The sequence below is a fragment of the Culex quinquefasciatus genome, chromosome 3 (genome assembly GCF_015732765.1).
Source record: "Culex quinquefasciatus strain JHB chromosome 3, VPISU_Cqui_1.0_pri_paternal, whole genome shotgun sequence".
NCBI classification, from domain to species: domain Eukaryota; kingdom Metazoa; phylum Arthropoda; class Insecta; order Diptera; family Culicidae; genus Culex; species Culex quinquefasciatus.
The window spans coordinates 43,097,079-43,358,855 of NC_051863.1; the positions used below are offsets into that span (position 1 = coordinate 43,097,079).

General features: G+C 37.0%; 3 protein-coding genes and 3 long non-coding RNA genes across 16 annotated transcripts; 4 read left to right on the plus strand and 2 right to left on the minus strand.

The window, feature by feature from the left end:
• Positions 1-5,905: 5,905 nt before the first annotated feature.
• LOC6048494 (adenylyl cyclase 78C) lies at positions 5,906-175,371 on the minus strand. 7 transcript variants are annotated; one of them, XM_038260196.1, is made up of 14 exons: positions 175,241-175,371; positions 174,803-175,126; positions 170,609-170,886; positions 105,878-105,909; positions 61,116-61,477; positions 49,148-49,554; positions 48,770-49,096; positions 48,510-48,702; positions 11,327-11,721; positions 9,223-11,268; positions 8,200-8,496; positions 7,913-8,138; positions 7,036-7,181; positions 5,906-6,665 (listed from the first exon to the last, which is right to left on the minus strand). In XM_038260196.1, exons 5-14 carry the CDS (start codon positions 61,471-61,473, stop codon positions 6,528-6,530), a joined length of 4,533 nt encoding a protein of 1,510 aa, XP_038116124.1. In that variant the 5' UTR covers positions 61,474-61,477; positions 105,878-105,909; positions 170,609-170,886; positions 174,803-175,126; positions 175,241-175,371; the 3' UTR covers positions 5,906-6,527. The 7 variants fall into 7 exon arrangements, 5 of the variants coding, with proteins under 5 accessions (XP_038116124.1, XP_038116127.1, XP_038116126.1 ...); XM_038260199.1 differs by having other exon boundaries at positions 175,223-175,359; XR_005278246.1 differs by adding an exon at positions 7,470-7,533 and having other exon boundaries at positions 6,523-6,665; positions 174,803-175,359.
• LOC119768830 lies at positions 63,023-63,584 on the plus strand. The gene is made up of 3 exons (XR_005278248.1): positions 63,023-63,146; positions 63,206-63,319; positions 63,411-63,584. It is a non-coding gene; the product is annotated as an uncharacterized LOC119768830 (long non-coding RNA).
• On the plus strand, positions 64,221-64,720 carry LOC119768829. Its single transcript, XR_005278247.1, has 2 exons — positions 64,221-64,343; positions 64,408-64,720. It is a non-coding gene; the product is annotated as an uncharacterized LOC119768829 (long non-coding RNA).
• Positions 175,372-181,772: 6,401 nt separating the features above from the next.
• Positions 181,773-252,629, minus strand: LOC6052245 (choline-phosphate cytidylyltransferase B). 5 transcript variants are annotated; one of them, XM_038259087.1, is made up of 6 exons: positions 252,335-252,629; positions 233,169-233,602; positions 225,257-225,372; positions 189,327-189,512; positions 189,109-189,246; positions 181,773-184,299 (listed from the first exon to the last, which is right to left on the minus strand). In XM_038259087.1, exons 2-6 carry the CDS (start codon positions 233,488-233,490, stop codon positions 183,472-183,474), a joined length of 1,590 nt encoding a protein of 529 aa, XP_038115015.1. In that variant the 5' UTR covers positions 233,491-233,602; positions 252,335-252,629; the 3' UTR covers positions 181,773-183,471. The 5 variants fall into 5 exon arrangements, with proteins under 5 accessions (XP_038115015.1, XP_038115016.1, XP_038115017.1 ...); XM_038259088.1 differs by lacking the exon at positions 252,335-252,629 and adding an exon at positions 239,309-239,447; XM_038259089.1 differs by lacking the exon at positions 252,335-252,629 and adding an exon at positions 238,759-238,901.
• LOC119768668 lies at positions 239,559-239,909 on the plus strand. The gene is made up of 2 exons (XR_005278134.1): positions 239,559-239,685; positions 239,739-239,909. It is a non-coding gene; the product is annotated as an uncharacterized LOC119768668 (long non-coding RNA).
• Positions 252,630-256,546: 3,917 nt separating the features above from the next.
• Positions 256,547-258,682, plus strand: LOC6052571 (probable splicing factor, arginine/serine-rich 7). Its single transcript, XM_038264018.1, has 3 exons — positions 256,547-256,695; positions 256,753-257,214; positions 257,275-258,682. Exons 2-3 carry the CDS (start codon positions 256,813-256,815, stop codon positions 258,484-258,486), a joined length of 1,614 nt encoding a protein of 537 aa, XP_038119946.1. The 5' UTR covers positions 256,547-256,695; positions 256,753-256,812; the 3' UTR covers positions 258,487-258,682.
• Positions 258,683-261,777: the final 3,095 nt, after the last annotated feature.

The window sequence follows — 261,777 nt, forward strand, 5'->3', positions numbered from 1 at the left end:
CACGGGCTCACCGGTCATGCGCACAGTGAGCAACGATCAGTGAGCCAAACAGATTCTTTTTTATGAATTGGGAAGTGTTCATCCAGCGCTTGCTCCCGAGTCATAATCGATGAATTCTATTGATAAAATCGCTTTCTGCTTTCATTGATAAACGTTGACCTTCGCGTGTACTCGACTTTCGAAATCGGAGACAAAGTGCGCGTGCGTTTCTGAGGAACGACTCGCGTGGTCATTGGAGGTTGTTCTGGATACGAGGACACGTGCAACAAACGATGAATGAATTATGCTAAGTCAGCATAACGAGCTCATCATTAGGAAAAAATATTGATTCTTTAAAAAATGTTATCATTTTTTGTTTAAGCAAAAAAAAATATCAAGCAAACCAATGTAAAGAGTCAATTTTGCTCAAAATAACACATTAGAGCAATTCTCTGAGGATTCGGTAAATACAGCCCAGACTCGATTATGTTAAATCCTCGATTTTATAATTATCCGTAGGTTTGCATGGAAGTATAAAAAATATCAGAATATTTCAAAAAAGGTATTTTTTTGACAAAGAACTTTGTCCTAAGGGCACTGTCTACGGGTGTCAATCCAAAATTTCGCGAAGCGAAAGTGTAACGATTTTCTGTCGTTTTTCAAATGCTTATATCTTCCCCCCCATTCAAACAATCTTTATGTTTTACGCACCAAACGAAAGGGGAAGTCTTAAAGTACAAGTTGACTACCTCACAATGTTGATAAAACTTTGTTAAAGTACTTAAAAGTTAAGATGAAAATAAAAAATGAATGCAAGAAAAATCCCGGCTGCTGATTGGCTGAAAGCACGTAGCCAATGTTGCTTCCTCTCCTGCTTTCGCAAAACTCTCACGCGAGAGCTTGGCACCACTGTTGCCACATTTCATGCGAACTATATAAGCTAGCACTTAGCCTCAGAAAATTTCAGTGCCTATCGCGGTTTCGTCAAAGACGGATCGACGGTAGTAATTTTATTGCTCACACACACACGCACACATTGAACGACTCAGTATGTGTACCAAATTGGGAGGAATTCTGTTCTAATGAAGATTGATAGGAAGGTGGCCGGAATACTAGAATGATTTGGGGCAATGGGGTTGGGACCACATTGGTAGAACATTGGCCACACCCGGAGTGGTCATGGCCCTGGGGAAGGTTCTTCCGGGGGGACATTTACCGAACCATACGACTTGGGGCAATATGGGTATCAAAATTCATGTTTTTTGAAACTGTTAATAAAAATGGCCATTTCGACCGGATTGGCCACACCCGGAGTGGCCAGTGCCCTGGGAAAGGTTCTACCGTGGGGACATTAATCGAACCAGAGAGTAATCGAACCATACTTAGGGCAATATGGGTATCAAAATTCATGGTTTTTGAAACTGGTAATGGAAATGGCCATTTTGACCGGATTGGCCACACCCGGAGTGGCCATAGCCCTGGGGAAGGTTCTTCCGGGGGGACATTTACCGAACTATACGACTTGGGGTAATATTGGTATCAAAATTGCCCCAAGTCGTATGGTTCGATTAATGTCCCCCTGGTAGAACCTTTCCCAGGGCACTGGCGACTCCGGGTGTGGCCAATCCAGTCAAAATGGCCATTTCCATTACCAGTTTCTAAAACCATGATTTTTGATACCCATATTGCCCTAAGTCGTATGGTTCGATTAATGTCCCCCTGGTAGAACCTTTCCCAGGGCACTGGCCACTCCGAGTTTGGCCAATATCCTATAAATGTGGTCTCAACCCCATTGCCTCAAATCATTCTGGTTTTCCGGTGACCATCCTTACAATCTTCATTAACACAGAATTCCTCCCAAGTTGGTGTACAAACTGTGTCTTCCAATGTGTGCGTGTGTGTGTATGGGCAATACAATTACCACCGTGGATCCGTCTTCGATGAAACCACGGTTGGCACTGAAATTTTCTGAGGCTAAGTGCTAGCTTAAATAGTTTGCATGAAATGTGACAACATGGTGCAAATTTTGCTTCCTCTCCTGCTTTCGCGAAACTCTCACGCGAGAGTTTGGCACCACTGTTGCCACATTTCATGCGAACTATATAAGCTAGCACTTAGCCTCAGAAAATTTCAGTGCCTATCGAGGTTTCGTCAAAGACGGATCGACGGTAGTAATTTTATTGCTCACACACACACGCACACATTGAACGACACAGTATGTGCACCAAATTGGGAGGGATTCTGTTCTGTTTCTGTTAATGAAGATTGTTAGGAAGGTCACCGGAAAACCAGAATGATTTGGGGCAATGGGGTTGGGACCACATTGGTAGAATATTGGCCACACCCGGAGTGGCCAGTGCCCTAGGGAAGGTTCTTCCGGGGGGACATTTACCGAACCATACGACTTGGGGCAATATGGGTATCAAAATTCATGTTTTTTGAAACTGGTAATGGAAATGGCCATTTTGAACGGATTGGCCACACCCGGAGTGGCCAGTGCACTGGGGAAGGTTCTACCGGGAGGGCATTAATCGAACCATACGACTTGGGGCAATTTTGATACCCATATTACCCCAAGTCGTATAGTTCGGTAAATGTCTTCCTGAAGAACCTTGCCCAGGGCAAAGGCCACTCTGGGTGTGGCCAATCCGGTCAAAATGGCCATTTTAATTGAAAAAACGAAGTTGACTTTATAGCTGTCGGCCACCATTGCTAGTACCAACCACTAGTGTCTTCCTTTTATCTACTAGGACTTCACCGCCCTGGGCTCCTAAGTGTTTGAGTACGGCACGGAGCGACGGCGCCGGATACCCATATTTACACTTAGAATTTTAGAGCGCCCGCCGCGGGATTCGAACCAGCAACCTCTGGATTGTGGGTCCAGTGCGCGGTCCGATTGATCCACACGGGCGGGACATTTTGATTGCCAGTTTCAAAAACCAATATGAATTTTGATACCCATATTGCCCCAAGTTGTCAAACAAAAAAAAAATCAAAATGGTTCGATTAATGTCCTCCCGGAAGAACCTTCCCCAGGGCCATGGCCACTCCGGGTGTGGCCAATGTTCTACCAATGTGGTCCCAACCCCATTGCCCCAAATTATTCTGGTTTTCCGGTGACCTTCCTAACAATCTTCATTAACAGAAACAGAACAGAATCCCTCCCAATTTGGTGCACATACTGTGTCGTTCAATGTGTGCGTGTGTGTGTGAGCAATAAAATTACTACCGTCGATCCGTCTTTGACGAAACCTCGATAGGCACTGAAATTTTCTGAGGCTAAGTGCTAGCTTATATAGTTCGCATGAAATGTGGCAACAGTGGTGCCAAACTCTCGCGTGAGAGTTTCGCGAAAGCAGGAGAGGAAGCAAAATTTGCACCATGTTGTCACATTTCATGGAAACTATTTAAGCTAGCACTTAGCCTCAGAAAATTTCAGTGCCAACCGTGGTTTCATCGAAGACGGATCCACGGTGGTAATTGTATTGCCCATACACACACACACGCACACATTGGAAGACACAGTTTGTACACCAACTTGGTAGGAATTCTGTGTTAATGAAGATTGTAAGGATGGTCACCGGAAAACCAGAATGATTTGAGGCAATGGGGTTGAGACCACATTTATAGGATATTGGCCACACCTGGAGTGGCCAGTGCCCTGGGAAAGGTTCTACCGGGAGGACATTAATCGAATCATACGACTTGGGGCAATATGGGTATCAAAATTCATGGTTTTTGAAACTGGTAACTAAAATGGCCATTTTGACCGGATTGGCCACACCCGGAGTGGCCAGTGTCCAAGGGAAGGTTCTACCGGGAGGACATTAATCAAACCATCCGACTTGGGGCAATATGGGTATCAAAATTCATGGTTTTTGAAACTGGTAACTAAAATGGCCATTTTGACCGGATTGGCCACACCCGAATTGGCCAGTGCCCTGGGAAAGGTTCTACCGGGAGGACATTAATCGAACCATCCGACTTGGGGCAATATGGGTATCAAAATTCATGGTTTTTGATTCTGGACATGAAAATAACCATTTTGATTGTGGTGACCACAACCTAGAGTGGCCGGTTCCGTGGCATTTTCCGAACCATACTTGTTTTGGCAATATTTTCGTGTTTTGGCAATTTATTTCCACAGAGGTGCCAAAGATTGGAAACTTTTAATTAGAATTAATTATTCAGGATTAAATAAATAGGCAATGATTTAAAAATAAAATGTAATAGAACAATTTTTTAGGAGTTTTGTACAAAGTTCTTTGTCATATTGGTCATGTAGAACATAACCACCTGCACCTTTTTTTACATATTTAATCAAACCAATAGTTTTCAAAGTTTCACTATTAGATAAATGAGGACTAATTGAGGGTGAAAACCGAGAAAATATTGAAAGTTATTAAATGTACTCTTCAATATTTTTTTTTTGTTATGAATATTTTTTAAATTTATGATAAATTAACAATTTGGGAAAACTATGTTTGATTTTGTGTGATAGACGAATACACACTTAGATTTTTTTTTACCGAATTCAGAAGTTGAAAAATCGGTAAACCATCTGTCAAAAAGAACAAAATTTTACCGAATTTCGGCTGTACGATGAACAATAATGAACTTTATTACCGAATTTCGGTAAGTTTTTACCAAATTTGGTAAGTTTCAGTTTACCGAACTGTTCAGCTGTTCTAGAGTTTTTTTTTGCTGAAAAGGTCCTATAAGCTATTGTCTTTCATATGTCAAAAAAATAAACGTAAGCGTAACATTTTTAAACTCGTTTTAATATATTTCAAAATCTGAATTTATAGATTTTTTTTTGTTATTTTAAAATTAATATTTGCCAAGTTCTATTCCCAAAACAGGCAATTTATATATAAAAATATTTTTAAATGGACACAACATAAAAACAAAAAATAGGTCTTGTTTGTTTTTAACTGATTTTCATCTGAAAATTCATAAAAAGGGTGAATTTATTTCTGACGTTTTTAGAAAATGACGAGTTTTTTTTAATCAACAATACCAAATTATTTTTTATCATCTTGTCTGTGGTTGTGGTTTGTGGGTTTGCCATCTTGTCCTTTGACTCAAGAGATGATTTGTTTTGGATTGGAAACATAAAAAACGAAAAAAAGAACATAAAAGAATGCCGTAGTAACATTTCAATAGGGCGAATCTGCGTTTGTAAACAAGCAGTCTTTCCCTTTTGCTCAAGTGACAGTTCACGTCAAGTAAGACAGGGATAGACTGCTTGTTTACAAACGCAGATACGCCCTATTGAACTGTTACTGCGGAATGTACGTTTTCATGTGAAAAAAAAACCGGGTTGATTTTTTAAACTGGAAAATATTTTTTAGAGTTTATCTTTTCAATATTCTAGGCGTTATACAGGCAAATTAACATTTTAAATATACTAAATCGATAATATTAAAAAAAAGAACTCAAAAAATTTCAACCAGGTAAAAACAAAAAAAACATTTGAAGCAAATGCCAATTCCTGGAAGAATCACTCTTCTTGAATTCACAAGAGCTTTATTGTAAATCTTTTGTTGTAAAATTAGTTTTTTTTTGGAAATCAATATGTATTTTAAATATGAAAAGCCATTTCATGCTTCTTATTTATAGTTTATAAAATTCTTGAAAATAAACGAAGTGTTTTATTGACTTTGAGATTGGGAAAATTGAAGGGCATGAAATATTCCAAGCTCTAAAAATAAGGATTTTGATTGTAAACCGATAAAAAACGGCTTAGTTTACAACGAATGCCGTCTACATTATTTTCCGTGCCAGCCCGCAAAATCGAAATGTATGGGAAAACTAATAATACAATTTTGAAAATCTCGAAAAAAAAATCGAAAATCAAGAAAATTACTCCGTAGATTGAATAGATGACTACCAATGGATTTTCTTTCTTTTTTAAAAACAACCGTTCTAGTTTTATTTTTCTTTATTATCCACATTTTGGCATAACAATTAGTTCATACATTTCATGTCCTTCTTCTCACAAGTACAGTCCATATATTCCTTCAACTAAGGTAAAATACATATAGAATCACATTTAGGTGTCTTGTCACTATAGTTCTGTTTTTGTATCTACCGTGTCTCTAATAGATATTAGCAATAAATTATTGGATGATTTTTTTTGTTTGTTTTTGATTCAACAATTCGATCGAAAATATGCAAACTAGAGTCCTTACTTCTGAGAAGTTAAAACGATTGTTTCCAGAGATTTAGGTTTAAAAAGTTTGCTTTCGCGTCCAATTCCGGATACAGGAACAGTCGAAAGTTGTAGTTTTTGTGCAATAAGTTAAAGTATGATAAAAGTGTTGGTTGCTTTTGTGTGTTACCCTTACATCATCATGACTAGAATAGTATATTTGGCTACCGGCTTTCGACCGCGCCCCAAAAGTGACCGCGCTACATTTTTCGGCCGTGGCAGGGGGTCGAGTCGGTTCAGTTAAAAAATTGTTCAGTTTTTAAGTGTATAATTTTGTCTCCGTTCCTTTCCTGCTTCGATAATAACTAAGCCTTTCTTCTATAACAACCACGATTCACACCCCAGTCTGTTCCTCGGAGACGTGCTGGTGCAGCTGTCGGAAGGATGGTATCACATTGCTGTCCGCGGGGGCACTCTGGACCGCCGGCGGCTCCGGGGGGAACTGCACCGTCGGCGAGTGGGGAATGGTCGGCTGAAAAAGGTAAGAACATTTAGGTAACAATTCTTGAAACGGGATTCTTGAAACTGATTTCTGCTCACTTAGTCACTTTGAGTGCTAAGTACCTTGAGGAAGGCCTTCCAATCGATCGAAACGTCGAGAGTTACATCTCACGGACACAGTCAACAGAAATCAGTATCAAAAAAGCGTTTAATGTCACGATGAACAACTTCGCATTGAAACTGCCCACAAAACTGGGGCGCCACCAGCAGTTTTAGCGACATAAAGCGAAACTACGCAACTGTCCATATATCCAGTTTCCTCTCACAATTTCACTCTTCAACGAGACGAAAAATGCAGAAAAAAAGGAAAACATGACTACACCTAACGTGTCGGAACTTACCTTCTTCATGGTGTAGCTGCGGCCCCGCACCCGGGTCGTGTTCCGCCGGATCGGGTTGTTAGACTGCACTTTCTGACTCAATCTCACTGAGCTGAATGTGCTTCCCCGTCGCCCGAACCGGGTTCTCGGCGAGGGCGTTCCGGTTGCTGCGTGAAACGGTACAAAAAGTGAGGTTAGGTTAGGGATCGTTACAAAAGAACTGTAAATTTCCTGAAAACTTGCTGGTTTTGAGGTTAGAATCACAGAACATGCCGAACACGAGTTAGAGCGGGACTGGGAACATCGAAACACGTTTGTGAACGCGATACCAATGGTTTCAAAATACTTTGGGGACACTTAGCAGAACACAACCGACGGGGGACTGGCGGAGTTACGGAGGTTAGCGAACGTGGCGGCAGGGTTAGACAACGGCGGCAGCGGAAGCGAATACATACGGCGGTGCCAGCAAACGCATCTTTGTAACGGTCAAGTTCTTGGCCCGACTCCAGCCACATTTTGCTGCCGAGTTGGACGACGAAGTTTGTGTGTTTTGCGGCGAGAAGTTTTGATGTACGGACGGCGATAGAGAGTGATAGTTAGAGTGATGAGATTGTATAGAGATACAGACAGCTAAAAATATCAGAATAATAGAGAAAGAGATAGATAGAGCACATTAAAAGCACACAGAGGTCGTTGATCAAAGATACAGACAGTGGGATAGCCCGGTGAATCACACTCAACAGACGTCCAGGCTGAATATAAAGTGCTGGGATGTCTGTTGTTACAGGTTACCCGAGAAGCTCCGGACACATCGACAGAAGCGACACAACGGAGATATTTGAAATTTTTAGCTGACGACAACATGATGACAACATCGAGGCCATTCAGCGGTACTTACGGGTTGTGTTGAGGTTGCTCCGCTTGGACGCTTGCATCATGCCGAACACGACCGCCGCCAGCGAGCTGTGCTGGGAAACCTGCCGCTGCAGCGAGGGTGTCTGCGCCTGTGGAACTCCCGCGGGCATCAGCGCCGGCGAGGTGAGCTGGCTGGCGGACACGTTCATGCCTAGCACCCAGTACGTGAGCATCAGACCCTTGCCCTTGACGTTGACCTCGCCCCGTTGCTGAAATGGTGCCAAACAGTCAGATAATCAAATCTTCGAGCAACTCCGAGGCCAAACTTACCACGCAAGTGTACCCCTTGGTCTGCAGCAGCGCCGCCGTATAGTCCGGAACTTGGACCTTCCAGTTCTCGCCCGTGCTGTCCATCCGGGAGGCCACGTTCACCGTGTTACCCCAGATGTCGTACACCGGCTTGCGGGCACCGATCACTCCGCTCACTAGCGGACCACTGCTGATGCCGACGCGCAGCTGGAACGTATTGAACGCGTCCTTGTTCACCTCCTGCAGCTTCTGGCGCATCGCCAGCGCAAACTCCACCAAATCACAGACCGCTTGTTCGTCTTTTTCGTCTACCTTTGTCTGCAAACGAGAGAAGGTAAATTTTGTTAACCGTGTAACAATAACCCAAAATAGGCTAGTCCCTGTAACCGTGTGATTGACAGGGATCTCTCGAGGGTAACTTTGACAAGGAGTGAATATAAATGCAGCTATCATTTTTCAACAGGGCCTAATTTCAGCTGAGAACAATCATCTCAACCCGCTAACACTTATAGCGGTATACGCACTTCGGAAGGAACCGGTCAAGAAAAAAATCAAATGGGCAGCAGCGGCAGCGCAAGCAAGTCAGAGAGGGTGAAGAAAAGCCCCAAGAAATCGCTCCCTCTCCTTTGTTCTGCTGTTCGTAAAGCTGTTTCTTGACCCCTTCCCTTCCGATCTGCATACTAACCTTATAATGAAACGTCGAATGATAATTTGACGAAACAACAATAACCCAAAAAGAGAGTAGCTCTCTATAAGCGTGTAAAAACTGTGACAGCTTGTTTGTTTGTGAAGTGCGACTGAAGTGTTGTGTTGGATTCGTATGACGAATGCTGGATCTGTTGGGATTAGGACTAACAGTAGAGGCCAGAATGGTAAGGAAATGAGTATCAAAATGAGAGGAAGTTTGAAGTGAGGAGTGAAAGTGTTGTCAAACGTGTGTGAGAGAGAAATAAATCAGTCTTGGAATTTGTGGCTAACAAACAGTCGCGTTAGTTCAGCATCCAGAACGTCGTGCATCTACAACAAAGTCCCAACCCAGCTCACCTTATTCCCGTACCGCAAGTTGGACGCCGCCATGTACGTCGCCCCGACCGTCTTGATCTTCTCGACCGTCGCGAACCGTGGCTCCTCTAGCAGCGAGTCAAAGTCCGAGATGATCTCGTTCAGGATGCGGATGCACGCCTTTCCGTTCTCGATATCCTCCGAGTAAAAGTCCTTAAAGTTCGGTATCGAAGCGAACATGACGCCGCAAAGCTCGTGCATCTGGGCGTACAGCTCGTCGGCCCGTTCCTCGGATAGGTAGTAGGATGCCACGTGGTCCGGCAGGATGTTTTTGATGAGGAGGTCGTTCAGGTGCCGGTTGGACTTCATGTTCGAGAGCTCCTTCTCGGCTTGCTCCTTCCAGATAAAGTCCAACCGGGAGGTCACTTCCACGAGCCGGGCGTGATACGTGACCATGGTGAGGAAAACGAGAAGTAGAATCATCATCTGCGCCGCGAGCGGCATTCCGCTGGCCTGCATGAACTCGGTGTCGTACGTTTCGAAGACGTCGTTGAACACGAGCAGGATCAGAATGGAGTAACAGGCGACCATGGCGATGGCCATGCAGGTTTTGACGAGGTAGTACAGTTTCAGGGCGGTGGCGAGGGAGATCAGACAGAGGACCCAGGTGAAGACAACGTATTCGGGATGGACGCAGGTTTGGGATCCCGGGGGAGCAGGGGGACCCGGAGGTGGCGGTGGTCGAGGTTTAATCTCCTTCTCTAGCAGAATCTCTTCCGTTGACAAATTACTTGACGATGTCTTGTAGCTTTGAGGGATTTCTATGAACGTGGGATTCAGCCCGTAAAGAAGTTGCTCTTGCTCGCTCAAGTCTTTCAGTGATCTATTTTGATCGTTCAAAAGCGTTTCCAAATCCAAGTTGACTACTTTGTGCGAATTTAGGATCAAGTTCTGATTGATAGTAGCAGTTACGGTTAGGTTCAGCTGAATCTCTTGCTTCGGTACCGACGGACTAAACGTGTGCAAAAATGCAATGGAAGGTTCTTTGATTGTGGTTTCCGTAGTCACGGTAGATTCTTTCAAATCGCACATGATCAGTCCCATCGAGCTAGCCGCCGACATCAAAATGATTGTAACGCAAACGAAAATCGTGCGCCGCTTGCGATCATGCACAAGAGTGGACGAACTTTTCTGCAAAAACAACGGCAGCGCAGAAAACTCTTCGGCCATCACGAGGATACAGCCGATGGTTAGCAGAAGCGTGGTGATCGAAAGTGACACGATCAGAACCGTACACCTGGGAATGATCACGACCTGACACAGTGCTATGAAAATCCACACCACAAACACGCACAACATGTTCGACCGGAACATGTCCTCACGAAGCTGACAAAAGTTACCCTCCTGGGAAGAGTCCTTGAACTTCAAGGTCCAAGTGTACAGATATTCCATGCGCATCTGTTTGTTCGAGTTGATCTGAATGTTCTGATCTATGATCTCGTCGACCTCCTCGGTAGATTGAACAGTGTCCTCGTGGTCACAGTTCTGCTTATCTCGGAAGCTCTCGGCATTATTGACCCCAACGGGATTCAAATTCTTGAACGGAATCTCCGGAATCCAATCCGTCGTCGTTTCATCCTCGTGAATCGTCGACTTGGAGCTGCGTTTCGTGATATGGTTGTTGTTCGTCCCGCTGGACGCAACGCTTGGCGTTTTGGAGTCCTTCCGATTCTTCGAATCGTTGATCTTGCTTATCACCTCCTTCTCGAACTGCAACGTGCTCATCCGGTTCATCAGTCTCTTGCGTGGCCGCAGCGGTTCCGTACGCTTGATAAGATATGTATTGATGTTCATCATCTTGAGGTGACTGTCCCGGCTCGCGCCATTGCCCGGTTCCACCTCGTACGTGTCGTTCAAACAGTTAAGAGTTGCTTCCGAGATGTGCACCCGGCCTGGAACTCCACCCGACTCCATGTGGTTCGCAGTTATAACGTCGTTGGACCACACATCAAAGTGCCACTTTTTCTCACCCAGCACTCCGCACATCACCGAGCCGCTGTGAATGCCGATGCGCATGTCGAGGTCGTGCTGAAATGTACGAATTCGTTAAGATCGACCTCATAAACCTTAAGGTAAAGCAACCTACCACATTGGTCTGCATCCGCACGTCCTTAATCGCCTTGATCATGTGCAGGCCCGTTTCGACGCTGCACACGGCATGGTCCGGCCGGCTCTTCCAGCTTTGGCTGTCGAACATCGACACGCAGTAGTAGCAGTCGCCCAGCAGCTTGATCCGCAGGCAGTGATTATCCTCGGCGATCTTGTCGAACCGCGCGAACAGATCGTTCAGCACCTTGACCAGCTGCTGGGCCGACGTCTTGCTCGCCAGCTCGGTGAAGCCCTTGATGTCAGCGAACAGAATGCTTACGTTGTCCATGTGGTAGATGTACAGCTTCTTGAACTGGGTGTCCACCTGGGCCTGCTGCTCCGGCGATTTGTACATCTCCTTGCGGATGTCGTTGTTGACGAACATCGGCAGGACTGCAACGGGAAACACAAAAAGGTGTAGGGGAACAGCATCTAATTCCAGCGTGCCTCTAATGTTGGCAGGTCAGAACTTTGACATTCAATTAAAGCTAATTAAAAGCGTTTTCAACTGAAATTGAGTGACAAATAGGTCAATAATAAGTGAGCAAGCAAGTTTCTGTCAAAAGTTTTGCAAAATTTGTTGTTTAAATAGTGAAAATCAGCAAATTGGATGGAGTTAGGAGCGAGAGCTTAACCTGCCAAACATACGAGAATTTCCCCTAGGTGGTTATGTTACAGGCTGATCTGTATGACAAAGAACATGAAATGTCCATTTTCATGATCAGTGCTGGCAAAATTTCCCTTTAGATTGTGGCCAATTCCGACAAATTGTCAATTTTCGGGTTCAGTATCAAAAGGCTTCCAATCATTCCAAGTTGTGGACAATTCTATCAAATTGTCATGTCAAGTTTTAAAAAAATATAAAATTTAACCAACATTGCTCATTCTTGTATGGTTCGAAAAATTACATTCAAAATGACCAATCACTTGAAAGTATTCAAAAAGTCAGCCAAACCAAAAATGCAAAAAATAAAAACCTTCCAAGTCTAAGAGTTTATATCGTAAATATTTTGAATTGAAAATAGAACTCAATTTCAAATTACCAAATAGAAAAAAAACATGTTTTGTAAATGACTGTGAAAAGATTCAAAATTTGTGTTCACGATTGCGAAACGCTTTAGCACGTGCTTCACTGCGCGCTTGTGTGCGCCGTTTACAGCACTGCTGTCGGTACAATATTGTATGCAACATTGCATGCAACGACTCAATTTTAAAAATATATTGGTGCTAACCATCGACACAATCAACGTAAATCTGTGCTAACGAAACTTTAAAAAATCGTTCAATGATTTACTTTTTTAATTGATTAAATTTAGTACACAAGCTGTTGGTATTTGACTGACGTCTTGTTTAAATAAATTACTTAAATATGTAAAATTGAGTTTCATATCCGATTCCAATGTGTTGTTCGAAAATTGACAAAATTTCGTCCCCTATGTAGACCGTGAAATTCACTTAGGTTCGTAATTCCTCAAAGGCAAAAACCTACTTTGTTTCCCCCCTCAAAGGATGTTTGTAAAGTTTTTCCACCAGCAACCCAAACGACATTCCACAGACTATTTTTACAACCAGCTCGACACTCTCGTTTAGCTCTATACAAGAGTGAGGTGCTGATTGGAGGTAGCAATAGCGTAAACAAGTACTTCACATTTACATGGCCGCCCATTATGGCTGGTGATAAATTTGCCGCCATTTCCGGCGTTGCAATGGAAACGGTGTGCATAGTTTCCGGTCTTGACTTTGCAACTATGCAGTGCAGCGCTGGTAATCGCAGAGATTGTTAAAAGTTTTTTTTAATTCTTGAAGATTTTTACAGCACACAATTTAAATGACCATCTTGTTTAATTTTAAATTTAAAAAAGTCTCCTGAACAATAATTCAAAGTCTATTTATCTGTGATTTGTAGGTTGTTAATTTCAATGAAGTAAAGTTAATAACTTGAATACGGTGTGGTTTGTACAACGATTGTTGAGCTTTGTATGTTGAGGTAAATTGGGAGTTTTATGTTCAATCCACGACTCGGAATCCCTTTTAGAATCGATTGCATAGTGAAGGCCCTTCAGTTAACATTAGTTTAGTACCGTCATAAAGGTGACAATGGTTTTGAGGGGAGAGAATGGGTCATCAAAAATGCTGAAATTTGTATGACCCAATCTCACCCCCCAGACCCAATGTCATCCCTGATGACGGTAATAAACATGCACTGAATGCGCGTTGTAAGTGTCAGCACCGATATTCTTCAAGAGTGTTCATGGAAACATTTACTTGTTTTTATAATGTGAATATTGCTGCAAAAATATTTTTTATCGATTCATGACGTAGTTACAAATCAAAAACACAAGTCCCTCTGAATGGATGATTTATCGTTTTAATGAGATGTAACGTGTATGGTTGCACTTTGCCCCCCAAGCATAAAAAACGGAATACAAAAAGGACAGCCAGTATGCAAAGTCGTTATCGCTTGAGGTGTCACACCGACGGACTCGTCAGCCATCAGACATCCAGTGGAATGGAAAGGGCGATTCAATTTCAACGGAATGATAATGCGAATGAAAATAACTGAATTCAGGTTAAGCTTTATAGTTTGATTATAGGAACTTGCTGGAAAAAATGATACATTTCAATTTCAGATTTATTTATAATTTTAGCTTAGTAGACGGTATTATTTTGAACAATTTAGCAAAAAATCATCAACCCCTTAGCAATTTGTTTTTGATCTTAAACCAACCAGAAAAAAACAGTCGAAGAAATATGTTTTATTTAAAAAAATGTTTTTTTTTTATGCCGCCATGGGTGAAGGAGATTAACGCCATGATTCGAAATCCGGACACTTAGTACCATATTATTTTTTAATAGCTGGCAAAACATCATGTAATAAGTTGGAAATGTACAACTATCATCAGGATTTATTATAAACAGCAAAAGTTTTAAGAGAATGCATGCAAAATATGCCATTTCTAACCATTTTTCATCAGAATTTGAAAATTAAAATGACTTCGAATCCCGGACATTGATGCAGGCCAAGGATTGATACCTAAGAGCATGCAATGGCACTGACCTTTTTGCGTGCTCTTCGGTTGACGTCCACGTAAGGAACATCCTGGAAGGAGCGTAACTAACTAACGTCATGATTCGAATTCCCGGACGCTTCGAAACCCGGACACTTCAACTTGTTTCATCAATTATTTGGATATAAGTTTGCATTATGAATGTCAAAACTGTGTTATTTGTTGAATTCTAACAGCAACTTTCATTTAAAGTTTGTTTAAACGCTGTAGTTAATGCCAAAACAATTAAATTGAATTAAATTATATGTTCACTAAAAATGCGAAACATTTCAACGGAAATATTTCATAGGCGTCCGAAGCACCGGGAAGGCAAAGCAAAAATTTATGTTTTTGATTTTCTTAAATTCTAGTCATTTTTTATATAAACTATCAATTGTTTTGATGTTAACAGCTTATTTGAGACCTAAAGAATGCCATTCACTAACATTTCAGTCCAAATTTGTGCGATTCATAAGCAAAATCGAGTGTCCGGAATTCGAAGCAAAAGTGTCCGGATTTCGAATCAGCTTTTAACAGTGTCCGGGATTCGAAGCACAACAAGTCATTTTAATTTTCAAATTCTGATCAAAAATGGCTAGAAAAGACATATTTTGCAAGCATTCTCTTAAAACTGACTGATTATACTAAATCCTGATGATATTTCTACATTTCCAACTTATTACATGATTTTTTCCCAGCTATAACAAAAATAATATGGTGCTAAGTGTCCGGATTTCGAATCATGACGTTACATCCGTAGTTCTGTTAGATCATCCAAATTATCTTGATCAGAACAGTATAGCTCTGGTTCCTTGCGAGTGTCCTATTTTCTTACCTCCACGTTGGCTTGGTTTTCATGATGACCTAGCTGGTGGCCTGTGGAAACGGATCGTAAACCTTTGACCAACGCGGGTCAGAGTCGAGACGGCTAAAAGAAAGGGGCGCGACAATGTGGGAAAGGGAAGTAATTTGTGATTGTAGACGGTATTGTTTTGATTCGCAGTATGTTAAGTCAACTGCTGTGGATGTACCTGAAACATCGCACAACGGGGTTTCTCTTCTCTTTCTTCTCAGCTACCACCTATCTCCTATTTTTATTTTGCTCTTCTGATTGTCACTTCTTCACTGATTCTTCCATTTAATATCCAACATTTGATTTTAATTTTACTAACTTTTGATTCTCTTATCCCTCAAAGCTTTTCCACTCTTTTCTATCAATTGATACTGCTGTAACAAACTTTGTTTTGCTTTTTTTTTCCTTAAAAATATACTTTTCCTTAATGTACTAGTAATATCAAGTCTATTTATCATTCGCCTAATCTTTTTTGATTTTATTGCGAATTTATTTATTTGCATAATTGCAGGCCAAGAGTGAATGATACTGATATGATGCCTCTTCAGTTGACGCTCAGGCGAGGAACATCCTGGAAGGAGCGTCACTGACTACGCCCGTAGTCCTGTTAGATCATTCTTGATCAGAACAGTATAGCTCTGGTTCCTTGCAAGTGTCCTATTTTCTTACCTCCACGTTGGCTTGGTTTTCATGATGACTTAGCTGGTGGCCTGTGGAAACGGATCGTAAACCTTTGACCAGCGAGGGTCAGAGTCGAGACGGCAAGAAGAAAGGGGCGCGTCAATGTGGGAAAGGGAAGTTATTTGTGATTGTAGACGGTATTGTTTTGATTCGCAGTATGTTGAGTCAACTGCTGTGGATGTACCTGAGCATCACACAACGGGGTTTCTCTTCTTTACATTTCAGCTAACAGCTATCTTCTGTTTATTTTGTTTCACTGATTTTCTAAAACGGCTTCTGTTTACTATCCTCCATTTGATTTCGATTTTACTTATTTGATTCTCTTATTTCTCAACGCTTTTCCACTCTATTTTAACAATTGATGCTGCTGTAACAAACTGTCTGCTTTCCCTTAATTTGGCAGCGATGTCAATTTTGTTTATCATGTGCCTTTTCTTTATTTATCTATTTGAATAATTTCTCATCTTCCCTGAAAATTGCCCTCAATACAATCTAAGCTTGTTTGTTACCTCTATTTATTAACTATTGTTAATTTCTTTATCTACTTCATAAATTACTATCTTTCTTTTACTATTGATTCTTTACATAGTATATTTCCTTCACTGTCCATTGTTTTGAAACTTCACCTTTTTCTTAAGCAAGTGAGGTTCGAGCCCTTACTCAATTTAGGATAGACACAAATATTACTATTGTACTTTTGAAAAACTTTTCTAAAATGCTTAGGACCAAAATATTGTAACAAAACACCGCGACAAAAGAAATAGCAACAAATAAACACGACTCAACATTAGGGAAGATTTCAGGAGAAAACAATACACAGTAAATAACAATTAGTTTTTGAATTCAAACTAAAATAAAACAGTTTTTGCTTTAAAGAAAGTTGATAGGCACACTATAAATGGTTAGGCGCTTATACTTACATCAAACCCTACGTAATGTACCACCCCCGGCCGAGTTAAAATGCGTAACCGGAAAAGAAGGTGTGCATGCCTGGCACGAACACTCAAAGCGTGTTCTAGCGTGTTGCTCGTACTGACTCAGAGCAAGGGTGAGATGTAGGTGTAAGGGCAGTGCGTGTTCGTCGGGAACCTAGTGCATAAGATCGGTCAAGGCCCGTTCTTACACTGAAAATTGCGAATTGCGACTTCGAATCCCGGACATTGATAAAAGCTGATTCGAAATCCGGACATTCGATTTTGCTAATAAATCGCACAAAATTGGACTGAAATGTTAGTGAATGGCATTCTTTAGGTCTCAAATAAGCTGTTAACATCAAAACAATCGATAGTTTATTTATAAAATGGCTAGAATTTAAGAAAATCAATAACATAAAATTCTGCTTTGCCTTCCCGGTGCTTCGGACGCCTATGAAATATTTCCGTTGAAATGTTTCGCATTTTTGGTAAACTTATAATTTTATTTTATTTAATTGTTTTAGCATCAACTACAGCGTTCAAACAAACTTTAAATGAAAGTTGATGTTAGAATTCATCAAATAACACAGTTTTGACATTCATAATGCGAAATTATATCCAAATAATTGATAAAACAAGTTAAAGTGTCCGGGTTTCGAAGCGTCCGGGAATTCGAATCATGACGTTATCATTGCAAATCAATGTAACTAAATATTTTATTCGTGGTGAGGAGGCGCGTGATACTTCTTGAATCTTCACCTAAAACGAAGTTCTGAGAATGACCGTGTGCCTCCATCAAAATATATGAAAACAATTGAAATTAAAAAAAAAAAAAACAATAATCCGTAGGAAACATATTTTCTAGGTCACGGATAATTTAACAAGACCCCTTAAGCGTTTGTTAATTTTTATTTTCTGAATGGTCATATCTCAGCAACTAAAGGTCGGATCAACAGTGTCCAAAAAGCTAATTGTAGTGAATTTTCTCAGCTTTGGAGTACGTTTTCTAGATGGAGAAGGGTAACCTAAAACTTGCTATAAAAGTAAAAAATTGTGCACTTTGTGAACATTTGAGTCAACATTAAAAGTGAGTGCAATCCTCTACGAAATCAGTGTCTTGCGAACCTTCGAGGTGAACGGACACTAGAGCTGCGGTATTTTTTACTACCTAAGCTCAGAGTTATTTCAAACAAAATTCACAGTCTTTTTAAAGACTACCTGAGTTACTTTCCAAAATTCTAAACAGTCTTTTCAAGACTAACCCCACCTGAAATTTTGTTGTATTTTACAAACGAAGCCATCTTTTAAGAGAACTTTGCTTGCAAAATGCGTCAAAACAAAGGTAAACGCAAATCTTCTGAAGATTTGATCGTTACGTCGGTGAAGCGTTTGAACGCTAAACCGGCTAACGGAAACAGAAAAAGAAAACAGCCTCTTCTGAGGTCTGATTCTGATTCTGAAAGTGAGGTCAATCCTCCAATTCCATTGGCAAACGGTTTCGGTGTTTTATCCGAAACTGTGGACAAGGATCCTTCTCCTCGTACTGAGCCTTCTGCCGTCGAGAAACGAGTAAAGGCTCCGCCAATTGTAGTGACTTCCGTCTCCGATTTGGCAAGCTTTCGAACGCAACTGAAGAATTGCAAGGAAACTTGCAATTTGAAGGTTTCGTTCCAGCTTGGTCGAAGAGGAGAATGTCGCTTGTTGACGGAATCTTTACAAGATCACCAAACTTTTGTTGGTTATTTGAAAACCACAAACACAATTTCTACACGTATGAGACCAAGAATGCTCGTCCATTCAAGGCGGTCTTGAAAGGTCTCTCCAACGACTTGTCGGTGGATGAGATCAAAAACGAACTTAAGGTGTTGCTTGGCTTTGCCCCATCCCAAGTAATACCAATGAAGAAAAAATCAAACGGGAATATTTCTCGCTTTGGTTTGACTTCACAATTTTATCTGATTCATTTCAACAGAAATGAAATCAACAATTTGAAACTTTTGGACAAAGTTCAGTTTTTGTTCCATGTACGGGTAAAGTGGGAGCATTTTAAGAAACATGGCGGTAATGGCCAGAATCTGACCCAGTGCCGGCGTTGCCAGGCATTCGGTCACGGTACTGATCATTGCGCCATGGTTCCAAAATGCATGGTTTGCGGGGATTCTTCTCACGACAAGGACAATTGTCCCGTGAAAGAAGTCACCCAATTTAAATGTGCAAATTGTGGTGGAAATCACAAATCAAATTTCTGGGATTGCCCCATCAGAAAAAAGGTTTTGGATTCTCGTGCTAAGCATCAGCCGAAATCCAAACCGAAATTTTCTCAAAGTCAGGTTGTACCTGCATCTTTAAATCAAACGTTCGTGCTGTCTCACTCGAACAATACCCCTACCGTGGAAAAGTTAGGTAACACTAATGGTATTTCTTATGCCAACGTCGTTTCGGGTTCGGGTTCATCCACGAATTTTAAATCCTCTACCAATATTCCTGAAATTGGGCAGGTACCTCAAATCTCATTTGAAAATGTTTCTGCTGGCAACGCTTTGGGATCTTCTGATCTCGGCGATGTTACGTTTGAAAAAATGACTTTTTTGCAAAACTCACTGTTTGGTTTGATTCAAACAATGAGTAATGCTACATCCATGATGGAAGCTATCCAGATTGGATTAAAATTTGCGAATGATGTTGTTCTTACCCTGAAGTTTAATCATGGATCTAAGTAATTCCATCAATATTATGAATTTTAATGCTCGCTCTTTGAAAGCGAAAGAAAATGAATTTTTCAACTTTTACGAGTTCATAACGTGCATGTTGCTGTTATAACCGAAACATTTTTAAAAACTGGCACTTATTTGAAAAGTGATCCAGATTATAAAGTTATAACCAATAACAGAATGAATCGAAATGGCGGTGGAGTTGCAATAGTTATCCACCGTAGTATGACTTATAGCACGTTACGTGACTTTAAGTTAAAAGTTATTGAAAGTTTGGGCATTGAACTTGAAACTTCTTTTGGAAAATTATGATTGCAGCTGCATATTTGCCATTCCAATGCACTGGGGAAAATAAAAATTATTTCAAAGGGGATTTGAATAAACTTACTCGGCATAGATCTCGATTTTTGATCATCGGTGATTTTAATGCCAAACACCAATCTTGGAATAATTCAAAAGTAAATTCCAATGGTAAAATTCTATTCAGAGATTGCACTTCTGGTCTTTATTCGGTTTTATACCCGAATGGGCCAACTTGCTTTTCTTCTGTTAGAAATCCATCAACAATTGATTTGGTTTTGACAAATCAAAGTCAGTATTGTGGTCCTTTAGTGACTCATGCTGATTTTGATTCTGATCACCTTCCAGTAACATTTTCACTTTCTCATGAAGCAGTTACCAGACCCAATAGTTCTGTGTTTAATTACCACAAAGCTAATTGGGACAGGTATCAGCATCATATTGAGAATAATTTAAATCATGATTTTGTTTTAGAAACCAAAGCTGATATTGATTCAGCCTTGGAATCTTTAACTAATGCAATTTTGGATGCTAGGAATATTGCTATTCCTAAAGTCCAAGTCAAATTTGATTCTCCCATTATTGATGACGATCTTCAGCTTCTGATTCGTCTGAAAATGTTCGCCGAAGACAGTATCAACGTTCTCGTGATCCTGCACTGAAGCGAATTCAAAAGATTTGCAAAAGGTTATTGACCACAGATTCACTCTCCTGCGAAATGAAAAGTTCGCAAGAGATGTCGAACAAATTAAACCTTATTCCAAACCTTTTGGAAACTTTCAAAGGTTCTTAAGAAACCTCAAAACCAATCCCTTCTTTAAAAGATGGTGATAATATTCTATTAACTAATGGGAAAAAGCTCAAAACTTGCTCAGCAGTTTGAGAGTGCTCATAATTTCAACTTGAATGTTTTGAGTCCTATTGAAGAACAAATTTCAATAGAATTTCAGAATATTGTTGAACAAGAATTTTCATCAGATGAAGTTTTTAATACGGATCTGAATGAAATAAAATCTATTATCAAAAAATTTAAAAATATGAAAGCCCCTGGTGAGGATGGCATTTTTTACATTTTAATTAAAAAATTACCTGAAGCAACTTTAAGTAGCTTGGTCAAAATTTGCAACAAATGTTTTGATTTGGCATATTTTCCCAGTAGTTGGAAAAATGCCAAAGTAGTTCCGATTTTGAAACCGGATAAAAATCCTGCTGAAGCCTCAAGCTATCGGCCCATTAGTTTGCTTTCATCTATTAGTAAATTATTCGAAAGAATAATTCTTAATAGAATGATGACACACATTAATGAAAATTCAATTTTCGCTGATGAGCAGTTTGGATTTCGCCTTGGGCATTCAACTACTCATCAGTTGTTGAGAGTTTCAAATTTAATTCGAAGCAACAAATCTGAGGGCTATTCTACTGGCGCTGCTCTTCTAGACATAGAAAAAGCATTTGACAGTGTTTGGCATAAAGGTTTGATTGCGAAATTGAAAAGGTTTAATTTTCCGATTTATATCGTGAAAATTATTCAAAATTATTTGACGGATCGTACTCTGCAGGTATGTTATCAGAATAGCAAATCTGATCAACTACCTGTACGTGCTGGCGTCCCTCAAGGAAGCATTTTGGGTCCAATTTTATACAATATTTTTACTTCTGACTTGCCTGATTTGCCCCCAGGATGTCAGAAATCACTTTTTGCTGATGATACAAGCATCTCCGCCAAAGGTAGAAGCCTTCGTGTCATCACAAGAAGATTACAAAAAGCTTGGATATTTTCAATTCTTATTTGAAAGAATGGAAAATTACTCCAAATGCTGCAAAACTCAACTTATTATTTTCCCTCACAAACCAAGGGCTGATTTTCTTAAACCAAAAAGTCATCACATTATAAAGATGAATGAGGTAAATTTAAAGTGGGAGGATCAAGTGAAATATCTTGGACTTGCTTTTGACAAAAACCTTACTTACAAGGATCACATTGAAAGTATCCAGGTTAAATGTAACAAATATATTAAATGTTTGTATCCACTTATAAACAGGAATTCTAGACTTTGTCTCAAGAATAAACTGTTAATTTATAAACAAATTTTCAGACCTGCCATGCTTTATGCTGTGCCGATCTGGACAAGCTGTTGCTTAACCAGGAAGAAAAACTTCAGAGGATTCAGAACAAAATTCTGAAAATGATTCTGAAACTTCCTCCCTGGTTCAGCACCAGTGAACTTCATCAATTAGCCGAAGTTGACACTTTGGATGTTATGTCCAATAAGATAATTGATGCATTTCGACAAAAATCATTGCAGTCTTCAGCTGCATTGATCCGCTCTTTATATAGTTTATAAGTTAGTTTTAAGGTATCCCTTTTCCCTTTTGTACATGTAGGACCTCCTACATTTGAAATCACTGAATAGCGAAAGCTACAATATTTCATGAATAAATGAAAGTTGCTAGTATTTAAAATTGAGGTGAAAAGTCATCGATTGTGATTGGACACTCAATAATATTTTAACTGAATGAATGTACATGGAAAAGAAAATCTGAATAAATATATAAAAAAAAAAAAAAAAAATCCTCTACGAAATCGGCTGATGTCGACAATTTTCATTTTTCTTAAATAATATTTTTATTATTTGATTTGATAACGTCATGATTCAAATTCCCGGACGCTTCGAAACCCGGACACCTCATCCTGTTTTATCAATTATTTGGATATAAGTTCGCATTATAAATGTCAAAAATGGGTTATTTGATTGATTCTAACATCAACTTATATTTAAAGTTTTTTTGAACGCTGTAGTTAATGTCAAAACAATTAAATAAAATAAAATTATAAGATTACAAAAAATGTGAAACATTTCACGTGAAATATTTCATAGGCGTCTGAAGCGCCGGGATATTAATAGCTTATTTGAGACCTAAAGAAAGCCATTCACTAACATTTCAGTCCAAATTTGTGCGATTCATTAGCAAAAACGAGTGTCCGGAATTCGAAGCAAAAGTGTCCGAATTTCGAATCAGCTTTTATCAGTGTCCGGGATTCGAAGCACAACAAGTAATTTTAATTTTCAAATTCTGATGAAAAATTGTTAGAAAAGACATATTTTGCATGCATTCTCTTAAAACTGACTGTTAATACTACATCCTGATGATATTTCTTCATTTCCAACTTATTACATGATTTTTTGTCATAACTGACAAAGCAAAAATGATACGCTACTAAGTGTCCGGATTTCGAATCATGACGTTAGTAACAAAACATATTGTTGAGCAGAATGGATCAGGGCAGAATGGTTTTGGTTTTGAGCTTCAGAATGGATTTAGACCAACTGTAAGGCAAGGAAGGGTTTTATAAAGGACGTCAAATAACATCACCATACCGAAAACGACGTATGAATTCATTGTATTTTTCGAATTCTGAGCAAAAATGTAAATTTATTGACAAAATCACTCAAATGTTGTTTAATTCGAGTTTTTTTTTAATAAGTTTTCTATAAAGTTGGATTGTTTGAAAAAGGTTGTTCAATGCTTACAACGGAACCTTCAAATAATTTAGAAGCTTGGTGGTGGAAGTGTTAAATTAAAATCCACTTGGGGGCAGAATGGACCACCATTTTCCTGCCTTATAAAAACAATCAATAGTAACGATATTTGAGCTAAATGGATTATGTCACTCCCGGTAGCTTCACAAATCAAGTTTAAGGCAACATTAGTTGATTTTTTTAGTTGTTTTGATGCTTATTTTTAAAAATAGTGTCTATTTTCGACATATTAATAGTATTCATATTCGTAATATTCAATGTTTGGCCCTTTTAAAATGTTAGTCTTGATTTAAAAAATTTCAAAATATGTTTTTCGAAAAGATCGGAATTTTTCATGTATTAACATTGATAATCGGACCATTAGTTGCTGAGATATCGTCATTAGAAAATGGTGGGTTATTTTGGTTAGATTAAGAAAACTTCAATTTTCGTGTTTCTTTTTCTAAAAGCGGCTCTATCTCAGCAACCCGTGGTCCAATCTTCAATGTCTCTTAGACAATTTTGTAGCATATGTAGCAAAATATTTTTAGAAAGTGTCACTCATGGTCACTATTTTTAAAAATTGAAAAACAGCAAATATTTCGCTAAAATCCAACTTTTGGTGGCTATATCTTGAAAACGGAGCCCTTTATAAAAAAAATCAGTAAAGTACTTTTCGATTGCAAATTCAATTTTGCATTAAAAAATAATGTCAAACTTGTTTTGCATGAAACTTCGATTTTTTCCAAAAATCACTGTTTTTTTTCAAAAAACCATAACTCGGTCATATTTGGTCATAGGGAAGGCCCCCACAAAGTTTAATTCAAATCAAAAAATAAAAATGGTCGAAATCGGCCGATTTCGTAGAGAGTTGCTCACCATTTGTTGAAAGCCGGAGCCAGAGTCGGAGTCGGAGTCGGCTAGTCTGAGAAAGCCGGAGTCGGAGTCGGAGTCGGAGTCGTTTGAAATATGACCCGACTCCGCAGTCCTGCAACTAAGTAACTAAAATTCAATTTTTCATCTAAACATGATTTTTTTGTGCGATAAATTCAAACTTTGGTAAAATATCATAACTTAACCAAAAACAAAACATCTATCATACCCTATGGCTTAAAAGTTGGTACTTTTTTCTACTGAATCTCTTGAAAAAATAAAAATAATCTTTTAAATAAATTAAAAGTGCACAACTTTTGACAGTGCACAGTGGTCCGAAACCGAAATCTAGCGTGACAAAATTGATAGCGGCCACACGTTAAGATTTAGAGCTTTGGTGTCTTCGGGACAAATGATCAGGGTCAATAGGGGCATCTTTTGGTATGGTGGACATTAGAGTGGTCCAAATTTTAGGGTGGTTCAGAATTTTTATTTTGGCGGGATGACGAGATCGTGCTTTAGTGTCTTCAGAAAAGTTATAGGGAACACCATTCTGAGCAACTTTGCTGAAGAGCACAAAGCTCTATCTCCAAACGGGAAGTTTCTAGAGCCATTTTTGTAATTAAGGTTGAGGTGTTAATGAAAAAATGAGTATTTTGAATTTATCAACTCAGACTTATGTCGTAGCGAGATGGTGTCTTCTAGACATTTGTAGAACTTATCAAAACACACATTTATCATCCAAGAGAGCGAAAATCGGACCTTCGAAACGAAAGTTATAGCCAAAATACGACAAAAAAGACGCCATTTTGAAATGTGAATAACTTGAAAAGATGGTGGAGTTTGACCTCGCTTTTAGAAGCATCTGAATGTACACATTCTAGAGTACATTTGCTGAAAATATCTCGGAGCATTTTTTTTAAAAAAAAGTTCATTTTGACAAGCTCTACAACTGTCTAGAAGGGCCAAAAAATGTACAAATTGATCTAGTGGTTGTAAAAGAAGATACAAGTTTTAGCTGAAATATTTCAGGATTCAACTAATTAAATTTATTGGCTCTAGAAACTTCCCGTTTGGAGATAGAGCTTTGTGTTCTTGAGCAGAGATGCTCAGAATGGTGTTCCCTATTACTTTTCTGAAGACACCAAAGCGCTATCTCGTCATCCCGCCAAAATAAAAATTCTGAACCTCCCTAAAATTTGGACCACCCTAAAGCTCTAAATCTTAAGAGCGAGTTTTTCACCGATGTGAAACAGGTCGTATCGAGTTGCTCCGATTTGGATGAAACTTTCAGCGTTTGTTTGTCTATGCATGAGATGAACTCATGCCAAATATGAGCCCTCTACGACAAAGAAAAGTGGGGTAAAACGGGCATTGAAGTTTGAGGTCCAAAACACATGAAAATTCTTAAAATTGCTCGCATTTCCGTAAAACTTCATCAATTCCAACTCTCTTAGATGCATTCGAAAGGTCTTTTGAAGCCCTTCAAAATGTGCTATAGACATCCAGGATTGGTTTGACTTTTTCCCATAGCTTTTGCAAATAACTGTTAAAAATTGATTTTTTTAAAACCTTAATTACTTTTGGCAACAGCCTCCAACACCCATACTCCCATAGGCCAAAAGTTAGGGAATTTCATGGACTATAAGCCTACGGTATTAACTTTTTGGCCAATCGCAGTTTTTCTCATAGTTTTTCGGTTTTTTCTACACAGCTAAAAAAGTAGTAATCCAGCTGCGTGTAAAAGGTCTGGGTGTAAAATAAATATTGCATTATTTTATACAATTTTATGTGATTTTACACCCTGAAACATGTAGCCTATCAGTATGGGAAACCTACTTGACTGAAATTTCAAGCTCATATATGCGTTAATCCTATCAGCTCTTCATCGGTCTGATGGCCGAGTGGGCTAAAGCGGCAGTCCTTACTGATGGTGCTGGGTTTGAATCCCGTCGGCTGCAACTTTTTTTTGTGTTTGCAAAAAATGTACATGCAGTGTGTAATATTAAGTGTTTATTTTGACGAAGGTGATGTGCATGCTTTTGCATGCGATTTTACCATCGGATTTTTTGCTGTGTAGAACAAACATTTTACAACGTTAGTTTTTGCTCTGTAGGCCAAGAAGACGGCACTTTTTGGTCTCAATTTTGTCATATTCGGAATCCTCGGTCAATTTCACGTAAGTTAGAACTATTGGAGTTGTAATTTTGATTTAAAAAATAATTAAATAAACCATTTTTGAAAAAAGAAATAGATCTTATTAACCCTGTGATCAATACGTCAAATGCTGTATCAAGTAGGCGAAAACTTGTTTACCCCTAATCCGACAAAATTCTAAATAATATTTTAATTAATTCTAAATGGCATTTTTTCCAATCAAATTCAAATTTCCAACACCTCAATCTAATGTAAAATTTTCTGAGGATTCCGAATATGTCAAAATTGAGACCAAAAAGTGCCGCTATGGAGGCCTACAGAGCAAACACTAACGTTGTAAAATGTTTGTTCTAGAAAAACCGAAAAACTATGAGAAAAACTGCGATTGGCCAAAAAGTTAATACCGTAGGCTTATAGTCCATGAAATTCCCTAACTTTTGACCTATGGGAGTATGGGTGTTGGAGGCTGTTGCCAAAAGTTATTAAGGTTTTAAAAAAATCAATTTTTAACAGTAATTTGCAAAAGCTATGAGAAAAAGTCAAACCAATCCTGGATGTCTATAGCACATTTTGAAGGGCTTCAAAAGACCTTTCGAATGCATCTAAGAGAATAGGAATTGATGAAGTTTTACGGAAATGCGAGCAATTCTAAGATTTTTCATGTGTTTTGGACCTCAAACTTCAATGCCCGTTTTACCCCACTTCCCTTTGTCGCAGAGGGCTCATATTTGGCATGAGTTCATCTCATGCATAGACAAACAAACGCTGAAAGTTTCATCCAAATCGGAGCAACTCGATACGACCTCTAGAACAAACCGAGCAGAATCTACAAATACTGCCTCTTAACGTGTGGCCGCTATCAATTTTGTCACGCTAGATTTCGGTTTTGGACCACTGTGCACTGTGCAATGTTGCCACATAATTGATACAACATTTTTCTCAACCAATTCCGCCTTAATGGTTTTTTAATCATAAACACAAGCAATCTAACGAAAAAAATTGGTAATCGGTAATAATTTGATCAATTAAAAAGTTTAACCTCAACTACTACCGTACGATGAACGTTATCAACGTACACAGAATGTGGCAAGGACACGTGTTCACCGAGCCAGAACTTTGCACGCGTATAATTAATAGTCGTTTAATTTTATTGCATTAAGGGACCCCTTCCGGCAGAATCACCAGCGCAGCGTTTAACAACCGGTTCCGGCTGTGGGTGGTGACTCCAGCACCGTTCCGAAAGCCGAAGCAATGACCGTTCTGTCAGCCCATGGCCTATGATGAGACTTTAGAGCAGCAGAGTGGCATCATAAATCACATTTAATGGCTCCACCACGCGGGGCTGCCACTATAGTGCTTTTTGGGGTTGCGAAACTGAGATAAGTTTTTGGGAGTTTTGTTTTTAGTTTAGAGCTATCACATTCCATTGAAAATTTGTAAATTCATGTTTAAATTTAGTCTAAAATGTAAATGCCAAAGCAAACTCAGGAAATTAATGGCAACTCTTCACCTCCTATCAATCCCGTCCCATCAACGCTTCAACCTTTGCAAGGGACGATGACACATTGTTTGATGAAACATTGATAAGTGTTGGAGCTGCTACCCACCCCCGCGTTGAATCGATGAGATCGATTAGTGTAGTAGCATTACGGGGCCACCCAGATATGGTGTTGCCACTGTGGCCAAAGTGATTTTCACCAACCAACCACCCGCTCCCCGTCATCATTTCACCTTTCATTCAAACGGAGTTTCGGATATCATCACTCATCCTTGAGGCTGAGGGAAAAACTGGTTTGTACGTGCTGGTTATGGACGAGGGAAAATCGATCCGCATTGTCATATCTTATCGGAAAAAGAGAAACCACTCTTATCAGATATTACGCGTGATGAGCGGTGTCTCAGCAATAAATGGTTCGTCAAATGTTGACGTGTTTGGCGCTGAAATCCGTGATATTGCTTTTTAGGGTATGAAAACTTGTTGGTAGTTGGTGAAAACATACAAAAAAACTGATTCATTTGCTCATCAGGTCTAGGAGATTTTTGTCATTGGCATTTGTGAACAACAATTTCGTCGCACTCAAGTCACATGATAAGCAATGGATTTTAATGTTCTTATACAACGATTCCATGTCATACCAGCAAGATCTAGTGCTTCGATTTGTCTCAAATTTGACTTGTAAGTTCCAAGGCCACTTTGTTTATGTTTGGCGATTAGGGTGGTCCTTGCCGAAAATGATGGGTAAAAAATGCCAATTTTTATAGATTCTCGTCAAAACCACATTTATCAATGAAAAATTCTATTCAAAAGTGTTTTTGGAATCGCAAAAAAAAAGTTTATGCAAGAAGTTGCAAAATTTATTAAACAAGAGTTACCAGTTGGCTAATCAATACAAGTGCTGAAAATATCAAGTTTTGCCACGAGTTGCATTTAACATATCGTTGCCTGTGTCACCTGTGTGCTCTCTTGTACACCAAGCTTGCTATCAAGTTTTCATAAGAGAGTACAGAGTCATCGATATGGTGTAATTCCGTCGTGAAACTACTCACTTTTCTTATCATTCTCAAACGAAAATTAATACCTTACAAATGGGTGCTGAAAAGTTGAACTTTTCAGCACTGATATCGAAAAGTATCATTGTATTCGTTTGACTCTACTGAAAAAATCTTTTTTTTTTGAAACTTGTTATTTTTTGTATTTTGTATTTTTTTACTGTGACCATGCTTTTCAGAAAATTAAAATTCGCGATTGACGAAAATTGGTCATCAAGAAAAACTAGAAATTTCTTCGCAACATTTTTTTAGTCCCACCATGCGCCTTCACAAAACATAATAGTGAGTAGGGGAAATACACCTATTTTAAGCCTAATAAGCGGTCGTTTGTTTGAATGTTGCTGGATAATCTGGAGTTTAAATGATGCTGGGTGTTTCTTGAAATTTACTAAAACCAAGTACACCAAAGAGTAGAGCAACTTTTTGTGAACATTTCTGTTTATTTTCACTTTTATCAAAAGTTTTTCTATTCCTTTCAGAAGCATTTAAAAAAATATTCCCCAAATGCAATCTAATCAGTCGAGTGCATTGGGCCACGCCCATTTTCCTATTTTCAGCTTAGTTCTTTTTTTCTTCCAGCGCTCTTTTGGGTCTGCTTCGTGCTGCCAAAATTGATGAAATTTTAAGCGAACACTCACGAAAAGTAGCCTTTATACAGAAAATTTCCTGGCATCACTTGTTCACTCCAACAGGCGCTGGTTTTGGTGGCCAACCTTTGTTCTTTATTTGCCTTCGCTTCTCGCTCGGTTTTCTTCAGCCTTCGATTGGAATGGGTCGTCGAAATTCAAACGTCAAAAGACTTGGCACGTTTGTTTTTTTATGGCGCTTGCTAATTATTTACATGTTCGGGATTATTTTTCAAGTGAGTGACTAACTAATGTACAAAAGAACATATTGCCGGTAGTTGGAAGCGATTTAATATCTTAGGCGCTTTGAAAACGTTAGCTCTCATCTTGCGTGTGGATGTGTGTGCCAACAAAATGATGCGAAATGGTCTCGCAAAATAGAAATTATGATCAAAAGTGCATTAAATTTGATCTTTTTGGTCAGTAAGTGGCATACATTTGCGTGGCTGTGCTGTTGCTGGTAAGTTTACATATAGCCTAAATAGTATTTTTGGAGCTTTAATCGAGCATCAAACTCTCCAAATGGCGATGATAGGTGTTTGATTAGAAAGGGTAAATTTCCCCATCTGCAATGCTGAAAACCCAAAATATTTTGCGAAAATATGATTTTGACCAGTTCCTAAGATAATCACAATTTATGCATGCAGTAGTTTAATTTGGATAAGACTTTGAGTGTAAAAAAACCTAATGATAAACCCATTCCATTTGCCATACAAATCCAGGAATTTTCGCCCAATTACAGTTCGATTCGTGCTGGTTAACGGCGCGTCGTTACACCAAAATTCTGCTAAACTTGATCTATAAATTAGACCCCCGAGAGTTTGTCCGCTTGTGAGGTAGAAAATACCTTTTTCCTCGAATTTCCGACCCCGTCCTCTCTCCCTCCCTATTAAAGAGGGCTCATCATTGTGCACCAGTTTGATTCAATTTCCGTGCCCCCAACCCGAAGGGCTGCCATCCGACCTTTATCGATTATTTAAATAATAGACTTGACAATTTCCGACCGATTGACTCCGGGTCCGACGGCTACAGGATGTTGAACAATTTAATACTCTGTGTGTGTGTACCTTAACACCCGCCCCCTTTTCGCCAGTTTAAAAGTAGGTTCGGATTCCTCCGGAGTTGTGCTTTTCATGGCTTACACGAGCGGTTCTGAGGGATGAAAAAGTTTTCTGCTCGATACAACCGACCCGCTTTCTGGGTCTGATTTGATTTAAGTTTTCTTGGAAAGTTTGTAAATCAATGTTGAAGGAACTAAGATTGTATCCATTGAATTCGATCAATTTGATTTATTGTTGATCGAGGTCACTAATTTTTAAGGAGTGGGATGTGCAATCTATGACTATTTATATTTAAATATGGCAAATATTTTAAAGTTTCTAAAGTAACTTCTAATTCATTTTGAAGCTTTGCCAACTCTAACGAAATCGGAAAAAGTTGCCCAACCTCTCTTCGATTTGGGTGAAACTTTGTCATAAGGGGTAATTTTTGTCGCTGAATCCAAGTTCATTTTTCGATATCTCGTGACGAAGGTACGACCCCTTCCATTTTTGAACATTCGGTTTTTCATTGAAAAGAACACAACAATAATTTTAAATACTCTGCAGAATGAATTTAAGGGAACGCATGCAAAATATGTCTTTTATAACAATTTTTCATCAGAATTTCAAAAAAGGAATAACTTGTTGTGCTTCGAATCCCGGACACTGATAAAAGCTAATTCGAAATCCGACCACGTTTGCGTTAAATTCCAGACACTCATAAATTGAACAAACATGGATTCAAATTTTAGCGAATGGCATAGTTCAAAACCACAAATTCCTGCTTTGCTTTCCCTATGCTTAGTACGCCTATGAAATGTGTCAGTGAAATGTTTCAAATTTTTTTATGCTCATAGTTTCATTGTTTAACTTCCAATTTTGGTGGATTTTCTGGAAATATTTCACCGCACAAATTTAATGATACATGTCAAGCTGACGTTTGGCGATGAAGTGTCAATCCTCGCCAAACTTTTTACCAACATGCCACGAGAAACCTTATCGATGAAACGTTTCAAAAAAAACCACCAACATTGTAGAAACACGGCTCATGTTTTATTTTTTTTTTACCTGAGGGCTTTTGTTAATTTGATTTGGTTAACCGCGGTCGATTTTCTTGAAATAATTCGAACTGTCAAAAATCCACCAAAGCATCTACCGGTGGATACTTTTCTGCCACAGATTTTTTTGCAATCAATGTGGTAGATGCTTTGGTGGATTTTTGACAGTTCGAATTATTTCAAGAAAATCCACCGCGGTTAACCAAATCAAATTAACAAAAGCCCTCTGTTTTAGCATTGACTGCTTAAAAAAACTTTTAAATGAAAGTTGATGTTTTCACAATTATTTTGTGAACTTATATTCTAATAATTGATAGAACAAGATAAAATGTCCGGGTTTCGAAACAAGACGTTAGTCATTTGACTCTCATCAGAAATTTATTCGCTCAGAGAACAAACACTTTTTCCATGACTGCATTTAAATGTGTGCTGTCACCAGAGAGCCTGGAGCTTATTAGAGAACGGACAGTTCAAACCAAAAGTACCAATCGAAGCACGAGAACTGTCAAACGGAGGTACCAATCGAGCATAAGACAAAGGATTTTGCTCGATTGGTACCTTCGTTTGACAGTTCTCGTGCTTCGATTGGTACTTTTTAGAGAGCCTGGATCTTATTAGAGAACGGACATCTCAAACCAAAAGTACCAATCGAAGCACGAGAACTGTCAAACGGAGGTACCAATCGAGCAAAATCCTTTGTCTTATGCTCGTTTGGTACCTCCGTTTGACAGTTCTCGTGCTTCGATTGGTACTTTTGGTTTGAGATGTCCGTTCTCTAATAAGATCCAGGCTCTCTAGTACTTTTGGTTTGAGATGTCCGTTCTCTATTAAGCTCCAGGCTCTCTAGCTGTCACCACATATAACCGCACGAGCAAGAAGCTTGTTATCGCTTGAGTGTCGAGCTCGGTTTCGTTCGTTTCAAATTCGTGTGCGTTCACTGACGGTCGCTTTGCAATGACGATCATGACAAGCGCTTTGTGACAGCATTAAAAAATCGCTCTCGATGATGACTGCAAGCACTTTCAAATTTTCTGAATTCTTTCTTTCAGGGAACTTTTAATGTTCTAGGGGAAATAAACCCATTTTAAGCCTAATAAGCGGTCTTGTTTGAATGATGCTGGATAATCTGGAGTGTTCCTTGAAATTCAGTAAAACCAAGTGTTCGCTCTTCCAGCTGTTTCTTCGGACACTTTAAAAACGCGAATAAAACGAACAAAGCTGCGCGAACACTAAAACAACTTTATTCCGCTCGAAAAGACGCGTTGTTACCCGGTTGGTAGTTTATTGGGATCTAAATAATACTAATTCTGCTGCTGCTGTTGAGGGTCCCGCGATCGAGTACGATCGGGGAGAGAAAATGCCTTTTCGCTCCTGCGAGCAATTATCAGCTGTCCAGAAGGGACAGAAAGACTGCAGTTTGCCTGCGCTAGAGTAAGAGAGGGCGATCTGTGGATCACGTTTGTGCCCTATCAGCAAACCTTCTTCTCGTGTACAAACATACGCCGGCCGCCTTGGAATCGACCGATTTCAAAACAATCTACTACTACTACTACTACAACTACTGTTATTCCTAGGGCTATTTTTAGATCTATTGTTACGACTTCAAGTTCACTTTCGATTTCATTTTCCTTTTCGTAAACAATCTCCGAACAATGCGACAATCGTCGCCTACTGCGACTGATCGAGCTATACTATTTTTCGCCTGACTTTCTCGATCTTTTCTGTAACTGTTTCTGTTGCTGTTTGTTTGCAATTTTTCTTCTGCTGTGCTGCTGTTGCATCTGCTGCGGATGCCTCGATCGCGATCTTCTGCTGCTTCGTGCTGGATTTCCAACGGTGTTCACCGCCGGACTGTAGACACCAACGGACTGGACGCTGGACTGCTGACTGTTGTACTCGAACATCTCGCTGCTGGACTGAAGTGTGCTCCAACGGACTTCGCCGCCGGACAGTTGGCTTCGACGGACGTCTCCATCGAACCGTATCGTGCGCCTCTGCGTGGGCGTTCTGGACTCGTGCTGTGTGCTGGCTGTGCGACCCGTCAGGGCCGTCTCCGGTGATGGTGTGCCGATGCGCTATCAATAATATGAGAGGGTGCTTTTAAACCGAAAAACAATGCATTGAAAAGACTTCCTGGAAACGGGGACCGGTTGGCCCCGTAGTCGCCTCCGGGCGACTGTTGAACCTCCACGATGCTAAACTACGATGTTGGTGATACCTGGTGACTGCGCTGCGATGATCTTCGACAGGTGTTGAACCGTCAAGCAAGCTGGCCTAGCTCACTTGCGACCTCGGGAATGCGTGGGAGGTTGAATTGGCCATTTCATCCTCCGCTGCAGGTCTGGATTGCGTCGTACCTCGAAATACCAAGCGTGTTTGCATCGTTTAGGGCGGGTTCTTTACTCATGCGACCGTTACCGAACTCAGCTGTACCATCTCCACGTAACATGCAACATAAACATCATCCATCACCAGAACAAAACAGATTACCTCAAATCTTCTTCTTTTTAGGGCAGACGTGGCTACATCGGTTGGGCTGCCGAGTGCCTGTTGTTCCGGGGTGGAGACAACCAGTATGACTGAGGAAGAAACATTCTTTGAGCTTTTTGAATTCAAAACGATTACTTAACTTAACTGGGGTTGCGGAGGCCTTTCGACCTCCGCCGTTGGAGGAGACAGGTCTCCCCTTACGCCGAATCATTGTCTCTGATGGGCAGTACGCAGATCTTAGAGATTGCGCGATTGTAGCTGCCATCCTTGGTTCGTACTGTTACGACACGTACGTTGCCATTTTGCCCTGGGTGGATGTGTGTGATGCGGCCTAGTGGCCACGACAGTGGTTGCTGGTTATCTTCCTTCAGCAGAACCATCGTTCCGACCTTCACGTTCTCCTTCTGCTTCGCCCATTTGGTTCGGTTGTTCAGGTCAGACAGGTACTGCTGAGACCATTTCCGCCAGAGTGTCTGCATGAAATGCTGTACGTGTTGCCACGCTGACAGACGGTTGCTTGGCACACTGTCGAGGTTCGGCTCCGGAATCGCCGTTAGTGGTCGGTGAATCAGGAAATGACCCGGGGTGAGCGCTTCATAATCGCTGGGGTCGCTGCTCAGCGGGGTCAGAGGCCTGGAGTTCAGCACCGCCTCAACCTGCGCCAGCAAGGTTTGCATTTGGTCATAGACCAAGTTGTGTGTGCCGATTGTCCTCTTGAACAGAAGCTTGAAGGATCGTACTGCGGATTCCCACAAGCCTCCGAAGTTCGGCGAGCGTGCTGGGATGAACTTGAATGTGATCTCTTCGTTTGCAGCTTCGTTGATGATCTTCTCCTGACTGACTTGGTTGTTGAACAGCCTGCGTAGATCCTCCAGCTCACGTTGCGCTCCCACAAAGTTTTTGGCATTGTCGCACATTATCACGGAGGGCTTGCCTCGACGTGCCGTGAACCGCTTGAGAGCTGCTAGAAAGGCTTGGGTGGTCAGATCTGCTACTAATTCGAGGTGAACAGCTTTCGTCACCAAGCAGACGAATATCGCCACAAAGCTCTTGATCGGCTGTGCACGACGGTGTGGATACACGATGTGAAACGGTCCGCAATAGTCCACTCCAACCTTTGAGAACGGTGTGCTTGGCAAGACTCTCTCCGGTGGTAAATCTGCCATCAGCTGCTCGTGGACTTTCGGCTTCACTCGGTAGCAGTCGACACACCGGTGGATAACTTGTCGTGCCAGATTCCGGGCGTTTGTCGGCCAGAACCTTCCTCTAACAGCAGAGACCAGAGCTTGCTGTCCCACGTGGAACATGCTACGGTGATAGTACTCCATCACGATCACGGCGAAAGGATGTTTGTGGTCGATAATCATGGGATGCTTGCGAGTTCCAGAAATGCTTGCGTGACGCAGCCGGCCGCCGACGCAAAGCATGCCGTCGACGAGTTGCGGGTTCAGTGACGCAATTCGAGAGTTATCCCGAACACGCCTTCTTGCCGTGAGATCAGCTAGCTCTTGAGCAAACGAATCACGTTGAGACAGTCGAACTAGCGCGTGGAGCGCACCAGTGAGTTCATCAACACTCAGCGGTCCCGTTCTGCGACAGTTGCGATTCTTAGCTTGAGCGTTAAAATGAAAGCGTAGCCAAATTGCCGAGATCCGGACCAAGTCCGTGATCTTCGAACGCACTCCAAAGATCTCGTTTGGACCCACCACTGGTAAAACCGCTGCCACGGGACCCCTTACTTCCAGCACCTCGGGATCTAGATCAGCTTCGTTGACAGGAACTGGCTGCGGCCAGTTTACCTTGTCCAATAACAGCCAGCGAGGCCCATTCCACCAGAGTGTCTCGTAGCGAAGCAATGCAGGGATCATTCCTCGTGACACGATGTCAGCCGGGTTCTCGACGCCTGGCACGTGGTGCCAGTTCTCCATCGGGGTGAGATGCTGAATCTCTGAGACTCGATTGGCGATAAAATCTTTCCAACGGGACGGTGGGGCTGATATCTGACATTTCGATATCATCGAGTCTGTCCAAAAGTAAGCCTTCGCACTTTTCAGCGACGGGCAGGCGGAAATGACCTTGTGGTAAAGATGCGCAAGTAGCAAGGCTGACGTGAGTTCCAGTCGAGGAATTGACTGCTTCTTGTTCTTCCGCTTCTGATTGTCCAGTGGAGCGACTCGAGATTTCGAGATTAGCAGTCGCACGCTTACTGATCCGTCTTTTGCAACCGTTCTGACGTAGATGCACGCTCCGTATGCTACCTTTGACGCGTCACAAAAGCCGTGCAACTCAACTGCCTCGTTCTCGTCGCCGATTCCAACCCAGCGTGGTACAGTAATTCCGTCCAAGCCCATCAGATTCCGACGGAAATCGCGCCATTCTTCCTGCATTTCCTCGTTCAGTACGTCGTTCCAGTTTAGCTTAAGCTCCCACAGACGCTGCATAAAAATCTTGGCAATAATCACCACCGGTTGCAGCAATCCGTAAGGATCGAATAGTCTTGCAGCTTCAGATGCGACGACCCGCTTCGTAATTACTGGAACCTCGATCCACTTCGGCGTGGTGAACATGAAGCGGTCAGTTCTCGGCTCCCAGATTGTTCCCAGCGTTTTCACGGTGGAACTCGACGTATCCATGTCCAGAAGCGCTCGACAGTCACGCAAGCTCTCCGGAACGTTCATTAAAATCTCCCTGCTGTTCGAATTCCACTTCCGCAATGAGAGGCCAGCTGACTCCATCAACTGCACCATCTCGTGAACCAGCTGCTTGCCCTGCTCGATACTCTGGACGCCAGTAGTCATGTCGTCGACGTAAAAGTCGTTCTTGACGACCTGTGCGGCGACTGAGTGCGTTTCCGCGCCCACTTCGGCTAGCTTCTGCAGGCACTTGGTTGCCAGGTATGGCGCAGAAGCCGTGCCGTACGTGACGGTTGTCAGCTCAAATATCCGCAGGAACTCGTCCGTCGAGTCACGCCAGAAAATTCTCTGCAAACGCTGGTCAGGTTCTTTTTTGTTTTTTTTTTTTTTTTTTTTTTTTGGGAGGGTGATCCAGCCGCACATCGTTGATGTCGAAACCTCTAAACTGGGCCCTCGTCCTGTCACGTCCGTCAGTAGTCTTGTCGTACATTACAACTAGAACCAGATCTGCCAATGAATTAGTACACTTCGACCAAATAAACACTGACGCTGTATGGATCTGACTCTAGAATAAATGCACAGTTGTGTGTTATTCATAAGTCCAAAACGTTCAATTATTCATATAAGTCCTAATATTCATTTGCGGATAACTACCTAACTTGAATTGAATACAAGATTTAAAGCAACCTATCCGAAAGCTACTCTTATCTCAAATCCCCGACATTTTAATTATTAACCAAAAAAAACGTTTCTTTTAAAACCTGTCTGGCTTCTTTTAAAAAACAAAAAAAAAAAAATAACAGTTGATATTTTACAAGTCGTGAATTGAAATAGAGACGACCATTTGTTCGTCAGAATTCCAGTAGATCCTCGATTCGCAACAATGGTCGATACAATCATAATCCGACAACCGTTAGTTCAACAGATCAACGAATTTAGTCCGATATCATTTCACTATTGATTGATCGAGACTCTATGGAAATTTTGACAAATCAGAATGGTTTTTATGCTACTTGAATGAAAATCACCGATTCTGATAGAATTACTAAATTCACTGTTACTAATTTTGTCCCTAAATAACTAAAGGCAAAGTATAAAAAGTTGAAATTTATAGTTAAAATCCTAAATTCTACAAACACTATTTTTTTAAACCCGCATCCTAACCTGACACCCACATTAAGATAGGGAAAAATCACATATGTAGCGGTTCATTGTACAAATGTGATATTTCCACTATCAGAGAACCTCCTTGTCTCGATGACAGCTTACCGGCCATCGATTAAGCCCTGAGACTACGCCAAAGTGGGTTCTCGCAGCATGAAGTGGTGTCCATGTGTAAAAATGGAAGCTTCAGCAATATACTGAACACTTCGATTTTAATTCCACATCGAATCAAATCATACTCTTTGCCAAACAAGCATCAAACCTATGACACTCATTATGACAAAGCCCAGGGCAAACGCTGGTCAGGTTCTTGAACCTTTATCATGCGGTACATCTTTTCGATGTCCGCGACTATCGCGTAGCGGTGCAGACGGAACCGTAAGGTAATGTCGATCAGATCGTCCTGCACTACTGGTCCGACCAGCAGCACGTCATTCAGCGAAACTCCAGTAGACGACCGACATGACGCATCGAACACCACTCGCAGCTTCGTTGTGGAGCTGTCCGGTCTGAGCACTGCGTGGTGTGGTAAATAATAAGCAACTCCTTCTCCCTCGTCCACCACCTCTCGCATGTGACCCAGATTCAAATACTCGTGGATGAAGTCGCTGTACTGCTTCTTCAGTTCCGGGTTTGCTGACAGTCTCCGTTCCAGTCCGAGATACCGCTTAATCGCTGTGGTTCTGGAGTCACCCAACTGCTCCAACGCTGACACCTTCTTCGGCAGGGTGACCACAAAGCGACCGGTTGCATCGCGTACTGTCGTTGCTTCAAAATGCTCCTCGCATGCCGACTCCACGGTCGACAACTTGCTCTTTGTCCAGCACGTCTCCAGCTCCCAGAATCGCGTCAGCTGCTCTTGGAGCTCCTCGTTAGTGCAGACGTACGCCATCGCAACCGCTTCCAATGGTGAGCTGTTCGGAACGCGACCAGAAATGATCCACCCGAACACGGTGTTTTGCAGCGTAGGCCCATCGTCAGTTGCTAGTAGTCGTCCGTTCTCCAGCAGATTCAGGTAGTGCTCTGCGCCAATGATCACATCAATTGGACCGCTTTCAAAGAAGTTAGGATCGGCCAGGACGGATCGCTCGGGTAGCTTCCATTGAGTCGGATTCACGGTAGCGGTGGGCAACGCCACGGTCAGCTTCGGAAGAACGTAAAAGAGCATTTCTTCCCTGAACTCCGAGATCGCCTGCGATCTGGGCTCGACATCAGCACGGACCAGTTTCGTGGCGTGCGAAAGCGACGACCCAATCCCTTGAACCGACAGCGATGCTGAAAACTTCTCAAAGTTCAGCTTTTTGGCAAAACTTGTTGTCATGAGACACTGTTGTGAACAGGAGTCCAGCAGTGCGCGTGCTTGCATGGACCTTCCGTGTTTGTCTTTAAGCATGACGATTGCCGTAGATAGAATAACGTTCGGTGTGGGTGTTGTTGGGAATGCAGTGTAGGTGTGGCTTGTGGATGGCGTTTGTGCTGTGTTGGTGAGGTTCTGTGTGGGTGTGGACGGTGGAGGTGTGCTTTGCGAGCCACTGGCTGTGTTCGTGTTGTTCTGGCTTGTGTTCTGGTTTCGTGGCTGTTGGTTTGTGTTTGTTGGTCTGTACGGTGGCTGTCGTTGCTGTGTGATCGCTTGGGGAGGTCTTGTCTGTTGCGGTGGAGCGGAGTTTCTTGACTGCAGCAGTCCGGAATGCAGCATACTGTGATGTTTCTGCCGGCAGTGATGGCAAACTCCTCTCGTACACGCTCGTGCTAGATGTCCAGGGGACAGACAGTTCCTGCACAGTTTTGATCGCAACACCACTTCGTTCCGCTCCGTCAGCAGCATCTTCTGAAACTTGTCGCAGTGAAATGGTGAATGCCACGGTTCTCCTCCACAGAGACTGCACCTGCCAGACGACCGCACCAGGGTGTGGCACACAGAAGATTTGCTCTGACGCTGATCCGTTCCTGCAGCTTTCTGCTGTGCAATAGACTGCAGGACACAACATTGGTTGCGCAGGTAAGCAATCAACTCCTCGTAGCTCGGCACATCGTTGCAGCAGTAATGCGTCTCCCACTGACGCAGCGTTGACGGATCCAGCTTCGTGAAGACCATGTAGCCCAGAATCGTACTCCACCCAGTCGTGTCTTCATCCAGCTTCTGTAGCATCAGCAGGTTCTTTTCAAATTGACTTACCAGGAAGCTCAGCCCGTCGTAGCTCTCCTTTTTGAGCGGCTCAATCGAGAAGATTGCATCCAGGTATGCTTTCACGATCAACTTCTTGATCTCGTACTTCTTCTGCAACACCTCCCACGCAACCTCGTAAGTCTCCGCAGAGAAGTCGACGGTACTGATCTCCGCCGCAGCGCTACCAGTAACAGAAGATCGCAGGTAAGTATACTTGTCCATCGGAGTCAGCTGCGGATTATTGTGTATCAGACTCTTGAACGAGTCACGAAACGCGATCCACTCGTAGATGTCGCCGCTGAATCTGGGAAGTGTAATCTCGGGGAGTTTCACCTTGGAGTACAACTGTTGCGCTGGCTGAACGAGCTCTTTCGTTGTCTGCGTTAAATTTCCGTCACGCAAGAACAGCAGGTCTCCCATCAGCGCACAATAACGATCCTCGAAATCTTGAATAGCCTGAAAGTTAGGGTCCCCCACAGTCAGGTCTTCTTGCTTCACGCCGTCACCACCGGGATCACCGCCTGTTCCCACCGCTTCAGTCGTAGCCGCAGTCGTCGTCTTCTTTTCAGGTTCAGCATCTTGCAGTACTTCAATCCGATCCCGTAGTTCGTAGAACTTCACCTGCAGCTTCTCCAGCGAATCCAAACGCACCCGAAGCTGGTTGTAATGGTCCGCCGCCTTGTAGTTTTCCACGAACTTCTCGATCAGATCCAGCATGTCGTGAATTTTCTGCTCACGCTTGAGCAGCGTAGCCATTTCGTCCGCCATCTTCGCGCTAATCACGGTTTCACTTCACAGCACTGCTTTCACCGGAACGTTGACAGACCGCGACCGCACAACTCAACGCTCGACACCGATTCCGCGCGACAGACAGACAGACTCTCAACCCAATTGACAGCAGCGAGGGGGATAGCAACCAGAGAAACTCAACAGCAGAAGGATTCCAGCGAAACTGAGACCGACCAAACCAGCGGACACCACTCTGGGACGAACACTTGCCAAAATAAACGAGACTCGCATGCACAAGATTGATTCAACCAGACTTTATTTTCTCCTACCGTCACACAGTGGCCACATGCACCAGGCCAAACCAACCACCCTACTTCCCTGCGGCAGTCCACCGATCTCCAGGTTCCCAGCTTCCGTAGACAGCTTCTACCGCAACTCAGCTTCGACCGCCGACGCCGACCAGCAACTCCGGAACCTCAGCAACCGCCGAATCCGCTTCCGTACCGCAGCTACAGCACCGATCCTCCCGTGATGGCGCGAAAGTCCACTTCAAGGCTCAAAACCGCGATGGCGTACAACGACGCCGGTTACAACCGAGTATTGTTCTTCAGGTCACTGCACTGTCAGTCCAGGTCACTGAACCTTTTCCGCGGTGGAACGTTTCCAAACCGAAAGTCTGGAATCTACTTTCACTTCCACTGCCACCGCGTCCGCGAACCGTGTCCGAATTGTCCCGATCCGGTTCGAAGGACCAAAATGTTCGCTCTTCCAGCTGTTTCTTCGGACACTTTAAAAACGCGAATAAAACGAACAAAGCTGCGCGAACACTAAAACAACTTTATTCCGCTCGAAAAGACGCGTTGTTACCCGGTTGGTAGTTTATTGGGATCTAAATAATACTAATTCTGCTGCTGCTGTTGAGGGTCCCGCGATCGAGTACGATCGGGGAGAGAAAATGCCTTTTCGCTCCTGCGAGCAATTATCAGCTGTCCAGAAGGGACAGAAAGACTGCAGTTTGCCTGCGCTAGAGTAAGAGAGGGCGATCTGTGGATCACGTTTGTGCCCTATCAGCAAACCTTCTTCTCGTGTACAAACACCAAGTACTGCAACGAGTAGAGCAACTTTTTGTGAACATTTCTGTTTATTTTCACTTTTATTAAAAGTTATGCTATTCCTTTTACAAGCATTTTAAAAAAAATATTTATGAAACGCATTCTAATCAGTCGTGTGCATTGGGCCACGCCCATTTTTGTATTTTTAGCTTAGTTCTTTTTTTCTTCCAACGCTCGTTTGGGTCTGCTTCGTGCTGCCAAAATTGATGAAATTTTGAGCGAACACTCGCGAAAAGTAGCATTTATAGAGAAAGTTTCCTGGCAACACCACAAGCGCTGCTTATGCTTGGGGTTATGGGTTGCAGGATTGAATATGTAATAAATTATTAAATGAGTATTTATTATAACATTGATATAAATCATAAATAATAGTTAAGAGCGCAACAAAAAGTGCGCACCTTCATGAATATTGCCTTGTTAGCTGATTGCGGATGGAGTGCGAGAGCGCGCTAGCGAGCTGCGAGAGAGAACAACAAGCGAGAAAACAACGAGATGCGCGCGGCTGGCGAAAGAGAGAATGAAGATTGTCAAATCAGTTTTGTGGTTAATTTCTGTGGAATAAGACGTGTTGTTTGTTAATTGCAAAATATCTGTGTTTTTATTATAAAAGAAAGTCCCCGATCACGACAATGGCGCAGTCGGTAGGATCATCACAAATTACAAAATTTACAGGTTTAATTTTGATTGAAAGAGTTGATTGTTGATGAGGGAATTAAAGACCAATGTTTTGTTATGATAAGTTGACAAATTTGCTTATTTTTGCGATAAATGAAAACCAATATTTTGTTTCGATTAAGATACGAGGTTTGATTGATATTGTGGTAATCGAAAACCAGTTATTATTTTGAATATGATGATAGATTTGCTTTTTGTTGTGGCAATCGAAGGCCAAGATTTGTTTTCAGAATTTGAGTTTTGTTATTATAGAAAGGTATTTTTTCGGTTTTAAATTTCATGCAATATTTGATTGTGGTTTTATGATGGGCAATTTTGAGTTTTAAATTTGACGCAATATTTGATTGTTCATATGGTAATTGATGACCAATGTTTTGTTTTGAAGTTGATGCTAAATTTGATTATTAATTTTATGGTTAATGAAAAATGTATAGTTCTCATTTGAATGAAGATTTGATTGTTGTTATTATTGACGATAAATTTTTTGATGTGAATTTGATGCAATATTAGATTGTTGCTTGATGCTGTGGAAATTGAAAACTATCGTTTTATAAATCTAATGAAAATTTTATAGATTTATGCAGAAATTGAAAATCAATGTTTTGCTTTGAAATTTGATTTGAGCAACATTTTTTGCCGTTATAATTGATTAGTCATAGTTAATTTTGAAGTCTCTTCTGTGTTGGAGCCTGACAGACCTCTGCGATGGTAGTCAGAAAAAAAAGTCTCCTCTGTGTTGGAGCCTGACAGACCTCTGCGATGGTAGTCAGAAAAAAAGTCTCCTCTGTGTTGGAGCCTGACAGACCTCTGCGATGGTAGTCAGAAAAAAGTCTCCTCTGTGTTGGAGCCTGACAGACCTCTGCGATGGTAGTCAGAAAAAAGTCTCCTCTGTGTTGGAGCCTGACAGACCTCTGCGATGGTAGTCAGAAAAAGTCTCCTCTGTGTTGGAGCCTGACAGACCTCTGCGATGGTAGTCAGAAAAAAGTCTCCTCTGTGTTGGAGCCTGACAGACCTCTGCGATGGTAGTCAGAAAAAGTCTCCTCTGTGTTGGAGCCTGACAGACCTCTGCGATGGTAGTCAGAAAAAAGTCTCCTCTGTGTTGGAGCCTGACAGACCTCTGCGATGGTAGTCAGAAAAAGTCTCCTCTGTGTTGGAGCCTGACAGACCTCTGCGATGGTAGTCAGAAAAAAAAGTCTCCTCTGTGTTGGAGCCTGACAGACCTCTGCGATGGTAGTCAGAAAAAAGTCTCCTCTGTGTTGGAGCCTGACAGACCTCTGCGATGGTAGTCAGAAAAAAAGTCTCCTCTGTGTTGGAGCCTGACAGACCTCTGCGATGGTAGTCAGAAAAAGGTCTCCTCTGTGTTGGAGCCTGACAGACTTCTGCGATGGTAGTCAGAAAAAAAGTCTCCTCTGTGTTGGATCCTGACAGACTTCTGCGATGGTAGTCAGAAAAAAGTCTTCTCTGTGTTAGAGCCTGACAGACAGACCTCTGTGATGGTAGTCAGATTAAAAAAATGAATAATCTGTGCTGGAGTTCTTTGCGAAAGCAGTCAGATAACGATCTCCTCGATAAAGGAACCCGACAGACTTTTGCGATGATTTTTTTTTAAATAACTTCGCAGAAGGAGCCTTATGGATTTTAGAAATATATTGTTCAGCAAATCTTTTCATTCAATTAAGGACCGTCTTTAACATCACAAAAGAAATTGACATAAGAAAATGAATAAATAAATTTAAATGTGAAAGTGAGCACTTTTTGGTATCCACAAATAAAGCAATATGTATTTTGGCGTTATGTCTGTGAACTACCTAAAAAAAGATTTTAAATTCATCGAATAGGACTAAAACGGTTGTCACTTTATCTAACACTGGAGTTGTCCTCTCTTGAAAGATAAACCTCTAAATTGAAAGACGTTAATGATTAAGTATTCCATATTGATAGTAGTTATGGTTGATTGTTACTTAAATCGATTTACTCAGCTGTGATACAAAAGTTGCTTGAAACCCAACATTATTTCACAGGGAAGCAAAAATTTAAGTAATCGTTAACATGAACATTACATTATTAGTTAAAAAAGGTAAAATAATTCACTTAATAATTAATTTGATGCATTTTTAAATAATAAATAAAGGAATGATCAATCATCAGAAATTCTTAAAATATAATTTAAAGTGTGAGAGCGTTGCGTCACAAGAGAAAATAATACAAATATTTAAATATTAATTTTGAATTCTCGATTAAATTTTCAAAAGGCCCTATCTGCATAGGAAACCTATGAGGGATAGGTTGTTTTGAAAATTTAATCTAGAATTGAGAAGTATGAGTGACAATTTGAGCAACGAAAAAAAAACATAATTAAAAAAAACTAGGAAATATTTATATTTATTATATTAATTTTTATTTTTCAATGCAATATCTGTGATTTGTATCAAAATAGTTCAAAATCATTCATTAATTTCGATAGAAATTATATTTTAACAATGTATCATTTTATTGAGTTAAAAAACACTTTCAGAATTCTAGTAAAGTAAATATATCAAAATTAAATTAAAAGAAACATTATTTTAAAATAAATTAAAGACACTTTGGGGTTCTTTAATCGATTGTACTTAATTATGAAACCAAACTTTTTCAAATTACATAACAGGAGTTTATCAGCAAAGAAAAAGTTAAAATTTTAAATAAGAAAAGAAACCATTGACAGGGATCGTAAAGATCGTGATTATAAAAATAAGTTTCTGTGAACAATCTACTCAAGTAATATATCAAAGTTGCTTGGAACCCATTTTACATTACGAGAAAAATAAAACCAAATATTTAAAATAAAACATTAAAAAATCTTTCAGCTGTTTTTAGGTAAGCAAGATACGTTTTGAAGGAATTTATGGTTAGGATATTGTCTCCACCGTGTTGGAGCCTGACAGACCTCTGCGGTGGTAGTTTGAAAAATGTTTCGCCTGAGCTGGAACCCTTTGAGAAAGTAGTCAGATTGCAATCTATACATCTATGCATTACAAGAATAATTGAACAAAATATTTTTTTTGTTGTTATCTGATAAGCACAGTAAATTTTGAAGGTATTTATAAATAAAATGACCTTAAACATTGTTTGGATCATGATTAAATGTAACATTAAATAATCTAATCTACGGTAATATCAAAAGTGCTTGAATCCATTCCTTTAGCTACTTTAAATACAATTTTGAAGAGAAAATTAAGAAATCATTGAACATATAATTTTAGAAAATCGATATACTGAGCGAAACGGCATTTTATTTAAGCAATTTCAAATTATTCATTAGAATAATATTTTCTGAACTATGTTTTGTTTCAAGATAAACAAAAATATTATTAAGTAGACACAACAGAGAAAAAAAAACTATTCGGTAAAAACTATCGTTTGTTTGGTTAAAAGATCGCGTAAGTGAATATTAATAGAAAGTTCAAAATTTTTAATATAAAAGTTGAAAAATCTTGATACTACCATGCATTTACAGAACAAAATCGTTAAATCAGCTTTTGTGGCAAGAATAAACAACAAAAATTTTTTTGAGCATGATTTATCTTAAAATATCCTGAACTAACTTTTTATGAAAAACTGATCAAATTCTTTAAAAATATTACTGATTTTGCATATTAGTAATTTTTGCCATGATTTATTAACAGTTTCAAAATTAGTTAAAATGCGGTAATTTTTGATACAATGTTAAGCGGTGTGTGTACATCAGAAGGAACCGGTCAAGAAAAAATCAAATGGGCAGCAGTAGAAGCGAAAGCAAGCCAGATAGGGTGAAGAAAAGCCCCAAGAAAACGCTCCCTCTCCTTTGTTCTGCTGTTCGTAAAGCCTTCCTTTCCTTCCGATTACCATATTAGCCTTTATATAAAAAAAAAGTTGTTTGTTTTAGCTGTACAGCTTGGTTGGGAATAAATTACAGAAAAGTACAGATAAAAATATTGAAAATGAGGAAAGAATAAGCTTGCTTGTAGATCCATTTTGGGTGTTTTTGGGTATTAATTACAAACATATACTTTTCGTCACGACTGCATTTAATATTAAAATCAGTTTATGTTTAACTTCAAGTCCCGTCTGGTGGATCAATCGGACGTGGCACTGGGCTGATCGATTTGAACTCCGTGGCGGGCGCACATAAATTCAAAGTGTAAATTTGAGTAAAAACAATATCTGTGCCTGTCATAGTTTTTGTTTCAGATTTTTTTAAAAATAAATTAAATAAATTACCACATTGTATATATTTTTAGAAATATTTATTCTTTGTTTTATATGGTACACATGAATTTAAAACTTTAAAAACGCCAGGATTATGCTTCATTTGTTATTTAAGTCAGCAACATGTTAGATTTTTGAATTTAGAACACATTGTTTTATATTTCATATTCACAAAATGATAATAAAGAAAAATAATTTGATTCCATTTAATTCGAAATGTTTAAAAAATTGCTTTTGAATTTGAATTATTATTTTTTTAAATCGTGTTGTGTTGTTTCAGCAATGTTTGTAAAATTTGCTTTTTAATTTTAAATTACATAAAATTTAAAGAAAATCAGGTAAACAATCACTAATCTCGTATTGCATAAAAAATTGATAAACCTGCGTTTATTTGAGAAATATTTGTGGTTTTTGTTTTTCTCCTCGTTTTTTTTCTTTTTCTTATATTTTCAGGTGTTTTAAATTTTCAACCTCATCAGTGCATTCCATTTTCTACAACTCCTGCGATCGGATGTCAGTCTCTTGGACAACATAGATGAAACATTTCGAAGACTGCGCTTTCGTATTTAGATCAGCATGAAAACAAAGTCGAGGAACCCGACGAAAATCTTTTAGGAAATTTAAAAAAAAAAACATTGATTAATTTAGCATTCATGCAATTTTTCTGTTAGGAATTATGATTGATATTCGTCATCTTGAGAGTAGAAAAGAGGGAGAATGTAGGGGTTATGGGTTGCAGGATTGAATATGTAATAAATTATTAAATGAGTATTTATTATAACATTGATATAAATCATAAATAATAGTTAAGAGCGCAACAAAAAGTGCGCACCTTCATGAATATTGCCTTGTTAGCTGATTGCGGATGGAGTGCGAGAGCGCGCTAGCGAGCTGCGAGAGAGAACAACAAGCGAGAAAACAACGAGATGCGCGCGGCTGGCGAAAGAGAGAATGAAGATTGTCAAATCAGTTTTGTGGTTAATTTCTGTGGAATAAGACGTGTTGTTTGTTAATTGCAAAATATCTGTGTTTTTATTATAAAAGAAAGTCCCCGATCACGACAGTGGCCACCCTTTGTTCTTTATTTGCCTTCGCTTCTCGCTCGGTTTTCTTCAGCCTTCGATTAGAATGGATGGTCAAAATTGAAACGTCAAAAGACTTAGAGCGTTTGTTTATTTGATGGCGCTTGCTAACTATTTACATATTTCGGGATTATTCTTCAAGTGAGTGACTAAGTAACGGTCATAAGAACATGTAGCCGGTAGTTGGAAGCAATTTTATATCTTAAGCGCTTTGAAATCGTTAGCGCAAGTGAAAAGATATTTATGGGACTTTCGTTAAGCAGTTAACCTCTGATCTTGCGTGTGGGTGTGTGTGCCACCAAAATGATGAGAAATGGTCTCGCAAAATAGAAATTATGATCAAAAGTGCATTAAATTTGATCTTTTTGGCCAGTAAGTGGCATACATTTGTGTGCTTACTCGAGGCGATGCTGTTGCTGGTAAGCTTACAGCCTAAATAGTATTTTTGGAGCTTTAATCGAGCATCAAACTCTCCATATGACGAAGATAGGTGTTTGATTAGAAAGGGTATATTTCCCCTACTTCTGCTTTTATGAAGGCTGAGGGACTCGAAAAATCAATTTGTACTTACTGGAGTCGAGCAGCCGCTGCGTCCGCTGGTACTCCTTCTCCGATTCGCGCTTGTGCTCCATCGCCTTGTGCGTCTCGATGAAGGCCAACCGCTGGCCCCGGTCGGTCAGGTATTTGGTGTACATGCCGGCAAAGTTGATCGCCAAGTACAGCAGCGAGTTGGCAATCATCTGCCGCACGATGCACGTGGTGTCCTGGTGCAAGGAGAAGGTCAAGCAATTGTGATGTTAGGATGTTTGAGGTTAGGTTTTGAACTCCTACCGTTTCGTGCAGAAATTTGTTGATGGTGGTCACGATCAGATGGCAAATGGCCGAAACTGATCCGGCGATCATGCACCACTTCAACGGCAGAGGAAGCATCGCGTATGGGACGAAGATGATGAACAGCACGTACCAGATGAGGTACTCTCGCTCGGCGAAGCCCAACCCCTCGCCGATGAAGCCCTGCAGGTTGAGCAACAGCCAGGTGCAAACGGCCGCCCAGTGCAGATAGTTGTTGGCGAACAGCCGCCAGCTACCAAGCACGCAGATCAGGAAGTTCGAGATGACGCACGATACCGACCACGTGATTTCGTGGGCTTTTATCAGCTGGAATCGAAGATCGATGATTTAGGCCGCAAAAATTTAAAGAAAACTCACCGTAGGATGATTGAACCCAATCCAGACCGAGGCCAGCACGATCTTGAGCACCAGGTCGACCACGTTGACCAGGATGAGCGACTTCTGGCGCTGGCGGTGGGAGTAGGTCAGATAGGACCGCTCGAGGGACGGCGCCCGGAACGAGTTGGTCATCGACGGACACAGGATGCCCTTGACCACGTTGCCCCGCTTGAAGGCCGAGTAGGTGCTGCTGCTGAGGGGAGGCAGGGTGGAACTGTTGGCCGGGGTACCATTTGTGCCACCCCCGCCACCCTCATCCTCTCCCCCGCCTCCACCACCGTCGCCGGTCGTCGGAGTCGTGAGGACGCCACATTTCCCGTTACCGATGTCGTCCTCGGTAATTACAGGCGTGGTCACTCCGTTCGGTTGCTGGTGCCGGGTGCCATCTGCAGGAGAGGGAAAAAGGACAGAGAGGTTAAGGTTAAAGTGATGACACCGGGAATGGCGTGGCGGCATGTGCTAAAAAGGCAACATTATTGCACAAGTGAGTGGAATAAATGCAACAGCAGCAGCAGCTGAAGAGTTTGCAAAGGATACGCTGCAACTGTCGATAATGATGCGGTGATTTGATTAGAGTGAACGCTTCGATTCACCCACGTGCCTCAAAGGAGTGGCACTTGGTAATGGGTCATGGAAAATGTGCAAACAACATAGATGCAATTAATTGGAACGAGCTGGTAACGGAAGTCAATGCTGAGCATACCTGAAACCGAAAAGTAAAATACTAATCCAGTAATGACAAATGTCAAACCCAAGTTAATCGTCCAGAACCCATTCCATTCAAGCCCTCAATAAATTAAATCTCAAACGTTGCTTGAATAACCGAAAACGGCCAAGTGTCACCGGCAGCACCGAACCCGGACCATTACCCAGGTCAAGAGCTCCATCTAAATCATCTGAAATGAATTACATTGTTACAAGTTATTCCCGCGGCGGGAGAACATCCGGGGAGGTTGGAAAGCCAACGAACGCGCCGGGCACCACGTCCAACGTCCGGCAGACACTTGCTCTACACTCGGCTCTGCTCTGCGATGATGACACACAATTGGTGTCATCGACAAGCGAACCACAACCACATCCCCCTACCATGAGGTGAGAAAATGGGGATGGTGTTCATTTCCGGAAGAGGGGGGTTGGCACAAGGGGAGGCTCGCTCGTCGATTCGAGCAAGCAGGTTTGGACGATGAGATTCGGGACGGATAGCATAATTTTGACTTATGTTTCAATGATGTAGATACACTTAGTAAATGATGCAAGAAGCATAAGCATAAGCATAGGTGATGCAAGACAAAACAAAGTGAATTCCGATAGTTCCCAAGAAGCTTCAAATCCAAATCTGTGGCCTTTATCAATTCTGTCAGGTTAGAATTCAGTTTCAGACCATTTTACATTTTTTTAATTTTAAATATACTTGGCATCTTTCAAATTCACAATGATACAAATAATAGATTCCACTTTTTTTTTATTTTTCATCATTTCCTTCTGAAGATTTTTAAAAATGCACTTCTATTTACGAATTAAAAAAATCTATACAAAAAAACAATGAATCTGTGGTGTACAATTTCTATAGAACTGTCAAGCATGTTATAATTCAAGTCATCAACCTGATATTGACTAAAAGCCTGACGTAGATTTTCAAACTGAAACACCATGCTTTTCCACAAAAGTTAGTTTTCATTTCGTTTTACAGAAGACGCATGATATTTCAACGTCCTTAACACTCAAACGCTCGGGTAGTCATTTGACTATTTTTTCTTAAAAATCTCATAACTTTTGGTGGAATCGACCAAATGGGATGCTTCTGGTTGCAAAAGATCCAGATTTGTCTATATTTTAAACTGTCAGATGGGGGACAAATATGGTCAATTTTTACTGAAGATATTCCGGATTCCGTTGGGGTACCTCGGCCCTCCCATTTGGGTATTCGGTCAATATAACAAAATCTTTTCGATAGAAAAATGTCGGAAATGATACAAAACTTCATGGAATCATCCTAATACATCATCCTGTGAAAAAATAGACATGGTCCAGATCTTCGGGGCACCGTAACAGGTTCCAACCGGAAACGATGCACTGAGCTAATGTCAATTGGTGCCTAATTGGAACCGACTCCGGTGGCCCGTAGGACTTAACTATGTCAATTTTTTTTACAGAATGATGCATTAGGATGATCCCTTGAGGTTTTGTATCATTTCCGACATTGTTCTGTCGGAAAGTTTTTGTTATATTGACCAAATTACCCATATAAGAGGGCCGAGGTACCCCAACGGAATCCGGAATATCTGCGGTAACAATGGACCATATTTGTCCAACATCTGACAGTTAAAAATATAGACAAATCTGGATCTATTGCAACCGGAAGCATCTAAATTGGTCAATTCTACCAAAAGTTATTAGATTTTTAAGAAAAAAAGTAGGGGTAAAATGACTACCCGAGCGTTTGAGTGTTAATCAAACATGGCAAAAATGTCAGAAGTTGATATGAGCACACACTTAAACTTTTTAATTCTGTTTTCAGTGCATTAAATTATATATTTAACAAAACAAATTATTTTTTCAAAAAACGGGTGCCACGATGTCTCAACACTGATTGGACCAAATTAGCTCCTCTTCTCCCAAAATTTAAGCCAATTTGGCCCATCCCATTTTTAGATATCGTGGCACCCGTAAAGAAACTCGGTGTGTAAGAAAAACGCTCACAAAATTTGACAGTTCACTTTGCGTAGGGCAAAATTTTGGGCTTAAATTTCATCTTATTTAGTTTAATCACGAAATTTTGAGAAGTGATTGAAAATCATCTTTTTGCAATTACGTTGTGAAACATGACAAAAAGGCCTACTTTTCTCTACACTCAAAATTCAGAGCCTCGAGAATCGTTCCCTCAAAATTTATTGAAGGCTCAAAGCCAAAATCAAATGAATAAGGCTATCAACTCACACCATCATAACAAATGTTCATTCGTTAAGTGAAACAATACAACTCCAACAAGTGACATACATTGACATCTCACCAACCTTTAGTCTCCAAGGTGTGGTGGCCGAGGCAGTTAATTCATTAGATTAGTCTGTCAAAGGTCTCTGGTTCGATTCCCGTAGTCTGGACACCTTTATTTATTTTTTTTGTTTTGGTGGATGAACTTTTTTTGCAAATGAATTTCGAGAGAATAATTCTCTCGCCCATCTCGAGCTGTGTTCTCTGAATGGTACCACTATTCTCTCGACAAGTTCTGGAAAGTTCTACATTTTAGCTGTGAAATGGGTGCTGAAAAGTTGAATTTCTTCATGTATGTAACCCCTTGAATGTTCAGAGTTTATTTTTTACTTTTTTATTTCATGTTTCAATTCAATTTAAAGGGTTACATACACGTAAATCGACAAAAAAGTCAAAGGTTGCTGTGAGCACACACTTAGTTTTATTTAAAATCTGTTTTCAGGGCATTAAAATAAACATTTTCATCTATCATCAAAACTAATTTGAAAACATTTGGTTGTATCATTGCCGAGATATACCAATTTAAAAAAAAACGGGTGCCACGATATTTTAACACTGCCTTGACCAAATCGGCTCAAAATTTTGGTGAAGACTCGTTAAACCGGATTTGTGTGCATGACGAAGGCCGATTTTCAAAAAACTGATTTGAAAAAAAGATAAAAATACTTTTTGTGTTTTTCATATAAAAAATCGTCAGTTTTTGATTCTTGTATTTTTTTAAAAAGCTAAATTTCAAAATCGGGCTTCGTCTTGTACACGGGATATGTCTCTTCACCCCAAATTTTAGCCAATTTGGTCCATCCAATCTCGAGATATCGTGGCACCCGTAAATCAACTCGGTGTTTCGAGAAAAACGCGCAAAAGGTTTGACAGTCCGCTTAGCGCACGGCAAAATTTTGAACTTAAAATCGTCTCTAACTCAGTTTAATCATGTAGTATCTTCATGAAACTTTCAGGAGTGGTTGAAAATCATCTTTTTAGTGGATTCAATAAATTTTCTGAAATATGAAATTTTGTGATTTTTTCCATGTATGTAACCCATTTTACTGAAAGATGTTGGCCTTGCAAAAAAAGACGACGACAAAAGTCCAAGCAGATGGCGCCTTCCATAGGCAAAAAAGTAAAACAGTTGCTTTTCTCCATAAATTTTGACGATTTTTCCCATACAAACCTTAAGCGATTGGAGGGAGGGGTTCCCGTGGTCAGAATGAGCTCAAATTTGGAATTTAGCCTAGTGATGGGTCAATCTTTGATTTCAGGGGGTAGCCCCAAAAAAGCCTGGATTTGGACCACCCTAATTTCCATGAGTTTGATTCTTTAGCGGAGATCGGAGAAAGTGTGAAGTCGTCTCTCCCCAGTTGGTCTAGGTTTAATCCCAGGTGACCTCGGTTGGCTTTTTACAAGACAAGATTTGTCTGATCAAGCCTTACGTCAGATGGGAAAGTAAATATTGGACCCGGTTTAATTTAGAGGTCATTAGGTCAGTCCATGTATAGGATAAGGAGGATATGTTGTCATTGGAAAATGGACCAAGTTGGGGCACAATGCCCTACCCACAGTACCACAGAATTGATCGTGTCAAACAGAATGGCCGAGGTCTCGCCATTTTTACGATGGATACCACCGTCGCGTCGTCACCCCGCGTGCAAACTTCGATAAAAGTGATAACACGTCTCTCATTATTCTCCGCCAACTCCACGGTACCCTTACCCCTACAAGTTCAAGCCCATCAATGTGTGTGTGTGTGTGTGTGTGTTTGGGTGGGTGTGTGGACATGGTCCCGGTGTGATGTTTTCCCGGAGTTTTTTTGCCCGCCCTTTTTTCCTCGCCGTTCCGTTCCGTTCTCTGCTGCTGGTGATAACTTCCTTCTCTGATCCGTTCGCTAAATTTAGCTTCCGCCCGTTGTTGTTTCACTCAAAGAGGGAGAGTTGGGGAGGGAGGAAAAAGGCAACATCAGAATCATCGAGCGCGCGCGAAGCTGAAGCAAATTTATCGATTATTTAATTGAGCGAATGTGTGTGTGTGTGTGTTTGTGTTGGTGGGGGTGAACACAAAAAAAAAACTCGTTATTAAAGCGCGACCAGTCACCCAACTGCAGCTACTAAACATATTGAACCGCCGATGAGGCCCGGTGTTATTTATATGACAGGAATGTTTGCTTAGCTATGATGCTGTTTTTTATGCTCCAACTATTCACCGCACATTAGTGTTAAGAGAGAAAGGTGTTCAGTAACAAACAGGTAATTTAAAAACAACATAAACTTTTCTGGATCAAGCAGATTTCAACAAGAGTGAACTTGCACCACGATGTCATTCTTATCTATGCGTGCACACTTCACCAATACTAGCTGAATTTGTTCAAAGAAACGCATTAAGCTCAAAACTCTCCCCAATTTTCCCTAAACTCGTTGTATGAAACCGCTCAACACATCCCTCATCGCAAAAGCGGTCACGTTGTTCCTCTGTCCCATCGTCCCTATTGGGTCGCCCCGGTTTTACCGTGTTGTACACGTGTCTGCAGTATTGTTTACCAGGACAATAAAATCGGCTTTGATTACTTTCACTTTGACCTCGTTAGCGTGGTTGGCTGGTTTGGACATTTTTTTTGTTGCTTTTCTCGTCACTTGATGGAACTTCACGTTTGGTTGTTAAGCTGGAAAGTGGCGTTTTAGAAGATAATCTATTTATCCGAATGACATTAACTTTTTCAACAATCCAATTAGCTCGCTTCTCATAAGTCCAGATACGCACCCAATTGGTCAAAGTCTTTAAGTATATATATTTTTTATTTTTACATTTTAGCATGATCTTGACCATTGCATTGACATAAAAACATTTGAAATCATTTCCTGAAGTTTCGAGAACCTACAAAAATTTAATTATTTGAATGTTGTTGTGAAAACTGTATCTGAGTAGAAAATACATCTAAAGAAGTACAAATCTTGTTAATATGTCAAGTTGCATTTCTGTATCAGCACACATTTTGCATAAAGTGGGCTACATTGCACGAAGTTTGAATGATTTTAGTTTTACGTACATCCTTCAAACTTGGTGCACATTAAATATCGATCTATGTTAAAAAAAATTAAATCAATAAACTTCTTTCATTTATCTTCTAATCTTTTGATGATAAACTTTGTCCTAATTGAAATTTCTGGTTTGTACGCCTCCTTGCCTTGATATAAAGTTTGACTGACAGGATATCGTATATACGGACCAAACATTCAGTATTTCGCCCTTTTAAAATGTTAGTCTTGATTTGAAAATTTTGAAAATATTGTTTTCGAAAAGATCGGAAAATTTCACAAATGTTTCATATCTTAAAATTGAAAATCGGACCATTAGTTGCTGAGATATCGACATTGAAAAATGGTGGGCTGTTTGGGTGAGACTTAGAAAACATCAATTTTCCTGTTTTTAAACCTTTGCATTGAAATATCTCAGCAACTAAAGGTCATATCAACAAAGTCCGAAGAAGCAAAATATAGAGAATTTTCTCAGCTTTTCAAAAATATTTTTTTCAAAAGTGTGCAAACATGTGCACTAATTTAAAAAAATGAACTTCGACTGTTTTCAAAAAAGTCACCTAAATACGGATTTAACTTGAAAACAGTGCACTTTATCAAAATTTCAGTAAAGAACTTTTTGATTGCAAATTTGATTTTACATCGAAAAATGAAGTTGAAAAACTTTTGCGACCAAAATTTCGATTTTTTGAAAAATCATAACTCGGTCAATGATTTTTTGCACAACCTGGAATTTTCAGAAAAGTTGGCATTTTATGTCCTCTAAAACATATCAAAAAATAAAAAAAAATAAAAAAAGTGTTTTTTGCAAATCCAGTTTTAGTGATAAAAAGTTAAATAAAAAAATCACCAATTTTTTTTTACCGTGTATCATTTTTTTCCAGTGTAGTCCGTATCCATACCTACAACTTTGCCGAAGACACCAAATCGATCAAAAAATTCCTTCAAATGATACAGATTTTTGAATTTTCATACATCATTTTTGTATGGACAGCTGCCAAGTTTGTATGGAAAATTATATGGACAAACAAATGATGCAAAATGGCTTCTTTGGGCATACCGAAGGCACCAAAAAAGTTGCAGTCGGATTAAAAAATACAAAAAAAAAATCGAATGACCGAAATCTTAGAGTTTTTAGGTATCTCGTTTGAAAAAGTTGTAGTTTTTCAATTTAAAAAATAATTACTTATGTTTGTCAATCTTTGAAAAAAAATATTATCGATGGATTGCGAAAATTATCTTAATTCGGCTTATCTAAATTTTGTTGATACGGCCTTTGGTAACTGAGAAATGGAATGTAAAGATAAAAACAACAGGAAAAATAAGATTTTGTTTGTGTCCCAATTTGTTCCCGTTTGATCACCGATATTTTATGTTATTTTTTAAATGTTCTGCTCTTTTCAATTTAAAAATATTTCGAGATTTTATAACCAAGAACTAATTTTTTAAATGGACTGAAAACAAATATTTACTTAGTCACAATTTTGAAATAATCAAATTAAAAATCCGCAATTTCCTTCAAAAAGTTACCTAAAAATTGAAAAAAAAACTTGAATACGTTTTTACATAAAATAAAGAAAAAATGATTTTTTTAAATCACCATTTAAAAAATGTCGATCATTTTTGTGCTTTCTGGAATTTTCAGAAAATGTGTCTCTTTACGTACTTCAAACATAAATATAATAATATCGTAAACCGGGGTGACATTGATAGGATTTCAATTTATTTTTAGATTATTTCTAACTGGTAAGGTTTTTCTAAATATATTATTTTTAAAACATGTATTGGGGTAGCCGCACAAGGTCCAGGCACTTAAAAAAAAGTTTTTTTCAGTATTGTTAAAAAAAGTTAAAGTTGAATTCCGAGGTGACTTTGATAGTCATAGTTTTTCTTGTTAAAATAAGATTTTAGGTGCTCAAACTTTATTTTTAACGTCAAATGTACCATCACTATGGTTGCTGATATAGTTATCAAGAAAAAAAATCAATGTTTACATTTAGTAAACTAAGTTTTTAAGTTTTACAGCAAAATATATACAAAATTTAACAAAAAATGTAAAAAGACAGAATTTTGCCTGACATTCGCTTAAAACTAGTTTTGTTTATAACATTATCGATTTATATTAAAATTATAACTGAATTAAAATTCACATTTTAAATAGAATTTGTTCTGCTGAAAATGCCTATAAATTTTGATATTTTTGAATTGTGTTTCAAAAACTCATAATATTTATTATTAACAAACTTATTTTACCTTTTCCTAGTGGAAAATTGTCCAAAGTATCCAAAAATGCATTCCGTTTACCGATTAAAAATCATTTTCATTGAGAAAATCATTACAATTTGAGAAGATTGAAATGATGTTATTCATCAACATTTTCTTAATTATAGTGAACTAGCTTTTTAAACTTTTCAAAATTTTCTGAAAAATTTTTTTTTAGATTCTTTGAACACTTCTCTACCACGTTCAGTATGATACTATGCCAGGGGTGCTCAAAGTTTTTGGATGCCGGGCCAAATTTGATGCTCAAATGAGCTTGCGGGCCAAATGTATAAAAAAGGTAATTTAAAAAAATAAATAACTTCATTTTAATTTAAAAGGCAAAAAACTACATCTATTAATTGAAGTTTTGAGAATTTGCTGTTACTTTTTGAACATTTCCAGACTTTTTTTTATTAGGTCTTATAAACATATGAAACACAATAGCTTATAGGACCTTTTCAAAAAAACTCTAGATTTTCGTTATTTAATAAATAAAAGACAGTTTTCCATCAGTTTTATTGCTTTTTTTGTATTTTTCAAATACCTAAACAACTTTGCAATGAAAAAAAAAATAGAAATGTATTATTTTCAAAAAGTGTAAGATTGGACGAAAATAAAAATTTAAGCGAATTTTCTTTCGCTCTAGATTTCTAGATATTTTTGAGTAATCCCGAACATGCTCAAATTGAACGCAGAGGTATGAATTTTAAATTGATTTCAGCTGATTGCACATTATTTTCAATTGAAATTTGTAAGTTTGCCTGAAAAAATATTTTTGTCTCTGATTTTTCGAGCCGGGGAAGAGTTGGATTGAAAAAGGCTTTGAATTTTTTTTGCAACAGTCTTATTCCTCAGATTTTAACATTTAGTCTGCCTGAATGAGATGGTAGTCAATCAGATTCGTTATCCAACTGTCAGTAGTTCAAACCCCGAGATGGAAGATTTCTTAGTGCTAAATAAGTTAATGGCTCAGTCCATAAAAAGGGTCATTAAGACTGCTTAATTAATATGTAATACTTATTTTTTAACCATGATTACATTTTTTTTTTACTTCAGTCAAATTTAAACATTTCATATACATTTCCAAAAAAAAATTATTGAAAACATTGATATTTACTAATTTTATTCATATTGTAACGTGTGAAATTGTTTTAAATTAGAAAGATTCATGAAAATTAACAATAATATAAAATTAAAAAAAAAACATATGTTAAAAATAACCCTTGATTTTGAGAAGTATACAATTACGGTTTATTTTCAATTAACGGGCCATTTTACATGATCATTCAAAATTGGTCCGCGGGCCACAAAAAATCACTTCGCGGGCCATACTTTGGTCACCCCTGTACTATGCCATTCCGTACGTATTTAATTTGTACTCTTCATTTTGTGGAAAAATCTCTGAAAAACGGTGGCGCATGCGGGGTGGCAACGATGGATTTGGTTTGCACATAACGAATTTGGTGAGCCCGTTCTGGATCAGTGTTTGTGTTGGTAAATTTATGTAGCATGGATGCGATTGGGTGAATGTGATAGTATGTGTTTTACAAAAGAGCTTTTCAAGCAAAACAATGCCAAAGGGCCGTTGTGGGTTTGTAAACAAAGAGTGTGTCCTGCTCACGCTAGAGGGTGTTTACATCTGGCATGAAAGGGATACACTCTTTGTTTACAAATCCACAACGGCCCTTTGGCATTGTTTTGCTAGTTTTGACCAAATTTTAACTTAAATTTTGGTTGGATAACAAACAGAGTTTTGTTGCTGTGAAAAGGTTGGCTTCATTTTAAATGAGCGTTAAAAATTGTGCATAGGGTACCCAATTTTTACAGGTCGCGAATTTGCTTATCTTTTAGTTTTTTTTAGTTTTGGTTCAATATTTAATTATTTAATAATTCAGTTTTTATCCGTGCTGATAGTTACCAGAGTGAATGCCAATAGTTTTATAACTTTTCTAAAAACTGTGTAAGTTTAAATGAAAATGTGTCACTATACATATGTTGCGTACGAAGTATTTTTCAACAAGCATTTATGGATTGTTTAGTCATGAGGCAGCTAAATGGTTCCTTTTTTTAAGGCTGTTCGCAATTTTCAAACCCGTTGTAGCATTAGCATAAAAACTGAAAGTTGCTGATCTTCAAATCGAGGAAGCATCAATGTGTGTGAGTGAGTGATTGATTGTGTTGTGTATGTATATTTTCCAGCTAATAATAATTTAATCATTGTATTTATTTGAAGAAAATAATTTAAATATGCTGATTAATCCCATTACACTAAAAATAAATGTTAACGTATGCTTTTTGAATCGGTCGTTTTAATTAAACATCTAAATCCTACATTCAAAATAAAACAAATGAGTAAATAATGAATGTTTACTCCTTATCGCTGTAAGAGTTTAAAATCAAAATATCAATTATGCGTTAAATCATTTACAACCTCGAATTTCGCTTAAACATATAATTATTTAAAGGAAAATATAAACTTCTCTCTACTCTTACAGTTGATATAATGAGTTTAACAACAGACATGTTAAAACTGTGATTAATCAGCATTGCTTTTACCTGAGAAAATGGTTGGTTTAGTAATATGACACTCAATTTAATCGTGCACGGCTTCGTCGCGTTGTTTCTGCCGTGGTTTAAAATATAAAAAATATAAATCATGCATTTTTAACACTATACAATCACAAGTATAAGTTTAATAATAAAAAAATAACTTTACTTGATTCGCCCGCAATACCTTACGGGGTATATCCTAGGGTTCTACCTCTCCTACTAACATTGAGTCCAAAACCTCCCTACAAACATCTATACCAATAAGGTGACGTAGGGGTCCCTGCGCACTTTAGATAGGTGTTTACTAACATTCCTTCATTTCCCTGAGGATAGCTTGGACCCGGCGTGGACCCCCTTATGCCCTGGGCTGTATTACACACTCATCAAAAGATGAAGACATGGTATCTCCCGTGTTGGATTATTGTTCCGGATGAGGGTCTAACACAACCAGACCAAACAGTGGGATAAGCGTTGTGGAGCCTTCCGGTGGTGGGACGTCCTCCAAATGCTAATGCTAATGCTAATTTTGTGGAAAAATCTCAAACATATTAAAGTAACCCCGTTTTACGGTACTTACTAAAAAAATTGTATGAAAAATAATATGCTCAAACTGATGATTCAAGACGGTTTCTTTAGGCACCCGAAAAGCTTCAGCCAGGTTAAACAAAGTTACAAAAAATGAAATAAAAGGAAAAAAAAAAACAGTAAAGATTAAAAGGTGAATCATTCGTTTCACTGTTGCGTTTGAATTCAATTCTTTAAAAAAAGTGACAGATGTAATCGGAAAAGTTGTTGAAAATTAGCCTTGGTTTTAAATCAGGATTTTAAAGTTTTTTATGGTCTAAATATTCCAGGAATTGTTTGATATTTCAAATCACTAGATGACTTCAAAATTAAATTTCACCGTAACGCATCGTACCAATGTTTTGAGAGAATAATTTTTTTGAATAATAATTTTCCCTAGATTGTATGACAAGTTTTTGCTAAGGCTAAGACTTTATCAAAAAATATGTTTATTAGGTTGTTAACAACCCGTTACCTAACAAAATTGTGCCGTTACTTATGCTTTTAAAGAAAATGTAAACAGTTGTGTTTACACCTGCTACTTGGTAACTCACCTTTAACATCACGTCCATTACTTTCGCCTTCCTGAAACGTTCCACTCGCCGTGACCGCCATCGTTGGCAGCTTGAGATCTCCGTTGTTTAACTTCTGCTTCGTCTTCTCATCCAACGATGGTAGCCGCTCCAAAAGCTCCCCACCAGGGTTGACCATCGAAAGTGGTCGCACCGTCGCGGGATCTATCACATCTTCCGCCTGGGCCCCGTCGCCGGGAACTCGGGGCACCTTCGAGATGTCACTGATGACGCTGCTGGTGTCGTCCAGATCTAGGGTGACGGCCGGATTCTCGATTCCGGCTGCCGCCAAAGTGCGGTGCGAGCCCGGTTCGGACTTTTGCGATACCAGCAGTTCCATGGTTCTGGAAGAAAGGGGGGAGAGAGAGGGTTCTGGTTTAGCATTTTAACAATTCTTTGAAATGGATCTCTCACATGGCAGATTCCTCCAGAATCAGTCGTTCCCACTCAGCACGTCAATAGCTGTTTGCAATCAATTATCCGCTCAAGAGTTGCAGCTCTTCCGATGTTTGCTCCGTGTCCAGCAGGGTACACAAAACTCCACTCAAGTCAATGGGATGATGGAGGTTCATTCACAGTGGAAAACTGTACAAGACAAGTGTAGTGCCCGGTGGGATTACTCGCAAAAATTACGTGAATCAAACGTAAGGTGGAGTGACCTTTCTTGAACCGGAATTATACGTCGAACGCGATACTCTTGAATACGTCTACAACAGCTCTGCACGTCACATTCTTTTCAACCCTCATCAGTTTTAAAGGTACCAGACAAATCTGACTGAGAACATCGATTACCACATCTGACTTTAATTGAAACTGACACGCTTTAAGGGGTTTTTTTTTGTTACAGAAACACTCAGATTTAGGTTGGACTCAGTTTCAAACAGCTGCACTCAAATTCAGAGACACTGATTTCTACCATATTTTTTGTCTAATTGTCTGTGATAGAATCAAGTTTCTCCAGATAATCTAGGCTGGCACTTGGCTGATCGATTTGTCCAAACCCTCTGACGGCCGGCTGTCGTAATTAATCATTTTGCAGAACTTCAGCGGAAATTATTTGAGCAAACGATTCAATGCACATTTATCTTTTCTGAGGAGTCATCCTGAGTGCGATAATCTTTGCTAAGTGATTGGTATTGAAAGCATCCATTCGGTTGAAGCAATTTGGCACGTCATCTATTTCAAGTAGATACATTGTACAAACTATTTTAAAAGTTCGAAATCGCTCCAACCGTGCCGTAACGCTTTTGGAGTTATTGGCTTAATTTTTATATTAAAAATATTCTTAAAAAATGTGAAAATTCAAATGTGAACATTTATTTTTTATATGTTTTAGAGGACATAAAATGCCAACTTTTCAGAAATTTCCAGGTTGTGCAAAAAATCTTTGAGCGAGTTATAAATTTTTGAATCAATACAGATTTTTTCAAAAAATCGAATATTGTTCGCAAAAATTTTCCAACTTCATTTTTCGATGTAAAATCGAATTTGCAATCAAAAAGTACTATAATGAATTTTTGATAAAGTGCACCGTTTTCAAGTTATAACCCTTTTTAGGTAACTTTTTTGAAAAAAGTCGCAGTTTTTCATTTTTTAAAATTAGTGCCCCTGTTTGCCCACCTTTGAAAAAAATAATTTTAAAAAGCTGAGAAAATTCTCTATATTTTGCTTTTTTGAACTTTGTTGATACGACCCTTTAGTTGCTGAGATATTGCCACCGACACTGACGTAACACTCCTTGAAAAAAATAATTTGAATTCTGACCCTGAATGATTTACCGCATTTACTGAAACTTTGACTAGCCCCTCGTTTTGAATGAAAATAAATCTTTCGCGCAACACTGCTTCGCTCGGGTGACATTTTGACATGTTGATTTGTTTTGATGCTGTGTTGAAGCTGATGCAGATTTTTTATTGATTCCGTTCGCAATGGGAAGAACCTGTTTCTTCCCGGTTGCAGAAGTCGTGACGGAAACTTCATCTCGTTTCACGCGTATCCTGTGGACTAGCCGACGTGAGTAGAAATTATTGCTTCAAAATCGATAGAATGCGATGAAAAATTTCTTTTTTTAGGTTAGGTATCTGGAAAGCTTTTTGCGGAAGAGAAAATGCTACCCACAGGAACTTGCTATGTAGCGTGCATTTTGACACTGCTTGTTTTCGTGATCCTTCCCAACCATCGAAAGGGTAAGACTTTTTCCAACTTTTTTTAGCTTCATAATTCTGACTCAAACAAATAACTAAGATTTGAAATTAATGATTCACACTTTCTTTACAGAGAGATTGACACCGCGATGTTGGACTGATCGGACGAAACATTTTGAAGATCTGCAGAAATTTGATCAAGTGAATTCCTATATTGCTCAATAAAATACTCAGCAAAAAACAATGAATTGCAATCAATAATCGAAATATATTCAAATACTTATCACTAGAAATATACCTATTTGGGAACATGAAAATATTACTTTCTCAAAATCTTCTACTTTATCCCGCAAATGCGATTGACAGTTGAAAACGTAATTTGCGTTATATTTTTATTAGATTTAAAATTAAACCATTTATTTAAGCTGATTGGACAATTGTTTTTAAACGTTCAATAAATGAATTGAAGAACAAAAATTACACACAGATGCTACAGGACTATGCACGTGAAACAATTGAATTCTTGATCAGAACCTTCATCTCCTAATCTGCTTACACTCAGACAACGGTTTTTGATGAGCTCGGAGTCATTGATCGTGTCCAATCAGAATATCCTTAGAAGAAAAATCATTCACCTTTCTTAAAAATCACTTTGATTTAACCTGTTAATATGTTGGGCTGGAAGGAATCAAGCGCTGATATTAATATCACAAATGTTTTTATTCTCGCACAAAAAAATCGAGTTTTCTTGCTTAAATAGTCAAAATAACCAGACAGTCCAACAACATAAAGTATTTGTAAAAATGAAACTCATAGCGACCAAAACACACCAAACAAATAAAATTTCACTGACAGTTCTCGACTTCAAAATCAGCTGTTCGAACAGTGGTGCCAGTTTGAAAGAAACTTAAACAATATGTCAAATATGACAGCACACCCAGGGGGGCTGAACTGTCAAAATTTCCCGTAGCACTCATCCAAGCAATATGGCCGCCTATGTTATTGTTTTGAAAATGAAATTGGTGATCGGCTTAGAAAAGTTTTCGGATTCTCGGTGTATCGAAAGGTAATTAATCAGCAAGGTAACTTTTCAATAGCGCATGTAAATTAACCAGCAATCAATGTTTCAGGTGTTTCCGGCAAGCGAACCATGGATACAACGTTTTCGACGCTCCTCCCGTCTGTGTTGCCCTTGCACCTGCATCCTGCATCAGCCGTACACAGCTTGAAGAGCACTTCCGGGGCGAAAAGGATTAAAGTAACAGAAGCTGCAGATTCAGTCCTCAGGAAGCGTTCGGAACTTCTCGTGCCTTCTGTCTAAACATCTCGGCCGCGTTCAGAATCGCGCAGACGTTCATTGATAAAACCAGCCATTTGCCTTCTGTTCAAGTGAATCTCGTGCTCATTCGACACTTGCGGGCCACCTTACAGCAACGCCCGAAAGAACTAGCTGTGAACGGCCAGAATCACCCGGTGCACCGGCAGCATCTCGTCCTCGACGAAGAACGTCACGTCCGAACGTACGACATGCACAGTGGAGGCTGAATCAAACAACGCTAGAAAAAATCATAAAAGCATTGAAAAACACTTCCCGGCTTTCTCACAACAATTTCAATAATAAAAATCATAAAAACATTGAATTGTACTGTTTTCATTATCTCAATCTCTTAGTAAATCAAAAAAAGTATTGATAAAGAGGGAAAATGTGACCAAAGTTCAACTTTTCTGGTTTTGTACCTCAATGCAGTTGAGTAAAAACCTTTATTTTTGTTTTATGTTGCCCAATTCAATATTAAAACTGCCTAAACCTGCCTAAGCAAAGTATAAAACTACAAATGCCGAAAATTCTGTTTGATACTTATTATTCCTGTGCTAAATCCTTCGAATCGTCACTAAACCCATTGAAACACCCAAACATTTTATTCACGAGCTCTAATTCTTCGAAAAATAGGCAAACAAAAATGATTTATAAATTGAATTTCCAACAATAGAGCGTGACAAAACGTGTAACATTTGCCCTATTTTAAACTTTTTTGGGGTAAACGATCCAAAAAGTGGGTACCAGGCTGGTTCCATAACAATAACGCTGCGTTTGTATTGGTTTGACAGTTCGTAGAAGCCCCCTGAGCACACCTCACCGGACTTACCCGGGGGGTACTTCAATGATAGACAACATTTTATCAGCGAGTGTTACGTCGGTGTCGGTGATATTGCCATGCAAAGGTTTAAAAATAGGAAAATTTATGTTTTCTAAGTCTCACCCAAACAACCCGCCATTTTCGAATGTCGATATCTCAGCAACTTTATTCAAAGATATATTCAAAAAAAATATTTTCAAAAATTTATAATCAAGACTAACATTTCAAACGGGCCAAACATTCAATATTACGCCCATTTTAAATGTTAGTCTTGATTTAAATTTTTTGAAAATATTGTATTCGAAAAGATCGGAAAATTGGCATGGCAATATCTCAGCAACTATAAGTCGTATCAACAAAGTTTAATAAAGCAAAATATAGAGAATTTTCTCAGCTTTTCAAAAATATTTTTTTCAAAGGTGGGCAAACATGGGCACTAATTTAAAAAAATGAAAAACTGCGACTATTTTCAAAAAAGTTACCTATAAGGGTTATAACTTGAAAACGGTGCACTTTATCAAAATTTCACTAAAGTACTTTTTGATTGCAAATTCGATTTTACATCGAAAAATGAAGTTGAAAAAATTTTGCGACCAATATTCAATTTTTTGAAAAAAATCTGTATTGATTCAAAAAATTATAACTCGGTCATAGATTTCTTGCCCAGTCTGGAAATTACTGAAAAGTTGGCATTTTATGTCCTCTAAAACGTATCAAAAAATAAAAAAATAAAATTGTGTTTTTTGCAAATCAAGTTTTAGTGACAGAAAGTTAAATAAAAAATCACCATATTTTCATTAACCGTGTATCATTTTTTTCAGAGTAGTCCATATCCATACCTACAACTTTGCCGAAGACACCAAATCGATCAAAAAATTCCTTCAAAAGATACCGATTTTTGAATTTTCATACATCATTTTTGTATGAACAGCTGCCAAATTTGTATGGAAAATTATATGGACAAACTAATGATGCAAAATGGATTCTTTGGGCATACCGAAGGCACCAAAAAAGTTTCAGCCGGATTAAAAAATACAAAAATAAATCGAATGACCGAAATCTCAGAGAATTGATCAAATATTATTCTAGGATTGTTTTGTATAACTATTCATGGTAGAAGAAAGCGTATCAGTTCACAATTGGATAAATCAGATACTTTTCCCAAAAATTCGGATCTTCCGGTGGCTTGTACTCCGGCCACCGGTCCGTGCAGTGCGATTTTTCATCGGATTATTGATCCTGGTGCAAAAACGAAACTTTTGGTGTATAGTAATCGATGGTTTGCGCGAAATCATGTTGCGGTAATTTTTTAGGCCCTTTTTTCCAATGTGCGTGGGCTTGACAAAGTCAAACTGAAAAGTGACGAACTGTCACTTTTTACACGGCGCTCACGCGCACTACCAAAACAAGCGTTTGGTAGTGGGTTGTGAACTCCGCGTAAAAGAGGTGTGAAACTAAAAAGTGACTCCGTTTGAAAAAAAAGGTTTCAATGTTTGACCTTGAATAAACAAAAAATAGAGCACGCAATGTAAACAACAACACGTTTTGTTTGGCTGACCATTCTGTGCATGGTCGCGAAGATTAGTTGAATTTGGTTACCGGAGTTCCGAAATATAATTACAAATGTTTACGGTAGTCGGGCTTATACAAGTGTCAAACGCGTTCTGACCTGAAATCTCTTTGGCCAGTTGTCGCACTAACAAAGTGACAACAATGCACGGAGTTTTTCCGATTCGTATTGAATATCTCACGATTGAAATCAATTCTTGGGAATCTGTGAAAGTTAAAAGTTGAAGCTTGAGGCGCTGTACAAAATGGCGTTCTTAACTGAATTCGGCACAAAATGCACGTGCGACAAGATAGCACGACAACGACGATGCATACTTGAAGTTAAAAGAAATTAAGAAGCAACATTAAAAAAAAAATGGAAACATTCACTTTGAGAATTTGTCTCGATTAACACTTTAGATTAGGATCCAATAACTCAACAGCCATGCGCCTCCGTCAAATGGTATGATAAATCCTGCTGTCAACAACATAGAGTAAAATAAAAATTAAAGAAAATTTTCATTTCATTTCTTCCAAGCCCCAAAACCGCTGACGTCTTGACTCGTTCTGTACTTGAATTCAAAAAACCATGGAGCGCAGAATTTCAGGATAAATGCGGAAATGAAACAATTATGATTTCTGCTTCGTTGCTGGTGCTGCGAACCTCCTGATGGGAAGCCGCCGGTTTCAAACATGGAAAACATCAAACGACAACCCAACCAAAGCTGCGATGCTTTTAAATTGAAATTTCGAATCTCCTTCATTTGCACTGACACGGAACAACAATTAATTTCTTTGCCAGCGTCGGGGAATCTGGGTAGCACCGACGACGACGCCACACGTTGCAGAAACTTTTTGGGTTTAATTTATTTATCCCTTTTTACGTTTCGCACAGAGTGCGAGCAACATTACTATTTCTATCCTTTTTTGGGATTCCTTGAATACCAGGAAAATTAACGTTTTGGTGCCGTTTCACAGGAGGTGAACTTTTAGATCTTGGGAATGTATTTGCTGTAATTTTTTTTAAATTTGGATTTATAGAAATTTATTTTAAATTCTGAAAACATTCTTGGCACAGAATAAACAGAATTAATTGATATTTCTAAGATTTCCAAACGCAATCGATACACTATTAATTTGCTCATTGATGTCCCTGCCAATAATAACCTCCGATCCTGTTCTCCACCTACAGCTTGCAGAAGCACACAATCTCGCCTCCCCTTGGTGTTCATTAAGTTGTGGCCAACCAATTACCACTACGAAACCACAAAATAGTAGAACATAATTAAACTCCTGCTCGAGCATCAGCTGGTGTTCCGGAACCCCATCTCGATGGGTCGGTCGTTCCATTAATTGCCAAAGGTCTTCCCCACGTAGTTCGTGGTGTTCTGGAACGTCACGTGTCCTGTGTGTAGTTTACTAAATTTAGTGCCGATACACTGAACACGCACAATTAATGGCTGCCGCCCGATCCGATTCAGAACACTGTGAGTCTGGATATTGGGGGCAATAGTCATCTGTTTCAACCTTGCATTAGCAAGGTTCCCACGGTGGACATTCGCCTCAGCTATTCGAACGCCGACTGTAATGAAGATATCTCTTTAGCTATAAGGACCTCATTCCTAAGGTTAGGGCCATATTTTAGCATGAGATATCTTTCGTCGGGAAAAGCTTGAACCCCCACTTTATGTCTGCGGCAGTAATTTAATGAAGACGCTATAGCCACCGTCGACGTCCTTTGGCTGCCAAGCTGTTGGCTTTGACTACGACCGAGCTTCCAGGAAAATCGATGCCAGCGACAACAAGCAGGATGAGGTCTGCAGGTCTGACCGGAAACAGTGCGAGTGGACATGATGGGAAACGACAAGCCGTTGTAGCAAATTTGAGACACATAAGAAAACAGAACGAAGTGCTTCAAATCAAGAAAACATCTTTAAAAATTATACTTTCTCATCATTTCGCTGCCGGCCACCGGGTATCGGAAGTATTGAAGACATACACAAGTCCGATAGAATGTAAAAAAGGTGGTGGTTTTTTGGAAGAAAATCCGTCGAGTTATAAATTTGAACAGGAAATGACAAATTCATTTTAGTTATAGAAAAAGCGAACTCCCAAAAGTTCATGAAAAAACGAAACTATTGGCACTACGTCCCCCGGGGCATGGCCTTCCTCTAACGTGGGATTTCTGCTCCAGCGCCTCTGACGAGACAGGAGAAACCGGGACCGACGTTTTACTTCACCATCCGATAGAAGCTCAGTGGATAAGGCGGGAATCGAACCCGCGTCTCATAGCATCATCGGGATCGGCAGCCGAAGCCGCTACCCCTGCGCCACGAGACCCACCCCATAAGTTCATATCCAACTTAAATACAACTACTTTTATCTGTGTCCGTGGTTACTAAAGCTAAATCCTCTCGAATCGACCCAAATTGTCGTAATCAAATAGTAAACATATCGAGAGCATCGTTACGAGTGGTCATCAAACAGCCGGAACCACCGCATAGTTGTGTACTACAACTTCTGGCTGGCTGGCCTCAAGTAGGCAACCCCATCCAGCTCCACGTGGTCCCCGTGGCCGTGTCCTTGGCGGTGGACTTGTAACCCCCCCAGGGCACGCAACAATCTGGTACCACCACTTTCCCCGTGCCACCTAAATTGCAACTGCCACGTGGATACACATTTAGGAAATATGATTTCAGAGAGGAATATTGAGTTTTTTTTTCATATTAGTTCTTTTTGCATGTAAAATTGTAAGATTAAAGTCTACCTTCAATTTTTTACGAACTAAACTAAATGTTTCAAAATATTATTAAATAAACCCTTTTGAAAATTGAGTACCGATTCGTCGTAGCTTGTGCGCCGGGATGAGTATTTGCCCACCATCGATGAGTGGTACAGTTGCGGTTCATTGATTGGAAATAATTATTTAATGCAGTTGCCACGAAGTCAACAAACCGATTACGGTGGTATCTGGCTAGCTAACAAAGTTATGGAAAGCCAATGTATGACGGGAAGGCATGTATCCAGACTGCTAGTAAAACGAGGTGATTTTTTGATCCACTACCTACTCTGGCAGGCGAAAGTTTCTTGAGGACACACGTCTCGCAAATGAATGACATTTCACGCAAGATTGGTCGACGGGAAAAAGTTGGATTATAACAGGTGGGGCTTTGTGAATGTTGAATTGATCTTCCTGTTTTCAATTGATCTGGTTTGTCTTACAATTCAAACAAAAACAGCTTCCGTTGCATTTGGCACGATACAATTGAGATCAATGGGGTAGGATATTTTCCACAACTTTGTGTAAAATTTATGATTTTCAATACCGAGTATGACAGTTGATTTTTTGACCAAGTCACTCAAAATTCAGATTTTTCTACTTTTAGGAACTTGGTGTGTTGAGTATTACCTCTTTTTAGAGTAATTTTACAAACACAATGTGTAAAAATGTGAACCCTATGAAAATTCACTAGAAACTAATGAAAATTCACCAGTTCCCGATGTAATATTACACTTTTTTGACACAAAATCTCAAAATATGTCATCATTCCCTGATGAACATTACCAGATTCACTTTTTTTCTGTGTAGACAATGTTCATAGTCATATTGGTCATGTCTGTGACATAGCCACCTCGGAAAACGCAAAAAAAAAAAAAAACAAACAAAAAACATATTCGGAACAGTTTATAGATCTGCCATTGTTCAACAAATCATAGAAAACCGATAATTGAACATAATGATTTGCTTTTTCCTTCATGTGAAAGCATTTCTTGCGATCTTTCGATTGATGTATAGACCGGCTGTACATTTTTACGTTTTATATTAAGTTTTCAAAGAAAAACATTGACCCTTGAAATCCACAAATTTAGAACACTTTTTCTTAAAATGTAAACAAACTTTTTTTTCTCTCCAGGAGTACATATTTTTTACAAAAAAATGACTTCACACTCTGAAAATAATAAAGCTCAAGTTAAGTGATGTTTTAAACATGGTCTGATAACTTTTTTTGTGAAAATATCCATTAAATTCAGTTGTTCCACAATTGTGGGAGGCACAATAACATCCCACAATTATGGAACAGGCAATTTGGAGGCAGTGTTTTGCTGCTCTGCATAAAATATTCTTGAAATGAGGTTTTTTGTTCAAAAAGTACTATTTTTACTAGTGAAAAAGCAAGAGAATGTCCAAATAAAGGCCCTAAAAATAATAGGGACTGCAGAAAAGATGCATTTTTCATCCAATTGGCAAATTACCACAAAAGTGTTCCGAATTTGTGGGTGTTCCGAATATGTGGGATGACTGTACCAGGGGTTTCAAGATAAATTCAAATTTTCTGATTGATTTGGAATCTAGGTCAAAATTGAAGGCTATAATAATAGTAGGATGGCATTATCATTTTTAAACCAAGTTTCTCAATATTCCTCCAACAACCGACTACTTTATCGACTCCATTTTGCTGGGCGAGATAGGATGCCGTCTATTTTTGGACAATTACACAGTAATTTTCGTTTCACATTTGATCAGAAAAATCCGATTTTACTTAACCCACTTTATTTTTTCATTTTTTGATATTTTTGAGTAGACCAAAGATGGCAAATTTTAAGCTATAGTGCATTAAGGACGCTATTAATTGTACAAGTATTGTTGTAATGTAACCATTTAAAAGTCAAATTTAATAAAAAATTTGTCAAGTTTGCAAATTTTAGAAATATTGTCCTCCATCCTCCATCCATCGTGAGCAAATTCCGAACAACATTATTTTTAAAACCTTATTTATTGTCTTTCGAAGAATGATAACTGAGAATAACATATTTTGAAGCGAAATTATTGATCTGACTTTCAATGTCATTAGTTGAAAGTTTTGTGAAATTTTCTCAGCCTTTGGCAAATAATAATCACGGAATTTTCAAATAACGACTAACAACTTTAAAAGGCTTAAAAAGTAAAAAAAAATTGATCCAAATGAAAAGTCAGTATTTTCATTTGGATCAAAAATTGAAAAAAGAAGTCTGTAGAAATTGTACTCAGTTTTTTTTTAACCCTCTACTACCCAATTTTTTTCCAAAATATTTATTTTTTCTGTGTTCAGAAGGTCATTTTGAGCAACTTTTGTACTACGAAAAACTTTATTTCTCTTGTTTTATGTTTTTCTTGTTTTATTTTTAGTATTTTAATTTGCATTTATCTTGTTTAGTTTATGTTTGTTTTTAGTAGTATTTGGTCTATTCTACCACCTAATATAGTTACATTTTGCTTATCTAATTTTTTCACGTTTTTAAGTCACTTTTTCTATTTTTTGCATGTTTTTCACATTTTCTGATTTTTAAAGACATTGGCAAAGTCACATAAAACAAGTTAAACTTCCAACCCTGAAATTTTCCAAAATTTCAAGAGTTCTTCTTTTCAATGCTTTTTGATGATCAAAAATAGGTTGGAAATTGATTTTCGGCGATTTTTTAGATCGAAGCCCGTCTAAAGGCGGAGTAAGGTTGTAGAGGGTTAATATTCATTTTCTAAATCAGGCTGAGGATAAAAACTTATTCTTTTAATATTTTTTCGAAGGATTTATCCTAAATTTTCGATTATTTTATCTGATATTTAAAGTCGAGTAGTTGTTTAAGAAACTTAAAGGAATTAAATAACTTGGCCGAAATAAAAACGTCCGTCATGCACAACAGCGCAAAATTCTACAGCTTTGGAAGAAATTAAAAAAATGGAGATTTGTGATAAAAGGTGAATTTACAAAAATCAAGAATCATGATCCTAGTCATAACTTTCCACTTTGGCCAAGACAAAAATCGTTTAAAAATCACAACATAAAATACGGATTTTCAATCGCTTTAATGACACTTTTGTTGGTACAACTTCCAGGTTTATATGGAGACTTTCGTTGAGAATAAAGAAAAACTGTTTTTGCAATTCCGTCGTGAAACTACTTAGTTTTCCTGTCATTCTTGTACGACGAAATAGCCTACTTTTCTGTACCAAAACTAACAGAATCGAATAGCATTACTTTTCAAAATAAATGCTGAAAAGTTCTACTTTTCAGCACATTTTTTTGATTTAAACGATTTATTGACAAAATACATGAAAATTTGACATTAAATTTCACTCAGTGTGCGTTTTTTGGAATTGCAAAAAATGTTGTATGGAACTCGTTGCAAAACTTGATTTTTTCAGCACTCTTCGTATTTATCCAACTCGGTGAACCTCGTTGGATAAATGTACGACTCGTGCTGAAAAAATTCTCTTTTTGCTACTTGTTGCATAAACTACTATTTTGCCTTCCTCACCTCACTGAGGAAAGGCTATGAAATCACTCGAAAAATAAACTTCTTAATTCGACCTCGTAGACCCACCTTTACGTATACCTATCGACTCAGAATCATGTTCTGAGCAAATGTGTGTGTGGATGTGTGTAGGTGGGTGGACAAAAAAAATGTCACTCGATTATCTCCGGACTGGATGAACGTATTTCGCCCGTATTAGTCTCATTCGATCCGTCTTGGGGTCCCATAGGTCTCTAATTAAAATCAACAAGTTTAGTTAAGTACTTCAAAAGTTATGCTAAAAAAACGATTTTGGCGTATGTCCGGAAGATTGTAAAAAGGGTGGTTTTTGCAAGAAACCCTATCATGTTATACATTTTCAGAAAGGTATGAAAAAGACCTTTCCAATGATCCCAAAATATTGAAGATCTGACAACCTTATAAAAAGTTATTAGCACTTAAGTGTTATTTATACACTTTTTGGAGGCCGGATCTCAGATATTTCAGTTAAAATTATGTCCGGGTCCATCATGCGACCCATCGTTAGTTAGATAATCAAAAGACCTTTCAAATGAGCCTAAAACATCAAGGATCTGACAACCCTATCAAAAGTTATTAGCACTTAAGTGTAATTTATACACTTTTTGGAGGCCGGATCTCAGATATTTCAGTAAAAATGATGTCCGGGTCCATCATGCGACCCATCGTTAGTTAGATAATCAAAAAACCTTTCAAATGAGCCTAAAACATCAAGGATCTGACAACCCTATCAAAAGTTATTGGCACTTAAGTGTTGTTTATATAGTTTTTGGAGGCCGGATCTCAGATATTGTGATAAAAATATTGTCTGAATCTTCCATGTGAACTATCGTTGGATAGGGTTTTTTATCAGACCTTGCCGATGAGCCAGAAAAATTAAAGGTCTGCGAACCCTATCAAAAGAAATCAGTACTAAAATTGATTTGTTAAACATGTTAAGGGAATGTTGCTATTTTTACTGAATGTATTGGCTTCATGAATGTGAGGAAGGCACCAACCGCCTAAAGGTGGATTAAGTATCGTTTTTACGTATAGAATCAATGGACTAAAAATTTATTTAAATAAATAAACACAAAATCTAAAATCTCATAATATTTTTCGCTCTTTTTCTAAAGCGAACATAACGCATAACTTAACTTATTTGCTTTTAGAGGTGAAATTTGTTTTTCTGTATTTTTTTTTTTTTGCAATGAAACTAGCAATGAAAAACTTAACCAATATAATTAACAACCATAGTGCAGTGAGCAGCTGGTTTTAGTCTTATCACATCCGATATTTTTCAGCCTTTATACATTTTCTTGTACGTCGTAAACCTGCAGCTTTGTGCTCTTCATGTAGTGTACTGACCGAAACTTCTGGCTGAATTCACCTTGAGTATAAACTGACGCGCTGTTGCTACAGTTTAGCCTTTGTATAGTGATTTTAAGGGATAATTGTGTAATATTTTGGAAGTTAACTTGAATTTGCATTTCCAGGGTACCTACATAACTTTGTAAGTATCCTGCAAGCTATAAAAAGAACTCGCCAAAAATCGACGTTGGAAGAATCGCCTGTCAAATCTTTCATGGCGCTCCGGCACAGATCCACCTGATAGGTCAGCTTCGCCACCATCATCACCATCCTCATCGTACGGGTTATCCTTTTTGGGGTCGTTCATTTTTCCCCCATCACATACTTTCACCAAAGTTTACTCAACTGCACCGCACGTGAACATGTAGTCAGCTTGATTGGCGCATAATTTTGCCCCCCTCTTGGCATGTTCAGCAGCATCATTTTAGCCCCGCTTCTTTTCATCTCTGATGGGATGTGCTGACCCTCCACGGCGAGGTAGGTCCCCGTCCCCGGGGGAAATCTTCGACCACCAGCACCACCATGGGATGTTGTTCAAGAGGTGCTAAAAACTGTTTCCAGCAGTTGTCAGTGGTTTTTGCTGACCAGCAGGACGAAAGTGCACAACCGGAGAGAGGGCTTCGTTGTGCACGCTGGAGCATGTAATGTGATGAACTCACGGAGCACCGGCTGGTCCAGAGGACGTGGCATTTTCATGAAGTTCAGCCGAGAATCTGGCATTGGGAAAAGTTTCAGGTTTCGGATTTCAGCTTCCGTGATAGTTGCGTTCAACTGTAGTTGAATTTATGCAATTTTAAAACACATTTTTAACAAAAATTAAATTGAAATGTTTTTTTAATAACATAAATTATTTTCAAAAATCGAGCAAATTCCAAATGCACGTCCACTGTGTCCGAAGCAAGGAACACCGAACCCAACTGTGGCAAGGATAAATTGAAATATTGCATTATCGTGTTTTCACCCCATTTAGGATAATAAAGGGTAAATAACCGTTACTTGCCAATAAACCATCATCATTTACCACATCCGTCACGGGCAATAATGGAAACGGGATCGAACAGTTTGCATGGCCCAGCTCTTGGGACGGTTTTCGAAACAATCTTTAAATAAATGTTGTTTTGTTAGTTGTTTCATGGCATTCAATTTTTATTTATTTTTTTAAATCAGCTTTCAAGGCTTTAACGTGAAGACTTCCATCATTGTCATGATTTTTCGTTCAAAGATATAATTTTTGCGTCGTTTTCAATATTTTGACAAAATTCCTTCAACAAGTTGTTTTGAATAGTGCCCTACACATGCTGATCCCTATTGGTAACGATTATCCCATTCCTTGTAAAGTTATGGAAATCTTCATTAATCAATAATTGCCAACTAGGACGTCAATGACTGTGCCACAAAATATATAAATTTTGAAGCACATTTGATTTAGATCAAAAATTCTTTCAGTGGCTTCAAGAAGGCAACAACTGGCACATGCTGATTCTTTTTGGTGCTGAAATTCGTTAAATTTAATGTAATACAGAATATTTTATAGTGATGATTAATTTTCTTCGAAAATTATCAACGGCTTCACCTTAAGAAAATAAAATATGTTTTTTTTGCAATTTCGTTGTGTTACTGTGTTACTTTTTACTATTCCTGACATTCTCAAATGACGAAACGGCCTACTTTTCTTGAACAAAACTAACAGTTTTTTTTATAGTAGCCATTTGATCACTTGTCATTCAGCACTTGTATCGAAAAGTTATACTTTTATATAGGGTAATTATCTACCAACTCACACGAAATCGGGGAAAGTTGCCCCGACCCCTCTTCGATTTGCGTGAAACTTTTGTCCCTGATCACGATTCCGAGGTCCGTTTTTTGATATCTCGTCACGGAGGGGCGGTACGACCCCTTCCATTTTTGAACATGCGAAAAAAGAGGTATTTTTCAATAAATTGCAGCCTGAAACGGTGATGAGATAGAAATTTGGTGTCAAAGAGACTTTTATGTAAAATTAGACGCCCAATTTGATGGCGTTCTCAGAATTCCAAAAAAAACGTATTTTTCATCGAAAAAAACACTAAAAAAGTTTTAAAAATTCTCCCATTTTCCGTTACTCGACTGTAAAAAATTTTGGAACATGTCATTTTGTGGGAAATTTAATGTACTTTTCGAATCTACATTGACCCAGAAGGTTCATTTTATCATTTAGAACAAAATTTTTCATTTTAAAATTTCGTGTTTTTTCTAACTTTGCAGGGTTATTTTTTAGAATGTAACAGTGTTCTACAAAGTTGTAGAGCAGACAATTACAAAAAAAAATGATGTATAGACATAAGGGGTTTGCTTATAAACATCACGATTTATCGCGATTTTACCAAAAAAAGTTTTGAAACTACCAACACTACCAACAAGACCAACATACAAACAAACAGCCGGCCTCGAACATCCAAAAAGCCATAAGCCCATCGAAATTAGGTCGATTGTTGTTCCGTGGGTCGAGCTTACATCCAAGCAAGCCAAAAATTCCTGACGTGCCCTGAAGCGCCCTCAAGACCGTGTCGATAGCAGCGGCTGCTGCGACGACAGAAACGACCGCCACGTCCGCAACCCTAATCAAGTATTTCCGGGACAAACTCTCTTCCCGCAAACCCAGCCCACTAAATACTTCCCCCGCTTCGATTCATTCTCGAATAGTTGGTGAATAGCGGGAATTCAGTTTGCGAACTTTGCGCGAGCGAGTTTTGTGGTCTCTTCCCGAACTTTTGTTCAATTTCTATTTTGAGCAATACGCCCTATTCAAAAGTTGCTCAACCACTTGCACGAGCGGGAATTATCAGCAATCGCTTCGACGAACTTTATCACGCTCATCGAATGGCGTATTTCGCGCAAAGTGAAAAGAGTGAAGAGTACAATTTTGTGTCGCCTAATGGAATGTGGGCTTTCTTGAACTATTTGTGTTGGACAAAAGAAAGTTGTGTTTTTTTATAGTCATTTAAAGTTTTACAACTTTTTCGAGAGATAAATAGCTACACGATTTGATCTTTTATTTTTATTTTTATTTTTATTTTTATTTTTTGATATCTCGTGACGTAGGGGCGGTACGATCCTACACCCAAACGAAAAATATATCTCAAAATCTGCAACAGTGAATTTGCTGCAGAAAATGTTATATTTTATTACATTTTTTGCAGCAAGCCCATAGATCATTTTTGCCCGCGCGTAAACACGTCAGCGATCTGCAGTTCTCACCAACACATAGAATAGGGGGATGGCGTAGACCACGTTTTCCACTTTTTCTCATCGAAACCGACTACTTTATCGACATAATTTTTGCTGGGCGAGATAGGACGCCGTCTATTTTTAGACGATGACTCAGCACTTTTACACTCTTGCGCTTAAAAAAACCAGGTGGCAGCACGATGTAACGCCACGTCCCTATGCTGGCGCGTCCCCGAGCAACAATCTAGAGAGAACATTATGTTCGCGCTCTGTCCCTCATCATTCATCAAGCGTCCATGGCGCGGTGGTAGCGTGTCGGATCAGCAACCTAGAAGTTGATGGTTCAATCCTCGTTCTGCTAAGGTTTTTTTTTCTGCAATACAATCAATCTGCCGTCGGTAATGTCGATAATTGTAGGTAACGGGCAAAAATGTCATACCCCTATATCGCAAAAAATGCATGAGGACAGTTTTCATGCAGATTCTGATATACTTTCATGCTGCCATGCATCAAAATCATGCGACCGCCGGTTGGGTGTATCCATTTTTGAACATTCAAAAAAGACGTGATTTTCAATAATTTACAGCCTGAAATGGTTATGGTTTGGAAATTTGGTATTAAAGGGACATTTATGTAAAATTGTAAAATTTATATAATTCATCGAAAAAATCAAGAAATATTTTTGAAAATTTTGCCAGTTTTCTTTATTTGACTGAAAATAGTTTTGGCACGTGTAATTTTATTAGAAACAAGCCTTACCCGACAAACTTCGTTCTGCCGTTTTGCCTTCCTCACTGAGGTAAGGCTATAATCCTGCTCTAAAAATGAACTTTGTATAAAAACGTCGTAGACCCACCTTCATGTATACATATCGACTCAGAATCGAAAACTGAACAAATGTCTGTGTGTATGTGTGTGTGTGTATGTGTGTGTGTATGTGTGTGTGTATGTATGTATGTGACTAACAAACTAGCTCATGTTTCTCGGCACTGGCTGAACCGATTTGACTCGAACCTGTTGCATTCGACTTGGTTTAGGGTCCCATAGATCGAGTTTTATACAGATTAAAGTTTCGATAAGTAGTTCAAAAGTTATGTATAAAAATGTGTTTTCACATATATCCGGATCTCGCTTAAATATATGTAAACTATGTCCGGGTCCACCATCCGGCCCATCGTTGGGTAGGTTATCAAAAGACCTTTCCAACGAATCCAAAACATTGAAGATCTGGCAACCCTGTCTCGAGATATGGCCACTTAAGTGATATTGATGTACTTTTTGAAAGCCGGATCTCACTTAAATGTATGTAAACTATGTCCGGATCCACCATTCGACCCATTGTTGGTTAGGTTATCAAAAGACCTTTCCAACGAGTCCAAAACATTGAAGATCTGGCAACCCTGTCTCGAGATATGGCCACTTAAGTGATATTGATGTACTTTTTGAAAGCCGGATCTCACTTAAGTGTATGTAAACTATGTCCGGATCCACCATCCGACCCATCGTTGGTAAGGTTATCAAAAGACCTTTCCAACGAGTTCAAAACATTGAAGATCTGACTACCCTGTCTCGAGATATGGCCACTTAAGTGATATTGATGTACTTTTTGAAAGCCGGATCTCACTTAAATGTATGTAAACTATGTCCGGATCCACCATCCGACCCATCGTTGGGTAGGTTATCAAAAGACCTTTCCAACGAGTCCAAAACATTGAAGATCTGGCAGCCCTGTCTCGAGATATGGCCACTTAAGTGATATTGATGTACTTTTTGAAAGCCGGATCTCACTTAAATGTATGTAAACTATGTCCGGATCCACCATCCGACCTATCGTTGGTTAGGTTATCAAAAGATCTTTCCAACGAGTCCAAAACATTGAAGATCTGGCAACCCTGTCTCGAGATATGGCCACTTAAGTGATATTGATGTACTTTTTGAAAGCCGGATCTCACTTAAATGTATGTAAACTATGTCCGAGTCCACCATCCGACCCATCGTTGGTTAGGTTATGAAAAAACCTTCCAACGAGTCCAAAACATTGAAGATCTGGCTACCCTGTCTCGAGATATGGCCACGTAAGTGATATTGATGTACTTTTTGAAAGCCGGATCTCACTTAAATGTATGTAAACTATGTCCGGATCCAACATTCGACCCATCGTTGGTAAGGTTATCAAAAGACCTTTCTAACGAGTCCAAAACATTGAAGATCTGGCAACCCTGTCTCGAGATATGGCCACTTAAGTTATATTGGTGTACTTTTTGAAAGCCGGATCTCACTTAAATGTATGTAAACTATGTCCGGATCCACCATCCGACCCATCGTTGGTAAGGTTATCAAAAGACCTTTCCAACGAGTCCAAATCATTGAAGATCTGGCAACCCTGTCTCGAGATATGGCCACTTAAGTGATATTGATGTACTTTTTGAAAGCCGGATCTCACTTAAGTGTATGTAAACTATGTCCGAGTCCACCATCCGACCCATCCTTGGTTAGGTTATCAAAAGACCTTTCCAACAAGTCCAAAACATTGAAGATCTGGCAACCCTGTTTCGAGATATGGCCACTTAAGTGATATTGATGTACTTTTTGAAAGCCGGATCTCACTTAAGTGTATGTAAACTATATCCGAGTCCACCATTCGACCCATCGTTGGTTAGGTTATCAAAAGATCTTTCCAACGAGTCCAAAACATTGAAGATCTGGCAACCCTGTCTCGAGATATGGCCACTTAAGTGATATTGATGTACTTTTTGAAAGCCGGATCTCACTTAAATGTATGTAAACTATATCCGGATCCACCATTCGACCCATCGTTGGTTAGGTTATCAAAAGACCTTTCCAACGAGTCCAAAACATTGAAGATCTGGCAACCCTGTCTCGAGATATGGCAACTTAAGTGATATTGGTGTACTTTTTGAAAGCCGGATCTCACTTAAATGTATGTAAACTATTTCCAGATCCACCATCTGACCCATTGTTGGTTAGGTTATCAAAAGATCTTTCCAACGGGTCCAAACACATTGAAGATCTCTCAACCCGTTCTCGAGATATGGCCTCTTTAGTTATATTTATGTACTTTTTTTTGTACAACCCCATCATATCAGCCATTGTTGGTAATGAGTGAGGAAGGCTCCAACCACATAGGTGGATTAAGTTAGTTTTTCGTTTGTTGACGTTTTTAACTTTTTTGCTTATTCAGCCTCCTGTGATCAAAATTTTATTTGACGTAACTTTTCCCATAAAATCTGCAGATTTCCAGAATCGGTTCCAGAGTGGCCAAAGTTGTAACTTTTTGACGTAAGAACCTTCCTTGGGCTTGTGCGAACCCAACGCAACAAAGAGCACCTCGATCCGACGCTCCGTATTGAACTGATACGCGTTCGAACAAAACCATCGAATTTGATTATATATTTTATTAGAAATTTAATGTACTTTTCGATTCTGCCACTACCCAAAATGCATTTTTTTTGCCTTCCTCACTGAGGTAAGGCTATAATCCTGCTCAAAAAATGAACTTTGTATAAAAACCTCGTAGACCCACCTTCATGTATACATATCGACTCAGAATCGAAAACTGAACAAATGTCTGTGTGTATGTGTGTGTGTATGTATGTATGTGACCAACAAACTAGCTCATGTTTCTCGGCACTGGCTGAACCGATTTGACCCGAACTTGTTGCATTCGACTTGGTTTAGGGTCCCATAGATCGAGTTTTAAACAGATTGAAGTTTCGATAAGTAGTTCAAAAGTTATGTATAAAAATGTGTTTTCACATTTATCCGGATCTCACTTAAATGTATGTAAACTATGTCCGGATCCACCATCTGACCCATCGTTGGTTAGGTTATCAAAAGACCTTTTCCAACGAGTCCTAAACATTGAAGATCTGGCAACCCTGTCTCGAGATTTATCCGTTTAAGTGATATTTATGTACTTTTTGGAAGCCGGATCTCACTTAAATGTATGTAAACTATGTCCGGATTCACCATCCGACCCATCGTTGGTTAGTTTATCAAAAGACCTTTCCAACGAGTCCAAAATATTGAAGATCTGGCAACCCTGGCTCAAGATATGGTCACTTATGTGACATTTATGAACTTTTTTGAAGCCGGATCTCACTTAAATGTATGTAAACTATGTCCGGATCCGCCATCTGACTCATCGTTAGTTAGGTTATCAAAAAATCTTTCCAACGAGTCCAAAACATTGAAGATCTGCCAACCCTGTCTCGAGATATGGTCACTTAAGTGACATTTATGTACTTTTTGGAAACCGGATCTCACTTAAATGTATGTAAACTAAGTCCGGGTCAATCACCCGACCCATCGTTGGTTAGTTTATCAAAAGACTTTTCCAACGAGTCCAAAACATTGAAGATCTGGCAACCCTGTCTCGAGATATGGTCACTTATGTGACATTTATGTACTTTTTGGAAACCGGATCTCACTTAAATGTATGTAAATTATGTCCGGATCCACCATCTGACTCATCGCTGGTTAGGTTATCAAAAGACCTTCCAACGAGTCCAAAACATTGAAGATCTGGCTACCCTGTCTCGAGATATGGCCACTTAAGTGATATTTTTATACTTTTTATTCCGGATCTAAAAAATAGATGAAATTTGTGTACAGCTACTGTTGATAATGAGTGAGGAAGGCTCCAACCACATAGGTGGATTAAGTTAGTTTTTTCATTTAGATCAAAATTTTTCATTTTCAAATTCCGTGTTTTCCTTGACAAGCAAACTCCTTATGATTTTACATCAAATTTGTAGGACATTGTTACATTCTAAAAAGTTACCGTGCAAAGTTATTAAAACCTCAATATTTTAACAGTAAGGTAAGGCCGTTGCAAATATTTTTCTAAGTTAACAGTCTGGACCCGAAGCCTGATTTTTCTGTTACATTCTTATTGGAATTCCATATAAACTGTAACGGGGATTGCAGGCACCGGGTCCTGACTATTAATATCCCTCGACTCTGACCACACAGGCATTTTATACTTAATTTTAACTTAAAAGCGGGGTTTCGACATGTTATAAGGTCTATTTTATGTATTAATAAAATTAAGTGAACAAATTTTAAGTTTTTGAAATTTATTGGGCCATTTTGATCTAATATTTAAAGTTAACAAAATAAAGTAAACAAAACTGCAGGTTTACGAAACACCTTTTGACAAGTGTTTAGCTTACCCAATTACCTTGCTATTGCTTAAAGATTTTTTTAAAATTCCTCTTCTTCTTATTTTTACCATCATTTCTCTTAAAAAGGAAATTTGCGGGGCAAAGGTGGGCACTGAAATGTCCATACATTTTTGCATGGAAAAAATTCAAACACATGGCATAACTTTTTATTCTGATGGTTCTGATTCTGATGATTATATTTTGATTCAAAATCACTTAAAAATGTATTTCTGCCATAATCGGACCGGAAAATAAAACTTTAGCGAAAATAGTAAGGTTTTCAACCCTAAAAATTAAATTTTATATTATTTAAGTACAACTTGGTTCAAATAAGTAAATTAATCATAAAATTATCTTGGTTTGGGGTAAATAATAACCTTTAACATAAATATAAACTCGAGGACACCGAACAGAACAACGCATTATGTCCTGACTTAGGATAGGACATACCACACTAACTCATCGACACCTCATGGGACTGGGCCCTAGGGAAATGTGTTACACATGTGGAGTACCTATTACTGTGGAACATATTCTCGTTGATTGCCCTTCCTAAACCGCTCAACGCCAGGAAAATTTGCTTTCCAACTCAATCCGTGAAATATTAGGACACGAACCCGAATCAGAACAACGCTTGCTGAAATTTTTACGAGAAACTCAGCTATACGAAACCATATAAATTATACAAGTATATACAAATTTTGTGAAATCTTCCTCTAATTCTATCCCACCTTTCTTTTGAAAAAAGGCGAATGCACGTGGAGTGTAAAACCTCTATACTGCCCATGTTCGCATAAATGTCCCATATGCAAAAACAGCAAGCTGTCCCATACATAAGGTTACGTGTTAAGTTTTCGCGAAAAAAAATGAATTTCCTCCTGATTTCTAGAACAAAGTACTGGATGTTATAGGCTCTTTCGAAAGAGCACACAATTTTGAATCAAACTGCATCAATAACTTGAAATCGATGAAAATGCATATGGGACATTTATGCGATCAGGGGCAGTATAATAATAAAACAACAACAATAAATATAAACTTTGAAAAGTATTTGCAACGGCCTAACAAAAAATGGCAGAATTTTAGAGATATTCGTTTTTGTATTTTTCGATGAAAACTGCGTTTTTTTTCGTAATTCGGGCGTCCAATTATTCATCCCTTTGACACTAAATTTCCAAACTATCATTGTTTTAGGCTGCATATGGCTGAAAAACAATTCTTGTTCAAATGACCATAAATGAAAGTGGTTGTACTGCCCCTCCATCACGAGATGTCTAAAAATGAAGCTCGGATTGGTAATCAGGGACAAAAATTATACCTTACATCAAAATCTCACACAAATTGAAGAGGATTCGGGGCAACTGCAGTGTGATTTGGCGGAGAATTACCCTAGTTTTTAAAACCAATTTGGTTGAAAAAATAACTTTATCTGCATGAATATCAGTTGAATGACCATAAATATCACATCAATGAACATAAATGAGTGATCATAACTTGAGACTGGGTTGCCACATCTTAATCAGCATGATTATAGCATTACCGCAGTGAGTAAGGTAAAAGGTTGGCGGACTTTCGAGTTGCAATCAAAAGCATTTACAGTGGTCAAGCATTTACATGTGACAAAACGACCTCTTACTAAATTCCCTTTGGTCAGTTGTGGCACTTGCGAGTGTTACAAGATGTGCTATATTGCAACTACTTTCTTATGAAGAGTAACAAAATTGCATTGATTACGACGGTTTTTGTAAATTATTTCAGGAGTGAAATTCTGGGGATCTTTGAGGCTCAATAGGTGAGTAATTGAAAGCTGCACAAAATGCCATTCTTTACTCAAATTGTGAATAACGCCATGATTCGAAATTCGGACACTTTTTAGCATATCATTTTTGTAATAGCTGGCAAAAAATCATGTAATAAGTTGGAAATGTAGACATATCATCAGAATGTAGTGTAAACAGTCAGTTTTATGAGTATGCAATGCAAACTTTGTCTCGTTCTAACTATTTTTTATAAGAATTTGAAAATTAAAATTACTTGTTGTGCTTTGAATTCCGGACACTGATAAAAGCTGATTCGAAATCTGGACGCTTTTGCTTCGAATTCCGGACACTTAATTTTGCTTATGAATCGCACAAATTTGGACTGAAACGTTAGTGAATGGCATTCTATAAATCTCAAATAATCTGTTGAAATGTTTTGATATATATTATATTATATAAAAAATTATAGAATTTGTGGAAGGCAAAAACATAAATTTCTTCTTTGCCATCCTGGTGCTTGGGACGCCTATGAAATATTTCAGTGAAATGTTTTGCATTTTTGTTAAACTTATAATTTTATTTCATTTAATTGTTTTGGCATTAACTACAACGTTCAAACAAACTTTTTAATGAAAGTTGATGTCATAATTCATCAAATAACACAGTTTTGACATTCAAAAAGCGAACTTATATCCAAATAATTGATAAAACAGGATTAGGTGTCCGGGTTTCGAAGCGACCGGGAATTCGAAACATGACGTTAGTAATCACGATTACGACGAAATGTAAACCTTGTCTCTTATTGAAAAAATAATACGTATAAGGGGAATTTCATTTTACTTTCAAAACTCAAAAATTACACGAGAAGGAAAGCAACAGATTTGCAACTCGATTGTCGGACAAGTTCCACACGGATAGAGATCGAGTGCACCAACCAGTCAAGTGTCCTGTTCCGGGAGAAGCGATAAAATTTAAATTGAAAACTTTTATCAATCGTGTCGAGTTCCGTTTTCCGAGATCTGTACGCCCCATTTCCCGACTGCCTTTGATGAACTACAGCTCACTCTCTGTCTTTATCTCCTTTCAGTCTAATTTCCTGCTCAACTTTCAGTTCGCGTTTCACTCCGATGGCCTTTTCCTCGATTTGCAACACTTTTTTCAATAAAATAAGAGGAGAAAAAAAACTATGCATATATTCATGTTTCCTGTTCTCCCCCGGGAGCTGGGAAGGGGTCGTTCACAGATTGCATAAATCAACACTTCCGGGCGGCGCGGAGACGACGTCTCGAACGATCCAATCTGGCAGAGCATTAGATTAACTCATGCACTATTTCCCCCGTCCGATTCCGGGCCGATCCGGTCTAGCTTTGATCCGAACTGAGAGTGATGGAAAACCGATCGGGACGAGGGAAAATTCATTTTTCTTCGAAGGATTCATCCCCATCGAACGTCAGCTTCGTTCGTTTGCTGGGGGGCTTAAATCTTGCAGCTCCTATTGGCAGCCCCAAATCCGGAGGTTTCCCTTATCATTATACGTTGTGTGAATATGTTTTAGTGAACACACACACACACACACATGGCTAAACTGCTAACCCAAGATAGGGAGCGTGATTGAATGTTTGGGCTATTTTTATCCTCGAGGAAAAAAGATCGAAAGAATTCGCACAACTTTCGCCAACCTGTCAATCTGCTGAAAAAGTTTCCGTGGGATTGGTTGGCAATGAATCTGTTGGAATTTGTTGTAAGAGGGGAAGAATGATTTGTTCCTGCCACAAAATGACTATTTGATGTTGATGGAGGAAACATTCGTTGAATTAGGATAACTGAATAGATGAAAGGAAATGTGTTTAACATAAAAACAGTAAGCCCATTTGAAAATAATATTTTCTAATTTAGTAAAATTACTTTTTCAAAATCCTATTCCTCTGGCTGTTGATCTTCTCGATATCAATATTGCTCCATCTATCGATGAATTCTTCAGTCCCTTCAAACTGCATACTTCGATTGGCTTAAGCTTAAATTTATTCTCGATATTTTCTCTTGCTTGAAGGATCTCTTCCTCGACGGTCCCTTGGATTCAGTTTGCTTTAAAAATCTCTTCCGGTTGTCAATAGGGGAGATGGGGGTAAGACGGCCACCCTAAGGGAGAAGTCTAAAAAAATTTACACAACAGATTATTTTGATCTCAAATTACGTACATATTGTTCTACTACTAGTCCATTATAGAAATGACATAATTTAGTTAGTCTAAAAACCAATTTTCAATACTTTTCAGGAATTTTAAAAAAATAATTGAAATCGTATATATATGAAATACGCGGGGTAAGACGGCCACCCATGTGGGGTAAGACGGCCAGTGCTATAAATCAACTTAATAACTTTGCTAAATCCACCCAAATTCCTACAAGGTTGGTTGAACAGACTTCTCTGAACATCATAACTATTTTGGTTGAAAAATCAGGTTTCAAATGTGAAGAAAAATGCTGTTTAAAAATTTTCATATTTTGGCTCAGTGAATTTCATATTATTGCGACCACATTTTATGAAAAACTGTGAATTTTACTACAAAACAAACACAATTTGATGCAAAATAATTAGTTTGTGTATTTTGATTAGAATAAGTAAATCAAAATTATGTAAACAATATTAAATTAGCGATTTTTATGAAAAGTTTGATAGGATTTCATACTATTCAATGAGTTTTGCTATATCACAGTAAAGAATGTTGTCGAAACGGTAGTTAACAGCATTTTGATTAAAAATGGATAGTTTTATTGAAAATGTTTTTCCTTATCTACAAATATGTCATAATAGTCAAAAACCGTCAAAAATATAACCTTTATCAATTAAAATCTACAAATTACGGGTGGCCGTCTTACCCCCGGAGGAGGTGGCCGTCTTGCCCCCAAATAAATTATTTTTTTAAACAATTTTTGTAAATAGCTCATCGCATTTTCTAAACTTTTTCGAGGGACATAATCTAGGAAAACTTCAATTTAACATGAAAAAATATTTGAAGACAGGAAAACATATTGTTATCTAACAAAATGCCTAAGTTGTAATTCATGAAAATTACATCCAGTTTCAAGTTCAAAAATTATTTGTTTATTTTGAGCTATTTTTATACTATTTCAAACAATATTTTTGGCAAAGGTGACTCCATATGCATTATTTAGCATGAGGAACAGTATTGCTAAACATTTTAGTAATATTCATTAGTATACTTAGTAAAACAGTGGGGTGGCCGTCTTACCCCGCCTGGCCGTCTTACCCCCAGCTCCCCTATTGTCACTATCTCATGGCTTGCATAGACATTTTTCTTTGCGAAACGAAGTTTTGAAGGTTGTTTGACATTAGTTTGTTTTTGTTTGATGGACGTTGCCATGATTCTCCCCCATTGCTGAGTACCAAGAAAAACATATTTTCAATCGAGTCTTCATTTTGCATCGTTCTGTAAACTGATGATTCTCTTCCTCGACGGTCCCTTGGATATTGACAACCAGAGAGTCGACTGTATATAGTTTATTTAAGATTAGTGCGTCCATCCCGGGAATTCCCGGGACAAAAATCCCAGGATTTTTCCAAAACCGGGAATTCCCGAATCCCGGGATTTTTTTTTATAATTTGTCCCGGGAATTCCCGAAATTGAAAAAAAACAAATTTTGGCCTGGAATTATATTTTTTTGTAGAAATACATATATATATAATTGAGAGACGCAACTTTTGGTACCATAACATCTATAGGTCATCGCTGAAATTTTAAAGTTATCGCAGTTTTAGTGGAAAAAGTTGATTTTTTGCCGATTTCGTCATTTTCCCGTTTTTGCGCGTGGCGCGTCGAAAAACGCAGTTTTTTTTTTCAAAAAATCATATCTCGGAAACGTACGGTTCGACATCGCCAATTTTTTGATATGTTATGTGAAATTTTCCGAGGAATCCGATAAAAATATTTTCAGACATAGGCTCTTTGGTCCAGACACGGTCAAAACGCCATTTTAAGTTTTCATACGACTTTTCAATAGTTAAGCTAGATTTTGGAACTTTTACTATTTTTCCCAAATAGCCAAACTCATCACCTTTCTTTTGCGTCTAAGACAGCTAAAATCGGATGAAATGGCGCGGAGATATGATTTTAGAAAAAGTGGTTTTGCGAAAAATGACGAAAATTGCCATTTTTTGAACCACCCTAGCACGATGTAGGCCACCCTAATGGCCAAACAAAAAAATACGGGTCTAATTATTTTGGCCAAGGAACCCCCAGAAAAATTTTGAGCCCGATCGGAGAACTTTTTTTTTGGTTTAGGCTCTTTTCAAATGGAATTGCTGTATAGTTAAATATATTATGATCGATAAGAATTCAAAAGCATTAAAATTTGTATTCGGCATATATTTATCAGCAATAATTTGGCTGATTAGTAAAAATGGTTAAATTTGAGTTTACACATTCACAAAATTCCAAGTGCTATAAATATTTTTTAATTATCTCTTTATATTTTTAAAAGACTGGTTATTACATCTATGAATATTAATAATATAAAAAAATTAAAAAAAAATAAACTATTCAGACTGTAGTCCCGGTTTTCCCCAATTGACCAAAGCAGAAATAAAAAAAATAAAAAAAAAACAAAAAATATATATTTTTAATTTGTTTTAAAGGGTTACATACATATAGAAAACGCAAAAAAAAACTTATTACAGAAAATGTATTAAATCCACATGAAAGATGATCACTCCTGAAAGTTTCATGAAGATATTTCATTATTAAACTGAGTAAGAGACGATTTAAGCTCAACATTTTGCCAAATGCGCAAAGCAAACTTTCAAACTTTGTGAACATTTATTTCTCAAGATAGGATGGACCAAATTGGCTAAAATTGGGGAGAAGACTCACAAGACCTCCCGTGTGCATGACGATGCCCGATTTTTGAATTTTGCATATTTGAAAAATGCAAGAATCTTTTATATGAAAAACATTGAAATATTTTTATCTTATTTAAAAATAAACTTTTTTGCATATCGGCCTTCGTCAGGCACACGGAACTAGTTTAACGAGTGTCCACCAAAATTATGAGCCGATTTGGTCAAAGCAGTGTTGAGATATCGTGGCACCCATTTTTTAAAGTGCCAAATTCAAATTCTGGAGTTTTTTTGAAAAGGTCCAATAAACCAATTTTCCAGTTTTTGCTTTTTAAGTGTTTTTGAACTGCCTTGAGTCAGGATTGTTAAAAAACACCCAAAAAGCAAAAATTTTAAATTTGGTTTATTTTAATGTCTTGAAAATAGATTTAGTTTCAATGTGTTCTCATACCAACCTCTGACATTTATGTCAATTTACATGTATGTTACCCCTTAAGCTATTTAAAAGCTGTCTGTTTAGATTGAAGTGTAGATTATCACAAATTGAAATAATTAAGCTGTTTGTTTGATTTTAAGCTTGAAAACATAACAAATATAATGAAAACATAGATGTTATGACTGTTTAAAAAAAAATCCAGGGATCCCGAATTCTCGGAATTTCAAAAATATTTTTCCCGTTTCCCGGGAAATTCAAAAACCGGAAAAAATGGACGCCCTATTTAAGATATCGTATCGTATCAATCAGAAAATCCATTCCATCCATTCTCTTAATGGTTGAATAAACAGCTAGCTAATAAACAATTATAAAAACTGACTTGAAATAAACATATAAAACTTCGATTTCCAGTCACTGTCAGTCACTGTTGGAGTTAAGTCCTTTAGCTCACTGCTGTATAACAAAGCTGACAGTAGCCTTTTTGTTAAAGATTAGTCTTATTTACTATGATGCCCCGTGGAGCGATGCGGATGTGCGCCTCGACCTGCCGCGGAGATAACAACAAGTCGTCGAAGTCGTCGGATCGAATCTTGGGATAGAGAAAGTTCATCAAAAAACGGAAAATCTAAAAGTTCGCCATGTTATCCTGTCCAAATGAAGAGAGATTAACGGTAGATGTAGAGCGCTATGGTTTGATTTTTATTTTATTCTTTTTCAAATTATTTCAGAATGAATCGGGAAGAAACAAGCTTTCCAAAATAAACAGAGATTCTATTCTTGTTGGCCTCGTTGAAATTCCAATAAGAAATATTTGTTTACCTGTAGATTGTTCAACAGTGAGACAGCTGTTTTCAATCGAACTTTCCTTTTCAGAGTGCGCTTTGATTTGACAACACAGCTGTAAACCACGCCCCTTTTTTCGTTGAATCTATTGTTAGCTAGCACAGTGTTGTCAAATACATTTGTACAACTTACTCTGACAACTTGCCCCTTGTTCTGGCAAGTTATACAACAGAAAAAAATGCGCCTTTTCCACTGCACAGGAGTTGTAGAACAAGATGGGGTAACACGGCCGATCGGTTATACAACCAGTTAGGAAATACGTTTATACGACAAAGTGTGTTGCTTGGGCTTCCAAGCATATTTGATTTATTTGGACAAAGTTTTATTCAAATAAACAAATACAACGAAATTTCGATTTGCAAAAAACGGAAGGAATTGCTATTTTTTGCAATTCCGTCGTGAGACTATTTACTTTTGTTGTCATTCTTGAACGACGAAATGGCCTACTTTTCTGTACCAAAAATTACAGAATCGAAAAGCAACACTTTTCAAAATAAATGCTGAAAAGTTCTACTTTTCAGCTCTGAAATGAGTGCTAAAAAGTCGAACTTTTCAGCATTTCTTTTGAAAAGTAATTCTTTTCAACATTTTTTTGATTTGAACGATTTATTGACAAAATACATGAACATTTGACTTATAATTTCACTCAAAGGGAGAATTGCAAAAAACTGTTGTATGGTACTCGTTTTCTTCTTTAAACTAATGTAAAAAAAATGATTTCGGTTAAAAAGATGGAATTAAATAAACATTTAGTTTTCCTTTGCCTATAATCAAATAATTTTCGATCATCGTATGCCCAATAAAAAACGGAAAAAAATCCAAATTCGAAACCAATCTGCTTAACAAACCGTTTACTTTCTCCAGCTTAGATTGGCCAATCGTAATGGTCAGCAAAAAGAAAATAACCCTTCATTCATTCAGAAAAAAACATCTCGAACCTGTTGACCGTGTATCCTGGGTGTGTGACAAATGGGACGAAATTTTTCATGGTCAGCAAAGAAAAACAAAATTCCCAACGACAGACCACGTTTCGCAAACAAACACCAATCCAAAAAGATGAAATTTGATTAGATCAACTAGGGGTTGATAAGAGATTCATTTTGCCCCGATTGTTGAATTCTGAGATGTTTTTATCCGGTTTCCGCAAATATCATGTCTCCTTTATGTCTCCCCAGCTTTTTAAATAACACTGCTTCTTAATCTTACTGCCATTTCAGGGTCGACAGCTTTTTCTAGCTGAAGCAAACTTTGTCCTGCTCCCAAAATCAGCCTTCATCTTGTCCTTTCGATGCGCACGTGTAGCTGGCGCCAAAAGTTGTTACATTACCGGAAATGGAGATTTATTTGAGTTTGGTACACCAGATTCCAGCGAAAAAAGGCGCAAAGGTTGTTTTTCCTCTACCCGTCTGGTGGTAATTTGTCGCTGGCCTTGATTTGTGCCAAGAGGGTGGCAAAATTACCCTCTGTCAATCGGAAAGTTATTTCTAAGATCAACAAGGTGATAATTTCATTAGCGTTTATTAGCCTCCCTGTTTGTTGGTGGTTATGGCGTGACGGGCTTTACTGGACCTTAAGGTCACCGGGGTTTAGCTAAGCTGCTTAGGCTGGAACAACATTGTGAGACAAATAAAAAAGTTACAACATCTAGAACAAGTTAATAAAGCTATTTTTAAATTTTTAAATCTTCAAAAACTTTATCATGTTTTTTTTTAAATTATGGTTTAGTCAAATAAATGTAAATTTTGACAAATTAATCGAAACAAATCAACCTGACACACCACCACGATCCTAACTTGGTAATGACTACAATTTTTCTTTTTGATGAGTATATTTATGTGTCCAGTCATTGCGGAACCGGTTGTCACGCAACTGTTTTGCAACGTCAGCACTACATTAGCAGAGCTGTGTTGGGGTGTTGAGGACTTAATGAAAGGATACTAGAGGGAAAAAGCTGAATAAGTTAACTTTTAGCTGTAAGGTTAACATTGTTTAAATGATTGATTGTAGAGGCATGGGATCGGCACAGTAAAATTTTACATTAATGTTTTGGCAATCCGCATTTAAAAATAAACATTTTCTGAAACAAAAAAAAATGATCGTAAACAAGGCAAAACTCTCATACAGATTTGCATAAAATGTATGGTTTACCATCAGATAATCACTTAAATTTGCAAAGAAAATATTCTCATATCATAAAAACAAACATTTACATAAAGTCTTTTCCTCATACCGTCTTGACATCGAAAGTTCCTCGAAAAAATATTTGCTCATTAACTTCAATGGCTTTAGCTGAGAGGCCCTCACCACATGGCCAAGATATCCGCAGTGAGATTTCCGACGCAGACATACTAAACTAAGTCCACCAAATCCAGGGAATTGACCTTGCCGTTTCATAGCCAAACTGTCTACTGGCTTTGCCTCTGAGATGCTGTCCCGCAATAATGGAGATAATATGTATTCAGAGGGACCACAATAAGCAGCAGTTGCACGACGTTCACTTTTCGGAAGGTCGTATTAGTTCGAGCTTGGTGAGTGAGTATGCAACACTCTACCCAGAGCCTGTTCAGGAGATAAGAAATGGCGGTCTTGGGAAAAGGCTTTCCTAAGTCCTCCACGGGGAGCAGCAAATAACAAACGCTGTCATCGGAAGGGATTTCGAGCAGAGGAGGAAATGGAAGAAAAATGAAAGATAAATTTTAGATTTTTTGTTTTAAAAAAGAAAAATTTCATGGACTATGATTTGGAAATCAATTTTCAATTTTTTTTTTATTTCCATGAAAGTTTGGCATTCGGTTCCTTATGCCAAAATGGCCATTTAAAATAATTAAATTTTTAGGCTGTCCATGTGAAAATAATCGAAATTTTGTTTCTCGAGTGAGAATTTCCAATCCATTCAGAGTTTTTTGAGCAAAGCTGTATGTTAAGATCAGGACGTTTCAGATAAAATTGTTACATTCTAACAAAAACTACCCATATTAAATTTTTTTTTTCAAAAATAGCTGTTTTGACAACTGTATCTAACATTTTTTGCTAATAATGATAATGATAGGTCCAATAAACCAAATTTTCAGTTTTTGCTTTTTGGGTGTTTTCGAAACCGCCTTGAGTCAGGAGTATTAAAAAACACCCAAAAAGCAAAAACTGAAAATTTGGTTTATTGGACCTTTTAAAAAAAAACTCCAGAACTGTAGTGCAGTTGTATTAGTGGGGAGCAGTGGGGATCATTTGGAAGTCACGTTACGCATTCTGTCTTTTCAAACGGAATCGACGTAACACCTTATAATGTGGCCCTCTTAAACCTTGCGGTTTCGTCAACGGATCCACAGGCGTGTATCGTTCTTTTTGCGACAAGACTCCGCCTCCCGGGTCTCCTAAGTGTGAAGGTATGGGCACGGGGAGAGGGCACCGAATACCTATATTTACACTTAGAATTTTTTGCGTCCGCCCGGGGATTCGAACCGGCAACCTCTGGATTGTGAGTCCAGTGCGCGGTCCGATTGATCCACACAGGCAGACAGCACCCAGCACCCAGCTAATACATAAAAAAAGCCCTATGTAAATTTTTATGTACAACGGTAAAAAACGCGATCAAAAACCATCTGTGATCACATTTTTCATTGTAATGCAAAAAATACTGACAAGACAACATTTTTTCGATGGATCAACTATGGTCCCCTTGGAACGAGCTGTCATAAGTAGGAACTTTTCTGTCAAGAAGGACCGCGAGGTTAATTTTTCAAAATTGATTTTAAAAACCATTTTAAACTCTTTGTGGTCGTACAAAGGGTCATTGTACTCAGAAAAATAAGCTTTATCGCTGTAAACAATAATACATATCAGCAATCTAAGCTTCATTTTAGGACCTAATTGAGATTGCAATCCTAACAGTATTTTTGAACAATTTCCCAGTTATCTCAATCCGAATTCTGAAACGGAATCTAATTAGAATCGTATACAAATTCCGTTTCAAACGCAACAACCGGTTCCGTGTTCGAACCGGTTGTTGCGTTTGAAATGGAATTTGTATACGATTCTAACTAGATTCCGTTTCAGGATTCGGATTGATTTGACTGGGTTTCCGTGACTTCGAGCAAGAAATAGGGGAGGATTCTCGTATGTTTGGCAGGGTAAGCACTCGCTCCTAACTCCATCCAATTTGATGATTTTCACTATTTAAACAAAACTTTTGATAGAAACTTGCTTGCTTACTTCTTATTGAGCTATTTATCACTCGAGATATTTTTAGTGATTTTCACTTTTTGCCACTAATATATTTGATTTGCAAAAAAAAAAACACTATTTTTTGTTATTTACTGATATGTTTTAGGGGACATTAAATACCAACTTATCAGTAATTTCCAGACTCGGCAGATAATCTTTGACCGAGTTTGGAATCAATACTGATTTTTTTCAAAATATCGAAATATCGGTCACCTTTTTTTTTAAAAGGGCGTAATATATAATGTTTGGCCCTTTTGAATGTTAGTCCTGATTTATAAAAAAATTAAAATATTATTTTCGAAAAGACAAAAAGTTAAATATGAAACCACCAATTTTTTTACCGTGAATATTTTTTTTCAGTAGAGTCGATCAAAAAATCTTTCAAAAGATACAGATTTTTGAATTTTTGTATGGGCATTTGCCAAATTTGTATGGAAGAATATATTGACAAACTAATAATGCAAAATGGTCTCTTTGGGCATACCGAAGGCACCAAAAAAGTTTCAGCCGGATTAAAAAATACAAAAATTAAAATTAATGAAAAAGACCGATTTCGCAGAGAGTTGCTCAGTAGTAAAATGCATAAAAATGTTTATTTTTTTATCCATGTGGATGAACCAATGATGCAAAATGCCTTCTTTGGTTTTTTGCATAAAGTTAAAAATAATATTTTTTTTATTTGAACTTATAAAAACCCTGAAAATAACAAATTAACCTAAAACATCTTGTTTTTTATTTGTTTTGACACCAAATATGCTATGTTTTTAGCTTTCACACAAGGCAGCTAAAATTCATATAGCAAAGCAGACAATAAAAAAATCAAACAGTAAGAGTAAAATAAAAAATTTAACATTTTTGACCTGTAACCACTCATGGTCATCGTTAGAAATAACTGAAAATCTTCGAAATATTTTTTTGCACAAGTCTATAAATTTCGTAGAAATTTGTTTCTAAGACTTTTAAGATTGGACCAAGGATAACGGTTGCTGATACAAAGCATTCCAAAGAAAATCAACCAGGGAAATTAGATTCTCAGAACTTTATCAAAATATTGTTAAATTTTGAAATGCTTATTTCTATGCCTTTTGCGACGAAACAGTTTTTTCAAACTTTTCAAAGTTGTTATACCCGTCTAAATTTTTAAAAAATAGCTTTGCATTTAACACAATTCCTTCCAAGCGTTCCTACCCAATAACACCGGTTAATGCCACTCCTCTTAGCTTCGTGACAATAAAAGTAGCAAAACAACTCCACCATGGTCTTGGCATTTTTTTATTGTTAGTCCTTAAGAAGAAGGGATCCTGTGAGCCGCCTGGCTGGGCCATCAAAGTGAGAAACTATCTGTAATCGGAAGGATGTGACACTTTTTTCTTCTTCTTATTGGTATGTGCTTCAGCCAAATTGGTTTGTTTATCACAAAGACGTGTGGATCGGATCCTTGGCAGCTTAGAGCAGGCTTAGTCAGGGGTGTTTATTTGGGCGACGTGGTGATTTGATTTGTTTTTCCTTTGGTTGTATAAGATTTGGGAACAACAAAAACAGTTGACGGCATGGAGTCTGATTTTAAAATATGTATTTATTGCTAAGAGTGCTTCTAAAAGCTATTAGGAGTTTGTTTTTTTTTTTTTTTTTTTGAGTATTTCAGTTCAAAAGAGAACTCAACACAAACGAACATTAAACATCCATTCAACGCCTTCGACAATCTCCAACCATCAACCACCAATTGAACGATGGATTCGTACTCTCAACCAACCAAAAGCCGGAAAATCAACCCCAGGAACAGGCAAAACGGGCGGAAATGGGTTCTTCTTGGCGCCATTCGCAAATCCTTTTGGGAAATGCCATCTCCCCATTCTCTGCTCTGTTGTGAGGTTTTCACTTGACGAGTGGATTTTTGCTGCGACTTTTCCGGAGAGACCGTTCTAAAGCTTCCCCCCGCCCCCCTTTTGGATTGCAATGCAGAGGGAAAGCGCGATGGAGGCTTAGCCCTGTAGGTTCCAACAATTTTCTTGGGGAAATCATATAGCATCAAAAGAAATAGAGTAATTTTCATTAGTTTGATTTGGGCAATAATCGATTGAAATCCTTTCAAATGTAGATGTTTGATTTTTTGAATATTTTTATCAAACAAACCAGAAAATTTTAATTCGGTAAAGTTGCAAAAAGTTCAAGGGCTGAATACATACTTCAGTTTAGAATTAAAACTTTGTTTAGAAAAAATAATAATGCATGAAACTTGTTTGTAAAAGTTTACCAAAACTAGTTGCAGAATTGCATGTATTGAAAAAAGAAAAACCTTATTTTTCAATAGAAATACATACAAAAATCCAGCCAATGACACGGTCAAAAAGATAAAAGGGCACACTTGGCTCGTTTGTTTACCCTTGTGTTCAGCGGATAATGTGAAAAACTTACGAATTGTTTGCCACTCAGACGTTGAGCTTCTAGTACTTAACCTACATTCCAAAGAGATTGTCATTTTCTTCTTCAGCAGCCAAGCGAGAGTGAGTGCATAAATCATAAGGTCAATGTTACGTGTAAGCCCACCCGTAAAGCTGCTCAGCCAGTCTTTTAGTGTCATGGAAGGTTTGGAAATGGGAAAAACTTTTGCTCACCTTCAACTAAATTACATGCCATGGAAACATAAGGAAATTCCGTTCCTCAAAATCACGTATTAAAACTTTTTCTGTCGGAATAAACGAAACAGTATGGTTACCGTAAGTTGAGGTTTATTAAATTTTTAATGTTACCAAAAAGTGTTTTTCCTTCGTTGAACGAAAAAATAAAACCTAACCTCAAATTAACCCCAGCTGACGGTACCTGTATTCCTGCACCGTTAGGCAGCGTACCAATGCAAGCGGAAGCCGAAGCTCTCATGTTGCATGCAATAATGAAAATGGTGAGACCGGCAGATGGTTTTGCTGGTTCTGTTGCAAGTAAAAAGGGAGAAAATAATAATAACAACAGTTGTTGGCCAGATTTCTGCAATCAGCTGCAATCATTGTAATCGGAGAATGGTTAGGGAGGAAAAGTTAGCATCGGATTCCTGGGGGATTTTGCTTTGCAACTTTTCAAATAACCATTCGTTGGCAGCGGTTTTGTGGGTGTAGTGGCATAAGCAGTAGTTAAATGTCGGTTGAATTGAAACCATACATATATTTAAACGAAACATAACCTCTGGATTGTCTTTATTAAACATATTTGATCTTTTAAAAAAATCGAAAAAAACAAAATCATTTTCAAATGATTTCTTTTTTCAAAAAAAATCAGTTTTTGCTTTATTGAAAAAGCACATTTTGTCGCTGTCGTGTTAATTTGTCGCACGTGCATTTTGGGCCAAAATGAGTTGCCTCACCTTTTGACCTTCACAGATCCTCAAATTTTCATTTTAATCCTGAGAGATTCAATTCAAACAAAAAACCGAGCATTCTTGTCGCATTCTTGTTGAAAGAAGTTTCAATCTTGTTGTGCTATTATGAAACACCCTGAATACTGATGTAAGTGCGACAAAGGGCAAAAGGATTTCAAGTCAGAACGTGTTTTACACGGGTGCGGGACATTTCGCCGATGGTCATTTCGCCGAAGGTCATTTCGCCGAATGTCGTTTCGCCGCATGGGACGTTTCGCCGAATTGACAAATAATCGTAAAATAAATATTTAAAATGGACACAAATTGTATTAAAATATTTTGAAAAAGTATAATGTCCCTGAAAGGTGATTTTGCAATCTTTTTTAAAAAAATAATTATTGTTTCTTAGTATGTTATTTTTATCAGTTTATGCATTATAACATGCATATTTTTTAAATTATTTCTGAGAGTTTTTCCATTCTTTCACACATGAACAGTTTTTTTTTTATTTTCTGCTTATACTTTTGATTATTTCTGTTTGTTTTTGCATTCTTTGTTTTTCAAGCAAATTATTTATATAATTTTTGGGAGTTTTCGCATTCTTTCAAACATGAGCAGTTCTTTTGGTTTTCAGCACAACATTTTGCAAAATTGCCGTTAGTTTTAGCAATCTATATTTTTGGCATACTTTTCAAATATTTCGATGAGTTTATGCATTATTAGTTTTTTAAGCATATTATTTCTATAATTTTTGGGAGGTTTTGCATTCCTTCAAACATGAGCAGTTTTTTTTATTTTTAGCAAAACATTTTGAAAATTTTCTGTAAGTTTTTGCATTCTTTGTTTTTTAAGCAAATTATTTATATAATTTTTATGAGTTTTTGCATTCTTTCAAACATGAGCAGTTCTTTTGATTTTTTGCAAAACATTTTGGATTTTTTTTGTTAGTTTGTGCAGTCTTTGTATTTAAGCATATTTTTTAAAATTATTCCTGTGAGTTTTTGCATTCTTTCAAACATGAGCAGTTCTTTTGGTTTTCAGCACATTTTGCTAAATTGCTGTTAGTTTTTGCATTCTATATTTTTGGCATATTTTTCAATTATTTCGGTGAGTTTATGTATATTTAGTTTTTTAAGCATATTATTTCTATATTATTTGTCAGGTTTTGCAATCTTTCAAACATGAGCAGTTTTTTTTTATTTTTAGCATAGTTTTTGCATTCTTAATTTTTTAAGCAAATTATTTGTATTATTTCTGTGAGTTTTTGCATTCTTTGAAACATGAGACGTTCTTTACTTTTTAAATTATTATATTATTATCTTGCCACTCCTTCTCAAGTTTGCATGAGTGAATTACAAGATGGCACTGCAGCGATCAAATAGCACTAATTATACAAAAAAAAATTTTATTCAATTCGGCGAAACGTCCACTCGGCGAAATGACTTTCGGCGAAACGTACCATTCGGCTAAACGACATTCGGCGAAATGACCGTCGGCGAAACGACATTCGGCGAAACGTACCAGATCCGTTTTACATAAGTACGAGCTTGACTACCGTAAACATTTCTAGAATTTTTTTTAAAAAGATCCTATATAGACATAAAAGACAATAGTTTGTAGGACCTTTAAAAAAACTCTAGATTTGCAATTATGACTCGGGACTTCGGCTACCAAATCCAACCAAACGTTGGCACAATGCACAGAATGGTCAACCAAACAAAACGTGTTTGTTATTGTTTACAATGCGTGCTCTCGTTTTTGTTTAAAACATTAAAACGCGTTTTTCTCGGAACGTCAAAAGGGACGTGCGATAAGATAGCACGACAGCGACGATTTGCAACACATATTTCCGAAAAACTGAGGAAATTTCCTACAATTTTCTTTTCAGACTGAGATTCATCCTCTTAAAGCATTAATTCAAAACTATTAGTTTGATTTTTTAGTTTGATTTAACATTCTAAAATGAAACTTTTGCGAATTTTCCAACAACATGTATGACGTGTCACAAGTGTGCACGATCAGTTTGATGATAAATTGGTCTATTTCACAAGTGTGTATTGGGAGATCCGGGAAACGGAAGCGAGTTCCCAAAATCGAGCTAAAGCACCTTGTAGTGTTTGTTAAATCTAGCAAAACGTCATCATTAACTCATTTTCGACCAAAATGGTCTATGTCACAAGATAGCACACTTATCGCTCGATTGCGGCTTCTTAAAGACGATTTCAACCCTTATTAATAGGGCTAGTGATTTTTCGCAATTTCGCGGAAATTTAAATTATTATTAGAAAAAATGATTTTTTTTAATCGTACACTTTACAAGTTCCCGAATATTAAAAAAAAAATGCGTGGCAAATTTAGGACAGTTTTGTCAAAAATTTTGTTCATTACAATATTCTTCGATGGACAAATAATTCATTGAAAATTTCCAGCAACATTTCTTGAATTCGCAAAATTCAAAAAGAATGTAAAAGAAAGTTATTCAAAACTACAGAAAAAGACAAAAATAAGTTGTATTATTTTTTAATCCTTGTAAAATTAATTAAAATATGGATGAGCAAGTTGCATATTACAGAAAGGTAACATATTTTTTTGGAAATTATTAATAAATGTAAAAAATACTACAAATGAAATTAGTCTGACTATTGTTTAAATTCAAAAACTTTTTTTTGCTGAAATTTATGAAAATAAACATAATTTGTATAATAATCATTTTGCTTATTCTACTTTTAAGATTGGCTTCGCTTAAGAGATATTTGAGCAAAAAGAATTTCTAAAATTTCAGTAAAATTTAAAAAGCTGAATGATAATTCAGCCTACGAAAATCCGGCATAATTAAAAAAAAACCATGACATTTTTTCGTAAATAAATACATTTTTATCTGTATCTTTAACAACTGCTTACTTTTTCTGACACTTTGCTGTTCATAATTATACCTAAACAGAACATTTTTATGTTTATATTAAGCAGATTTTAGAGTGCCGTGAAATTGCCGTGAAATCCATGGTTTCAAAAACTAACACGCCGCGTAGTTTCGATTTTTTTTGCCGTGAAAAAATCACTAGCCCTGCTTATCAAGCAATCAAAACCCTGATGGGAAGTGAGAACCCAAGTTTCTATCAAAATATTTGCAAAACAATATAGGGGGGGGGGGGGGTGACATTGGGTCAAATGCAACTAAAATGATGTCCAAATAAAAAGATATGTTAAAAACAAGTCATCCAACAGTGCTTATTGTTCGAGGGAATCGTATTGACATGGTACAATATTTGAAGTAGAACTCCAACTTTAGACAGCTGCCAAAATGACAATATTTGTTCTACACCCAAAGGAAAACTATATCTCAACATCTGCAACAGGGGATTTGTTGCAGAAAATGTCATATTTTATAACATTTTTTGCAGCAAGCCCGTAGATCATTTTTGCCCGCGTGTAAACATTTCAGCGATCTGCAGTTATCACCAATACATATAATGCTGGCCCGTCCCCGAGCAACACTCCAAAGAGAAGAATATGTTGGTGCTCTTTCACTTACATTTCATCAAGCGTCCATGGCCCGGTGGTAGCGTGTCGGATCAGTAACCAAGAAGTTGGTGGTTCAATCCTCGTTCTGCTAAGTGTTTTTTTTTGTGAAATACAACCAAAAAGCCGTCGGTAATGTCGATAATTGTAGGTAACGGGCAAAAATGTCATATCCCTATATCGCAAAAAATGCATGAGGACAGTTTTCATGCAGATTCTGATATACTTTCATGCCGCCATGCATCACAATCATGCGACCGCCGTTTGGGTGCAGTATCGGGATTTTTGCAAAATGATAAATAACGACTCAAAATAACAATTTAAATTGTTCGACCTTTTCGAAGGTCAATTGTAAATATTCATTCAAGAAAAGTTATCAGGAAAATCCGAATGTTCATATGTGGCGGAACTTCCTGAATAAGAAGATTAGAGATGTATGGATTATTCAAACTTTAACATCGAATATTAAACATCCAATGACAAAAACAATTAAGAATTTTTCAAATGTTTTTCTGATTTCGATTGCTCGGGAAAAATTTCCCGGGAATTCCGGATCGTCACCCTCTATCCAGCATATTTCAATTGAGTGATTAATTTACACTGCACTCTTCCACTTCAATACACCAATTTTACTTCTTTGTTTAACTTAGTTAGTTCAAAAACTTGTTGTGCTCCGTCAATAAACTCTGAGATGAAAATGACAACTGCCGTTTCTGCCAGAGTAGTAGAACACTACGCTGAAAACAGCAAAAAAAGCTGGTTTTCTGATGCCAGATATTTTGGCAGTAATTAGCGAAAACAAACCAGCAGAACAACACAGTTCTGCTGGTTTGTTTTGATTTGATTTGATCATCAAATCAAATCAAATCAAAACAAACCAGGAGAACTGTGTTGCTGGTTTTGATTTTGCTCAGCTGGTTTTAGCAAAAAAAAAAACGCTGGTTTAGAGCATTTTTTGGCAAATATCAGCCAGAAAAATCTCTCTGCTGATTGGAAGATGTATTCCCTTTTCGTGTATTAAAAATCCCAAAAAAAAAATGCGAAATTCCATAGAATTACTCATAAGGCTTTTAAAAGCCTTCATAAACTCTGTTTTGATCAAATTAACCAACTGTTACTTACACAAACTGCTCCAAATTCCTGCCATTTCACTGCCCCCTTCCGAGAACGAAGGGCTCAACCTCTTCAAACATAATATCGCCGCGATAATGCGACTCAGATCATCCGGAATGGGAGGCTGCAAATCCCGTAATCCTATTTTCCCTGTCACCAAGCGAAAATATCACTCAACGCGAGCCGCTTACTCTTGCTCTTTTTTTTCCTTCGAAAAAGGACCAACTTGTTTTCCGCCAGTTTTTCGCTTCGTTGGGCTTTATTATTTTTTTTTTCTTCTTGCGATTAACTGGAAGTATTTCCCATTTCCATATTGACTGGTCTGATGGTGGTGTGGAGGGTCCGGTAACAACTTTTTCTTATTGTTGCCTCTTCTTTTCTTCAAAGGAACAGAGAAAAGAAAGACACTTCCGGAAGGACACACGCTGACGGGCCCGTTTGCCCATTTTCCGACGGAGTGAAAACTTAATCCGAAAGATAACCAGACCGGAATGGTGGAAGCATTTCCTTGAACACGCACCAAGGCATGATATGGAGTAATGTGCATTTTATGGCCGGCTTATTCTGTTGAAAAGGGGTAGAATTTTCCGAATTGAGTTTACTTAATGTTGGAGTTACAAAAAAATCGCTTCCATTAAGAGCGAGTCCACGAACAGGGCATACCCCTTTGTATGGGACGTCGTTTGTACCTCACCAATCTGCCTGAAATTTTCAGGGGTTGTTTGTACATATAAAACTAGCATCTGGTCAAAATATGAGCACACTAGGTCAACGGGAAGTGGGGCAAATCGGGACACAAAGTTTGAAGGTTCAAAAACGTAAAAATCTTAAAAAGGCTATAACTTAAGCAAAATTCAATTTAATTTCAAAATTCAAAATGCATCTTGAAGGGCTTCAAAAATGCAACAAAATGCAGGGTAGAGCATCCCAATTGGTTAATTCTAAAGGGAGTTATTGGCATTTTAGTGAAAAAATAGCATAATTTTCAAACTGAAATAAAAAAGTGTTCCATCCAGATATCAACTCGGATCGACCTGCAGCTTGTAGGGGACATCTGGGACTACTATCTGAGACTGAGACCGCTTTGGGTAAGGCAGTTTAACATATTGAATAGACACTTTTACTTTTAGTGAATTTTTTGGTAGTAAATTTTTGCTCGGAAGACCTCTTAGATCCCATTTTATGGTGATAATTTTATCATATTCGTGTTTCTGAGACAATTTCACAATAGAAACATACATAAAAATGTATATTATCATCCATTTTATTCCTTTAAAAAATGAAAGATAAAAAAAATTAAGAAGCTGCTTTTTTTCTGGTGTCATCTAGTATCCTTGGAAACGAACTTGATTTTCAATAAATGTGAATCAAATTTTTTTTTCAACTTTCATTTTTTAGAGGGCTAAAATGGATGAAAACAAACATTTTTATGCATGTTTCTAATGTGAAATTGTCTCAGAAACACGATTATGATAAAATTATCGCCATAAAATGGGATCTAAGGGGTCCTCCGAGCAAAAAATTACTACCAAAAAATTCACTAAAAGTAAAAGTGTATATTTGATATGTTAAACTGCCTTACCCAAAGCGGTCTCAGTCTCAGATGGTAGTCCCAGATGTCCCCTACAAGCTGCAGGTCGATCCGAGTTGATATCTGGATGGAACACTTTTTTATTTCTGTTTGAAAATTATGCTATTTTTTCACTAAAATGCCAATAACTCCCTTTAGAATTAACCAATTGGGTTGATCTACCCTGCATTTTGTTGCATTTTTGAATGCTTGAATTTTGAAATTTTGAATTGGACCTTCAAACCTGAGTGTTGACCAGATGCTAGTTTTATATGTACAAACAACCCCTGAAAATTTCAGGCAGATTGGTGAGGTCGATGCGAGATGGGTATGCTTTGCTCGTGGACTCGCTCTTAAGCTAATAAATCATTCGTCAATAAGGTGAGATTTGCTGCGAAGGTTGGTCGTTGGAAACTTTTTTTCCTGATGACATCAAGCTTTCAGCTATCTAACCGTTGGGCCAATAAATCAAACTGGTTCATAATGCTCTGAAAGGCGCAATTTATTAAATTATGCCCTCCGCGGCAAGGATTGCCATCCTCGGCGTTCATAGTCCTAGGTGCAAGTCATGCCTGCAAAAAAATAAAAACTCCATTGTGATGGCCATCAGTTTGGTTGAGTTTCCTGGGCATCGGAAAACACTTTGGCACACGTGGTCTTATTAGGGTGACTGAATAAAAATGTGTTTAAATTTTCACAAAAAAAAATGAAATCATAAGCTTTGTCACTTGACCCAGAAAAGCTTTTTATCAAAACATCAAATCCCAACTGGTCGCCCTAAGTTGCGCACCAATACAAACACACGCCGCACAAATTGTTGTTCCATCAACTGACAGAGGGTGGTGGGGCTGAGGCAGCAAGACAAAAACTTTTTCCCATTAATAACATCATTATGGAAGAGAGAATGCGGAAAAGAGGATATATAAAATGGCAAATCACGACAAACACCTACCACCCACACACACACAATCGCAAACTCGCATCGCAAACACTTGACGCATTGTTGTAGCGTTCCATGCCGTTTTCTTGAAAACAAAAACAAAATGCTTTCAGGGCCAGGACTGAACGGAAGCATTTCTGAATAATTTGCCGGAACTATTAGTTGAACAGTTTTTGATCGTAGATTTAAAATTCGATCGATTAAAAAGAATTTAGAATAGTAAAAAAACTTAAATATTTTTAGTCTCTACTCACCAAATTAATGTGCATTATATAATGTCCATAACCTGAAAAGATTGAAAAGGAAAATTTAAGTTCAATTTCTCTAGTACATAAATTAAAGTAGTATAATCTCTTATCTCAATATTAAAAAAAAACTCCCTGAAACTTTGATGAAACCAGTCCATCACTGAGCGGATAAACTTCACTCCAGATATGATAACTTTCAGTAGCATTTCACGTCAAGCATCCAGCGTCATTGATCTGGAGTACGTGTAACACAGTCGCAGTCGTCACCCTTCATGAATTATTTAGTGCAGAGCAATCGAACATGTGAATAGAGAAGAGAAAGGGCTTTGGTAGATCCACTGGACACGATGTTCAATTTGGCAAATTGATTCGTCATTTTTATCAATGGAAGGAAGCTTTACGTCATGAAAAGTTTCGGGAACATCATTTTTTTATCTATACATTTTCAGAAGTAGGGATTTATCTGAAATTTCATCTTTTTAATACGTGTATTAGAAAAAAGCTTAACAAAATTTTAAGCCTAATTTACTAAAGTCTCAGTTTTATTTAAAAAAAATAATAATAATAAAAGAATGAAAAAGAATCATTTAAAAAAAGTGAAGCATTCCAAAGGTTTTCAATCCTAGTTTAAAAAAAGACCTCATTTGCAAATATGGTTGACTGTCAAACAGCCATGCTGTCAACATTTTACAACAAAAAATTTTCATAAAAGTTTTTATTCAATGGTTATACAAAATTTGAAGATTCAAATTCAAAATGCAAAATAAGATGCAAAACCAAATTTGCAATCGAAAATATTTTGTTACAAATTGTTCAAAAAAAAAATGCTGTTAAAAATAATGTGTGAAGAAAATCAACCTTGAAAAAGTATTAAAAGGCTGAGTAGATCTCATACAATTTTCTTTCCTAGACTTTGTTGATCGGAGTGCTGGTTACTAAGACACACCTTTTTAAAGTTTTTTTTATGAGTCTCTAGTTTATCAAGGCAATACAAATAAATCTTTGTAAAATTTTCTAACTTTTACAAAAAAAAAACAAATGTCATTGTGGTTTGGTTGAGCGTTTTAGCAGAATGCATTACTATGAATACAAAGAGAAAACTGTTGTTCCTATTAATTCCGCTATATATGTCATACCTAAGGCTACCAGCTCTTTCTGAGCAAATATCCGTACACTTTGCCTATATGACACCATGGTACAGTAGTTGTTCGGTAACTGGGCTGAGAACGTAGCCCAGTCACCGAATGCTGCTCGATAACTGGGCTGAACAAAAAATAACGAGGGGACCACCGATGCATAATATTTTCCAGATGAAATATAAAAATAAAAATTACTCAAATTTATTTACAATGCTTACTTTTCATATTTCTTTAATTGTAACTTGAAATCAAACAAAAGTTTAAAAAAAGTTTTTTTTATTTATTGAATGTTATTTTTGCATCCATTAACCCCTCGGTCATTTTGGTTTGTTTTGATTTTTTGACGTTTGTCTGCTTTTTAACTGGACTACGGCCCAGTTATCAAGCGCCCAGTAAAATAACGCCCAGTTACCAAAAAACTTCTGTACAGCAAAAACTGTCAAGGAATTATTTAGATAAATTAAATTAAATAAAATTGAGGATTACAAATATAAAACTGTGTTGTTTTTATAGCTAACAAATTTCACAAAATGCTATCAGAGTGCTTATGACTTGCACGTTTAAAAGTATTCATAAAGTAAACCGTGATTTGAATCAAATCATTATGGTCTTCATTTTTTTTAAACGTTTTACGAAATGTCAAGTTTGCTTTCACGAATGATATCGTTCTCAGTGTTTTCACAAACACTTTTCCAGAGTTTTTTTTTTTATTGAAAAGGTCCTATAACATGTGAAACACAACAGTTTATTGGACCTTTAAAAAACTCTAGATGTGTTGCCGAGCTTCCGTGGCCGTGAGGTTACGGGTTTCGCCTTGTAAGCGGAAGGCGATTCCTGTCTGGCTCGGCAAAGTCAGATCCCTTCAAAGAGCAAATCTGCTCACTGGAAATACTGACCGGTAGGGGATGAGTTTCGACTAACGGCGTGCTGGGTTTCCAATCCAGAGGTCGTGAGTTCGATTCTCGTACCGGGATGATGAAGTTTTTTTAAATGTTCAAATGTTTTCACAAGTTTTAGAAAGCCTTTGGATCTTTTAATGGATAAATATTAGGATGTAACAAAATCGACTTTTTGGCGGACATTCAGGGGTTTGTTCCGGTGGGCATACTGAGCCCAAATCCCAAATATGAGCTTGATTGGACGTAACAAGAGCTGGCGCTCCGCCCTTCAATTTTCAATGGGATTTAACCCATAAAAATACTTTTTTTCAAAAATGTCTATATTTGAGGCACTTTGGCCAACAATGCGTTTACCAAAAACATCACTGGCGTGTAGGCCAGATCCTTGCACATCTTTTGGTATATATAACTTTGAAGTTTGGAACACCCTGGAGCTCGGTACAGACCTTCAAAGTTTGGCATTTTTTCGAAAAATCGTCCCGGTAAAAAAGATATGGGTCGCACCTCGCGATGCCCGAGACGCCATTTGAATTTGCCGGGCCGATTTTTCGAAAAAATGCCAAACTTTGAAGGTCTGTACCGAGCTCCAGGGTGCTCCAAACTTCAAAGTTATATATATCAAAAGATGCGCAAGGATCTGGCCTACACGCCAGTGATGTTTTTGGTAAACGCATTGGTGGCCAAAGTGCCTCAAATATAGACATTTTTGAAAAAAGTATTTTTACGGGTTAAATCCCATTTAAAGATGAAGGGCGGAGCGCCAGCTCTTGTTACGTCCAATCAAGCTCATATTTGGGATATGGGCTCAGTATGCCCACCGGAACAAACCTCTGAATGCCCGCCAAAAAGTCAATTTTGTTACACTCTAATAAATATATTTATCAAGGAATGTCTAAAAGAACAATTCTAGAGTGTTTTTTTAAAAGGTCCTATTAACATATTAAAGAAAAAAAAAAACAAATAATCAAGTTTGAAATGAGAAAACTCCAGAAAACTCTCCCTTTTTAAATCAAACACACAGTTAAATTAAAATGTCTAAATAACAAAAGCTTTGACCAAATCAAAAAAGCAATTCAATGTTCAAAAATTGTTAAAATTCCATACAAATCTGTATTATGGGTGAAATTCCCTACAAAAATTCCAACCTGTTAAAAATCCGCGAAGAGGGTCGAAAATCCGTATGGTAAGGAAAAATCCGTGCAGTTGGTAGCCTTAATCATACCTTAGTTTCGAAAGTGTTAAAAAGGCTTTTTTGTAAATTGTGGATACTTTTTTAATCACAAATTTGTAATGGCAGTCTTAAAAATTTATTTATTTCCAAAACAATGTCCATGTGGTTTGTAGATGGCCCCACCCTAGATGGTTCATATAAATTTAGATCATTTTTTTTTGTAAATCAGAAGATGTTTGAAATTACTTCTGCGTATCATTTTTTTCAGTGCAGTCCTCATTTATACCTACAACTTTGCCGAAGACACCAAATCGATCAAAAAAATCCTCCAAAAGATACAGATTTTTTTAATTTTCATACATCATTTTTGTATGGACAGCTGCCAAATTTGTATGCAAAATTATATGGCCAAACTAATGATGCAAAATGGCTTCTATTTGGGCAAACCGAGGCATCAAAAAAGTTTCAGCCGGATTAAAAAATACAAAAAATAAAATTGAGAACAAAACGCACGATTGCGTAGAGAATAACTCTTCATTGGCAATAATACATGAAAATTTACCAGTATTGAATTTGAAATAATTTTAAATAGTAAAATATTTTAAACTTGGATTCTAAAAAAAAACTTGGAGAGTCTTGTGGTATGGTTAAGCGTTTAAGCAGAATGTAGTCAAATAATGCAAATTTTACAATATTTTTTTTATTTACTTCTGAAAATCAAAAAAATATGTCCGAGGTTTTCAAATTTATATCCAAAACATCAAATTAATTGTACCAACTGGAAAAATGTAAGTCATGTCCAAAAAAAATTAAAATATTTTTTTCGAAAGGTTAAATTGAAGATCTTACCAATGGTTTCCAAGATATCTTCGATTTTAAAGAGATAATCATTTATTTTGAATATTCCACCAAGAACAAAAGTATTTGTTCAGAATATGATTGATTTGTGAAGGTTGGTCTAGGAGATCTAATTAGGAAATTTATTTTCTCAGCAAGGAAGGCAAAAAGTCGAAAATATTGCTATTTAGGCCGTTACAATTTATTTTTAAAGTTTATGTCTCAAACTCTGGCCAAAGTGCTCTTTATCATTTGAATGAAAAAAGTTTTTTTAAACGCTTTTTACACCTGCCCACTTATTTTTCAATCATTATTTTTCAAATTATCTAAGTAATGAGTAAAAATCGAAAAAAGTCGTTGAGGTACTGTACATTGAAGTTTCACAGCAAAAAATAGAACTATTTTAAATTTATCCACACATGATGAATTTCATTTTAAACGCAGAAAATGCATTTCAAACTGATTTCAGTTGATTGGACCTCTCTTTCCATCTAAATCTGGACCTTATTTGGAAACAAGTTTAAAGGCATAAATTTTGATAAATATTTGCAACGGCCTTAAAAGATCACAAAAAAAAAATTGTCTTACGAGACATGTTTCGGATCAGTGATATGTCTTCGGTAAAGTTGAGTTATATTCATTCTTTGTCTTTTTTCAAAATATTCCCATTTTTAATAAAATAAACAAAATTTGTCACAAACGTTCTTCTCATTCACAGCACAAACATAATGTTTGATGCTCTTCTGAGAATTTAAACCTCTACAATCCAACTCCGCCTTTAGACGGGTTTCGATTTAGAAAAAATCGCCAAAAATCAATTTTCAACCAATTTTTGATCTTTAAAAAGCATTGGAAAGAAAAACTCTCAAAATTTTAGCAAATTTATGGGTTGGAAGTTGTACTTGTTTTATGTGATTTTGCCAATGTTTTTTGAAATGTAATTTTTTCAGGCTATATTTTAAATAAAAAGAAGTATGGGACCATCCATAAACCACGTGGACACTTTTTTGGGAATCTGGTACCCCCCCCCCCCCCCTTCGTGGACAATTGTCCATACAAAAAAAACTTTTTTGTATGGATCGTGGACAATCGCCATACCAACCCCCTAATGTGTCCACGTGGTTGATGGATGGTTCCTATGCAGTAATTTTTGTAGTGTCCCAGACTATACCCCTATGCATTTTTGACAATTTAAATGATAATAATGCCAAGCAAAACATTTAAAAGTGTAAAAATGTAATGATAGGAGGTGGAAGAACAGGCCAAATACTACCAAAACAAACTTAAACTAAACAAGATAAATCCAAATTGAAATACTAAAAACGAAACAAGAAAAACATAAAACAAGAGAAGTAAAGTTTTTCGTAGAACAAAAGTTGCTCAAAGTGACCTTCTGAACACGGAAAAAATAAAAATCCTCGAAAAAAAATTTGGGCAGTAGAGGGTTAAAGAAAAAAAAAATCATAGAAAATTTGACATTGAGGCGCTCTTTTTAGTCGCTCGGTCATTTTTATATAAAATCTACATTTTATTTATCTCGACACTTATTACGATGATTTGTCACCCGACTCACGTATAGGAGGATCACCCAAAAAAACCGCTAGAAAGCAGAGAAGATACGTGCTTGAACTTATCTTGTCTCAGTGGAACCAAAGTTTTGATTAGAACGGTTGAATTCCCTTCTGCATAGTAGATTACCACAGCTAATCTCCTTGCCTGGCTGCATTGAAAACTCAGCTTGATATTAGTTTATTTCGGCAGCATTCAAACCTACAGATGCAGTATGCGTTTGAAAACCAAATTTGGATCTTTACTTTAGCAGCATTTTTTTCATTAGATTATCACATTGCTCGAAATTGGTAAAATTAATTAAATTACTTGGCAACCAGCTTGCAAGTTACATCTCGATAAAATCCAACTCAAATAAATAATACTCTCTGTTGATCCAGGTTGCCAGGGTTGTTGAACGGTTTGTAGCTAATCCACAATCCTCATCGCCAGCAAAGTCCAGCCACGAGTCCTGCCAGAGCGACTTGCATGCCACAGTCGGTCGGGATGGGTCCGTCACACTTTACGCAATCGTTAATCGAGAGTGTAAACACGAAGCCCGTTGTCGTCACCAGCTCATGCTACCGGAGAGTAGAAGGGTGCTGCAAACAGTTATTAGTACCCATCAACGGTTCCATAACTAAACTACACATTTTCTAGTCCGGGGTAGGGTGACCAAATATTTCAATATTTCAAATAAGCAATAAAAGATATTTATAAATGTTTACTGAAAAATCTTCCAGTTTGTAAAATTTTATTCCAAATCAACCTCAAAATTGATTCTTGTCACCCTAATCCCCAAGTCGCAAAGCATATCGGCCTGCAGGATCCTTTTGCTGATAATTAATTTTAATTGCGCCTGGCGACACTCCCTACGAGCCGCCCCGTGACTAGGCCTGGCCAGAAGCAGCAGCGCCACAAGTTAGCGCAGTTATGTTCACGGGGGATAAAAAGGATAAAAATCCGGAACTGGGTTTTCAGGTCAAATGACATTATGCGGCCTAGCCGCCGGCATTACATGGTTGATGTTTTTATTGCGATAGTATTGCAAATTATATTGATTTTGTTTTTTAATTTTACTTGAATACCGGATAAGATTTTTGATTTTTGGTATATTTTTTAAATCTTATTAGATTTATGCCTTCATCATTTTTTTTTTTCATATCATTTTCCATACAAATTTGGTATGTTAAAATTTAAAAATCTTGATCAATTTTGTGTTTTCGGCAAAATTGTAGATTTAAATGAGAAAAAAATACATTAAAAAACAAGTTAATATTGCTGATTTTCAAAATTACTTACCGTCACTTAAAAAAGATTTTTAAGTAAAAATACACTGAAAGAAAAAAACACTTCACTTTTATGAGATTTTATTGATTTTTATGTTTAAAAGTCAAATTTGATGGCGAGCCTATGATTTTTTTTTTCGTTCAATTTTTTTATAAAAATAGCCTAAGATGTTACAAAAAGACTCACGAAAAATGCAGGATGGAGCAACTCACCTAAAAAATACAAACATCATTTACAGAGACTGTTTTTTTGAAAAAAAAAAAAACTTTCAAAAACCGAATACGGAAATCGATTCTGCAGACAATTTTACAAAAAAGTCTTCATATTGACCACTGACCTAAGTCCAATCCTTGTGAAATTACAGCGGTTTTAAAAATAAAAATGTTGAAAAAAATGGTTTTTTGATGATTTTTGACATTTCTATGTATACTAAATAGCGGAATGGCGTCGCTATTTTTAGACCACGTTTTTCACTTTTTCTCATCGAAACCGACTAGTTTATCGACTTCATTTTGCTGGGCGAGATATGACGCCGTCTATTTTTAGACGATGACTCGCACTTTTCCACTCTTGCGCTTAAAAAAACCAGATGGCAGCACGATGTAACGCCACGTCCCTAAACTTGATTTTTCAGTCTCGTAAATATTTTTACCGGAAAGCTCGTCCAATTTCCCATAAGATTATCTTTGACCACATTTCAATTGGATGTATGTGCTCACAGATATTAGCATTACTCATAACTGAAACCGGAGTATTTTTTGCAATGTAGTTCAGTGGATGGTAGTAACCTGGATAGTAAATTAGCTTAAATCATCAAAATAATGAGTTATTTCGAAAAGTGACTAAAGACAATGGATGAGCTTTCTGGCAAAAATATTTACGAGATTGAAAAATCAAGTCTGTCGTGTAGAAATTGACAAAAACCATCAAAAAACTATTTTTTCAACATTTTTATTTTTAAAACCGCTGTATCTTTACAAAGATTGAACTTAGGACAGTGGTCGGTATGGAGATTTTTATGTAAAATTGTCTGGAGAATCGATTTCCGTATTCGGTTTTTGAATATTTTGACGTTTGGAGCACTTTTCAATAAAAATAGTTTCAGTAAATGCTTTTTGTAATTTTTTAGGTTATTTGCTCCATCCTGCATTTAACGTGAGTCTTTTTGTAACATCTTGGGCTATAATCACAAAAATATTGAACGAAAAAAAATCGTGGGCTCACCTTCAAATTTGACTTTTGAACTAAAAAATCAAAAAATCTCATAAACGTGGCGTGTTTTTTTCTTTCAGTGTATTTTTTCGGGAAGCTCGTCAAATTTCCTACAAGTTTGTCTTTGACCACTTTTTTGAGACGATGCAACGGCTTCGAGAAAAAGAAATATTATAATTACGAATTACAAAAATATTTAAAACACTTACGCCCTTCTCAAATGCCATTATCGAGTGAATATACACAAAAATGGCATAAGTGTAGGATAACATGTTTACAAAGTTTAATAGAAATCGGAGAGGGTCGAGAAAAGTGTCTAGAATTTCCTGTTTTGGGCTGGAATTGCTCATAAACTTACCAAACTGGATTCAAAAACGCTTTTTGAAAAAAAATTCAGCTTTTGGAATAAAAATGCTTAATCGACGTTTTTTTTGTTCCAACTTGACATGCTAAAAAACCTGAAAAAAGCTGTTGTTTTTGTTCGAAAAAAGGTAAAAGTTTCACTTTGCTGAAAGGCCAGTAAAATTTTTGTTTCAAGTTATGTTTCAGAGTAAATTTTGAATCGATTACAATCAATTTGCAACAAAATTTACCTTTTTTTGCCCTATTATTTTTTGTATTTGTATTTTGTTTTTTTGTTTTCCTTCTACAAGTTCACAGCAATCAAAAATCCAATGGCAAATCGCATGCAAAATCATGCACATCACCTTCGTCAAAATGAACACTTGATATTACACACTGCATGTACAATTTTTGCAAACACAAAAAAAAAGTTGCAATCGACGGGATTCAAACCCAGCACCAACAGTACGGACTGGCGCCTTAGCCCACTCGGCCATCAGACCGATACAAAGCTCTTCGGATAAACGCATATATCATCTTGACATTTTAGTCAAGTAGGTTTTCCATACTGATGGGCTACATATTTCAGGGTGTGAAATCACATAAAATTGCATAAAATAATGCAATATTTATTTTACACCCAAGCCTTTTACACGCAGCTGGATCACTACTTTTTTAGCTGTGTTGTTTAGAATACTGCCCTACACATGCTGATTCTTTTTGGTAACGATTATCCCATTCCTTGTGAAGTTATGAAAATCGTCAGTAATTAAAAAAAAATTAAAATGATTGTCAAAGGACGTCAATGACTGTACCACAAAATTATATAAATCTTGAAGCACAATTGATTTGAATTCATGAAATTCATTCAACGGCTTCAAGATGGCAACAACCGGCACATGCTGATTCATTTTGGTGCAGAAATTCGTTAAATTTAATGCGATACAGAGCAGTGATGATCAATTTTCATCAAAAATGATCAACGGCTTCACCTTGAAATAATATAAAAGTAATCAAAAACGGGTTTAAGGCAATTTTAACATTGTAAAAAAAATACATAAAGCTAGTTGTTTCCAGCAGATCAAAACAAGTTGCCGATCCTTAGTTTGATTAAATCGCATTCCCGAAATAGTCCACAACCTACAATTGGCCAACTCCAAGGCAATGCGGTTAACCAGTCCATTCAACTAATGCCAGTCATTCTTTTCCCTCTCTCTTGCTCTTCAGATATTGCGAAGGTGTGACCGTACCATGCCACCGTCATCGCCATCGTTATCATCCCACATTCAGGTATTTTCCTTTTTTTTTTTTGCTTTCTCCCGCACCTCCCAAAAGACACGTTCAAGAGTTCGCGCCCACAAACCCACGTGGTCATTTCCATGCTCAATTGAGAATTTCACGCACACACGTTTGTGGGTGAGGACGCTTTTCCTGGAAAAAATACATCCCTTCGCATTGTGGCCCCGAGTGTGTCCTTTCGTATACATTCGCATAGTCAGCACTAAAAAACAGTCGTGAAATCGTAAAAGCAAACGGACCTCCTGCTGCTAGTACCGGCTAGGCCTGCTGGCAATACAAGTTTGATTCACTTTTTTGAATAAGAGATTTCTTGAAAGGTATGAAAAACTTGCTTTTAAATTTTAAATAGTTTTTTTACCTAAAAATATTTTTTCTTAGCCGAAACAGTAAAACCATAAAAGTGTATTTTCACTTTGGTATGGATATTTTTTCTAGACAATCGGCAAATTTGTGGTCAAAGAACTCAAGATACGTACTCAAAAGACGTGAGATAAATCCGAATCATCTCATGTCTCTAACCAGAAATAAAAATAAATTTCATTTGAAATGATCACATGGTCGTTACTACAGAATCATATACTGTTACAGCGCTAGAAATAGAATAAAACTTCCTCTACAATTCCATTCCATTGCATTGTGGGGTTATCCATATGAAGCCCCGAGTGATAAAACGATCCTGACAAAGTCAAATGTTACAAGTGAAGGGTAGAAAATAAAAATAAAATCATGCTCAAATAAAGCACCACGGGTGACTTGATAAAATAGTCCTGCCACAAACTTCCTTGCAGGGCGGTGAAAAATTACCCAACATTTGTCTACTCCTTTGGGGGAAAACAAACAAATAAAGCAAGTGTGTTTTTTTTTTATTTCGTTTTGTGATGTAAAATTGTCTAGGCGGAAACATTCCAGTCAAAATCATACTAAATGATGGTTATTTTAGCGCACGTAATTTCCAGTATAAGCAATCAAAAAGCTTCAAAATGTTTCTTATAAGTTTTATAGTTAAATTTATGTGTACATGATTTCAATTTCCCAACGAAAACATAACCTCACAATGCTCGTAAGTCAATTTCTCCAATTCCAGGTTGACTTAAACCTCTGCAAATTTCCCTCTCCCTGAAAAAACAAACTTGGAATCCCTTTGTGGCTTTGCATTTTGGCGGGAAACCGAGGTCCCGCAAATATAAATTACGGCGCGACATCCGGCACTTCCAAATTCCATTCACGCCAACGTCGTCGTCGTCGTCGTCGTGCAGAACTTTTACGCCAAAACGGCGCGGCGCTGGAATCCGGTGCAGGGAAAAAGTCAGAGAAAAGCTTGAAATCGTTTTTTTTTTATGAGCGACGACGCAGAGAAACAAACACTTTGCTGATTTCCATTTCCATTCGGCGTCGAAGAATGGCACAGAAAAAAAAATCATTTTCTAAGTGTTAGTGCGCGTCTTGGTTAAAAACAATGATGAAATGCTACGCAAGACAGTAAGCAAGAGAGCAACTCTCCCGTCTCTCTTTTCCTTTCGTTCTCTCTACTTTGCTCTCCTTTGTTCATGGTTTCTCTCGCTGCGAAGCGTAGAGAAGCAAATGAGCGTTGCTCTCTTGCTCACTGTCTTTCTCGAGGCATAATTTTAGGAACCACTCTAAGTCATGCGATCATAATTTAAAAAAATATAATTCATCTTTAGGATTATTTTTCAGTGTGCTGCAAAATAGAAAAAAAGCATAACTCAAGAGCTTCCTCTGCAAAAGCTCTCTTTCACAGTCGCGACTACAACCAGCAAGCAGGGATGATTCGATATATGATAGGGGGACAAAATAAAAACAACAACAACAAAATGAAGGGGAAGCACCCCTCCTCTCACGAGTGTTCTGGGGTATGAAATGTAGCAATAAATTATGTCTATTTTGCGGTGTATGTTTCCGTTTCTTTTTTCCCCTGGGGGGAGCTTCACACAGACAGACAGACAGAGAAAGAAAATAAGAAGCTTATTTCGCTGACAGTTTGTGGTGGTGGTGGTGGTGGTACAGACTACGGCTGCAAAGTGGCCCCGCTACTTTTGGTAGAACGTGGCAAGCGTGTATAAGTGGGAAACTTAGTCGGGGAAAGCATTAAGCGGATATGAGAAGGGGTAATATTTCTGGTGAAATTTTGGGCGAGCATTTCCGACTGGCACACGACAAGCGTGGGGGAGAGTGGAAACGAACAACAATTGGTACAAATATACTGAGACTGCAAAAAAGAAGTCGGGAATGTTGAGTGAAGAGGGAGCTCCGGGTGAAGTGTGATAAATTCGTAATTTGGAATGTTTGGATTGTTGCTGAGTTGGGCTAGACAAGCCATGTCAATTGAATTTATGAATGTTGGAAGGAATCAACCTAGTGTATACATAAATAAAGCTAATAAAATTGACAAAACCTTGAAAAATGCTGAAAACATAATTAAAGGATCCTACAAAAGGATGTAAACAGTCAACAACTAGGAAACTCGTAAAGCTTCATTTTATCGCGGTAAACATTGGCAGCTGTTCACACAAACACACGTGCGTACACTGGTGACACGCACGGACGCATGCCAAAATACACTAAAAGCCATTTTACATTGCGTTTCGTCACGGAAGATGCGAGAATTTTTTCTTGATTTTTTCATTGTTTTGTATTTTTGTTTGTGTCAATTTACTTTAGGGTTATATGCTGTTTTGTTCTTCCCTTTCTGGGGACGGATATCTGAAATTTAGATACTCTAGCACATTTGGAACCATTTACCATTAGAAAAAAATAGGAGTTTATGTTTAACCCCATACTTTTTGCACAGGCAAGGGAAGTTCATCTTCAAGATAAAAAAAAATAAAATGATGCGAGTCCTCATCTTATGACGTTTTTTTTATTCAGCTGAATTTTATTTAAAATCATGTGTACAATGACCCATTGTAAGACCACAAAAAGTTTAAGATGGATTTTGAAATCAATTTTAAAAAATTGACCTCGCGGTCGTTCTTGGCAGATCCATTGATCCATCGAAAAAATGTTGTCTTGTCAACTTTTTCTTTTTTTTTTTTTGCATTTAAATAGGGTACGTTATCCATTAGGAGTGGCCGTGGCTGACTGGTCACGGTGTTCGCTTTATAAGCGAATGGTCCTGGGTTCGATTCCCATCTGCTCCCAACGAGAAAGTATAGGAAATATAAATCTTGAAACTCTGAACATGAACGAAAAATCAAAGTCGCTCAAGTCGGGGTTCGATCCCCCGTCCTTTGGATTGGTAAGCAAAAATGCTAACCACTATGCCTTCGGGACTTGGTGAGCTATGACTGAAATTAGGAATACTGTTACTATCAACTATATACGCGCTGGGTCCTTGTCCATTTGACAAGGGTTCGGAAGTTCTAAATAACGTTTGAATCCGATTGGTCCAAACGTTCTTCAGGGCGGGGCTTGTCGATAAAGCTGAAGTACCTCGCGCTCGGCTAGCCAGCGTAGAAATGGGTCACCGAAGCTCGGCAGAGCTAACACCCTATAAATGCCTATGCGAGTTATTTGCATGTATAGAATGTAAATATGAAAATACATGGAAACAACTCAATTTGTAAGAAGCGACCGCGTGGTCCCGTTTGGTTGGTTGCACACACACACACACACACACACACTTAAATAGGGTACGTTATCCATTAGTGGACCCCATACAAATTTGGCAGCTGCCGATACAAAAATGATGCATGGAAATTCAATAATCTGTATCTTTTGAAGGATTTTTTTATCGATTTGGTATCTTCGGCAAAGTTGGATAAGAACTACACTTAAAAAAAATGATACACGGTAAAAAAAATGGTGATTTTTTTATTTTACTTTTTGTCACTAACACTTGATTTGCAAAAAAAAACGTTACTTAATCCACCTTTAGGTGGTTGGTGCCTTCCTCATATTCATAAAGTCAATACATTCAGTAAAAATAGCAACATTCCCCCTTAACATGTTTAACAAATCAACTTTATTACTTATTTCTTTTGATATGGTTCGCAGACCATCAATATTTCTGGCTCATCGGCAAGGTCTGATAAAAAAAACCTATCCAACGATAGTTCGCATGGAAGATTCAGACAATATTTTTATCACAATATCTGAAATCAAACCTCTAAAAAGTGTATAAATAACACTTAAGTGCCAATAACTTTTAATAGGGTTGTCAGATCCTTGATGTTTTAGGCTCATTTGAAAGGTCTTTCAATTATCTAACTAACGATGGGTCGCATGATGGACCCGGACATCATTTTCATTGAAATATCTGAGATCCGGCCTCCAAAAAGTGTATAAATAACACTTAAGTGCTAATAACTTTTGATAGGATTGTCAGATCCTTGATGTTTTAGGCTCATTTGAAAGGTTTTTCGATTATCTAACTAACGATGGGTCGCATGATAGACCCGGACATCATTTTTACTGAACTATCTGAGATCCGGCCTCCAAAAAGTGTATAAATAACACTTAAGTGCCAATAACTTTTAATAGGGTTGTCAGATCCTTGATGTTTTAGGCTCATTTGAAAGGTATTTCGATTATCTAACTAACGATGGGTCGCATGATAGACCCGGACATCATTTTTACTGAAATATCTGAGATCCGGCCTACAAAAAGTGTATAAATAACACTTAAGTGCCAATAACTTTTGGTAGGATTGTCAGATCCTTGATGTTTTAGGCTCATTTGAAAGGTTTTTCGATTATCTAACTAACGATTGGTCGCATGATGGACCCGGACATCATTGTCATTGAAATATCTGAGATCCGGCCTCCAAAAAGTGTATAAATAACACTTAAGTGCTAATAACTTTTGATAGGATTGTCAGATCCTTGATGTTTTAGGCTCATTGGAAAGGTCTTTTTAATACCTTTCTGAAAATGTATAACATGACAGGGTTTCTTACAAAAACCACCCTTTTACAATCTTCCGGACATACGCCAAAATCGTTTTTTAGCATAACTTTTGAAGTACTTTACTAAACTTCATAATTTTCAATAGGGACTTATGGGACCCCAAGACGAATCGAATGAGACCAAAACGGTCCAAATCGGTTAAGCCAGTGCTGAGATAATCGAGTGCATATTTTTTGGTGCACAGACCCACATCCCTACACACACACACACACACAGACATTTGCTCAGAATTTGATTCTGAGTCGATAGGTATACGTGAAGGTGGGTCTACGAGGTCAAATTAAGAAGTTCATTTTTCGAGTGATTTTATAGCCTTTCCTCAGTAAGGTGAGGAAGGCAAAAAACTATTTGCTCTATTTTCTGATGTGTTTTAGGGGACATCAAATGCAAAATTTTCAGAAATTTCCAGAATGGGCAAAAAATCTTTGACCGAGTTATAAATTTTTGAATCAATACTGATTTTTTTCAAAAAATCGAAATACTGGTCGCAACAAATTATCAATTTCATTCGAAATCGAATTTGCAATCAAAAAGTACTGTACACAGCTAAAAAAGTAGTAATCCAGCTGCGTGTAAAAGACCTGGGTGTAAAATAAATATTGCATTATTTTATGCAATTTAATGTGATTTTACATCCTGAAACATGTAGCCCATCAGTATGGGAAACCTACTTGACCGAAATGTCAAGCTCATATACAGAGCCGTACCTAGGGTCCATGGCGCCCTTGGCGAAGCATCAATTTGGCGCCCCTCCAAATTTTTCATCATTTTGATATGTTTACTTAAATTTTCAGCGATTGCTTCAAAGAGTTTCAATAATATAATGGTAATTGATTGAATAAATATAACAGCTAAATAATCCAACCACAATTTAATTCTTTGAAGAATATTCAAATTAATGTTTTATTATTTTTAAACCATTACAATCGATTTAAATCTTTCCAATACAGATAGGTTGTAACGAAAAGGTGCTTTAGGATTAATGTTGACTGAAAATAGCAGAGTGTTGTTTTATCGTTTTAAACAGAATTTGATCTGACCTAGCTAAAATTTCATTGTATCAGCATTTTCCTGCATTCCTGAAAAAATAGTTTAACTGATTAGAAAATGGACTCCTTTTCAAATTTGTTTTTGGATGGATTCCTATTGAAACTATTTTTTCTTTTCAATTTATTTTTGAAAAAAATATTTCTCTTCTCTGTGACTGTGTTTTTTGATTGATATAAAATTCCTAAAATTTGTTTTTTGAAAATTCATAGCTTTAAACAAAGGCAAATTCGACATCTAAAGTTTCTTAAAATTTTGTATAAAAACCATTATACTCAAATAGAGGGTGACGAGCGGGAATTCCCGGGAAATCGACCATTTTTGGACCACTCGATTCCCGGGAAATTTGGTCGAAGCAAAATTATATAAACAAATAAAAAAAATGAAAATTCGAAATTGTTCAGAACATTGGGTGTTCAATGTAAGATGTTCAAGTTCGAATGAACCAATGCTTCTCTTATCTTCTAATTCAGAAAGTGTAAATTTTAACTTATTAAAAATTCCAATAACTATAATTGGGAAAACTTAAAATAATGTGGACTCCAAAATTAACCTTAAAGCATACTTATCAGTTAGCCTGGAAAACTGGAAATCTTTGTAAAGACCGCCAAATGTGAACATTCGGGTTTTCCGGATCACTATTTCTTCAATGCATATTTACAGTTTTAAAAAAGAAAAAAAAATATTAAAATTGTTGTTTTGAGTCGCTATTTATTATATTATAAAAATCCCGATACTGTGAAATTATATATTAGCTATTTTGTTATTTCACAAAAATCTAAAAACAAGTTGATACAACAAGTTGTATTGCAGATTCAGAAAAAAATCAAGAAGTAGATAGTAGTTCCCAAAAATAATGAGGCTACTAATTATCGTTTCATTAAATAAGCATGAATAAATCGTAACTGAATTCATTGAAAAGAAACACATTTATAACTTTTCTTTATACATTACTGGCACTATTGGCATAGTTATTAACACTACCAGGTCCCGGGAATTCCCGGGAAATTTCCAAATTCAACTCTCGATTCCCGGGAAATTGAAAATCTCGAGAATAGTCACCCTCTACACACAAAGCTATTAGAACCGTTTGTGTAAATGTGAAAATTTAGGCGAAATTACACTGGATAGCCCAACACATGGAATCCATGAAATAAAAAAAATGTATGTGAAAGATAAGCAACTTTATCCATTCCGTTAAAACATAACAAAACCAAAATTTTCAAGGAAAATGTTACTAACATTCTTCAAATTATTGACCCTAGAAGCAAAATTAAGTGGAACTTTGTGTTTTCCCAAAAAATATTGCTGTTTTTGGAGTTGGAATTTTGCTTTGGTTTAAAATCTAATGGGTCCGCGATAATGGTGTTTCTGCAAATCAAAATTATACAAGAAATTGTATAATATTTTACTTTTACGACTAAAAAGTTGGTGGGCATGTCAATCTATGCAACTTTGTCGAAGACACCCAAATTTTACTTTTTCACTCTTGCTACAAGCAATTGAATACAAGCAGCAGAATATAATATATTTAGAGCAATTTATGTGCTCTTAAAAAACCAACATTTTTATATTGAAAAAAAAATATTTTGCTAGAAATTTAACAAAAGTCAAAGCATTTTTTGTGTTAGAAATATTCAATTTAAACACTTCAGTATTTCGAAAACGTAGGCCAATCCCAACGCACAAGTTTGCATTTAAAACGATAAAAATATCTCAAATGCCATTTTCTTTAAACTTGAAATATCTTATTCTTTTTATTTCAGATTTTCAATAGAAATGTGTAAATTTCAATTAAATAGCTGATTATATAAAAAAAAATACTTCAAAACATAAAAAGCTTGATGGTTCCTGATGCTGGAAAAAATGGTGAAATTTAAATTGAATTTTATATACTGTAGTTGGAATATAAAATCTCTAGCTATTTCAAAGAATTGTTATAAAACCCTGAAATTTTTGCCACTTGAGCGCCCCTTTGATAAATGAATTGAATTGAATTTTAAATTTAATTCTGGTACAATTATTGAAATAGTTGATTTTGGCGCCCCAAGTGTTATAAGTAATACTTGTAATATTCCGACCAAGATTACCGAGTTATTTTGTAGTCCTACTTTAAAATTTGGCGCCCCTTTTGTTCTGAATACCTTTCTAGGATTTTATAATAACATGACAAATTTGTACAATCATAGTTTTCGGCGCCCCCCAAGGGCTGGCGCCCTTGGCGGTCGCCAACTGCGCCAACCCCTAGGTACGGCGCTGCTCATATATGCATTTATATATACATAAAAATTTACACATGGCTTTAGGACCCTATTGAGAACAAAAATGGTTTAAAAATTGAATTAGTGACTAATTCGATTTTTTTCCTGCTTTTTTTACAAACGTCGTAGACCCAAACGTCTGAGTATAATAGTTCCTCAGGTCCGGACCGAGCCACGTAGCCCAGTGGTAACGCTTCCGCCTCGTAAGCGGTAGATCGGGGTTCAAATCCCGGCTCGGACCAATACAACTGGTGATCTTTTCCCTTCTGGAATCGATTGCTTAGTAAAGGGAAGGTAGTGTATCGTTACAAACTGGACCTTATCACGACACCTTAGGGAGGCGACCTATGGAATGTTAACATTAACCTTAACATGTTAACATTAAGTTGAGAATGAAACTGCCACTGAATCCGCTTTGTAAATGCCGGCCCCGATACTCTTCATGGGTGTTCCCCTCAGGAACTGGGAAAGCTTTACTTTTTACTTCAGGTTTCTCAGCACTGGCTGAAACGACCTATCGTTTGATAGGTTATCGAAAAACTTTGAAACGAGTCCAAAATATCGAAGGTCTGGTAACCGTGTCTCGTGTTATGACTACTTTCTCTACGAAAACAGTCTTTTTTCTTAATTTTATTTTTTCAATTCGGCTGAAACTTTTTTGGTGCCTTCGGTACGCCCAGAGAAGCCATTTTGCATCATTAGTTTGTTCATATACTTTTCCATACAAATTTGGCAGCTACCCATACAAAAATGATGTATGAAAATTCAATAATCTGTATCTTTTGAAGGATTTTTTTATCGATTTGGTGTCTTCGGCAAAGTTGGATAAGAACTACACTAAAAAAATGATACACGGTTAAAAATAGGTGATTTTTTATTTTACTTTTTGTTACTAACACTCGATTTGCAAAAAAAAAACATTTTTTTTTATTTTCTGATATGTTTTAGGGGACATTAAATGTCAACTTTTCAGAAATTTCCAGAATGAACAAAACATCTTTGAACGAGTTATGAATTTTAGATTCAATACAGATTTTTTTTCAAAAAATCGAAATACTGGTCGTATCAAATTAACAACTTCATCCGCAATCAAAAGTACTGTAGTGAAATTTTGATAAATTGCACCGTTTTCAAGTTATAACCATTTTTAGGTGACTTTTTTGAAAAAAATGGTCAAAGACATTCATTTTTTTACAAATTAGTGCCGATGTTTGCCCACATTTATAAAAAAAAAATTTGGAAGGATGAGAAAATTCTCTATATTTTGCATTTTTGAACTTTGTTGATACGACCCTTAGTTGCTGAGATATTGTTATGTAAAGATTAAGAAACAGTAAAATTGATGTTTTCTAGGTCTTACTCAAACAACCCTCCATTTTCTATTGTCGACATCTCAGCAACTAATGGTTCGATTTTCAACATTAAAATATTTTGTGAAATTTTGTGAAAATATATCAAAAGGGCGTAATATTGAATGTTTGAGTCTTTTGAAATGTTGGACTTGATTAAAAAAAATGAAAAAAATTTTTTCGAAAGGATCAGAAAAATTCATGAATGTTTCATATTTTAATATTGTAAATCAGACCATTAGTTGCTGAGATATCGACATTAAAAAATAGTGGGTTGTTTGGGTGAAACTTACAAAACATCAATTTTCCTGTTGTTAAATCTTTGCATGGCAATATCTCAGCAACTAAGGGTCGTATCAACAAAGTTCAAAATTGCAAAATATAGAGAATTTTCTCAGCTTTTCAAAAAAAATCAGGAGTGGGCAAACATGAACACTCATTTTAAAAAATGATTAACTGCGACAATTTTCAAACAAAAAACTTAAAAAGAGCTATAATTTGAAAACGGTGCACTTTTGCAAAATTTCACTACAGTACTTTTTGATTGCAAATTAGATTTTACATCGAAAAATAAAGAAGAACAATTTTTGCGACCAGTATTTCAAATTTGTATGGAAAAGTATATGAACAAACTAATGATGCAATATGGCTTCTTTTGCATAGCGCAGGCACCAAAGAAGTTTCAGCCGGATTGAAAAATACAAAAAAAAATCTAATGACCTAAATCTCAGAGAATTGCTCTTGAGTAATATACTTATTTTGAAGCTGGATCTTTTGGTTTTAGTTGGATCTGTACAAAAACCATGTTAGTTGCTAGATGTCAATTATTCCCCAATCTTTTTAAGACCCATTTTTGGTAAGGAGTGAGAAAGGCTCCAACCACATAGGTGAATTCAGTTAGTTTTTTTTGTATCTGTTTCTTCTAGGACCATCCAAAAACCGGACGCTTTTTTTGAAATCTAAAACCCTCTTGCTTCAACAAGAGTGCATAATTGGCAAAGGGAGCGCGTGGTCCTAAAATATATTCGGAGTGAAAAGTGATTTTTTGTGATTTTCAAAGCCCTTTCTATATCATCGTTGATCGGTAGGCACTGCGTCGGGTGGATTGTGTTTAAATTTTTCGAATAAGGTTTTATTTTTTGCGGTGAAAAAGCCATTTCTACATAATGATCGAAAGATGCACTGACAATTTGGATCGTCGAGTTAATAGTGGAGCAAAATAATTGTGTGTGAGTGATTTTGTATGTTAACCAGAAAGACCTTCCCATAGCTTCGTTGTTCGGAAGGCTCGCCGACGGGTCTGTTATGAAAGTCCTCCCCATAGCGTCGTAGCTCGGGAGGCATCGAAAAGCCAATACCTTATCCTACTAACCCAAAACAAAATAATAATCACGTGATGCTTGAAGGAGATGCTGTGGATTCAACGGTCTCAAGCGGTATCAACAAGTATAAAGCGAAAAACTATGTGCTTGATGAGTCTGCAACTTCAATTATCGGACTAACATTCCTCCCTTTCGTTGAACTGCAGGCTTCTTGGGAGGGCGCCGGTATTGACTAATAAAGTAGGGATCTTCAGAGGTTAAACAGTGAACGAATGGTTGGCTCTCACTGATCATTTTTGATTCATTGTTCAACTTCAGCTGATCTGTCAATAACGGAGTAGCAGCTCATTGGCAGTCAACCATGCTCATGCCCATGCTCATGCTCATGCTCATCTAAGACCCTCTTGCTTCAACAACAAAAAACACCAAACAAAAGCTCTCATTTTTTAATAAAGTCAGACTAATTCGATTTTGATTTAAAGTTTACATAAGTGTTGTCCATTGAAATTTTAAGTCACTACAATCGTTTTTTCAATGCATTTATAAATATTTTTCAATAGTAATGTTTTGCTCCGTGATTTTTTGAGAAATTTTGAATGGGGTTGAGAGGACAAAAACATGAAATAGAATTTGAACGAAATCGTCATAACACCTTATAATGACCTAAATGACCTGACCAAAAAGTCAAAATCATGATAATTGCACAAGTACAACATGTAGCGAATTACCCTTCAACGTGGAATGTCAAACACATTTGACGGGAGAATGACGTCCAAATCAAACGGCATTAGGGGAAATATACCCATTTTAATCACACTAAGCCGTTCGACCAATTCTCATCACTTTTGCCGTTTCTGCTATTAAATCAACATTTTCAGATGTTTCAACAATGGAGAGTTGCTTGCTCACTTTTATTTGAGCTATTTATTACTTTGGAACAGTCAAAAACACTTTATATAAGCTGTAATTCATGTTCAAAGTGCTGATAGGCCGATAATAGAAATAGGCTGAGAAAGGGTATAGTTCCCCTAGTCGAACCTTCTCGCGTTTGTCAATATCCACTTCTAGAAAGACATCTTTCAGCAAATAAAAACACGCTGAAATTGGTTTGTTTCGTGTACATCCAGTACACAAAGCACACCCAACGGAGTTCTAACACTATGTGGCATCTTTGGGAATGCGCACAAAATCGGCATAAAGGACGAAAGTCGTAACGCGTCGAATGGTAAAAGTCGTATCTTACTGACAAGCTTTTAACGTTTGAAGGAAGGTTCCGCATGAGCTCCGACTACTCAGTGTGCAAAAAGTAGATGAGTGATTTGTGTATTATTTAAATAAATAAATAAAATATTACTGTCTTAGTACAGAGTAAAGTTTTAGAAGAAATAAATAAAAAAAGAGTTATTCTGAAAAATTGTTAAACTAGTTATAAAATCGTAGAATTGGTTAATTATGTTGCAAGGAACACGAACTTAAAACGAACATGCCGTTTACAAGCACATACTGATAGGGCATTTGGTATACAAAAAAACAATTCGCACCGAATGATCAATTCAAATCAGAAGTGTCATCTTTATGAAAAATGACGTGGTTATTGATACCATAAAATTTTCATGTTTACTCAATAGCTTTGAACGCATTGCGAAAAAAAACATACTTTATGAGTAGAATATCTTAGTTCCTACCTCTTAAGATTTGTTGTTTTAAAAACCAGAAACTATTTCTCAAACCATTTGTTAAAGATGCTTGAAAATAAACAAAATTACATATTGACCATTATGTTGTTTCGAGTTCAACCACCAAAACAACACAAATTGAACTATAATTGTATTGGCATATAAATTCAAATTAATGACACGCTAAACCTAAAAAGCGCCTTTAAACTTGCTCAATAATGCAAGTCAGCTTTCGTTGTAATTGGGTGCGAAAACAGTTTGTCACCAACCGCACTTCCTAATTGAGATGCAAATTGAACTTCGTCCTTACAGCTTGATATTTCCGCGAAAACGTGCAAACACTCGGTTGCACACCACAGCACAGATAAATGGAGATGAAAGTTCAAAATGTTCATTTTTTTTTAACATACAAAATGTATGCTTTAGAGTTTTATTTTTACATGCTTGATTTAAATTTAATTATTTAAGCAACTAAAAAATAGGTTGTCCATTGATTCATCTTGGATTAGTTGTTACAAGTTTAATTTAAAAGAAATAATTGAGTATAGACCTAGACAAGTAGCTCCATGAGAGTGCAAAAACTAAACTCACTAAAGCACAGTTGGCTTTCAATAAAATTGAACAAGATTATCCACGTTAGTTTATCTTGATTAAATGGGTAATTTAGAAAATTAATCGCAATCCGTAAAAAAAAGAACAAAATTTTTACTCTGCATAGTGGGTTCATTCATGCAAAAGTTAAGTCATGAGTCTGCAGGAAGAGTCGAGTGATTTATTGCAGTCTCACTCCGAACTATAACCGGCAAGCGCAGAAAGAAAGAAGCTTTGGCTGGAGCAAAAATTGGAACAGCAAAGTTTTAACGTGCACGGTGAAATAAAATGAAATTATTTTTCTAGATGTTTGTGTTTTTTCAGTGTTGCAACAGCAAGCACTTTTTTCAAAATTAACTTTTTCTAGAACAATACACTTCAAAAACATTCAAAAACTAATTGAAAAAAGAGAATAGAATAATTTCTTACATAATTTTTCAACTTTCTTCGACAAAACCGCACTCGTCATCGGCTGCAAATCTGCACCGAAATCATTCATTTAGTTTGCTCGAACGACTTCCACGGCCCCCCACCTCCGATAGAGCTTGCAAACTACTTGAGCAGTAACAAAAAAAGGGAAAGCTTGCGAAAAGCACGTGATTTTATTTCCAAACCCACCCACCACCAGTGACGACGACAGTTTACGAGAAGTCGAAATGAATTCTTTCAATTTCCATTTCAAGCTCGGGAATGGGTTTTTCGCAGCGAGCCAAAGTTCTGAACTGAATAAAGGGAAAAAGTTATTCCTTCTTCTTTCTGCCCCACCGTGTCACCGGAAAGTATAGTTTTCCAGCGAAAGTGAATGAACACGTGTATGTGTGTTTGGCATAAATCGACACAGAAAGCTTTTAAATTTATTCAGGCGACGATGTTGCAGTGTTGTCGGTTTTTGTGATTTTTACCCGGCTTCCCACCCTTTTTCCAACATCGCTTTCAAAGGTCGATGATTTATGTATGCTGTCCTACAAGTGACTTTCTTCTTTGGGTATATTTACATCATCGACACACACTTACAAAAGGAATAAAAGTGACTGTGTTTATGTTGGTAGCAAGTGATTTCGAACATTCAATGCATGTGTGAAACTGTTGGCGAATTGTTTGACAGCGGTTACTTTTCTGAACTTAAGAGGTTAAGGCTCTGAAAGGCATCATTCCCGATCGACCATTTGGCGGCCATGTTTGTTTTAGAAAAACATTCAAATATAGACGTATCCAGTTTGAAATGGCCGCTAGGTGGCCTATGGTGTTAAAAATGACAGCTTCCATGTATTTAAATATGGGAGCTCAGGAAAACTCAACTTTTAAGCAATAAAATTATTATTTATGATAAAAGTATTGATTGATTAGGTGCACAAAATGTGTCTAGAATATTATTAAAATAAAAACTGTTCGAAAAATTTGCAATTGAGATAAGTACACCATTCGATTCAGCAGGAATTTTGGGCACCAAAAATATATAGTTTTCATATGTTAAGTGTTTTATTTTAGAAGAAAATTAACAAAAAGTATGAAAATCGAGACATTTAGTATGGGAGCTGTCAAATCTCTCACCATCAAAAAGCAGCGTTGAGCTTTCGCTGGATTTGTCTATTGATTCAGAATGTTTCATGAGCATGAGCATGAGCATGAGCATGAGCATGAGCATGAGAGACCACCCATGGTTGTCCTTCTCCGTTGCTGAACAGGACCGTAATATCATATCAACACAACCGGTTATACGCTTCAACGATCAAATGATGTTTCCCTTATCAACAGCATGCATGAATGCGCTGAAAAGATAAAACATCATGATCATCAAAACTAGAGCCGTTGCTTATAGGAAACAGTCGTTGGCCACCAACGGCGCCCGCCATGTCAGTTTGTAGATCTCGAGGGGATGGGACGGGAATGTTAGTTAGCACAGGCTGCTACCAAGGGTGGGTTCTATACGATATCCACACCCCCGCGTGTGCCGGAAAACTACTTCTACTTGGGATTTTGTTAGTGGGAAAGGGTAATGGCCAGGATTCATCATAAAGGATGATGATGTGGCCCAATAATCAATGAATTTCGTTGAGTGATAGGGTGATGTATTATGTGTTCTCAAGGCAAACAATCGGATGATGCGGATGAGACTATTCCCGGTTATTTGGTGTTGAGTTTAGCATAAATGATTCAATCTTAGACAGCCGGCTGTGGAAAGATAGAATCATAATTATGTGTGATTAAAAGATGAAATATTATACTCAGCGTAACATATTCACGTAGAGTTGACCTGAGACTATTTATACTTTTAAATTATTATAAGATGAGCGACCAATTAACTATTGATGAGTTATGATGATATCTGAAGGACTTAAACGCATTGAAGCAATATTTTTCACCGTGCTTTACGAGCTATAATGCTAAAAGGTAATTTCGAGACGACAAACGACGCGAAAAAAACATGCGACCCGACGGACAGGCATCGTAAAACGGACTCTTTTTAGTGGAATTAACAGGTTATTTGAAACAAAACCACATCGACGAACTCAACCGGTGGCGTGATTTTATCACTCTAAGCCTGAAAAAAGACGCAAAACTCACGATCAATCCTGCAAAGCTACCACTATGCCCGGTTATCCGTAATCGATTCGATTCAGCCTTAGACAGCCGGCTGTGAAAAATCTGAATCACCGTTAAAATTTGCGAAATTTTAGAGCAAACGTTTTATGTGAAAGATCGCGAACCGAATCGAAACAACCGAAAGCTAGAATTAACCGAAATTTATAAAACTGTTTAAATTCAAACTCATTCATGAAAACAAAAATAAACGGATACACTCACGCGAACATTCTCAATTAAGCCGAAACATTCTAAATCATTGGTAATTTCAACATACTACGAAAAACCGTTCATAAATTTGTCAGCACCCAAAACATGGCACCGCTCCCCTAATCAAAAGTCATCTAGATAAGTTGTTCCGGCTCAATTTCATTCTCTCACCTACACACGCATACTCATTCACACCTTAAAAAATGTTCTTATTGGAACTTGCTCACCCGCTTCTACCTGCTGCTGCTTCAATCGTCGATCCGGCCGCAAGTCTGCCGTCCGGGCGGAACGAAGACCTGGATCCAGCCGTCTGGAGCACTCCCGCGTTGAATCCTCTTCCACGACAAATCAATCCACTTTTCGCCAATTTTCGGACACACAGAAACATGTTTCAACGGCATCACGAACATCATTCGCTACTCTCTTTCTCTCTCTCATGCAGTCGGTGCTAGACGCTAAACTCACTACACACTCACACCAACCGGACCAAACCCGTCACACACACATTTATACCCCCTTCCGGAGGGCAGAACGCCACTGCAGGATGCTGTTGACTGCTCTTCTTGTGGAACAAATCAAGTGAAAAATCCAATTTTCACAACTTTTTCAGTAAATTTCACCTTTACCCGTAAAGCAATGATCACTCGCGACGACTCGACCACTTTAACAACCCGTTTCGTAAACCAAACACTATAAAAATCTAAAAAACAAACCGGTGCCACACGGCATGCGTCCAACTCGACCGCCATCTTCCAATCGATCATTCAAATATTGATTCAGAATGTTTCAATCAAAAAATGGTTTTCTTTGTGTGATTATTTTTTGATTTCAATTTACTATTTCTGGACCCTGAATTCAGAACCATCGTTGACAGTAATTGCCCCAAAAGTGAAAGACACCACCTAGCACCTTAAGATCCACAAAAGCTTTCATTACAAAATTCGCTGGTTTATATACAACTTGAAAACGAAAGCTTTCGTGTTGTTACAAATGGAAAGGGGCAGCTTTTGGTTTGGTTGAAAATTTGGGTTGGTTCAGGATTAGGTTGATTTTCAAAATCTTACTTTTCAGGAATATTTTTGGGTTTTTTTTTGTCTTGTAGAAAGTTGTAATGTAATGTAATGTTATAATGTTCATGAAAACAAAACGTTCCTCAAAATAATAGTTCAGCTGTTTTTTTAAAGGATCGTTATACAATCATCAAGGAGACGAAACATAACTCAAGCTATAGTTTGATTCTAAAATTTGTCAACGATCGTTCACGAGTCGAGAAAAATAGTACTACATCGCACCTCAGTAAGTCAGGATGCAGTGCTATATCGACTCTGGTTATTGCAGTTTCGGTAAATTCAGTAAAAATTTGATTACTTTATTTCGATATTGCGAAACTCGACTGCAACGATTGACAGCGACGAGAGGTTTTTGTTCCGTTTGTGTACTGCTCAGTGCTCTCTATTGCTAGGACTTTTAAAACTTTTGTTCCAAATATTTTAATAATGAAAAATAATTGACCTATATCTGTAAATTGACACACGGCAATTTTTCACCCTTGTGAAAATGTATAACTTGTTTTTCATAATTTTGTTCAATTAGGTTAAATAATTTATGTTTTAATTTTTTTTTTTTTCATCAGAATAACTTTGCTGCAGATCAGAAATCAGAAATTATGGAATGGTAAAAAAATGTATGAGGCTATTGAGCAATTCTCTTCGAAACGGTATTTTTTCTTCATTTTTAATTTTTGTATTTTTTAATCCGACTGAAACTTTTTTGGTGCCTTCGGTATGCCCAAAGAAGCCATTTTGCATCATTAGTTTGTCCATATAATTTTCCATACAAATTTGGCAGCTGTCCATACAAAAATGATGTATGAAAATTCAAAAATTTGTATCTTTTGAAGGAATTTTTTGATCGATTTGTTGTCTTCGGCAAAGTTGTAGGTATGGAGACGGACTACACTGGAAAAAAATGATACACGTTAAAAAAATTTTGGTGATTTTTTATTTAACTTTTTGTCACTAAGACTTGATTTGCAAAAAAAAACACTGTTTTTAATTTTTTTTTTATTTTTTGATATTTTTTAGAAGACATTAAATGCCAACTTTTCAGAAATTTTCAGGTTGTGCAAAAAATCGTTGATCGAGTCATGAATTTTTGAATCAATACTGATTTTTTCAAAAAATCGAAACATTGATCGCAAATTTTTTTTCACTTCATTTTTCGATGTAAAATAAAATTTGCAATCAAAAAGTACTTCAGTGAAATTTCGATAGAGTGTACCGTTTACAAGTTTAATCCATTTTTAAGTGACTTTTTTGAAAATAGTCGCAGTTTTTCATTTTTTAAATTAGTGCACATGTTTGCCCACCACTGAAAAAAATATTTTTGAAAAGCTGAGAAAATTCTCTATATTTAGCTTTTTAAACTTTGTTGATACGACCCTAAGTTGCTGAGATATTGCCATGAAATGGTTTAAAAACAGGAAAATTGATGTTTTTTAAGTCTCACCCTGGGTGCTGTATAGTGGTTCGCAAAACGGCCTCAATTTTGAACTGTCAAAGTGAAACCAATTTACTGTTCGCCAAAAGTAGAGAGTATTGTTTTCGATTAAAAATTGTTTTTATTTTTTCAAGAATGAAAGATTACTGGCTTTTGAAGTCAAGAAATTTTAAGAAAGTTGAAGGCGAGATCGTTATTTTTTTATAATTAAAGGTGGTTTATGGAAATTATGTGGTTGTATCCATCCAGAAGCTTATTGTTTGATTACGTTTGAAAACCAACTGGTTTAGTGAAAATCTTCTCTGCATGTTGGATCAGCTTCGTTAGAATTTGCGATATTTTTTCGCTGAACCAAGAAGTCCGAAATCAACCAAAGAATTTATCTACGACATCGCAGAATGACACTATCGCCGCAGCTCTTCATCGCCCGTGGAAAAGAAAAACCTTATCCAACCGATCGAAACTTGAAAACAAACACTATTTTCTAGCAAAAAATGTCAAAAACTAGACAAAATAAAACACATACCACTGATTATAAAAAAGCTCATTTACCAGTAAGAAAAAAGTCATGCTTGTGCTTGTACAGCCTCCTACTTTTTAGCTGAGTGATGAATAGAGAGAATACGTAACGTGATTTTCGAATGATCCCACTTTGTTTACATCTACAAAGTAGCAGGCTGCTCAAGCAAAAACATGACTTTTTTCTTACTGTTTAATGAGCTGTTTTATAATTAGTTGTATGTGTTTTGTTTTGTCTAGTTTTTGACATTTTTTGCTAGAAAATGTAGAAAGTGTATGTTTTCAAGTTTCGATCGGTTAGAAGAGGTTTTACTTTTTAACGGGCGAGAAGAACTGCGGCGAGAGTGTCATTCTGCAATGTCGCAGATAAATTCCCTGGCTGGAATCTGGAATCCTGCAGCTCTTCCTAGCCCAGTGAAAAAACATCGCTCATTTTAGCGAAGCTGATCCAACAAGCAGAGAAGATTTCCAGGTCTCACCTAAACAACCCACCATTTTCTAATGTCGATATCTCAGCAATTAGAGGTCTGATTTTTAATGTCAAATTATGAAACATTCGTGAAATATTCTGATCTTTTCGAAAAAAAATGTTTTAATTTATTTTAATCAAGACCAACATATCAAAAGGGCGTAATATTGAATTTTTGATTTTTTGCCCGTTCTGGAAATTTCTGAAAAGTTGGCATTTGATGTCCTCTAAAACATATCAAAAAAAAAAAAAATAAAAATAGTGTTTTTTTTGCAGATCAAGTTTTAGTGACAAAAAATTAAATAAAAATTCAACAAATTTTTTTACCGTGTATCATTTTTTTTCAGTGTGGTCCATACCTACAACTATGCCGAAGACACCAAATCGATCAAAAAATTCCTTCAAAAGATACAGATTTTTGTATTTTCATACATCATTTTTGTATGGACAGCTGCCAAATTTGTATGGAAAATTATATGGACAAACTAATGATGCAAAATGGCTTCTTTGGGCATACCGAAGGCACCAAAAAAGTTTCAGTCGGATTAAAAAATGCAAAAAAAATCGAATGACCGAAATCTGAGAGAACTGCTCACGTGATAAATGATTTTTAATTTAGCATGTTGATGTAATTCCAGACTCTTTCCGAGCATCTGTTTTAGATTTTTGAGATTTTAACTTATTTAATCAAATATTGTTCAAGACAACCAAGTATCCCCTTTCACATCCCACAGTAGTTGGGAATTATTTCAATCCATCCGGCGGAATTTGCACACATCGCACCGCGATGAATCAGCTTAGATTAGCGACAGCATCAGATGGCCGATACGGTGAATTTCCGTGGAAAACCAATTTGGGGACGAGAGCGAAGGAAATCGATAACCGCAGTCGCTCGGGACAGTTGATGGTTTAATTGTAAACTGCAATTGGAATTTTGGTAACACTTGAATATTAATGGAACATTACTGTTGGGGTTGTAATTTCGCAGAAGAATTTGTGTACGAAACTTATTACGAGATAATTCAATACGAAATAATTCACTTGTACTTGAAATTAGTAATAGGTCGAAATAAGGAACATTTACCTCTTTCGCACTTCAATTCTCAGAACCCGTTTCGATCCTGCAGCAACCGGTTCGCGGCCCCATTAGTAACTCGTTGTAGTAGCCTGCAGTCATTTCACTGAAAATTTATTTTGAAGAGGGCCCTTGTACCACCATTTCACGTGACCATTTCATTCGCTCCAAGTCCATCGGAAGGATTTCGTTCTCCGCGGGGTGCTGCAGCAACAATGTACAATGTATCTACCGAATTGTTGCAACCTACTCGAACAGCAAGGGGGTTGATGGTTGTACATTGCTCTGCCCTTAAAAAATGTCCTTTGTTGTGCTTTTCCCGAAATATTGCACGCTCGACTGACCACGACAGAATCCGGTGGAGTTCGCAACAAACAAACACAAAACGGCTTTTGTTTTCTGTTGAAAACTGCAAAAGTGGTTCATTGTTTGTCTGCGATTTTTTTTTTTGGGTGGGGAGCTCTTAATGTACGTGACCGTTATTGTTTATTTTGGACAGGCAATTTTTTTTTGGTTTTGCAAGGGTAGCAGGATATTCTGGGAAATACAATATCGTGGAAACTATTTGACAAGCGTAAAACTGAACTTTACACGCTCGGATTAACTTGTGAAGAGATACATTAACAAAAACTTTCAACAATTTTAAGTGCTGAAACTTTCGCACTGCGGTAAGCGGATTGTAAATGGAAACACTTCATCAGGGTAGAACTACAAGGGAAAGTAGGTATAGAGCTTAATTACTACAAGAAGCCATTTTAAACATGTCTGTACACAATAAAACCCAGACTGAGGAAGGAAGACCTGTGTTGATATTGTTACCGATAAACAAAACAAAAACACCTCGGTGTAATTTCGCACAACGTAATTATTATTCTCAGTCTCCAGCCGCATTGCTTATGTGAAAGTTACCCCCGGCGGAGAAAAACTTTTATTGTTTGGGGTGTCGAAAGTTTGGTTGGCTCAGCTTTAGTACAGAATTTCAAGCTTTACGGAAAGTGCCGACCTTAATGTAAGGCACATGTTTACGAGTTAAAACAGTATTGGCTTCTTCATAACCTGGGTGCTGAAAAGACAGAATGCGTAACGTTATTTTCGAAAGCTCCCCACTGCTCCCCACTAATACAACAGCACTACAGCTGTAAACATAAACAAAGTAGAAGGGTATGTTCAAGCTCAAGCGTGACATATTTTTTTGCTGCTGAAGTGAATTGTTTTGAAACATTTTGGATCTGTTGATGTTGATGTTTTCGATGAAAAAATCAGTGCATCTCACTTTTTTCTTCGTATACTAAACAATGCTACCTAAAAGAGGCCTTTTTTGTTTCCCCCGTGATGAAAAATTGTGTCAAAAGTGGGTGGAATTTCGTGAATCAAAAGAGCAAACAAATGGAAGTTCCAAGATTATGTATCTTTGATGTGCAGGGATAATATCGGAGTAAGATTATCCAATACTAGCATTTCAAAAAGCGTCATAAACATAGGTTTTGCGTGAGACTTAGCGATTTTTAAATGTTAGCAACGAATCATGCCAATCTCGATTTCTACCCTCTTCTTAAGATGTTTTGACTTCGAATACCTTAATAGCTCGACGCCATCGCCTTTTTTATTCCTGACAAAGTAAATTATAGATCGATCACAATACTTGCCACTTCTTGGTATTATTTTGCGAACAGTAAATTGGTTCCGCTTTGACAGTTCTAAATTAAGCCCGTTTTGCGGACAACTATTCTGCACCCAGTTCATAACTGAGAAAAAGGCTTTACAATATAGAGTGTAACAAAACTGACTTTATGCGAACATTCAGGGGACGTTAAAAAAACAAGTTAAATTGAAATGCTGTCAAAGGCAAACTTATGAAAAGTTGGATAAGCTTTCCTGTAAAAATATTTTCGAGACTAGAAAATCAAGTATCAATTATAGAAATGGTCAAAACCACAAAAAAACTGCCAACATTTTTGGGTAATTCTCCACCAACAGCAGTTGCCCCGACCCCTCTTCGATTTGCGTGAAACTTTGCCTAAGGGTTAACTTTTGTCCTTGATAACGATTCCGAGGTCCGTTTTTTGATATCTCGTCACGGAGGGGCGGTACGACCCCTTCCATTTTTGAACATGCGAAAAAAGAGTGGTTTCAATAATTTGCAGCATGAAACGGTGATGAGATAGAAATTTGGTGTCAAAGGAACTTTTATGTAAAATTGGACGCCAGATTTGATGGCGTACTCAGAATTCCGAAAAAAAAACGTATTTTTCATCGAAAAAAACATTTGAAAAGTTTTAAAAACTCTCCCATTTTCCGTTACTTGACTGTAAATTTTTTTTAAACAAGTCATTGGGAAATTTAATGTACTTTTCGAATCTACATTGACAGTGAAGGGTCATTTTTTCATTTAAAACAAAAAAAATCATTTTAAAATTTCGTATTTTTTTAACTTTGCAGGGTTATTTTTTAGAGTGTAACAATGTTCTACAAAGTTGTAGATCAGACAATTGCAAAAAAAAAATTAATGCATATACATAAGCGGTTTGCTTATAAGCATCACGAGTTAACGCGATTTTACGAAAAAATGATTTGAAAAAGTTGGTCGTCGTCGATCATGGCCGTTCATGGTCACCCGCGACAGACACGGACGACGAAACAAAGTGAAACACAAAATAGTAGTTTATGCAACAAGTTGCAAAAAGAGGATTTTTTCAGCACGAGTCGTACATTTATCCAACGAGGTTCACCGAGTTGGATAAATACGAAGAGTGCTGAAAAAATCAAGTTTTGCAACGAGTTCCATACAACATTTTTTGCAATTCCAAAAAACACACATAAAGTGAAATTTCATGTCAAATTTCATGTATTTTGTCAATAAATCGTTAAAATCAAAAAAATGTTGAAAAGTGTTACTTTTTGAAACAAGTGCTGAAAAGTTCAACTTTTCAGCACCCATTTGAGTGCTGAAAAGTAGAACTTTTCAGCATTTATTTTGAAAAGTGTTGCTATTTGATTCTGTTATTTTTGGTACTGAAAAGTAGGCTACTTCGTCGTTCAAGAATGACAGGAAAAGTAAGTAGTTTCACGACGGAATCGCAAAAAGTATTTTTTTCAAAACTTTTTTTCGTTAAATCACGATAACTAGAATATTATTGCACCCTAAAAAATAACCTTGCAAAGTAAGAAAAAACAAGAAATTTTAAAATGAAAAATTTTGTTTTAAATGAAAAAAATGACCCTTCTGGGTCAATAAAGATTCGAAAAGTACATTGAATTTCCCTTAAAATGACATGTTCCAAAAAAATTTTCAGTCAAGTAACGGAAAATGGGAGAATTTTTAAAACTTTTTTAGTGTTTTTTACGCCATCAAATCAGGCGTCTAATTTTACTTAAAAGTTTTTTTGACACCAAATTTCTATCTCATCACCGTTTCAGGCTGCAAATTATTGAAAAACACCTCTTTTTTCGCATGTTCAAAAATGAAAAGGGTCGTACCGCCCCTCCGTCACGAGATATCAAAAAACGGATTCGTGATCAGCGACAAAAGTTACCCCTAAGAACAAAGTTTCACTCAAATCGAAGAGGGGTCGGGGCAACTTTTACCGATTTCGTGTGAGTTGGTAGAGAATTACCCTTTTTCAACATCTTTGTTCTTTTTTTGGACTAAGAACAATGATCAATATTGAAAATGGTAAAAACAATTGTCTGAAGAATCGATTTCCGCGAAAGATTTTTTAAAAATTAGACGTTTCGACCTTAAAAACAACCTCAGTAAATGATTTTTTTGATTACTTTTTGCTAGGATGCAACGGCTTTGAGATATAGCAATGATCAGTAGTGCGGTGCCTGTGTGGACGCGCAGTCCTGTTTTTTCGTGTTATTTTCCGTCTCTTTTGTGTCGCTGTTCGAGTGCATGGGGTGATTGGCTATTATAATTAAATAATGGCATCAGTAGTGTGGTGCTTTTCGGGACGCGCAGTTCTGTTTTTTTACCTTCTTTTTTTTTCATTGTTTTTTTCCACTTGCGTTCGTTGGCCGATGAGTTTTTTTTGTGTTGTTCTCTATTTATAATTTTCTATAAAAACGTACCTATTTTTTTGAGACTAGCAAGTCGTATTGCTGGATTAAGCCCTTTCTATATCATTTCAATAATCATTTCAATAAATGAAGCCCTTCCTACATCATCGTTTTTGGAAGGCACGCCGACGGAGAATTTCTGGAGAATCGCGGTCGAATTAATACTATATTTAAATCCCTAGATAGCTATCTTTCCGCAGCCGGCTGCCTAAGATTTTTAAAATTTCAACCGATAAACAAATTGCTTATGGTCGCATCACCTACCACAGTGAATCCTGACCTCATACCCATCTTACTAACCCCTCAAAACTCATGTGATACTTTGTCGGAGACGCAGTCGATTTGGCGGTCCCATCACTCAAGTATCGGACTAACATTCCCATCCACTTCCCCGTGTCTTACCACTGATCGTGGCCGGCGTCGGTATTGATCAGCATGACAGGGACCTTTGAAAATTGCGAAGGGGTGATGATTAGTTCCTACTTTTCATCTGTGGTCCAAGGAGCAATGTTTGGGGGTCCTGGTCAATAACGAAGTAGCAGCTACGGGTAGACACCAATGCTATACTACACACTAAAAAAATATTAATATTACATTCAACGTAATCATGATTTTAACGCAAATTTAAACCATGTAATCAAAAATTTGATGTAATATTATGATTGTTTTGACGTAGCTTCTCAAAATCATCGTGAATATAACGAACATCAATTTTACATTAAAGAAAACGGAAGATTCAATTATTCACTACCCAATTTTCAGTCAATTGTGATGCACATAGCTAGAGCGTGTTTTTTGATGTAATTTTGTGTTACATTTAACCGAACTCCACGTGGAAACGTTTTGCAGTGTAGAGACTCATCACAAACGTCAGCCATGTTTGAAGTTGCGCAAAATATTGTTGTCGCGGCAGCTTTGGCTCGTATCTTGTTTTAACTGTCCGCAAAAAGCAAAAAATATTACAACAAAATTTCCTGAAGAGGTAAGTTGTATCTTCATGCCATCAAATTTAATGTACACCAACATATTTTTTGTTTGTTTTTGTATTCATTTTAGTTTGGGAAATAATCTTGATGGATCCCAGCACGGATACTGTTCGGGTTGAAGCTGCTAGGGCTTTGGAGCAATTATCTTCCCCGCAGCAACCACTCTCCGGTCCAAGATGCAGCCGGTGCCGGTGCTCTGCGTTCCGGGGAAAGGTTTCCCGGAAGGTCTACTTGTCGTCAGCAGCCCCTGTTGGAAGAGACACATGTGAGTAGCGAAGTTCGACCGGAAAATACGAAATGGACATGACCGGATTCATTATCCAGCGGACCAGGACCGGAATCCTCTAGTTCTGCGGTCAACACAGGTGCGCGAAACCGAAGATGGTCATTTCCTCGGACGTGGATGAAAGAATCGAATAAAATTCGTAGTGAACGGGAGCAGACCAAAAAAAGAAAAAAAAAAATGATAGTGATTTAAAAGTGCCAAGAAAAAGAAAAAAGATTAAGTGATATTGTGATAGATAAACGCAAATAAAAAAAACTGTACATGAAAAATTAAAACGTGTCGTTTTTATCCCAATAAGAATGATCTGAAAAATCCAACAAGAAAGTATCCAACAAAATTGCGTTTGCTGTAATTTTACATTTAATAAGCCCTGTCAGTTGGGGCATGTAATTTTAAAATCTGATGTAATTTTAAGTCTTATTTGACGCTCTAGTTATGTGCATCAAATGAGACGGAATATTACACGATTTTTTCGAAGTGTGTACAGATTGTTTAATAAAGGGCTTCGTTTTCAAAATATAGCCACCGAAATTTTGACTTTAACGAAATATTTGCAGTTTTTCTATTTTTAAAAATAGTGACCATGAGTGACAATTTCTAAAAAAAAAATTAAAGTTCAGAAAATTTCAAGAAAATTTGCTAAATTGTCTAAAAGGCATTGAAGATTGAACCTCTGGTTGCTGAGATACAACGGCTTAAACAAAAAGAAACAGGAAAATTGAAGTTTTCTGCTGCAGCTAATTTAAGAATACTAAATGAAACCTCAATACAGTGTCAAATTTCGATATATTTACTATTCAAACAAAACAATTAAACATTTTAAAGTCAAAAAGGAACGCAAAACAGTCCTCATGCTGCAAAATGACAAATACTTATCGTAAAACAATGGCAAAAGTGTTTGGCATTTGAGCGCCAATAAAGCTCAACAAAGCGCCCTTTCATCTGGTGTCGGCCACCGTCAGCCAGAACAATTAATCGAGGGGGGGGGGAGGCACCTTTATAGAAGCATCGACTTTCACTAGAGTGTGAAATGTCGGCCATTTGAGACCCGCCCGTCGGTAATTGTTCAACACCCAACACTATTGTTCCAACCATCATCGTCGGCACGGTCAAACTTCGTCGATGGCATGCTGTCTGGTCGTGTTTTTTTTCAGTTTTCAAAAAAATCGTTAAAATTTAAATTACAGAAATAATTCTCTATGGATATTTTCAATCACAGAATATAACAGGTTAATTTAGATTTTTCTTTAAATGATAACTTTGGCAAGACACCAACAGCTTAACAAAATGCTTTTGACGATGATGCCTTGGAGCTGCCAAAGAACATTGGACCATATAATCAAACCAGGTAGGTTGGCAAACGCTGAAAACAACACAGCAGCTTTTATGGATGGCGTCTGTTTAGAAGATTTTATATTTAATTATAGACAGGCCGTGACGAAAGGACGCAGAGCGTCATTTTAATTTAATTTGATAATATGAACGGAAATCCGCTTGTTTCAGCGCTTAAACGTTCAAATTAAGGCTGCTCGGTAATTATGTCGTTAAATTGAACAGGTTTCCAATTTATCAAATAAATAAAGAATTCAAAAATATTTAAGCAAAACAGGCCCCTGTTAATTCATCATACAAAAAAGAAGAAAACTGTGTATTTGAGCAATATTTTGATCATAAACATAAATCAATTATTGTTTAAATACACTTAAAAACATTTCTGCTCAATAATGCGTATTTAAATTTGTTTATGGTAAAAATACCAAAGTTTCTGAAACCGTCAGAATTTACGATCAATCAAAACCATTTTTTTATTTTTGAACTGTTTAACTAATTTTGGGAGTTAAGGGTAATAAGGACAGTGGAGAAAATTTGGACACCTCTTTAAACATATTTTTTCTTCAGATATAAAGTAAAACGGCAATTTAAGTGACAACCTGCATAGATATTAAAATTGTTGAATATTCCTTCCACATTTTACCAAACTGTAGAGCCACAATTTAGTAAATCGTTTTTTTAATCCCGCAACATCCCATTTTATCAGTATATATTTCAGGGACTCGACCAGATCTCAAATGGTTTTTTGCTGGTTTTAAATAATTTTATTGTTACAATTCTAATTGGCATATTACAAAATTGGAAATAGATCAAGCAATTTGGAGAACGCTCGAATAAAGCAGAAATTTCAAATTATCCGTAGTGAATTTCATCCAGCGCAGAATCAAATTGGCTTTTCCCGTTACCAAGCCCATTTCAGCTATTTTTATTTTTATACCCGGGAACCGTAATGAAGCACCCAAAGGAAAAATATATCTCAAAATCTGCAACAGTGGATTTGCTGCAGAAAATGTCACATTCAGGGCTGCGGAGTCGGGTCATATGTCAAACGACTCCGACTCCGACTCTGGCTTTCTCAGATTAGCTGACTCCGACTCCGACTCCGGCTCCGGCTTTGAACAAATGGTTGGCTCCGACTCCAGCCTACCAACTCTAACCGACTCCAACTCCAGCTTTCAACAAATGGTTGGCTCCGACTCCACAAGTTTTTAAATGTTTCAAAAGTTAGTTAACTATTATTAGTTAATTATTTATAAAATATTGATAAAAAGGATTATTTAAATAAGTTTTGCTCAAGAAAAATAAGTTAAGTAAAAGTTTCTAGGTTACAAGTTTTATACGTTATGGAAACAGAAATCTAAAAATATCTTCAGTTTTAGAGGCATTTTGAGAAGAACAGTTTTGTAAGTAAATTTGGATTTACTTGCTTAACCTCAAATTTGAAAATATTTTTTTTCAAAGCTTATACATTTAAATACTAAATTGTTATTTTTGAATGAATAACTAAAAGAAATCTCGCCTTAATGATCTATTGAACATTAAAATTCAATTTGCACCTTGTTTTTTAAATGACAATTTTAAACGAAACTTTTTTTTGTTTTTTTTAAGACGTACCTGGACATCACGCCATGGCTGAAGGAGATTATTATTGCAAATCAATGTATCTAAACAATTTCTTCGTGGAAAGGACGCTTAAGATGTCCTTTTCAAATATCTGTGACATGGAAAATATTTTAACTTGGAAATTTTTAATTTATTTTAATTTTAAAATTTTATACACTTTAAAAAGGAGGTGCACGATACTTCGTGAATCTTCACCTAAAACGAAGCTTTATGGATGATCTTGCGCCTCCATCAAAATATATGAAAAAAACTTAATATAATAAAAAACAAATATCCACAAGTAAAATATTTTCCAGGTCACAAATATTTCATTTTTTTAAGGTACATTGATTTGCAATGATTATCACCTTCCGTCATATTGGCGTAAGACATACAGTATGAGAAAATTTGTACCAGTTGATAATATTTTTATTCTGTGTTTTTATTTATAATATTTGAAAAATAAATTCAAATCCTATATTTTGTTCTATACATTTTTTTATTAGTTCATTTTTGTACTGAATTCTTGAGATTTGTTCAACGATAATTTGCGACGATATCAAAATAGTTTACCTAAAATCAACATCAACATCAACAATCAATGATTATTTCAAATTTGTTGCAACTTCTTTTGACATTTTTTGTTAGTTTAAATTATTTTAAATGCAACACTTTGATTTTCTTGTACTCAGTTATAAACAAAATGCGCATGTTGAGTTCCAAGTAAGAGATTGTTATTATCGTTGATTATTTGTTACAAAAGTTAAACTGTCAGTGACTCTTTTTCGATCTGCGAAAACAGTGATTACTATTTATAATCTTTTTATGTACCTCGTAATTTTTTCCTAAAAAATGATTTAACTTAAAACCTCTAAGACATTCGCTATCGGGGTAAAAGATGACTTTGTGTGTACTTTTTTCAGAAATAACTGGATGAAATTTGGTCAATTTTGAATTGAAAGGGCACATAAATATAGTCTGACTATACATAACCAATATTTTTTTTGATTATTTTTTTAATAATGATACTACATACTTGGGTAAGAGGTTATCATTTAGTGATTATAGTGTAATAACACAATTAGAGCTTTTCAATCACAATAAAAAGCTTCAAATACATAATGGCATGATAAATCAATTGAAAATATAAGTTGTTTTGTAAATTAAGCTGTTATATAGGAAATATTGAACAGTAAAAAACATATTTTTGTTGAATTTAAGATAACTCCGTCCCGACTCCGACTTCGGTTTATCAGAAATCTTCGGCTCCGACTCCGACTCCGACTCCAGCTCATACAATTTAGCCGACTCCGGCTCCGACTCCGACTCCAGCTGTTCGAGTTTTGACGACTCCGACTCCAGGTCCTCAAAAAGACCCGACTCCACAGCCCTGCATTTTATAACATTTTTTGTCCGTAGATCATTTTTGCCCGCATGCAAACACATTTCAGCGGTCTGCAGTTCTCTCCACCACATATAATGCTGGCCCGTCCCCGAGCAACACTCCAAAGAGAAGAATATGTTGGTGATCTTTCTAATCTAATCTAATCTAATCTAATCTAATCTAATCGAACACAAGCGCAGCCAGTCCGAAAAAAGCATCCTGGAAGAACTTGTGGTAAGATTACGCCTCAAGTCCTTTCTTGTCAATATTAATGATTACAGTACATCCGAGTTACCCCGAAAATGTATAGCAAAAATTAAAGCGGCCAGGCCTACTGCGTTGCATTAACCGCAGAGACAGATTCTGTGAACGGATCACATTTCACAGAATCATCAGGGAGGAAGGATGCGTGGACATACCGTACCAAACGCTCCGAATCAGTTGTGGTGTGGTGTGTTAGTGTAAATTTGGCAGATAATAATATTTAGAGGCGGGGGGGGGGTTGGGAGGGGGAGGAAATGAGGATAGGAGAGAGGGAAGGTGGGAAAAGGATAATATGGATATATTATTTGATCAATAGAATATTATATAAAATAAGGGAAAAAAAAACTTCTATCAAATAATGATAGATAATATGGATAGATCTCACAAACTCCTGGGTCCAACTCGATATAACCGGAAAGTGTTGTTCCACAACGCCTTGATTGTTGCTCTTGGAAAACAGGCTGTTATCTCCACAATCCTCCTCATCAGCTGGAAAAAGACTTCTAATCCACCGGAACCGAAAAACCGCCAGAAAAGTTTCACTGCAGCAGAAGTCCATCGTAAAAGCAACTGCACCGGAACAGCAGGAACAAGGAACCAATCCACATTGAAAGCGATCCACCAGAACTGAACTCCACTCGTAAATGAACTACACCAGAACTTTACTCCAACGGAAAACTTTAAAAAAATCTTGAGGAAAATCCACTTCTTTGAAAACAGAAAAAAAACGCCAGCGAAAAAAACTTTCCGTCCGAACACGCGCGTAGGTTGCTTCGATCTCTCTTAAATTCTTAAATTCTTAAATTCTTAAATTCTTAAATTCTTAAATTCTTAAATTCTTAAATTCTTAAATTCTTAAATTCTTAAATTCTTAAATTCTTAAATTCTTAAATTCTTAAATTCTTAAATTCTTAAATTCTTAAATTCTTAAATTCTTAAATTCTTAAATTCTTAAATTCTTAAATTCTTAAATTCTTAAATTCTTAAATTCTTAAATTCTTAAATTCTTAAATTCTTAAATTCTTAAATTCTTAAATTCTTAAATTCTTAAATTCTTAAATTCTTAAATTCTTAAATTCTTAAATTCTTAAATTCTTAAATTCTTAAATTCTTAAATTCTTAAATTCTTAAATTCTTAAATTCTTAAATTCTTAAATTCTTAAATTCTTAAATTCTTAAATTCTTAAATTCTTAAATTCTTAAATTCTTAAATTCTTAAATTCTTAAATTCTTAAATTCTTAAATTCTTAAATTCTTAAATTCTTAAATTCTTAAATTCTTAAATTCTTAAATTCTTAAATTCTTAAATTCTTAAATTCTTAAATTCTTAAATTCTTAAATTCTTAAATTCTTAAATTCTTAAATTCTTAAATTCTTAAATTCTTAAATTCTTAAATTCTTAAATTCTTAAATTCTTAAATTCTTAAATTCTTAAATTCTTAAATTCTTAAATTCTTAAATTCTTAAATTCTTAAATTCTTAAATTCTTAAATTCTTAAATTCTTAAATTCTTAAATTCTTAAATTCTTAAATTCTTAAATTCTTAAATTCTTAAATTCTTAAATTCTTAAATTCTTAAATTCTTAAATTCTTAAATTCTTAAATTCTTAAATTCTTAAATTCTTAAATTCTTAAATTCTTAAATTCTTAAATTCTTAAATTCTTAAATTCTTAAATTCTTAAATTCTTAAATTCTTAAATTCTTAAATTCTTAAATTCTTAAATTCTTAAATTCTTAAATTCTTAAATTCTTAAATTCTTAAATTCTTAAATTCTTAAATTCTTAAATTCTTAAATTCTTAAATTCTTAAATTCTTAAATTCTTAAATTCTTAAATTCTTAAATTCTTAAAAATCTAAAAATTTCCCTTCAATTAACATTCTCAATCACGATAATTTATCAATCTTTTTCTTAAAAAAATGGATTCCGGATGAAAAAAAAATCGTATCACATCGTAATAAAATTATTAAAATTCGTGATATACAAGAAACTTTAACATCTAATCGCCACTCTTACCTATCGATTTCGGAAAACAACCGTGCCCCCCCAAAATGTTGGACTAGTCGTCGCCCCTGGCATAGAGATATCCACGCGCGAGAGTGTGTTAGTTCGTAACAAAATTGACACGCATACATAGGCAAATCGAGTAGAATGATTCGTCTGTCAAAATCAGCTGTGTCCTTTGTTATACCACGAGCACGTGGTAAACAGCTGGTTTTTACAGGCGATTGATCTACTCGATTTGCCTAAGTATCTGTAAAAATAGTATAAACAAAATCAGCTGCTTGGAATTCAACCAATCACAATCGATCAAAACCAAAACAATACTTTGAATACGAATCGGGCTTTTACCACCCAGTCGATTAAGACAGAAAAATGTCGGATGGACAACAAAATAAAAATAACAAAATAACAAATAACAAATAAAAAAAACTATATTTTTCCTTATTTTTCAAGCAAGATAACCATTAGAAAGTTTCCTGAATTTGTTTTATGAGGTTAAAAAGCTGTTAACTGTCTTTTTATAAAATAATTGTTAGAAGCTTTAGTTTTTAATTTTTTTTAACTTGCATATTTGAAATTGTCTCCTGGTGATCTTTCACTAACACTACATTAAGCGTCCATGGCGCGGTGGTAGCGTGTCGGATCAAAAACCAGTGGTTGGTGGTTCAATCCTCGTTCTGTTAATGGTTTTTTTGTGAAGTGCAACAAAAAAATCGTCGGTAATGACGATAATTGTCGGTAACGGGCAAAAATGTCATACCCCTACATCGCAAAAAATGCATGAGGACAGTTTTCATGCAGATTCCGATATACTTTCATGCCGCCATGCATCACAATCATGCGACCGCCGTTTGAGTGTGAGGTAAGCGTGGTTGCCTCTCACCAAGTCGGCTTGGGTTCGATCCCAGACGACATTTTTCGAGACGAGATTTGTCTGACCACGCCTTCCGTCCGACAGGGAAGTAAATGTTGGTCCCGGTCTAACTTAAAGGTTAGGTCGATAGCTCAGTCCAGGATTAGGAGTCGTCTCCCTGGGTCCCTGCCTCGGTGGAGTCGCTGGTAGGCAGTTGGACTAACAATCTAATGGTCATCAGTTCCGAATCCCGGGGTGGAGGGAAACTTTGTGAGGGCCTTCCCTATGACCAAATAAGCTTTTTTGTGTTATTGGTTCACCCATACAATTTTGGTAATTTCGTGCCTTGGGCAAAGTTGTAGATATTGTTGGGGACTATTGAGAAAAAAAATAGGTACAGAGATGCCGATTGCCGATTTTTTTATTAACTTTTTTTTACAAAAACTTATTTTCCCAAAATACGTATCTTTTGATTTTCGAGATTTTTTATATGTTTTAGGGTACACAAATCCGCAACGTTTGAGCCATAGAGAAATATGGTCAAATAATCTGCCGCCGAGTTATGATTTTGTGAAAAAAGTGATTTTAAAAAAAAATCGAAATTTCATACAAAACTATATTTGACATATTTTTTTAGGTAAAATTGAATTTGCAATCGAAAAGTACGTTACAGATTTTTTGACAAAAGGGTTCCATTTTAAAGATAGTGCCACCAAAAGTTTGGTTTTAGCGAAATATTTGCAGTTTTCTGATTTTTAAAAAAGTGACCATGAGTGACCATTTCCGGAAATACTTTGAAGATTGGACCTCTGATTGCTGAGGTACAGCGACTTAAACAAAAAGAAACAGGAAAATTGAAGTTTTATAAGTCTTACTCAAAAAACCCACCATTTTCTAATGCCGATATCTCAGCAACTGATGGTCCGATTTTCAATGTTAAAACATGACAAACGTTCAATATAACGCTCTTTTCAAATGTTAGTCTTGATTCAAAAAATCTGAAAATATTTTTTTCGAAAAGATGGACAAATTTTACCCAGCATCTACCACAATGATTACACAAAAAACTGTGGTAGAAAAGTATCCACCGGTAGATGCTTTGGTGGATTTTTGACAGTTCAAATTATTTCAAGAAAACCCGCCGCGGTTAACCAAATTCAAATTAACAACACAACTAAGGTGTCCCACGGTATGGAGTGTGCAAAATATTATAAATCGAAAACACTCATGGGAGATTTATACGTAGAAAGCTGTGTTTCCCCTTCTTGATTAAGAATATGTTTGATTCAAAATATTCTATCGATAAAAATTGCGTTTTTTCAGAAAACATGTGTTTTTTAACACTAATGGAGACGCTTGGTACTAAATAAAAATGTAAAAAAATTATTTAAAAAACATTTTTTTTATTTTATGCTTTCTAAAGGTAGAATAAATGTAAAAAAAAAATTGAAACACGGCATGTAAAAAGACTGATTAATAGATTATTAAAATTTACTTGAGCCACCATGCGCCTCCTCCCATGTTATTTTATATGGAAAACAATTTTTTTTCTGAAAAACGCAATTTACACCGATAGAATATTTTGAATTGAAAATATTCTTAATCAGGAAGGTGAAACACAACTTTCTACGTGTAAATCTCCCATGGGTGTAGCCGATTAATAATATTTTGCTTCCTCCATACCGTGAGTCCAATCAATACAATCAATTTTGAACTATGTCAAATGCAATGAAAATGCTAACTTATGCGTTTTATAACAAATGGGAAGCTTTTTTTAATGATTGGGATTTGAATCCACAGATTGGAATAAGACGTTACACTTTTTAAGAAAAAATATTTCCATGAATTCATTGATATTTACACCCAAAACTGGGCAGCAAGGTCCGAGAGAACAATGGCCTCGAGTCGAGAGAATAGTGGTTCCATTCACGGACACAGAGAACACAGCTTGAGATGAGCGAAAGAACTATTCTCTCGAGGTTCTTTTGCAAAAAAAGTTCATCCGTCAAATAAAAAACCAAAAGTGTCGACTACGGGAATCGAACCAGAGTCCTTCAACTTACTAACCCTAATACTTAACTGCTTCTGCCACCACAGCTTGGTGACTAAGGAGTGGTCAGATGTCAATGTATGACACTTGTTGGAGATTTATTGTTTCATTCAACGAATTAACACATTTGTTATGATTGAGTTGAGTTGATAGCATTATTCTTTCGATTTTTGCACTGAGCCCTCAATAAATTTTGAGGGAACGATTCACACGACTCTGAATTTTGGGTGTTGTTCTTAGATAGTTTACTAATATTTTCCCAAAATATGGTGGATTTTGATGAACACTACCTCAAATGCCAATAGTTTGAAAATTGACCCAATCCCACATTGGGGTGACATTGAGTCAAATGAAGATAAAATGGTGCTCAAATACAACGATACACCCAAAGTTAAAGAACGAGGGGATAGTCCTCACGAAAAGAAACGTGAGAAAAGTGCTATTTTGCGAGTGTAAAGTCCTCTCGCGTGTTCATTCGTTCATTGGAACAGTTCATCCTATTGAGTGGCTTATATGGACAAATGACCACTACTTAGTTACCGAACCATGGTGGCCCATACGGTAAAGGCACGGTTCAATATGTCGAAGGTCTTGGGTTCCAGTCTCGGTACCGGTACTTTTTTTTCGATAGATGAACTTTTATTGAAGATGAACCATGAGTAAAGTACTCTCAGTAATTTCGAGATTTATCATCTCCGTCCGCACACAGTACCATTTTACTACCGAATCGTGCTCTTTATCCTCTCGTATGCCGATACCCAGTTCTGGGTGTATGGTAAAAAAACAAGTCATCCAACAGTGTTTCTTGTTCGAGGGAATCGTATTGACATGCTACAATCTTTGAAGTATTACCCGTTTCTTTCAAAGGTACACGCCGCGCGTCATTTCAGAATGTGCCATAAACATTGTTGCCAGCGATTTTCTGCCCTTTTTTTGCAATAAAAAACATACTTGGCAACAATGGCAAGCGATTCGAAGAAGAATATAAACACAAACAAAACGCGCAGTATGGGATTTGACAGCGCGCATTTGCCGAAAGTGCGGCGCGTCGTTTTGAGGCTGGTATGCCGCGTGTCTTTTTCGGGAATACGCGCAATAGATATTTTCAAACATTTGGGTAGTTTTCAAGCAATTCCAACAAAAATATTAGAAAAATGATTTTTCGAGAGGTCTTTTTTTGGCCAAAACGTATCTCAACTTTAGACAGATTTTTTTAAGCGAAGTCATCTTAAGATGTCCCCTACACAAACTTTTCAACAGAATTTAGTTTCATTGAGAAGAACCTGAGAAATGGTAAAATCCGTAAAAAATAACTTTGACCTAATCTCACCCCCAGGCCCAATGTCACCCCCACTGACGGTAGTAATAATTTATACAAAAATTTTAGATTATTTTAGATTTTAAATTTAAAAGTTTAGCTCAATTTTGTTGCCTCTCCCTCCACAATCTCAAACCAGGATTGAGGAATAAAAACGACAAATGTCTGAACGTATTTATTCACCCACAACTGGGCATCGGTATACGAGAGAATAAAGAGCACGATTCGGTAGTAAAATGGTACTGTGTGTGGACTGACAGAATAAATCCCGAAATTAACGAGAATACTTTAATCATGGGTTCATCTTCAATAAAAGTTCATCTATCAAAAAAAAAAGTACCGGTACCGACACTCGAACCCAAGACCTTCGGCTTATTGAACCGTGCCTTTGCCGTATGGGCCACCATGGTTCGGTGACTAAGTGGCGGTCATTTGTCCATATAAGCCACTCAATAGAATGAACTGTTCCAATGAACGAATGAACACGCGAGAGGGCTATACTCTCGCAAAATAGCGCTTTCCTCACGTTTCTTTTCGTGAGGACTATCCTCTCGTTCTTTAACTTTGGGTGTTGGATGAGTAACGACAGCAACATCGGCATCGGCAAGTTTTTTTTAATTCAGATATTTTAGAAAATGAAAAATGAGATATACATGATCATACATATCAATTCTCGATTTCAATTCTACAGTCACTAAATATTGTTATAAGACGATAACATTATTCATGAATTCATGATATTTACTGATTCATAAATATAAAATTAAACCAATCTAAACAGCCTATAATGGTAGCTCGTTAACATTTTCATCGTCGCCGTCCAAAAATCGTGATGAATAAACATTCGATTAATTTACGCCCAAAAAAACACAAACCCCACAAACTACAATGTTTATTTACACGGCTCACACTGTCAGGCCACCGTGATGCGATTAGTTTTGCGAAGAAAACTTCCAACTTTGATCCCCGCCCGACAACAGAACAACTTTTACGGCTCACACCGCGTGATAAATCCTCGCAAAACGCGCCCACCAGTGTAATAAACCAATTTTGCTGCCTTCCGATTCAGTGTCTAGTCTATTTTTGAGATCATAAATTAATTGCTTCTTTATGGCACCACCAGTAGGATCGGATGGCAGCCGGGGAGGGGACTTTGCCCTTCACACTTGACCGATCGCGGAACCTGTGGCAGTTTGGTTGGAGCTTCCAAAGTATGATTGAACGGTTCGGTTTGTATGGCAGGAACGAAGAACTTAAGTCTCATCGAGTCAACGAACCGAATTGTGTGCTTCACTGCTCGTTGAACTTACTTTATTTAATGGAATTAAGACATCAATCTAATAAAAGCTAATTAGATTGAAAGCTATAAAGAAAGGGTGACAAAGTTGAAGTATGATTTCATGCAAATAAATTCAAAAATATTGAAAAACTGTAAGTCAGAATTTTGCTGTCAAAATTCGTGTTAAACTCTAAACAAGTATCGAAAAGTATTACTTTTCGCTGCAAGTGCTTTAGTTGAACTTTGCAGCACTCAAATGAATGCTGAAAAGTACTATTCTGATTAAATTATTTGTGTTTTTTTTTGCAATGAAAAGTAAGACGTTTTGTCGTTCATGAATTACAGGTATTGTAAAACAAAGTGTGACTTTAAAAGATCGATTTTTTGTGGAACTTCAAAAGGCATTGTCCAATAATTAGTACGTTTTGATGTGCGTTTCAAAGTGGCTAATCTTCGAACACTTTGAAGTTAATGAAGCAGCATTCAGTGCCTACACACCAAAACGATAAATCATGTCAAACGTTATCTGTTTTTGCTTAACTAAACTGCTCGCTGCCACTAGTGCTGCCTCGTTACTGCTGCTATCTCCCGCGTGTACGAGTACGAAACAGTTGCAGTTGAATTGCATCCAACTAGGTCTGGGGCTGTACTGGCAGACTGCAGTTTAGTTGTTTACGCAAACATTATAGTTATATGGGCGGAGTGGGGGTTGTCTGTTCCGACACTGTAAAATGATAAATAAAGCCATCATTCTTGCGGTTGTGGAAAATGACAAAATAATATAATTTGGATATTTTTTATTTGCTGTTGTTGAAATTCTTCGAAAAACTTTGCAAACAATGTTTTTTTCTGTACACATTATTCAAGGGTTCATCAATATCCAACTAAATTTCTCGACAGGCCAGTGTCGCTCAAACGGCAAAAGTGTAAAACGTAAGTCAGCGTAAAAGCAACTGCGGAAATGTTTGAAAATATTGTAAAGAGCGATGCAATTCACCGTACTACCGGCTGGGTAGGGGCCACAACTGGGGTGCCTTTGTAAACAAAAACTAATTTTAGCCCTATAATTCGAAACCGCTTGAGATCCGTCAAAATCGACAGGTTGAAAGAGAGGTTTGTTGGCGTGGGTGCGTGCAAATGCTCTAGGCAGTGTGGTTAAATGGAGAAATGCAGCTGCACTTCAAAAGCAAATGACTGGAGTAGCGTGTTAACTTACTTTCGAACTAATCGGAAATATTGACTCTTGCTGACTTTGCAAAATGGTCTACATCATTTCAAATCAAATTATTCGCTCTACAGCATTGCCTTGGCGCTCTGGATTGCGAGTTTCCTACTCGAAACTAGGTGTCCGAAGGCTTGATTGTTGAGGCAATTGCAAACCTCTCTTTACACCTTAGCTTCCATCCACCCCGGGATTCGAACTGACGACCTTTGGATTGTGAGTCCAACTGCCTACCAGCGACTTCACCGAGGCAGGACCCAGGGAGACGACTCCTAAACCTGGACTGAGCTATCGACCTAACCCTTTAGGTTAGACCGGGGCTAACATTTACGTCCCCATCTGACGGAAGGCGTGGTCAGACAAATCTCGTGGACGTCCACATTGTTTAAGTCTTATTTTAAATTGAATTTGCAATCGACTACGTGTTTTGATAAATTTCAAAAAAGATTGAACTGAAATTTGGTATTGATTTTACATTTTTGCAGTTGTTTTAAAAGGTTATCTGAAAGATCAGGAAATTATTTACGATTTTAGATTTTTGATCCAACTTTGGTTGCTGAGATATTACCTCAAAATATATACAAAAAAATAATTAAATATAAGTTATTTTTTCAATCATCGATATCTTCGAAATTATTGACACTGCGACGCCCAACGCATGTCCAATATACACGGATACCTAGAAGTCTCCCTAAAACGGTAACTTCAAAACACAGGTTTTCGAGCTTGCCTCCGCGGAATTTCGGACGATTTTTTTAACATAATCATAAATTACAGACTGGATCAAATCGAGTTCTGCAAAGTTTTAGAATCATCTAGGCATCCTTATAATTTAACTCAAATTACCGATCCATCTTTTTAAGAAGTTTTATTTATGTTGATCTTTAACGGCATTGTATTGAAATTTGTTTCACAAACTGATATCGGCATTTGAAAATCAAGTGACTCTTTAAAACATAAATTATTTTAATGTGTCTATTGTCTATATATTTAAGTGGTTTTATCTATTTTATAGTAAAGTTTATTTTCTCAGCTTAAAATAAATTCAAGAAAGGGCAACATTGTCCCCTATTTTTTGAATCATTAAACAAATTAAGAAACAAAAACAATGATTGCTTGAAGTTCGTTTTTTTTTCTAAAAATATAAAATGTTTGCTAAAAACTTGTTCTCTTTGGCTCAAGAGATGGTCCCTATTAACATTTAAAAAAATACCTACAACTTTGCCGAAGGATAGTACTACGTGTATTTTATGAAATGTTATGTAATATAACAATCCGAATTGTGTATCCGATAGAGTAAGGAATACCTTTTAGTCAAAAATTTTCATCCAAATTTTTGGTGAATCTGAAAGTATGTATCGTTCGTTTTATCGTGGTTATTTTTTAATGTTAGACGTTTCACTTGAAAATGAAGTAGTGAAACTAAAATTTGGCGCGATTATCCTGAAATTAGGGTTTTAGTTTCTTTTTACTTTAAAAAAATATTGCATGAGAGAGGAGAGACAAGATATCTTGAGTTTGTTTCAAGTGTCAAAAGGAAATCTTTCGATAAAGATTTTTCAATAAATTACCGTTTTGTAACAGAGAATCATTTTTAGACACCACATTTACAGTACATATTTAGTCTTTTGCTTTGTTACGAAAATATAAATTGTCAGCAATATTTATTTTTCAAATTTAAATTTCAATGCAAATTTGCAAGCACATTTTTAGCTACAAGATACCATCAACATAAAAAGGAAGTTTTGTTTGCATTTTGGTACGCTGTTTTAGGGTATATTAACTTCAGATACTGTCACTTTATTTTTAACAGCTTTTAAACTTATGTAGGAAGGAGTTACATGAGGATTTAAAAGTGTTCATTCAATAGCAGGCTCAAAGTATTGATAGGAATCTGCCGAAATATATAATTAAATATTGAATTTTAAAATATTGAGACATTGAAATATAAGTAATAATTCGAAACACAATAACTGTATGGTTTAAAAGTGAAACAAAAAATGTATGCATATAACTGAACTTGATGCGCGTTTTTTTTAATAAAAAAGATTTTTTCTAAAGGTCACGTGGTCAGCCGTCGACCCCCCCCCCCCCCCGTTTCCCCCCCATGGCTTTTCATGGTTTTTTCGGTCGGACTTCGGACCCCCTCCCCCCCCTAAAGAGGCCACGTGGTTTATGCACGACCCTCAAATTGTGTTAACTTTTAGACCTTCACCGATCCCCAAAATTCGATTTCAATCCTGAGACATTAAAAAAAACGAAAAAAAATCAAACCATCCACATTAACGACCCCCGGGTCTTTTGTGGTCTGCAAGTTTCTGCTCGAACCTAGGAGTCCGAAGGCGTAAATGGGGAGAGCACCCAAACCTCTTTCTACTCCAAGGAACCTTCCACCCCATTGTTTGAACTGACGACCTTTGGATTGCGAGTCCAACCGCCGCCAGCGATTCCACCGAAGTAGGCTTGGTTTGGTGTGTTTTTTTTTTTTTTTTTAAATTTATATTTATTCAGATTTTCTTTTCCATATACATTCATTCAGTTAAAATATTATTGAGTGTCCAATCACAAACGATGACTTTTCACCTCAATTTTAAATACTAGCAACTTTCATTTATTCATGAAATATTGTAGCTTTCGCTATTCAGTGATTTCAAATGTAGGAGGTCCTACATGTACAAAGGGAAAAGGGATACCTTAAAACTAACTTATAAACTATATAAAGAGCGGATCAATGCAGCTGAAGACTGCAATGATTTTTGTCGAAATGCATCAATTATCTTATTGGACATAACATCCAAAGTGTCAACTTTGGCTAATTGATGAAGTTCACTGGTGCTGAACCAGGGAGGAAGTTTCAGAATCATTTTCAGAATTTTGTTCTGAATCCTCTGAAGTTTTTCTTCCTGGTTAAGCAACAGCTTGTCCAGATCGGCACAGCATAAAGCATGGCAGGTCTGAAAATTTGTTTATAAATTAACAGTTTATTCTTGAGACAAAGTCTAGAATTCCTGTTTATAAGTGGATACAAACATTTAATATATTTGTTACATTTAACCTGGATACTTTCAATGTGATCCTTGTAAGTAAGGTTTTTGTCAAAAGCAAGTCCAAGATATTTCACTTGATCCTCCCACTTTAAATTTACCTCATTCATCTTTATAATGTGATGACTTTTTGGTTTAAGAAAATCAGCCCTTGGTTTGTGAGGGAAAATAATAAGTTGAGTTTTGCAGCATTTGGAGTAATTTTCCATTCTTTCAAATAAGAATTGAAAATATCCAAGCTTTTGTAATCTTCTTGTGATGACACGAAGGCTTCTACCTTTGGCGGAGATGCTTGTATCATCAGCAAAAGTGATTTCTGACATCCTGGGGGCAAATCAGGCAAGTCAGAAGTAAAAATATTGTATAAAATTGGACCCAAAATGCTTCCTTGAGGGACGCCAGCACGTACAGGTAGTTGATCAGATTTGCTATTCTGATAACATACCTGCAGAGTACGATCCGTCAAATAATTTTGAATAATTTTCACGATATAAATCGGAAAATTAAACCTTTTCAATTTCGCAATCAAACCTTTATGCCAAACACTGTCAAATGCCTTTTCTATGTCTAGAAGAGCAGCGCCAGTAGAATAGCCCTCAGATTTGTTGCTTCGAATTAAATTTGAAACTCTCAACAACTGATGAGTAGTTGAATGCCCAAGGCGAAATCCAAACTGCTCATCAGCGAAAATTGAATTTTCATTAATGTGCGTCATCATTCTATTAAGAATTATTCTTTCGAATAATTTACTAATAGATGAAAGCAAACTAATGGGCCGATAGCTTGAGGCTTCAGCAGGATTTTTATCCGGTTTCAAAATCGGAACTACTTTGGCATTTTTCCAACTACTGGGAAAATATGCCAAATCAAAACATTTGTTGAAAATTTTGACCAAGCTACTTAAAGTTGCTTCTGGTAATTTTTAATTAAAATGTAAAAATGCCATCCTCACCAGGGGCTTTCATATTTTTAAATTTTTGATAATAGATTTTATTTCATTCAGATCCGTATTAAAAACTTCATCTGATGAAAATTCTTGTTCAACAATATTCTGAAATTCTATTGAAATTTGATCTTCAATAGGACTCAAAACATTCAAGTTGAAATTATGAGCACTCTCAAACTGCTGAGCAAGTTTTGAGCTTTCTCCCCATTAGTTAATAGAATATTATCACCATCTTTTAAAGAAGGGATTGGTTTTGAGGTTTCTTAAGAACCTTTGAAAGTTTCAAAAGGTTTGGAATAAGGTTTAATTTGTTCGACATCTCTTGCGAACTTTTCATTTCGCAGGAGAGTGAATCTGTGGTCAATAACCTTTTGCAAATCTTTTGAATTCGCTTCAGTGCAGGATCACGAGAACGTTGATACTGTCTTCGGCGAACATTTTTAGACGAATCAAAAGCTGAAGATCGTCATCAATAATGGGAGAATCAAATTTGACTTGGACTTTAGGAATAGCAATATTCCTAGCATCCAAAATTGCATTAGTTAAAGATTCCAAGGCTGAATCAATATCAGCTTTGGTTTCTAAAACAAAATCATGATTTAAATTATTCTCAATATGATGCTGATACCTGTCCCAATTAGCTTTGTGGTAATTAAACACAGAACTATTGGGTCTGGTAACTGCTTCATGAGAAAGTGAAAAAGTTACTGGAAGATGATCAGAATCAAAATCAGCATGAGTCACTAAAGGACCACAATACTGACTTTGATTTGTCAAAACCAAATCAATTGTTGATGGATTTCTAACAGAAGAAAAGCAAGTTGGCCCATTCGGGTATAAAACCGAATAAAGACCAGAAGTGCAATCTCTGAATAGAATTTTACCATTGGAATTTACTTTTGAATTATTCCAAGATTGGTGTTTGGCATTAAAATCACCGATGATCAAAAATCGAGATCTATGCCGAGTAAGTTTATTCAAATCCCCTTTGAAATAATTTTTATTTTCCCCAGTGCATTGGAATGGCAAATATGCAGCTGCAATCATAATTTTCCCAAAAGAAGTTTCAAGTTCAATGCCCAAACTTTCAATAACTTTTAACTTAAAGTCACGTAACGTGCTATAAGTCATACTACGGTGGATAACTATTGCAACTCCACCGCCATTTCGATTCATTCGGTTATTAGTTATAACTTTATAATCTGGATCACTTTTCAAATAAGTGCCAGTTTTTAAAAATGTTTCGGTTATAACAGCAACATGCACGTTATGAACTCGTAAAAGTTGAAAAATTCATTTTCTTTCGCTTTTAAAGAGCGAGCATTAAAATTCATAATATTGATGGAATTACTTAGATCCATGATTAAACTTCAGGGTAAGAACAACATCATTCGCAAATTTTAATCCAATCTGGATTGCTTCCATCATGGATGTAGCATTACTCATTGTTTGAATCAAACCAAACAGTGAGTTTTGCAAAAAGTCATTTTTCAAACGTAACATCGCCGAGATCAGAAGATCCCAAAGCGTTGCCAGCAGAAAAATTTTCAAATGAAATTTGAGGTACCTGCCCAATTTGAAAATTGGTAGAGGATTTAAAATTCGTGGATGAACCCGAACCCGAAACGACGTTGGCATAAGAAATACCATTGCTGTTACCTAACTTTTCCACGGTAGGGGTATTTCTAGCATTGTTCGAGTGAGACAGCACGAACGTTTGATTTAAAGATGCAGGTACAACCTGACTTTGAGAAAATTTCGGTTTGGATTTCGGCTGATGCTTAGCACGAGAATCCAAAACCTTTTTTCTGATGGGGCAATCCCAGAAATTTGATTTGTGATTTCCACCACAATTTGCACATTTAAATTGGGTGACTTCTTTCACGGGACAATTGTCCTTGTCGTGAGAAGAATCCCCGCAAACCATGCATTTTGGAACCATAGCGCAATGATCAGTACCGTGACCGAATGCCTGGCAACGCCGGCACTGGATCAGATTCTGGCCATTACCGCCATGTTTCTTAATATGTTCCCACTTTACCCGTACATGGAACAAAAACTGAACTTTGTCCAAAAGTTTCAAATTGTTGATTTCATTTCTGTTGAAATGAATCAGATAAAATTGTGAAGTCAAACCAAAGCGAGAAATATTCCCGTTTGATTTTTTCTTCATTGGTATTACTTGGGATGGGGCAAAGCCAAGCAACACCTTAAGTTCGTTTTTGATCTCATCCACCGACAAGTCGTTGGAGAGACCTTTCAGGACCGCCTTGAATGGCCGAGCATTCTTGGTCTCATACGTGTAGAAATTGTGTTTGTGGTTTTCAAATAACCAACAAAAGTTTGGTGATCTTGTAAAGATTCCGTCAACAAGCGACATTCTCCTCTTCGACCAAGCTGGAACGAAACCTTCAAATTGCAAGTTTCCTTGCAATTCTTCAGTTGCGTTCGAAAGCTGGCCAAATCGGAGACGGAAGTCACTACAATTGGCGGAGCCTTTACTCGTTTCTCGACGGCAGAAGGCTCAGTACGAGGAGAAGGATCCTTGTCAACAGTTTCGGATAAAACACCGAAACCGTTTGACAATGGAATTGGAGGATTGACGCATTTTGCAAGCAAAATTCTCTTAAAAAGATGGCTTCGTTTGTAAAATACAACAAAATTTCAGGTGGGGTTAGTCTTGAAAAGACTGTTTAGAATTTTGGAAAATAACTCAGGTAGTCTTTAAAAAGACTGTGAATTTTGTTTGAAATAACTCTGAGCTTAGGTAGTAAAAATACCGCAGCTCTAGTGTCCGTTCACCACGAAGGTTCGCAAGACACTGAGGTTTGGTGTGTTGTTTGTACTTATGGCATGGAGACGACTCCTACACCTGGAATGACTTAACGGCCTAACAACCAAGGCCGGGACCGACATTTTACTTCCTCATCCGATGGAAGGTTGGAGCAGATGAGAATCGAACCCAGAATCATCCGCTTACAAAGCGGACAGCGTAACCATTCGGCCACGCACTGCCACTGCCACTGCCAATTATTGTAAGATAAACTTAATCAAGTTTAAGTATAATCATTAACCCTAGAGTACTTTTCCAAGGCTCTAAGCAGAATGGGTTCCCTATGCTTATTAAGCAAAAATTTATGAATGGAATATTCACAAAAAAATTAACGTTTTGAGAAACCTTAACATATTTATTACTTGTTTTAGAGGCATTTGCAAAACTTAACTTATTATATGTTTAATAACATTTCTATGAATCAAAAATGTAAATATATACTTCACTTCGTCGCCGTCGTGCAAATTTGTTGTACGTGCATTTTGGGCCAAATTGTGTTAACTTTTAGACCTTCACCGATCCCCAAAATTCGATTTCAATCCTGAGATATTCAATAAAAACCAAAAAAACTCCGTGCATTGTTGTTACTTTTCAATCTTGTCATGCTATCTTGACACAGTCTGAAAATTGACGTAAGTGCGACAATTGGCCAAAGGGATTTCAAGTCAGAACGCGTTTGACACAAGTACGACCTCGACTACCGTAAACTTTTTCAATTACAACTTGGGACTCCGGCAACCGAACAAAACGCGTTTGTTATTGTTTACATTGCGTGCTCTCGTTTTTGTTTAGTCAAGGTCAAACTTTAAAACGTGTTTTTCTCGGAACGTCAAAAAGTGACGAACGACAAGATAGCAGGACAGCGTCGACTTGTAAAACAAACCTTGCTTGGGAGAAACCTTGAATACAATTAAAACAAGCTAACTTTCTCAGAAATAAGTCTCACTTAAAGCTGATAGTCCCAACCGCTGAACGGTGGGGACGCCCGCGGTTTAGTTCTGCCTCATTGACTCGATCCCTCAAACTACCGCGCGTCTCCACGGTTTTAATTTATTCGGCTGCAATATCGCCAACCACGAGCCAACCGTTCAAGTCTGCAGCAGGGACAGTAGACGAGATTCGGCAGACATTTGTCGCCGCCACCGGATGGAGGAGAGATAGACAATAAAGAAAAGCTTCTGGGACGAAATGGAGACAAGACGCGGGATGGGGTCGGGGAAGCCCCATTTAAGCAACATTAAAGGAAAAGGAAAAGTTTTGTTTTCTTCCCCTCTCCGCTTCTTTTTTTTTGGGGCTTGAGTGAGACTGATTCGACGATGTTTTTAAAGGGATGGTGTTATTTTTGGAAGCGACTGAAAGGCATCATTTGTGTTTGGGTCTATTTTTGTACTTCCTTTGCTGTTGATACATTGGGAAGTTTGCTCGAGAACCATCATGGAAACATTTTTGATAATTTGGGAAAGTTAAAAGAATAAGTGTAGTTAAAAAAGCTCAACAAGTTTATAATTTTCTTTCAGCAACTTAATTTCGTGTTTTGAATTGACCATGGTTGGTGCAAACAAATCGTATAGGGGAGTGTGGGGTAATTTGGACACCCTAAGGAAATTGCTCTGCCACGGGCTGTATGGATACACTAAAACCCCCGATTACGCTCAGGTGTTACGCTTTGTATTTCGTCGATTTCTCTGAAACGACGCAACATTTTTGAAATCTTTTTAAAGCAATTCATACGTCTTGTGCAGATCTACAAATTGATTTCAAAAGATTGTAGAAACATTACACTGTTTTCGAGAAATCAACCTAACAAAAAGCGTAACGCCTGAGCGTAATCGGGGGTTTTAGTGTATTTTAACATTCCTTTAAAATGGATGACACCAGTGGATAATAGAGACCATATTTGATGGAAAAATGTCATTCATTTCGATAAATTTTGATGAAAAACCCATTTTTATCGCAAAAATTAAAAGGTGTCCAAATTACCCCCACATTTTTGTGTGGGGGTAATATGAACACCCCTACGGGGTAATTTGGACATGCCTTGTGGGGTAATATGGACATACCTTGTGGGGTAATGTGAACACCTTTTGTGGGGTAATTTGGACACAAGTTGAAGAATAAGTTTAACATTTGATTTTTTGAGCATGTTTTTTATCCTTCAACCTGGTTTTGTAATTGCTTTATATTTTGAAGTGTTGTTTTGCTCACAATAATTCATCAAAGGTTTAAACAATGATTTTGTGATAGAACTATAATTCAATAGGAAGATAACAAATAGTTCAGTATAGTACACCCAAAGGAAAAATATATCTCAAAATCTGCAACATTGGATTTGCTGCAGAAAATGTCATATTTTATAACATTTTTTGCAGCAAGCCCGTAGATCATTTTTGCCCGCGTGTAAAAATTTCAGCGATCTGCAGTTCTCACCAACACATATAAAGCTGGCCCGTCCCCGAGCAACACTCCAAAGAGAAGCATATGTTGGTGCTCTTTCACTCACTTTTCATCAAGCGTCGATGGCGCGGTGGTAGCGTGTTGGATCAATAAACAAGAAGTTGGTGGTTCAATCCTCGTTCTGCTAAGTGTTTTTTTTTGTGAAATACAACCAAAAAGCCGTCGGTAATGTCGATAATTGTCGGTAACGGGCAAAAATGTCATACTCCTATATCGCAAAAAATGCATGAGGACAGATTTCATGCAGATTCTGATATACTTTCATGCCGCCATGCATCACAATCATGCGACTGCTAGTTGGGTGTATACATAATTTAATCATTAATACTGAAATGATTTAAACATTGATTCTGGATTAGGCACAAGTATAGTTTTTAGTGATTAAGGTAACGTTTATGTTTATATAAATCAATCTTTATATAGAATTTATTAGCCTGAAAATATCATTTATTTTTAAATTTTTCATTCTGTAGCCCTTCAAATTTAAATATTATTGTAAACCAGCATAGAAATTAGAAATGTCAAAGAAATTAATTAAAAGCAACCAACATTAGAGTCTTGTTGAACGCCAAATGTACAGTAATCAGATTTTCATCAATTCGAATATTGGAATAAATTTATCTAAATTAAAAAATAGGGGTTTTGTGAAAGTGCTCATTGCTCACATTCCTTTTTGATTGTTTTGACATATAAAATTCCCCTAAATTTATCTAAAGACCGGCCCGTGGCTTAATGGCTACGGCTCCCGCCTCATAAGCGGAAGGTTCCGAGTTCGCTTCTCGACCGGTCTCCTTGAAATTATTCGACTATAATTGAACTTTGAATATGAACAAAAAACGCATGGAATCAGGTGGGATTCGAACTCACACCTATGGATTGGTAGTCAGATGCTCTAGCCACTCGGCCACCGAGGGGTTGACACCCCTTGAGTGAATTAATCCGTAGTGGTGAAATAATGTCACAAGGTAATTTACTATATAATACAACAATGCCTTCCCCAAACGATTCCCCTACACACACTACACACCATATTCTATAAATAACTCGAAGTGGTTGGTACGGTATGTCCTCACTTCTTCTTCTTCCCCTGATGATTCCATGAAATGTGGGTTCCGTTCATAGAATCTGTCTCTTGCGGTTAATGCAACGCAGTAGGCCGGGCCGCTGTAGTGAGTGTAATACATTTCGGGGGTTCTCGAAAGTACTGCAATCATTAATAATGACAAGAAAGAACTTGAGGCGTAATCTAACCATAAGTTCTTCCCGGATGCTTTCTTCGGACTGGCTGCGCTTGTGTTCGATTAGATTAGATTAGATTAGATTAAATTCCCCTAAATTTATCTAAATCCCATTAAAAACTCATCCTACCATGAAAGTTACTTTTTTGTTGCCTGACAGGTAGACTTTCAGGTATGTCCAAATTACCCCACAAGCCATTCAAATTACCCCCATAGCATATTCTATCAAAAATTGCAATTTATGATGATAAAAATGGATAAAATGCACAATTTTTATACGTACATATCTCAGGCATCGTCCAAGCAATCCTCTTAAACAAAAAATGTCCACTTTTTTGCCAAATAACCCCTGCAAAACCTTATTTTCTAACCTTCAAATATTAGAATTTAAGGCAGTGCCAACCGGCCTTTGGAATTTTTTACATATTATACCAAAACTACTTAACCTATTCCAACTTTTTTGGTTTGTCCATACTCCTAGGCCATTACAAGTACTAGCCTTATCACTTAAATTGCCGTTTTCACTTTATATCCGAAGAAAACGTGATTTTTAAAGGGGTGTTCAAATTACCCCCACTGTCCATATTACCCCAAACTCCCCTACTGTTTTGGATTGTTACGGAAAAAAGGTTACATTGGGTCTGGGTATCAGCATTTTAGAGAGTGGAAAATGTTTATTTCAAACCCTTAAAAGAGGTTCAAAATATGAAAGTGTGAGCTTTTATAAGCTCTTCAAAATTTGGCCAATATACATGTAATTATCCGTTTAAAAGCATTTTATAATTAAAATCAAATTACAATCTTCACGAAATTAATTATTCTTGCAATAAATTCAATTACTTATCAAAAACCTCTCCAACAAATCTTCCCCAGACTTCCAAACTCACAGTATAAAACTTTGCGATCGACAACCTGCAGTGCAGCAAACGCTAAATGATGGGATTACATTTCCCGGTTTCCCACGAAAGGCAGAACTTTTTCCGCACCAAAGTCAGTCGAATGAAAACAACCCCCCAAAGTCCATTAAAAAGTGTTTGCGAAAAGAATTTTAATTATGCCCCGGAAAATAAAGTGTGCTCCCTCCCAGAGTGTGGTTGGTCCTCGTTTTGGAACGCCCCCCTTCTCCCTGAAACACAAAACCATCCCATCATCTTTCGAAAAGGACAGAGCAGACTGAAAAGGTGAATAAAGAATCTGAGAATGAAAAAAATGTTCTTCACTCAAAAAAAAAAATGCGAAAACGAAGTTGAAATACCTACTTAATTAATTCAAGGACCAAATAAGGACGACGTGCTCGACGTCATCGTCACCGATCCAGGAAGAGCTGTAAGTAGCTCAAAGTTGCGAACATAAAAGCTGAAAAAGTAAGAAGAAAAAAAAAGTTTTCTTCCATGGGGCAGGGCAGACTTGCAAACGATTATTAAATTTGTTCATTGTTTCGGCGCGGTCAAGGTGCACGAAGGATGGCTGTAAATTAGTCCAAACGTGAAATGTGCCAGAAAGGACAAATTGTGAGGTTTCGGAAGGGAGTTTGGAACAACTTTTGATGGAATTTATTTTGAGCTGCACGGTGTCAACCTAAGTAAATGTTTAGTGGAATTAGTCAAAACTAATATGCCTTCTCAATAATATATGGTCGCTATCGTGCTATCTTGTCGCACGTGCCATTTGGTCAACATTGAGTTGAGAACGCCATTTTGTGCAGCTCACAATGCCTCACATTTTTAACCTTCACAGATCCCCACAATTCGATTTAAATTCTGAGATAATCAATAAAAAAAACCGAAAAACTCCGTCCCGAGCATGGGTAAATAACAAAGGAAATGTGTACACCCAAAATTCAGAGTCGAGATAATCGTTCTCTCAAAATTTATTGAGGGCTCAGTGCCAAAATCGATAGAATAATGGTACCAACTCACACCATCATAACAAATGAGTTCATTCGTTAGTTGAATCAATAAATCTCCAACAAGTGTCATACATCGACTTCTGACTTCTCCTTGGTCACCAAGCGTGGTGGCCGAGGCAGCTAAGTCATTGGATTGGTTTATCAAAGGACTCTGGTTCGATTCCCGTTGTCGACACTTTTGGTTTTTTGTTTGACGGATGAACTTTTTTTGCAAATGAACCTCGAGAGAATAGTTCTATCGCCCATCTCGAGCTGTGTTCTCTGCGTCCGTGAATGGTACCACTATTCTCTCGACTCGAGACCATCATTCTCTCGGACTAGCGCTGCCAGTTTTGGGTGTAATAATACACTCAAACCCCGATGATTTGACACCAAATATTGTCAAACGAACGGGGTCTCTTTCTGTTTGACAACCCTATTACACGGAGTTCACACACACTATCAAACGTTTGTTTTGATAATGTGCGTGAGCGCCGTGTAAAAAGTGACTTTTAAGTTTGACTTTGACCAAACAATGGGGTACAATCAAAGTATGGCCCGCGGGCCAAACGTGGCCCGCGAGGTGATTTTTTGTGGCCCGCGGACCCCTTTTGAATGATCACGTAAAATAGCCCGTTGACCTCTTGTTAAGTGATTTTATGCTTTTTTTAAATTAAGGTTTATTTTAAACATTTTTATGCTTATCTTTTATATTTTTTGTTAATAAAAAAGCTAATGACTTATCAGTATTTTCATCCCCATGTTAGGACACACATATTTTGTCAAAAAATCCTTTTAATTAAAACAATTTCACACGGTTCAATGTGAGTGAAACTAATAAATATCGTGAAAACTTTCATCAAACATTTTTGAAAATATTTATAAAACGTTCAAATTTGACTTAGGTAGAATCCTGTAATTGTTCTAAAAATATAAGTATTCTAGATTAATTTGAAAGTCATAATGACCCTTTTATGAACTGACCCTCAAACTAACTTGGAAACCGGGATTCGAGCTCATGACAGTTAGATAAAGAATCTGATTGACTACCATCTGATTCAGGTAGACACAATGTTGAAATCGGAGGATCGAGGCAATTGCAAATATTTTACAAAGCCTCCCCTCCCCGATTATTAAAAATTGGCTCAAAAAACAAGGAGCAAAAATATTTATAAAAAATCGAAAAATCAATGGAAACTTAGGTACGATCAGCTGAAATCATTTAAAAATGATTTCCTCTTCGTTCAGAATCATTTGAGTATGTTCGGGTTTATTAACAATGAATTTTATTTTTGTTAATTTTCGATGAATCAATGTTTTTTCGCAAAAAAAAATTCTTCGTCGAATCTTATTTTTTTTTTTTGAAAATAATGATTACAGTTTTACTTTACGGTTGCTTAAAACATTTTCTATCATTGAAATTCTAGCATTAAAAGATTTTTCATTAGTCACACTCGATTTAAAGATAAAATTACCCCGTTACATAAATTGAACAGTTTACATGTCACCACTTTGAAATATAAATACAAAACTATTATTTGTAATTACCGAAAATGTTCAAAAAATAAATAAAAACTCAACTCATAGATGTATTTTCCAGTCTTTCAAATAAAAATTATTTGGTAAATCTGGCCCGCAAGCTCAATTGAGCTTTAAATTTGGCCCGGCCTACAAAAACTTTGAGCACCCCTGAGTGTACCTTTCTCTGGTTTCACTACCAAATTTTGGTATTTCTGGACCCTTCAAAATTTGTCTTAAGGATAATGCAAGAGCAAAATTTGGTATCATACCAATTTGAGGTATTGGTTTGATAAAGCAAAATTGCAGAATTTGTCAATGGTTGGACACCACATTTTGGTATTCTTTTAGTATTACTGTATTTTATCAAATTCCTTCGAAACTATGGGAAAATTTTGACAAAATAATTAATTTTGCTCTAAGACGATGTCTCAAAGCGAATGCGAAAGCGAAAAAATTAAAAAGTTTAAACATTGAATTTACGAGCCAAGGTTTCAACATTTGAATGAACAAAGTGTTTAAAAATGCTTTTACACCTGCCCAGTTGTTTTACAATCATTAATTTTCAAAATACCTAAGTATTGTAAAAAAAAAAAATGTTTGCAAAAAAAAATTGCGGTACATTGGAATTTTATAAAAATTCAAAATACTTTTAATCCAGCCCAAACATGCTAAATGTGATTATAAATGCAGAAAAATGCGTTATAGATTGTTTTTAGTTGATTTGACTTCTATTTTCATTAAAATTTTGAAGATTTTTTAAAAAGTATTGTTTTTTTGCCTCCTGATTTTTCGGACCAATTCTGAAGGGGGGCGTAGTAAACTTTGAAAAATATTTGCAACGTCCTTAAGAATCCCAAAAAAGGTGGAACGGTAAATTCAACTCGCTGGTTATCGGGCATAACTCAACCAACCGGGACGATTATTGTTTCCAGTGATTTGTAAGAATGTCTAGATGATCTTAAAATTTTGCAGAACTTAATTTGAACAAATCTGTAATTTCTGCGACCGAAAACATCGTTCCACCTTGTTTAAAACGACTGTATCCGCGGAATTTTCGGCGATTTTTTTTTACACGTGAAAAAAAAATGGAACGATGTTTTTGATCGCAAAAATTACAGATTTGATCAAATTAAGTTCTGCAAAGTTCTAAAATCATCTAGACATCCTAACAAATCACTGGAAAGAAGAATCATCTTAATTGGTTGAGTTATGCCCGAGAACCATTGAGTTGAAGTTACCGTTCCAACTTTTTTGGAGCCTTGGGCGTTGGAATGTTAATTAAAAATAAAAGGTTGTCACTCACTCCATTAAACTGCTCTACTTAAACATGAGCAAACAATATCCTTTTTCTATTAATAAAATGTTAGACAAAATCAATAGTAATATCAATTTAATTTTGAAAAGAAAAATAAATTAAGTTGTAAAATTCTTGCAACTTTTGAAAGATTCAATCCCGGAAGGTCCCGGTGGCATTTGAGACGAGATTTGTTTGACCACGCCTTCCCTCGGATGGGAAAGTAAACGTTGGCCCGGTCTAATCTAAAGGGATAAGCCTCGATGGAGTCGCTTGTAGGCAGTTGGACTCACAATCCAAAGGGCGTCAGTTCGAATCCCGGGGTGGACACCTAGTTTCGAGTAGGAATCTAGCAATCGAGAACGCCAAGGCAATGCGGTAGAGCAAATAATTTGATTTGTTGATTCATATAAAATTTAATAAAAGCTTCAAACTGTGTGGTTTAATTTGGTACAGCTTTGTATTGTGATCAAGTGATTGAATTCTCTTCTCAGCATTTACAAATAATTTTGCATTCTATTTCGCGTTGAATATTTTTTAAATTCTTTGCAATATATTTCTTCTTGTTGCAAGGATATCTCCTAGAAAGATTAAAGTTGTCACAAAAATCCACTTACCATAAGTTTATCTGCTTGCGCGCCAAAAACAACAATTCCAAATGTTTTTCGCTGGACACAATTATGAATTCTTGTCTTATTCAACAATGTACACGATGCGAGCTGGGTCATAAAAAATCACTGCACTACCAACATCCACCCACCATGAACTTCACGAAAACAAGTTACAAACACTTGGTCTACCTAGAACGGGACTCACTTGTCCCAATCTCGGCAAATCTCGTTATACTCCTTCTCCGGTTTTTTTTTGCTCCCCAAATCACTACACTATTCACTGGCTAGAGGGGAAGAAAAAAAATGAAACTCATGCAAACACAGCACTTTGAATTACTACCGCTGCCACGAATAATTAGATTCCACCTGGGCCGACACGTTTTATGACATCTTCCTTTTTTTTTTTTTGCTTTATCTGTTTGCCTCCCCTTGCGAGGGAGGAACTTGACGCCGTCGTACTAACTTGTCGTACGTGTATTTTGGGCCAAATTGAGTTTAGAACCTTCACAAATCCCCCAAATTCGAATTCTGAGATTTTGTCACTTTGCGACAAGATAGCACGACGACGTCGAACTGTGTTCTTGTTCGACGGTTCTGCAGGTCTTTTCTCTCAGCTAACTCTCGGTGTACATTAGATGATGAACTTGGTTCTGCAAGTCGCGTTCGACGGTTCTTGCACACAGGTTTTTTCTTCTGTTTGAGTTGTTGATTTCAAACTTTGTTTAGGTTGATACGGTAAACTTAATTCTGTTTATGATAGTATAGCCTGGCCAGAACATGTAAAAACAAGAAATTATAATTTTTTGACTAGAATTTTTGATTCCTAATTAAAGCCATCCTAAAGTAGATTTATATTAAGGTCCAAGGAAGCAAAAGAATTGAATCCAATCATTCAAAATTATCTAATTCTTAGATTGATATTGAACCTATCGCAATCAGATTTTGTTTTTTGTTAATGTGTTTTGTAGAAAAATAACAAATTTTAGTCGAATTAAGTTACTTTTGAGTTTAGAAAAATTAGTTTCTTGACCTACAAAATTTCTAACAAATACGATTTTTAGTTTAGATTAAAAGCAACATATTTTATGCAAGAAGCGCTCAAAAAGCACTTTTCACCAACTACCTATTTATCCTGTTTCCTGTTTACAATACCACTGTGAATGGGCCTCCCTTACGACCAAAAAAGTCATTTTGTGTAATGGTTTTACATCCGTCTACACAAAAAATATATTTATCTAAATATTCTAAAATCTGTGATTTTTGTTGTTGCAAAAATCAAACTCTTGGTGGATTTACCAGTAATGCAGAGAATTTTAATGAAATTTCTATAATGTACTTTAGGAATCCAAATCCGATTTTGCATTTAAAAATTATTTGAGATTATTCGATCGTTTTTACACAGTCAATTCTTTTGCCACAGGGGGAATACAACACAGAAAAAAAATGATGGCAATATTCATCAGTAAATGGTGACAGATTTTGTGGCAAAATAAATGATTAATTTTACCCCAGATAATGATGAATTTTCATCAGTTTTTGATGAATATTTATCAGGTTCACATTTTTTATGTAATATTACTCAAAAAAAGTGGTAATATTCAACCTACCAAATTTTCAACATTCCAAAACTCAACTTTTTTTTCTGTGAATGCCATGAGTGTATCTTGTCTAAAATATAATTCATTTCTTTATGTCCAAAATATTGTGAATTTGATCGAAAACAAGAACTTAAAGCTTGTAAACAGGGTTATTCCAAATGTCTTAAATTCAGAGATTCTGACACAGCAAAAAAAAAGTTGATTTATGGAATGTTGAAAATTTGGTAGGTTGAATATTCCCTCTTTTTTGAGTTAGATTACATTAAAAACGTGTTAAAAATGTGAGCCTGATGAATATTCATCAAAAACTGAAGAATATTCATCAATTCCTGATGTAATATTACACATTTTTTCGCCCCAAAATCTGTCACCATTTCCTGATGAACATTGCCATCATTTTTTTCTGTGTAGATAAATTCATAGAAATCTTCTAATAAAAAAGAAACTGTTGTGATGTTTGAAGCATCTCAAGTGATTTGTGTTTTTTTTTTGTTTTTAACTCTACGGTTGAAAATGTGTTGTACTTTAAACGTTTAACGTAAGAATTAAGAAAACAAAAAAAATTAGAAGCAAAATTTAAACAAAAATGCTTTAAATATCACAAAATACTAAACACTTCATAACTGGTTTTCTAATGTAAACATATTTCTAAGAATTTATCTGAGAATCTGGTAATTTATTTAAACAATCAATTTAATCAATTTTCAAATCTTCGGTAAAATGTCATAAAGTCCAATGCTAAATTTATTTCATTTTCCTAGAAAGCAAGGGACAAAACAAAAATAATTTTCAGAGAAAAAGCTTCTGAAATCTATTGTAGATTTTCTACAATAAATACAGAATACAAACTTACATGAAAAAATGATATAAAATGGCTTCTTTCGACATAGGGAATGCTTGAAAAAAAGTTTAATTCAAATAACATAAAAATACAAAGAAAAGTTGATTTGAAGAATTACTCTTAAAAGTACATATTCAACCAAACAATAATATTATGGTGCAAAGTTTCGTGAAAAGTCTTTTGATTCTCATTAAAAAATGTTGTTAAACTTTATGTTTTCTGCAAATATATATACATATATATATGGTAAACCATAACCATATATATAATGCTTTTTTCAGAAAAAATATTTGTAATACCGTGACGTGAAACTTGTTAACCAAAACTGTATTAACCATACGTGAATTTGATTTTTTTCGAACAACGTATAAAATCGAATGTAATTTATACGATAAACCAAGAAAAAAAATCATTGTACCTTCTTTTCAAGATTTCCCTAAAAATGGAGCTGCAAAACAAAATAGGTTTGATCAGAATACGTTGCATAATGCTTATTCATGTATTTTTAATCAAATAAGGCCGTTGTAACTATTCTTCAAAGTTTATGTCGATTCCCCCCCCCCCCCCTTCCTCCCTCCCATCAAAAAAGGTCCGAAAAATTAGGTGGCAAACAACATATGCTTTTCAAAAAAACTTCAAAATGTTAATGTAAAAAGAAATTAAATCAACTGAAAACAATTTGAATTGCACTTTCCTACGTTTAAAATCATATTGAGTATGTCCGGGATCGATCAAAAATATTTGTTATTTTTGTGAAATTTTGTTGTACAATACTGCAAAAAGAGAAAAAAAGTCAATACTTTGATTTTTTGAAAACTAATGATTGTAAATTGTGTGTGTAAAATTCTTTCTAAATCATTTTTTTTTTTCATTCAAATAGTAATACCATGGCTTGTTATTTTTTTGCCTCCCCTCTCGACTTTGATAAAGTAAATTATTTTGGTAATGAAACATTCTCTGCACAACATTCTTTAATCAATTGATCTTACTGGCATTAAATAATATGTTGCTCAAATAAATAAAGCGTTTTGATATATTTGAGAAAAATCGTATTAATTAACCCGATGCTTTTCAAAGTGTTTGTCCCTCGGCTCTGGCTGAGGTCGACGGGGGCAAAAATATAACAATTGAAATTACAAGCCAGAATTTTACCATTTCAATGCAAAAACTATTGGAAATGCATTATACGCCCGTACAGTTTATATGCAAACATTGGTTTTCTAAAAAAAAAAAAGAAATATTAGACGAAGTAAAAAACACTTTTTGCTTTTTTAACATTGAAAATTCACTAAAATTTCAAAAATTATCCCAAACATGCTAAGATGAATCAAAACGCATGGGAACTTATTTATAACTGATTTTAATTGATTGCACTTAAATTTCCATTGAAAATTTGAAATATTTTTTATCATCCTAAATACTTTTTTTAAATAATAATCAAAAATCAGGTCGAAGACACAAAATAAAAAAAAAACTACAATGAAGTAAACTAAAAATTAAATGTTAAATTTGATATTTTATCTTATTTTATTTAACTTCAAAATAAGTATTCAAACTCAAAAAATTAACATCCTAATTCAAAAAGTAAACAGAATTTTTAAAGTACGATTATTTAATCACTTAAACAGCACAACAAAACACAATTAAGTCACTGTAAACGGAATGACCACATGCTTCACAAATGCGCCGGAGGAGTAATTTCTCCAGCCAAGCGGCATTCATTCACAAACCAATATTAGCCACCATTTATCATCCACCCACCACTGCTGCTGCTGCTGCTGCTGCAAAGGTCTCCTGGTCTGCTTGCCTTGTGGTAGCCACGCGCAACAATGACTAATGATCGACGTTTTGTTGGTTCAATTCGTGCAAAACAACTCCAAACAGCTCGCAAGTAATCCTTAGTTTTGACGAAATTATTCACTTGTCTTCTGAGATATTTATCTTTTTTTTTTTTTCTTCAGTTGAAGTCACACTTTTTAACACGACTTTATTCCGCACCAAACACGTGTGGCTCCGCCACTGAACTTCTTCAAGCTCTTCAAGAACCACTAGAGTGATGACGACATTACATTACCGCAAACGTTACTGAAAAAAAGTGCAACAAAATTGATCTTCAAACACTGACACAACTGGGCTCGTAAAACCGTTCAAACCCAACTCTGCCTGCAAGCCACTTGAGACCTTCTCCCCTTCTCCCACCCGAATGCCACTTGAGCCACTCCAGCGAGCACAGATGTTCCTTCCCCTTCTAAAGTCCCCAAATCGAAAGGGGGGTCCTCCTAGCAAAAAAAACAAAACACGTCCGAACGCCGCGCGCGCCAAAAGCCAACTGAAACTAAAGTCAGTCCTTCAAGTTCTGCCAGGCGGCAATAGTTTTTCCCGGAAAATGCGCGAGAATGTGTGCGCTTCTCTCGATTTCTCGCTCTCTGTTCGGAGAAGTTCTCGTGTAAGCTTGGCCCCAAAACAGATTATGCCGGCAATAACAAACAACCGAAACCGGTTGAAGCCTGCGGAAGGAAACGTGGAAATTGCGGGAAAATCAGCTGTGTGTTTGCGGAAATTGGGAGCGTAGTACACGGTTGAGAGAGCGGCAGACAGCAAGAGAGAATGGCACGTGATTTTGGAATAAAATTGGCGGGAGAAATCGAGCAACGTTGGGATTTTGCCCTAAACGTGCTGACTTTTGTGTATATTTTATTTAATTTATTTTTAGGGTAAAAAAAAAATAAAAAAAATAAATAAAAAAAATGCATTATACACTAGAACAATTGTGTTAAAAAAACAGAGTTTTAACGAAATTTAAATGTTTGCAAAAAAATCATTTTGTGATACTATAGGGGAAGGTGGGGCAAGACGACCATATGGGGCAAGAGGAACAATGGCTCGTACGGCCGTAATTTTTACAATTTTGATTATTTCCAGTATGAGGAATTGTTGCTAGCAATGCAATTAGCTGATTCTACTACCACATAACCGCCAAAACGACGTAAACGCCACGGGGCATAAGATTTAATGAAGTTTTTTACAGAACCTTTGTTTTCTTAAAATATTTGGAAAGTACAAAATAAGGCTTAGGATTCGTTTTAAGGCTCATTTTATCAAAATGCTATTTTTCCTAGATCAGTAGTGTCCCTACCAATGACTTGCACCTATTACAAAGTATGATTTAACTTTTGGTTATTTTTGTTGAGAGCTTTTAAAAAATCTTGTTCAGGTGGGGCAAGTGTACCATATGGATTTTTAGTATGGAAAAAAATACGAATTGCTGCAACAACATATTTGATTGGGGAATAAATACACGAAAGTACGTAAAACTGATAAACAATTGTTAAAAAAAATGTCCATACAAAATATAGTGATATTATGAAAATTTTCTTTTTATCATCGAAGTAATATTATTTTTCGTAAAAACGATGAATTTTTCAGTCAAATATTATGATTCTATCTAAAAATGGAACAAACCTTTCAAGTACATTCTAATCTGATGTATTTAAGTGATAACAGTTCAATTGTTAGCAAATAAACATGTTTTTTCATCCATTGTTCCTCTTGCCCCAACGGGTTGTTCGTCTTGCCCCACTAGTTGAGTAGAACGTACGGAAAATCAAAAAATTTAAAATCAATTTTTTACATTAAAAAACAGGATTTTTTAAAAACTTGCTCTAACAAAGTCTTAGTCAAGACCTAGAATAAGATGATTATAATAAAATCCGACAGATTTTTTAACTTTTTAATGGGTTATAACGAGCATTTCCTTAGCTTGTTACACTTGCCCCACTTTCCCCTACAATGAAATTTCACAAAATCTCGAAGTATTTTTGGACAGGTTCGAACAAGCAAGTATGCATCTTTTTTTTTTAATTTTCATTTAGGCTGGTACAAAAAATCACGGGACAAAACAATGTTTTTTTACAAAAAACTTCAAAATTTGAATGAAAATTTTAGTGCAATCAGTTGTAATCAATTTAAAATGCATTCCCCTACGTTTAGAATAATTTTTAGCATGTTTGGATTTATAAAAAAAATCATTAGAATTTTTTAAAATGTACGATATTCAGTATCCCTAAGGTTACCAACTCTTGCTGAGCAAAAATCCGTAAACTTTGCCGATATGACTCCATGGTACAGTAGTTGTTCGGTAACTGGGCTGAGAACGTAGCCCAGTCACCGAATATATGTTGCTCGTTAACTGAGCTGAACAAAAAATAACGAGGGGACCACCAATGCATGATATTTTGCAGATGAAATATAAAAATAAAAGTTACTCAAATTTATTTACATTGCTTACTTTTCATATTTCTTTAATTGTAACTTGAAATTAAACAAAAGTTAGAATTTTTTTTTTTACTGAATATGATTTTTGCATCCATTAACCCCTCGGTCATTTTGGTTTGTTTTGGTTTTTTGACGTTTGTCTGCTTTTTAACTGGGCTACGGCCCAGTTAGCGATCGCCCAGTTAAAAAGCAGCCCAGTTAAACAACGCCCAGTTACCGAACAACTACATATAACAAAAACTGTCAAGGAATTATTTAGATAAATTAAATTAAATAAATTTGAGAATTACAAATATGAAACTGTGTCGTTTTTACAGCTAACAAAATTCACAAAATGCTATGAGAGTGCTTATGACTTGCACGTTTAAAAGCATTCATAAAATAAACCGTGATTTGAATCAAATCATTATGGTCTTCATTTTTTTTTTTTTTTTTTTTTGTAAAGCGTTTAAAAGTTTACGAAATGGCAAGTTTTCTTTTACGAATGATATCGATTCACGAACACTTTTCCAGAGTTTTTTTTTTATTGAAAAGGCCCTACAACATGTGAAACACAACAGTTTATAGGACCTTTAAAAAAACTCTAGATTTGTTAATTCAAATGTTCAAAGGTTTTCGCAAGCTTTAGAAAGCCTTTGGACCTTTTAATGAATAAATATATTTAGTAAGTAATGTCTAAAAGAACAATTCTAGAGTGTTTTTAAAAGGTCATATTAACAAATGAAAGAAAAAAAAAATAAAATAAATAATCAAGCTTGAATTGAGTAAAACCCGGAAAACTCTCCCTTATTAAATCAATCTCCCAGTTAAATTAAAATGTCTAATTAACAAAAGCTTGGACCTAATCAAAAAAGCAATACAATGTTCAAAAATTGTTAAAATTCCGTACAAATCCGTATTATGCGTGAAATTACCTACAAAAATTCCGGCCTGTTAAAAATCCGCGAAGAGGGTCGAAAATCCGTATGGTAAGGAAAAAATCCGTACAGTTGGTATCCCAAAAAGTTTTTTTTTTTGCTTAAATATAGGGTTTTGTCAAGCCTTACATTTTTTGACAACTAATGATTGCAAAACAACTGAACTAGTGTAATAGTAGTTTATGCAACAAGTTGCAAAAAGACTATTTTTGCAGCACGAGCACGAGCACGACGAGTGCTGAAAAAATCCAGTTTTGCAACATTTCTTGCATTTCTGAAAAACACCCATTGAGTGAAACTATAAGTCAAATGTTCATGTATTTTGTCAATCAATCGTTTAAATCAAAAAAATGTTGAAATGTATTCAGTGTTGAAAAGCCGACGACTATGATTAAATTAGCGATTAATCGCTGCCTGTAACACCTAACGAATAAGACTGCTGAGAATAGTCTTGATTCTCAAATTGCCACGACTAGCTGTCATTCGTCAAGAGTGCAGTCGATGATTGTAACAACCCATGACTGCTGGTGGTAGAAGGGCAAGATTGTATTTTGATCGCAGCAAGTTGACGACTAAACCCGATCATAAACATTTTTAATCGCCCCTGCCACGCTCAACGATCAAGTGACAGTCATGAAAACCGAGATCAACGCATACTCAGAGGGCCTTTCTTCAGGCAATCATATTCGCTAGAAGAGATTATTTTGCATCCTTGAATGTATTACTTTTCAAAACAAGTGCTGAAAAGTTTAACTTTTCAACATCCATTTCAGTGCTGAAAAGTAGAACTTTTCAGCATTTATTTTGAAAAGTGTTGCTATTCGATTCTGTCATTATTGGTACGGAAAAGTAGGCTTTTTCGTCGTTCAAGAATGACAGAAAAAGTTAGTAGTTTCACAACGGAATTGCAAAAAATGCATTTTAAAACACTCTTTTCATTAAAATTTTGGGACTATTGCTTCTTATTTCAATTTCTATATTTTTTCATTTTCGCCCTTACAAGATTGAGACTTCTTTCATATGAAAAATGACAATAATGCATTGAGTTTTATCGGTTTTTATTGAATATATCAGAATTGAAATCGATTTTTGGGGATCTGTGCAGGCCAAAAGATGAGGCATTGTAAGCTGCAGAAAATTGCGTTCTTAACTCAATTTGGTCCAAAATCGACATACGACAAGTTAACACGTTTCCAAAAATTATTTTTGAAAATATTTGGCAAAATCTCTAATTTAATTTTATTTTTCAATTCGATTTGTCAGTCTTAAAAAAATCCATCCAATCCAATCCTTTCTACAATTTGTTTCCTTTAAAAGCACTTTAAAAAAACAATCTCTCGCAACCGTCAGCACCAGCTAACTTGCATGCAAGCAGAGCGAAATGCTTCACCGGTTTCATGAAAGGTGGTATTGTTGATTTCGTTTGCAAGTTGACTGTTCTCGCTTTACACTCAACCCCCGGTGGCTTTAAAAAGCAACTGTCGAAATTATTACCGCAATTTTCTCGTAATGTTCCAAAAATTACTTCTCAAAACAATATTCGTTTTTTGATGGATTTTTAACTGACCTGACCTTATGGATAGTTTCCTAACATATATGCACAACAACAATTTTATAGAAAAACCTTCAAAGCTAGATCTGTTATATTAGATTAATTCTTAAGAGGCAGTATTTGTAAACATTGCTCGGTTTGTTCTAGAGGTTGTATCGAGGTGCTCCGATTTGGATGAAACTTTCAGCGTTTGTTTGTCTATACATGAGATGAACTCATGCCAAATATGAGCCCTCTACGACAAAGGGAAGTGGGGTAAAACGGGCTTTGAAGTTTGAGGTCCAAAAAACATAAAAAATCTTAAAATTGCTCGCATTTCAGTAAAACTTCATCATTTCCAACTCTCTTTGATGCATGCGACTGGTCTTTTGAAGCACTTTAAAATGAGCCATAGACATCCAGGATTGGTTTGACTTTTTCTCTTAGCTTTTGCAAATTACTGTCAAAAATGGATTTTTTTAAAACCTTAATATCTTTTTGCAACAGCCTCCAACACCCATACTCCTATAGGTCAAAAGATAGGTAATTTCATGAACTATAAGCCTACGGTAATAACTTTTTGGCCAATCGTAGTTTTTCTCATAGTTTTTTGATTTTTCTATTACAAACTTTTTACAACGTTAGTTTTTGCCCTGTAGGCCGCCATAGCGGCATTTTTTGGTCTCAATTTTGTCATATTCGGAATCTTCGGAAAATTTCACGTTAGTTAGAAGTATTGGAGTTGTAATTTTGATTTAAAAATAATTAAATAAAACATTTTTGAAAAAAGAAATACAGAAATGTAGATCTTATTTCCCTTTGATCAATACGTCAAATGCTGTATCAAGTAGGCGAAAACCTGTTTTACCCCTAATCCAACAAATTGTTGAAAAATATTTTAATTCATTCTAAATGGCAATTTTTCCAATCAAATTTACAACTCCAATACTTCTAATTTACGTGAAATTTTCCGGAGATTACGAACATAACAAAATTGAAACCAAAAAATGCCGCTATGGCGGCCTACAAGGCAAAAACTAACGTTGTAAAATGTTTGTTCTAGAAAAATCAAAAAACCATGGGAAAAACTGCGATTGGCCAAAAAATTAATACCATAGGCTTTTAGTCCATGAAATTACCTATCTTTTGACCTATGGGAGTATGGGTGTTGGAGGCTGTTGGAAAAAGATATTAAGGTTTTAAAAAAATCCATTTTTGACAGTAATTTGTAAAAGCTATGAGAAAAAGTCAAACCAATCCTGGATGTCTATGGCACATTTTGAAGTGCTTCAAAAGACCTTTCGAATGCATCTAAGAGAGTTGGAATTGATGAAGTTTTACGGAAATGTGAGCAATTTTAAGATTTTTTATGTTTTTTCGACCTCAAACTTCAAAGCCCGTTTTACCCTACTTCCCTTTGTCGTAGAGGGCTCATATTTGGCATGAGTTCATCTCATGTATAGATAAACGGAGCACCTCGATACGACCTGTTACACATTGGTGAAAAACTCGCTCTTAAATTGAAATAAATGGTTGATCAAAACCAATATAAAACTTAACACAATTATGATCCATATACAAATTGACGTAGATTTTTGGCAAGCAGAAATATTTTATAAAATTGTCTTGCCAAAAACGGAATGGCACAGTAATATACCTATTAGTACTGTTAGTTAGGAGCAATGGATTTCAATACTGTATAAAAATATTGCAAAATTATTCAAGAGCTTTTAAATATTGTTTTAGCCACAGTTCTCGTGATTCCGGATTTATCCCGATTGTTTTCGATTTTTTGTGGATTTTTGAGATTTTCCGAATAATACCTGAAACTGAGATAAGTTGTTTTATCACATTCTAAATCTGATACAAATTATATTTTTCCATACTTCGCTGTCGGACAGCGAAAATAAGATTCGAAGCACCCTCACAAAAAAATGTACTTCAAAGAATCGAAAGATATCAAGGCTTCTTCAAAACTCGGCCCACCGTAACAAGCTCACCCACCAGCTGTGTATAACATGTTTTATTTTGCTTCAAAGTTTGTTGTAATGTTGGTTTTCTTTAGATTTTTTTTTTTTTGGTGAATAGATCATTAAATGTTTTACTTTTTGTTTTCTGTTTTTTTTTGTCTTCTTTCTTTTTCGCAAACAACCTACCGTCTACAAGAGCATCTAAAAAACTGGCAAATCATGCTGCAAATATAGAGTCTGTTTCTTATTCTTTTTTGTTATTTCTCGTTTGCATAATAACCTTTTAATCATCATATATTCAACAACTTGTGTGTTTGCTTTATTTCGTCGTCACTTATTCTTCCTCAGATGGGTTACAGTTTATATGCTACAAAACACAGTCCTTCCGTTTCCAACGCTCGACCTTCGCGGGGGGTCAAGTCGGCTTTGCGTAGTCGTTTGCCCAAAAATTTCCTCCAGAAGTCTTTCAAGTCTTTCACACACACACACTGAATGCGTTAACTTTCGGTTTCCTCTCTGCAACCTTTAATATGTTGGGTTTTTGGCCCCGATAGCCTCCGGTACTTTTAATCTTTCCTTTCGCAAGCGGATCACGATCACGTCAAAAGTTTCTCGCGCAGCAATTCTCAATTCACGCCTTTGACGGGGACACGACAACAGAGCGAAAGTTTGTCTTAAAATTGTCTGTTGGAAAAAAAAAATTGCTAACTCGAAAGCACTACTTGCTGCTGCTGTTGCAGATTTCGCCGCTACGTTTACGTTTAAAGGTTGGATTGCTTGAAGATATAAGTAGATGGATAAAGTTGGTTTTTGTTTTGTGTGTGTGTTTTTTTTTAACTAGTTAGAATTTTACAATCGGCTGAAACTTCTTGGTTGGAATGTTCTCGTTTTCATTCTTCTATTCAAAAATGGTTCAAAATTCCCAAACTCTTCGTCGCTTCCTCTCTCCAAAAATTCAAATTCGTCGTGAAAAATTGCAGTTTTAAATCGTTGCCGCCCTTTTTTTCTCTCTCTTTACTCATTCGATGCTCCGCATGACCAAACGCGCAAACAATTGACTAAACAAAAATGTGTGCTAAATTACGAGGAAAACAAGTCTGTAAATTTGATTAATTCTAATATATTTCAATACACATTTCCTTGTCTTATCTACTGGCCAAGATAAGAGCCCTTTTTTGCATTTGCATTTATATATGAGTGTAAAAACCATACCATTTTACGTTTCTTGTTTAGTTTTTGGATAAATTAGTTTGTTTTAAATAAGTATTCCAATGCAAAAAAGCGATTGTAACATATCATGAGCTTTTATTTTCTCTAGGCATTTTTACTAAAACTAGATGAAATTTGGTAGAGGGATGAGGTGAGGAAAAATAGACAACAAAAAGGTTTGATACAAAGAAAGACAAGAAAATAGAGATGATAACACTGCTTCAATTTGAGTCCAAGCTTTCCTGGCTGCCCGGAGGGTAATGTTTTCCCACGTGCGCTAATGATAACGTTTTTTTTTTGTTTAAATAAATATGTGTGTTTGTGTGTTGTGTGTTTTGGGTAGGAAAGTTTTCTTTTAACGGTCTCTCGCGCACACAAACTCTCTCGCATCCCAAATTCCAGAACGCACACCCTTCGCCAAAATCATTCTTCATCCCGCTCACTTTTACTTTAGATAAATGTTGCAGTCTGCACCGCGCTCAAACAAGCCGGTTCGCGCTCATTCCGCGAACAAGCCACGACCGCCCTCTAATGAGGAACACTTCCGTTCGTGGCACCACCGCCATTGGTCGCCAACGCCGCCAAACTATAACTGGAATTGGGTCGCGAACGAGAATCCACAAACTCCTCATCGTCCTCTTCTTCGTCCTCCTCCTCCTCGCCATCACCACCTTCCGCGTGCTGTTGCAGACCACGCCGCAGCGCCTCCTCCGACAGCCGGTTGCGCGAGCTCGAGCTAGACCGCGCCAGATTCGAGCGCTTCATCGGGGGCGAATCCAGCACCGAATCGCTCGGACTCTCGCCGTATCCGTCCTCTTCCTCCTCCTCGTCCTCGTCCCCAAACTCGTTCAAACTGCTGTGGCTGCCGGTTGGGCTGCCCGGCGGGCTGAGCGCCGATTTGAGCTTCTGCTTCGAGTCGGACAGAAAGTTTGAGATTCGACTGTCCTTGCCAAACATCAGCAAAAAGGTGCGAATAAAGTCGGTGGATTTTTCCTCCCACTTGCTGATGATGTCGCCCTTGCCCTTCTTCACCTTGTCCTTCAGCTCGTCCATCTTGTTCTGGAAGCGGAACTTCTTCTCCGACAGGAACGACACGTTCAGTTCTTTGGCTGTGTACCCGCGGGCCAGATTTCGTCGCACGTAGATGTCGTAGTCCTTCACTATCCGGGCCACGATGTCGGATGTGCTGACGCCCTCGGTGCGCTCGGTCGCGACGAACATGCCGCGCGCTTTGATCGGCGCGTACAGATCGTTGCAGTCTTCGCTGCCGTACGGGAGCTCGTCGTGGGCCACAAAGTCGATCTTGTTGTTCTCGAGAAACTCGTCCGTTAGCTCCCAGGGCGCGTCGCGGATGATCTGGAAGGGGGGGAAACGAAAGAGAGATGGTTATTAGCCATGGAAAAGCTACTTCGCTTAAAAAAGAAGACAAGCACGATTTTTGGAAGGTGTTGATCCTGTTTCAATCATATTTTGCTAACTTTCTATGAAGACATTTGTTAGATCGAAAACGTTTTGCCTTACCCACTAAGGTAAGGCTTTTAAATCTTGCTCTAAAAATGAACTTTTCATAGAATTATCGTAGATTTGAGCCGATTTTTCGAAACAATGCCAACTTTAGAGAACTGTACAGAACTCCAGAGTGTTCAAAACTTCAGTGTTATAGGGAAAATATACCCATTTTAATCACTCTAAGCCGTTCGACCAATTCTCATCACTTTTGCCGTTTTCCGCCTTTAAATCAATATTTTCAGATGTATCAACAATGGAAAGTTGCTTGCTCACTTTTATTTGAGCTATTTATTACTTTGGAACAGTCAAAAATACTTTATGAAAGCTGTAATTCATGATCTAAGTGCTGATAGGCCTATAATAGAAACAGGTTGAGAAAGGGCATAGTTCCCCTAATTCCCATGTAAACTTTAACCCTGAAGCGCGCAGCCAGTTTACGAACAAATGCGCTGATATTTGGCATGAGAGCCCCTATGGGCATGCCCTACAAAGGGAACCAAACTAAAACATGACAAGAGATGCATTAGTGGCTCAACTCGAACACTCGAGGGAAAGCAAGAACTTTGGGGTCTCCAGAAACACGTGCATTTGGATTTTTTAAATATTTTGACTGTGCCGAATGGCTTTTCTCCAAAGTTTTTATGGAGAATCCGGTAATTTTTGTTATTATTTGTAGGTCAGTGTTGTTTTTCAAGATTTTTTTAGCAGATTAAATCCCATTTGCTATGATATTTTTGAACTTTTTTAAACCGTATCTCAGAAACATTTCTTATCAGACTCATCACTGGACCTTTTCCAATCTAATTTGGATACATTTTAAATGCAAAAATCACTGAAACTTTATAGTTCCGATTTTGATGTTAAATATTTATTTCTCTGTCAATTGAAAAAATGAGAAAATTTAAAAAAAAAACCCGACGAAAGTATTGACATATCTTGCACCTGGTAAATTATGAACTGAACTCAAAACTGGTCCAAAATAAAAAATGTTTCAGACCAGTTTTGAGAAAGCTGCCAAATATTCAACATTTTTCCCTTTTAAAATTTTCGCACAGATTCAAAAAATTTTAAAATATTTTTTTTCGATGAGATCAAAAAATTTCACTAATGTTTCATTTTTTAGCATTAGGATTAGATTCTGCTATATTGGTACCAAAAAATAATAGACTGGGTGAGACTAAAAACACTAAAAAATTTCAACCGGAGCTCCAATATTCAATGTCTCATTAATTTTCCATGGAAATTTGTATGGGAAAAACCATTTTTGTGGTTTTTCACATTTAAAAAATCCACGTTTCACGCTGAACTAAAACCGGATTCATATTTGGATGCTCTGAAAGGTGCTCTACAACTTAGAGATTATGATGCTAGCATGCCCCTGAAAGAATATAACAGCGTCCTCAAAACTCGTCTAAAACGTCATTTTCGAACAAAAAACACGTGTCTAAAACTTTTTGAACACGCTGTATCTTTTTGCCTTCCTCACCTTACTGAGGAAAGGCTATAAAATAACTCGAAAAATGAACTTCTTAATTCGACCTCGTAGACCTACCTTCACGTATACCTATCGACTCAGAATCAAATTCTGAGCAAATGTCTGTGCGTGTGTATGTCTGTAAGTCCGTGCACCGAAAAATATGCACTCGATTATCTCCGGACTGGCTGAACCGATTTGAACCCTTTTGGTCGCATTCGATCCGTCTTGGGGTCCCACAAGACCTATATTAACTATTTTGTTAAGTATTTCAAAAGTTATGCTAAAAAAACGATTCTGGCTAAGATTTGAAAGAATGTAAAAAAGGTGGTTTTTGTAAGAAAATTCTAATTATACATTTTTCGAAAGGTATTTGAAAGATCTTTCTAATGAGCCCAAAACATTGAAGATCTGATAACCCTATCAAAAGTTATGAGCACTTTAGTGTCATTTGTACACATTTTAGAGGCCGGATCTCAAATATGTTGATGAAAAAGTTGTCCGGATCTATCATGCGACCCATCGTTGGATAGGTAACCAAAAGACCTTTCCATCAAGCGCAAAAGATTGAAGATCTGATAACCCTATCAAAAGTTATGAGCACCTAAGTGTCATTTGTACACGTTTCAGTGGCCGGATCTCAAATATGTTGATGAAAAGGTTGTTCGGATCTATCCGGAGATCTGGCTCCCGGGATTTTGTTGATTTGAAACTCCCGGGAAAAGTGAACAGATATATTTTTTTACTGCCTTAAGGCTTAAAAAACTTTAAAGTAATATAACTATTGAAAGTGAACAATTTTCATGAAACAACCCCGTAGGTGTTGTTCTAATATTACGTCCAATGATTTTTGGGATTCTAGACCCCATACTCCATGTAGATATGTTGTAAGAAGTGAAATTTAGATAAAATTTGTAGGTTTGACATTCTTACTACAGAAACAAATATGTACATAATTGTGAGGAAGGCACCAACCACCATCGGTGGATTAAGTAACGTTTTTTTAAGAGCAAGTAAGTTAAAAATTAGTTCAAAACGAGCTGTCAAGCAAGATATTTTCGGTCAAGATTGCAGGTTTTTTTTCTTCAACATAAAAATTAATTTTAAGATTTTGGTTTATGATCATAGTGACATTGAGCTCGGAAAAATAAGCCTCACCGACGTGACTTATAACATACGAAATCTAAACCAAATTTTAGGACTCAATTGCCTCGTAAGGCCATAGAAAATTGAATCGCTTTGTGCAAAATGAGAACTAAATCAATCGTTCTGAAACTTTGAGGAGTTATTTAGGACCCCAAAATGAACTGAAAAATTGCTGTGCTCGCTAAATTTGGACAACTTTATTGTTTCCCTTACAATCATATTACACTCTAATGTCTCATAGGCAATTTAATTGGATTTTTTTTAATTTTCAAAATAAATATTTAAAACTGCAGTAAAAAAATAGCTAGATTAAAAAATTTGTTTTTCCAAAAAACATTTTTTATCAATAAAAGTTGCAGTCCTTGTCACCTAAAAGATAACAATATTTCAAAAAGTTAAAAAATATGATTTTTGGGAAATTTATTCCTTTAAAAAACAAATATTAAAAATCGGCATCTTTTTCCTCGTACTATTTTTTTTAGAATAGTCCTCATTAATACCTACAACTTTGCCGAAGACACCAAATAGATCAGAAAATTCCTCCAAAAGATACAGATTTTCGAATATTCACGTGTCATTTTTGTATGGACAGCTGCCAAAATTTTATAGAGCCTTCTATAGGTGAACCAATGACACTAAATGGCCCCCTAAGACTGGTTGCAACGCGGCTCTACTTTGTTCTAGCTGTTTCATTTTTCAAATAGAACTGAAACAGACCACCCGCAACGCGGAGTTGCAGTTTTATTTTTCGAGCAGTATTTTGAAACCGGAATAAAACTGCTCGACGAGTTTGTTTCAAACGTGAGACGATTTGGAACTGGAATAGAACTCAGTTTCAAAAAAATCAGATATATGGAGATATCCACGTATTCTTACACACACACTATGATGCTGTGTTGATAATCATACGCACACAATTAAAAGCATTTTTTTGAAACAACATTTAGATCAGCGCGTTGCGAGCACCGTGTTCTAGTTTCATTTCCGCCAGTTCTAAAAATTTAAAACTGCTCGCAATTTGAAACAATTATAAAACTTCGCGTTGCAACCAGTCTAAAAGCCAAATAAAAACAAACAAAAATAAAAATCAACTACATGGACTGATTTTGTTGAGAATCGCTCGCTCAAAAAATAACATTTTTCAATATTTTTTGTTTTGGACGGTGAATTTACTTAGCACGTGGATATTTGACATAAAATTTCATACAAAACCATTTTTTCTAAATTGCAAAAAAATGTTCTAAGCAACTCGTTGCAAAACTTGATTTTTTCAGCACTCGTCGTATTTATCCAACTCGGATAAATGTACTATTTGTGCTGAAAAAATCTTCTTTCTGCAACTTGTTGCATAAACGACTATTACCTATGTTACATGTTGCAGAATGAATTTTTGAGAACATGTCGACAAAATGAGAGCATTTTTGGAAGAAATGCATTTCATGTGAACATCTAGGAAAAGAACTTCGAGCTTGAGAGAACATCGAGGAAAGAAGCGCATAGTAGTCGACTGTAATATAGAGTGGACGTTCTGGCTGTCGATCTTCTCGATATCACACAGCTCCAGCTGTCAATAAATTTGTAAGTCCCTTCAAGTAGCATGCTTTGATTTTTTGTTCTATAATTTGATACCCCCCGCTCTCGACGGTCCTTCAATATCGGCAAAGAGAGTTACTTAAATCAATGAAATTTGTGTAAAATTTTAGACTTGGTAAAAATTCACATAAAAAAGACAGTTCAAATTCGAATTAAACAATTTCCTACCTTTAATACATTTTCTCTAATCTTTGACATGAGTCACCACATTCCGTTATCCCTCACCAAAACTGTGACAACGCCTAATCTTGTCCACCACACGCCCCACCCAGCCTTCATCCCAAAATTCCATTCGATTAATCTGCTATCAGCAGTGTGACCTGACCTCAATCCCGCGTGAGCGTATGTGGCCCAGGATTACATCATCCGGCCAAGCCCAATAGACCTCTCTCTAGCCCACTTTCCCTACCGGGTAGAAGTAGAACACAGCACCGCTCTCTTACCTCATCGACGTAGCGACAGTGTCGCACCGCCTCGTAACGCTCGTCGTCGTTCATCACGGTGCGACCCTTCCGGCTGTGCGTTAGCTCATCGTTGCACACGCCGACAATTAGATACACGTTGGGAAACACGTTCTTGGCCTGCCAGCAAAAAAAAAAATGTTAAGAATTTTAATTTAAATGCGTTCGCACTCGCTAGGGTTAAGGTAGCAACTCCTCACCTGCATCAGCTGCCGGGCGTGGCCCTGGTGGAACAGATCGTAGATACCGTCGGCGTACACGCGGATCCTCCGCGGGGCCGTGCCCGAGCGGGCCATCTGGTAGGTGATCTTCTGGGCGTAATCGCACCGGTCGCGCTCCACCACGGCATCTGGCTCGTCCGAGTACGGGGCCGGTTTGCAGATTGTCTGAAATTAGGGAAGAAGCGAAACGAATCGGTTAGAGAAGTGATCTGTTTAGAAAAATCTGGAGAATTTGCGACGCAATTTCGCTTCAAAAGGCAATTTACGAGAGCAATTCATCTCAATTAAGATGATTGTGCCTTGAGGACGACCGCGGTGGCAATAATGGGTTGTTTAGATACTTAGAGAAAGAGAGATTTATTGCAAAGTCACCTGACACCGGCGGCGACGACGTTGAAGACTTTTTGCGCAAAAGTTCAAACATGAGGGTGCGCTCAGTAAGCGAGGAGCTCAAGGGAAAGTTGCAAAGATTTGCTGATAAGAGTTGCATGGTGTAACTTTCACCCATTAGTGGAATTTGCTGAACATGTCAAATTGTTCGGGGTTAATTACTCAAACAGCCAGTTATAAGAGGGGTTAATCTTTAATCATCGCGGTCGACAACTCGAGCGTCCAAGCCAAGAATATTTTTGCAGCTCATGAGACATCATAGGCGTATTAGGTTTTACATCGAGACGTCATTTGACAGCTCGTGGGCACTGTTTACATGGTCTTCGTCGATTATCGACGAATTTCCCCGAACAAAATCGACGACCGCATCGAACTGTGCTAAGTCCATGTAAACAGTGCACTCCTTTCTAAACTCCAAATCGAGTCGGCGTAAAAACTAATTAGGTTTTACAGCGTGACGTCATGAGCGCACACGCACACACATTTTTACTGAGACGCACGTGCAAAAAATGTAAACAGTGCAGCCAAGCTGTCAAATTTCTAACCTAATAACCGAGTCGGCGTAAAACCTAATCCAGATTTTTAAGCGAAGATGGCGTTCGAATGGTGAACGCCCGAAATGTCAAAATCACGCAGTGGTATCAACATTACGAAAAAAGTGTGCCATGGCATGACAGCCATATTTTTTTTTTTCTAATGTTGGTGCTACTGCGCGATTTTGACAATTCGGGCGTTCACAATTCGAACGCGATCTTCGCTTAAAAACCTGGATAGGCCAATTGCATGTGATAAAATTTGTTTATGTGTCATTTCCATGGCTACGTCACGACTGTCATCCACATACAAGGCGAGTGAAGTCAAAATCGAACTAACAGGGTTGTTACGGAAAAGTCGAGAAAAAATCCGCGCCAGATCCGCGCCGACCCCAAAACCCAATCCGCGCGAAATTCGCGCCATATAAATAAAAACCGCGACAAACATAGAAGAGAGTAACATAATGAATGAAATTTTAAACGAAAAAAAAAAAATAATACAGAAGGCCGATCAGTACCGTTGATCAGTTGTGGATTCATATCCCACCTGTACCAAATGGAACCTTTTTTGCCATTTCTGAAACAATATTAGCATTTTTTTTGCAACACTTAAAATATCGTTGCTTTAAAAACAAATTCAGAAAAAAAATAAATTCGAAGATTAAAAAAAATTAAAACCATAAAATAAATCACTAAATTATAAAATCTAGGGATTTAGTACTTGATAATTCTCGCCAAAACATTACTGTGGCAAATCGAAACACGAAATTTCTATTATTTTCTTCTCTAAATTTCTCTAATCTAAAATATGACTCCGAAAATGATATTTAATAATTTAATAATTTAATAATTTAATAATTTAATAATTTAATAATTTAATAATTTAATAATTTAATAATTTAATAATTTAATAATTTAATAATTTAATAATTTAATAATTTAATAATTTAATAATTTAATAATTTAATAATTTAATAATTTAATAATTTAATAATTTAATAATTTAATAATTTAATAATTTAATAATTTAATAATTTAATAATTTAATAATTTAATAATTTAATAATTTAATAATTTAATAATTTAATAATTTAATAATTTAATAATTTAATAATTTAATAATTTAATAATTTAAAAATTTAATAATTTAATAATTTAATAATTTAATAATTTAATAATTTAATAATTTAATAATTTAATAATTTAATAATTTAATAATTTAATAATTTAATAATTTAATAATTTTGTAATTTAATAATTTAATAATTTAATAATTTAATAATTTAATAATTTAATAATTTAATAATTTAATAATTTAATAATTTAATAATTTAATAATTTATTGATAGGCACACTTTAAATGGTTAGGCGCTTATACTTACATCAAATCCTACGTATTGTACCACCCCCGGCCGAGTTAAAATGCGTAACCGGAAAAGAAGGTGTGCATGCCTGGCACGAACACTCAAAGCGTGTTCTAGCGTGTTGCTCGTACTGACTCAGAGCAAGGGTGAGATGTAGGTGTAAAGGCAGTGCGTGTTCGTCGGGAACCTAGTGCATAAGATCGGTCAAGGCCCGTTCTTACACTGAAAATTGCGAATTGCGAATTTAATAATTTAATAAATCGAATGACCAAAATCCTAGAGAACTGCTCAATTGTAATATTTTCGTAATTTTTCAATTTAATAAGTCGTTTTTACGTTTTTGAGTCTGTATGTTTTGACAATTTCAAATTATGAATTCTATTTTTTTATTATTTGAATATGTAAATTCTGAAATTTCAAATTGTTGAATTCCAGATTACTTATTTTTTTTAATTTTAACATTACATTTCGCTTTTAGACGGAGATTTTAGCAGATTTCTAAGTGGATTTCGTCATGTTGTTATAATTGGGAGTAGAATCAATTCTACCTGAGTCACAGAGGCAAAATTTTTTTTTTAATTTTTCAATAAACCAAAAATTTAAAAATTTAAATTTTTACATTGAAAAAAAACATAGAAAATCTGCAAAGTTTCATAGCTTCAAATTTTTAAAATTCTGTAATTTTTTCGAATTTTGTTATTTTGATTTTAATAAAATTGGAATTTATTTGAATTGTTAAGCAGATGTTTTAAAAATAATGAGTTGTAATGTTATGTTAAATTTATATAACAAATCTCAATACATTAAAAAAATCGCTCCTTGAAGATTATTTCAAAGTTTCGTATTAAGAAAAAAAAACAATCAATAATTTTTAGAAGAAATTTTTTTTCTTAGAAACTGATGTTTTTGCACTCAACGAAAAAGATTGAATTTATTTAATTCCTAATAATATTTTCCTTTGTAATTTGAAAGAAATTCTATCGTTCTCAATTATTTTGTTTATCAAAATTGCTATCCGCGCGAAATCCGCGCCTGAGCAAAATTAGCCAGCAAATCCGCGCCAGATCCGCGCGATACGCGCCATCCGCGCCATCCGCGCGATCCGCGCCGTCCGTAACAACCCTGAACTAAGTTTTTGGCGCGTAGCATTTGAAAAGGTCGTATGCGCATCGGTCATAACTTACAAAAAATAAAACTTTTTTCAGTTTATTATTTATTTATGTTTAGATTGATTTACATTTAATTTCCGACCTGAACTTGGGGATCAGCATTTGATTCCATCGAGCACCTTATGTTGGCATATCACCTTTTTGGTTTATGAGTGAGTATTTTAATAGTGCAATTCTGGAGTTTTTTTTTTTTTTTTTTGAAAAGGTCCAATAAACCAAATTTCCAGTTTTTGCATTTTGGGTGTTTTTGAAACCGCCTTGAGTCAGGGGTATTAAAAAACACCCAAATAGCAAAACTGAAAATTTTGTTTATTGAATCTTTTCAACAAAAAAAAACTCCCGAATTTATTTAAATCCAATGGTCAGGAAGAACCACACGTAATTTATGTTGTTTCAAAGAATTGAATCTATTTCATTTTTATGTTCAATCATGTTTAAGCATGTTTGGGTTGATTTAAACATCTTTTGAATCTTTGAAATTTTTCGATGATTAGTATCGCAAAAGGTTTTTTTCGCTATTTGTTTGTTTTCGTCAAATCTTACTTTTTTTATTGCTAATGACTGCGAAACAACTGAAGTAGTGTAAAATGCATTTTTAAACACTTTTTGCATTCAAATGTTGAATGCCATGGCTTGTTATTTCAATTTTTATATTTTTTGCCCTTCTTTTTAACTGGGCCGTAGCTCAGTTAAAAAGCAGACAAACGTCAAAAAACCAAAACAAACCAAAATGACCGAGGGATTAATGGATGCAAAAATCATGTTCAATAATTAAAAAAAAACTTTTTTAAAACTTTTATTTAATTTCAAGTCACAATTAAATTAGTATGAAAAGTAAGCATTGTAAATAATCTTGATTAACTTTTATTTTAATATTTCATCAGGAAAATATTATGCATCGGTGGTCCCCTCGTTATATTTCGTTCAGCCCAGTTAGCGAGCAGCATTTGGTGACCGGGCTACGTTCTCAGCCCAGCTACCGAACAAGTACTGTATTCATAAACTCAAAATTATAAAAAATAAGATAAAAGCAATTTTAAAAATCGAAAATTTAAAAATCAACCAAAAATAAATTTCATTATATAACATTAAAAAATAAAACATTTAAAATTAAAAAAAATCGAAGACTAAAAATCTTTAAAAAGCAATTTGTAGGCATTGTTCAGATCTACAAAACGCTTTTAGAAGCTTGCAAAAATATTGTATGGTTTAAGAAAAATCTACGAAACAAAAAGCGTAACGCCACCGCGTAAAATGTCAGTTCACTGTAATTCATAAATTCAAATAGGCAAAATTTTGTTTTTTTATTAATGGTTTAAAAATTCTTAAATTAAAATCGAAAAAAAAATTAAATTCAAACTTGTAGGGCTTTGGATTTGTCCTTGCCAAAATTTCATGCCTGATAATCGAATCACGAAATTTTTATTTTTCTCAATTTTTTTTTTCTCCAATCTAAAATATGACCACATAAAAACTCCAAATCAATCTAATTTTCGTTATTCTTTGTTGCAAATTGTGTTGAAGACAATACTTTAGGGGTTGAATCAAAAAATGATATGGAAAGTTCCCGTAGTTTTGAAGATACAAAAATGTCTGTAACCAAAATCTTGGTGCAAAAGCTCTGGCTGATGTGCTCCGATAAATTCTATTTTTTTTAATTCTGATAATTTTTTTTTCTATTGATTTTGTGTTTTCATTTTTTTGATTTATTAACAGTTGGAATTTTAGATTAGTCCAATATTTTATTTTTTCCAAGAATCTCAAGAGCACGCACCGTCACTCGCGCTCAAACCAAACTGTCAACTTTTCTTGGGATGGGTCGCGAAAAGAATGCGCAACTGTTTCATGACCCCGTTCCTTCCGAGCTCCGTACTTGGCTTTAATAATTCATTTTTTTTTAACTTATAAATCAACCATCTACGAATTGTGGTTCCGGAGATATTGCAGTTTGAAAATGGAGGTTTTTCACAATTTCCGCAAAATTTTCGAGCTCGAGCCAAAATTCTCACTGAGTGTATTTGTTTTGGTCTTTGGAGGCCAAATTGAACACTTTAGCTCAAATAAAAACTTTTTTTTTAATCGCGTTTTTACTTGAATTTTTTATTCATTTTGCTGGGTTATTTTTTTGCTTGACATGAATATAACAAAAAAAACTGATCTCAAGACAAAGTAGGTAAAAACTAAGCCTAAAGATAAATAATTCACTTTGATAGTAAATCTTCCTCCGCGCCCTACCTCGCCTCAAGGATTTCCCATTGTATCAAGTAGTTTTAGTACCGCAGTTCTCAAATCATCTTCAATGTTCCAGAACCTGGCTGCGGAAATAAAACCCACCGGCAGCAGGATATAAACATTGAATGCCAGATCGTTAACGATTTGTGCGCCTTCGGCAGACGTTTGGTGGTGGGCTCATTAAAAAGCCGCCGATCATCACACCCAACGAAGCAAATCCTGAAACCGATTTAAATTGGTTACTTATGTAGTTAGTGTGCACAGAAAAAAAAACCGTTTTAAATGTTCACAAAGTGCTTGTATAGTTCTAAAATTGTGAAAATTACACGGAGAAAAATTTGTTTCCAAAATCGTGAGCAAGCGTTCATGAAATTACAAACAACGAATTGGAAACTGATTTTTCTCTGTGTTTGCAAAAAGTTTAAATTTCCGACTCGTTTCTGGCAGAAGTTACTTCGTTAGCCCGGTGACGAAATTTCGTCTCATTTGGCGCTGTCATCATGACATGTTTTCACTGTTGGGTTCTTACGTCAGGAGTCGCTACTCTAAAACACCATCGCCGACGACAAAGTGAATATTTATGAACGCACTCATCTGGGTAGCACCACAAAAAACCGTTTGCAATCGCGTTAATCCACAACTTGCAATTAGTGGGGTTTGCTTAATTTTTGCACAAATGGAAATAAAGCATCAAGTTAGAAAGGAGTTTCCGACGAAGAAAATGCTGGAGAGTAATTTTGGGTTGGTTGATGACCAGGGACGTGCCGATTGGTCACCGGTTTGAAGCATCATCCACCCACGGAACGATTTTCAGCCAGCATGAAAAAAGTGACTTTCACTATCGATGCCTTTCCGAGGTGTATAGAAACCAGAAGGTCGACTCTATTAATAGAGTCAAAGCATTCTCTATTCGCGATTGAGCGCGATTCGGAATGTCATCGCGTGATATTTGCCGAACAGCGTGAAGATTCGGAAAGGGTTCGATGCTCACTTTTGATCAAGTGCTATTTTTATAAGGCCATGCCAGACTCTATCATTCGTACAAGTCTATTTACTGTTGGGTGGTCTGATCCGCCGTTTGACAGAAATAGAACGCGCGCGGGAATGTCATCGCGCGATGCGCCACCACCATGACGAAAATTGTTAATTGGCGTCTCGCACATCAGTGCTCACGTTGGCCCGGAACGTGTGTCCTCTAGGCAAGCTTAATCAACTTGAATGGAAGTGACGCGAAACCATCGCTCTCTTATCAAACTACGAGCAATTCGTCGCCATCGTGCTAACTTGTCGTACGTGCATTTTGGGCCAAATTGAGTTAAGAACGCCATTTTGTGCAGCTTACAATGCCTCACCTTTTGACCTTCACAGATCCCCAAAATTCGATTTCAATCCTGAGATATTCAACAAAAACCGAAAAAACTCCGTGCATTTTTGTCACTTTACATATGAAAGTAGTTTCAATCTCGTCGTGCTATCTTGTCACTCCCCGAAAATTGATGTAAGTGCGACAAAAGGCCAAAGGGATTTCAGGCCAGGAAAGTCAGGATGCGTTTGTCGCACGTACAAGCTAGACTACCGTAAACATTTGTAATTATAACTCGGGACTCCAGCAACCAAGTTCAACCAAACTTCAGGACAATGCAAAGAATGGTCAGCCAAACAAAACGTGTTTGTTATTGTTTACATTGCGTGCTCTCGTTTTTTGTATATTCAAGGTCAAACATTAAAACGCGTTTTTCTCGGAACGTCAAAATGGCGGGTGCGACAAGATAGCACGACGACGTCGAATTGGTCTTTGGAAATGTCACTGGGAGTTGTTCATCTTAATTACGGAAAGCTAAATGAAATTTTACCCTTTATTGCTATTAGTAATTTTAGTTTTTGCAAGTTAAAAAAAATATTATTTAAAAAAAAACAATAAAAGGTCCAATAAAGAGAAATAAAAGTAATCTTTTCAACACTATCAATCAGCTGTGCATCGCTTACTTTAATCTCTGGTGAAAGATCATCTCGTTTTTTGACGTCTCTCGAAAAACAAACCACCCACCCCCAACTCCCAAACGAAGGTCATTGTGCGTATCCTTAATCATCACCACCCACACCATGGCTCCACCAGCACGTGGCACCGGGTGGGAGATGAAAATCGATTTTCCACCATGTTTGTTTTGAAACTCTCGCACGTCGTCGTCGTCGCTGGTTGCATGTCCAAGCCACTATCCAGGTTTTTAAGCGAAGATGGCGTTCGAATGTTGAACGTCCGAAATGTCAAAATCGCGCAGTAGCACCAACATTACAAAAAAATGCGGCTGTCATGCCATGGCACACTTTTTTTTCGTAAAGTTGGTACCACTGCGTGATTTTGACATTTCGGTCGTTCACCATTCGAACGCCATTTTCGCTTAAAAAGCTGGATAGTTTTTTCATTGCTTCTACTTCTTTTGTGATTATACGACGATGTCACGTAACCAAGAGCACCGGTGGCATGATGGCCGGCACACACACACACACACGTACACCTCCCCCCATAAAAGCGGTCTAATGTGTGTTTGAGCAAAACACAAAAAGCTCGCCGAAACTAGCGCAAATTGGCAATAAACTATTGCTTGGAGAGAGGAAAAACAACCAAGAGTTTAAGTCATTGGTTGGTTTTGGATTTTCCAAGCTAAATGCGTCGCAGAAATGTGCTCAGAGTAATGGAATTTCAATGCGATGTCGTCTTTGTGTGAATCCCCGAAAGCAGAGGTCTCAACTGGAATGTCCCCGAAAAGTGGTGGACCAATGAATCACCACGACCCCATGTCCCACACAGTGATGTGGACTTTGTGAATTCTCGGGAGACTTACGCTTGGAATTGTGCAGTGTGTTGGTTTGGTGAGCTGTGAATTTCAAGGACGACTCCTGCTTTCATCAATGATCAATGATTCACGTTTGACTCACACGTTTGAAAGTTAATATGTTTGATATCGTAAAATATCGTTTTTTTCTAACTTTGCAGGGTTATGTTTTAGAGTGTAACAATGTTCTGCAAAAAATTTGATATATAGACATAAGGGGTTTGCTTAAAAACATCACGAGTTATCGCGATTTTACGAAAAAAAGTTTTGAAAAAGTTAATTTTTGTTTTTCTCTTTGTTTCGTCGTCCGTGTCTGTCGCGGGTGACCATGAACGGCCATGGTCAACGACGACCAACATTTTCAAAACTTTTTTTTTTCGTAAAATCGTGATAACTCGTGATGTTTATTAGCAAACCCCTTATCTCTATATATCAAAATTTTTTTAATTGTCTGTTCTACAACTTTGTAGAACATTGTTACACTCTAAAAAATAACCCTGCAAAGTAAGAAAAAACACGAAATTTTAAAATGAAAGATTTTGTTCTAAGTGAAAAAATGACCCTTCTGGGTCAATGTAGATTCGAAAAGAACATTAAATTTCCCTTAAAATGACATGTTCCAAAAAATTTTACAGTCGAGTAACGGAAAATGGGAGAGTTTTAAAACTTTTTTAGTGTTTTTTTCGATGAAAAATACGTTTTTTCGGAATTCTGAGTACGCCATCAAATTGGGCGTCTAATTTTACATAAAAGTCCCTTTGACACCAAATTTCTATCTCATCACCGTTTCAGGCTGCAAATTATTGAAAAACACCTCTTTTTTCGCATGTTCAAAAATGGAAGGGGTCGTACCGCTCCTCCGTCACGAGATAACAAAAAACGGACCTCGGAATCGTGATCAGGGACAAAAGTTACCCCTTAGGACAAAATTTCACGCAAATCGAAGAGGGGTCGGGGCAACTTTTCCCGATTTCGTGTGAGTTGGTAGAGAATTACCCGAAATAAAGTTAAAGAAAGTTACAACCTTTTTTATACAAATCGTCGCCGTCATGCTAATTTGTCGTACGTGCATTTTGGACCAAATTGAGTTAAGGACGCCATTTTGTGCAGCACACTATGCCTCATCTTTTGACCTTCACAGATCCCCAAAATTCGATTTCAATCCTGAGATATTCAATGAAATCCAAAAATGCTCCGAATTTTTTTGTCACTTTTCATATGAAAGTAGATTCAATCTTGTCGCTCCCTGAAAATTAATGTAAGTGCGACAAAGGGCAAAGGGATTTCAGGTCAGAACGCGTTTGGCGCACGTACAAGTAAGACTACCGTAAACTTCAACCAAACTTCGGGACAATGCACAGAATGGTCAGCCAAACAAAACGTGTTTGTTATTGTTTACATTGCGTGCTCTAGATTTTGTTTATTCAAGGTCAAACATTAAAACGCGTTTTTCTCGGAACGTCAAAATGGCGGGTGCGACAAGATAGCACGACGACGTCGAAGTAGCACAAAAATAATATCATCGATTGGAAACTCATTGTTTAATAGATTACATTTACATAAACTCAATCTTCATGTTTTTTAAGCCATTGCTCAGCAACCAAAAGCCGAATAAACCACATCGAAAAATGAAAATTTTGTTAATTTTCTCGATAAACCAAAGATCCTTGACAGAAAATATCAAAAGAATTTCAGATACTTTGTTGTGTTTTTTTTTTCTTATAACTCGAAAACGATTTATCAAAATTTACTATTAATCGATTGTGAATTAAATTTCAAATAAAAAAAAACTTGTTTTTGCAATTCCACTGTGAAACAATCAACTTTTCCTGTCTTTCGAGGGAGACGAAACGGCCTACTTTACCATAACAAAAAAAACAGTGCTAAAAACTAGAACTATATAGCATTGTTTTTAAAGCTGAAAAGAAGAGCTTTTCAGCATTGTTTCCGGTCTAAGGGACAGTCGAAATCCGAGTCAGATTTATCATCTCTCCTCCAGTTCTTGGGTAAAATATCAACTTTTTCCGTTTGGGTATTAAGACACGGAATCCTGATTACAAGGACTATTGTATCGTGTTATCCATTTTTACTGTTATTAAGCATTACCAGATCTATGACACAGTCCCTATTGAAAGTTCCAAAATATCAACTTCATCCGACGGTTTTCGGACAAATTTTTTTTTAAACTTTTTAAGGCCGATGCAAATATTTTTAAAAGTTTTGTCCCTCGGCTCTGGCCGGAGTCGAGGGGGGGGATCAAAAAATAAAAAAATATTAATATTAATATAACATGCCATAGTTTCAACATTTGCATGGAAAAAGTGTTTTAAAATGTATTTTACACTAGTTCAGTTGGTTTGCAATAAAAGTTTTCAAAAAATGTAAAACGAAACGAAAACAAAAAAATTGGCGAAAAAAAAACTTTAGCGATAGACGATAGTAGACATCGAAAATTTTCAAAAATTCAAAAGATTTTTAAATCAACCCAAACATGCTAAAAATGATTCTTAACGCAGGGGAATTCATTTTAAATTGATTTAACTAAAAAACGAAACTATTGGCACTACGCCCCCCGGGGGAGGCCTTCCTCTAACGTGGGATTTCTGCTCCAGCGCCTCTGACGAGACAGGAGAAACCGGGACCGACGTTTTACTTCACCATCCGATAGAAGCTCAGTGGATAAGGCGGGAATCGAACCCGCGTCTCATAGCATCATCGGGATCGGCAGCCGAAGCCGCTACCCCTGCGCCACGAGACCCACAGGATTTAACTAATTGCACTTAAATTTTCATAAAAATATTGAAGGTTTTTTGAAAAAATATTTTTTGGGGGGACAAAAACTTTAAATAAAATTTGTACCAGCCTAAACTCTTTCTATCGTCGTCAGGGGTGACATTGGGACTGTAGGGTGAGATTGGGTCATACAAAAACGTTGAAATTTGTATGACCCAATCTCACTCCCCAGACCCAATGTCACCCCTGATGACGGTATGTTTTTATTTTTAAGATTTTCACAACAATATTGTATGGAACTTGTTGCAAAACACAATTTCACTATTTTATTTAAAATGGCAACTATAAATATGGCATATTTTTGTTGAACACAAAAAAAGTTAATCAAGGACAGAAAAAATTACATTTTTTTTTGTGGTCGATAAGAAAAGACTTAATCCTTTAGAATGTAATTTTGCCTTCGTAAAATTACACGTATAAATATTTATTGGTAAAATTTCACACATTTGTCAATATTTCAAAATGTAGTATTACCGTGATTTTTTACTGTGTATAAAATTGCTGAAGACACCGATATGGCAAAAAAAACATTGACGCAAAAGAAACAATACGAGTAATGGATAGGACAAGTTCCATTCAAATCATAAAATACATCGAAATTTTGAGAGACTTGTTCTTACAAATAAAAAGTATTTAATATATTTTTATTAAAAAAAAAAACTATGTTTATTTAATTAACACAGAAAAAAATAATCTTCAGGGAATGATGACAGATTTTGTGTCAAAATTTTCATCAATTTTTACACATTTTTTATGTAATATTACAAAAAAGAGGTAATATTCAACTAGCCAAATTTTCAACCTTCCAGAATTCAACTTTTTTATGTGAAATACAAAAAGCTTGTCGACTTAAATTCTACCAATTTTTGAACTACTCATTTCTTTTGAAGATTTGAGATTGAACTAAGTTTTTTTTTATTTTCGCTGTTGTGTTTAAAAGTTGGTTTAGGCTGGTACATATTATATTTAAAGTTTCAGTCCCTCAGCAGCTACACAGAAAAAAAAGTTGAATTTTGGAATGTTGAAAATTTGGTAGGTTGAATATTACCTCATTTTTTGAGTAATATTACATAAAAAATGCGTAAACATGTGAACCTGATGAATATTCATCAAAAACTGATGACTGATGAAAATTCATCATTTTCTTAATCATTCTTTTTGCCACAAAATCTGTCACCATTTCCTGATGAATATCACCATCATTTTTTTTCTGTGTAGTCAAGCTCAAGTCTTTTTTCTGATCTGTGACTTTAGGGGAAGGTGGGGCAAGACGACCATATGGGGCAAGAGGAACAATCGCTCCTACGGCCGTAATTTTTACAATTTTGATTATTTCCAGTATGAGGAATTGTTGCTAGCAATGCAATTAGCTGATTCTACTATCACATAACCGCCAAAATGACGTAAACGCCACGGGGCATAAGATTTAATGAAGTTTTTTTCAAAACCTTTGTTTTCTTATAATATTTGGAAAGTACAAAATAAGGCTTAGGGTTCGTTTTAAGGCTCATTTTATCAAAATGCTATTTTTCCTAGATCAGTAGTGTCCCTACCAATGACATGCACCTATTACAAAGTATGATTTAACTTTTGATTATTTTTGTTGAGAGCTTTAAAAAAATCTTGTTCAGGTGGGGCAAGTGTACCATATGGATTTTTAGTATGGAAAAAATTACGAATTGCTGCAAGAAAATATTTTATTGGGAAATAAATACATGAAAGTACTTAAAAACTGATAAACAATCGTTAAAAAAAATTGTTCATACAAAGTATAGTGATATTATGAAAATTTACTATTTATCATCGAAGTAGTATTTTTTTCGTAAAAACGATAAATTTTTTAGTAAAATATTATTATTTAATCTAAAATGAAGAAACCATTCAAATACATTCTAATCTGATGTATCTAAGTGATAACAGTTCAATTGTTAGCAAATTAACATGTTTTTTCATGCATTGTTCCTCTTGCCCTAACGGGTTGTTCGTCTTGCCCCACTAGTTGAGTAGAACGTACGGAAAATCGAAAATTTTAAAATCAATTTTTCACATTAAAAAACATGATTTTTTAAAAACTTGTTTTAACAAAGTCTTAGTCAAGACCTAGAATAAGATGATTATAATAAAATCCGACAGATTTTTTAACTTTTTAATGGGTTATAACGAGCATTTCCTTAGCTTGTTACACTTGCCCCACTTTCCCCTACTGAAATAATCTCGTTCCTAGAACAAATCCTGTTATTTTGGCAGCTGTCTTAAGTTGAGGTACGTTTTTGGCCAAAAATGACTTCTCGAAAAATTATTTTTCTTATATTTTTGTTGGAATTCGGATTCAATAGGATGCAAAATTCAACTTTTCTGTCGTCCCTGCTATTTTTAGGACCTTTATTTGGACATTCTCTTGCTATTTCACAAGTAAACATAGTAATTTTTGAACAAAAGACCTCATTTCAAGGCTATTTTATCCATAACAGCAAAACACTGCCTCCAAATTGCCTGTTCCTTAATTGTGGGATGTTATTGTGCCTCCCACAATTGTGGAACGCCTGAATTTAAATGAAATTTTCACCCCAAAAAAGTTATCAGACCATGTTTAAAACATCACTAAGCTTGAGTTTTGTAAAAAAAAAATGTACTCCTGGAGAGAAAAAAGTGTGTTATCGTGAGAAAAAAGTGTTCCAAATTTGTGGATTTCAAGGGTCAATGTTTTTCTTTAAAAACTTGATACAAAACGTAAAAATGTTTAGCCGGTCTTACATCACTCGAAAGATCGCAAGAAAAGCTTTCACATGAAGGAAAAAGCAAATCATTATGTTCAATTATTGATTTTTTATGATTTGTTGAACATTGGCAGATCTGTAAACTGTTCCGAATATGAGGGAGACTGTACACAAAACAGGTATCGGTTGATTTCAGAGCTTAGATCTACCATAGACAGGTTGTCTGAACAGACATAGTTTAAGACACCAAATTAGGTTTAAGTGCGTAAGCCGGTTTTGCACCTTCTAACTGAACAGCTTCACGATTTGAAGTGGCCTTCCACTTTGGGTTAATTAGCAGTGTTCTTTGTTTTGGTATCAACAAATAAACGTTGAAAAGAGTTCGCCATTTTCGAGTCTTATTTGAGAAGGTCCTATAAACCCATAGCTTATAGGACCTTTTAAAAACACACTAGACATGAGAGTTTTCACTCCGAAATACCAAGCGTCTCCACCAGGTCCGAAGTTTTCCTCCGAAAATTCCGTGTTGTTTATCTCCCAGAATCCCACAACATAAGTAAACAAACTTGTTTTCCCAAAATCCTCGGGCCCAAAGGTCGAATCGCAGAAGCCCTTTCTGTCAATAAGTAAACAGTCGCCTAGTTATAGATTTTCACACCGCGGCGTCACCAAACGTTGAAAAAAAAAACATCGTCCTCACACATGATATCACACGTCTTTCCACGAAACCCCTCCCCCCGTGGCTTCAACCTGGCACATCCGACACTTACGATATTATCGAGGCTGGTTTTGAGCACCCTGGTTTCGACTACGTTCGGGGCCATCTTCTTTTTGCTTATTTTTTTCTTTCCTTTCCTTTTTTTTGTCGGTGGGGGATCGGTCGATTCTGGTGCGTTTTTCCTTCTGGGGCTTTCGAGATTTTCCCTTTTTTCGCCTTTGATTCTTTGAGTCTTTTTCCCCTGTTCCGGCCACTTGACGAAGAAACGGTTCTTTTTGCAGATGAGTTTTTTGTTCAGCACATAGTTTTGGAAATCACTTTGACAGCTGCTGCTCAACCAGAAGCAAAAGAGTCAAGGCGCACTTGGATGGAGCAACTTTTCACACGGGTCAAACTTCCTGCGTATCAGCCGCGGGGTTCAATCACACTTGGCCACGTGTCCCGTTGCTGCCTCCTGCTAATGTGCTCCTCTTCCAGAGGGGAAGTTATGTGGGGAACCTATAGTACTTCCGAGTAATCACCACTATATCGACGAGTCCACCGACAACCGAACCGAACCACTGCAAGCTGAGAACTGAACTAAACTCGGTGAGCTCCTTCGGCTGGCGGCGCACCGCTGGCCCAGTTTGGCGTGGAAATTTGCACCATGACGCGCAAGTGGCACCACGCGGCCAGAGTGACCGGCCGCGGAGAGTGAGAGCTCCGCAAACTATATATTCTCTGAGCGCAGCAGACGATCGGGCAGGTTCTTGTGCCAGCATAATACGGCTAGGGGGGGGAACTCATCGTCGTCACCGCCGCGAATTCGCGCCAACATAATGATTATTTCATCAGACCTGCAGCATCATCCGATGTGCCGGCGACGACAGCGCCGGGGGGCAATGAACAGAATTGCGGAAAAGAAGGGGTTTTGCAGAGCGATGAAGAACTACTATGAAAATAACCCGAAACGTGCGCCGTCTAAAAGAGGATTGATCGAAACATGGGATTCCTGAGGAATACCCGCGGAGAAACATTACCACTGTGGGCAACGCTGAAGTTAGTCAGTCAGGGCAAGATAACAACCACGAACACTCATGGTAATGTTTTGTTTTTGAATGTGATAAGGCACCGCGCGTACTACCGAGGGATCATCACGCCGAGGTCACAGGAAATCCTGGTCAGTTGTGTAACTGCGATGCGGCTTGCGTGGATTTTTTTTCTTGGAAATCCTCTGTCTAATCGTCTCAAAATGAGTGGAAAGTTCCAGCGTGTCATTGAGTGCAAAACCGTGACCATTAACGGCGCACGCCTTGTCGAGATGTAGTACTTGAGAAATCAGACCAGCGAGCTCACTTCACGGAGAAAAAAGAATTCCCAAAAGCGTTCATGAAAATAGTAACCACGAACATAGAGTTCAAATTTCATGGTACGTTTTTCAAAATCGCCAAATCGCGCAAACAGCCAAACTGCACAGCAAATGGTCCACCCAATCGCCGCCAGCGTCCATGCCGGTCTAAGGCTTTGCACGTTGATGATTACATTACTGTCGTCCCGATCCCTATCGCTGACTTCCAAATTTGCCAATCCTTGGTAGCGCAAAATCGGAATCTCATGAAAATCGCAAGAATTCAACATACTTGATGTTAAAATCGTTGCATACGGTGCAATAGTAACACCCATAAATTGAACCGTCCCGCGTGTTGAGCTTTCAATTGGCTGGTGATCGACACACGATACCCAACTCCGTAGCAACCAACCGTTGGAATAGTCAAAATCACTAGCGCTGTAATTATTTTCATAGTGGGCATTGTTTTTGCCCAAGTGCTTTTTGACTTGTTCATCCGAAGGTAGATTAACAACTTACTTAGGATTCATCGAGAGTTTCACGTTTTTATTACCCAAAGTGCTGTTCAATGAACTGTTCAATTTTACATGAACGTGATTATGTGATTTTAGATTTCATAGTAGAAATGAATTTAAAGTAGGGAGCGGCCGTGGCTGACTGGTTGCGGTGTTCGCTTTGTAAGTGAATGGTCCTGGGTTCGATTCCCATCTGCTCCCAACGAGAAAGTATAGGAAATATATCTCTTGAAACTCTGAACATGAACGAAAAATCAAAGCCGCTCGAGTCGGGGTTCGTTCCAGGGTTGCCAGGTTGCCAGATAAATCTGGGAATGCCAGATTTTTCAAGTGTTTGCCAGAATAAAGATTCACCCTTCCCAGTGCCAGATATTGACAGATTTTGCCAGATTTTCTATTTTATGCCCATTTTGAACAATTTTTTGAACGAATTTTATGGAAATTGAAATTTTTTGAGGCCATACAATCAGTTAAACCATCTGAATTCTACAAACTTTTGAATTAATTTATTTTCTCCCTCCCCTTTACCATTCAGAATTTTTAGATTTTTGTCTGCCAGATTTTTCCAACTTTTTAAACGATACTTTGCCAGATTTTTCAAATTTTGACCTGGTAACCCTGGTTCCATCCCCCGTCCTTTGGATTGGTAAGCAAAAATGCTAACAACTCGGCCATTGCGACTTGGTGAGCTGTAACTGGAATTAAATTCAGAGTTTCTCTCGGCAGCTCGAGACTCGCGGCGAGAACTCGAGAGAGAGTATTTTTTTCTCGCGAGAGCGCGAGAATACCAGCACTGGATCAAAGTGATTATCTTTCAAGTCACAGAGAAGTGTGGGCAAAATTGTTGCCGCCGAGTTATATATTTTCCATTGAAAAAAAACTCAAACCAAAAAAGTATTTGGTTTTGTAAAAGTTCTTTATTTTTAAATAAATAAGCTACTTTAAATAAGTGCCCAAGAATGGCACTTAATTATCAAATGACGATATCTCAGAATGTTTAAAGTACAACAATGAATCTGTGGGGACTTAATCCGGAGTCGACGATTAAAACGAGGTTTAATAACTAACTAACTGATGTTTATTGATTACGACTTTCTCCGCGTGTTTCGTCTGATTGGAGTGCGACAATTCTGAGTGGTCAAGGTTGTGTCACATAAGAGCAATTCTCTGAGATTTCGGTCATTCGATTTTTTTTGTATTTTTTAATCCGGCTGAAACTTTTTTGGTGCCTTCGGTATGCCCAAAGAAGCCATTTTGCATCATTAGTTTGTCCATATAATTTTCCATACAAATTTGGCAGCTGTCCATACAAAAATGATATGTGAAAATTCAAAAATCTGTATCTTTTGAAGGAATTTTTTGATCGATTTGGTGTCTTCGGCAAAGTTGTAGGTATGAATATGGACTACACTGAAAAAAATTGATACACGATAAAAAAAAATTTGGTGATTTTTAATTTAACTTTTTGTCACTAAAACTTGATTTGCAAAAAAACACTATTTTTAATTTTTTTCATTTTTTGATATGTTTTAGAGGACATAAAATGCCAACTTTTCAGAAATTTCCAGAATGGGCAAAAAATCTTTGACCGAGTTATGATTTTTTGAATCAATACAGATTTTTTCAAAAAATCGAAATATTGGTCGCAAAAATTTTTCAACTTTATTTTCCGATGTAAAATCGAATTTGCAATCAAAAAGTACTTTAGTGAATTTTTGAAAAAGTGCACCATTTTCAAGTTATAACCTTTTTTAGGTAACTTTTTTGAAAATAGTCGCAGTTTTTCATTTTTTAAAAATAGTGCCCATGTTTGCCCACTATTGAAAAAATATTTTTGAAAAGCTGAGAAAATTCTCTATATTTTGCTTCTTCGGACTTTGTTGATACGACCCTTAGTTGCTGAGATATTGCCATGCAAAGGTTAAAAACATGAAAATTGATGTTTTCTAAGTCTCACCCAAACAACCCACTATTTTCTAATGTCGATATCTCAGCAACTATAGGTCCGATTCACAATGTTAATATATGAAACATTTGTGAAATTTTCCGATCTTTTCGAAAAAAATACTTTCAAAAATTCAAAATCAAGACTAACATTTCAAACAGGCCAAACATTCAATATTACGCCCATTTGAAATGTTAGACTTGATTTAAAATTTTTGAAAGTATTTTTTTCGAAAAGATCGGAAAATTTCACGAATGTTTCATATATTAACATTGAAAATCGGACCTATAGGGGAAATATACCCATTTTAATCACACTAAGCCGTTCGACCAATTCTCATCACTTTTGCCGTTTCTGCTATTAAATCAACATTTTCAGATGTTTCAACAATGGAGAGTTGCTTGCTCACTTTTATTTGAGCTATTTATTACTTTGGAACAGTCAAAAACATTTTATATAAGCTGTAATTCATGATCAAAGTGCTGATAGGCCGATAATAGAAATAGGCTGAGAAAGGGTATAGTTCCCCTAGTTGCTGAGATATCGACATTAGAAAATGGTGGGTTGTTTGGGTGAGACTTAGAAAACATCAATTTTCCTGTTTTTTAACATTTGCATGGCAATATCTCAGCAACTAAGGGTCGTATCAACAAAGTCCGAAAAAGCAAAATATAGAGAATTTTCTCAACTTTCCAAAAATATTTTTTCAAAAGTGGGCAAACATGGGCACTATTTTTAAAAAATGAAAAACTGCGACTATTTTCAAAAAAGTTACTTAAAAATGGCTATAACTTAAAAACGGTACACTTTATCAAAATTTCACTAAAGTACTTTTTGATTGCAAATTCGATTTTACATCGAAAAATGAAGTTGAAAAATTTTTGCGACCAATATTTCGATTTTTTTTAAAAATCTGTATTGATTCAAAAAATCATAACTCGGTCAAAGATTTTTTGCCCATTCTGGAAATTTCTGAAAAGTTGGCATTTTATGTCCTCTAAAACATATCAAAAAATGAAAAAAATTAAAAATAGTGTTTTTTTGCAAATCAAGTTTTAGTGACAAAAAGTTAAATTAAAAATCACCAAATTTTTTTACCGTGTATCAATTTTTTTCAGTGTAGTCCATATCCATACCTACAACTTTGCCGAAGACACCAAATCGATCAAAAATTCCTTCAAAAGATACAGATTTTGAATTTTCACATATCATTTTTGTATGGACAGCTGCCAAATTTGTATGGAAAATTATATGGACAAACTAATGATGCAAAATGGCTTCTTTGGGCATACCGAAGGCACCAAAAAAGTTTCAGCCGGATTAAAAAATACAAAAATTAAAATTAAAGAAAAAAGACCGATTCCGTAGAGAACTGCTCATAAGGTAACACACTCGACTTGCTTGGTGTGTGTGAGGCGTAACCCACAGGGCCCCCCCAGTTACACCAGGAATCTGACCCGATGTCCCGACGGTGTAACTTTTGTACGGTGATCATCCGCAGGATAGTCCAACTCCTGGTTGAGCATAAATGCCGGCTTGAGCCGGTCGATCGAAATCCGCTGCGTCTTCCCGGCAACTAGAACATCCATCCACTTGGCATCGCGACGCAACACCCGGTGCGGTCCATCGTACGGATGCTGTAGAGGACGCTTCACAGTGTCGACACGTACGAATACATGTGTACACTCCTTCAACTCCGGACTCACGAAGAACTTCCGGGTACCATGGCGATCGGGTTTAATCGGCTTGACCTTTTCGAACGAACGGTGGAGCACTTTCGAGAATTCGGCTTGATCCATGTTCTGCGTAGGGGCTTCCAGGAACTCTCCCGGAATACGAAGAGTTTGGCCGTACACCATATCCGCTGCTGAACATTGTAGATCGTCCCTGTAGGCAGTTCGTAAACCCAGGAGAATCAGCGGCAGTTCGTAGAACCAGTCCTTGGGATTCACGCACATGATCGCTGCCTTCAGAGTTCTATGGAACCGCTCAACCATGCCATTTGCTTGCGGGTGGTAGGCGGTAGTCCTAATGTGGTGAACTCCAAGAATGCGCGTCAGCTCCCGAAAGAGGTCGGACTCGAATTGACGCCCTTGATCCGTGGTCACGTCCTCGGGCACACCGAAACGGGAAATCCAGGTCGAATACAGCGCCTCAGCCACCGACGCCGCAGTCATGTCCACCAGAGGAATGGCTTCCGGCCACCGGGAAAATCGGTCGATGATGGTCAAGAGATATCGGTGACCATTTGATGGTGGTAGAGGGCCAAACAGGTCGATGTGGATGTGCCGAAACCTTGCTTTCGGCAACTCGAAATCCCGGAACGGAGCAACAGTGTGGCGAGTAACCTTAGAGCGTTGACAATCCAGGCAGTTACGGACAAATGCGTTGATTTCCTTGTTCATTGACGGCCACACGAAACGTTCCGCTATCAGCTTCCTTGTTGGCTTCGACCCTGTGTGAGCGATTCCGTGGAAGTTCTTCATGACTGCGAGGCGGTGCGCTTTCGGGACAAAAGGCCTTGGGTTGCCCCGTGACGTATCGCAATACATCCGCTGCAAACACCCTGGCAACGTTCTTAATTCGAACTTGAGAGACGTTGTCGTCGACTTCAGCAGTTGTTGTAGCTCAATGTCCCCGGCTTGATCCTTGGCAATCGATTGAAAATCAACCGAACTTGGAGAAGAAACACTTGCTACACGTGACAACGCATCGGCTACGTAGTTGTCTGTGCCGCTTACATGCCGAATGTCCCTGGTGAACTCCGATATGAAGCGGAGGTACCGCTCCTCGTGCGGCAGCCGAGAGTTCGAATCCGTTGCTAAAGCGTACGTCAGTGGCCGGTGGTCAGTAAAAATGGTGAAATTTCGTCCCTCGAGGAAATGCCGGAAATACTTCACCGACATCTTCATAGCAGTCAGCTCACGTCCGAAGGTCGAATAGTTCTGCTGCGATTTGGAGAACTTTTCCGAGTAGAACCCGAGAGGTTCCCAAACGCCTCCGCTAAGCTGCTGCAGAACGGCTCCCGCAGCGGTGTTTGAAGCATCGATCATAAGCCCCAACGGTTTGTTGGCTGCTGGATAGTGAAGTAAAGCGGCTTGAGCTAACGATTGCTTGCACTCTTCAAAACTGGCTGCTGCGTCTGCCGACCACTCCAACTTCCGGCCGTCGTTCTTGCGATTGTCCGGAATCAGCTTTCGCAGGTTCGCTTGGAGGTCCGTTGCACGCCGAATGAATCGCTTGTACCCATTCAACAAGGCGAGGAAACGGCGAAGGTCCTTCACCGTAGTTGGCCGCTCGTACTGCAAAATAGCTTCAACACGGGCAGGCAGCGGTCGAACACCGGCCGAGTTGATCAGGTACCCCAAGAACTCCACCTCGGGCTGGGCGAAGCAGCTCTTCTCGACGTTGATAACCAAGTTGTGCTCTCGGAGCCTCTCGAAGACTACGCGCAGGTGAGCGCGGTGCTGTTCCGCAGATGAAGAGGCGATGCAGATATCGTCTATAAAGACGACAACAAAGTCCAAGTCACCGAAAATTTGGTTCATGTAACGTTGGAATGTCTGGCTCGCGTTGCAGAGACCAAATTGCATCCGGGTAAACTCAAAAAGACCGAATGGGGTAATTACTGCCGTTTTGGGTATGTCGCTCTCTTCAACTGGAATTTGATGGTAAGCCCGTTCCAAGTCCAGCGTCGTAAAAACAGACTTACCGTCAAAGGAGTTCAACAGGTCGTGTATGTGGGGCACCGGATAGCGGTCAGGAACAGTCACTTGATTCAACCGGCGATAATCGCCCACGAACCGCCACGTGCCGTTCTTCTTGGGAACGCAGTGCAGGGGGCTGGCCCAGCTGCTGCTTGACGGACGGCAGATTCCCAAGTCGCACATTGTCCGGAACTCCTCCTTGGCGGCCTTCAACTTCTCTGGGTGCATTCGCCGCGCCTTCGAAGCCACCGGCGGTCCTTTGGTGACAATATGATGCGTTACTTCCCGTTGAGTTTGAGTCTGCAGCGTCGAAGGGAGTGTCACTTCACGGAACTCGTGCAACATTTCGCCGAACGGGTGTTTGGCGTCCACGACAGTGACGGTGTGCAGATCAACTGTCATCACACCACCAACCGATTTGAGCCCCGTTTTCTCGTCCACCAAACGTCGATTCCGCAAGTCCACGATAATGCCAAAATGTGCCAGCCAATCTGCTCCAATTATCGGCATCGTCACCTCCGCAACGAGAAACTGCCAAGTGAAGCTACGTCGCAGACCCAGACTGGTGGTCAAGAACCTCGATCCGTACGTTTTGATACGGCTTCCGTTTGCGGCATGCAGTTGTTGTGTTGGAATACCTTCTGCTCGATCTCGTCTGCTTGCCGGTATGATGGAGACATCTGACCCGGTATCGATCAGGAACCGGGTGCTGGACACAGGATCGTAGATGGTCAGTCGGCGGCTTTCGTGTTCTCCCCCCACTTCCGCCGTTTCCAGTGGGGAAGAACTTAGTTTTTTGAATTGAACGCACAGGGTTCACGGCACTGGTGAGCATCTCGACCGTATTTACGGTGGTACCAGCACACTTCCTTCTGCGATCCGGTTCTTGATTTCGACGAGGACCGGCCTCGAGAGGCCGATCGGTTCCGTGTGCGTTCAGACGTCGTCAATCGACGAACTTCGGCGGTCAGAAACTCTACCTGTTCTTGAAGACTGGAGGCGCCGCTTGGTCCAGCTGCGTCGTCAACGGCGGCCGTCGACAGAGAGCTCGTAATCCCCACCATCTTGTCGGCCATTTCAGCCAACTTGTCCAATGTTCCGTCGTGACAGCTTAGGATTGGACGAACGTTTACCGGAAGCCGCTGAATGAAGAGCATTTTGAGCAGGTTGTCGTCTACTTTCAATCCGATTGCCAGCTCGCGCATCTTCGCCAGCAGATGCGTAGGACGCAAATCGCCCAGTTCGTACGAACCAAGCAACCTCTCCAGTAGCGTGGCTCACGGATATATGAAAAAGACAAAAGTGTTCAATTTCGAACGCCTCAACCGGAATTTTGTAGCAATATGGCCCCAAAACATAGCCTGAAATTTTGAGCGCATTTGGTTAAGGTTTAGAACTTCCACCATTGACCTGAAGTTATAAAGAAATTTCAATAAATTTAATTTATTTATTTTCAACTTTTTAACTCTTCTTCGAGTATTTTTTCCTATGCCCTATAATTTTTTCTCAAAGTAGTGGTTTCTTATAGGTTTCGATCCGGGGAACAACTTTGTAGAACATCACAAAGCGCTAGGAATTAATCCCTGAAAGATACAGGCAAAATTTTAGAGCACGTTAAAAAAAAATCCTAGCTCCAAAAAATATCCTGTATCTTTTCAGGATCAATTCCTAGCGCTTTGCGATGTTCTACAAAGTTGTTCCCCGGATCAAAACCTATAAGAAACTTGAGAATAAGAAAATTTGATTGGGTTTTGGGAAACTTTATCTAAGAAGAGGTTAAAAGTGAAAATTTCCCATAGTAAATCTTTAAAAGTTCCATACTAACTTCAGGTCAATGGTGGAAGTACTAAACCTTAACCAAATGCGCTCAAAGTTTCAGGCTATGTTCTGGGGCCATATTGCTACAAAAATCCGGTCGAGGCGTTTGGAATTGAACACTTTTGTCTTTTCATATATCCGTGAGCCACGCTACTCTCCAGCCGAGTTTCCGCAGAGAGCACGAAGCGGGAAATTAACCTTTCTTTGACGGCAGCATACTTGTTGGTAGCTGGAGGAGCTACCACTAAATCCGAGATGTGGCAAATGACGGTCTGGTCCACCTTCCCGATAATGTGGTAATATTTCGTCTCGTCGTTTACGACCCTACCCAAGGCAAACTGCGCTTCGGCCTGGGCAAACCACATCATCGGGTCATTCTTCCAGAAATCCGGCAACTTGATTGAAACTGCTGCAGCAACTTCTGCGTTGTTGTTTTCGGTCGACATTTGAGGTTATGTTCCACGTCGGAACGATTTTTCTCGGATAACCGGAGCGAGCGCGTTCGAACAACGGTAAAAACTATTTTCGCGGCGTCGGGGTCACCAATGTGGGGACTTAATCCGGAGTCGACGATTAAAACGAGGTTTAATAACTAACTAACTGATGTTTATTGATTACGACTTTCTCCGCGTGTTTCGTCTGATTGGAGTGCGACAATTCTGAGTGGTCAAGGTTGTGTCACATAAGGTAACACACTCGACTTGCTTGGTGTGTGTGAGGCGTAACCCACAAATCATTCAAGGTCCAGTTTGTGACGATACACTACCTTTCCTTTACTAAGCAATCGAATCCAGAAGGGAAAAGATCGCCAGTTGTGTTGGTCCGAGCCGGGATTTGAACCCCGATCTACCGCTTACGAGGCTGAAGCGTTACCACTGGGCTACGTGGCTCGGTCAATTTTTAAAGTTGATCTAAAAATGGCTATGATTCGAACATGGTGCACTCTTAAAAAAGAAAAATACTTTTCATTTCTAATTTGATCAAAGACCATGCCAAAAAAAAAGCATGAAATACGATTATTTAAAAATAGTTCTAGAGTTTTATTTGAAAGGTCCTATACACAAAATAAAACCTTAAGCTTACAGGACCTTTTAAAAAACCTCTTTAATTATTTTGAAAAAAAATTTCATGCACTTTTTTGCACGATTTTCAATCGAAATTGCAATTTAAAAGTTTTTAACTCCTCATTATGATTCTTTTTCAAGTTTTTAGTGTGTTATAGCCACTTTTATATCGATTTTTTAAAATAATATATTTTTTTCAATTTTTAAAATAATTGCTCAAGAGTGTATGATTGTTATTCTTTTTTTTTTTTCAAAAAGCTGCGAAAATTTACTCTAAATTAATTTAGGACACATCTAACCCACTACTGCCCAATTTTTTTTTCGATTTTTTTTTATTTTTTCCGTGTTTAGGAGGTCATTTTGAGCAACTTTTGTTCTACGAAAAACTTTACTTCTCTTGTTTTTCTTGTTTCATTTTTAGTACTTAAATTTGCATTTATCTTGTTTAGTTTATGTTTGTTTTTCGTAGTACTTTGCCCATTCTACCACCTCCTATCGTTATATTTACCTATCTATTTTTTCATGTTTTTATAGCTACTATTTCAATTTTTTGCTTGTTTTTCACATTTTCTGATATAAAAAGGCACTATTATCATTTAAATTGTAAAAAAATGCGTAGACGCATAGTCTGGGATACTAGAAAAATTACTGCATACTTCTTTTAACTTAAAATAAAGGAAATGTTAGTAAAAAACACAGCCAAAATTGACACCTAAAAAAATGACATTTTTAAAAGCATTGGCAAAGTCACATAAAACAAGTAAAACTTCGATCCCATTAATTTTCTATAATTTGAAGAGTTCTTCTTTTCAATGCTCTTTAAAGATCAAAAATTGGTTGAAAAATGGATTTTTGACGATTTTTTAAATCGAAGCCCGTCTAAAGGCGGGGTTGGGTTGTAGAGGGTTAAGATTGATGTATTCATTTGTGGGATTCTTAAAAAATCGTAAATCGGGGGCAATATTTCACGTATTTTCTGAAGCGATTCCGACTTCGGCATCTGGAAATATAGAAACTTCAACTCTGACTCCTGCTCCTGGAGATTTTACAACTCCGAATCCGACTCCAACTCTCAAAAAAAAGATAACGGGCTCCACAAACTCCACAGTCACGATTTAAAGTGTGTAATGTATGCATCAAATGCTGACTTGTTACTGGACCGTTAAAATTGTTGTACCAAATTTCTATCAAAGTCACCCCTGTTTACGGTAGCACGCATGAGCTGAATCAACTGCACTTAACTGTTGTTTCAGGTGCTAACTTGTCTTGTGACGCAGACCACTTTTGCGGATAAATCTAACAGTTTCTAAGAAAACAACAACACCGACGATAATGGGCATTGCCAAACAATTAGCACCCAAGTGCCAAACAGAAGTGGAACACATCTCCTCAAGTCTTAATTTTCAGAACACAATTTCCAAAAGTCAACACCACATGACTCTCGCCGGTGAAGACTTTTTCCCGCGCTTATCGAAACAGAGAAACCTGTTTCCCCAGGAGATCGGCACATTCCTCATCCGGTTGACGTCGCAAACCTGCTCAAGCCAGACTACAGACTGAAAGCGTCGAGAGTCGGGCAAGTTCACGTTCAAAACCAAACCACCACGTTGTTGTTTTTCCAGTTTGCCAACTCAGCGACCACACCATGCTGTCCCATTTAAAAGTCATCGCGCGGTCTGGCCAAGACCTTGCGATCGCGGCCCGTCGTGAAGTCGTGCTTTTTTCTTCCATTGTTTGGACATCGGTGGTTGTGGAGTTTGATCTCGAACCTCCAAGACTTTTCCCCCTCAACACGATCGCTCTGCTTTCAACCAAACCCATTAGCAGGGGGCTTTCGTGAGTTCCACCGCCAGCGGCGATGGCATGTCGTACTTTTGACGAACCTTTGCGAAACTCTCGTTGCGGGGCCAAACCGTACGGACGAAGACCGCTTTTCGCCGGAATAATTACAAGCTGGCAGCAGAGTTCACCGACTCACACAGGTGGTTTCAAGTTATGGCCATAATTACACGTTTCTTTCGTGGCTTCATGGCCCGTAATGACGTCAGTCATTATTGTATCGCCCAGGTGAAGTTGCATGCTAATTCTGGCAACAACTTCAAGAAAATAGTACCAACTTGAAGAAATTCCTTTCTCCCGATCTCGCGATCGGTTGTTGCCAAGCCACCCAGCTCTTCAGCTCTCTTGCAATGCGAGATTTCCGCGAACTCACGCGCGCTTTCAACGCTGTGTAGATCAACGGCAAGAAGAAGACGTGGACATGCGCGCGCTCGCGCACAAACCAAAAACCACATCAAAACTTCCACGCTGGTCATGCGTCATGCGGCGAGGTTCGTGCGCTGTCCGCTAGTGGCGCTGGCGTCGTCTGCCAATCTGAACGAGTGTGTTATCGCATCGCGCAATGAGTTGGTTGATTTTTCGTGCATTTTTGCTTTCGTCGGCGTTCATGTGGTCACTCACACTGCTCGTACGTGCCAAGCCTCTTCCCATCAGGTCTTGTTGTTTTTTTTTTTCAGCAAAATTGCAGCGCTATATTTACAGGTTGATGCACATCGGATGATCGCGCGCGATTAGGTCAACTCCGCGCTCGAAACCACAGATAATCCAACAGAGCACACCACCGGCGAGATATTCGCGTCATCAGGGCGCGACGACGACGCTGAACCGGTCGTCGTCGACATGTGCGACGTGACGTCACCGAGCTCTTCCAATGGAATTCCTGCATAACCTTCACCAATATCTGCGTTGGTGACTTCGTAACCTAGTGTTGGTAGAGTCACACTTGGCAGTATTGGAACCTGCTGACTCGTGTGCGCGCGCGGATATTTTACACTTTCGGGGGGAGAAATCGCCGAGAAATCCGTCATGCCGATGATGCGTCATACACATCCACGATCGTTTTGGCGTTTCACTGGGAGGGGAACCTTGACGTTGACGTCGGCGTCGCGCTGCTCGCGGCAGCTATTCAGAGTCAGGCGAGCGGGTTCAAAGTACAAACCCGATTTAGTGTTTGCACTAGCATTAGTCGGGCCACCACAACACTATCACTGCTCGTTTTCTAGTCGTTGCTAGTTTGGACTGCACGGTGTGTGGAATGAGATAACGAGTTGGAGGGAGTAATAAAAGCGATTGCTCCTGAATAGTTTGTAGAAAAGTGAAGCGAACCATCGAAAATTTGAACAAATGAAGTCATCAATGTGTTGTTCTCTAATATCATGATAAACGAGTTGGGAATTCCCACGTTAGTGTAATCCTCGCATTCAAACGAAAGTTGTTGTTTTTATTTTGAGCAACGAATCGTATGTCCGGTTAACTGTGCATAATTGGGCTGGTCATTGAAAAAAGGATAGTGAAATTGATCAACTTAGCATCATCCAAAGTTTCACAAAGGTTAGGAAATCTTTACTTTTAATATTTGATTTTTTAAATGCTTTCTTGGATATAAAACGTTTTAAATGCCTTTTTAAGGGCCGGACAATTTCATAGAAGTATTAAGTATTAAGTCTAGACTGTTACGTGAAAACATGATTTGAAAATAATTAAGAGCAAAAATCTATCAAATCAACATATATGCTTTCAGAGCTAACAGTCATATATCTCTCAAAAAATAAAATTTTCAAAACTTCCCTGTAATTTTCATATGGTCTCACAAAAACTTTCCCATCAGCAACCACTAATTTTAATTTGAAATTCAGGCTTGGGAGGATTTAACTTAGCATTTAAGCTGGTATTAGATTATGACAAATAAACAAACTCGCACTTTTTGACAGTTTGCCTGCATTTGTTTGCAGAAATGTTTAGCCTGCAGACAGTTTGCTTTGTTTGCGAGTTTGGCAAACCGCCAAATACGAAAAAAAAATTTAATACCTGCTTAACATTTTAGAAGGGCTAAGACACAAATTTTGAGCCTTTTTAACGCAAAAAAAATGTAAAATTGTAAAATTTCTTTTTTTAAGATGTTTTAGGATTGTAATATTTCACAAAGGTTTTATTTTTTTAGATTTTTTTATGATTGTAAAATTTCCTTTTTAAAGTTTTTTAAAATTGTAAAATTTTACAGAGATTTCATTTTTTAATATTCTTTTAAATGGTAAAATTTCCAAAAGATTTCATTTTTCAAATTTGAAAAACAAGCCAAAAGTTGTCGAGTTGTCGTCAATGAAAAATTAAGACCCAAAGATTTTTTTAACCGTCTACTGCCCAAATATTTGAATTTTTTTATTTTTTCCCATGTTCAGAAAGTCAATTTGAGCAACTTTTATTCTACGAAAAACTTCTCTTGTTTCATTTTTTTTCTTATTTCATTTTTAGTATTTTAATTTGCATTTATCTTGCTTAGTTCATGTTTGTTTTTGGTAGGATTTGGCCATTTGGTTTGTTTTTGACAGGATATTCTACCACCTCCTATTATTACATTTTGCCTATCTAATTTGTTCATGTTTTTACAGTCACTTTTTCAATTTTTTGCTATAAAATGGCACCATTATCATTTAAATTTTTGGCGTACAATTTTTTTTTCAATATTTTTGCCTTCCTCACCTTACTGAGGAAAGGTTATAAAATCACTCGAAAAACGAAATTCTTAATTTGACCTCCTAGACCCACCTTCATGTATACATATCGACTCAGAATCAAATTTTGAGCAAATGTCTGTGTGTGTAGTGGAATGTTGATCAAAAAAATATGCACTGAGTTATCTCGGCACTGGCTGACCCGATTTGGGCCGTTTTGGTCTCATTCGATCCGTCTTGGGGTCGCTATTGAAAATTATAAAGTTTAGTTGAGTACTTCAAAAGTTATGCTAAAAAACATTTTAGCAATAGTCCGGAAGATTGCAAAACGGGGGGTTTTTGTAAGAACCCTCGTCATGTTATACATTTTTAGAAAGGTATTCGAAAGACCTTTTCAACGAGTTCAAAAGATTGAAGATCTGACAAACCTATCAAAAGTTATAAGCACTTAAGTGTTATTTATGAACTTTTTGGAGGCCGGATCTCAGATATTACCTAGCATTACACTCTAAATGTGAGGAAGGCACCAACCACCTAATGGTGGATTAAGTAACATTTTATTCTAAAATTAAATTGAGAAAGAGCTAGTTATTTTCCCATTTAGCAAAATGTCTTTCAAAAAACAACATAAACACATCTATTATCAACTAGAAAATGCTTTTATTTATATATACAAGAAATGAAAGTGTTCCAAAACATGTTTTAAAAGAAAGAGCTGAAAAGTTGCGTGTTTCAATTACGAAAATTGTGGTACCCTAACATGTATAGGTCATCGCTGAAATGTTCAAGTTATTGCAGTTTTAGTGAAAAAAGTCATTTTTTCCCCCGTTTTCGTCATTTTCCCATTTCTGCGCGTGGTGCGTCGAAAAACCCAGTTTTTATTTTCAAAAAATCGTATCTCACAGTATCGAAAACATAACTTCACCATTTTTTGATATGTTATGTGAAATTTTCCGAGGAATCCGATAAACATATTTTCAGACATAGGCTCTCTGGTCCCGAGACCCTCAAAACAGCATTTTAAGTTTTCATACGACCTTTTCAAATGTTAAGCTAGATTTTTGAAACTTCTTACTATTTTTCTCAAATAGCCAAACTAATCACCTTTCTTTTGCGTCTAAGACAGCTAAAATCGGATGAAATGGCGCGGAGTTATGATTTTTGGAAAAATGTGGTTTTTGCGAAAAATGACGAAAATTGCCATTTTTCGGACCACCCTAACACGGCGTAGGTCACCCTAATGGCCAAACAAAAAAATACTATTTTTTCTAATTATTTTGGCCAAGGAACCCCTAGAAAAATTTTGAGCGTGATCGGAGAACTTTTTTTTCGAATCATGCTGTTTTCGTGGGGAATTGCTATACAATTGTAGGCAATACAACAGGAAAAAAAGATCTTTCCTTTACAAAATTCCCCGCTAATTCTACGTAATAACCCATTCACACATGTGATCGTGCGTACGCTCCGTTCTTATCTAACCACTTAGCAAGAGCTGCTACAATCCGAAAAAAACGAACGCAAATGTGAAGAACAAGAAACAGAGCCGGAACCGCCTACTGCGGCTGTGTTGGTGTCTAAATACTCTCAGAGTCGTTTTTTTGTTCATTTTTTTTGGTGGAAATATCACGTGTTCTTTGCACGCAGGCGACTAAATAAACGTGCTTGCGTAATCCGGTTCTTTCTAGTCTTCTTTCGTGACTGATTTTTTTTTTGTGTGGCTCGTATCGTTTGGCACAGTTGAAATTTGATTTTTGTTGTAAAATTGTTTGGGTAACTTTTTGTAGATTTAAACTTGATTTGATGTATATTTTAAATTAGACTCACATGTTTTTATCACATTTTTAGCAATTTTCACAGTGCAACCACCCACATTCTAAATGTCTATCTTTTGTCTAACTCAGACACACAACAATTTGCATGGTTCGCTTATTTTTAGCTATACAACCTTGAAGCGCTACCAGCCAGCCAGTCAGTAGCATTGGTGCGGTATCTTAAGGTACGACTTTGGCGATGTGGCATCGGACGAGCGCTGTGCTGACACATCATCGCAAGTTAAGGTGCAACAACATTTAGAAAAAAATGTCAATCAACGTCATCGTAGAATCGTTGCACCACCCTTGAGATATCAGGTGCTAATCAGAGTCGGGATTTCGCGATACGGATTAAGTCGCGCTATCGGTCTCTTACTTAACTCCGAATTCCGGTCGCGAGTTGTCACACCGGCTAAAAGAGAGTGTAGTGTTTGGTTGTTTTGAAAACACTGACATTATGTGACCTACTGAAAACAGCGCAGTGCATTCTTAATTTGCTATGCAGAAATTTTCACCCGATAACCCTCATCAGAGTTATTCATTCAAATTGAATTTTTATTTTTGCAAATCTGCAATAACCCGGAGGGATTATTATTTCATTTGGAACTTTTTTTTTAAAGTTTCATCACAAAATCATCGCTTTTTCTTAAAAGTTTTTCGAAAAATTCTGATAACTAGTGAGCCATTCTCTACAAAATCGGTATTTTTTCTTCAATTTTAATTTTTGTATTTTTTAATCCAACTGAAACTTTTTTGGAGCCTTCGTTATGCCCAAAGAAGCCATTTTGCAACATTAGTTTGTCCATATAATTTTCCATACAAATTTGGCAGCTGGCCATACAAAAATAATGTATGAAAATTCAAAAATCTGTTTCTTTTGAAGGAAATTTTTGATCGATTTGGTGTCTTCGGCAAAGTTGTAGGTATGGATATGGACTATACTGAAAAAAATGATACACGGTAAAAAAAATGATGATTTTTTATTTAACTTTTTGTCACTAAAACTTAATTTTAATTTTTTTTTATTTTTTTATATGTTTTAGAGGACATCAAATGCCAACTTTTCAGAAATTTCCAGGTTGTGCAAAAAATCTTTGAGCGAGTTATGACATTTTTAATCAATACTGATTTTTTCAAAAAAATCGAAATATCGGTCGCAAAAATTTTTCAACTTCATTATTCGATGTAAAATCAAATTTACAATCAAAAAGTACCTTATTGAAATTTTGATAAAGTGCACCGTTTTCAAGTTAAATCCATTTTTAGGTGACTTTTTTGAAAATAATCGCAGTTTTTCATTTTTTTAAATCAGTGCAAATGTTTGCTCACTTTTGAAAAAAAATGAAAGCTGAGAAAATTCTCTATGTTTTGCATTTTTAAATTTTGTTGTTACGATCAAAATATTTTAAACCAAGACTAACATTTCAAAAGGGCCAAACATTCAATATTACGCCCTTTTAAAATGTTTGTCTTGGTTTAAAAAAATGAAAATATTGTTTTCGAAAAGATCGGAAAATTTCACGAATGTTTCATATTTTAACATTGAAAATCGGACCATAAGCTGCTGAGATATCGACATTAGAAAATGGTGTGTTGTTTGGGTGAGACTTAGAAAACATCATTTTATCCTGTTTTGAAACCCCTGCATGGCAATATCTCAGCAACTAAGGGTCGTATCAACAAAGTTCAAAGAAGCAAAATATAGAGAATTTTCTCAGCCAAATATAAGGCTTTCTAGGCCCAGTGAAAAAAATATAATTTTACTCAAAAATGACGAACTCCTCGTCACAGTGTCCTGATGCAAACAAAGATCGAGCTGTAGCTGTCACAGCCCTGCGAAGTATGTTGGCTGACATATCGGGCAGTCAGTCAAAAAACCCAGCTAGAAGTCGCCTGACAATTTTTTTTTGCTAGAAAAAGATAGGAAACCTGATGCAATCAAACGTCCAGCTGTCATGTAAACATACTTTGAATGTGTTGGTAAATTTCTGACTAGAAAGCCTTATGTGCACTAATTAAAAAAAAATTAAAAACTTCGAAAAAATTGATTTTACATCAAAAAATGAAGTTGAAAATTTTTGCGACCAATTTTTTTATTTTTTTGAAAAAATCAGTATTGATTCAAAAATTCATAACTCGCTCAAAGATTTAAAAAAATCACCATTTTTTTTACCGTGTATCATTTTTTTGCAGTGTAGTCAATATCCATAACAACAACTTTGCCGAAGACACCAAATCGATCAAAAAATTCCTTCAAAAGATACAGATTTTTGAATTTTCATGCATCATTTTGGTATGGCCAGCTGCCAAATTTGTATGGACAATTATATGGACAAAGTAATGATGCAAAATGGCTTCTTTGGGCATACTGAAGGCACCAAGAAAGTTTCAGTCGGATTAAAAAATACAAAAAAAAAATCGAATGACCGAAATCTGAGAGAACTGCTCTAGTGAAGAATACATGCAAATTTATCACACAGTAAAGCCATAAAGCAAAACAAAAAATAACATGTCATTTTTTTCAATATTTAAATGAAAAAAAATGTTTTGAAATGCATTTTAATTAGTTCAGTTGTTTTGTAATCATTAGTTATCAAAAATGAAAAATTTGAGAAACAAAAAAATTAGCGAACATTTTTTTTCGGCACATCGAAAATTTTCAAAGATTTGATTTTTTTTTAAATAAACCCAAACATGATTAAACATGATTTTAAACGTAAATTGAAAATGCATTTTAAATTGATTTCATCTGATGGCACTTAAAATCTGTCCACATTCCCCGATGAGCAGTTCTCAATAAAATCGGTAAATTTCAATTTTTTTTTGTATTTTTTTATTTATTCAAACTTTGCGGGGTGCCTTCTCTAGGACCAAAGAAGTGTAATTGGTTCACCTATTCAAGTCTCCATTCAATTTTGGCAGCTGTTCATACAAAAATGGTACGCAAATGTTCGAAAATATGTAAATTTTGATTGAATTTTCTGATGAATTTGGTGTCTTCGGCAAAGTTGTAGGTATTGTTTGAGACTATTTAGAAAAAAAAATCTATTTTTTTTACAATTTTTCACAATTTGTTTATTATAATTTATAATTTTTTTTTGCGAAAAACCTTTTAAGTGGGCATAAAATTGAATGTTTGGCCCTTTTGTAATGTTAGTCACGACTCCAGAAGTTGTATTACTATGATTATTTTTAACTGTTAACAAACTGTCTTAAATATACCAAAACCAAATTTATGGTTCATAGAAATGTTCATTATAAAAACCAGATTATCGTTTAAAAATCCTTTATGGTATTAAGTTTCATCAACTTATGACAGCTCCTCGAAAAGCCGTTGAAATATAGATTATCTGGCCCCAAATTTCATCGAAATTACAAAAATCTGTATTTTTTTCTGTATGGACCAAAAAATAGGTAAAGATGCAATGTTATTCGACAGGGCTGCCAAATAAATTCTTTTTACCCATTCAAAAATTGAACCATGCTTTTGACAATTTTTGGTCAGTAGAAAGTGTCAAGGGTTAAGCAAGTCGGTTAGAAAATAAAACCGTTAAATAACTCTCGTCTGTTTGTATGCAGCTGGCTAACAGCAAATACTTTTCGAAGAACGAACAGCGCGAGCCACGAGGTGAAAGTGATATACACAAAAACATGTAGTTAAGTAGAAAAGGGAAAACAACAAACCGGCGCTGCCATCGTCAGTCATTATTTCTGGTCGAATTGCACGAAAGTTTGTCGTGGCTTCTTCAAGCAATTTAGTTGTTATATATTTAAACATTTGCAACATTGTTGAAGTGGGTTAATGTGTTGCTTTTTGATTTCTTCTTCTTGAGTGAGAAATATCTTATTTAAATTTTATTTTATTTTTTTTTTATTTTTTTAAATATTGGCAGAAATGGAAACTTTTGTGGATTCTGACTTCTCAACAATATTTTTAAATCTTCACAAGGTAAGACCAATTAGCACCAGCTCTCGAAATGTTTGCCAGAACATCCTCTTTCCATTCTTATCACAAGCAGCAAAACAACCAAAAGCAAACACATGACGTAATTCGGGAACCGCCAAGGCCAGGTATGGTCCGACACGAGATGTTTTCCTTTTTTTTTCAACGCACCGTGCAAAGTCGAAAACACCTTGCCAGAAAACTCCCGACACAGACGTTCGTTATCAATTTTACGTTTCCTCTGATAGCGTGAAATTCTTACAATTTCTAATCTTAACTCGCTTTATCAAGCCCCGATTAGCGCAAAATTGCGTTGCATTTTTTTTGCGAAAGTTCGCCACGTGTGGTTCGTGACTGCATCACGTGCACGAAACGTGCGCGTGACCTCATCAAAATCAGTGTCAAGTGAGCGAAAAGGGAGCAATTTTCCACCATCAATCAGCGCCAATAAAGGAACGCTGCTAGTTGATGAAGCCGCGGGAAGTTTAGAAGATGGGCTGTGATTGTGTGGTACTTACGACTGGTGGGCTGTGCTCGACGCCACTTCCCAGCTGGCTGGATAGGCTGGACAGTGAGGCCACTGGAACGATCGGAGCGATGGCGGCGGCGGGTCGCGACGAGGACGATGGCATGTCTGCAAATCAATAAAAAGATCGGAGGTTAAATCTCTGATGGACCAATTTTCTTTATATTTTTCCAAATTATTTCAATTAATATTAAGTAAAAGGAGAGAAAAAAAAGTGATTGATATTGATATTTTTAGGGGCTGTATGGACATATAAAGCTAGCATTTTGGCCAAATATGGGCACTCTAAGCGGTCGTGTTTGGATAATCTGGAGTGTTCCTTAAAATTGACTAAAACCAAGTACACCAACGAGTAGAGAAACTTTTTGTGAACATTTCTGTTTATTTTCACTTTTGCTAAAAGTTGTTCTATTCCTTTTACAAGCATTAAAAAAAAATTCCAAATGCATTCCAATCAGTCGAGTGCATTGGGCAACGCCGATTTTCCTATTTTCAGCTTAGTTCTTTTTTTTCTTCAGCCCTCTTTTGGGTCTGCTTAGGGGAGCTGGGGGTAAGACGGCCACCCCACTGTTTTAATATGTATATTAATGAATATTACTAATATGTTTAGCAATACTGTTCATCATGCTAAATAATGCATATGGAGTCATCTTTGCCAAACATATTGTTTAAAATAGTATAAAAATAGCTCAAAAGAAACAAATAATTTTTGAACTTGAAACTGGATGTAGGGGAAATATACCCATTTTAATCACACTAAGCCGTTTGACCAATTCTCATCACTTTTGCCGTTTTCCGCTCTTAAATCAACATTTTCAGATGTATCAACAATGATTAGTTGCTTGCTCACTTTTATTTGAGTCATTTATTACTTTGGAGCTGTCAAAAACACTTTATTTGAACTGTAATTCATGATCAAAGTGCTGATAGGCCGATAATAGAAATAGGCTGAGAAAGGGTATAGTTCCCCTAATTTTCATGAATTACAACTTAGGCATTTTTGTTAAAAAACAATATGTTTTCCTGTCTTCAAATATTGTTTCATGTTAAATTGAAGTTTTCACTAGATTATGTCCCTCGGAAAAGTTTAAAAAATGCGATGAACTATTTGCAAAAAAATGTTTAAAAAAATAATTTATTTGGGGGCAAGACGGCCACCTCCTCCGCGGGGAAGACGGCCACCCGTAATTTGTAAATTTGATTTGATATAGGCTTTGCTTTGATATAGGACAGTTTTCTGACTATTGAGACATATTTGTAGATAAGGAAAAGCATTTTCAATAAAACTATTCATTTTTAATCAAAATGCTGTTAACTACCGTGTCGACAACATTCTTTACTGTGATATAGCAAAACTCATTGATTAGTATGAAATCCTATCAAACTTTTCATAAAAATCGCTAATTTAATATTGTTTACATAATTTTGATTTACTTATTCTAATCGAAATACAAAAACTAATTATTTTGCCTCAAATTGTGTTTGTATTGTAGTAAAAAAGTAACGCAATAGTATGAAATTCACTGAGCCAAAATATGAAATATTTGAAACAGCATTTTTCTTCGCTTTTGAAACTAGATTTTTTCAACCAAAATAGTAATGATATTCAGAGAAGTCTGTTCAACCAATCATGTAGGTATATGGGTAGATTTAGCAAAGTTATTAAGCTGACTATCACTGACCGTCTTACCCCACACGGGTGGCCGTCTTACCCCCATCTCCCCTAGTGCTGCCAATTGTAATGAAATTTTAAGCGAACACTCACGAAAAGTGGAATTTATAGAGAAAATTTCCTGGCATCACTGGCTCAATCCAACAGGCGCTGCTCGTGGTGTTGGTGGCCACCCTTTGTTCTTTATTTGCCTTCGCTTCTCGCTCGGTTTTCTTCAGCCTTCGACTAGAATGGGTTGTCAAAATTTAAACGTCAAAAGACTTGGCGCGTTTGTTTTATTGATGACGCTTGCTAATTATTTACATCTTTCGGGATTATTTTTCAAGTGAGTGACTAACTAATGTGCAAAAGAACATGTTGCCGAAAGTTGGGGGCAGTTTTGTATCGAAAGCGCCGTGGAAAAGTAAGCGAAAGTGAAAAGTTTATTTTAGCGATATTCATTATTTAGGGCATTCTCGCGTGTGTCACTGTGTGTGCCAACAAAAAGGTGAGAAATGGTCTCGCATAGAAGGTGACGAGCGGGAATTCTCGGGAAAAAAATCCCGGGAAATCGACCATTTTTGGACCTCTCGATTCCCGGGAAATTTGGTCGAGAGTCCCGGGAAATTTTATACTTATAAAAATCGAAGCAAAATGTTATAAATTAATCAGAAAAACATTTGAAAAATTCGAAATGGTTCAGAACATTGGCTGTTCACTTGTCGTACGTTAACTATAATTGAGAGAAGCCCAAAATATGTGGATCCCAAAATTTACCTTAAAGCATACTTAGCAGTTACATCCCAGAAATGAAATATAAAGTTTTTTTTTTAATTTTTGTATAATTAATTTATTTTTCCTTCTCTTGCCAAATTCACTGTTAGAATATCCAATTACATCAAAACGAATTATAGTTCAAATCATAGTTGAAAGGAACTCAAAAACTCTATTAGATTATAAGAAATACGGAATTGTTAATTGATTATTTAGCATAGCATAGCATAGCATTGGTGTCTACCCGTAGCTGCTACTTCGTTATTGACCAGGACCCCCAAACATTGCTCCGTGGACCACAGATGAAAAGTAGGAACCAATCATCACCCCTTCGCAATTTTCAAAGGTCCCTATCGTGCTGATCAATACCGACGCCGGCCACGACCAGTGGTAAGACACGGGGAAGTGGATGGGAATGTTAGCCGATACTTGAGTGATGGGACCGCCAAATCGACTGCGTCTCCGACAAAGTATCACATGAGTTTTGAGGGGTTAGTAAGATGGGTATGAGGTCAGGATTCACTGTGGTAGGTGATGCGACCATGAGCAATTTGTTTATGGGTTGAAATTTTAAAATCTTAGGCAGCCGGCTGCGGAAAGATACCTATCTAGGGATTTAAATATAGTATTAATTCGACCGCGATTCTCCAGAAATTCTCCGTCGGCGTGCCTTCCGATCAACGGTGATGTAGGAAGGGCTTCATTCATTAAAATTATTTTATATCATAAGCCTTAAAACATATCCGTCGACGTGCCTTCCGATCCTCGATGATATGGAAAGGACTTAATCCAGCAATACGACTTGCTTGTCTCAAAAAACAAAAATCGGATCGTTTGTATCGAAAACTATATAAAGAGAACAAAAATAAAACTCATCGGCCAACGAACGCGCGAACAAAAAATAAATGAAAAAAGAAGAAGAAGAAATCCAATCACCCCATGTACACAAATAGCGACACAAAAGAGACGGAAAATAACACGAAAAAAAACAGGACTGCGCGTCCACACAGGCACCGCACTACTAATGCCATTATTTAATTAAAATGACCAATCACCCCATGCACTCGAACAGCGACACAAAAGAGACGGAAAATAACACGAAAAAACAGGACTACTCGTCCACACAGGCACCGCACTACTGATGCCATTATTTAATTATAATGACCAATCACCCCATGCACTCGAACAGCGACATAAAAGAGACGGAAAATAACACGAAAAAACAGGACTACTCGTCCACACAGGCACCGCACTACTGATGCCATTATTTAATTATAATGACCAATCACCCCATGCACTCGAACAGCGACATAAAAGAGACGGAAAATAACACGAAAAAACAGGACTGCGCGTCCACACAGGCACCGCACTACTGATGCCATTATTTAATTATAATGACCAATCACCCCATGCACTCGAACAGCGACATAAAAGAGACGGAAAATAACACGAAAAAAACAGGACTACTCGTCCACACAGGCACCGCACTACTCAATACGGAATTGTTAATTGATTATTTACTAATAAAATACATTGAATTGAATTGTATTATTAATTAATATAGAGAAAACCCTTTTCAAAATTTTCAATTTTCATATCCTCTTTATAGCTATTTCATTGTTGATGTCAATAAGTCATTTTGTGTTTCACATTATCCTCAATATTAGAATATATTTTGGAATAAAAAACTCTGGCAATTTGTAAAGATTGCCTCAATCTTTGTTAAGGTCCGAACATTCGGGGTTTCCTCATAATTGTAAATATTTTTTCAATTCATATTTTCAGTTGACCTTAAACAAGAAATGAATCATAAAATTGTTTTGAACTGTTATGTATCACATTGCGATACTAGGAAATTATATATTTGCTATTTTTTACTTCACAAAAATCTAATTACAAGTGCATGCAACAACTTTTGAAACATCACTGTGTGCGAATTAAGACTCGTAAACATTTTAAACTACAATTTTGTGTCCCAAAAAGCTCAAAAAACGATCTTGTATTTGCAGATTAAGAAAAAAAATCTAATGGCTGAAATAGTTCCTTGAAGAAATCAGGCTAATTAAATTAACGTTTCTTTTAATAAGTATGAATTAATTGTAATTGAATTCATTGCTTTTCTTTTTTAAATTATTGGCACTGTTGGCATAGTTAAAAAAAACTACCGGGTCCCGGGAATTCCCGGGAAATGGCCAAATTCAACTCTCGATTCCCGGGAAATTCAAAATCTCGAGAATCGTCACCCTCTAGTCTCGCAAAATAGAAATTATGATCAAAAGTGCATTAAATTTGATCTTTTTAGCCAGTAAGTGGCACACATTTGCGTGCTTACTCGAGGCGGTGCTGTTGCTGGTAAGTTTATAGCCTGAAAAATATTTTTGGAGCTTTAATCGAGCATCAAACTCTCCATATGACGAAGATAGGGGCACAGACAAACAGACGTGACTCTCCATACAAATTATTTTTGAAATCCATCGTCCTTCATCAAATCACCAAATCACGGCGACGCCAGCGCTGTCTGGTGAGCTGATGCCGAAGCGCAGCCCAAACATACCAATACAAACCCATTACTGCCATGTGCCACGTCAGTGTATGCGTGAGACAATCAAGCCTAAACGATTGTAAACATCAACAGCTGATCGAAATAATGTTGTTGTTGCTACTCGATGAAAAGAATAAAAATCAACAGCGAAGGCCGAAGATGACGGTGGGTCGGTTCCGTTTCCAATAGTAGAACCTCATGAGCCAAATCATGCGGCTGCACCAGCAACGACAGAGACCAAATCACTGGTCATCCCAGTTGCTATCAAGTTCTGTCGAAGATTTCGCCTCCACTGAAATCTCGACTCATTACACCTGACACCATCATCAACAAGATACGAAAACACCAGTAGTGGCCGCCGAAATAGATAAATCCAATTCAAACCTACCGGAATTGATCCCCACGATGGGCGTTTTGGAAATTTCCACGGGGAACGTGTCCACGGCGCCGTTAAGTTGCGTCAAACAACAAAAGCAAAAAGTGGCAAAGATTCCATAAAATGCTGCCGCAAAATTTACATCGAAACAGAACCACAGAAACTGAACTGGAAAAAGATTGAGTGGCGCAACATCGCCAAAAGGCCATAAGGACGACCAGCAGCAGCAATCTGAGCAGCAGTCCACGAAGGGTAAGCAGGTTGCTCCGAAGGAGATGCCTCCGGCTTCCTCTGTAGTAACCGGCGTCGCAGCAGCAACCTCGACATCGACAGGCAGTTGAGCAGGCCTACCGGGTTAATAGTGGGGCAAGAGGCTATGGCCAAGACTGCCCCAATTTTGTCCTGGAAAGCCTGGATTGTGATTCACGGATAGAATTCCAGAATTCCATAAATATTTGGGTTCTCATTTGCTGCTTCGCACGTGCTCACGCTCAATTTGAAAACAAAAACACGCTTCACACACACTGAGAATAGACGGGCGATCTGTCACGACAGTAGCGCCATCAGCGCCGGGTGAGTGGATGCCGAAACAAAATTGTTTTTGAAATAACCGTTTTTGGAGGACGATGGTTCGGCACTCGAGTGTCCCGTCTGTTTGTCTGTGATAGGGGTTTGATTGGAAAGGGTATATGTATTTCCCCTATAAGGCTTTAAAAAAAATAAATGCATTTCCGGGTTTGTTATAGAATTGCTCAAATAAAAAGTTGTGTTTTTGCATGCATGGATCGTTCTGGAACCAGATTGACCACTCGGGGGACATTTTCCCGATGGTCAAATAGAGGAATCCGGATTATAGAACGGCTTTATTCCGGAACGCTTTTTTTTCATTCCAAAATGACAATAACACATGTGTTAAACCATTTTTTTTCGGCGTTTCTATTGGAAAATGTTTAATAAGTGTTTTGTTGACATCAAAAAACAGTTTTGTAGCAAGCGTTATGAGCAATTCTCTGAGATTTCAGTCATTCGATTTTCTTTGTATTTTTTAAACAAGCTGAAACTTTTTTGGTGCCTTCAATATTTCCAAAGAAGCCGTTCTGCATTATGGAGGGTTGTGTGGGTGAGACTTAGAAAGTCTCTTTTCAAAAGTGGGCAAACATGGGCACTAATTTAAAAAAAATTAATAACTAAAAAAGTTACCTGAAAATTGCTTTAATTTGAAAACGGTGCACTTTATCAAAATTTTGCTGGAGTACTTTTTGGTTGCAAATTCGATTTCACTTAAATCAGTATTTATTCAAAAATTCATAACTCGGTCAAAGATGTTTTGCACATTCTGGAAATTTCTGAAAATTTGGCAATTGATGTCTCCTAAAACATATCAAAAAATTAAAAAAAAATATATTTTTTTTTTGCAAATCATGTTTTAGGCCGATGCAAATATTTAAAAAAGTTTTTGTCCCTCGGCCCTGGCCAAGGTCAAGGGGGGGGGGGCAAAAAAATAAAAAAATATAAAAATTTAAATAACAAGCCATAGTCTTCACATTTCAATGAAAAAAGTGTTTTAAAATGCATTTTACACTAGTTCAGTTGTTTTGCAATCATTAGTTTTCAAAAAATCTAAGATCTGACAAAAACAAAAATTGTATCGAAAAAAAAGATTTTGCATCGAAAATTTTCAAAAAATCTTAAGATTTTTTAACAAACCCAAACATGCTAAAAATGATTTTAACCGCAGGAGAATGTATTTTAATTTGATTTCAGCTGGTTGCACTTGAATTTTCATTGAAATTTTGAAGTTTATTGTAAAAATATTTTGTTTGCCCCCTGATTTTTCGGGCCAATTTTGAAGGGGGGGGTGACAAAAACTTTTAAAAATATTTGTACCAGCCTTAGTGAAAAAAAAGTAAATTAAAAATCACCATTTTTTTACTTTGTATCATTTTTTTCCTACAACTTTGCCGAAGACTCCAAATCGATCAAAAAATTTCTTCAAAAGATACAGATTTTCGAATTTTTATATATCATTTTTGTATGGGCAGCTGCCAAATCCGCATGGAAAATTAAATGGACAAACTAATGATGCAAAAAGGCTTCTTTGGGCATATCGAAGAAACCAAAAAAGTTTCAGCCGGATTAAAAAATACAAAAATTAAAATAAAGAAAAAAATTACCTATTCGTTAGAGAACTGCTCAAAACAAATTTGAAGACATTTGGTTGTAGCATCGCCAAGATATGGCTATTTTAAATAAAAAAAAAAATCAAAAAATTGAATTCAAAAAATCATGAAATATTTTCATGAAACATTCAGGAGTGATTGAAAATCATATTTTTATTAGATTGAATAAATTGTATGTAACGCCTTAAACAACGAGAAATAATAGAGCGATTTCATCATTACGAAACATGTATCATGAAGAAACGTCGTTTACTTCAGTCTTTATTATGTATCCCAAAAAAAAACCACGAATGTTTGACATGATGTATTTGAATAAATGATGGATGTGAATAACAAAATAAAAACAGTGAAATTTTTCCAGCCACATTATATCGCACTCACCAAAGCTGACATGCCCGTTCCGTATGCTCTCATCGCTGGGCGGCCAAAAGTTGTCACTGCTGCCGGTCTCCATCCCATCGTCCTCGATTCGGATACTGCTGAACCGCTTCTGTGTGGCTCCGTTATTGTTACTGCTGCCGCTGTTGCTGCCACTCACGCCAGAATCTGTGCCGTTCTTTGCTCCGCCAGCTCCGTTCTTGGGACGCTCCGGAATGGTTATGGACACCGACGACGACTCGTCCGGACTAGCCGGAACTGGCGCGGGCTCACGTGGCCGCTTGCGGGACATTCTGCCCGTGGGCGACGGTTCCTCCTGTTGCATCACGACCGCCGGGGACGCCAGCTTTGCTGCAATCGTTACGCTCTCCCCTTGCTCAAAATTTTGCGAAACTACGACGTAGTAGTTTCAGTTTCGCGGTCGATCCGGTGCTGACCTGGAATGAAACGAAAGCGAAAAAGAAAAGGGTAAATTTATTTTATATGGGTTTTGCGTGGTTCCTTTAAACAGAACGTAATAGAAATGTGTGACGGCGTACCTAAAGAAGGGAAATATGGATTGGAAAATTGCGTGTCCGCTTTGACACGAGGGAAGAAGGAGGCAGAAGGTATCGGTGCTGGCACCATCCCTTAACATGAATATTTAAACAGTAAGGCGCCCGTCTGGCGATTCTGACGCCGAGTTGTAATTGTGTGAGCCAGAACTTTGTGAAAGTGAAAACTTGCCAAAACAGTTGTAGACTCTGTAACGACTCTATACCAGACATCAAATGCAAATTAGGGGATAATGGGAAAAGGATAAATATATGTTTGGCGTCTGGTCTTCTAATGATTCATAAGAATGCTATTTATTGTTTTGTTACCTGAACTACCATAAAACAGGGTGACTTTGATAGGTTTCAGATTTTTCCGCAAAATGAAGAGTACAAATTAAATACGTACGCAATGGTTTGAAATCATACTGACCGTGGTAGAGGAGTGTTCAAAGTACCTCAAGAAAAACTTTTGATTAAATTTAAAAAAAAAAAATTCTTTTTGTAAGCAGGAAATAGTCAACTAAATAAGAAAACAGTTGATTAATGACAGATATTTTGATCGTACAGAATATTTAACGGTTGCTATGATCTTATTTTTCAAACAAGCCGCACGTCATGCGGTCATACCACCCTGGCGTTTTGTAAAATCACTGAAATTGATATTATCTAGATACGCGCAATAAAAAGTTAGTTAACTATAATAAAGAAAAAGTTGATGAAAAATGATTTTCTCAATAAACATGATTTTGAATCGGAAAACGGAATGCATTTTCGGATTCTTTGGACAATTTTCCACTAAGAGAGGGCAAAATAAGTTTGTAAACAATAAATAATATATGTTTTTGAAACACAATTAAAAAAAAATCTCCGAATTTATAGGCAATGTTAGTAAATCAAATTTTATGTAAAATGTAAAAACTTGTGATTCATGCTTCGAAATCAGTTTAAAATGCAATATAAATCAATAATTTTAAAAACAAAACTCGTTTTAACGAATTTCCGGAAAAATTTCGACTGTTTTACAATTTTACCTGAAATTTATATGTATTTTGTTAAAAAGCTTATAAACTTAAATAACTAAATATAAACATTTTTTTTTCCTTAAAAACTATATCGGCAACCTTATTTGGTACATTTGACGTAAAAATGAAATTTGAACATCTTAAATCTGATTTTTACAAGAAAAATTATAACTATCTAAACACTATTGAAAAAAAAGTGCATGTACTTTGTGGGGCCTACCCCAGTTGTTGTTGTTGCTTTATTTCCGGCAGCTTTAACCTTCCCGGTCATTCGCTGCCCAAACCCCAGTATATTTTTTAAAATTAATAATCTTGGGAAACCCCTTACCAGTTGGAAAATATTTCAAAAATAAATTGAAATCCTATCAATGTCACCCCGGTTTACGGTATACTAATCATAATTTGTAATAGCATGTGAATAACGTAAATATTTCGAACCAAATATTGAAGGTTGTTAAAAAGTTACTTTAAAAAAATTCTTAAACCCGTAAAAATGCATTTTGTTTCAAAAATTACAAAATGAAAATGTATACGGGTAAAATCCCATTTAAAATTAAAATGCTAATGACACATTCCGGCGCTGCAACGTCACAAAATTTACCACTTTTTTCGAAATAAGTCTCGTATGGTATAGAACAATTTTAAGTTGAACTTTTCATTACTCTTTGACGTTGCAACGGAGTGAGAAATGGCGAAATTTCGACTTTTTCAAAAGGTAAAATCCTAAAAAATTCTAAAATTTTAAGAACTTTTCTTTCCAATTTGAAGGATTATTTTTAAAAATTGATTATTATTTTCTAGCTTGTAGAAGGTTAACTAATGCATACCATTGTAACCTTTAAATACGACATAAACTTGGAGGAAAACAAATACACTCAACCCCCGGTGGTTGGTCCCTTTTCGTTTGACACTTTTAATGTTTGTTAGTTGATCAAGATCAAACTAAAAAGTGACGAACTGTCATTATTACACGGGACTCACACTTACTATCATACCAAAGTTTGGTAGTAGATGTGAGCTCTGTGTAAAGGGGGTATCAAACTAAAAAGTGACCCCGTTCGTTTGACAACAATTGGTGTCAAACCATCGGGGTTTCAGTGTAGTCTATTAACTGCTCTATTAACTCGTTTGATTATTGCTGTAAGTCAATTTACTATCCAGGTTATTGCCATCCAATCAAAACGCTGTCCAAGGCAAACTTATGGGAAATTGGACGAGCATTCCGGTGAAAATTCGAGCCAAACATTTCATTAGGGCACAAAACCAAAACGTAAACATTTGGGATTATTCCACTATTCCATTCATTAGTACACTCCCTACATGCCCTCCAAGAATCAGATTGATAACAAACAATTTCCTATTGAAAAAATCAAAAACTCAAAAGGGCCCATAACAATGTTCACTCCGAACCAGAAAAAAAGTTCAATTGTGCCCTTTTCTTTTTCTTTAGTTTTTCGTAGTTGAGGAACATTCTATGTTATAAAGTGAACTTTTCATACATTCTTAACACTAATTCACTTCAAAACAACGTTTGGTTTACGTTTCACTAAAGATTTCTGCAGAAAAAAACTTCACCGAAACACAATATTTAAAACGGTCCCGCGGATGCTGTTCAGTACACATTTGAAGAATTTTTATGTTTCACATGCCTTATTCTCACCATTCGATCACAAAACTTCACCAATTAACATAATGTTCGCTGAATTCCTCATTATTTCTTACTGAACAAAAGGTCCCATAAACATCATTCAACACAACAATCGGATGACAGCGCTTTAGTGCCCTTTCAATTCTCTTTGAAATTGCATCTAGAAAGGGCCCATTATGAACAACAGTTGGATATTTAAAAGGGCCTAAAAACGAGATCTTTTTAAATAATGAGTTTTATTGCAAAAATCAACATAAATTAAAAAGCATTCAAGCAGAGTTGAGGATAATGATGTGTTTTATCGTATCATAAGTAAAAATACCATCAGTCAAGCTTCTTTTTTAAATAGGAATTGAAACAAGTTGTGCACTTTTTGCAAGCGATTTTCTCGAATCGCGGTTTTTGGTTTTGTGCCCTAATGAAATGTTTGGCTCGAATTATTTCGATACAGTAAAGACAAGTCGCACATGTAGAAATAGCCGAAAAAACAAAACAAAATCGCTGAAATCCCTGTTTTTCAACATTTTTGCCTTCCTCACCTTGCTGAGGAAAGGCTATAAAATCACTCGAAAACGAAATTCTCACTCGGATCTCACATATTTTGACAAAAACGTTGTCCAGATCTATCATGCGACCTGTCGTTGGATAGGTAATCAAAAGACCTTTCCAACGAGTTCAGTAGATTGAAGATCTGATTACCCTATCAAAAGTTATGAGCACTTAAGTGTTATTTATGAACTTTTTAGTGGCCAGATCTCATATATTTCGATGAAAACGTTTTCCGGATCTATCATGCGACTTGTCGTTGAGAAGGTAATTGAAATATCTTTTCAACGAGTTCAGTAGATTGAAGATCTTACAACCCTATCAAAAGTTATAAGCACTTAAGTTTTCTTTATGAACTTTGTGGAGGCCGGATCTTAGATATTACCTAGCATTACACTCTAAATGTGAGGAAGGCACCAACCACCTAATGACGTTTAGACCACTTAAAAAAATGTTTTAGTAAATGGGTTTTGTGCCTTTTTTTAGCTTTGCTACGTCCTACATTTTTCGTGAGTCTTTTTACAACATATTAGGCTATTTCCAACAAAGTTTTGAGGTAGTATAATCGTTTCAATTTTGACTTTTAACCTTTGAAATCTAAATATCTCATAAAAGCGGTGTGTTTTTTTTCTTTCAGTGTATTTTTTTTGAGGAAATCCTCTCAAATTTCCTCCAAGTTTGTTTTTGACCACTTCAAGATACAACAAAGTTGCAATTACGAAATACAAAAATATCTCTAGTGCGACTGGCTTAACATACACAAAAATTGATGTCAGTAAACGCACCCCCTTATTTTTGCTACCTCCAAAGTTAAACGCCTTTAGCAACTAAAAATTTACAATTTTATTTATTGGCCGCGAAATCACATAAATTCAATTCTGTCGATTTTAACGCAACTTGAAAAAGCTCGAATTGTGTTATTTTTTTTTTTTTACTTGGATAAAATTTTCAAAATCTGGAGTTTTTTTTAAAAAGGTCCAATAAACGAAATTTTCAGTTTTTGCTTTTTGGGTGTTTTTTAATACCCCTGACTCAATGCGGTTTCAAAAACACCTAAAAAGCAAAAACTGGAAATTTGGTTTATTGGACCTTTTAAAAAAAACTCCAGAAATATAGAAGGAAAAAATAAATTTAAAATTTAAAAAATCAATCCAAAAATAAAAATTTTGATAGAATTATGCGATATTTTGAATATTTTGGTTGTAAAATAGGTTTTATCACATCTTTAGCATGTTTCTATAATTTATTATCTGTTTTATGAATAACTAAAATTGTTGACCTTCAAATTATCGAAAACAGGAATATTGCAATTCAGATTTTTCAAAGTTTAAGGTACAACTTTGTCAATGTTTAGTTTAAGGTACAACTTTTGTCAAGTTTTTTTTTGGGGTCAACTTATGCCATGTATTGAGGCAACATCCCCAAAATTTAAAAGTAAAATATGTGGAGAACAGTAACTCCATGCATCCAATGTTGGCATACCAGCACTTTGACGTTCAATTAGAGCTTAATTGCGTTTTTTTATTTATTTTAAGAAGTTATTTGTTTGAATAAAACGAAATAGAAAAAAATAATGAAAATACAAGTATTTCACCTAAACTATGTTAATTTTGTGCAGTTTTTTACAACTTGAAAGCTAACGATTTGATTTTGAAGTAGGAATCTGAAAAACAGGCCAAACAAGTTGTTTGTAGAAAAAATAAAAATGAAAAAACGGTCAGACTAGATTATTCGATTATTTTCAATCTTTGCCAAACAAGTTTTTGTGTCTCATTTCAGGTTATCGAGCTTAAATATGACCACAAAAATGTTCCTGAGTGATCTAGTAATCTGTAACTCACTTGCATCTTTTCACTACCAAATTGACAAGTTTGATCAAGTCCCGATTCGTATTTTAAACCAACAGCAAAACATCTCAAGCTCTTCTCGCAACTAAAATTCCCATCCACCGGCCCTAATCGCGCAGCGAATAATCTCCGGTCTAATGCGCAAAACAAACATACACTCCGAAAGAAAAAAAACCCAACAGCTCAGCATATAGCAACTCAACTGCTGCACTCCCACGTTTTATCTTATCAACCAACCGGCGGATTTCGCGTGTGTGCAACTGCCATGTCATCTGATTCCGCGACGACCGTCAGAACACCGCTCTATTAACACCCCAATTTGCACTGCGCGAAGGGTGCCCCATCACAGCCAATTTAGTAAGTGAATGGCAATCAGCTTCTTGATTGAGTAATTGGCTGAGCATCACCTCGTCACATGGCTCTGGGGGGGGTATCGTTTCAGAATGTTTGATCCACGTGTTGCAAGCGGACTCTATTGTGAGAGGGCGAGAATGTTTGACCTGTGACGCGACAGTGCCCGACCGTCAAGGTCTGTCCTACTTACGAGCAACGCAGCAAGTGCACACACTCTGCTGGAAGAACGCGCTTCACGCACAGTTCCGTAAGATCGTCGCGTACAACGCACAAAACACTCTCTCGCGCGCGCACGTTATCAGCAGCAACCGTCGCACCAAAAAAAAAGCACCCGCGAGTTCCGAGTCGTGGAATCTGACTGAATCTGGCCGACTGACTGCCGCTGATCGCTGCGCTGCGCTGCTGTATGTATTAATACGGCTTTTGTTCACTTTCAACCCGTACGACGACGACGACGTCGGAGGCGGCGCGGACTCCTCAAATACAGTCAAACCCCAATGGCCGAGCGGGCGGGGGTCTACGTCATCGGGCGGTTCAGCTGTACCCACTGCGATAGAGCGATTGAAGGTTTGAACGGCATTCTGTATTGAGTTATTGTTTCAAGCTGCTTTCACGAACAGTTCCGGCGAATTCGGCGTGGCGTAGGTTATCTCTCGTAGTTCTCGCGGGCTGAGTCTGGCTGCAAGAACGCGGAAATTTGGTGTTGCTTTTGGACGAGGCCTGAAAAAACAAGATGCTTGTAGGAATGATGATGATATTAATAAATTAACTAGTTTAATCTTCTGCACCAATTGACGTTTTTATTTCTCAACATTTGTTATAAACAATTCGGCTTAATACTGATTTCTGTACATTAAATATTATTGTACATAAAAAACTTCGCTAAAATTATGAACAATCCTTCAATTGTGAACTATCCTAAGATAACAATGAGTAAATTCGTTCACTGTTTACCAGCAATAACAGTCATCTTTTCCGGACATTAAAAAGAATTTCAAAGAATTGACGATAGTTGCATGAATCTCACTGTTACAGGATCTTTTAAAGGGTTACATACATGTAAAAAATCACAAAATTTCATACTTCAAAAAAAATATTGCATCCACTAGAAAAACAATTTTCAATCACCACTGAAAGTTTCATGAAGAAACTGCATGATTAAACTGAGTTTGAGACGATTTTAAGCTCAAAATTTTACCGTGCGCAAAGCGGACTGTCAATCCTTCTGAGCGTTTTTCTCGAAACACCGAGTTGATTTACGGGTACCACGATATCTCGAGATGGGATGGACCAAATTGGCTAAAATTTGGGGTGAAGACTCTCAAGACATATTCCGTGTGCATGACGAAGCCCGATTTTGAAATTTTTGCTTTTAAAAAAATACAAAAATCAAAAACTGACGATTTCTGTATGAAAAGCACAACACTATTTTTTTCTTTTTGTTTAATAAGTTTTTTTTGAAAATTGGCCCACGTCATGCACACAGGACCGGTTCAACGAGTCTTTACCAAAATTTTGAGTCAATTTGGTCAAGGCAGAGTTAAAATATCGTGGCACCCGTTTTTTGAAACTGCTTACTTCAAATAGCTATATCTCGGCAATGATACAACCAAATTTATTCAAATTTGTTTTTATGATAGAAAAAAATGTATATTTTAATGCCCTGAAAACAGATTTTAAATATAATTAAGTGTGTGGTCACACCAACCTCTGACTTTTTTGTCGATTTACATCTATGTAACCCCTTAAAATTCGTTTATTTTACGTTTTCTTCTTGTTTTCAATTCTTGATCTTAAGCGAAAAGTGAAGCAAGCGTTTGACGTTTTACGTTGGCTTTTTCTCCAAACAAAATTTCAATATTTTGTATGAAGCGTGGTTTTTCGCTAGACGCTAGAAATGTTTAAAAGGTTTTGTTTTAGAAATTTTTGCGACTTGAATTATAACTTTCAAAACTATTAAAACCTTTGAATTTATTTCCTTTTTTTTAGTTTAATTTTTTTTAATGTTTCACATCCTTTTTTCATTTAACTTTTTCTTTCAATTTTGCAGCACCCATTTTTTTTTTAAATGAGAAATTTTCTGTATTGCAAATACATGTTTTTTCATTTCTTTTTTCAAATTTACATTTTTTACCGTCATCAGGGGTTGTGGGAGTGAGATTGATTCATACCAATTTCAGAATATTTGTATGACCCAATCTCACCCCTTAAATCTAATATCACTTCTAAAGACGGTATTTTTAAAACTTAAAAAAGATAATCTGAAATTAGTTTACTGTTGAGCAATTCCATGTCAAATAGGGATCGGTTGTACCCGACCCTCTCCGATTTCAATGAAACTTTGTAGACATGTTATCCTACGCATATATAAGCCATTTTTGTGTATATGGAGCCAGTTTCACTCGATAATGACATTTGAGAAAGGCGTAAGTGTTTTAAATATTTTTATATTTCGTAATATAAATATTGCTGTAACTCGAAGCCGTTGCATCGTATCAAAAAGTGGTAAAACTTGTAGGAAATTTGACGGGCTTTCCGAAAAAAATACACTGAAAGAAAACAACACTCCACTTTTATGAGATTTTTCGATTTTTAAGCTTAAAAGTCAAATTTGAAGGTGAGGCCACGATTTTTTTTCGCTCAAATTTTTTGTGAAATTAGCCTAAGATGTTACAAAAAGACTCACGAAAAATGCAGGATGGAGCAACTCACCTAAAAAAATACAAAAATCATTTACTGAAACTGTTTTTTTTTCAAAGGTGCTCTAAACGTAAAAATTTTCAAAAACAAAACACGAGAGTCGATTCTCCAGACAATTTTACATAAAAGTCTCCATATTGATCACTGTCCTAAGTCCAATCCTTGTGAAGTTGCAGCGGTTTTAAAAATAAAAATATTGAAAAAATAGGATTTTTGGTGGTTTTTGGCAATTTCTATATGACAGACTTGATTTTTCAGTCTCGTAAATATTTTTACCAGAAAGCTCGTCCAATTTCTCATAAGTTTGTCTTTGACCACATTTCAATTGGATGTATGGGCTTACAGATCCTTGGTCATTTTGGTTTGTTTTTAGTTGTTGACGTTTGTCTGCTTTTTAAGATGGCTACACTGCCCATGATCGCATAAATGCCCCACTATGTATTTCCATCACTTTTGAGTTATTGATGCAGTTTGGTTCAAAATCATGTGATCTTTCAGAAAAGCCTAAAACATCCAGTACTTTGTTCTACAAATCAGGAGAAAATTAAGTTTTTTTCGGGAAAATTTAACTCGTTTAACATGGGCAGTACAGCCCAGTTATCGAGCGCCCAGTTAAAAAGCAGCTCAGTTAAACAACGCCCAGTTACCGAACAAGTACTGTATTGTATTTTTCTACACCCAAAGGAAAAATATATCTCAAAATCTGCAACAGTGGATTTGCTGCAGAAAATGTCACATTTTATAACATTTTTTGCCCGTAGATCATTTTTGCCCGCATGCAAACATTTCAGCGGTCTGCAGTTGTCTCCACCACATATAATGCTGGCCCGTCCCCGAGCAACACTCCAAAGAGAAGCATATGTTGGTGCTCTTTCACTCACTTTTCATCAAGCGTCCATGGCGCGGCGGTAGCGTGTCGGATCAATAACCAAGAAGTTGGTGGTTCAATCCTCGTTCTGCTAAGTGTTTTTTTTTGTGAAATACAACCAAAAAGCCGTCGGTAATGTCGATAATTGTCGGTAACGGGCAAAAATGTCATACTCCTATATCGCAAAAAATGCATGAGGACAGATTTCATGCAGATTCTGATATACTTTCATGCCGCCATGCATCACAATCATGCGACTGCCAGTTGGGTGTAGTTTAAAATATTTCAATCGAAATTTCGAGGGCAATAACGTCATGATTCGAAATCCGGACACTTAGTAACATATTATTTTTGTTATAGCTGGCAAAAAATCATGTAATAAGTTGGAAATGTGGAAATATCATCAGGATTTAGCATAAACAGTCAATTTTAAGAGAATGCATGCAAAATATGTCTTTTCTAACAATTTTTCATCAGAATTTGAAAATTAAAATGACTTGTTGTGCTTCGAATCCCGGACACTGCTGAAAGCTGATTCGAAATCCGGACACTTTTGCTTCGAATTCCGGACACTCGATTTTGCTTATAAATCGCACAAATTTGGACTGAAATGTTAGTGAATGGCATTCTTTAGGTCTCAAACAAGCTGTTAACATCAAAACAATCGATAGTTTTTATAAAAAATGGCTAGAATTTAAGAAAATCAAAAACATAAATTTCTGCTTTGCCTTCCCGGTGCTTCGGACGCCTATGAAATATTTCCGTTGAAATGTTTCGCATTTTTGGTAAACTTATAATTTTATTTTATTTAATTGTTTTGGCATTAACTACAGCGTTCAAACAAACTTTAAATGAAAGTTGATGTTAGAATTCATCAAAAACCACTGTTTTGACATTTATAATGCGAACTTATATCAAAATAATTGATAAAACAAGTTGAAGTGTCCGGGTTTCGAAGCGTCCGGGAATTCGAATCATGACGTTACCAAATACATAGCAAAAAGCATCAATATAATAAAAAAAAACTTGTTTTGAAATAATACCAACAAAATGAAATGTATTCAAAGTTCTATTTTTTTGTTTTTGAAAATGTTTAATAAACAAAATGTTCACTTTTTGCTTTTAGGGTGCTTTTGAATACCCCTGACTCAAAACGGCATTAAAACGCCTAAAACACAAAAAAATTATTAGACCTTTTCAAAAAACACTCCAGAGTTGTATAAAATCAAAAACATAGTTTACACCTCATTCGAAAAGCCAAAATTAAAAACTTAGTTTACACTAACATTCTCATTTTCTCCAGTCCTTTTCCAAATTTTAAGAAAAAAACAAAACTTCTGACCTTTGTGTAAACAATTTTTTTACTACAAATCACAAATAGGTTTAAAAAAACATTTTTTGGCACCACAGAGACGGAAAAAGAAACATTAGCAAAAACTATAATTTCATGAATTTCTAGATGTTTTGCCTGAACAATTTCACTATATTGGAAAAAAATCAGCATTTTTTTTTTGGCAATTGAGCAATTCTCTACGAAATCGGTCTTTTTTCTTCAATTTTAATTTTTGTATTTTTTAATCCGGCTGAAACTTTTTTGGTGCCTTCGGTATGCCCAAAGAAGCCATTTTGCATCATTAGTTTGTCCATATAATTTTCCATACAAATTCGGCAGCTGTCCATACAAAAATGATGTATGAAAATTCAAAAATCTGTATCTTTTGAAGGAATTTTTGATCGATTTGGTGTCTTCGGCAAAGTTGTAGGTATGGATACGGACTACACTGGAAAAAATAATACACGGTAAAAAAATTTGGTGATTTTTTATTTAACTTTTATCACTAAAACTTGATTTACAAAAAACACTATTTTTAATTTTTTTATTTTTGATATGTTTTAGAAGGCATAAAATGCCAACTTTTCAGAAATTTCAGGTTGTGCAAAAATCACTGACCGAGTTATGAATTTTTAATCAATACTGATTTTTCAAAAATCGAAATTTTGGTCGTAAAATTTTTCAACTTCATTTTTCGATGTAAAATCAAATTTGCAATCAAAAAGTACTTTACTGAAATTTTGATAAAGTGCACCGTTTTCAAGTTATAGCCATATTTAAGTGACTTTTTGAAAATAGTCGCAGTTTTCATTTTTAAATTAGTGCACATGTTTGCCCAGTTTTGAAAAAATATTTTTGAAAAGCTGAGAAAATTCTCTATATTTTGCTTATTTGGACTTTGTTGATACGACCTTTAGTTGCTGAGATATTGCAATGCAAAGGTTTAAAAACAGGAAAATTGATGTTTTCTAAGTTTCACCCAAACAACTCACCATTTTCTATCGTCAATATCTCAGCAACTAATGGTCCGATTTTCAATGTTAATATATGAAACATTTGTGAAATTTTCCGATCTCTTCGAAAAAATATTTTGGAATTTTCAAATCAAGACTAACATTTCACAAAGGCCAAACATTCAATATTACGCCCTTTTAAAATGTTTGTCTTGATTTGAAAATTCCAAAATATTTTTTCGAAAAGATCGGAAAATTTCACAATTGTTTCATATATTAACATTGAAAATCGGACCATTAGTTGCTGAGATATTGACGATAGAAAATGGTGGGTTGTTTGGGTGAAACTTAGAAAACATCAATTTTCCTGTTTTTAAACCTTTGCATTGCAATATCTCAGCAACTAAAGGTCGTATCAACATAGTCCGAATAAGCAAAATATAGAGAATTTTCTCAGCTTTCAAAAATATTTTTTCAAAACTGGGCAAACATGTGCACTAATTTAAAAATGAAAAACTGCGACTATTTTCAAAAAGTCACTTAAATATGGCTATAACTTGAAAACGGTGCACTTTATCAAAATTTTAGTAAAGTACTTTTGATTGCAAATTTGATTTTACATCGAAAAATGAAGTTGAAAAATTTTACGACCAAAATTTCGATTTTTGAAAAATCAGTATTGATTAAAAAATTCATAACAACTGGAAATTTCTGAAAAGTTGGCATTTTATGTCTTCTAAAACATATCAAAAATAAAAAAATTAAAAATAGTGTTTTTTGTAAATCAAGTTTTAGTGATAAAAGTTAAATAAAAAATCACCAAATTTTTTTACCGTGTATTATTTTTCCAGTGTAGTCCGTATCCATACCTACAACTTTGCCGAAGACACCAAATCGATCAAAAATTCCTTCAAAAGATACAGATTTTTGAATTTTCATACATCATTTTTGTATGGACAGCTGCCGAATTTGTATGGAAAATTATATGGACAAACTAATGATGCAAAATGGCTTCTTTGGGCATACCGAAGGCACCAAAAAAGTTTCAGTCGGATTAAAAAATACAAAAAAAATCGAATGACCGAAATCCTAGAGAACTGCTCAATTGGCATTGGCATTCTCCGGTTTACGCGCTCGGCGCGTCAAAAAACACGGATTTTATTTTCAAAAAATCATATCTCGGAATCCTGTTAATGAACTCCTCCTATTTTTTGGTATGTTACGTAAAAATGTCCGGAGAATCCGATAAAAATATTTCCAGACATAGGCTCTTTGGTCCAGACTCTGTCAAAACGGCATTTTAAAGTTTCATACGCCCTTTTCATATGTTAGGCTAGACAGTTGAAATCGGTTAAAATGGTGAGGAGTTATGATTTTTCGAAAAAAGTGGTTTTTGCGAAAATCGACGAAAATAGCCATTTTTCAGACCACCCTAACACGGCGTAGGTCACACTAATGGCCAAACAAAAAAATACGGGTCTAATTATTTCGGCCAGGGAACCCTCAGAAAAATTTTGAGCCCGATCCGAGCACTTTTGTTTTTTCCATGCTGCATTCGTGGGGAATTGCTGATTATACTGATTGATAAAGAGCACTGTTTTAAAATTGCTATCTTTTACATGTTTTTAATTGTTGTCTACACCTACAATTTCTATTTTGATAGAAAACTATACACAATACATTGTAAAACATTTATTTTTGTTTTTTATTGAAATAAAACCTAAAAGTGGTTTTATGCAAATTTTTAATTTTTGAGACAGATCAGAAATTATCAGTTTATTTTTTTAAATTTGAAATCCTACCAATGGTTTTGAGATGAGAAAATTTTACTGAGGTTTCAGTTTTACTCTATAGAAAACTATTTGAAAGACATAATCGATAGTTGGTGTTCTGGAAATAATGTTACCAACATTTACGTTATTCGGTGTTATGAAGTTAAATAAATTATTACGCAAGAACTCATAGCTCTTGACTCTTTTTTTTAATCGGAAAAAAATGATAAAATTGCATCGTTCAGCAATTATTCTTTGAAACACTTAAATTGTAATCGAAGACTTCAAAATATTCGATTCAACCGGTACAATCGAGTAGACTCCAGATCAAACAAATCAATACACTGTATGAGGCACGTGCACTCAACAGGAAACACGCGTTGTTGATTGGCAAAATACGCAAGGCTTACATCATTCCATCGGATGGCCTTTCGTAAGAAAATCGTGACGGGAAGGTTTATCAGCTGTTTTTTTTTTCCTTGGTGACTCATCGAGCTTTATTTTCTTCAATTATGGAAGTACATAAGCGATGAAAACAGAATTTTGGCTGATTCAAAATGTCAAAGCAATCAAAACTGCATCAGCGCTTTTTTTTTTGTTCAGCTGAAAAAAGACAAGTGATTTTTGTTCCACGTTGTCAAACCAGCAATGACTCACGGAATCTTTGCGTGCTCGTAACTGATTTCCGCGGTGTTTCTCCAACACAATCACACCTATACGTGGCGCCAACAGACACTGTTTCAGGCATCAATCGATGACGTCTAATTTGAGCTTATCTGCTGCAGCAGGTGTCGGCGATTCCACGTTTTCTTCCAAAGTCAACGGTCGGTCGCGTCTTTAGATAGTGGAGCAATCAACCAGCACCGTTTTATTACGTTCCTTTCGCTCTCAATGTCTATTAAATTTAAACAGAAGTAAATCACAGACAAACAGTCACGAAACCCTTTTTCGTCGCCAAAAATAACGGCCATATTAAAATGTTGTAATTTTAGTTTCGCAAAGAACCGACAGATTGCGCAGCAGTGCCAACTACCGAAAGATTAAAATAAACAATACTCATCTCCTTGTCTGTGAGCAAATTAGCACCGGAAAATCGGATTTCCAGCCGTATCGATTGATTTTATCGATGTGCGAGGCAGCGTCGTATCAAACACGTCGCCACACTTACAGGCCTACAGCATTTTACATACGGATGGATGGATATGGAAATTGCAGTCAGTCAAAACAGTCCCGTAGCAGTACATGTGGCATTGAAAAAAGGCTGTTTGCAACGGCGACGGCGACGACCACTCAGACAAGTTCTCTTCGGTTGTTTTACGGGTTTCGAGCGACACTCCGTTACGAAATTATTCCATTTAGAATGTAGGTGATGAACTTGAGCGGCCGGCCGTAAACGGGGGAAACTTTGAGCCCCTTTTGGTAAAAAATAGCATTTAAATCTGTCCCAAATTTTACAACATCCCAAAATTTTTAGCAGCATACGATTCTTTGTCTAATTTTCAAGGGAAAACCATATGGGACCACCCTAACGAACTCGAAAATTGTCCAAATATATGTTTTTCCATGTAATTTTGGCCGCTGAATCTGAATCTGCCCTCAGAATTGAGCCAAATTGTCAAAAAAACGATGTTTGGTCATATTTTGGGTTTCCATTGAAAATTATCATTTAAACCCAAAATATGGCAAAAATCGTTTTCACTCTAAAAGTGCCCTGAACATCACTTTTCTCTAAAACTTAAACCTGAGTTGCCTAGTTTAGAAAACTGATTTTTGAAGGTTTGCTCGTAGAAGGCGTAGATTACGAGATAAAATTTTAGTGTCTTGGACAAAATTCCCAAAAATATTCCTGAAAAATTAGATTTTTTAAAACACCCTAATCGTGAACCACCTTAATTTTCAACCAAACCATAAGTTGCCCCTTTTCATTTGCAAGAACTCTTCTGAACGATAGTCTTATCGCCGATAATGGACGAAGACTCATTTTCCTGAAACTTTCACAAAATACCGTTATTTTTCAAAAATACTTAAATGTTCAAAATTTACAATATGGGTATCAAACGAAGCGAAATTTTGTATGCTTTTCCACTTCATTAGTTATATTATTATTTTAAATACTCAAATTTTCACAAAATACGTGGGCAATTCTCCACGCACTCACACGAAATCGGAAAAAGTTGTCCCGACCCCTCTTCAATTTTCGTGAAACTTTGCTCTAAGGGGTAATTTTGGTCCCTGATCACGAACATGAGGTCCATTTTTCGATATCTCGTGACGGTGGGGCGGTACGCCTTTTACTTTATTAGTTTTTTTTGTGAAAATACAAAAAATACGATATTTTGTGAAAAAGTTTGTGAGGCCGTTGCAAATATTTTTCAACGTTTATGTCGCCCAGCCCCCCACCTCCTCCTTCTTCCCTCTTTCAAAATTTGTTTAAAAAATCAGGTGGCAAAAAAACATTTTTTCAAAAAACTTAAAATGTTTAATGAAAATAGAAGTCTATCCAACAGAAAACAATCGTAAATGTATTTTTTGCAATTCCGTCGTGAAACTACTTACTTTTCCTGTCATTCTTGAACGACGAAATAGCCTACTTTTCTGTACCAAAAATAACAGAATCGAATAGCAACACTTTTCAAAATAAATGCTGAAAAGTTCTACTTTTCAGCACTGAAATGGGTGCTGAAAAGTTGAACTTTTCAGCACTTGTTTCGACATTTTATTGATTTAACCAATGTATTGACAAAATACATGAAAATTCGTTAACCTCGTTGGATAAATGTACGACTCGTGCTGAAAAAAACCTCTTTTTGCAACTTGTTGCATAAACTACTATTTCTGCATTATTTATCATATCTAGATTTTTTTTTTTTTTTTTTTTTTTGAAAAGGTCCTATAAGCTATTGTGTTTCTTATGTATATAAGACCTATTCAAAAACAAAACTGGATCTAAAATATTTGGCATTATTCTGACATTCCGTTGTTCAACACCGCAAAAACATTGTTGTGCAAAAAAATACAATACTTTTTAAAACCAGTGCCGAAAAGTCCTACTTTCCAACACTGAAATGGGTGCTCAAAAGTTGAACTTTTCAACATTTGTATCGAACAGTAACATTTTTTCAACATGACATGACATGTTTGACATAAAATTGCATTCAAAAAGCGGAATTGCGAAAAATGTTGTAAGCACTTGAACTTGATTTTTTTAGCACTCGTCGTATTTATTCCAACTCGAACAATGTACGACACATGCTGAAAAAAATCTTGTTTTCGCAACTTGTTGTAAAAACTACTATTTCGTGAATACTAAAATATTTTATATATACTGCCCATGTTCGCATAAATGTCCCATATGCATTTTTGTCGATTTTGAGTTCAGTAACAACTTTTCAAAAGGGCGAAACCCTCAGATGTAAACAAACTGAGTTTTTGTCAGAATCATATAAAGCGAACAAAACTGATTCTAACACACCCCCCATCATCACGAAATTCCGAAAATACGTAGTTTTACAAGCAAAAAACAAAAGGGCTTATCAACAACATCAATCAAAACAAACCAAATTGAGTTTCCGACCTTGTGTTTTCACCCAATCACGAGGGGCGGATGTAGTGTTTTCTGCAAGTTCCGACGTATATTTAACAAACACTAAATTTTCGTTATAATTTGGTGAATTTTAATCTGACAATCCTCAAAATGGATCAAAATGTATGTTTCTGATGTCTCTGACCACAATTCCACAACAAACACAGATTTGTATGATCCTAAATACATAACTTTTTAATTTCAATTATTGTAGTATCGGATCTGGTCTGGTTTCACAATCTAGCTATAAAGGTCCATAATTTACCGGTTCTTGGGACATTCGGGGATTCTGGGTCAGACAGTTGCAGGACAAAAAGTTAGTGTAGGGAGGTTTAGGAGGAATACCGTACAAAATCATCGCCTCCGTAACCATTGAAGCTATGCAAAGATTGAGAAGGCAGGATGGTGTCGCGGGGTGCCATGTCTCCCACTTCCGGCGAGGACACCCCAAGGAACGTCACTTCAATATAGACCACATCGTCAAACCAACTTGCTACTTACGGTGTATCCTAGCTCAACGAGTCTTGGCCTGAACCGGACTCCTTATGAAGGCTTTCTAGAACAATTTTTTTATCACTGAGGTTGCAAATATCACAGTATTATCACTGACTGTAACGTTTCACAATGATAAAATAGTTGTTTCACCACTTTTTTCTTTGAAACCCCGAAAAATGAACAAAAAACAAAAGGGCGAATCTGTTGTTTACTTCTGCTTTGTGGCGTAACCTGACGGGCGAAACCGTTGTTTTGGTTGAGTGGGTGGCGAATACGTTGGGGCGAAAATGTAGGCACGCTCTTCAAAAAGGCGTAATTTCTTTTTCTCAATTTTTAATAGCAAAAACACCTTAATTAATTTCAAATTGCTCTCTATGATGAAATTATTGCTATTTTCTATTACGTTTTGACAAAATTGATGGTTTTCGTGCTTTTTTGTGGAAATAGGAATTGATCGAAATTGCAAAATTTTTAATGTTGATTTTCCCGAAACGGCAGGATCGCAGGTTTCGCCCTTTTGAAATGTTGTTACACTGTTAGATACTGGAATAGCTTGCTACCTTATGCTACTTTAAGCTAATATTAAAAAAAAATACTTTAAAAAAAAACAATTGCCTTATAATTTCAATGCTTGTATTTTTTGTTTATTCAAATAAGGCCGTTGCAAATATTTTTCAAAGTTTTTGAAATTTTAATGAAAATAGAAGTTAAATCAACTAAAAACAATCTAAAATACATTTTTCTGCATTTTGAATTGCATAACAACTGGACAGATATATAATGCATTTTAAAACACTTTTTTCATTCAAATGTTTTTTTTTATATATTTTTGTTCGAAAATTCGAACATTTTGGAATAAGAAGAAAAGAAATTCCTCGGATGCTGTGCATATTTTAAATGCCAATAGAGTTATTTACGTGCGTGTGCGTACACGAAAATTACTCTATGATTCGATGCTTTTATTCATTTATTTACTTTGTTTCCCTGAAAATATTATCAATGCAAGAGCAATAAGAGTAACGACAATCGTAAATTCCACCGTAGGCAACTTTCGATGAGTCACAAACCGCACGATTATTGACTCATTTTTTTTCACTGGCCTCCTCTGGAGTTGATTTCTCGGGCTTTTGTACCACTCAAAGCATGACATGACCTAATTTTCCAGGCTACGCCACACTTTCCCGAAAACACCGTAGGCATACTTGACAAGAAAATTCCTCCGCGGCCACTGCTGCACCAGGCCACGGAAAATAATATCGTCGCGATTTTCTAATTACGTCACACTCAACTGTATCGTCATTGGAGGAAAAATATTGTGTCTGCTCTGCACCATATTGAACAATCATCCAATTGTGTGCCCTGGTCGATAACGTTGGCTCCTGGAGGGGGGGTACAGATTACCGGAACTCCTGGTACTTCGTGGAACGCAAAAGCACCCGAGGCTGATAACCGTGGGTGAACTTTGGCCTCAACCAATCTGTTCAACAAAAAAAAAACACCCGAAAAACATACCTTCAAAAGTGGGCAAAGTCACTGCTGTGTTCCGACTGGTTCTGGCCGCCAAACCGAACTTTACACGCAGTACCTTCCACAGCCACCGGAGGAAATCCAGATGGAACGCGAAATGGACAACACACACACACACGCGAAAAAGAAACACTGCACTTTCCGAGGGGGATGCACCCAAGACGGACGGACGGACGGCGAGGAATCGAAAATTATGCACCACGACACGAAGCAGGAGCAGATCCGAGAATCCGAACGAACCGAGGGCGACGAATGTTTTTTGACAACTGGCTGGCTGGCTGGCAGTTTTTCGCTCTCACTCTTGCATCCGTGCTGTTGTTGTTGTTGTTTGCTGCAACGGCCAACGTCGCGCGCGTTTGACATGTTTTTGTTGTTGCCGCGCATCGAATGATTTTAGATCGGATTCGGGGAGCAGTGCTGCCAGTTCCATTATTTTGGAGAAAACCGAGAAAACAGTTTTCGTTTCGTTAGTTTTAGTTATTAGTTATTTTCGGCTGTCTTAAATTTTAATGGAAAAATCTTGGAAAAATCGTGAGTTTTATCGAAAAATCCTACATAAATTTATTTGTAGAGCAAAACGGGCACGCTCAAAAACTAAAAACAACATTTTTCCATAGATCTACTACACTGCCCCTGATCGCATAAATGTCCCATATGCATTTTCATCGTTTTTGAGTTATTGATACAGTTTTGTTCAAAATTGTGAGATCTTTCTGAAAATACTTACTTTGTTCTAGAAATCAGGAGGAAATCCAGTTTTTTTCGCGAAAACTTAACACGTAACCTTAAATGTGGGACAAACTTCAAATGCGTCTTTCTCAGCTTGCTGTTTTTGCATATGGGACATTTATGCGAACATGAGCAGTACAGTCGCTGTGAAACGAAACGTCAAAGAAAAGACTTTATGTCATGAAAATATTATTTTTTTCAAAATTGATTTAAAAATCCTTTTTAAACTTTTTGTGGTACACTCAAACCCCGATGGTTTGACACCAACTGATGTCAAACGAACGGGGTCACTTTTTTGTTTAACAACCTTTTACGCGGAGTTCACACACACATTACCAAACGTTTGTTTTGATAGTGTGTCACGCACGTGTAAAAAGTGACAGTGACTTTTTAGTTTGACTTTGACCAACCAACGGGGTACAAACTAAAAAAGTTTCAAGAGTGCTTGACAAAGTGTCATTGTGCTTACAAAAAATAATACGCTTTATTTATTGTTCTGAACAATCAGCTATTTATAAAAACCTAAATCTAAACTGAATAGGGTCCTAAAGCCAGAAAGAAGCCCTATGTATTTTTTTATGTAAAGGCTGACATGCAGATCGGATGGAAAGGGGTCAAGAAACAGCTTCACGAACAAAGGAGAGGGAGAGATTTCTTGTGGCTTTTCTTCACCCTCTCTGGCTTGCTCTCGCTGCCGCTGCTGCCCATTCATTTTAAATCTTTGTGGTCGTACAAAGGGTCATTGTACTCGGAACAAATAAGCTTTATCACTGTAAACAATAATATCAGCAATCTAAGCTTCATTTTAGGACCCAATTCAAGACTCATTTTGGGACCTATTTTGCTGAAATTTGGAAAGAAGGCCTTTAATACATTTCCTTTGTGCAGGACGTTGCTTAATTTTAAAGTTTTGCCTTTTTCAAGCAATATAAAAATCAAAAACGACGGGAACCGTGTAGAGATAGAGACCCTAAATAGGGAGACTGGTCGAAGTGAATTTGACGTACCCAAACAGAAACGAGTTTGACGTATCCAAACGAGCATTTGCCTTTACGCCCAGTGTTTTATTTGTTAGTCAAAAGAAAACACGTTGTTTCTACTTAACTAACTGCGTTTATTCTTGACAACTTTACTGCTCCGCACTAGGAATGAGAGAATCAATCAAGAAGCACCAATAGAGTTATCTAAGCCCGTGCTCACGCACACTAGCACGCCATTTGTTTTGCTGGACGGTACAAAATTTAACCTTAATCTTTTTCATGTACGTACACGCAATACATGCGCACGTAGATAACCCCACAGACAAACAGACGTGAAACTCTTTTCTATTCCATCGCCAACGAAACGGTCGATTCAAATTCAAACAAGCAAACAACATGGATGCCATAGTACCGGAACGAGACACAATCGAGAATGATGTCACCACCGTACACTTTGACGTTTCTTGAATTGATTGGTTGTAGTGAGTGTAAGCGCGGGATATTTTTGTGTTTGCTGTGAAATGATACAGGAGTTTTTGATAAACTAAAATAACTGTTATTTTGGGGGAATCCACATTGCTCCAGCTTTACCTTCTTAAATCTTGGACCGTTCCCTGACCGGATCGAACAGCGTGAACGTGGCCCATCTAATCTACGGAAACTGTTCTGGGAAGCCTTGGCTCAGCATTGTTGTTGTTTTTTGCATGATCAACTGCGAAAGCAAAAGAGTCCTACTGAGACTCCCGTTAATTTCGCCACTCCGTTTAAAATAAACCCAAAAGTATTCTTCCCTAGCTCGGCCTGTACTTGTCCACTTCAGCCAAGCCCTTTTGACCTGCCTTTGTGGCCCTGTACAAATGATGGTTCATGTCTGGTCCGGATCGCGGAATGGAATCTTCTGCGGAACGCCGTACAAAAGAGGAAACCATAATGCAATGTTTCTGGTGCAGCAACTGTTTAATTTGCATTCTTTGACGCCATCGCCAGGAACTTTGGCAGCATTTTTCCCGATAATTTGTCTGATTCAAAAAAACTTATCCTCGAACATTTCATTACATAAACAAACAACAAACGTCATTTTTCTTTTGCACACGCTTAATCGGATAAGTGGAAGAGGGTACACTCTTAAGGTGGTTTATTGAAACGATGAGTTTTTCGCAACAGGACTGCAGATCACGCTATAACTATAGTGTGCAGCCCAATTTTGAATTTTCTTGTGGGGACGATGGATTTTTTGAAAAAAAAAAACAACTAATATTCACGTCTGTTTGTCTGTGGTTTATTTATGAAAAAAAATTATAAATATTTTTATCTGTTTTTTTAATGCACTTTTTGTAGATCGGTCTTTGTCATGCACACGGGATCGGTTTAAAGAGTCTTCACCAATATTTTGAGCCGATTAGGTCAAAGCAATGTTGATATATCGTGGCACCCGTTTTTTTTTTTTGTTTCTGTCATACGACTGCTGAGACCACAGTTGGTCCATCTCGCAGAGCACCCGTCTTTTGAAACTCTAGGCAACAATGCAACTAAATGTCATCAAAAATGTTTTGTAACAAATACATTTTAATGCCCTCAAACAGATTTTTTTTAAAGTTTATGTGTGTGCTCAAACCAAGCTCTGACATTTTTGTCGATGTACATATTGTACACTTTGCACCAAATTCTCCACCCTTGCAAATCATAACTGCACACCTAGCTGCACACCAAATATTTGTACATTTGAAATCCTACCCTACCCCATGTCTGCAATACTTTATTGGATCTTTTCAAAAAAAACTCTGGATATATTTATTTAACCCTTTAGAAAAAAAAATATTCTATTTTCATTTTAGGCTGGTACAAATATTTTTAAAAGTTTTTGTCACCCACTCCCCTTCAAAAATGGCCCGAAAATCAGGGGGCAAAAAAAATATTTTTACAATAAACTTCAAAATTTCAATGAAAATTCAAGTGCAACCAACTGAAATCAAATTAAAATACATTCTTCTGCATTTAAAATCATTTTTAGCATGTTTGGGTTTATTAAAAAATGTTAAGATTTTTTGAAAATTTTCGATGCAAAATCTTTTTTTTTCGATACAATTTTTGTTTTTGTCAGATCTTAGATTTTTTGAAAACTAATGATTGCAAAACAACTGAATTAGTGTAAAATGCATTTTAAAACACTTTTTTCATTTAAATGTGAAGACTATGGCTTGTTATTTAAATTTTTATTTTTTTTTTATTTTTTTGCCCCCCCCCTTGACCTCGGTCAGGGCTGAGGGACAAAAACTTTTTTAAATATTTGCATCGGCCTTAATCAAAAAAATGTTCAAAATGGGCGTAACGTGAACAATTGCCGTAACGTAATCTACGATTACGTTTTGTCTTTCTCATTCTAGTACCTCATTTTCTCAATCTAATAAAAACTGCACGGTAGAACATTAGGTAGGCGTAAAAGTCCAAACCCTCTCCCATCTTTTTTTTTCTTTTCTTCTACCGCCACCCGGCGTTTGCGCGTGTGTGTCGGTGTGTCAACCCGCAGCAGCCTCCTGCGACATTTTGCTTTTTTCCAAAGCGTTTTTTCCTGTCGACCTGGAAGGCACCCCGAAAAACGTTCCGCAAACGATTGGGCGGAAGTTTTCCTGGTGAAAAGTGAGTGATTTAGCTTGGGGGAGTGCAGTTGTGATTCATGGTGGTGTATTTTTGCAGGATTTTGCTGGTGAAACTGCGCTCAAACTGTGGGCCCCGAATTTGATTCCGCGCTCCGAGATGGCAGGCGGTTCCGGCACGAAGGTGGTCCAGATCACCAACATTGCCCCGCAGGCGACCAAGGACCAGATGCAGAGTCTGTTTGGCCACATTGGGAAGATTGACGAGATTCGGCTGTACCCGACGATCCGGGACGTGTCCTGTCCGGTGGTGTCCCGGATTTGCTACGTCAAGTTCTTTGAGACGAGTTGCGTGGCGGTGGCCCAGCACCTGACCAATACGGTGTTTATCGATCGGGCGCTGATTGTGATTCCGGTGCAGGGTGGATTGATTCCGGATGAGTACAAGGCGCTGGAGATGGCCGCCAACGGGACGCTGGTTCCGGGGCTGCACAACATCGACGGGCCGTGCAAGCTGCCGCCGGAGGTGGTGAACCGCATCGACGGAATGGTTCCGAACCAGGTTGGTGTGGCGAGTTGTGATGGGATTCGGTACGTTTATAAACGATTTTTTCATTCGCAGGTCGTTAAAACCATCGATCCGAAGCTGGACGAGAACAATCTGCCGGAGTATCCGCCACTGCCGGTCAATTTTGACGCTAAAAAGATCGAGGAGACGCGCCGTACCCTGCTCGTGCTGGACGTCAAGTCGGACTGGCGCTTGGAGGATTTAATGGACCACTTCAAGGTGGCCGGCGAGATCAAGTACGCTCGGTTTGCGGACAACGAACGAACACGGTACGCCCTGTTGGAGTTTTGCGAGCAAAAAAGCATCATTTTGGGGCTCAAGATGCAGGGCTCGGAGTTCCGCGGGTACCGGCTGAGTGTGCACCATTCGACGCAACCGATCGTGAAGCCGGAAGCGAAGAGCAACGAGGCGGCCCAGAAGGAGATCGAAGAGGCGATGTCAATTGTGAAGGAAGCTCAGAGTATGATCTCCGCCGCGATCGATCCGGTCATCGGAATGCTCAGCAAGGACAACAAGAGCTCGAGCCGGCATCGTTCGCGCACCAGGTCTCGCTCCAAGGAGCGACGTTCGAGGTCGTACTCTTCCCGGAAGCGCTCAAAGTCACGTTCCAAGCGATCCAGGTCCCGCAAACGGTCACGCAGCCGCTCACGAAGCCACTCCTCCCGGAAGCGGTCCCACTCGAAGCGCTCTCCCTCGAGAAACAAACGCAGCCGCTCTCGTTCGAGGGACCGCCGCAAGCGCTCCAAGTCGCGTCATCGTAGCCGGTCGCGTTCTCGTGATCGTCGCAAGCGTTCCCACTCGAGGAACCGCTCGCGTTCTCGGGACCGCCGTAATCGCAGTCGCGATCGTAAAAAGTCGCACCGCAGCAAGGACGAACGGCGGCGTCGCTCGCGTAGCCGGTCCCGAAGCCGCAAGCGCTCGACTTCGCGCAGTCGCAGCAGCCGCAGCACCAAGGAAACGTCTTCGCGATCCTCTAAAAAGGACCGCAAGAGCCGCTCCCCGGACAAGCGACTGAAGAAGATCCTAGAGGAAAGCGTCAGCCGAGATTACGACGCCGAGGAGCGCATCGGAGGAGACGAGGACAAGGTCGTCTCACCGCCACGGTCTGCAGCAGCAGCAGCAGCAGATTCAACCCTAGCCCCGCCGCCTCCGGCACCACCGGCAGAAGCGGATCTTCCGGCGCCAGCACCGGTCGTGGCCCGTGAAAAGACCGCTAGCCCCACGACGGAAAAGTCGGACAACATGGACATTTCCAACTCGCCGTAGGTTCACAAAAAAAAAAATACTGTTCGGGATTTGTCTGATTGCTTTTTACGATTGATTGTAAACTTCTATCCAATGTCTCTTGAATGTAGTGTGCGCGAGGTCCACGATTCCGAGTGGATTCTCTCCTTCTTTTGAAAAACTTTCATAATTGTAACCGATTGGAAAATGAAACCTAGATTTGGAAATCTACCGCAAATCGGGTGTTGTTCTTTTCACGAACGAGGAAAGAAAGCCTTTATGTCGGTTCTGATCTCATAATATTCAAAATGAACCCTTAAAACGAAAAAAAAACTTTTGGTATTTAACTTTTATTTTTCTCGGGTGTGATTTCTTGCGGACCATTCTGCCCTCTCTGGCCCTATGTGTTAGTATCACAAAAAATGCCATCTTTTGAGCTGTCGCACAGATTGGTCAAATTTAATTTGGCAGTGTTGATTTTTTTTAAATCATGATTTTTGAAAACTGCGGAAAAAATATTTTTCAGCTTGACTTTAGATGCACAACTTAACCTGAATAACTATCCCAGAAACGTAAATTTTATTATTCTTTTTTTGTATTTTGAATTTCTAAAAAACTTTTTAACGTTTATTAAACATGCGTGAAACTATCTTATCTTTCCCAATAAAAATATGTACATAGTAGGTATGTTTAATTTTTTTGACTCTGAACATCGGATGAACATTTGCTGCAATTTCGTCAATTAAAAATTAAGTGCAAAGCCATGTTCAATAAATATTTAAAAAAAACCTTTTTTCCAATTTTTATTTAATTTCATGTCACAATTTAAGAAATATGAAAAGTAAGCATGGTAAAGAAATGTTAGTTAATTTTATTTTTATATTTCATCAGTAAAGTATTAAGCATCGGTGGTCACCTCGTTATTTTTTGTTCAGCCCAGTTGATGAGCAGCATTCGGTGACTGGGCTACGTTCTCAGCCCAGTTACCGAACAAGTACTGTAAGCCATTTTGCATCATTAGTTTGTCCATATAAATTTCCATACAAATTTGGCAGCTGTCCATACAAAAATGATATATGAAAATTCAAAAATCAGTATCATTTGAAGGAATTTTTTGATCGATTTGGTGTCTTCGGCAAAGTTTTAGGTATGGATAAGGACTACACTGAAAAAAATGATACACGGTTAAAAAAATTAGGTGATTTTTAATTAAACTTTTTGTCTAATCTAATCTAATCTAATCAGACCCTAGCGCAGCCAATCTTTCGAAGGGATCCTGGAGAGTGCCTTAGGTTAGATGACGCCTAGCACTCTTCTTGTCATTTATTAACATTTGCAGTGCGCCATTGCATCGGAATGCATTGAAACATCACAAGCGTTAAAGCGGCCAGGCCTACTGCGTAAAGCCGTATCGCAGAGATGACTCGTAATTGGGTTGAGTTTGAGCACTGAGTGTTCGAACAACAACACAATTCTGAATCGACAGGGGAGGAAGAAGCGTGGGGAAACACCACCATACGCTCCGAGATTTTGGTTGTATTCGTTGGGAGCACCATGCTAAGAAGGTTTGGTACTCCGGGACCCTCTGGGATGGGACATTGTATTTCCACGAATGCCCTGGACACTATTTGCCGTAGTTATAGCGCCACAACTCGCTCTCTGTAACAGTATTCCTAATTCCAGTTTTAGCTTACCAAGTCGTCATGGCCTAGTGGTTAGCATTTTTGCTTACCAACCCAAAGGACGGGGGATCGAACCCCGCCTCGAGCGACTTTGATTTTTCGTTCATATTCATCATTTCAAATTTATGTGTTTTTAACTTTCTCGTTGGGAGCAGATGGGAATCGAACCCAGAACCATTCGCTTACAAAGCGAACACCGTAACCAGTCAGCCACGGCCGCTCTCAATTTAACTCTTTTGTCACTAAAACTTGATTTGCAAAAACACTTATTTTATTTATTTGTATGGTTAAGGGCACATAAAATGCCAACTTTTCAAAATTTTCCAGGTTGTGCAAAAAACTTTATTTTTCGATGTAAAATCAAATTTGCCATCAAAAAGTACTTCGGTGAAATTTTCATAAAGTGCACTGTTTTCAAGTTAAATCCATTTTTAAGTGACTTTTTTGAAAATAGTCGCAGCTTTTAATTTTTTTAATTATTGTACATGTTTGCCCACTTTTGAAAAAAATATTTTTGAAAAGCTGAAAAAATTCTCTATATTTTGTTTTTTTGAACTTTGTTGATACGATCTTTAGTTGCTGAGATATTGCCATGCAAGTGCTTAAAAACTGGAAAATTGATGTTTTCTACACTCAGAAAAAAGTACTAGCGAAATCCATAAGAACGTCTTATGACCATTCGACATCAGGATTTTATTCGAAAGTTATAAGATTTTCTTATGTCTGGGAGGGGAAATTTTACAAAGCCGTCACTTAAGATTTCCATTGAGCTATCTTATGATATTGGTACGGAGATTTTTATGACTTCAGCAATAATTTTATTATGGATATCAGTGTTAATTAGTAAATTTTACTCGTGATTTTCATAAAGCAATCTTATGATAGTTTTTTTTATTACTTTTGCTTTTTTGTTTGTATTTAAGTAAACAATTCTTAAGAATATTCCTATCAGTACAATCAGTAAAACCCTATATTTGGTCAGAAATGATGAAATTTTCCAATAATTTCAAGAATGGAAATATTTCTATTATATTCCGAACCGGTCAGGGACTTGCCGGAACCTTCAACTGATCTATGGATCGGTAGAATTGCGTTCGTCATGCAACTTCCGCGGAGGCTCGGGATCGATTCTACCGGACCGGTCTGCGGAGTGAAATTTAGGTTAAATTCTGGTTTGATTACAAATATATGAACTTACGTTAGAATTTGCGAATCCGTTCTGGCCGGGGGCCACAGGATCCGTGCTGTCCTTGCCAGAGCCTCCAACTGGCGTCTCGATCGGTGAAATGGTGCTCTGGGATGTGCTCGTCGAGGTCCTGTAAAATTAACTCATGTAATGAAGTAATAGTTTGCTTTGCCATGAAAAAATAAAAAAAAAGCAATAACTTACGTTACGGGTCCTCCACTTGGAGACAACTTCCCACAAATTGTTTACGACGAATTCAGGGAATTCGTTCAACACGATTTGCTCTTCCGACGCCATTTTTAAGTTTGGGTGAAATAAAATTGACTTATGCTATTTTCACACTGCTGACATTTGTAAATAGCGAATGTCCAAACTATAAAATCCATAGGAAAATCTTATGAACTTCTTATTCCAGTTTTTATAAAAAAAAACAACAACATGGCATTGGTCGAACAGCATTGTAAA

What these genes read in the sequence shown, in the direction of transcription:
- LOC6048494 (XM_038260196.1), bottom strand. Translation starts at nt 61,473, where the DNA reads ATGGAACTGCTGGTATCGCAAAAGTCCGAACCGGGCTCGCACCGCACT. An exon ending in TAATGGACGTGATGTTAAAG is followed by an intron (nt 49,555 to 61,115) that starts GTGAGTTACCAA and finishes CCTCTCCTGCAG; the next exon opens with ATGGCACCCGGCACCAGCAA. An exon ending in TTGGGTTCAATCATCCTACG is followed by an intron (nt 49,097 to 49,147) that starts GTGAGTTTTCTT and finishes CTTCGATTCCAG; the next exon opens with CTGATAAAAGCCCACGAAAT.
- LOC6052245 (XM_038259087.1), bottom strand. Translation starts at nt 233,490, where the DNA reads ATGCAACAGGAGGAACCGTCGCCCACGGGCAGAATGTCCCGCAAGCGG. An exon ending in GAACGGGCATGTCAGCTTTG is followed by an intron (nt 225,373 to 233,168) that starts GTGAGTGCGATA and finishes ATTGATTTGCAG; the next exon opens with ACATGCCATCGTCCTCGTCG. An exon ending in TCGAGCACAGCCCACCAGTC is followed by an intron (nt 189,513 to 225,256) that starts GTAAGTACCACA and finishes CCCTAATTTCAG; the next exon opens with ACAATCTGCAAACCGGCCCC.
- LOC6052571 (XM_038264018.1), top strand. Translation starts at nt 256,813, where the DNA reads ATGGCAGGCGGTTCCGGCACGAAGGTGGTCCAGATCACCAACATTGCC. An exon ending in ACGGAATGGTTCCGAACCAG is followed by an intron (nt 257,215 to 257,274) that starts GTTGGTGTGGCG and finishes TTTCATTCGCAG; the next exon opens with GTCGTTAAAACCATCGATCC.